This window comes from Hemitrygon akajei, chromosome 11, assembly GCF_048418815.1.
Source record: "Hemitrygon akajei chromosome 11, sHemAka1.3, whole genome shotgun sequence".
NCBI classification, from domain to species: Eukaryota; Metazoa; Chordata; class Chondrichthyes; order Myliobatiformes; family Dasyatidae; genus Hemitrygon; species Hemitrygon akajei.
The window spans coordinates 39780065-40023857 of NC_133134.1; the positions used below are offsets into that span (position 1 = coordinate 39780065).

Below are 243793 nucleotides of genomic sequence, written 5' to 3' on the forward strand. Positions count from 1 at the left end.
ATCGAGAAACATGATGAGTGCAGCCAGCCCTTGATCTTGATTACAACCACCCATAAGCCCTTCACCCCCAAGAAGCAAAGCCTTTTGTCACAGAAGCAGATCCCTCTCTCTCTCTATCTCTCCCTCTCCCTCTCCTTCTCCCTCTCCTCTCCCTCTCCCTCTCTCTCACCCTCTCTCTCTTTCTTTCTCTACCCCCCCTCTCCCTCTCTCTCTCTCTCTCTCTCTCTCTCTCTCTCTCTCTCTCTCTCTCTCTCTCTCTCTCTCATGTCCTGGATTACAGTTAGCTTCTTCATGAAAGAATACTTTAAATATTTTCCAATTTGTTCATTGAAATTTTATAACCATGATCCCTTGTTCACGATACCCACCCAGGGAGCAATTCCACTCTGAAGTCCTTTCACCTTTTGGGGTTTTCACAGTTTCTGATTATACACGGCACTAAACCATTCCATTGGTTTAGTGAGAAACAGGTGCAAGGGAATAATTTGCAGATTTGTTAACATTAGTAGTTGTTTCAAGGATTTTAAATCTTTTAAATTATTTTAAGATTTTGCTGTTATTAGTTTCAGTACACCTGCTTGACAGATTTGATTATTAGTTCACATCATGTTGTGTCTTGTGCTTTGTTTCCTGACAGCATTGCTGAGAGTGATGTCATGTCAGATTTGGACACCACTTAGTAAGACTGACGCAAATTGGGGTGGAGGGGTGCCGCTTTGTCAAACCCATGGTAGATTGTGGGACTGCTTCATCGAGAATCTTCTGTCTGTAGGAAAAGTCAAGATCTCCCGGTTGATACCAATTTCAAATTGACTTCCAATAACCATACTGACATGTCTGTCCATGGCCTAATCTACTGCTGCGAAGAGGCCAAAATTAGTTTGGGGGAGAAAACGACTTTTGTTCCCTATGGATAGCTTCCAACTTGATGTCATGAACACTGATTTTTCTAACTTGCAGTAGTTACTCCACTCCGTGCTTTTCTCCTTCTGAACTCCCTATTCTTGTTACCTTCTCACTCATTTTCTTCCCTCAACTGGTCATCACTTCGTTCTGGTCCTCCTCTTTCTTCCCTTTATTCCATGACACAGTGTCCTCTCTTCGTTGATTCCTGCTTCTTCAATCCTTTACCGCTACCCATCATCTCCTGGCTTCTTGCTTCATCCCTGGGATGTACTGCAAGGGGGGCTATGTGGGGGCATTGAGGAGGTCACTGAATGCACAACGGACTATATTAACTTTTGTGTGGATGCAGTTGTCCCTGTTAGAACTGTTCGCTGCTATCCCAATAATAAGCCCTGGATCACTAGTCACATCAAAGGCCTCCTAAACCAGAAGAAGAGGGCCTTTAAAGATGGTGATCGGTTGGAGCTTAAAAGAGTTCAGAAGGAACTCAGAGTACAGATAAGGGGGGCAAAGGAGCAGTATAGGAGGAAGCTAGAACAAAAGCTGCAGAAAAAAAGCATGAAGGAGGTGTGGGATGGGATGAAGATCATCACCGGATGCGGTGCAAAGCGGGGGGCGAACATAAGTGGAGATGTGGAGAAAGCGAACCAGCTGAACAACTTCTTCAACAGGTTCGACAGCTCAATCTCATCCTCACCGCAAAAATCCACACCAGGCTTACTTCCCTCACAGGAAAATAGCCACTCACAGGAGACCTTGCCCACGCCCAGGATTACGGCTGCACAGGTGGAAGGTCAACTGAGGAAGATCTGTACCAGCAAGGCGGCTGGACCGGATGGAGTTTCCCCACGATTACTGAGGGCCTGTGCGACTGAGCTGGGAGAACCACTACAGCGCATCTTCAACATGAGCCTGGAGCAGAGAAGAGTACCCAGACAGTGGAAAACATCCTGTATTGTCCCGGTACCGAAGAAACCACAACCAACGGAGTTGAATGACTTCAGACCTGTTGCCTTGACGTCGCACGTGATGAAGACCATGGAGCGGCTGATAATACAGAATCTGAGGCCACAAACCAGGCACGCCCAGGATCCTCTTCAGTTTGCGTATAAGGAGAAGGTGGGAGTGGAGGATGCTGTCACGTATTTGCAGCACAAATCACTCTCTCACCTAGAGGGGGTCAGTTGTGCTGTGAGGATTACATTCCTTGACTTCTCTAGTGCCTTTAACACCATCCAGCCCAAGATCTTAAGGCACAAACTAACGGAGATGGGAGTAGACTCTCACATGGTGGATTGGATAGTGGACTACTTGACAGATAGACCTCAGTATGTGCGGTTGGGAGACTGTAGGTCTGACACGGTGGTCAGCAGCACAGGGGCGCCGCAGGGAACCGTACTCTCTCCGGTCCTGTTCACCCTGTACACATCAGACTTCCAATATAACTCGGAGTCCTGCCATGTGCAGAAGTTCGCTGATGACACGGCCATAGTGGGGTGTGTCAGGAATGGACAGGAGGAGGAGTATAGGAAACTGATACAGGACTTTGTGATATGGTGCAACTCAAACTACCTGCGTCTCAATATCACCAAGACCAAGGAGATGGTGGTGGACTTTAGGAGATCTAGGCCTCATATGGAGCCAGTGATCATTAATGGAGAATGTGTGGAGCAGGTTAAGACCTACAAGTATCTGGGAGTACAGTTAGACAAGAAGCTAGACTGGACTGCCAACACAGATGCCTTGTGCAGGAAGGCACAGAGTCGACTGTACTTCCTAAGAAGGTTGGCATCATTCAATGTCTGTAGTGAGATGCTGAAGATGTTCTATAGGTCAGTTGTGGAGAGCGCCCTCTTCTTTGTGGTGGCGTGTTGGGGAGGAAGCATTAAGAAGAGGGACGCCTCACGTCTTAATAAGCTGGTAAGGAAGGCGGGCTCTGTCGTGGGCAAAGTACTGGAGAGTTTAACATCGGTAACTGAGCGAAGGGCGCTGAGTAGGCTACGGTCAATTATGGATAACTCTGAACATCCTCTACATAGCACCATCCAGAGACAGAGAAGCAGTTTCAGCGACAGGTTACTATCGATGCAATGCTCCTCAGACAGGATGAAGAGGTCAATACTCCCCAATGCCATTAGGCTTTACAATTCTACCGCCAGGACTTAAGAACTTTTTAAAAGCTATTATTAATGCTTTTTGAGATAGTGATTTAGATGCATATCATATTTTTTACTGAGTTAAGTATTGTATGTAATTAGTTTTGCTACAACAAGTGTATGGGACATTGGAAAAAAGTTGAATTTCCCCATGGGGATGAATAAAGTATCTATCTATCTATCTATCTATCTCTATCTATTCCCCCACCCACCTACCTTCTCCCTTACCTGCTCTCACCAGTTCCCCGCCAAATGTACTACTCACCCTCCATCACTTTCTTATTCTGACTTCAGCGTAGACGTAGCGCAACAATTCCGCTGTTTATTTTAAATTTATTTCTGTTTTTTATTCACTCGACAGGTCTTCATAAGTTAGCATTTGGACGATCGACTTTACACTTGAACTTCTTGGCATCTGCCACTTTGGTTACTCTGAGTACGTTGAAGTACCATCTGCCTGAGTGCTATTCGTGCCTCCAGCTGGTGCAATCATGTTCAGGCATCGTATTCGCCCACTATGTGCTGAGACCAACGGCAAAACGTACATTTGAACAGAGGTTTGGTCGAAACTAGTTCAAATTGGATTGAATTATCAATATACATCAGCTACCGCTATGCTTTGACATAGAAAATCAGAGTCACTATTGGCAGTGAGATAAAATTCCATCTGATTTCTTTCATAAACCTTTATGTTAACTTAGTGACCATCAGTAATAGATTCTCCTAGAGGAGTAATCGTCCTCTCCATGTCCACTCAGAAAGACCTATCAGGATTTTGCATTTCAATCATGACGCCTTTTACTCTTCTAAACTTCGGCATATGCAAACCTAGTCTGTTTCTGCCCTGCTTCTTAAGACATACTTTTACCTGTCCCGTGAGTTTCTCGTGAGCATGATGTAATTGTCTCATGATATTGTTATGATGTAATTATCTCCTGATAGTGGGGTAATGTGATGTCACATGATGGCATGTTCCAGCTGGTATAAAAAGGGAAACTGTAATTTGTTGTACAGTTGTTTTGTTGGGACTCACATAATCATAGAAAGAGAGAGAGAGTGAGGAAATACCAGCTTCATGCGAACCCAAAGAATTGGGTAGAAATCAATTGCGTTCTGTGTGCCTCGAAGGTGATTGACATTTGGTATATTCCTACGTGGATTGTGGCACACACTTTTGGTTAACCCCTGCATGGTCTCCGTCGTGTGGTGACCACCTCCAGTGAAATGTCAGTTACTTTTAGAACTCTTACTCTTCGTGATCTCTTCAGAAATGGCATTTATCAGCTGCGATCTGTGTCAGCAGTTTTGTCTTTTCTTCGAGAGTCGCTCATCACTAGTTCAGGAAGTCTTTCGTCTCACTTATTTCACTTGGACTTCTTAAACTACCACTTTAAGACTGTGCTTGAATAAGCTCTGTTAAGAATTATCTCTAAGTTTGACTGTTTGATAACTATAGACATATAACACTGTTAACTTCCGTTTAAGTTAATCGTTTGTTTACTTTTCGATATTTTTGAGTAGAGGTTAATAAATTTCATTGTTTATTTATACAAACCCGACTCAATTTCATATCTATCTCTGCTGGTTGCATACAAAAAAGTGGGGGCTCGTCCGGGATATGAATGATTTGGAGCTTAATTATTTGTTTAATTATTGATCTGATTGGGAAAAGGGAAATACCCGATTCCTTTTGTTTTGATTGGTTTGTATGTGAAAATCAGCAGCAATGGATATTGGGGAATTTCTGGCATTGCCAGCTCTTGAGATATTAGCAAAAGCAAAAAAGGTGAGGTGCTGGAAATTTCTAAAGCGCTGGAGCTTACTGAGATAAAACCAGCTACATCAAAGCCAGTGATTCAGAGGAAAATAGCTGAGTACCATATATCTCAGGGGGACTCTGATAAGAAGTTGATAGAGAAGTTTCCTGTAAGTAAAGAGGAAATCCAGTTACGATTAGAACAAATGAGGTTAGAGGATAAAGAAAGACAGAGGCAGGTTGATGCCAGAGAAGCAGATAAACAGAGAGAAGCTGCAGAAAAACAAAGGCAATTTGAAGCTGAAGAAGCAGAGAATAAGAGGGAGTTTGAGCTAAAGCTAGCGAGGTTGAGGCTTGAGAATCCGGCTTACAATTCTAGGAAATTGGTTGTGCTACTTATTGCAAGTCAGGAAGTTAAATTGGTTCCTCCTTTTAATGAGTCAGAAGTGGATAAATACTTCCAGCATTTTGAAAAAGTTGCTCAGAGTTCAAATTGGCCAAAAGAGTGCTGGCCTGTCCTTTTACAAAGTGTCTTCAGAGGTAAAGGTCAACAGATTTATATGGCCTTAACCTGTGAACAAGCAGCTGATTATGATACTGTGAAGCAGGTTATACTTAAAGCTTATGAATTGGTTCCGGAAGCTTATAGATGAAGATTTCTGTGAAGAAATCTGTGAACTAGATATGTGGTATTTGCCTATGACAAATCTGTGTGTTTTGAGCGATGGTGCACATCTAAAAATGTGAATGAAGTTTATGAGAACTTGAAAGAGTTGGTTTTAATTGAGGAATTTAAAAGGTGCGTCCCTAATGACATAAAGGCATATTTGGATGAAAACAATACTGCCACATTGTGAGAGTCTGCTAAATTAGCAGATGAGTATACTCTAACCCACAAGAGTAAGTTTACTCTGAATAAAACTTTCTAAAAGAGTAGCATGGATAGTCAGGGTAAACCAGAAATTAAATCAGGCTAATGATAAAAGCAAGGATGAAGGAAAAACATTTTGGTTCTAGTTATCACTATTGCAGGAAATTTGGTAATGTTATGGCTAACTGTTTACATTTGAAGAAGAGGGAAAAGGAGGCAGTTGCAGATGCCTGTATGCAACACTTTGAAAAACACATAAACCTGCAGGGTTCGGGACATTTAAAGGAAGCTCTGTCAAGATCTGACCAAGTTAGGAAGGGATTCAATCACTTTATGTCAGAAGGATTTGTTTCCCTGAATGCAGGGTCTACTCAAGTACCAGTAAAAATTCTTTGGGTTACTGGGGCTTCTCAGTCACTTATATTAGACTTAGAGTTTAGTGATGAGACTGACACTGGTGAAGTAAATCTTAAACGAGCTATCGCGGGTGACGTTATGTCTGTACCTCTGCACAAAGTAGTTTTACAGTCAGGGTTAGTTTCAGGATCTGTTAAAATCGGACTACGACCCGGTTTACTGGTGGATGGTGTTTCTTTATTGTTAGAGAATGACTTAGCAGGTGGAAAAGTTGTTCCTGCAGTGCAGCTAACAATTAAGTCAATCACTGCTGATCCAAAGATGGATTCTAACATGTATTCCTCCTGTGCAGTAACCCAAGCTATGGCCAAAAAGTCTGCCAAGGTAGGTGGTTCTGTGCAGCATGGGTCTTCTACCCATGACTGCTCAAATTGGGATTCAGATTTGGATGATTTGTCAGGAACTTTCCTACCTTCTGTGTTTGACCAAGATCCTAGTAGTAAGTTTGACCATAACGACTTGTCTATGTCTGGGAAGGAGATTATAGTGGAGAAGATCAGAGATCCTGAAATTGCCACCTTGACAGAGAACGCTCTTCCAGATAGTGAAATTGCGAAAGTGCCAGTAGGGTATTATTTCAAGAGTGGAGTGTTAATGAGGAAGTGGAGACCACCTGAGATTCTGGCAAGTGAGGAATGGGCAGTTGTTCATCAGGTAGTAATTCCTAAAGTCTATAGGAATGAGATTTTAACCTTGGCTCATAGTGTGCCCTTGGGTGGCCATCTTGGTGTGAAGAAAACTGAACAAGGTTTATAAACATTTCTATTGGCCTGGTTTGAGAAAAGATGTGGCGACATTTTGTCAAACTTGTCACACTTGTCAGGTGCAAACACGAAGAAATCTGCAGATGCTGGAAATTCATACAACACACACAAAATGCTGGTGGAACACAGCAGGCCAGGCAGCATCTATAGGGAGAAGTGCTGTCAACGTTTCAGGCCGAGACCCTTCGTCAGTCCTGTTATTTGTTATTTGTATACACTCCTGCCATATGTATATGATAGTAGAGGATTTTAATTTTCCACATATTGATTGGGACTCCAATACTGTTAAAGGTCTAGATGGGTTAGAGTTTGTAAAATGTGTTCAGGAAAGTTTTCTAAATCAATATATAGAGGTACCGACTAGAGAGGATGCAATATTAGATCTCCTATTAGGAAACGAGTTAGGACAGGTGATGGAAGTGTGTGTAGGGGAACACTTTGGTTCCAGTGATCATAACACCATTAGTTTCAACTTGATCATGGATAAAGATAGATCTGGTCCTCGAGTTGAGGTTCTAAACTGGAAAAAGGCCAAATTTGAAGAAATGAGAAAGGATCTAAAAAGCGTGGATTGGGACAGGTTGTTTTCTGGCAAGGATGTCATTGGTAAGTGGGAGGCCTTCAAAGGAAAAGTGTTGAGAGTGCAGAGTTTGTATGTTCCTGTCAGGATTAAAGGCAAAGTGAATAGGAATAAGGAACCTTGGTTCTCTAGGGATATTGGATCTCTGATAAAGAAGAAGAGAGAGATGTATGACATGTATAGGAAACAGGGAGCAAATAAGGTACTTGAGGAGTATAAAAAGTGCAAAAAATACTTAAGAAAGAAACCAGGAGGGCAAAAAGAAGACATGAGGTAGCATTGGCAGTCAAGGTGAAAGATAAACCAAAGAGCTTCTACAGGTATATTAAGAGCAAAAGGATAGTAAGGGATAAAATTGATCCTCTTAAAGATCAGAGTGGTCGGCTATGTATGGAACCAAAAGAAATGGGGGAGATCTTAAATGGGTTTTTTGTGTCTGTATTTACAAAGGAAACTGTCATGAAGTCAATGGAAATAAGGCAAACAAGTAGTGAGGTTATGGAACCCATACAAATTGAAGAGGAGGAGGCAGTGCTTGCTATCTTGAGGCAAATCAGAGTAGATAAATTCCCAAGACCTGACGGGGTATTCCCTCGGACCTCGAAGGAGACTAGTGTTGAAGTTGCAGGGAGGAGCCCTGGCAGATATATTTTAAATGTCGGTATCTACGGGTGAGGTGCCACAGGATTGGAGGATAGGTCATGTTGTTCCGTTGTTTAAAAAGGCTTTAAAAGTAATCCAGGAAATTATAGGCCAGTAAGTTTGGCATTGGTAGTAGGTAAATTATTGGAATGAGTACTAAGAGGTAGGATCTACAAGTATTTAGATAGACAGGGACTTATTAGGGAGAGTCAACATGGCTTTGTGCGTGGTAGGTCATGTTTAACAAATCTATTAGAGTTTTTCAAGGAGGTTACAAGGAAAGTGGATGAAGGGAAGGCAGTGGATGTTGTCTACGTGGACTTCAGTAAGGCCTTTGACAAGGTCCCACATGGGAGGTTAGTTAGGAGGATTCAGTCGCTAGGTATACATGGTGAGGTAGTAAATTGGATCAGACATTGGCTCAATGGGAGAAGTCAGAAAATGGTAGTGGAGGATTGCTTCTCTGAGTGGAGGCCTGTGACTAGTGGTGTTCCACAGGGATCAGTGCTGGGTCGATTGTTATTTGTTATCTATATCAATGATCTGGATGATAATGTGGTGAATTTACTGATGATACAGAGATTGGAGCTGTAGTGGACAGTGAGCAAGGTTTTCAAAGCTTGCAGAGGGATTTGGACCAGCTGGAAAAATGGGCTGAAAAATGGCAGATGGAGTTTAATACAGACAAGTGTGAGGTATTGCACTTTGGAAGGAAAAACCAAGGTAGAACATACAAGGAGTGCATTAGAACAGAGGGATCTGGGAATACAGATACAAAATTCCGTAAAAGTGGCATCACAGGTAGATAGGGTAGTAAAGAGAACTTCTGGTACATTGGCCTTTATAAATCAAAGTATTAAGTATAAGATTTGGAATGTTATGGTGAGGTTGTATAAGGCATTGGTGAGGCCAATTTGGAGTATAGTGTGCAGTTTTGGTCACCAAATTACAAGAAGGACATTAATAAGGTAGAAAGAGAGCAGAGAAGGTTTACAAGGATGTTGCTGGGACTTGAGAAACTGAGTTACAGAGAAAAGTTGAATAGGTTAAGACTTTATTCCCTGGAGATTTGATAGAGGCATATAAAATTATGATGGGTATAGATAGAGTGAATGCCAGCAGGCTTTTTCCACTGAGGCTAGGGGAGATAAAAACCAGAGGACATGGGTTAAGGGTGAAGGGGGAAAACTTTAAAGGGAACATTGGGGGGGGGGCTTCTTCACATAGAGAGTGGTGGGAGTGTGGAATGAGCTGCCAGATGAAGTGGTAAATGCGGGCTCACTTTTAACATTTAAGACAAACATGGACAGGTACATGGATGAGAGGTGTATGGAGGGATATGGTCCAGGTGCAGGTCAGTGGGACTAGGCAGAAAAATAGTTCAGCACAGCCAAGAAGGGCCAAAAGGCCTGTTTCTGCGCTGTAATGTTCTATGGTTCTATGTTATATTAGTCTGTAGAGTGCTGTATGATAATTGTGTGTGTATTGTGCATTTTGTAAATTTTACATTTGTATATATTGTAAATTGTAGTTAAAATTTTGCTCTTAATAAATCAAAATTTTCTTTTCTTGGGGGATAGTGCTACTGGTCCTGTGAGTTTCTCGTGAGCATGATGTGATTGTCTCGTGATATTGTTGTGATGCAATTGTCCCCTGATAGTGGGGTAATGTGATGTCACGTGATAGCATGTTCCAGCTGGTATAAAAAGGGAAACTGTTTTTGTTGCGAAGTTGTTTTGTTGGGAGTCACGGTTGGTGTTACGTAATCATAGAAGGAGAGAGAGAGAGTGAAGAAATATCAGCTTCATACAAACCCAAAGAATTGGGTGGAAATCAACAGTGTTTTGTGTGCCTCGAAGGTGATTGACATTTGGTATGGTCCTACGTGGATGGTGGCACACACATTTGGTTAACCCCTGCATGGTCTTGGGTGACCACCTCCGGCGAAAGTACAGTAACTTTGAGAAATCTTATTCTTCGTGACCTCTTCAGAAAAGTCATTTATCAGCTGGGATCTGTGTCAGCAGTTTCATCTTTTCTTCAAGAATTGCTCATCTCTGGTTTGTGAAGTCTCTCCTCTCACTTATTTCACTTGGACTTCTTAAACTACCACTTTATGTCTGTGCTTGAATAAGCTCTGTTAAGGATTATCTCTAAGTTCGACTGTTTGATAACTATAGACGCATAACATTGTTAACTTCCATTTAAGTTAGTTGTTTGTTTACTTTTTGATATTTTTGAGTAGAGATTAATAAATTTCTCTGTTTATTTATAAAAACCCGACTCAATTTCATATCTATTGCTGCTAGTTGCACAACAGTACCACCCATGCTACTGAAGTTCTTATATTACAAATATCTAGATCAGAGCAGAGTACATTACTCCATGGGTGGCATCAGCTGCACTTTACCTAACATGCATAATTTTCCTAATTTTTAATTTAATTTCCCTAGTCATGAACACTAACATGTGGATTATATTCAGGCTGGTAGCCTAATACTTAGGGAATATCAGCTATGAATAAGCTGATTGAATGAGAAATAATTTTCATGTTTACTGACAATCAGAAAGATAGAAAGGAAGCAAGATGGAGGGAAGAAACAAAAAGATTAGAAAGAAATGTGGCAAATTTTCAGGGGATATTTGTGTGGAGTTCTGCACAGGTACATTCCAGTGAGACAGGGAAGTTATGGTGGGGTACAAGAACCATGGTGTACGAAGGCTGCAGTAAATCTAGTCAAGAAGAAAAGCTTACAAAAGCTTCAGAGAGTTAGGTAATGTTAGCAATCTAGAAGATAAGACTAACAGGAAGGAGCTTAAAAAGGAAATTAGGAGAGCCAGAAGGGGTCATGAGAAGGCCTTGGTGGACAGGATTAAGGAAAACCCCAAGACATTCTACAAATATGTGAAGAGCAAGAGGGTAAGACATGAAAGAATAGGACCTATCAAGTGTGACAGTGGGAAAGTGTATATGGAACCGAAGGAAGTAGCAGAGGTACTTAATGAATACTTTACTTCAGTATTCACTATGGAAAAGGATCTTGGTGATTGTAGTGATGAATTGCAGTGGATTGAAAAGCTTGAGCATATAGATATTAAGAAAGCGGATGTGCTGGAGCTTTTGGAAAGCATCAAGTTGGATAAGTCGCCGGGACCGGATGAGATGTACTACTGTGGGAGGCAATGGAGGAGATTACTGAGCCTCCGGCAATGATTTCTTAATCATCGATGGCGACGCGAGAGGTTCCGGAGGATTGGAGGGTTACGGATGTTGTTACTTTATTCAAGAAAGGGAGTAGAGATAGCCCAGGAAATTAAACACTAGTGAGTCTTACTACAGTGTTTGGTACGTTGATGAAGAAGATCTTGAGAGGCAGGATTTATGAACATTTGGAGAGGTATAATATGATTGGGAATAGTCAGCATGGCTTTGTCAAGGGCAGATCGTGCCTTAGGAGCCTGATTGAATTTTTTGAGGATGTGACTAAACACATTGATGAAGGAAAAACAGAAGGTGGAGTGTATATAGAAAACACAAAGTACACTGCAGATGCTGTGGTCAAATTAATGCGTACAAACAAGCTGGAAGAACTCAGCAGGTTGGGCAGCATCCATTGAAACGAGCAGTCAACGTTTCGGGCCAAGACCCTTCGTCAGGACTGAAGGAGGTGGCAGGTGAAAAACCAATTAGAGGAAAGATCAAGGGGTGGGGGAGGGGAAGCAGGGAGGAGATAGGCAGGAAAGGTGAAGAAGGAAAGTAAGGGGTAAACACTGGGTAATAGAAGAAGACAGAATCATGAGAGAGGTGATAAGCAGCTGGAAGAGGAGGCAGAGTGGAAGTGGGGTGGGGGAAGGGAGGGAATTACTGGAAGTTGGAGAATTCGATGTTTATACCAAGAGGCTGGAGACCACCCAGATGGTATATGAGGTGTTGCTGCTCCAACCTGAGTTTGGCCTCATCATGGCAGTAGAGAAGGCCATGTATGGTGTTACGAATGTGCCACAACTCTGAGGGGCCGAAGGGTACAAAGTCGCCCCCTCCTTTTTGAGAATCGCAAGATCACTATTAATTCGGGTCTGGAACCCAGGAAATGAGAGAGAATCCACAAGGTTTTGGAATGTGTCCTGGCCTCAGTGAGACAAAGCCACGGATAACGGCCATTGTCTCTTGGAGACGGAATTGTGTATTGAGTACTGTACTATTCATTGCCGCCCTCAGGGGATGACCAGAGTGGGCTGGTTGAGGGATTGCATCATCCCAACCTGATTGACATCTGAGACCCCGTGAGTGAGGATAAAAGAGGGTCTGGGGACAACCCCTTTAGACGCACCAGGAGAAACGCTGGAAATCCAGTGACAGCGTTTAATAGCGACAGCCGCTGGGGCTCGCGTGCATCCTTTCCCTTGCCTAGGATTGGCGGCCTCACCACGGAAGAACGGCTTTAGCTAAAGGAGAGGCCACAAGTGAACGGCCACACCAACGGGACTCCCGACGGATCGAAATCATAAAAAGGAAAGCCGGCAAGTTTCTCAAAATCCCTCTCTCTCCAACAAAAGGCTGCAGCCTGAATGAACTGAGTAACTTTTATATTTCCATCGGACAATACATTATCCCCTCGACAACAATAGAGCTATTTCTTATTGATTGTTATTATACCCACACTTTTAGATTTAGTATTGACGACGTATATTATCTGCATGTTTGCATTGATATTTTTTTGTGTATTTTTACTAATAAATACTGTTAAAAATAGTATCATCAGACTTCAACAGACCTCTCTATCTTTGCTGGTAAGTGACCCAGTTATGGGGTTCGTAACAATGGACATATCCAAAGGGAAATCTGAAGCAGAGTTGAAGTGGGTGGCAACCAGGAGATCCTGTCGTGGCGGATGGAGCAGAGGTGCTCGATGAAGCTGTCCCCCAATCTGCGTCTGGTCTCGCCGATGTAGAGGAGGCCATACCGGGAGCACCTGAAGCAATAGATGATCCCAACAGACTCACAAGTGAAGTGTTGCCTCAGCTGGAAGGACTGTTTGGGGCCCTGCATGGTGGTAAGAGAGGAAGTGTAGGGACAGGTGAAGCACTTAGGCTTGCAAGGATAAGTACCAGGTGGGAGATCTGTGGGAAGGGACTTGTGGACCAGGTAGTCGCAGAGTGAACGATCCCTGCGAAAAGCGGAGAGGGGTAGCGAATGAAAGATGTGCTTAGTGGTGGGGTCCTGTTGAAGGTGACAGAAGTTGCAGAGGATAATATGCTAGATCCGGAGGCTGGTGGGGTGGTAGGTGAGGACAAGGGGAACACGGACCCTGTTGAGGTAACGGGAGGATGGGGTGAGGGCTGAAGTGCGGGAAATGGAGGAGATGTGGGTGAGGGCATCATTGATGACGGCAGAAGGGAAACCACGATCCTTAAAGAAAGAGGACATTTGAGATGTCCTGGAACAGAATGACTTATCCTGGGAGCAGATGCATTGGAGATGAACTGGGAATAGGGAATAGCATTTTTACATTTGGCAGGGTGGGAAGAGGTATAATCAGGGTAGTTATGGGAGTCAGTGGGTTTATAGAAGATGTCAGTGGACAGTCTGTCTCCAGAGATGGAGACCGAGAGATCGAGAAAGGAGTGAGAAGTGTCCAAGATGGACCAAGTGAATTTGAGGGCTGGATGAAAGTTAGAGGCAAAGTCGATGAAATTGATGAGCTCAACATGGGTGCAGGAAGCAGCACCAATGTAGACATCAATGTAGCGAAGGAAAAATTGGGGAGCAGTACCAGTATAGATTTGGAGCATAGACTGTTCCATATAACCCACAAAGAGTCAGGCATAGCTGGGACCCATGCGAGTGCCCATAGCTACACCCTTGGTCTGAAGAAAGTGGGAAAAGCCAAAAGAGAAGTTATTAAGTGTGAGTACCAGTACCGCCAACCAGAGGAGTGTGGTGGTGTTGGGGAACTGGTGAGGTCTATTGTCAAGAAAGTAGCAGAGGGCTTTGAGGCCTTCTTGGTGGGGAACTGAAGTGAATAAGGATTGGACATCCATGGTGAAAATGAAGCAGTCGGGACCGGGGAACTGGAAGTTATTGAAGATGGCATGGGATGTATCCCGGATGTAGGTTGGGAGGGACTGAACTATCGGTGACAAAATGGAGTCCAGGTAGGCAGATACAAGTTTGGTGGGGCAGGAGCAGGCTGAAACTATAGGCTACCAGGAGAATCAGGCTTGTGGATCTTGAGGAGGAGGTAAAACTGAGCAGTGTGGGGTGTGAGAATTATGAGTTTTTTGGCTGAGGATGGAAGGTCTCCAGAGTTGATAAGGGCAGTGCTGGTACGGGAGACAATGGTTTGATGTTTTTTTGGTGGGGTCCTGTTCCAGGGGTAAGTAAGAGGAGGAGTCAGAGAGCTGCCGTTTGGCCTCAGTGAGGTAGAGGTCCGTCCGCCAGACCACTATGGCACCACCTTTGTCTGCAGGTTTGATGGTGAGGTTAGGATCAGTGTGAAGAGAGTGGAGGGCAGTGCGTTCAGAGGGAGTTAATTTGGAACAGGAGAGAGGAGTGGTGAAGTTGAGACGGTTGATGTCTCGGCGACAGTTGAAGATGAAAAGATCGAGTGCAGGTAGAAGGCCTGGTGGAGGTTTCCTGGAGGAGGAGGAAGGTTGAAGACGGGTGAAGGGGTCATCAATAGGGGGAGGGGAATCCTTGTTAAAGTAGTAGGCTCGGAGATGTAAGCGACGGAAGAAGAGTTCAGCTTCGTGCCGGGCACGGAACTCACTGAGGTGCGGATGGAGGGGCACAAAAGTGAGGCGGCTAAGCATAGAACGCTCTGCCTCAGAGAGGGGAAGGTCAGAGGGGATGGTGAAGACATGGCAAGGGTTGGGGCTGGGGTCAGAGGAGGGTAAAGCGTGGGAGTTCTCAGGAGGGAGAGGGGGGTTGGGATGTTCAGGGAGAGCAGGCTGAGGGGAGGATGAAGGATCAGAGGAATGGAGGGGGGATGAGGAGTGGAGGGAAGGTTGGGAGTCACGGGGAGGATAGGGGGTAGTAGAGAAATAAGACGAGCAGTAGGACCCAGCAGTAAGAGCAGTCCCGGTCTGGAGAGGGTCAGGATCTCGGTCCGAGCTGGATCGAGAGCTGGGGGTGTCGGAGCCTGTGACCTGCAGGGCGCCAGAACTGAGGTCCAAGTCAGAAGCAAGTGAGTCCATGACGCGCAGGGGGCTGGTGCCCATGTCCAGGAGGCCGTGGTTCCAGTCAGGGTTAGAGTCAGAGGCGGATGGGTCTTCGGCCTGCCGAAGGCCCGAGAAGTCTAAGTCCAAGGGGTCGGAGTCCGGGCTGGAGGTGGTCGTCGTCGTGGGCTGCAGGCTGGCGAGCTTGTGATCCTTCTTGGATGCGAGGAAGGAGAAGAAACGGCGGTTGGAAGTGTGAATCTGGCGGAGAATGAAGTGTAGGAGAGGTCCATGGCAGACAGTGGAGAGCGAGGCCCGCAGTGGTGGCAGAGAGAGAGACATGGTCTGTAGTTATCAATGCATGGCGGTGAGTGTGGCTCGGAGAATCTGACGGGAGCAGCGGAGGGAGCAACGGTCAATAAAACGGAGGTAACAGGGATCCTCGCTGGGTCCAAACTGGGAGGCCCGGAACCGGAGCTGGAATTCCTGCAGTACGAGATGGTGGCGGAGACACATTCCCAAAAATGAGACTTGGCTGTAGTACCGTGTCTGGGTCAGGACATGATCAAAGAGTCGAAGAGAGGCAGAGATCATAGAGGGTGAACAGTGAGAAAGGGTCTCACTGAACTCCATCGAAGAGAAGATTTAAACTTCTTCAGGGTAGGCATCCCTCGAAGAGACTTCGCAGTGGAGTAACGAATAGTAAACGCAAAGTACACTGCAGATGCTGTGGTCAAATCAACATGTACAAACAAGCTGGAGGAACTCAGCAGGTCGGGCAGCATCCGTTGAAAGGAGCAGTCAACGTTTCGGGCCGAGACCCTTCATCAGGACTGAAGGAGGGGGCAGGGGCCCTATAAAGAAGGTGCCAGGTGAAAAAACAACCAGAGGAAAGATCAAGGGGTGGGGGGGGGAATAGGAGTGTATATAGACTTCAGTAAGACATTTGACAAGGTACCCCATGCAAGGCTTATTGAGAAAGTAAGGAGGCATGGGATCTAAGGGGACATTGCTTTGTGGATCCAGAACTGACTTGCCCACACAAGGCAAAGAGTGGTTGTAGATGGGTCATATTCTGTATGGAGGTCGGTGACCAGTGTTGTGCCTCAGGGATCTGTTCTGGGATCCGTACTCTTTGTGATTTTTATAAATGACCTGGATGAGGAAGTGGAGGGATGGGTTAGTAAGTTTGCTGATGACACACAGGTTGGAGGTGTTGTGGATAGTGTGGAGGACTGTCAGAGGTTACAGCAGGACATTGATAGGATGTTAAACTGGGCTGAGAAGTGGCAGATGGAGTTCAACCCAGATAAGTCTGAAGTGGTTCATTTTGATAGGTCAAATATGATGGCAGAATATATTACTAATGGTAAGACTCTTGGCAGTGTGGAGGATCAGAGGGATCTTGGGGTACGAGTCCATAGCACACTCAAAGCAGCTGCGCAGGTTGACTCTGTGGTCAAGAAGGTATATGGTGTATTGGCCTTCATTAATCAGGGAATTGAATTTAGGAGCCGAGAGGTAATGTTGCAGCTATATAGGACCCTGGTCAGACCCCACTTGGAGTACTGTGCTCAGTTCTGGTCGCCTCACTACAGGAATGATATGGAAGCCACGGAAAGGGCACAGAGGAGATTTACAAGTGTGATGAACCCCTAGGTTTATTTTGCCATGGACTTTCATTTTAAGGGAGAGTGCCTGAATGATGTCAGCCTGTGGAATGTGATATAAATGCCTTCTCTCAACATTCACCTCGGATTACAAATATCTCTCTCACATCATTTAACCTGTGGATGAACTGAACTTTCATACCTCACCATCTCAAGGTTTTAAGCCTTGTGTGCCCCCCCCCCCCCCGCCAGCTCAATATTTTGGGAGTTATATTTACATAAATGTATACTCATAACACTGTTAACTTTTGATTATTCTTGTTTAAGTTGCTATATTAAGTAGATACTAATAAAGATAGTGGCTTTAACATCAAAACTAGAATCCAAGCATGGTCTATTGCTGCTGGTTCATTTAAACCGTTATGGGTATGTAATAAAATTGGGGGCTCATCCGAGATATGAACATTTTTGGGGGCTTATTCGTTGATCAAATACTGATTTGATTGGGGAAATACCTTTTGACTTATTTCTGTGAGGGAAAATCAGCAGCAATGGATGATGATAAATTTCTGGAAGCGCCAACCTCTGCGGCATTAGAAGCCGCCAGAAGGTTTAAGTTGTTGAGTAGTGCTAAAAAGTTAAAACTTACTAAGGTGAAATCGACAATGAGGAGGGCACAGATTCAGAGGATAATCGCTGAGTATTATGTATCTACGGATGTGTTTAAAGTGGGGGAGTTGAATATGTTTCCTGAAAGTAAACCAGTTAATCATGAGCAGCAGTTACAATTGGAACAAGTAAAGTTAGAACAACTTACGTTCGAGGCTGAGGAAAGACAAAGGCAGTTTGAGGCTGCAGAAGCAGGAAAACAGAGGGCAGAAGCAGAAGGACAGAGGCGGGTTGAGCTGGAGAAGATAGAGAGATTGCAGCAAGGAGATCTAGTCCTAGACCCTGGTGATGGGTTTAGTGTCAGTCAGGAGGTTAAATTGGTACCTCCATTTGACAAAGCAGAAATTACATTTTGAAAAGGTGGCTCAGAGTCAAAATTAGCCAAAAGGAAGGTGGCCTGTTTTGTTACTAAGTGTATTTAAGGGTAAAGCCCAACAAGCTTATTCAGCCGTATTACTTGAAGATGCAGCTAACTATGGTATTGTGAAACGGGCAGTGCTTAAAGCTTATGAGATGGTTCCGGAAGCTTCTAGACAAAGGTTTAGAAATTTGAAGAAGCCTATGACCCAAACTTATGTGGAATTTGCTTATGAGAAGCTTGTGTATTTTGATCGTTGGTGCACATCTAAGAATGTAAATGATGATTTTAACAGCTTGAAAGAGTTGGTTTTGATTGAAGAATTAAAAAGGTGTGTCCCTGATGATGTAAAGACATATTTAGATGTAAAGGATGCTACCACTTTATGGGAGTCTGCTAGATTAGCAGATGGGTTTGCTTTAACCCGTAAGGTTAAGTTTACCCTGAATAAGGACTTCCAAAAAAGTTGCAGGGATAACCCGCAGGGTAAACCAGAAATAAAATTGGGAACTAGTGACACAAGTAAGAATGAAGGGAGGCAGTCGAAGGAGAGATATTCTGGTCTTACTTGTTACTATTGTAAGAAAGCTGGTCACATGATGGCTAATTGTTCCATCCTGAAGAAGAAAAAGGAAAAGGAGGCAGTCCCAAATGCTTGTATTCAGCAGGTTGAAGCACCTAAAAACTCATCGGGTTCTGAACGTTCTGTTGAGGCTCAGTTAAGGACTGAGAAGTCTGACCAAGTTAAGAAGGGATTTGATCCTTTTGTATCAGATGGGTTGGTGTCAGTGAATGAGGGGTCAACCCCTGTGCCAGTGAAAATTCTTCGAGACTCTGGGGCTTCTCAGTCACTTATATTAGACAGCATTCTAAAGTTTGGTGATGAGACTAAAACTGATGAGGGATATCTTACTAAAGGTTTTGGAAAAGGTGTTGTTTCTGTACCTTTGCATAAGATAATTTTAAATTCTGGATTGTTTTTCAGGATCTGTCAAGATAGGGAGCCAACCCAAGTTACTGATGAAGGGTTTGTTGTTAGGAAATGACATAGCAGGGGGTGAAGTTTATCCAGCAGTGCAGCTGACAAATAAGCCTGCCACTGATGACCCACAGATGGATGTTGATATTTATCCTGCCTGTGCAGTAACACAAAGCATGACTAAAAAGTCTGCCATGTAGACACTTCTGTGCAGCATAGTTCTGATGCCCAGGATAGCCAAAATTGGGATTTAGGTGATGATGATTTGTCAGGGACTTTGCTGCCTTCATTGTCTCAATGGGATTCAGGGAGTAAGTCTGATTAGAAAGGTTTATCTTTGTCTAGGAAGGAGTTTGTCTCAGAACAAAATCCAGATCCTGAGATTGGAGCTTTAAAAGAAACAGCTCTCTTAGATGATGAGATTAAAAAAGTGCCAGTAGGGTACTATCTCAAGGATGAGGTATTGATGAGGAAGTGGAAACCACCTATTGTACCTGTGAATGAGGAATGGGCAATTGTTCACCAAGTTGTAGTTCCTAAAGTCTATAGGACTGAAATTTTAACTTTGGTTCACAGTATGCCTTTAGGTGGACATTTTGGGGTGAATAAAACTGTAAACAGGATTAGGAAAGAATTTTACTGGCCTAATCTGAGGAAAGATGTTGTGACTTTTTGCAGAACCTGTCACACTTGTCAAGTTGTGGATAAACCTAATCAGGCCATCCCAGTGGCCCCACTTCGGCCTATACCTGCATTTGGTGAACCTTTTCCAAAATTATAGTGGATTGTGTTGGACCATTGCCAAAGACAACAGCTGGCCATCAGTATCTGTTAACCATTATGTGCACTGCATCCAGATTCCCAGAGGCAATCCCTCAGAAATATTAAAGCTACAACTGTGGCAAAGGCTCTCACCAAGTTTTTTACTTTGTTCGGTTTGCCTAAAGAAATTCAATCTGATCAAGGTAGTAATTTTATATCAGGATGATTCCAGCAGGTAGTTTGTGAACAGGGAGCTAAACAAATTACATTGTCTGCGTACCATCCAGAATCACAAGGAACTTTAGAAAGATTTCATTCTACCCTCAAAACAATGATTAAGACATACTGTATTGAAAATGGAAAAGACTAGGATGAGGGGGTACATTTGCTCCTATTAGCCGTAAGAGAATTGGTGCAGGAATCATTGGGTTTTAGTCCATTTGAACTCGTATTTGGCCACAGAGTGAGGGACCTTTGACCTTGCTGAGGGAACAGTGGACTGATGAAAAAGTGTATGTTAGCTTGTTAAGCTATGTTTTGGAGTTCAAAAATAAATTACTCCAAGTTTGTAGTCTCACAAGACAAAACTTACAGAATTCTCAAAACAACATGAAACATTGGTATAATAAGAAAGCTCAAGAAAGGACATATCACGTGGGAGACAAAGTATTGGTGTTATTTCCAGTGTTGACAAATCCACTCCAAGCAAAGTTTAGCGAGCTGTACAAAATAATCTCTAAAATTGATTCTTTGAATTTTGTTATTTAAACACCTGATCAAAGAAAACCCACACAGGTGGTACATGTAAATATGATAAAGCATTATTTTGACCCAGAGACACCATCTGTGAGTGTTGTTATGGGAAAATGTGAAACTAGAGGACCTGAGAATGGGATGACTGACTTGTCTGAGAATTTTAACAAGCCAAACATAGTCTCAGTGAAGCTTATGTACTCAGTTATTTTGGAAAACACTGATAACAAATTGATCCATTTGCAGCTAAAGCAATGACAACAACTGAAAGAATTAATTCTAAAGTTTGAAGATTTGTTTCCCAATGTACCCAAACAAAGTTTGATCACTGTGCCTGACGTAGATGTTGGTCAAATTGACCCAATTAAGCAACACCCTTATTGCATGAATGTAGAAAAGAATAAATTGGCTGAGCAGGAGATTGAATATATGCTGAAAAATGGTATTATCAAGCCATCAACATCAGATTGAGCCTCACCCTGTGTTTTTTGTGTCCAAACCTGAATGAAGCATTAGATTTTGTACTGATAATAGGAAGGTAAATGCAGTAACAAAGACAGATGCTTACCCTATCCCTAGGGTGGATGATTGCATTGATAAGGTTGGAAAAGCTAAATTCCTTACAAAGATTGATCTGTTAGAAAGGTATTGATGTGTTCCATTGACAGAGAGGGGCAGAGAAATCTCTGTACTTGTGACACCTTCTGGATTGTATGAATATAACATTTTGCCGTTTGGAATGAAAAATGCTCCAGGAACCTTCCAAAGAATGATTATCTCTGTAATTCGAGGGTTAGAAAATACAGATGCCTATATTGATGACTTAGTCATAAGGAGTGACACTTGGAAAGGACATATCTCTGCAGTAGAAAAGTTGTTTGACAGGCTTTTTAAGGCCAACCTTACAGTCAACTTAGCTAAGAGTGAATTTGGCCATGCCATTGTGACCTATCTTGGCTATGTAGTAGGTCAAGGCTAGCTGGCTCATGTTCAGGCAAAAGTCCAAGCAATTGCTGAGGTTCCTGTTCCAACAGGTAAGAAGGTTTTTGGGAATGGTTGGATATTACCGTAAGTTTTGTAAGAACTTTGCTGATATCGCTCTTCCCCTAACTAATCTCTTATGGAAGGGTGAGAAGTTTGTTTGGACTGAGCCTTGTCAGGAGGCATTTGATCAACTAAAAGCTATTCTATGTCATCAACCTATGCTCAGAGCACCTGATTTTACAAAGCCATTTTCTATAGCTGTGGATGCCAGTGACAAAGTTGCCAGGGCAGTGTTATTACAAAAAGATGATGATGATGTTGACCATCCTGTAGCTTACTTTTTGAGGAAATTTAATGAACATCAAAGGAAATACTCCAGCATAGAGAAAGAGTTGTTGTCACTCATTTTGGCTTTACAACATTTTGATGTCTATGTTTGCCCTGCGCAGAAACCACTTGTGATTTACACTGATCATAATCTGTTAGTGTTTCTGAGTAAGGTAAAGGACAAAACCAGAAGGTTGTCAAACTGGAGTTTGATTTTGCAGGAATATGATATGGCAATAAAGCATATGAAAGGTGCAGACAATATCATTGCAGATTGTCTGTTCAGATGCTAAGTTAAGTTTAAGAGTGGAAAAAACTGGTATTTGTATACACTTCTTCAATGTGTTTCATGATAATCACATATATATTGTTTTACATTCTATAGTTTGCAGTTAAAATTTTGCTCTTTGATCAAAAGCAGTATGATGAACCCCTAGGTTAATCTTGCCGTGGACTGTCATTTAAAGGGCGAGTACCTGAGTGCTGTCAGCTGCTGGCTTTCTTCGCTCCTATTTGATTCTTACTAAGAGAGAGAGGGGCAGAACTATTTGATTCTGCTGCTTGGTTTGACTTAAGCAAGCACACTCAATCACACACAGTCAGTTGCAGCTGGAGTCAGACAATAGAAGGAAGCCAGTGACTAAGGGGTCACTGGTTGGAACTTTTGAGTGCCCACGAGGGTGGGTTGAGCATCAACCCAGCACATCAATAAGTGTCTATCACATTGTGTGATTGGGACAACCTTGTGGAATCTACCTATGTGTTAACCCCTTCCTGGGTGGTAGTTCCCTTTAAAGACAGTACCCCTGTGATAAGCTACTATTGGTGATAATTCATAAGTGGATTTGGAACGACAACGGATAAAAACAACGGCGATTGTTATCCTGTTTTCCCACCGTGTAACCTGTGGAATGCAACATAAATGCCTTCTCTCGACATTCACCTTGGATTACAAATATCTCTCTCACATCATTTAATCTGTGGATGAACTGAACTTTCATACCTTACCAACTCAAGATTTCAAGCCTGGTGCCCCCCCCCCCCCCCCCCCCCGCTGAGTGCAATGGTTTGGGAGTCATATTTACACATATGTATACTTATAACACTGTTAACTTTTGATTATTCTTGTTTAAGTTGCTATATTAAGTAGATACTAATAAAGATAATGGTGTTAACATAAAAAACAGACTCCAGGTGTGGACTATTGCTGCTGGTTCATTTAAAACTTTATGGTTACGTAACACAAGGATGTTGCCTAGATTGGGGAGCAGGTTGAGTGAACTCCGCCTTTTCTCCTTAGAGTGACCTAGGATGAGAGGTGACCTGATCGAGGTGTATAAGATGATGAGAGGCATTGATCATGTGGATAGTCAGAGGCTTTTTCCCAGGGCTGAGATAGCTGCCACAAGATGACACAGGTTTCGGTGCTGGGGAGTAGGTACAGAGGAGATGTCAGTGGTAAGTTTTTTACTCAGAGAGTGGTGAGTGCATGGAATGGGCTGCCAACAACGGTGGTGGAGGCAGATACAATAGGGTCTTTTAAGAGACTTTTGGATAGGTACGAAAAATAGAGTGCTATGGGTAAGCCTAGTAATTTCTAAGGTAGGGACATGTTCTGCACAACTTTGTGGGCTGAAAAGCCTGTATTGTGCTGTAGGTTTTCTATGTTTCTACATCCAGTAAGTGGTACTGATAGAATAGCAGATCATTACCCGGGGCTCCAAACTGAGCAGCCCTTCGGTGCCTTATTGTGTATTCAATACCCCAAAGCAGCCAGCTCCTTTGGCCGCACTGGAACGTCCCGGTGCAAGGCGGATAATCGTTTCATGTTCTCTGCATAGGAAGGGTTTTCGATGACTGTCTTCACTACATGCAAAATATCATCCCTTTTAATGTGAGCCAATTCTAACATGACCACTGCTCCTCTGGTTTTGAGACGCAGAAGGTTATCATATTGATCCAATAAAATTGGAATACCAACCACGGGGACCCCATGATAAATGGCCTCATAAAGCCCATTCTATCCGCCGTGAGAGATGAACGCTCTTGTCTTCGGATAACTCAGCGGGTCATTTTGAGGAAAGCAGCTCAAGATTTTTGTGCTGTTTCCTAAATTCGGGAGTAGCGCTCCAATATACCGCCAGATGACCCTCTGTGGGAGCCTGGCCAGTCCTGCTGCGACCTCACTCGCCGCTACTGGAGGAATGGTACCTACTATACTTACTAAGGAGAAAATCGCCATGCGATCCTCGCCAGAAATATCCATTAATCGCGGCAGATCAGCAGGGAGCGGTTGACCCGGACCGCACTGGATACCTCCGATGTAAATCAGGTTTGGCATGGTCGGCCGGGGATACTCAAAAACAAAATCAACCTTCATTAAGACGATATCAACCTTTCGATAAAGTTCTTCCACGGTAATTTCATCATTGAGGTAAAGCTGAAAAGCCGATTGTGAGCTCAGTAAATGTAGAAGTTGTTTATGAATTTAGACATTCCTTATATCAACACATTATTCAATTTGCCCACAGGCGACATTCTGTCGCTCAAACGTGAATTGAACATGGGCACAAAGGAAAGTGGCGACGGGGCGAAGTTTAAGTGGACGTCCCCGGATATCATCCACCTGCCAAAAAAAAACACCAACGAAGAACATGGAAGAGCTTGGCTCCGGCTGCATGGAAAGGGTCGGCCAAAATCACGTCAAACCCCCCAGCTTTCATCCGATCCATCAAAGCGCGATCCTCGAACAGTCCCTGAATGAACGGAGAAGTCACTTCAATATTGACAGAGGACGTTACGATGAAGGTGCGGACAGCGGATATGTTGGAGAGGGAACCATCTTCCACATATAAGAAGTTGAAGATAATATCATGAACTTTGTCTTCAGTAAGAGCTGCGTGTGGTTGTTCACATAGTAACATAGAAACATACATCATAATACAGGCCCTTCAGCCCACAAAGCTGTGCCAAACATGTCCCTAACTTTCGGTAGTGAATACTGAAGCAAAGTATTCCTTCAGTACCTCTGCTATTTCCTCCGGTTCCATACACACTTTTCCACTGTCACAGTTGATTGGTCCTATTCTCTCATGTCTTATCCTCTTGCTCTTCACATACTTGTAGAATGCCTTGGGGTTTTCCTTAATCCTGTCCGTCAATGCCTTCTCATGGCCCCTTCTGGTTCTCCTAATTTCATTCTTAAGCTCCTTCCTGCTAGCCTTGTAATCTTCTAGATTCCTATCATTACCTAGATTTTTTCAACCTTTCGTAAGCTCTTCTTTTCTTCTTTACTAGATTTACAACAGCCTTTGTACACCACGAATCTTGTACCCTACCATCCTTTCCCTCTCATTGGAATGTACCTACTCAGAACCCCACGCAAATGTCCCCTGAACATTTGCCACATTTCTTCCATACGTTTCCCTGAGAACATGTTTCCAATTTATGCTTCCAAGTTCCTACCTGATAGCCTCATATTTCCCCTTACTCCAATTAAACGTTTCCCTAACTTGTCTGTTCCTTTCCCTCTCCAATGCTATGGTAAAGGAGATAGAATTGTGATCACTATCTCCAAAATGCTATCCCACTGAGAGACCTGACACCTGACCAGGTTCATCTCCCAATACTAGATCAAGTGAAGTTTCTCCTCTTGTAGCCTGATCTACATATGGTGTCAAGAAAACTTCCTGAACACACCTAACAAACTCTACCCCGTCTAAAGCCCTCACTCTAGGGAGATGCCAAACAGTATTTGGGAAATTAAAATCTCCCACCACAACAACCCTGTTATTATTACTCCTTTCCAGAATCTGTCTCCCAATGTGCTCCTCAATATCCCTGTTGGCAGAATGTAGTATTAATGGTAAGACTCTTGGCAGTGTGGAGAATCAGAGGGATCTTGGGATCCGAGTCCATGGGATGCTCAAAGCAGCTGCGCAGGTTGACTCTGTGGTTAAGAAGTCGTACGGTGTATTGGCCCATATCAATCATGGAATTGAATTTAGGAGCCAAGAGGTAATGTTGCAGCAATTAGGACCCAGTTCAGACCCCACTTGGAGTACTGTGCTCAGTTCTGGCTGCCTCACTACAGGAAGGATGTGGAAGACATAGAAAGGGTGCAGAGGAGATTTACAAGGATGTTGCTTGGATTGGGGAGCATGCCTTCTGAGAATAGGTTGCATGTACACAGCCTTTTCTCCTTGGAGCAACGGAGGATGAGAGGTGACCTGATAGAGGTGTATAAGATGATGAGAGGCATTGATCGTGTGGATACTCAGAGGCTTCTTTCCAGGGCTGAAATGGTTGTCACAAGATGACACAGGCTTAAGGTGCAGGGGAGTAGGTACAGAGGAGATGTCAGCAGTAAGTTTTTTACTCAGAGAGTGGTGACTGTGTAGAATGGGCTGCCAGCAACGGTAGTGGAGGCAGATACATAGGGTCTTTTAAGAGTCTTTTGGATAGGTACATGGAGCTTAGAAAAATAGAGGGCTAAAGGTAAGCCTAGTAATTGGTAAGGTAGGTACATGTTCAGCACAACTTTGTGGGCTGAAGGGCCTGTATTGTGCTGTTGGTCTTGTCTGTTCTATGTTTCTATGTTCTACTGTTGGGTGGTCCAATAAAAACACCCATAGTGTTATTGACCCCTTGCTATTCCTAACTTCCACCCACAGAGACTCCGTAGGCAACCCCTCCATGACTTCCTCCTTTTCTGCAGCCGTGACAATATCTCTGATCAACAGTGCCACGCCCTCACCTCTTTTGCCTCCCACCCTATCCTTTCTGAAACATCTAAAGCATGGCACTTGAAGTAGCCATTCCTGCCCCTGCACCATCCAAGTCTCTGTAATGGCCACAACATCATAGCTCCAAGAGCTGATCCACACTCTAAGCTCATCCGCTTTATTCATTATCCTCCAAGCATTAAAATAGACACATCTCAAACCATCGGACTGAGCACATCCCTTCTCTATCACCTGCCTATCCTCCCTTTCGCACTGTCTCCAAACTTTCTCTATTTGTGAGCCAACCTCCCTTCCCTCCATCACTTTAGTTCGGTTCCCACCCCCCAGAAATTCTAGTTTAAACTCTCCTCAACAGCCTTAGCAAACCTTCCCGCAAGGATATTGGTCCCCCTCGGATTCAAGTGCAACCAGTCCTTTTTGCAAAGGTCACACCTGCCCCAGAAGAGGTCCCAATGATCCAGAAACCTGAATCCCTGCCCCCTGCTCCAATCCCTCAGTCATGCATTTATCCTCCACCTCACTCTATTCCTATACTCGCTGTCACATGGCACAGGCAGTAATCTTAAGATTACTACCTTTGAGGTCCTGCTTCTCAATTTCATTCCTAACTCCCTGTAGTCTGTTTTCAGGACCTCCTCCCTTTTCCTACCTATGTCGTTGGTACCAATATGTACCACGACCTCTGGCTGTTCTCCTGCCCAGTTCAAGGTATCATGGATGCAATCAGAAACCTGGAATACGGATAGTTTCCATGGTGAGATCTTTGTTCGTTGCCTCAATCCTTAGCGAATTGCTGCCTCTCAGCACCGTCACCTCGTGCCCCCTCTGCACCAGTTCCAGGAGCAGGGATTTCATGATGATCCAGTGGCTCCAGTCTGTGGGGATGGCAAGGATCCTGGCAGCTTCTGGGCTGGGACTCCTTGCAGAAAAAAAACATTTGAAAATACAGCAGAAGGGTCTGAAAACCCGCTCAGCTTTTCTTTGACATTTTCGGCTGCAAATCTCAAACTGAAAATGGTTGTTTTCTTGTGCTGAAACCTGTACTGCAAATTCAAAGTGCCTTTCTTGATCAGTTATTCACGCGGGCTGCCAGTTAACACTTCGCTCTGAGCCAGTAATCAGTCCACTTTTGTATTTACGTCCGTATGTGGTTTGAAAGGAAACTCTAGCTGAGTTGCATTGTTACGGGGTATTGTGATGTTAAGGGGTAGAGTAAATATTAATTTCACCGGTAACCAATCTTCAGACATGGACATGGATTGTAAATTGAATTTGAAATGCAGCCCTGAACTATAATTTTCCTGCAGCCATAGCTAGGAGTTGATTGCAAACCAGACAATACTAATTAACATTCAATTTGGGTGTCTGGAGTATGGGTGCGAAGAAGCAGGTTTGTGAAAGCTATATGTAATTCAAAGGAAGCATTGTAGATACATTGTAACTATGGATTTGTCCTACAGTTACTTTTAATCTCTGGCAGATAAAAATGTAATGTAATATTGGGTCAGAAGTCCTCTTCTTCCAAGTATCTCAATATGAAGTCTGCTGCTCGCTTTTATTGAATAAAACACCTCTAAATCCACTAGCTTCAGTCGCTGTCCGGTGAAGTTGCAACAATGGGTCACTGGGTGGCGGGGGGAGGCTCGTCCGACATTTGCTGGTTACCCATCGTTTGGTCTGAGATCTCAGCAATGTGAAGGGGTGAGTATTTTCAATATTTCAATATTTTCAAAATTTGCATTCACACTTGATTCTCTTCAGGAAGGTGACCAAGGGATCATGAAGTATGACAAACACGGCAGATAGCTGAAGTGGTAGACATGAAAGTAATACGGTGTGAGTAAGTGCATGTGTGTTCATGTAAGAAAGTAGACTAGACATTGCTGTGTTAATTTGGTGAGACTTGGCTACTTATTGTGAAGGGTGGTTACTAACTGTTCGAGACGCCAGTAGGGTACGCGTATACTCATTCAAGGAAATGTATGACAGCAGAATTGTTTGCAAGTGTGTTTGTGTTTCTTAAGAATCATTCTGTAACCTTGGTGCAGCTGCTTTTAAATTCAAAGAAATTCAACAGGCATTATGATTTCAAGCGCACGTAAGTTGCAAACTGTAAAGTACACACAAAGTACACTGCAGATGCTGTGGTCAAATCAAGACGTACAAAAAAGCTGGATGAACTCAGCAGGTCGGGCAGCATCCGGTGAAAGAAGCAGTCAACGTTTCGGGTCGAGACCCTTCGTCAGGACTTGCTGAGTTCATCCAGCTTTTTTGTACGTCTTGAAACTGTGAAGTACATAATGTGTGGTTTTAATTATATTCTGTTTAATTTTTATCCATCAGTTATCTTTTGCTTAGTGTGAAAATCAACGTGAATATATCGGAGGGAGAGATTTTACCCAAATATATCTGTCGGGACAGCACCGATTGAGGTTAGACTACATCACATCGAGAAACATGATGAGTGCAGCCAGCCCTTAACCTTGATTACAACCATCCATAAGCCCTTCACCCCCAAGAAGCAGAGCCTTTTGTCACAGAAGCAGATCCGCCCCCTCTCTCTCCTTCCCCATTCTTCTTTGAATGATCCTTTGTCCTCGATACCCACCCCAGGGAGCAATTTTGACTTCCATTCTCAAGTCCTTTCATCTTTTGGGGTCTTCACAGTTTCTGATTACACACGGCACAGGGTCAGCAACCCATTTCATTGGTTTAGAGAGGAACAGGTGCAAGGGAGTAAGTTCCAGGTTTGTTAACAATAGTTGTTGCTTTAAGGATAAATCTATTAAATTATGTTAAGATTTTTTCTATTATTGGTTTTAGCAAATCTGCTTGACAGATTTGATTACCAGTTCGCATCGAATTCTGTCATGTGTTTCGATTCCTGACAACATTGCTGAGAGTAATGTTACGTCAGATTTGGACACTACTTCATAAGCCTGGCGCAGATGGTGGGTGGGGGGGGGGGAAATGGCTTCGACAAACCCGTGGTAGATTGTGAGACTGCTTCGTCGGAACCTTCTATCCGTAACAGGAGTCAGGATCTCCCGGTGGATACCAATTTCAAATCGATCTCCAATTCCCATAGTGATATGTCTGTCCGTGGCCTAATCCACTGCTGCGATGAGCCCAAAATTAGTTTAGGGGGAGAAAACGACTTTTGTTCCCTATGGATAGCTTCCAACTTGATGTCATGAACACCGATTTCTCTAACTTCCGGTAATTACTCCCCTCCGCACTTTTCTCCTTCTGCACTCCCTATTCTTGTTACCTTCTCACTCATTTCCTTCCCTCTCCTGGGCATCACTTCGTTCTGGTCCCCCTCATTCTTCCCTTTATTCCATGACACAGCGTCCTCTCTTGGTTGATTCCTGCTTCTTCAATCCTTTACCGCTACCCATCACCTCCTGGCTTCTTGCTTCATCCCTATTCCCCCACCCTCCTAGCTTCTCCCTCACCTGCTCTCTCCAGTTCCCCGCCAAAAGTACTCCGTGCCCTCCGTTTCTTTCTTATTCTGACTTCAGCGTTGGCGTAGCGCAACATTTCCGCTGTTTATTTTAAATTTATTTCTTTTTTTTTATTCACTCGACAGGTCTTTATAAGTTAGCATTTGGACGATCGACTTTACACTTGAACTTCTTGGCATCTGCCACTTTGGTTACTCTGAGTACGTTGAAGTACCGTCTGCCTGAGTGCTATTCGTGCCTCCAGCTGGTGCAAACCTGTTCAGGCGTCACTATTCGCCCGCTATGGGCGGAGACCGACGGCAAAACGTACGTTTGAACAGGGGTCTGGTCGAAACTAGTTCAAATCAGATTGAATTATGAATATACCTCAGCTACTGCCACGCTTTGACGTAGAAAATCAGAATCACTATTGGCAGTGAAATAAAATTCCAACTGATTTATTTTTGAAACCTTTATTTTAACTTAGTGACCATCAGTAACAGATTCTCCTAGAGGAGTAACCGTCCTCTCCATGTCCACTCAGAAAGACCTATCAGGATTTTGCATTTCAATCACGACGCCTTTTACTCTTCCTAACTTCGGCATACGCAAATCTAGTCTGTTCCGCCTTGCTTTTTAAGACATACCACCCATGCTACTGAAGTTCTTATATTTCAAATATCTAGATCAGGACAGACTACATTACTCCACGGATAGCATCAACTGCACGTTATCTAACATGCATAACATTACTAATTTTTAATTTAATTTCCCTAATCGTGAACACTAACATGTGGATTATATTCAGGCTGGTAGCCTAATACTTAGAGGATATCAGCTATTAATAAACTGGTTGAATGAGAAATCATTTTCATGTTTACTGACAATCAGAAAGGTAGAAGGGAAGCAAGATGGAGGGGCGAAACAAAATGTTTACCGGTGGGATCTATGAACATTAAATGAGTCGGGAAAAGTGGATCGAAGAAGCAAAACGTTGGGGAATAAGATATTGTTCAATTTGGCAATTAAAAAAAACAGAACCGTATTGCTGATAAGCAAGATTTAGTTATCCTTTAGATTACATTGTATTTGGCTATTGATATCAGAGAAAATGTTCTGCAGCTTTGAAAAAGATTTCGAAAATAAACGAAAATTCTTTCTCTAACTCCCTTCATTTAGTCCCTTTTCCTCTTCCTCCCCGAGCACAATTTGACAAGTAAAACTTTAAGTAATTTAAATACGAGATAAAAGAAAAGCCCCATGAAAACCACAATAATAGTAAACACATCCAGTAAGTGGTACTGATAGAATGGCAGATCATTACCCGCGGCTCTAAGATGAGGAGCCCCCCGGTGCCTTATTGTGTATTCAATCCAGAAAGCAGCCAGCTCCATTGGCCGCACTGGAACGTCCCGGTGCAAGGCGGATAATCGTTTCATGTTCTCTGCATAGGAAGGGTTTTCGATGACTGTCTTCACTGCATGGAAAATATCATCGCTTTTAATGTGAGCCAAGTCTAACATGACCGCGGCTCCTCGGGTTTTGAGACGCAGAAGGTTATCATATTGATCCCCAAATATTGGAATACCAACCACGGGAACCCCATGATAAATGGCCTCATAAAGCCCATTCTCACCGCCGTGAGTGATGAACGCTCTTGTTTTCGGATGACTCAGCAGATCATTTTGTGGAAACCAGCTCAAGATTTTCGTGTTGTTTCCTAAATTCGGGGGTAGCGCTCCAATATACCGCCAGATCACCCTCTGTGAGAGTCTGGCCAGTCCTGCCGCAACTTCACTCGCCGCTTCTGGAGGAATAGTGCCTACTATACTTCCCAAGGAGAAGATCACCACGCCATCCTCGCCAGAATTGTCCATGAATCGCTGCAGATCAGCAGGGAGCGGTCGACCCGGACCGCACTGGATACCTCCGATGTAAACCAGGTTTGGCATGGTCGGCCGGGGATACTCAAAAACAAAATCAACCTTCATTAAGACGATATCAACCTTTCGATAAAGTTCTTCCACGGTAATTTCATCATTGAGGTAAAGCTGACAAAGCCGATTGTAAGCTGGGTAAACGTAGAAGTGGCTTATGAATTTAGACATTCCGTACACCAGCACGTTCTTCAATCTGCCCACAAGCGACATTTTGTCGCTCAAACGTGAATTATACATGGGCACAAGGGAAAGTGGCGACGGGGCGAAGTTTAAGTGGACGTCCCCGGATATCATCCACCTGCCGAAAAACACCAGCGGTGTGTCAAGTACATGAGACAGCATGGCTCCGGCTGCATGGAAAGGGTCGGCCAAAACGACGTCAAATCTTCCAGCTTTCAGCCGATCCATCAAAGCGCGATCCTCGAACAGTCCCTGAATGAACGGAGAAATCACTTCAATATTCATGGAGGTCAACCCGATGAAGGTGCGGGAAGCGGAGACGCTGGAAAAGAAACCATCTTCCACATATAAGAAGTTGAAGATAAAATCGGGAAATTTGTCTTCTGTAAGAGCCTCATGTGCCTGTTCTCCCGAAATACGGATAGTTTCCATGGTGAAATCGTTGTTCGTTGCCTCAATCCTTAGCGAACTGCTGCCCCTCAGCACCGTCACCTCGTGACCCCTCTCCACCAGTTCCAGGAGCAGGGATTTCATGATGATCCAGTGGCTCCAGTCTGTGGGGATGGCAAGGATCCTGGCAGCTTCTGGGCTGGGATTCCGTGCGGAAAAAAACATCAGAAAATACAGCAGAAGGGTCTGAAAACCCGCTCGGCTCTTCCTTGACATTTTCGGCTACGAATCTTAAACTGAAAATGGTTGTTTTCTTGTGCTGAAACCTGTACTGCAAATTCAAAGTGCCTTTCTTGATCAGTTATTCACGCGGACTGCCAGTTAACACTTCGCTCTGAGCCAGTAATCAGTCCACTTTTGTATTCACGTTCATACGTGGTTTGAAAGGAAACTCTAGCCGAGTTGCATTGTTACGGGGTATTGTGGTGTTAACGGGTGTAGTAAATATTAATTTCTCCGGTAATCAATCTTCAGACATTGATGTAGACTGTAGATTGAATTTGAAATGCAGCCTTGAACAATAATCTTCCTGCAGCCATAGCCAGGAAGATTATTGCAAACCAGACAATACTGATTAACATTCAATTTGGGTATCTGGAGTATGGGTGGGAAGAAGCAGATTTGAGAAAGTTATATGCAATTCAAAGAAAACATTGTAGATACATTATAAATATAGAATTGGCCTGCTGCAACTTTTGATCTCTAGCATAGAAAGATGTCATGTAATATTGGGTCCAAAGTCCTCTTCTTCCAAGTGTCTCAACGTGACGTCTGCTGCTTGCTTTTATTGAATAAAACACCTCTTTATCCACTAGCTTCAGTGGCTCTCTGGTGAAGTTACAACACTGGGTGGGGTGGGTGCTCATCCGAGATTCGCTTGTGACCCATCGTTTGGTCTGAGATGTCAGCAGTCTGAGTGGGTGAGTGTTTTCAAAAATTGCATTCACACTTGATTCTGTTCAGGTAGGTGACCACGGGATCATGGCAGAGAGATGAAATGATAGATATGAAAACAGTGTGGTGTGAGTAAGTGCATGTGTGTTCATATAAGAAACTAGACATTGCTGTGTTAAATTAGTGAGACAGCGACTCTAGCTGTGAAAGGTGGTTACTAATTTGAACCTTCCATTTCAGAATTTAGTCACAGTTTAGTAAGTATTTTATGTTTTTATTTGTTCTACAAAATGCATGACCATACATTTTCCTATACTATATTCCATTTATCACTTCTTTGCCCATTCTCCAAATCTGCAGTTTCCCTGCTTCCTTAATACTGCCTGTCCCACTGTGTGTCTTTGCATGATTCACAAACTTGGCCACAAATTATTGAAATCATTGACCCATAAAGTCAAAATAAGTTGCCCTGTACTGACTTCTGTGAAAAACCATTAGTCACCAGCAGCCAACCAGAAAATGCCCTCTTTATCTTGCCAGTCAGCCAATCTTCTGCCCAAGGTGGTATCTTTCCTGTTATACCTTGGGTATCATCTTGTTTAGGAGCTTCAGTTGTGGCATTTTTGTCATAGGCCTTCTGAAAATCCAAGTTAAAAACATCTACTGACTCCTTTGTCTATCCTGCCTGTTATTTCCTCAAAGAATTCCAATAGAACCATTTGACAAGATTTTCACTTAAAGAAGCCATGTTGACTTGAGCCTGTTTTATCATATACAGTATCTTCAAGTACCCCAAAACCTCATCCTTCATAATGAACTCTAACATCTTACAAAACACTGAAGACAGACTAACTGGCCTATAATTTACTGTCTTTTTCCACCCTCCCATCTTAAAGTGTGTGGTGACATTTGCAATTTTCAATCCACCACACCAATTTCAGAATCTAATAATTCTTGAATGATCACCATTTATTCCTCCATAACCTCTTCAGCTACCTATTTCAGAACCTTCCATCTGGTCCAGGTGACTTATCTACCTTCAGACCTTTAGCTCCCCAAGCATCTTCTCCTTAGTTAAAGCAACTATACTCACTTCTGCCCCCTGACATTCTAGAATTTCAGGCACACTGCTAATATCTTTCACAGTGATGCAAAGTACTTATCACATTTGTCTGCCATTACTTTGCCCATCATTACTACCTCTGCAGCATTATTTTCCAATGATTTGATATCCACTCTTGCCTCCCTTTTACTTTTTTATATATCTGAAAAAACTTTTGGTATCCTCTTTTATATTATTGGTTAGCTTACCTGCATATTCTGTCCTTTTCCTCCTAAGATCTTTTTAGTTGCCTTCTGTTGGTTCTTAAAAGCTTTCCAATCCTCTAAATTACCACTAATTTTTGCTATTTTATGTACTTTCTCTTTTGCTCTTATACTGTCTTTGGCTTCTCTTGTCAGTCATGGCTTTGTCATCCTCCCTTTAGAATATTTATTCATCTTGGGGATGTATCTATCCTGCACCTTCCAAATTGCTCCCAGAAACTCCACCCATTGCTGATCTGCCACCATCCCTGTTAGTGTCCCCTTCCAATCAACTTTGGCTGGCTTCTCTCTCATGCCTCTATAATTCCCTTTATTCCACTGTAATACTGATATATCTGACTTTAGCTTCTCCCTCTCAAGTTGCAAGGTGAATTCAGTCATGGTATGATCACTGTCTCCTAAGGGTTCCTTTACCTTAATGTCCCTCCTCAAATCCTGTTTATTACATAACACCCAATCCATAATAATCTTTCCCCTAGTGCATTCCAGAACAAGTAGCTCTAAAATGTCATCTCATAGGCATTCTACAAATGTCCTCTCTTGTGATCCAGCACCAACCTGATTTCCCCATATCTACCTGCATATTGAAATTCACCCATTAGTATCATAAACTTGCCCTTTTGACATGCCTTATCAATCCCTGTTGTAATTTGTAACACATCCTGGCCTGTATATGACACCCATCAGGGTCCATTTGCCATTGCAGCTTCTTAACTCTATCCACAAGAATTCTATATCGTCTGATCCAACGTCACTTCTTTTTAAGGCTTTTATGCGTATCTTTGGATGTTAAGATTCCAGCTGTGATCTTCCTTCAGCCACAATTCAGTGATGCGCATGATTCATACCTGCCAGTTTCTAACTGCACTGCAAGATCATCTACCTTCTTTTGTATGCTTTGTGCATTCAGATATCAGGCCTTCAGACCTGTACATAAGAAAATGAATGTAAGAAGCTGGAATAAGTGTGAGCCAGCCCAATAATCATTCCATTCTACTTCCCATAAATTTCATAGCTAATGTTCTGTGCTGTGACTACTTTTCCATATTCTTTAATTTCCTTTCAGTTCAGATGTGCATGATGTTGCATATTCTCAATGCCTGAACATCCCGTGCCCTCTGTGATTCACACCTTCTGAGTAAATAAGTTTCTTACTCTAAGGTTGTACTCCTTAGCTCTTCATCCTCAGCCTTTATGCTGTGAAGCCTTCATGTGATTTGATGAATTTCATTATGATTACCTATTCCATTAAACTCCAACAAGTATTGGCTTATCCTACCAATTTCTCTTACACTGATTCCAAGGCAACTATAAATTTTCATTGGCATAAATAATGCAGCTGAGGTTACAATTAAAATTTCTTCAAGCTTTCTTAACTCACAGACATTAATCTCCATGCAATAAAGGCCAATTGCAATGTACTTTCCTTAGTATAATGTAATAATATAACATATTATTAGGATAAGTTGCTTACCATACAATATAATCAGCTCTTTCTTAACACGAATGTTTGTTTTTCTACTCTTCCTGCAAAAATGAATCGTATCCTATTCCCCAACCTTATACTCATCTACCAACTTTTCCTGACGTACTTCATTTGCCTAGAGTCCATTGCAAACTAATTGTTTCCCTCATCCATCTTAAATGTCTTCTAATCTTTTCATTGCCAGTAAACATGAATACAATCTTTAATCAAAGCAGGTGGTTGATACCTGATATTCTATAATTAACAGACTACCAATCTGGATATGATGCATGTATTGCTGTTCACAGCTAGGAGAAGTGAATACAAAAACAGGAAGGTTATGCTTGTTAGATAAGGTATGGGGGGAGGTCACATATGGATTAATGCCCACAATTCTGGTTTGTTTATTTCTAATGGAAGTATTTCAGTGACACAGACTGCTTGTCTCAAGAAGAAAGGATGAACAGGCTAGTGTTGCACGTGCTGATGTCCAGAAAAATAAAAGGGTTCATGATTGAAATGTACAATTCTGAAAGGGCTTTCTGGGTGGAATGCAAAGAGCATGTTTCCTCTTTTGTGAGAATCCAGCACTAGGGGCCATTAAGCAAAAATAAAGCTTTGCCCATTAAAGATAGAGATGAGTTGGAATCTTATCTCTCTGGGGATCATGACTCTTTGGAATTCTCTTCCTTAAAGCATGGTGGAATCAGAGATGTATAGATTTTGGAAAGTTGATGAAATTTAACTACAGTGGAAGGATCTGACTTACCATCAAATTTTCCATTCTCCTCTCTATATAAACTCTGTTCCTAATTGATATGTTTTCCTACTGTTTACTATTTGTTAACTGTTCCTCATGTATATTGGAACATTGTTCCAAGTCCACTCTTTGAACTAGCAAGTGAAAGAGTGGCATCATTGTAAAGTGGGGACCATTTGAAAAGAACATGTCTTGTTGGGTGAGAGTCAGTTTTTGAATTAGCAAATAGGAGGGGTATCATCGCAAGGTAGGGGCCACTTGAAAAGAACAAGCCTGGTTGGGAATGAATCATTCTTTGAATTAGTGAGTCAGCAGGCATCATTGCATTGTGGGAGCCATTTGAAAAGGGTAAGTCTTATCGGGAGTGAGTTTTATTTGAGCCAATAAAAAGAAGCAAGTTGTAAGCGGAGCAGTCATTGAGTGAGTGGGTCAGTGTTAGAGTGGTCAGGCTTTGACTCAACAGACTTAGGCAAGAACAGGTGTAGGATAGAACAGGTGGAGGCTAGAAATTAAGTTTGAGAAGTTAGAGGTATAACAAGTGTAAGCAGGGTGGTAGTTAAGGCAGAAGAATACTCCTCCTATAAAATGTGGGACTGCAGGGAACTCCCCGAGTACAAAAGTGGATTGATGTCCCTGATGGCTACATCTGTAGCAAGTGCATCCAACTTCAGCTCCAGACTGACAAATTCAAGGATCTGGATCTGGAGCTGGAGCTGGATGTACTCAGGACCATCTGGGATGCTGAAAACATCATAGATGATATATTTACTGAGGAAGTCACTCCCAGAGTAGATGGGTGACCATTAGGAGATGTAAGGAGAGTAAGCAGTCAATGCAGGGTTCCCCCGTGTCATAAGGGGAGCACAGGGAGTGGACCCAAAAGCAAGACACAGACACTGAGCTACCAGGAACAGGACTAGGCATGAGAAGGAGGCAAGGGAAGTGAGGAAGAAAGGATGCTGGACATGACAAAGACCTCGGACGAGACAAGGAATCTGGGCCTGGGCTAGGACTTGACAAGGATAGCCGAACCAGGACATAGAACTGGGAACCAGGAGCCTGGGCTTGGACTCCGAGCCAGAGACTGGACAGGACCCAGAACCTGTGTCTTGACTCGGGCTCGGACTCCAGAACCAGGCGAGGACAAGACGTGGCTACAGGACGAGGAGAGACAACAGGACTGGACGTGAGACTCCTGGACAGGACAAGGGAACCCCAGCACCGGGCTGGGCAAGGTACTCCTGGGCTGGGTGATGAACATGACAAGACGAGAACACAAAACCGTGGCTTGGACAGGACAAGGACCTTGGACGTGACAAGGACTGGACAAGACCCCAAAGCCTTGACTTGGCCGAGGAAGAACAGGAATGAAGAGCACAGAGCCTGGGTCGAGGGAGGACAGGAACACAGAATACAGAGCCTGGGTTGAGGGAGAGACAGGAACATGGAACACTGAGCAGGGACCCCTCCTTGGATACAGGACCTAGGGCTGGGACTCATTACACAGAACACTGAACACAACAAGACAGTTCCCAACACTAGGTAGCAGCAAGACAGTCAGACCTACCTAGCGAAGGCATGGACACAGACAGGCAGTTTCAAACAGGGCGAGGCTCCAGGCACAGGCAAGGTGAGGCGAGGCATGACAAGGCTCCAGGCAGAGGCAAGACGAGGCTCCAGGCAGAGGCAAGGTGAGGCAAGGCTCCAGATAGAGGCAAGGTGAGGCGAGGCATGGCAAGGCTCCAGGCAGAGGCAAGACGAGGCTCCAGGCAGAGGCAAGGTGAGGTGAGGCTCCAGGCAGAGGCAAGGTGAGGCGAGGCATGGCAAGGCTCCAGGCAGAGGCAAGACGAGGCTCCAGGCAGAGGCAAGGTGAGGCAAGGCTCCAGATAGAGGCAAGGTGAGGCGAGGCATGGCAAGGCTCCAGGCAGAGGCAAGATGAGGCTCCAGGCAGAGGCAAGGTGAGGCAAGGCTCCAAGCAGAGGCGAGGCGAGGCGAGGCAAGGCTCCAGGAGGAAGGTGAAGGGAAGGGATACAGACAGGGGGTTTGGACAGGAACAATCCAGCAGCCAGAGGCTGAATCCTGAAGCTATTTATGAAGCCAGCCCAAACAAGAATCAGCTGCCTCAACAGAAACTGGGGAAACCCGGAAAGCCTGCAATAAGGAACATGAACTGGACTGTGAACCGGAATGCGGATTTACGGACCGGACAATGACATCCTGTGGCCATTCCCCTCGGCAACAAGTATACCATTTTGGATACTGCAGGGGTGAGATGAGATGAACTATCAGGGCACAACAGCAGCAGCCAGGCTCTGAGGCTCAGCAAGGAAGGGTAAAGTCAGACTGACCGATAGTGATAGGAGACTCAATGGTTAGTGGTATGGACAGGAGACTCTTTGGCTAAAGAAGAGATGTCAGGATGCAGTGTTGCCTCCCAGGTGCTAAGGTCAAGGCTGTCTCAGAGTGGCTGCAGAATATTCTCAAGAGTGAGGATGAGCAGCCAGAGGTTGTGGTGCACATGGGCATCAGAGGCATAGATAGATAGATAGATAGATAGATAGATAGATAGATAGATAGATAGATAGATAGATAGATAGATAGATAGGTAGATAGATAGATAGATACTTTATTCATCCCCATGGGGAAATTCAACTTTTTTCCAAAGTCCCATACACTTGTTGTAGCAAAACTAATTACATACAATACTTAACTCAGTAAAAAAAAATATGATATGCATCTAAATCACTATCTCAAAAAGCATTAATAATAGCTTTTAAAAAGTTCTTAAGTCCTGGCGGTAGAATTGTAAAGCCTAATGGCATTGGGGAGTATTGACCTCTTCATCCTGTCTGAGGAGCATTGCATCGATAGTAACCTGTCGCTGAAACTGCTTCTCTGTCTCTGGATGGTGCTATGTAGAGGATGTTCAGAGTTATCCATAATTGACCGTAGCCTACTCAGCGCCCTTCGCTCAGCTACCGATGTTAAACTCTCCAGTACTTTGCCCACGACAGAGCCCGCCTTCCTTACCAGCTTATTAAGACGTGAGGCGTCCCTCTTCTTAATGCTTCCTCCCCAACACGCCACCACAAAGAAGAGGGCGCTCTCCACAACTGACCTATAGAACATCTTCAGCATCTCACTACAGACATTGAATGTAGGTAGGAAGGGATAAAGAAGTCCTGTGCAGTGAGCATAAGAGTTAGGGAAGAGGCTGAAGTGCAGGAACATCAATGTAGTAAACTCTAGAATAGGGTAGGAATGGGGTGATAGTACAGAGTTTTGAGTGGATGAGGAATTGGTGCAGAGGGCAGGGCTTCAGTTTCATAGATAACTGGAACCTTTTCTGGTTTGGGGAGACATGTATAAGAGGTGTTTGTTGCACTTAAACTGGAGGGAAACCTATATCCTTGCTGGGAGGATTGCTAAGTCTATTGGAGCAGGTTTAACCTAGTTTGGCAGGAGTACAGAAAGCAGAGCATCAAATCAGAAAGTAAGGAATGGAGAGGAAGGTAGATTTCAGGGTCAGTAAAAACAGGCAGGAGCAAAGTAATAGATACGATAGAATAGATCGTTTGAAGTGTGTGTATTTGAATGCTAGGAGTTTAATGGGTGAAAGTGATTAACTTGGAGCATGGGTCTGTATATGGAACTATAAAGTTGTGGCCATTACAGAGACTTAGTTCAAAGAGATACAGGAATAGTGCTTAATGTCCCAGAGTTTCAATGTTTCAATGTTTTAGAAACATAGAAAACCTACAGTACAATACAGGCCCCTCGACCCACAAAGCTGTGCCGAACATGTCCTTACCTGAGATATTACCTAGGGTTACCCATAGCACTCTATTTTTCTGAGCTCCATATACCTGTCCAGGAGTCTCTTAAAAGACCCTATGGTATCCGCCTCCACCACCGTCGCTGGCAGCCCATCCCTTGCACTCACCACTCTCTATGTAAAAACTTATCCCCTGACATTTCCTCTGTACCTACTTCTAAGCACCTTAAAACTGTGCCCTTTCATGCTAGCCATTTCAGCCCTGAGGAAAGACCTCTGACTCTCCACATGATCAATGCCTGTCATCTATCAATGCCTCTATCAGGTCACCTCTCATCCTCTGTCGCTCCAAGGAAAAAAGGCCGAGTTCACTCAACCTATTCTCATAAGGTATGCTCCCCAATCCAGGCAACATCTGTGTAAATCTCCTCTGCACCCTTTCTATGGCTTCCACATCCTGCCTATAGTGAGATGACCAGAACTGAGCACAGTACTTCAAGTGGGGTCTGACCAGGGTTCTATATAACTGCAACATTACCTCTCAACTCCTAAACTCAATCCTACGATTGATGAAGGCCAATGCACTGTATGCTTTCTTAACCACAGAGTCAACCTGTGCAGCTGCCTTGAGTGTCCTATTGTTACGATATGTCTCTGGCAACAATGAATATAGAATTGAGTCAGGTATTTTTATAAACAAATAAACAATTTATTAAACTCTGCTCAACAAAAAAAATGAAAAGTAAACAAACGACTAACTTAATTGGAAGTTAACTGATATTATGGCAACTCGAACAGTTTAAAGCAATAAATGCGAACACAGTTCTTAAAGTGCGAAAGTGCAAATGATTTATACAGTCAATTAGGAGAGACTTCCCTGAAGTAATGAATTCCTCAACGACATGACATTACTGCTGATCCCAGCCGAAATATGCCTTGCCTGAAGGATTCACAATGAAGGAACTAAAAAAGGCTTAAAGGAACTGACCTTTCCTTAGTGAATAACACTGCAAACCCTTTCTACTCTTACAGGTAGGAGTTATCTCAGATGCAGGTTACTACTTCCTTGAATGAAGATCCAACAAGGTCGATCCTGTATTAAACTGCTGAACTTTACTCGATCCTTCGGTTCCCGTACTTCAGTGAAGTCTTCACTCTCCAACACTTAGACTTTAAAATTAATTCAAAGGTACATCAAACATAACTGGCAGCGATTTGGCGAAACTGCTGGCACAACAATTCTTACAGTAGAAAGTAAAACTCCACTTTAAAACAAAACTGTGTTATGAGACCAAATACGCAGCATAACGGAGTAACTGACGAATTGAACGATGTCTCAACACAAAAACTCCTGCATCACAGCAGACTTTCCTGTTTTATACCTGTTGAGAACATGTCATCACGTGACCTCACACTAGCGGGAAATTACATCACCCCACCTTCACAAGGCCATTACATCATGCTCACCAGATACTCAATTACATCATGGTCATAAGACAGTCACAAGATACTCACAGGGTATGTAACACTATGGACTCGGACCCCAAGATCCCTCTGATCCTCCACACTGTGAAGAGTCTTACCATTAATAATATATTCTGTCATCATATTTGACCTACCAAAATGAACCACCTCACACTTACCTGGGTTGAACTCCATCTGCCACTTCTCAACCCGTTTTTGTATCCTATCAATGTCCTGCTGTAAACTCTGATAGCTCTGACAGGTTTGTTTTGAGAAGAGATAGAGAGGAAGGTAAAGTGGGGGTGGGGGTGGGGTGGGGAGTTGCGCTGCTAATCAGGGACAATATCAGAGCTGCACTCAGAGGGGACATAATAGAAGGCTTGTCCATAGTCTGTATGGATAGAACATAAAAATAGGAAGGGTGCAATCACTATGTTTATATTTTACTACAGATCCCACCTCCCAGCAATAGCCTCTGGGACACTGGCAGAGATATGCAAGGAGATTAAGGAAAGGGTTGTTTTCATGGGAGAGTTCAACTTCCCTAATATAAACTGGGGCCTTCTTAGTACAAGAGATCTAGATGGGGCAGAATTTGTTACCTGCATCCAGGAGGGTTTCTTAAACCAACATGTAGATAGTTCAGCGAGAGGAGAGGCTGTAGTGGATCTGGTGTTGGGTTATGAGGTGACCAACCTTTCAGAGGATGAACATTGAGAGAGCAGTGACCACAACTCCCAAGTTTTAAGACCACTCTAGATAAGGATAATTATGGACCTTGTGGGAAAGTATTACATTGGCACAGAGCAAATTACAAGAGCATTAGGCAGGAACTAGGGAGAGTTAATTGGGAACAGCTGTTTTTGGGCAAGTCTACATCTGACATGTGGAGGTGTTTAAAGACCAACAGCATAGAGTACAAGACAGGTTTGTTCCAGTCAGATGGTAGGACAAGGAAAGCAAAGTAAGAGAACCTTCTATGTCAACAAAGGTATGAATTTAGTTAAGAAGAAAATGGAAAAGTATGTAAAACTTAAGAAGATAGAATCAAATAAATCCATTGAGGTTCTATAAAGAAGCCAGAAAAGAACTCAAGAAGGGAAGTAGGAAAGCCAGGAGGGACCATGAAAAGTCCTTGGCAAGAGAATCACAAGGTTTTCTACGCATACATTAAGAGCAAGAGGATAGCTAGAGAGAGGGTAGGACCACTCAAGGATAAGGGGAGGAACACTTGCATGAATGCTGCAGGTGTAGGTGAGGTCCTTAATAAGTATTTTACATCACTACTTACCAAGGTGAAGGACATGGTGGATAGGGAGAACAGTACTGAGCGTACTGATATCCTAGGGTATTTCGTGGTAAAGGAAGAGGTAGTATTGGGTCTCTTAAAGTGCATTAAGAGGGATAAAAGTCCAGGACCTGATGGAATTTATCCCAGGTTATTGAGAGAGGCAAAAGAAGAAATTGCTGGAGCCTTGACCAGTATCTTCATGTCCTCCTCGCCACAGGTGAGGCCTGGGAGGACTGGTGAGTAGCTAATATTATTCCACTATTCAAGAAGGGAACCAGGGATAATCTTGTAAACTATAGACTAGTGAGCCTTGCATCAGTGGTAGGGAGATAACTCTTAGAGATAATATTTATGAACATTTGGAAAACCATGGCTTAATTGGGGAGAGCTAGCATGGCTTTGTGCAGGGCGAGTTATGTTTTATTAACTTGATTGAGATTCTTGATAAAGTGACAAAGGTGAATGATGAACGTAGAGCTATGAAATGTTGTCTACATGAATTTTAGTAAGGTACCTGCCAAGGTGCCTCATGGGAGACTCATCCAAAACATCCATGGTGAATTGGCCATTTGGATTCAGAACAGGCTTGTCATAGAAAACAAAGGGTAGTGGTCAAACGGATTTATCCTAGCTGGAAGTCTGTGATTAGTGGTGTTCCACAGGGATCTCTACTGAGACCTCAACCATTTGTGACCTAAATGAAAATGTAGGTGGAATGAAAATGAAAATGTAGTATGTTTTCAGATGATACAAAGATTGGTGGTGTTGCATATAGCATAGAAGACTGGCAAAGAATACATTGGGATATAAATCAGTTGCAGATATGGGCAGATAAATGGCAGATGGAGTTTAGCCTGGTGAAATGTGAATTGTTACACCTTGGTAAAGAGACAGTCCTATGCTAAGGACAAGACCCTTAACACTGTTGATGAGCAGAGGGATCTTTGGATCCAAGTACATAGCTCCTTGAAAGTACCTCACAGGTTGATAGGGTGGTTAAGAAGTCACATGGTATGCTTGCCTATGTTAGTTGAGGTATCAATTTCAAAGGTCTGGAAGTTATGTTACAGTTTGAAAAAAACTCTAGTTAGGCCTCATCTGCCTCATTGCATACAGTTCTGGTCTCTCCTTTACTGAAAGGATGTCGGGGCTTTGGAGAGGGTGCAGAAGAGGTTTACCAGGATGTTGCCTGGATTAGAGGGCATTTGCTATCACAAGAAATTGGACAAAATTAGGTTGTTTTCTCTGGAGTGGTGGAGGCTTAGGGGAGGTCTGATAGAGATTTATAAAATTACGAGAGGCATACATGGAGGAGACAGACAATATCTTTTTCCAGTGGTTGAAATGTCTAATACCAGAGGGCATGCATTGACGGTGAGAGGGGGACATTGTGTAGACAGAAGACATTAGTTTAATTAGCCATTTGATTACTAATTTAGTTGGTTTGGCACAACATTATGAGCTGAAGGGCCTGTTCCTATGCTGTTCTATGTTCTAAGTCAATCAACCCTTAATTTATGTAATCTAACACATTTGAATGTAAGGATATAGTCTCGCACATTCTTGGGCACCTGTTCAACAACCCTATTTGTTCCATCCTCAGAAACCTCACAAAATACTTACCTCCATGTCATGGTCCAGTCCGTAAGATCTGCATTCCGGTTCACGGTCCGATCCATGTTCCTTATTCCAGGTTTTCCAGGTTTTCCCAGTTTCTGTTGAGGCAGCTGATTCTCGTTTGGGCTGGCTTCATAAATAGGTTCAGGATTCAGCCTCTGGCTGCTGGATTGTTCCTGTCTGTATCCCTTCCCCTTCACCTTCCTCCTGGAGTCTTGCCCTGCCTCGCCCTACCTCTCTCTGGAGCCTTGCCTTGCCTTGCCACTGACTGGAGTCTTGCCCTGCCTCGCCCTACCTCTCTCTGGAGCCTTGCCTTGCCTTGCCTCTGACCGGAGTCTTGCCCTGCCTCGCCCTACCTCTCTCTGGAGCCTTGCCTTGCCTCTGACCGGAGTCTTGCCCTGCCTCGCCCTACCTCTCTCTGGAGCCTTGCCTTGCCACTGACCGGAGTCTTGCCCTGCCTCGCCCTACCTCTCTCTGGAGCCTTGCCTTGCCTCTGACCAGAGTCTTGCCCTGCCTCGCCCTACCTCTCTCAGGAGCCTTGCCTTGCCTTGCCTCTGACCGGAGTCTTGCTTTGCCTCACCTCTGCCTGGAGCCTCACCTCACCTCGCCTCGCGTCGCCTGTATCTGGAGCCTCGCCTCGCGTCGCCTCTGCCTGGAGCCTCACCTCACCTCACCTCGCCTCGCCTGTATCTGGAGCCTCGCCTCGCGTCGCCTGTATCTGGAGCCTCGCCTCGCGTCGCCTCTGCCTGGAGCCTCTCCTCGCGTCGCCTCTGCCTGGAGCCTCTCCTCGCGTCGCCTCTGCCTGGAGCCTCTCCTCGCGTCGCCTGTATCTGGAGCCTCGCCTCGCGTCGCCTCTGCCTGGAGCCTCGCCTCGCATTGCCTGTATCTGGAGCCTCTCCCTGTTTGGAATAGTCTGTCCATGTCCATGCCTTCGCTAGGTAGGTCCGGCCGTTTTGCCACTACCTAGCATTGGGAACTGTCTCGTTGTGTTTGGTGTTCTGTGTAATGAATCTCAGCCCTACGTCCTGTACTCAAGGAGGGGCCCCGGCTCGTTGTTCCATGTCCCTGTCTCTCTGTAGGCTCTGTGTCCTCGTCATGTCCATGTGCCTCGCCCAGCACAGGAGTACCTTGCCCAGCCCAGTGCTGGGATTCCCTCGTCCCGTCCAGGAGTCTCTTGTCCTCGTCCTGTAACCTCGTCATGTCCTCGCATGGTTCTGGACTTTGAGCCCGAGTCAAGTCCCAGATTTTGGGTCCTTGTCCAGTCTCTGGCTCGGAGTCTAGTTCCCAGTTCCATGTCCTGGTTCCCTATCCTAGTCAGGTCCTAGCCCAGGTCTGGAGTTCTTGTCACATCCGGGGCCAGCATCCTGTCCAGTGATCTTTCTTCCCCATTTTCCTTGCTTCCTTCTCATGCCTAGTCCTGTTCCTGGTAGTTCAGTGTCTGTGTCTTGCTTTTGGGCCCACTCCCAATGCCCCCACTTATGACAGAACAGTCCAGCCAGGCTTGGACCCAGCAACACAGACACTGTCATTTAACTCTCGCTATCCTCTGTCCTGTTGAATGCCCCCCCTCGCCAACCCATGTCGTCCATAGTCTGGGGAAGCCTTTTGCACGCCAGGAGGTTCCTATCGGGGGGGGGGGGGGGTGTGATACTGTCATGGTCCACTCCGTGAATTTGCATTCCGGTTGTGTTCCTTATTCCAGGTTTTCCAGGTTTCCCCAGTTTCTGTTAAGGCAGCTGATTCTCGTTTGGGCTGGCTTCATAAATAGGTTCAGGATTCAGCCTCTGGCTGCTGGATTGTTCCTGTCCAAACCCTCTGTCTGTATCCCTTCCCTTCACCTTCCTGCCTGGAGCCTCGCCTCGCCTCTGCCTGGAGTCTCACCCTGTTTGGAACTATCAGTCCACGTCCTCGCCTTCACTAGGTAGGTCCAGCCATTTTGCCACTACCTAGCATTGGGAACTGTCTTGTCGTGTCGTGTGTAATGAATCCCAGCCCTATGTCCTGTACTCAAGGAGGGGTCCTGGCTCGGTGTTCTATGTTCCTGTCTCTCCATAGGCTCTGGGTTCTCGTCATATCCATGTGCCTCGTCCAGCACAGGAGTACCTTGCTCAGCCCGGTGCTGGGATTCCCTCGTCCTGTGCTGAGGTTCCCTTGTCCAGGAGTCTCACATCCAGTCCTGTTGTCTCTCCCTCGACCAAGGCTCTGTGTGCTCGTCATGTCCATGTGCCTCGCCCAGCTCAGGAGTACCTTGCCCAGCCTGGTGTTGGGATTCCCTCGTCCTGTGCTGAGGTTCTCTTGTCCCATCCAGGAATCTCTCAGCCTTGTCCTGTAACCTCGTCATATCCTCGCCTGGTTCTGGACATCGAGCCCGAGTCAGGACCCAGATTCTGGGTCCTTGTCCAGTCTCTGGTTTGGAGTCCAAGCCCAGGCTCCAAGTTCCCAGTTCTATATCCTGGTTCCCTATCCATGTCAGGTCCTATCCTAGGTCCAAAGTCCTTGTCTCATCCAGGGTGGGTGTCATATCCAGTGTCCTTTCTTCCCCACTTTCCTTGCTTCCTTGTCATGCCTAGTCCTGTTCCTGGTACTTCAGTGTCTGTGTCTTGCTTTTGGGTCCACTCCCAATTCCCCCCCCCCCCAATGACACTCCAATAGCTTCCCTTTTATAAAATCAGGCTGACTCAGCCCGATAATATATTGATTTTCTGAATGCATGTTGTCCTTCTTCAGCAATCAGTACTAGAAACTTATTGATATTTGAGATCATAAAACTTACAGCAGTTCCATATTTTTCTCTAATTCCTGCAAGACACTAATAATGCATTACCGACATTGGAACTTCTGGATTGTTAACATGAAGTCCAAAAATCATGGTGCTGTAATTTTATTAATTTATCCAATGCATTTTACTTACTGCTAATAATATAGTTCTTCACTTATATTTCAAATTATGGCTCCTAATTTGTCTTCAGCTGTGAAAACTTAGTAAAAAGTTTGTCTTGTTTTTCACTGTGTTCCTTCCCCCCATTGTTATCTTGATATTCAGCAATTCATGTTGATTGCTGTAAATCACACTCTTCAAAGTTCAGAAGTTCAAAGTAAATTTATTATCAAATCACATATGTCATCATATACAATGCAGAGATTCATTTTCTTGTGAGCATTCATAGTACATTCAAGAAACACAATAAAGTCATTGAAAAAACTGCACCCAACAGGACAAACCACCCATGTGCAATTCAACAAACTGTGTAAATACACGATAAGAAATAAAAGAAAAAAAAAATAAACTTCATATTGCAATCAATGGATGCCAGACTTAGTTTGAATCTCTGTGATGTTGGAGCTGCACTGTTCCATGTTCCTTGATAATTTCAACTGACTTTCCAGGACAATTAAGAATTTGAATGCTTCGGTCTCTCTACCCTCCATTACAGAGTGGCCAGCCAAACTCCTCACTCACTTCACTCCGACCTTTGTCAGACCCCACTTGGAGTACTGTGTTCGGTTTTGGTCGCCTCACTACAGGAAGGATGTGGGTACGATAGAGACAGTGCAGATGAGATTTGCAAGGATATTGCTTGGATTGGAGGGCATACCTTATGAGAACAGGTCAAGTGTACTTGGCCTTTTCTCCTTGGAGGATGAGAGGTGACCTGATAGAGGTGAAGAAGAATACCATAAAATGACGCATTGATCGTGTGGATAGACAGCGGCTTTCTCCCAGGGCTGAAATGGCTAACACGAGGGGGCATAGTTTTAAGGTGCTTGGAAATAGTTACTGAGGGGATGTCAGTGGTAAGGTTTTCACACAGAGAGCAGTGGGTGCGTGGAATGCATTGCTGGCAGCGGTGGTGGAAGCGGATACAATAGGGTCTTTTAAGAGCCTCTTAGGTAGGTACATGGAGCTTAGAAAAATAGAGTGCTATGCAGTAGGGAGATTCTAGGCAGTCTCTGGAGTAGGTTACATGGTCGGCACAACATTGCGGGTGGAGGAGCCTGTAATGGGCTGTAAATTTGTATTTAAGACATTAAAATCTGTGTAAACGTACCATGGAATCATTCTGACTGGTTGCATTATAGCCTGGTAGGGAGGTTCCAGCACACAAAATCGCAAGAAGCTACCAAGGGTTGTAGACTGGGCAAGCTTCATTGTGGGCACAACCCTTCTATTCACTGGGGGGACATTTTAAAGATGCAGGATCTCAAGGCCGCATACATCATGAGGGCTCTCGCCATCCAGGGCATGTCCTCTTCTCGTTAATACCACGAGGGGTGGGGGGGGGGGCAGGTATCGAAACTGAAGACCCACAAACGGCGATTCAAAAACAGCTTCTTCCCCACCACTGTCAGATTTGTGAACAGTCCATTAACTATATCGTTATTTCCCCTTTTCCACTATTTATTTATTTAGTAATTTTTAAATAATCTATATCTGCACTTTACTGCTGCAGCAAAATACCAAACGTCATAAAAGTCAGTGTTAATAAATTTGATTTTGGTTCAGATATGTGATCTCGGTAATGTTAATAATGTCGAAGTCTATACCGGGGAATGTATTTTTGTCAGGAACGCGGCTGGATGGACCCAAACGCAGGACGCAGACACTGAAGTACTAGGGGGAGGACAGGATGGGGATGCCATGGCATTTAAGGGTAGAGCTGGGGTTCAGGTAGATAGAGTGTCAGGCAGGCAGAGCGGAGCAGGCTCCCGGGGTTCAGGCAGGTTCCCGGGACTCAGGCAGGCAGGCCTAGGTGGCTAGATAGGCGGGCGGAGAGCCCTCCCTGGGCGGGCCGCATATATCCCGGGAAGGGCCGCCACCCAGGCGGAAACACCAGAGGCCTGGGCACGACACGGACCCCTAGGCGGGTGCGGGGCACAATCCCAGGGTTCGGGCGGAAGAGGAGGACGGGGCAGAACCCCCGCCGGGTCTGCCCGACGGAGGGAAGGGGTAGGAACGGGAATAGGTCCAGGGTGACCAACACAACAGTAATGATAACAGGAAAATCGGGAACGGCCGGCAGACAGCGCGACCACGCAAACCACACAAACGAGCGGAGAAGCGGAACCATCGCATGGGAAGAAAGGTGGGGGAGAGGACCAACCTGGCAGTACTGGTACGGGGCAGAGAAGCATGATGAGGAGTAGATCTGAGCCCGGACAGGATAACAGAATGCAGAAAAGAATTCGGAGCCGGCGGAGAACAGAACAAAACGACCACCCTCCTGGTCCCAGTCACAAGGCCCCTTATAAACACCTGCAGTTCAATGAGTTACAGGTATGCCTCCTTGAACCAGGAGGGTCCTAACTAGATCACGGGTGACGAGTGGGACAACTGCAGGACCAGGAGTCCGGAACCCTCGGACCAGATCAAGACCCGGAACGCAGATTCCGGACAATTTTTAAGTTATGTCAGTCAAAAGCCTGTCAGAAAAATAATGAGGAAACTCTGGTGTGCATAACACTGCAAATTTAGAATGGAAAAAAGTGTGAAGATAAAATATTCCAGTCTGTACAAAAATTCATCCCACTACGGATGGGAGATCTGGCTTCTTTCTGTGCTCCAGGTGCTGAAAAATGACAGCTGAAAGACTCCATTGCTAACACGAAATGGGCTTGTTTCTATATTGTGACAGATATTCAACCCACCTCAACCTTTGCCGTGAACAAATGATTATTCTGAGGTACATCCTGAGCTTGTCCTCTGCTCATCAATGGGTGTTAAGCTATGCATGAAAATGTCTGCGTGATTGTATTTTAATTAACAGTAAAGGGCGAATCGTTTAATCGCTGTCAATAAGAATAACCGATCAGGAAGTGTAATTTTAACACAACACTACCATTTTCAGCTTACTGAAGACAAAGCCCATGACATTACCTTCAACTTTCTGTACGCTACATTAAATTAATAGTTAATTTAAACATTTTGAACGTATCAAATTGCTTAAAGGATGATGATTATTATCTATTATTAATTGTATGTAAATCTGCTTCACATATTTGATGAATAGTGAAGCCTAAGGTGTGGCTAAACTGGCAAAGTACATAGATACCTCACTTACATCACGGCCTTACGGGCAAGAACTGCGAATACTAATGAAATCAACATTAAAAGGGGATATCCTAGCGTTAAATAAAAAGAGATATGTTACTGGCAGTGATGCTGTGTCATTAATCCTTTGTGTATTCCGGTAATGAATGGGTTAACGTACGTGGAGCGTTTGGTAGCTTTGTGCCTGTACTCACTGGAATTTAGAAGAATGGGGGCTGGGGCTGTTCTCATTGAAGCCTACCGTATGTTGAAAGCACTAGATAGGGTGAATGTGGAGAGGATTTTTCCTACGGTGGTGCTCTCCAGAACTACAGGGCACAACCTCAAAACTGAGAGGCGACTGTTCAGAACGGAGGTAAGGAGGATTTTTTTTTCAACTAGAGAGTTGTGAATCTGTAGAATGTTCTGCCACAGTCCAAGGGCGTATTTAAGGCGGAAGTTGATTGTTCGGTCAGGGCATCAAAGGATATGGCCAGAGGCAGGTGTATGGGGTTCAGTGCGACCCTGGATCTACCGTAGCGGAACGGCGAACTTGATTGGCTGAATTGTCTAATTCTTCTCCCATATCTTATGGTCTCATGGTACCTTGTCATATCTGCTCCTCTGTCAAAAACATGCATCCTGTTACAAAAACAGAGGCTCAGTCTGGGGAGAGCTGTGCAGTAAAACCGTGAGTGGAGGAGACAAGTTTCCATCGCATCCAACAGAAGGAGATGATAGAACACCAGAAGGAATTTGCTCTGGCTCAACACCTATAAGTGTGCAGCCTGAACAAATGACTGTTAAAAATTAAGTGGTGGGCGTAATTGGGGTGGAAATTATGTGGTAGTGTTTGGCCTGGAAGACAGTGAGCGCTACAATTAATTAACCCTTTGTTGAAAAGCTCTGATTAGGATAGCGGTGTATTTCTATTGGATCTGCAATCAGAAGATCACGTGCTGCGTAGCGTCTAGGTGCTCATATCTGACCCAATTTTTCTTAAGGAGTTATCACAATGGAGTTTGCTCAGACAAGGGCGGGATTATTAGGTAAGTGTGTGAAATGGTAGGGACCTCCTCACAATCATTAATTTTGATTTCACAAAGCTCAGAATCGCTATTTCTAATGACAATTTAAGGAAAATCTTAAACCTGTTGAGAGAATTGGATTTGATCGGAAAGTTTTCAAAAATATTTGCGTTATTGATACGAAGAGAAAACATTTCGGGATGTATATTGTGTAACAACGCACACAAAATGCTGGTGGAACGCAGCAGGCCGGACAGCATTTATAAGGAGAAGCACTGTCGACGTTTCGGGCCGAGACCCTTCGTCCAGCATTTTGTGTGTGTTATTTGAATTTCCAGCATCTGCAGATTTCCTCGTGTTTGCTCTGTGTAGATTGTATACATTTCCCTGACCTCTGACCTTTGAAAGCAGGATGACGACTCATTAAGAGAACGAAGAGGTTGTTGATTAATCTGCATTAGTCTATTGACAAGAGAGAGCAAAGTCTGGTGCACTGCGAGGGAGGAAACCGATAATGAACTAACTCTTATTCTTACCGCAGCTCATTTGTTCGTTTAGTCCAGTTTCCTCTTCCTCCCCGAGCACACTTTGACAAATAATACTTTTAGAAATTTAAATGCAAGGTAAAGGAAAAGCCCCATGAAAACCACAATAATAGTAAACACATCCAGTAAGTGGTACTGATAGAATGGCAGATCATTACCCGCGGCTCTAAGATGAGGAGCCCCCCGGTGCCTTATTGTGTATTCAATCCAGAAAGCAGCCAGCTCCATTGGCCGCACTGGAACATCCCGGTGCAAGGCGGATAATCGTTTCATGTTCTCTGCATAGGAAGGGTTTTCGATGACTGTCTTCACTGCATGGAGAATATCATCGCTTTTAATGTGAGCCAATTCTAACATGACCGCTGCTCCTCGGGTTTTGAGACGCAGAAGGTTATCATATTGATCAAAAAAAATTGGAATACCAACCACGGGAACCCCATGGAAAATGGCCTCATAAAGCCCATTCTCACCGCCGTGAGAGATGAACGCTCTTGTTTTCGGATGACTCAGCAGGTCATTTTGGGGAAGCCAACTCATTATCTTTGTGTTGTTTCCCAATGTTGAGGGTAGTGCTCCAATATACCGCCAGATCACCCTCTGAGGGAGCCCGGCCAGTCCTGCCGCGAATTCACTCGCCACTTGTGGAGGAAGGGTACCCACCGCACTTCCGAAGGAGAAGATCACCACGCCATCCTCGCCAGAATTGTCCATGAATCGCTGCAGATCAGCAGGGAGCGGTCGACCCGGACCGCACTGGATACCTCCGATGTAAATCAGGTTTGGCATGGTCGGCCGGGGATACTCAAAAACAAAATCAACCTTCATTAAGACGATATCAACCTTTCGATAAAGTTCTTCCACGGTAATGTCTCCACTGAGGTAAAGCTGACACAGTTGATTGTAAGCTGGGTAAGTGTAGAAGTTGCTTAGGAATTTTGACATTCCATATATCAGCACGTTCTTCAATCTCCCCAAAAGCGACATTCTGTCGCTCAAACGTGAATTTACCATGGGCACAAAGGAAAGTGGCGACGGGGCGAAGTCAAAGTGGATGTCTCCGGATATCGTCCACCGGCCAAAAAACACCAGCGGTGTGTCAAGTACATGAGACAGCATGGCACCGGCTGCATGGTAAGGGTCGGCCAAAATCACATTGAAACCTCCAGCTTTCAGTCGGTCCATGAGTGCGTGATCCTCGAACAAAGCCTGAATGGCCGGAATAGTCTCTTCAACGTTGATGAAGAACACGGCGTTTAAGCTGCGGACAGCGGAGATGCTGGAGAGGAAACCGTCTTCCACGTAGATAAAGTTGAAGATAATATCACGGATTTCGCTTTCACTGAGGGCTTTGCGTGCCTTACCTGCAGGAATGCGGATAGTTTCGACAGCGAAGTCTTCGTTCGTTGCCTCAATCCTTAGTGAATTGTTGCTCCTCAGCACCGTCACCTCGTGCCCCCTCTCCACCAGTTGCAGCAACAGGGATTTCATGATGATCCAGTGGCTCCAGTCCGTGGGGACTACGAGGATCTTGGCAGCTTCTGGGCTGGGATTCCTTGCGGAAAAGAACATCACGGAATACAGCAAAACTATCCGAAATGCCGCTCTGCTTTCGGTTGACATAGTCACTGAGTGGGACAGTAGCACCGCTCCGTTTGCAGATGGCGCTCTGGAAGATGTCTTTGATGTTGAAATTCTCCTTGCACAAACCCTCCAGCTATGTACGCGGCTGCTTGGCGCACCAGCTTTCTGAAGCAGCTGCTAGCACATTCAAACCGCGTGGTCACCCAGGCAAGATGTACAATTATACTGACCAATATGTTACTTTGTTAATTATTTTAATATATCGTTACAATAACTTATTATTCATTGTCTTCACTTTTTTGTGAGCACTTTCTGCTTCGGTGATATCCGTCGGATGATGTAACATCCTGTTAAATGCTTGCCTTGAATTTAACTTTTTTGACGTCCAGGTGGCAGATTGCTCCGCTTACAATTCCCGTGCCTGGACGGACTGACTGAAAGACGTTTTCTTTTTCTCTCTGATATTGTCTGACCTGCTAAGAGCTTCCGGCATTTTATGCTTCAGTTGCAGTTTTCAAATTATTGGCTTAGAAGAACAGCACAACTTTCAAAAATTATGACACACTGTTCCAATAATTGTAACATTTTGCTGTAATTACAGCTGAATATGTTGTTTTAACATAACACATACACCACCAGTGATATCTAGAGCTGAATTGATTGTAATGTATCAAATAATATATACACTTTATTTTAAAAAATGTAACTGCGGGGCAAAATGTCAGTGAAATGTGGTACTGCAACCTCTATAGCAATAATCACTCCAGACGGACAAATGTCCACAATTTGTAGAGTTTGACACATTTCCATTGGCGATTTTAGTTTTGTTAGAGGTTTTTGAAATAGAAGGGTTTTATCTGTTAATCATTCCAGTTGTCGACAGATCGCACAGTTACAGAGGAACTTCTCACGTGCGTAGTAGATTAGGAAAGGAGCTTCAAACAAACATTAATTAAAACTTGATGAAGGTGACTTCATGAAAGTAAAGGATGCAGCCGGTGAACTAGAGCTGGTTTATTAACATTTATGTGAAATTACTCAGCAGATGTGGAAATACTGTTTCTGTTTCTCTTTGAATTTTCTCATTTTATGAATTCCAAAGAGAAGCACTCTAGACTACCGATGCTCAATGTAATTGGGTGCGTGGAAGGAACTTAGGTTTTTCATGGAAAGGAAAATAATAAAAATATTCTGATTTACAACAAGTCTGTTTGTCTTGATATTTCACTGCTGCCCAGTGTGAAAAGACTACAGTGGAAAGAATTGACACACTGATGCTGATAGAAATGTCCAAGATAAGGCAGATACCTCAAAGAGTTGCTAAGTTCAGAGTAACAGAACTTAGTAAACCAAAGTAAAGTAAGGTAAAGCAATTTCTTCATTTTTCTCCGTTGCTAAATCAAAAATTACTTCTAGGCACATAATGGCAATTAATCCAGCTAATTAAGTGCTGTTAGTTAACATGATGAAGATAGATTAGAATCATGTGAAGGTCCTATGTATAGTTTCACTAAGAGCAGCTGACCAACTAGCTAAAGACTTGTTCATTTATTATGTTTATTACCCTCCATTGTATATCTACACCTAAACGACAAAGAACACTCCTTTGATGATAACTATGTGCACATTTTGGACAGGGAAGACAGGTGATTTGAAAAATGGGTTAAAAAAGCCATCTTTGTCAAACTGGAAAACACACCCCTGAACAGAGGGGGTGGAGTACGACACTACCTATCAGCTACTTACAATGTAGTCCTAACATCTCTACCCCAGGGTCTCCACAACAGTTCACACTTCCATTCCTGAAAAGGTAAGACTAATGATCCTCTTATTTCCTCCACGACACTTAACAACCCTCACGTGACTGCTATATCTTTAAACAACTCACAGAGTTTATAAACCAGAAAACTACCCACCATGGATCAGAACTGAAGAAGCCTCTTGGATGAGTGGCAAATCGTCTTCTAGACAACACAGCAAGTCCAGTTGCCTTGATTTACTAGTCCTTGATATACAGTGACCTGGATGACTGTGAACCTTTGTTGACAGATCCCAGATCTGAGTTATTACAGCCATGAAAAACTCAACCCTGTGACCAAATTGTTCCTTGGACAGGATGCATAATGATGTGTCTCTAAGGAACTCTTGGGGCACAAGGTTTTTGCACTTGACTCTTGGGTCCTCTAGTCTCCCTATCACCTGCAATATCCAGAGATGCTGTCAGCAGTCTGACCACTGGGTGCCCAGTGAATAGATTTCTCAGCAATGAAATCTTGCAACAAGATAGAAGAACAATACTCTGAGGTCCACAGGAAGAGTTCAGCAGGGAACAATCTGCTCTGGAGCTTTATTATAAAATGTTGCAGTGTTGGTCCTTAACATTGCCATGCAGCACATACTGTTCCTTGCTCTCCCACGACTGTTCAAAGATGATCATATTCTGGCATCAGTTACATCCCATCCCTGAAAGGATACCAAACAGTAGATGGAGAGTTTACTTCGAAACATTCAGTTATTAAACATCTACACTATTTACAATCTGGAAGAAGTATCATTTCAGCACTTGCAACTCAGGATCCATTGAAATGTTTTCAACATTTTAAAGTATGTGTTGGAGCAAGTATACTTATGTATTTGAATCCTACTCTTATTTGGACAGATTAATATTTCTGAGCATTATGTGTTTGTTGGCAATTGTAGGTACTGTCCTGGTGGTGATAAGGTTTATTGCATCTGTATACCGTATGCCTATAAAAATTAACTTATCTAGACCAACCTCCCTTATCTCACGGCCTTTCGCTCTGTACTTTATGAAGGATGAGTACTTTGGGGAACCTGGCTAGAGGTTCCTTCTCAACTTGGGACTTTCTGACCATGCATGCCTGTTGACTGCTATGAGGAATGCTATCTAGCAGTCGAGAAATTCCTGCTGGCAACCTTTAGAAAAAACATGGTTACAGGAGGGTCATGATTATTGTAGTTTGGCTGATTTCCTTTCTCCTTGATCTTCCTGCATGACAATGATAGGTCTCAGAATAAAAGAAAACGTATGTGCCATTCTACTTTGCCACCACACACACAAAGGATCTAAGTAACTGTGCTTTTAAATACCAGTATATTGGCTTCAGGGTAATTGGATTCCAGTACATAAAGTTAGCCTGTACTTTCTGGATACCCCAGAGTAGAAATTTTGACAGCAACAAAGAGAGAATGCTCCCAAACAGAAGATCCTCTATATAACTTCTGGTATTCAATACCTTTTTGGGTATGGAAATTGTTCATTCTGCATTTCAATTAATCCGTAAACCATTTTCCCAAAACCTTGGCCTTTTGTTAATTTGTTTGCTGCATCAGAAGCATCAACCCTATCCTCTATGCTTATTGACAAAAAATTACAAAGAGTATCTGAAAACTAAAAGCCAAACCATACAAAGTCATCAAAAAAGATATACAATAGGAATTAATCCAAAGAATACAGTCTTCTGAGAATGAACAGTGCACTGAGAAACCATTCCATAATTAAAAAGAGTTGCAGAGAAGGATAATACTATTTAATAAATGAGTATACAGATGTGGAATTTATCTTTTAAATTATTTCATTTGTCTACCAACCATATTTTTTTCAGACCACAACCATTGGTAAATCTTTTATTCCCATTTGCACCTTTTGCAAAGACATCCTTTTGTGCTTTTACTGTCCCATTGAGATCATTTACACAGATGAAAAATCTCAACCCAAAATGGTGACTGTTTATTTCCCCCAAAGATGACACCCAACCTACCGTACTCCCCAACAGTTTGTCATCTATTTACACAGATCATGTTGCTGTTTTGTATACTTAATAACATTAGGTTTTCAAGTTCTGATTCATTTATTAATCATATGTACATCAAAATATACAGTGAAATGCGTGGTTTGGATTAACAATCAACACAACCTAATGTTGTGCTGGGACAGTCCACAAGTGTCTCCACACATTCTGGACCAACACAGTACACCTACATTGTCCAGCAGAACAACACAAGCAACAACAGCAGCAACAAAACAATTATGGAAAAACAAGCCTCTTTCTTCCTGCCCACCCAGACCCACTTACTCACATGAACATACAGTCTTCCAGACCCAGTCCAGGCTGCCTCCAGTTTCCAGTACACTCTTGAACTCACAGACATCAGGCCTCAAGAGATTTGCAGATTTATGGCTTCAGCCATCAGGGATTGACTTTTGAATTCCTCGACTTTTCCATGGATAGCTATAGTCATCTGGTGTCATAAGTGGGCATTTCTTATGCACTTGTCCAAACTATAGTATTTCAAGCTATTCTCAGCTGTAATGAGCATCACAGTTAATATGATTTGGTTTTGAATCAAAATCTGCAGAGATTTTTCACCATCACTCAGTAGCTATGTAAATCAAAAATCCTGTTTTTCTTTTTTTTGTCCTTAGAGATGCAGAGTCCAACTAAAATAACATCACAAACTCAGTGTGTTGTCTTAGAAAATGATCTCACTACCTTGGCCAACAGGGAGACTCAAGGAATTGTGATTTACTACAAAAAGATCACAGACTAATTTTAAGCAAATACTCTTTTGATGAACTATCATTGTTTTCAATTTGGGTGAAAGTTTAAACTGGAAGAAGTATACGGATGTGGCTGAATTGATGTCTCCCCTTTTACATTTCTGTCAAAGTCAAAATTGCACTCATCCTTTTTTTTACATTTTCTTTCCACTCAATGGCCACTTTACAAGTGTACACTTGTGCACATGCTCAGGAATGTAAATTTCTGATCAGTCAATCATGGAGCAGGAACTCAATGCATGAAGCATGCAGACATGGTTAAAAGGACCAGTTATTCGGCCAAACATCAGAATGGGGAAGAAATATGGTCTAAGTGTCTTTGACCATGGAATGATTATTGTTGCCATACTGGGGAGGTTTAGTTATTTCAGAAACTGCTGACCTCTTGGGATTTTCATGCACAACAGTCTCCAGAGTTTACAGAGAATGGTGCAAAAAGAAATCTAGTGAGCAGCAGTTCTGTGGGCTGAAAAACCTTGTTAATGAGAGAGGTCAGAGGAGAATGACCAGATTGGTCCAAGCTAACAGGAAGGCAGCAGTAACTCAAATAACCACGTGTTATAACAATGGTGTGCAGAGCACCTCTGAATGCACAACACATTGAACCTTGAACCTATGAGGCATTATGTAGTTAAACCATTTTCCCAGCATGAATCAAATTGTTCCAGTTTATGATTAACAGATGCTGTTATCTTCTCCAGTTTGTAAATGTCCATTGTAATTTCCATCCATGTATTTAAAGTTGGGCTCTCCTGTGATAACCATTTTCTAGTAAGAGTCTTCTTACCAGCCGCCAACAATATATTCATTAAATATTTATCTCTTTTCAACCATTGTTGAGGTATATATCCAAAATATATGGTCTTACTCTCCAAGGGTATTTCATATTTAAAGATGTCTTGTAGGGCATTGTGTATCCCCCTCCAATAGTTTTTGATAACAGGGCAGTCCCAAAAAATATGATAATAATTTGCATTTTGATTTCCACAATTTCTCCAGCAAACAGGGAGGTTACTATCATAATGGGATTTCTGAGAGCGTGTAATAAAATATCTTATCAAGTTTCTCCATCCAAACTCCCTCCATTTCTGTGAACTGGTACACTTCCATTGATACCTCCATATTGTTGTCCATTCTTCCTCAGATATAATTATCCCTCCTTCCTTCTCCCATTTTGTTTTAATGTATGAAGTCGAATGTGTTTTAAGATTTGGCAACCCCTTATACATGCTTGAAATGATTCTACTACCATTATCTGAATTATATGCTTTTCTAAAGAGCTCTATCAAGCATGTACTTGCCTTGGTTACATTTTTAAGTGTCTTATTAACATATTGTCGCATCTGTAAATATCAATAGAAATCTTGTTTTTCTAATAAGTGTTTCTCTTTAAGCATTTCAAAACTGAACAGTGTTCCTTCTTTCATTATGTTGCAAAGAACTGTTATTCCTTTAGCTGTCCAGTCCTTAAATCTAGCATCCAATTTATTTGGTGTAAAATCTGAGTCATATGCACACCATTTAAGAATTGCAATATCTCCCTCTAGATTATATTCTTTTATAGTAGTTTTCCACATTTTAAGAGTCAATTTCACCCATGGGTTATCAATAGTATTTATGTACCTTTGCAGGTTGTTATCAGCCAAAATTGCTTGTATGGGGATGGGAAATACCCACTCCTCAAATGTTTTTCCATTGATCGTCATATGATGGGTTGCACCAACATATGATAGCTTAACTGTGCTGCAAAATAATAATCTCTAAGAGAAGGTAGGCCCCATCCCCCCTTTTCCTTTGCTAATTGCAAAGTTTTGAGATGAACTCTAGGCCTTTTACCCTGCCAAATATACCTTGATAGCATCTTGTTCCATTCATTGAATTGATTTTGATTAATCTCTATTGGTAGGGTCTGAAAGAGATATGACAGTCTGGGCAGTATATTCATTTTAATAGACTCAATCCTTGAAATGAGACTGAAAAAAGGAATCAGGTTCCATCTTGCCACATCTTCCTTAACTTTTTATATAAAGGCTGATAATTACGTTCTAATAATTTTGCCAAATCTTTTGGCATAATGATGCCCCAATAGTTGAAAGACTCTGTGGGCCATGCCCAGGGGTATCAACTTTCAATTTCTCTTGGTGGGCTATAGTAATATGAAAGTAATTGGGTTTTATCAATGTTGATCTTGTATCCTGATAATTGACCATATTGTTCAAAGGATTGCATCAATTTAGGAAAAGAGTATGTTGGTTGCCCTAGATAGATCAAAATGTCATCCGCATAACAAGCCAATTTATACTCTGTCCCTTTAATAGTAATTCCCCTGATAACTTCATTTTGTCTGATGTATTGAGCCAATGGTTCCAGATATAATGCGAAGAGTAGTGGTGACCATGCACAACCCTGTCTCGTGCCCCTTTCTAGGGTAAGACTATTTGATAAATATCCATTGATTTTAATCCTAGCAGTAGGATTGTCATATAGTGTCTGTATAGTTTTAATAATTGTCTTGGAAACCAAATCTATGTAAAACTCTGTGAAGAAAATTCCAATTAACCAAATTAAATGCTTTTTCAGTGTCCACGCTTATCACTATTGCTTTGATTTTATTTTTTTGTTTATGATCCATAATGTGAAGTGTCCTTCGTATATTGTCTTGTGTCTGGCATTGTCGTATAACACCTGTGTATATCAAATTTCTGAGTAATATTTGATGCTTAATCAATGTTGAGTTTTGCATACAAACAAGTAAACTGAAGTTCACAAATATTTGCTTGCTATTCAATCACTGAAAAATGCATCAGACCACCGTCATGACCTATTTTAGCTACAAGGCATCAAGCTAATGTTTTTGTGTATTGATCCTTTAAAAAATATCAAAATATCTAAAAAAAAAATGAACTAATGCAATACTAAAGAAGCTTGTCACAAACTATCAACACTGAATTATGAATAAACCAATTCCTTAGAGTCAAACACTGACAAAATCAAGATATCCTCCTTTTACCACCATGAGTCTGCTGCTCCAATTAATTACTCTCAAAGTCTCACTCATCCTTTTTCATATTTTCTATTAAATTTCTGAATAAAATATTTGATGTTGAATCACTTGTTGACATTTGCAGATAATCATATTTTACAAGTAAACTGAAGTTCACAGACATTTGTGGTGCAGAAGATCATGTGTCCTTCGTATTTACTTTAACACTATCTTTTGTCAGTCACCAACACTGTATTTGTTGACTCTTGCTATATTTCTCACTTATACCAGTATCTCATTGCTTCACTTACATAAACTCTTATGCATTCCTTTTTAATGGTTAAAATTCATTGTCCTGTCCTCTTCACCTCTAATTTTCAAAATCTCCACTTGGTTTAGCTTCATCTGGCTTAAGATATTTTACAGATCACAACACAATTATTACCACTGCTCTTATGAATGATCGTGGCCCCAGACCATCACTTCTTTAATTCTCACTTTTCATCTATTAACATGTCCTCTCTAATTGATTTGTCTCCATCTGAAGATTCCAGTCCTTGTCCAAGATAGTCCAACCCAGTATTATTGTCTGTATTTCATTCTGTCAGAGGCTTGTGGAAACTTTTGGAACATTCTCAAATTCACACGTCTTCTTTTTTCCTTCTACTTAAATAATATTCTTCATGACTCTGCATTTAGTTGCTTCTCTAAAGACTGCAGACCCCCTTCCGGTAACATTAATTTTCAGTGATTGTATACACTGAAGTCAGTAGGAATCAAAAGAAATGCTCTCCACTGGCTGGAGCTGTACTTCTGAAAATGGGAATATAGCTGTGGTTGTTAGAGGTCAATCATTCAAGCTGAGGGCACCATTGCAAAAGTTCCACTGGGTCGTTCCTTAGCCAAGCATGTTCAGCTCCTTCACCTTCCTTCTATCATAAGGCAAAACTGAGAATAGCTCCTGACACAACTTCCTTTTGCAACATTGCAAAATGAAACTATTAAATTTGAATGCAGTTTAAAGACTGGATAATTTTCAGGCCCCAGTTGATGTCGAGTAGGAAATATTGTGAGGAGCAGACATAGATTAGCAAGCCAGCTAGCAAAATACATCTTGCAAGAGCTTATAACATGAATTACTCAAATCCTGTTAAAACAGCAAATCAGTCCTTAAATTCACCAAAGTTCAAATTCAAAGTAATCTTATTATCAGAGTACGTGTTACCCTATACAACCCTGAGATTCATCTTCTTCCAGGCATACTCAATAAATCCATAATAAAAATAACCATGATAGAAGCAATGAAAGACTGCACCAAACCAGTGTGCAAAAGAAAACATACTATGCAAATACAAAAGGAAAGAAATAATAATAAATAATTAAGCAATCAATATTGAGAAAATGAGACTCAGAGTCCTTGAAAGTGAGTCTTTAGGTGTGGGAACATTTCACTGATGGGGTAAGTGAAGCTGAGTAATCTCCTTTGGTTCAAGTGCCTGATGGTTGAGGGGTAAATAAATGGTTCTGAACCTGGTGGTGTGAGTTCTTAGGTTCCTGTACATTCCTCCTGATGGCAGCAGTGAGAACAGAGCATGACCTGGGTGGTAGGAGTCCGTGTTGATGAATGCTGCTTTCCTGTGACAACAATTTGTGTAGATGTGCTCAATGGTGGGAAGGGCTTTACCCATGAAACACTATGCACTACTTTTTATAGGATTTTCCATTCAAGGGCATTGGTGTTTCCATACCAGGCTTTAATGCAGGTAGTCAAACTAGTCCTCAACTATTATGCCCTGAGACAGCAGAGGTGTCACATGCAGCCCCCAATAGAGCTTTTGCCTGACATTTTATTTTAGGAGTTTTTCCCCTGGTCCTATCTGCAAATCTGATCACTAGTTATAAGAGTTTGTCTTTGGCTCCTTCAGCCTATTATCACAGATTTAGATTCTCATTCCATCTTGTGCTTGTTCTATCCATGTCACCTAATTATTGATATAACTAGGCCTAATGCTGGTCAAGACATGTAACTGGATTCATAAACAGCAATTCTCTGAATTACCATGAACTGGTTAGAGTTCATGTATTAAAGTTCAAAGTTCACAAGAGTTATACTTAGAAATTTTGAATATAATACACAGAACAAATTCTATCACCCTGTCCAACAAAAGCTCTATTGGGGGCTGCATAAATAGTGATCATATTTACAGAAAGGACAAGGGGAAAAACTCCTAAAATAAATCAACTTGTGTACCATAATGTGGAAAAGTAAATTCTAATTCCACATGTTAAAATGACAATAACCTTCCAAATCTATATTTATTGATTTGCAATGTTAAATTTGTCAGAATGAAAAACATACTTAAAAACTTAGTTATAAATAAAATTCAGATTTTTCCGATTTTTGCTTCGTTCTAAGACATGCTTTATTCAGGTATGTTGACTTAAAAGCATTAAGATCAAGCAAAAAATTCAAATCAGCACAGATATTTAAAGTTCAAATTTTATTGCATGTAACAAAAATGAATGTGGCTTTGAGTCCAACATCCTACTCAATTACTAGCCATCAAATTCACTCCATACCTCATTCAATACCATCAATAATAAAAAATACCCCAATTCACAGTTAAAACAAAAAAATGTATACACTGTTCACGACAAAACTGATGCTAAAGGACTTTAGCAGCAACAATGAAAAAGTTAATACAGCAATAATTTTCCTCAGATTAATTACTAATTAATAAATATTCATCAAAACAATTCAATTTGCAAAAGTAAGCTTATTACCGAAAATAAAAAGGACAGATCTCTTACATAAAAGACAGGTGTGTTTCAAGATAGGAGAAAAGCAGCTCTGAACCTTTTGACTATTATAGCGCTTTTACCTTCTGGAGTGTTATCTTCAATCTTTTAAAAAAATAATTCCAAAAAAAGCCCACAAAAGTCAGTGTAGAACCTCTAACTCGTGGGTAATTTCTGCAGTTATCAGACAACCTCGGTGTATATATATTGTAACAAATGGCAAAAGAGCTACACAATTGCAAGTTATATAGGAAATGGCACTTTTTGTTTTCAATATTACAAGAAGGGAAAAGTGAAATAAGGGCCGGGTAAAACTGCATCATCGAGTAATTATTAAGCTATGATTATTGCAGTAATATTTCTGTCACAATACAAATTTAGGAGACACATTAGAAAACTTGAGGGTTATTACACATTACACAGCCGTTTTCCTTGATCTTGAATTATGAAAGCAAGATCTCCAGATTGGTACAGTGAGATATCATATTTTGCAATGCTACTGTATTATATTGGACAACCAAAGGATTAAAAGTAACTTTAAAATAATTATCTTCAATGGGCTTTCACCGTGGCTGCTTATGTATATCACACCACTCTGCCAGTCAGTTTCAGTAGTAAACAATTTACTAGCATAGATCTGAACTACTTGGTAAGGTATTGGCTTTGGCAATTTAAATCACTCAAGAAAATGAATTGAATTGATTAAGTGATATAAACAGATTGTTAGTGTAAATGAATGTCCTATTTCCTCAATTTAGCAGTCTCTTACATTAGATCCAAAATTAGCCTTTCCCTTCATTTCTCCTTACTGCTCCAAATATGCCATAATTTCACAGAAATAACCATATCAATATAGTCAGGCCACTACTACTCTGAGAGGTAAAAAAAAGTAAGCCAGCTACTTCAAATTGTGCCACAATATTTACATGTTCAGATCTTGCTCCATTCTTCCCTGCTTATTATTTGCATGTCATTATAATTTACAATAATCATTACACAGCGGAAATTTTACAGCATTGAAAAGGGAAGAAAAAGCCCAGTTGCAAGTAATGGCAGCACAGCTAAGAGCTATCTTAGTGGGTCAATAGATCTTTCCCCAAACAAATTATTTCTTCATATCAATGCAGGAATGAATAGAGTGGAATATATCTTAAGTCTTTCTATAGCACTTCAATAATGTTAATGGCAGAAAAATTACAGCTGAGGCATATGAATTCTGTTTTGGTTCCGGTGATGCATTTCATCACTAAAACTGGGACATCAAATTATCATTGGGACAGAAGTATGCATATGCAAGAAATGCCCCAAAATACTGTATGTTCATGAAGCTTGCAAATGTCACAGAAGATACATATTTTATCCTCAAGAGTAATCTAATTTTGTTGAGAAGTAGAATTATTATCTAACCATATCAGTTTCAATTAATAAAATGTCAAGTTTAGATGCATCATGGAGAATACAGAAAGGAGTAAGGGTTAAGGCTACTTATCTCTAGCCAGGTTTTACCACATCTAATTTTTTCTTTGACTTACCCCATTTCATTAAATACAATTTACAGAGAGGAACATAAGAAAATAAAACATGATTGTTTCTCCTACCCACACATGGAGAATAATACCAGTGTTAAAATACAATAACTTCTGTATTGTTATAATAAAAACATTAAATTTTGTGTCTCAATGTCTTAGGAGAAAACATGCTCCAAAATAAATTTCCACACAAGCCTTTTAAAAATAATTGAAGATTAGCAAGTAATAACATTGTGTGCTGGAAAATCAATTTTAAAATCAAGTAATATGTTGCCATAATCAGATGAAAATATTCATCCAAAACAAAAAGTTCTATCAGCATGACATTTCTATTTCAAGAGAGCAAGATTTAGCACCAACAACCAGGAAAATTATCTCCTCCCCTCTTCTATTACCACCAATTCAATTCTGACAATGCTTTCTTTTGTGCAGATTTTGGGTTTTGATAATAAATATGAAAAATCTCTACAATGATGGTTTGTAGCATTATTCATAATAATTGACAAGTTGTGTTTGCACTGCATCAACATGAACAAAATGTCTTTTTTTTAAGATACAGTCTATTGGTGTCCCATAGGCAACAATAAATTAAGAAGAGAAATAGGATCAGGTCTCACAATGTACTCATTCCATATTCAAGAAAAATTACTGCTTAGATAAACTGATCTGATGTGCGTGACTGTTACAGTTCAGGTAACCTCAAACTTCTCCATGAATGCTGCCTGATCTGCTCCATATTTCCAGCATTATAAAATATTATCTGTACATTTTTTTCTATTTTGTTTGAAGAGCAAACTGACTTTTATTTCCTACAATTGTTGTGATAAGTTAGATTGCTTACTGGCTAAAATACACTTTCTCGGCATCTGGTGTCATGAAAGGCGCCACAGAAATATAATTTTGGCTAAATATTTTGTAAAATTACACTAAAGGATTTCCAATTTTAAATATTTTGGAGGCCAGTGTTATTTTGCCATGAGCTGGAGATAAACAAATTTAGGAAAAAAATGAAATTTGTCTGTCTTGAAATATGTTCTCCAATTTTTCTCCCATTCCTAACAGAATGATGGCTGCGTAAGTTGCATTTATTCTATAACCTCACCAAAATACTGTGTTCTGTAATGTATGCAATTCAAACAGAAACACATTATCTATTCTATATTAAAAAAACATATTAAAAGGACACTTGCTTTTACTGTGTCTTACTGTGTTTATATTTATTGTGTAGGTGACTAGAATTCTATGTCCAAATATTTCTTTGTAGTTCATTACTATTTAGTTGAAGAATGCCACAATAATTTCCCCTTCTCTGCTAAATAAATATACATGGAATTCTGTATATAACTGTTAATTTGAAGTACTGCAATCATAGCTTACATTTAGGAGCACTGGATAATTAGCTTTCAATTTAAAGTGCAATGTTAAATGTTCAAGTCATTTACATCATTGTGGATCCTATAAATGGCTTGCCCAAATGGCTATGGTTGACTGAACAAAGTAGCATAATCCTAGATTTAACTTAAACTCCAGAATTAAAATTTTACTTTTTTAAGTAAAGGCTGTTTCAATATTTGTATTAGGATTTAATAAATATTTCAGAAAACTAAGCTGCAAATTCTGCTAACTTTTATTTTCTTCCAAAGCTTTCTATAGAGAACTTTTCGCAAATCACATTATCTTATTTTAAGATTTGCAAAAAAAAAGTCATTCTGTGGTATTTATGATGCAATTGCATTCATATGGAAGAATAAATGGGTGTATTTTATATTTTGGTAAGGAATTTTCTATCTCACTGGAGAATAAAAATAAACAGAACAAAAATATTTGTGCATATTAAAACAATTATGCTGCTGATATTAGGGTATTTGCAACATGCAATATCCTAATTCTACAAAGAAATGCATGGACCTACATTTCTACACAACAAAAGTAACAATATAATTCAAACTTTACAAAGAAATTACAGCTCATGGACTGAAGTTGCATAAAGTAGTGTTTAGTCTTACTAATCCCATAGATTTAGCATGTTTTCCTAAGGTAGTGGTAAAAGTAAAAGAATATTCTTTGCAGCACAATTTTGAAAATAGGAAATTCATTTTCAGATCACTCATACTGTATATTTCTGAAGTAACAGATCAAATTTTGAGTTTAAAGTTGACAGAAAAATTGTTATATCCTAACATTTAATATCAATTTAAATGTTTTATAAACTATGATGCTTCCTCAGATTTCTGAGTATTTGTATTCTTTATTGTCAATCACACATAAGTGTAGTTTTTGAACTTCATACTAAAGAGGAACTTACTGGTAATGTGCAATTCAACATGCTTAATTTGGAAAATTAACTTGAGTACCCAGTGATTAACTTTACATTAAACAATTACCCGTTTCCTAAATTAAAAAGTTATCTAAAGGAAATTCATAAATTTGAAAAGAACACAGTAATCGTTCACATGGCATTATTTTCTAGTGTTGCTAATTCAAGCAGAAAAAGAATTGTTCTAGATTTGTCTCTATAATTTACTAGAATTAGCAATAAAAGAAACTTACTATGCCTACTACAAAGACTAAATTTAGTATCAGAATATGTTGTTTCAACAGCTATAAAAAAAATTAAAAGTTAAACTATTTTTGTTTGGAAACCACATTAAATTATATATATTAGGGCAAATTATAGGTGTAATAGTTGCTTAAACACTATATACTAATAAAGATAGAAGGAAACCTTTCTTAAATCTAACAGTATGAGAAATAACATTGTTGACAAGCTCTCATAATTATATATCACTTTTACATTCAAAATAGATTCTGAAATTTGTGCTGAAATATTAGCATCTGCATTTTTTTGTCATATCAGTGGAAATGAAATCCTCATTCCAGGCTACTAAATGTAAGTGTACTAATTTTTTTCCCCATACAGTTTGTCTAACTTTAGTACCTGAGACTTCAGTTTTGCTCCAAAAATACAGAAAACAAAGCCAATATTTCAGACAAGGATATTGATTTCAATGCTGCTTTGGTTAATGATTCCAGTTAGTTCTTCACTGTGTAAAATTAATAAGGGTAATATGATTTTTAAGTCTAGCTGAATTTATGCCACACTTATTCAACTCATCAGTCTCACTGAATTAAAGATTGAATGTTGGAAAATGCAGAAATTTTGCTTACATCTAAATCATAAAGCAAACCAAAATTCTGCTTCTTCAAAATGAATCTTCAGAGCAAATGTGTAACATTTTCAGGAGAGGTCAAAGGGCACATAGAAATATATAAATTTGATGTTGCTCAAAACTGTAACTATACAGTATACTACTGGAATTAAAACAGATAGGATATTGGGTCAGAGTTACCAAACACCTAAAAAGTTCACCTTCATGAGTGTTTACAGTATTTTTCTTATCACTATTTTGTTTTAGGATCACACATTAGTCTGAAATCTACTGGACACAATTTGAGAACATCAAATGAAACAATAGGAATACTGGCTCTTCAAAATGGCTTCTAAAGGTTATAGAAGCAATGAATGTTCCCAATTTATACATTGCTTCTGTTTAAAGTTCCAGAGTTTTTTAAAGTTTAAGGCAGTAAAACAGTCTAAATAATGCCCTTTCTTTCTTATTCAGATTTCCAAAAGGGTTCACAATATTAATTAAAAATAACTTTAATTCAACATCCAGAAACAAATGATAAAACTTTGAAAACTGTTAAAATATGGATACATTGTTGTGATAGCAAAACCTCAACACTTACATTTGTTCATTTATCTGCTTAAACTATTGGTAAATTCTTGTTAGTAAGCTGTCATCACAGTTAATCTTTCATGAGTGTCTGCTATTGTAAATTCAGAGCCAAGGACAAAATAGTGAGGCGCCAGAAGAATTACAAGAAAATTTAAAGACTAACCAGATGTAAAGCAAAAAATAAATAAATAAATCTGGGAATCAATCAACTGTGCTACAAATGCAGTTTGTCAATTTTCCTTTGTTAGCTGTTTCAATGCTGGACTTTTCTGAACATTACTGCATCAATCCTTTGAGTAATGAAAGTTATTTTCAGGTTTCATAAATTCAGCTCTCATTTTAAATTAATTTTGTAAAAGTTGATACTTTATGCACATTATGAAATTGAATTCAAAGAATAACAGAGGATACCTTACCTCAAGCTATTTGTAAAACAAACATTCCAACATGACAACTATTTTAATTTTGGAGCCAAAACATAATTGCAGTATTAAAGGGTTCATCACATTAGAACAGATGTTCAGGTTTTCTTTGTAAATACATTAGTAAATATTCCTAAAAACAGTAATTCATTGTGGAGGAATACAATTCTTTTAACAAAATATAGATAAAAATAATCTGATTTGATTAAAACACACCGTATAGTTACTGTCTGTGATGAGAGTTAATAAAAAAAATACACAAGCTAGAAAAAGAACTATTTCTAGTTTATCATCCAGTATTTTTAAATGTCAGTTTTAGATTTTGGAAGAATGAAAAATTTCTGTTGGACCACACTTTTGAGACTAATGGTTGGGTAATTGGTTAAAGGAATAAGGAAAGAAATGAAATGTGCAAGGATCTGTCTTTGTTTACTGTGCAAAGTTTTTGAAATAAAGTTTCAAGCATACAACTTAAAAATGTAAGATACAACTGAAACAGGTCCATTTTTCTGTTAAACAGATTCAGTTTCTTCTTCATTTGCGAGCTTCCTAGTTTCCTCTTTCAAGAAATCTTACTGCCTTTCTGTTTTTGAGTGATCAGCGCCATTATATCATTTGCAAGTTATAGCAACCATGTGAGTAAATTGTTAGTTCTCTGTTACATAGTGCGTTGCTCATCATGATGCTTGCAGAACTTCATTTCTGTAGTGTTCCTATCAACTTCAAAAGCACTCACATATTTCACTCAACTGCAAAGCCACACGTCTCTTCAACCGCTGTCAACAATTTTTCATAAAGCTTTTCATAAGACTCATAAGGAGGGATGTCTATACGATTAAAACTGAGGAGAGAAAGAAAAAAATAAGTAAACACAGTTGTAGGTCACATATGATTATAGTCATCACTGATCCATGACATACAATCAGTGGCTACTTTATTAGGTATCTCCACATCTAATCAGCCACGTAATTAGATATTTGCAATAACTGGCAGGTGAACAGATGTATCCAATAAAGAGGCTATTGAGTGCAAATCAGGTAGGCAATCCGGATGTTGAAAGCAATGTTCTCTCTAAATTGTAATGACCGGTGTGTGCAAAAAGCTTGTGCTGTGCAATTTTTTGTCCAGTGATAACAACATGTACACACTGAATTTTATATTTAAAGGTAATCATTTCAACAGCTAGCAAAACACCATCAATAAGAACTTTGATCTCCTTTAGGTTTGATTGTTTTTACTCTCCATCTATACTCTCACAAACATATGTAGCAGACCTCGCAGCATCCGTGAGAAAAGAGTAGCCAACGTTTTGGGCCGAGACCCTTCATCAGGAATGGGGGGGGGGGGGGGGGCAAGAGAGGGCCGAAGCCCAGTAATAGAGATAGGGGAGGGGATAGGGCCTAGAGGCGCCAGGTGGAAAACCAATCAGAGGAAAGATAAAGGGGGGAGGGGGAGGGGATAAGCATGAAAGAACTGCAGAGATAAAAAGCAGAAAGTTGAAAGGGGAGAGAGGGAGAGGGGGAGGGAGTTACCGGAAATTGGAGAATTCAATGTTCATACCACCAGGCTGGAGGCTACCCAGACGGTATATGAGGTGAGGCTCCTCCAACCTGAGTTTGGCCTCATCATGGCAGTAGAGGAGGCCATGCATGGACATACCTAGATGGGAATGAGAGGCACAGTTGAAGTGGGTGACAACTGGGAGGTTCTGTCTATTGTGACAGTTGGAGCGTAGGTGCTTGACGAAGCGGTCCCCCAATCTGAGTCGGGTCTTGCCGATGTAGAGGAGGCCGCACCGGATGCAACAGAGGACTCCAGCAGACTCGCAGGTGAAGTGTTGCCTCACCTGGAAGGACTGTCTGGGGCCTGGAATGGTGGTAAGGGGGGAGGTGTGGGGACAGGTGTAGCATTTGCGCTTGCAGGGGTAAGTGCCAGGTAGGAGTTCTGTGGGGAGGGACGTGTGGACCAGGTAGTCGTGGAGGGAATGTTTTGGAGCATAGACTGTTCCACATAACCAAATCTATACTGGCACCACTCCCCAACTTTTCCAACGCTACATTGACAACTACATTGGTGCTGCTTCCTGCACCCATGCTCAGCTCATCAATTTCATCAACTTTGCTTCTAACTTTCACCCAGCCCTTAAATTCACTTGGTCCATCTCGGACACTTCTCTCCCCTTTCTTGATCTCTCGGTCTCCATCTTTGGAGACAGACTATCCACTGACATCTTCTACAAACCCACTGACTTCCATAACTATCTTGACTATACCTCTTCCCACCCTGTCCAATGCAAAAATGCCATTCCCTATTCCCAGTTCCTCCGTCTCCGCCGCATCTGCTCCCAGGATGAGGCTTTCCATTCCAGGACTTCTCAAATGCCCTCTTTCTTTCAGGATCGTGGTTTCCCTTCTGGCGTCATCAAAGATGCCCTCACCCGCATCTCCTCCACTTCCTGCACTTCAGCCCTTAACCCATCCTCCTGTCACCACAACAGGGACAGGGTTCCTCTTGTCCTCACCTACCACCCCATCAGCCTCCGGATCCAACATAATATCCTCCGCAACTTCTGCCACCTTCAACAGGACCCCACCACCAAGCACATCTTTCCCTCCCACCCCTCTCAGCTTTTCACAGGGATCATTCCCTCCGCGACTACCTGGTCCACACGTCCCTCCCCACAGAACTCCCACCTGGCACTTATTCCTGCAAGCGCGAATGCTACACCTGTCCCCACACCTCCCCCCTTATCACCATTCCAGGCCCCAGACAGTCCTTCCAGGTGAGGCAACACTTCACCTGCGAGTCTGCTGGAGTCGTCTATTGCATCCGGTGCGGCCTCCTCTACATCGGCGAGACCCGACGCAGATTGGGGGACCGCTTCGTCGAGCACCTACGCTCCGTCCGTCACAATAGACAGGACCTCCCGGTTGCCACCCACTTCAACTCTGCCTCTCATTCCCATCTAGATATGTCCTCTACTGCCATGATGAGGCCAAACTCAGGTTGGAGGAGCAACACCTCATCTACTGTCTGGGCAGCCTCCAGCCTGGTGGTATGAACATTGAATTCTCCAATTTCCGGTAACTCCCTCCCCCTCTCCCAGGTCCCTCTCTGCCTCTCTCCCCTTTCAACTTTCTGCTTCTTTATCTCTACAGTTCTTTCATGCTTATCTCCTCCCCCTCCCCCTTTATCTTTCCTCTGATTTGTTTTCCACCTGGCGCCTCTAGGCCCTACCCCATCCCCTATCTCTATTACTGGGCTTTGGCCCTCTCTTCCCCCCCATTCCTGATGAAGGGTCTCGGCACGAAACGTTGGCTACTCTTTTCTCACGGATGCTGCCTGACCTGCTGAGTTCTTCCAGTGTTGTGTACATATTCTTTGATCCACAGCATCTGCAGTTGTATTTTTGTGTAGCAGACTTGTAGTGGGTAATGCAGGATTTTCTCACTGGAGCTTTTGCACACCATCCATAAGTGACTTGCTTGCTAAATGATGTTTTGAAAATTCAAGTTTCCAAATATCACTCCACTTCTTCCCACTTGCAAGTTCACCAACAACTTTGCAACGTGACAATACATGCAGGCAAGACCATTTTCTATATTGTACATAAATATTTCTCATAGTTGCTCACTCCTGACTTAATGAGCTTTTGGTGTAGCGGTTTCTACAGTTTCATTAAGCCATTCTGCTTTAAATGAACTAGCAGTTCTTTGCACTTCATGCTCTTTGCTTCTTTGGAATTCAACATAGTGAATCATTAATTTTCTCAATAAATCAGTATAAATAAACCAGTTCTAGAATCTGCAGACAAATTATTGCAAACTCCATATTGTCAACATCATCCACATCAGAAACTGGAACAGGAAATGTGATTGTGTACAATCGTGTAATATACTTAACATGCCTACAAGGTATAGGGTGATAACCTTTTGTACGCAGTTTAAATTCCTTTGTGTGCTAGTAGCAAAAGAGAAGTGCACACGCTCATGTACACACCTTAGAGGGAACATTGGTTGAAAGGTAATTTAAATATGGCACACAATGAATTCTATAGAATTGTGGTGCTGGAGAGCTACTGCAAATTTTTTTTGTGAGGCACAGTTAAAATAAACAAATCCATTGAATTAACATTCTAGAGTAATCTGACAAAAATAATGCTATGAAATTGGGAAAAAAAAATTAACTAAGGCTAAGGCATATAGGTAGCATGCCAAACCAATTACTTGGATGTTAAACAATTCATTAGACAGTAATATACACTTATCTGCATACAAGAGATGTCTACTAATTACAATCAAAAGGATCTTTGAAAAGGTTATCATTATGGATTTCCAATACATCCTATTACTAACATGTTGAGTATGTCGGTAAAGCAGGCAAGACCCTTTATACAGTTAACCATGACTGATGATTATAATTTGTAAGCTACCAACTTGAAGGTTACCAACAATATGAGACAATGATGCAAATACTTTCCATTTTCTAAAAAATAAAACTCACCATGTATGTGCTTTGGGAAGGTTTTCTGTGTTGGCATCAATCAAATGGATGGTAAAAAGTCTTGGACCTGCAGCACCTGTAGAGCCTTACAAATACAAAATCTAGTTAAACCATACATCAGTAGCAAAACAGCTCTATTTTTTTAACTTCTAATATACTTCAATGGGATATGAAAAGTGATAAGAGATTAATTCATTTGAGAAATTTTTCATTCTGCATCTAGGGAAAAGATCACTCTGAAGAGAAGCAAATATATAATATGCAAGCAGTTTAAGAATAACAATGATAATTTTATGTAATCACAAATGCTATAAAAAGTTAATAAGGATAAGGATCATGATAATGAGAACCAATGCAAACACAGATGCTGCAGAATATATTGTTGTCAAATAGCTCAGTATCAATAGTACAAAATGCCCAGGTTTCATCTCTGCAGTCCTGCTACATCCATTCTTAAACTGAACAACTATATAACTAGCAGCAGGTAGCAATTCCCATTCTCAAACAGCTAGTGAGTGTGGAATATGAAGCTTAATTGCTTCCAACCAAATTCAACCAGAAATAGAGTTGGTGGACTAACTCAAGACTCTTCCTGAGGACCCTCATTCTAAATACTACTCTTTAGCCAAAGGGAGACACTTTGTGATAGCAAGAAATGCTCACACTGGACACATAAGAAGCTATGCACCCCAAAGTAATATCAGACATTCTGTGAATATTCAATAGGTGAGGCAGCAGCTGTGGAAAGGAGGAAGAGATATTTCAAGTTGAATACTCTTCATCAGGAAACACGAGATATCAATCAAATGAAATATCTGTGATAAAGTGGTGAATAAAAGACATAAGAGGTCATGAGTGAGGTCAGTTCAGAGAAAATATTGAAAGTGTTAAAAATAACTCGTGTTGGAGGAGATGGGAATAGAAGGAAATGAATGAGGGCAGGCAAGAGAAAAAACAATACTGGAAATGTGAATACAGAACATTATTGTTGCTGGAAACTAAGAGGGAATAACAGAAATATTGAACAAGCCAGGTAGCAAATGTGAAGAAAGGAAAATTGAGTTAATTATCTTTCATTATATTTTTCTTGAAACAACATGTACATAGTCCAATTAGGGATGGAGCCATACTAGACCCTGTATTGGGAAGTGAGCCAAAGTGAACAAAGTTTCTGTGGGGGAAAATCTTGGGAACAGTGATCATAATTTTGTATGTAGAAGTTAGTTATGGATAAGGATAAGGCTGGTCCTTCGGTGGAAGTACTAAATCTGGTGAACACTAATCGCAACAGAACTAGTCAGGAACTGGGTAGAAGTAGATTGAGAGGTGCATTTTCAGGGTAAATCCACATCTGACGTATGAGACTCTTTCTAGAGGCCAGCTGCTTAGAGTTCAGGACCAACAAATTCTGTTGAGAATGAAATATAAGGATGCTAAGATTTGTAAATCCTGGATGACAAGAGATATTGTAAGTTTGATAAAAATGAAAAAAGAAACATTTGTAAGATTTTGGAGGCTGAAAACAGGCAATGCCTTTGAGGAATATAGAGGAAGCAGTAAAGTCCTTAAAAAGGAATTTAGAAGGCTAAAAGGGCACATGAAATGTATGTGACAAGTAGGACTAAAGAAAATTTTAAATCATTTTATATGTATATTAGGAGCAAGGTGGTAGCCAGGAAAGGTAGGTCTACTAAAGGACAATGCAGGGGAATTATGTGTACCGCCAGAGAAAGAACACGAGGCATTTGAGTACATTACATCAGTATTCACCAAGGAGAAGTACATGGATATAAGATTAGGGAGAGTGTGTTGGTATTCTAGGACATGTCGATATTAATGAAATTCCGTGTGCACATGCTGTTATCACTGGACAAAAAATTGCATAGCACAAGTTTTTTTTGCACACACTGGTCATTACAAATTAGAGGGATACTGATGGAAGCAAAGGAGCTTTGAGAAAGAGTGTAGCATCCTACTTAGCCACAGGCAAAGTCCCAAAGGACTGTAAAATTGCCATTTTTTTCATTTAAGAAGAGCAACAGGAATAAAATCAAGAAATTATAGGCCAGAGAGTTTTCCATCAACGGCAGGGAAATTATTGGGTACGATTCTAAGGGACAGGATTTACTTGCATTTAGAAAAGCATAGAATTATTAGGAAAAAGTCAATATGTCTTTGTATAGTGAAGTTCTGTTTTACAAATTTGATCTGAACATGTTTTTTGGAGGAAGTAATGAAGATGATGAGGGTAGTGGGTAGTGTCCAGAAGAACTTCAGTGAAGCACTTGACAAGATCCAATCCCTCATGATAGGCTGGTCCAGAAGACTAAGTTATATGGGATACGTAGTGAGCTGGTGAATTGTATACAAAGTTGGCTTTGTCCTAGAACACAGAGGGGTGTTTCTGGAGGTCTGTGACCAGCCATATTTCACAGAGAACAGCAGTGGGACATCTGTTTTTGCCATATAAATGTTCTGGGTGAAAATAAAGGTGGTCCGATTAGTAAGTTTGCAAATGACATGATCATTGTCGATAGTGAGCAAGGTATAGAAGGATATTGATTCGTTGGAAATTTGGGAACAGAAATAATCGATGGAGTTAATTTCAGGCAAGGTGAGATGTGCATTTTGGAAAGTCAAATGTAAAAGCACTCCTAGGAGAATTGATAAACAGAGGGATACTGGGGTGCAAGCTCAGAACTCCTTGGAAGTAGTAAGTGGTTAGGGTGGTAAAAAAAGCATATGGCAAACTTGCCTTCACAGACTGGGACACTAAGTATAAAAGTCGAGAAGTCATATGAGTATGGAACGAGTTCATGGTCAGTGCAGATATGGTAGGTTGAAGAACTTTGTTCCTGCACTGTACTGTTCTGTGTTCTATAACACAGAGTTCTAAGAGATGCAGTATGCATGGAAGGTCAGATGTTATTTCTCCAGCTTACGTTAGACTTTGTTGGCACAGGGGCAAACAAAGATAGGTTAGAGTGGGAGAAGAGTGGAGAAATTAAGAGTCTACAACTGTGACCTGAGCTTCTAGCCACTTGATATTTGTAACCAAGTCAGGCTAAGCCTGAGTATTTTCCAATGTTTGCTACACCTGGGCACAAATTACATTATTATGAGAGAACACATTCTAATTTTACAAAGCTAGTTGGGTCTTGAATTCTGAGCTCCTACAGTGAAATCCTGTTGCCTTCCAACAACTAAGCCCATCTTTGTGTAAGATACAGTGGCCACCACTGGAGAACTTTTTCCTTGATTCACACTGACTTCAATTTTAGCAGGCCTCATTAACTTGATAGTAATATCAAATGCTCACATCTTTGTAATTCAAATCTTTTCTTCAAATTTGGTACCAAGTAATCCCATAGGCTGCCACACTACAGATTAATGAACTGATTACTGTTATTGGATAAGTGGTATCTGAATGTACTGTAGATAAAATCTTATATCACATTTCTGTGATTAAGAGGGGCATGAAAATAAATCTCACAATTTTTTACATCCTTTGTCATTTCTTACTTTCAAGCAAACTGATTTAAATTTTCTGATCTAATATCTTTCCTCTCTACTATTTTTAATAATTCTTTAATGTCAAGACTACCCTGCCTTGTTTTCTATTATCTGTAATATGCAATATCCTGGAATATTTTATTCCTAGACTTGGTTACCTTGCAAACATATCTCTGTAATTCATTCATCTTACAAGCGCAAACATGCCTTCAGATAAAGAGCCTTCATTTTAGCTTTTGCACCTTTACCCTTGTTGATTCAAATTGGTTTATACCTATATTTATATGTGCCATCTTTACCCTGAGAGCTTCTGGATATCATTGTCCTGTGTGTTATCTTGAATTATGACTTGTTCTTTCCTAATAGCTTTCAAATCTCTATTCATCATAATCTGCTATCCCTGATTTAGCCTTACCTTTAGCCTTAGTTATTCAATTTGCTAGCCCAATTGAAGATAGGCTTGTAGCAAAGAATTTCCTTTCTTTCTCCAGTACTGAGGCTGGTGTTGCATAAATTGGAACACATTTCTTTCACCTCTATCTTTGAACAACACATTTAATTATCTTCCTTTGAATCCATGTCAATCTGCACACAATTCAGACACTAATCACCTTTGTAGGTTTGCAGTATAACTTGGACCCTTGGACCTCACTGCTCACATTCCTTCAGCAGACTTCCTCTGTCCTTTCTACATAAACGGTTTCCACATGGACTACTGTGGTTGGACTTTTCTCTGTCACTCCAAGTTCTTCAGTTAGTAAAAACATCCTTCACCCTAGAACAAGGGAGGCAGCAGAGATTGTGGCTACCAAGACATAATCTACCCCCTAGTTATATGGTTCCCTATTACCACCACATTCTTTTCACTTCTTCATCTTCAATAGCCTGTAGTATCATTGTGCCATATTCAGCTTGCAAGTCCTTCAGAGTATACTGGTCAGCCATTTCTTTTCATGATTTTATGGGTCATGATGTGTTGCTATTTTTACTGCTGAATGAAACAAATTCTAAGGAAGTGTGGGAAAATATTCTAACAATCTAGATCAGTGGTGAGCTGTTAATCTGCTGCTGATTGCTAAAGCAAATCAGTTTTCATTTGATCTACAGTAATTTATTTTCGTTTTCCTGGCTTTATCTGATTAGTAACTTTGTGTGTAGATGTACTGCACGTGAATTCCTCAAAATGCCATTCTTATAGCAGAGATTACAGTGGAGATGTATTATATCTACATAGCAATATAAAATCAACAAAATTTAGTAAAGTATGATTCATCTGACAGCCACCTTGTAATGCCTTGAATCCCTGCAGAGGTACCCTGGAAGAACCGGTTACAAACTGAAGTAGTCGAGCTCTTCTTTCCTCATCAAACATCTCCACTGTTTGCCAGAACCATTTCACAATGTTGCTGTCAGATGTACAATGCTTTAGACGTGTGTTAGCTTTCCAGTCCTTTATGTCAATCTTCCCCAACCCACCAATAATAAGCTGCAGGAATAAAAAAAAATCAGACGCAAAGAATCTATGAACATCCTCTACATTGTACTAGTGCATACATGTACTGTACTTGAATATAACAATAAACTTGACTTTGATTTTATATAAAGGTATATGCAAAATTGTTAACAAATCAAAGCTAATAAAAATATATCAGCTGTGTTTTACATACCTATTTCTAATTATGTAAATAAAATTAAAAAGCAAATGCTATAAATCTGAAACAAAAGAAGAATATGTAAGAAATACTCAGAACATAGGACAATAGGGCTGCAGTACACCAACAAGCCTGTCATATGATCATGGCTGGTCTATGCTGGCTCTTCTGTGCTATTGCTCCAACCTACTCTGTTCCTCAATCTACCCACTTCCATGTTAAACACATCTAATGATTCGGCTTCCACCAAGGCAGAGAATGCCAGAAGTTCACCATGCTCTGCAAGAAGAAAATTCTATATATCTCACTTCCAGATGACTGGCTCCTAATCTTGTAGTTATGTCTATTTCGACAAGATTCTCTCACTAGTGAAAACATCCCAACATCTACCCTTTAAAGCCTTTTTGGCATTTTATAGAACAGCAGGTCAAGCAACATCTGTGGCAGGAGAAAGTTAATGATTCAGGTTCAGGATCCTTTGTTACAACTGCAAAAGGAAGAAATACAAGTTAGTTTTCAGTAACAGAAAGAAAAAAAACCTTCTCACCTATTGAAAACAAATTTGTTCCCCAGTTCTGGCAAAGAGTCCAGGACTCAAAACATTAATTGCTTTTCTTTTCACAGATGTTGCTTGACCTACTGAGTGTTTTCAGCGATCCAGCTTCAAATTACGTTAACCAGTAACAGAACTTAAAATTGTCAGTGCCTTGTACGTCTCTTTCATGGGTGAATTTAAACAAATTTGAAGTGTGTGATGTTAGGGATTATACTCTACATATAGCTGAAATTAACATTTTAAAGGATTGCCAAGAAACTGTCAAGCAGAAAGAAGTGAACAACTTGAACTTTAAACTTATGTAAGGCAGGTCCACAATATTCAGCTGTGCAAATAATTAGTTAAACAGATTAGTTTTCTTAGTTACTACACCTCCACCGCATCTGTTCCCAGGATGCAGCTTTCTGTTCCAGGACATCAGAGATATCCTCCATCCTTAAAGAATGGAATTTCCTTCCCTCCACTATTGATATTGTCTTCACCCGCATCTCCTCCATTTCCCAAACATCCATGCTCACCCCACCTTCCTGCCACCGAACAGTGATAGAGTTCCTTTTGACCTAAGCTAACACCCAATCAGCCTCCACATCAAACACATTATCCTCTGCAACATCTGCCATCTTCAAAGGGATCCTACCACTAAACATATCTTTACCTTCCTGCCTCCTCCACTTTCCACACGGATTGCTCCCTCTGCAATTCCCTCGTCCATTTGTCCCTGCATATTAATCTCCCACCCGGCACTTATCCCTGCAAGCAGCCTAAATGCTACACCTGCCCACACACCTCTTCAAGCACCTCCATTCACAGCCTCAAACAATCCTTCCAGGTGAGGCAGCACTTCACCTGCGAATCTACTGGGATCATTTATTGTGTCCCGTGCTCCTGATGCAGCCTCTTCTACATTGTTGAGACACATCATAAATTGGGAAGCACCTCCACTCCATCTGCCACAAGTGGGATTTCCCAGTGGCCTAACATTTCAAATCTGATTCCCATTCCTGTTCTGATATGTCGGTTCATAGCCTCCTCTTGTGCCAAAAGATGAGGTCACCCTCAGGATGGAGAGGCGACAACTTATATTCCGTCTGGGTACCTTCCAACCTGATGGCATGAATATTGATTTCTCCTTCTGGTATACAAAGTTCCTCTCCCCCTTTCCTCTGTTCCCCACTCTAACCTTTTACCTCTTCTCACCCGCCTATTACGTCCCTGGGTCCCCTCCTCCTTCCTTTTCTCCTATGGTCCAATCCCCTCCCCTATCAGGTTCTTTTTCCTCCAGCCTTTGACATTTCCCAGCTACCTGGCTTCAACTATCACCTTCCAGCTAACCTCCTTTCCTTCTCCCCACCTAGCATCTTCCCCCTTCCTTCTCCGTCCTGAAGAAGGGTCTCGGCTTGAAACGTTTACTGTTTATTCTTTTCTGTAGATGCTTGACCTGCTGATTTCTTCCAGCAGTTTGTGTTTGTTTAGAAATCAGAACCCTCCTGATGTCCAGAGATTTTGCCAGCTGTATTCATTGTATCTGTACTTCAATGGTTTCTGGGCTTGTATCTTCCAAACTGTACCAGAATATTCCAACCTCACACAAATTCACTGTTTTCTGGCAGAAAAAGCATGCAGATTTTACAAAGGAAATGGAGATTTCTTGATCTCTACAGTCTTAACCACGAATAGAAAATCTTGCACATTTCAGGTAGCAGGCTGATTGAGAAGGGAATTGGGAAGTGAGCTGGAAACAATCAGTTTAAATATTGAGTAAACTAAGTTACATTTTAACTAAATGTGAAAAGCTTGTTACCTCAATTTCTTTTTGATCAAAAGGTTTAAGAAGATGTTGTGGAATAAGCTCATTAAATCCCTTCTGTAGAGCCAGAAACTGCGCCTCAATTCCTCTCATAAATCTCCAGTTCACATAAAGCCTAAAACACAAAGTATGATGGACTAATGGGATATAGATGGATATAACAATTTCAAAAATAACATTCAAAATTTAAACTTGTAAAAATTCCAGATCAATTGAAACATTCCTCTCTGAAATTATAAAATATAAAAATATACAGCAAATTTTAATGCTATGAGCTCTTATGCACTAATTAGAAAAAAATACTGTGAAGGATGACTAATATGACAGTAGGACCACTCAGGGATAAAGGGGGAAATATGCCTGGAGGCACAGGAGGTTTGGGAATACTGGGGTACTGGCAATAATGTTTGCATCCTCCCTGGCCAGAGGATAGGTACCGGAGAATTGGAGGATAGCAAATGTTGCTCCCTTGTTCAAGAAAGGCAACAGGAATAATCCTCAGAATTATAGACCAGTGAGTCTTACATCTGTGGTGGGCAAACTATTGGAGAGGGATGCTTAGGGACAAAATTTATGACCATATGGAAAATTATTGTTAGGGATAGTCAACATGGTTTTGTGAGGGGCAAGTCATGTCACATGAGCCTAATTTAGCTTTCAAGGAGATGACAAAATAAAGTGATAGAAGGCAAAACAGCAGATATGGTGTAGAGGGATTTTAGTAAGACATTTGACAAGGTTCCCCATGGTAGGCTCATCCAGAAAGTCATGAGGCATGGGATCCATAGAAATTTGCCCAGAGAAGGCAAAGGGTGGTACTAAATGGAGTGCATTCTGCCTGGAGTTTGGTGACTATTAATGTTCCCCAGGGATCTGTCTGGGACCCCTGCTCTTTGTAATTCTTTATAAATGATAGGGATCAGAAAGTGGCAGGGTTGGTTATTAAGCCTGCAGATGATAGGAAGGATGGAGGTGTCATGGATATGTAAAAAGTTGTTGTAGGTCACAACAGATAATAGACAGAGTTTGGCAGAGAAGTGACAGATGGAGTTCAATCCAGAGAAGTGTGAAGTGACAGACTTTGAAAGATTGATTGAACTTGACAGCAGAGTACAAGGTCAAAGGCATGATTCTTAGCAGTGTAGTGGATGGAACAGAGGAATCTTGGGGTCGAGATCCACAGTTGTTTCAAAGTTGCTGTACAAGTTGATTGGGTGGTTAAGAAGGTGTATGCTGTGCTAACTTTCATTGCTAGTGGGACTGAGTTCAAGAGCACCAAGGCAATATTGCAGCTCTGTAAAACTCTGGCTATGCCATACTTGCAGTTTTGTGTTCAGTTCTGGTCACATTACATGAAAGATGTGGAAGCTTTAGAGAAGTTGCAGATATTTACCAAGATACTACTTGAATTGGAGAACATGCTTAATGAGGAAAGATTGTCCCATAGACAGCCAGCACCTTTTAACCAGGGCAGTGATGGCCAATACTGAGAATATCCCTTTAAGGTGAGTGGAGGGAAGTTTAAGGGAGATGTCAGAGGTAGATTTTTTTTACACAAAATCGTGGGTGCCTGGAATGCACTGCCCAGGGTGGTGGTAGAGGCTTATATAAAAGAGATATTTAAAAGATTCTTAGATAGGCACATGGTTGTAAGAAAAATGGAGAAATTTGGGCTGCATAGGAGAAAAAGACCAACTGTGGAGTAGTTTTATATAGATCAGCAACGTATCATGGGATGAAGGACGCATAACTGTGCTATGTTCTATGATATGCAAGATGTTCTATAACACTTAATACAACTTGTACAATTACTTTAAATGTCAGCTTTCCATGAACATATTTTGTTACTTATTACAATAAAGTTTTACAATTATTGAACTAGTAAAACTATATATGTAAATGTTGACCTGTGTTAGTCCAGTTGCATCTAAGACAAAAATTATTGTTTGATCAGAGGAAAATTGTTTGAGCTGCAAATATTCCTTGATAATGTAGTCTAGAACTGGTAGCCAAGAAAGCTAATGTGCAAACAATAATTACTACTATTGTTTGATAAAGGAAAATAGTGTTCCAGAAAAAAATATTACAAAATATATTATTTTAATAAGTGATTAAAAGGTCAGAATGCACAGACATGAGCAAAGAGCATGTCAAAATACTTTGCATTAAAGAGGAGTGGAAAAACATTTAACTTCAGGCAGTATCATGAAATGAAATCTTTTACCTCACATATTCTCGCTTATTCTCTTCTGTTACGGGAACATTTCTGCCATTTGGTTTCAGCTCTTGTTGAATAATCCGACCAAAACAGTTATGTTCAACACAAAATGTATGATCAAGGACAGGCGTAATATCATTTTCACTGTTACAGAAAAAAAAGGTAATTAAATCAGTTGACTGGATATTGCTCTGTTTATTATCTGAGATACAATGTGCAGTTTTATACAAATATTTAAAACAATACATCAATTTATTTTTGATGTTCAAATGTTGTCATTCTGCACACTGTAGATAACTGATATATGTACCTTCTGTAACAACACAATTAACATTGGATATAAATCATTAGAGAACTTTATACAATATTTCTTTAATAAATATTGAAAATCTGTAATCTAAATCATCATCTGTATTTCAAGAGCCATGAATATTGCTATGGTTTCAATAGTATAGTCTTTTAGTATATGACATCAGTCCAGCAGATAAATTCAAGGGTTAATTCTATGGTAAGGTAATTCCATTAGTTCAACTCACAGGATCCAAACCAGGCTCTTGTGCAATTCTGGGTCCACAGTTTCCAAGTCTGATAACTGGATAGGCTTTCCTAACAGCTGCTTGTAGAATGGCAATGTGAAACCACCATTAATGTAGTGTCCATGAAATACAGCCAGTCCCATTATCCGACCCACAAAATGGAAGTAGGACAAGTGCTCCTGTAGAAGAAACAGTCACTTGCTTCAGCAAAAAGTGTAATACTGCCATCCTGTGGCTGATAAACAGCATCAGAAACAATTGCACAATCAATCTTCCCTAAATCACGCACATTTTTTTGTCTCAAAATTATATAATATTAATACAAAATAATATTACATCAAAAGCAGGGAGTACGCTTATCTGCTACAACCAAATAAAAAAATATTCTTTATAGTGTAACTATATTTACTTTGCAACCGTCACAAAGTAGGATCTTGTCTTGTAGTGGTAAAGTAAAAAGGTTTTCATTATTATGGAAATGAACCATTTCATTTACTTGACAGTATTACTCATGGTTGTGACCTTGAATAGTGAATGAAGTTATATTTGAGATACCAGAATTTCATTCACTATTCAAAGTCACTATCATGAGTTATACTGTATCTTCTGGCTTATCAGCTGATGCAAACTTCTTCCAAATTCTAGCTTCTACTTTTGACTTGGAATCCAGAAAGTTAAAAGTTCAGGTCTTTCCACTACATGTAGTCAACATAACAGTACAAGGTTCACTTCAGTTCAGACTTTATATTGAAAAATTGGGCAAGTTATCATATTAAATAAAAAATACCAAGTCTAAAGACCGTTACTACCAGTAGGAACATAAATCAATGTTTGTTGATAAGTCAAAATTTAATCAGCTATTGATGTACCACTGCAGGTCAATAATAAAGCTTTATTTGATAATATGAACATTCTTAGCTGGCCAGTTTACATGGTAAGTCAACATGAAATAAATTTATTGATTTCATTTCTAGCTATAAGCAGTGACAAAATACATGTTTTCTTAAAGAGGCCTCAGAATAAGAAAGTAACGATTAATATGGACAGTATTAGATGAGAAACATGAATCCATTTCATCAGCAAGTTTTTTTCATTGTTAAAGATGTCTAAATGAATTTGTTCAAAACTCAGCTTGAACTATAGCAAAAGGAGAAGCTTTGATTATCATATGTAGTGTACCTCAATTGAACTATGTAATTTAGTTTATAACCCATTTGATACAGCAGGTGAAGAAGATTCTCTCCAGTTTAGCTTAATCAATGCTGCAATATGTATGTGTATGTCACAAATGTACTTGCCTTCATCCCAAAGAGAAAGATAAAAAATTAAGTTTACAGATTTGGAAACCTGACAGCTGTACTGGAAAGCTTGAACATTGCACTTACTGAATCACTAAAATCAAATAATAAGAAGTAATTGAACCAACTATACAAATTCATTGTCAAATTAAGTAAAATTTATACAATATTAATACTTTATGAATACTCTGCTAGAAACATGAAGCCGATCCTTCATCTCAGCAAGTAAAAGCAATTACATAAATTAATGAAATATCAAACAAGCAAGGATATTATATTATGGAAGTGAAGAAATGAAAGCCAATATCTGCAGAAGATACGCATTTCTTTACTTGGAATTATATACCTCTTAAAAAGCTTAGCAACTGTAATTAAAGATAAATATTAAATATCCTTAATTGGGTGGTGGTTAAAATACTTGCATGATTCCTGCAGGAAGTATTTTAGAACTAAAAAATCTATGTCCAGAAACCAATATGGTTAAAATAACTTACTATAGGCATTGTTAGTCTATCTCTTCTAACATGCAAATTCAATTTTGCAATGAAGAAAGGTGGTCATAGTTCAAGTAGCAAAAACTCTTAATGCATATTGATATGTACAAAAATCTCTTATGGGATGGAGGGGGAGGGGAAGGAAGCTACTGGTGTAAAGATGATTTTTTTCATAATAGGACCAGCGACAAAACAAATTCCTATTCAGTTATGATTATTCCAGATCTCACTATGACTTTGAATACTCACAGGGTTGACAGCAGAATCTGGATTGATCTGTAGTGTGTAGATATTATCAGTTGAATATTGAAACAACCCATAATAAGGATTCAACATTTCATGACAGAGCAAATACAACCACTCCCTACAGAACAAACAAATGCATTTGATTAATATTCATTAACAACCAGCACACTAAGTGAAAAAGGGCACTTACGTCTTTAGATTGGCTTTTCTGATTAATTTCAATGGCAATTCTATTACTTTAATACCTATTTTACCTATTTTAATACCTAATTACTATTTCTACATATCAGATTCATACCCAATTTATGAAATAAAGCTCATCTTCCTTTTAAATACCACCATTAACTTTGATCAGTACTACCCATACTTGCATGGCCAGAACAATTCCTCTGTGATTAACTAAGCAAGGAAAGTATTCTTTCAAAGGGCCTTGATTAAACATGTAGCTTGGGTGGAGTTCAAGGATGGCAGCAATAATCCAAATTATTTGCCAAATGGATTAGATCCAATACATGTAACAGTTTCTTCCCCCAAGCTATCAGACTCCTCAATACCCGAAGACTGGACTGACACCTTGCCCTACTGTCCTGTTTATTATTTATTGTACTGCCTGCACTGTTTTTGTGCACTTTATGCAGTCCAGTGTAGGTCTGTAGTCTAGTGTAGTTTTCTCTGTTGTTTTTTTTTATTACGTAGTTCAGTCTAGTTTTTTGTACTGTGTCCTGCACCATGGTCCTGAAAAACGTTGTCTCATTTTTACTATGCACTGTACCAGCAGTTATGGTTGAAATGACAATAAAAGTTGACTTGACTTGACTTGATCAGAATAATCACATGTAAAATGTAAGAAGATAGTGAAAACAAACGTGATTGCTTAAGAGTCTGAGACACAAGAAATTACACTCAATGGCCACCATATTAAGGTATCTTCTGCATCTAATAAAGTGGCCACAGGAATTGAACCCAGTGTGGTCTTCTGCTGCTGTAGCTCATTCACTTCATGGTTTGGCGTGTTGTGCACTCAGAGATGCTCTTTTGCACCCACTGTTATAAAGTGTGGTTACATGAGGTACTGTCACCTTACTGCCAACTTGAACCAGTCTGGCCATCCTTCTCCGATCTCTCTCCTTTGCAAGGCATTTTCACCAACTGCCACTCACTAGATATTTTTTTGTTTTCACACCATTCATTATAAATTCTAGAGAATGTTGTGCATGAAAATCACAGGAAATCAGCAATTTCTGAAATACTTAAATCACTCTGTCTGGCACCAACAGTCATTCCACTGTCAGTCACTTAGATCACATTTCTTCCTCATTCTGATGTTTGGTCTTAACAACTGAACCTCTTGACCATGTCTGCATGCTTTTATGCATTGAATTGCCACCACATGATTAGCTGATTAGATATTTGCATTAACAAGCAGGTGCAGAGGTGTAACTAATAAAGTGGCCACTGAGTATATATTGGAAAAGCTATGTGTTAGAAAAATAGTGGATTCACTGGTAGAGAATTTCCAAGACTTCTTCGGCTGGCTGGAAGATAGTAAATATCCATGTCTACTTAAGTACAGAAAGTAAAGTGCAGGACTGCCAGTTAGCCTAACACTACATGTAGAAAGTGTCACTGTAGTACTTAAGCAAATCATAACTTGATTATGTAGAGTTATAATGGTTTTATGAAAAGAAAGCGAATTTGGCAAAATTGAGCTTTTATGAAGATACAACTACTAAGTATGTAGGCTAAAAAACAAAGATAGTAAAACTGGATTTTGGAACTATACCACATGAAATTCCAAGCTAATTGCTAATTTTATATGCCATACTTCATCTTTAACTGTATCTTTTGGCTTAACAGCTGATGCAAACTTCTTCCAAATTCTAGCTTCTACTTTTATTGACTTGGAATCCAGAAAGTTAAAAGTTCAAGTCTTTCCACCACATGTAGTCAACATTACTGTACAAGGTTCACTTTAGTTCAGACTTTATATTCAAAAATCGGGCAACAGTTATCATACTAAATAAAATTACACTCTACAACCTAATTAAAATTGTTAATCAACAGAAAAATTAAGGGGAAAAAAATTTCATGTTTTTCTCATTTACATTCATTTCAACTTTTAAAATGTACTTCAGCACGTGCTATTTAATACTACTTGATCTGCTGCTTTATGGAAGTATTTTGCTGCCAAATTATTTGAATTGTGGCCACAGGCTTAGCTCAGTTTACCCAGGCTGCACCTTCTTTATGCATGCTTAGAAGTAATTAAGATCTTGTTAAAATATAGAACCATAGAATATTACAGCACAGAAACAGGCCTTCTGGCCCTTCCTGGCTGTGCCGAACCATTTTTCTGCCTAGTCCCACTGACCTGCACCTGGGCCATATCCCTCCAAACCCCTCTTATCCATATACCTGTCCAAGTTTTTCTTAAATGTCACAAGTGACATTTGGTTCAGAGTCCAAGAGATTGATTTACATTGTTTTTATAATTGGATATTCTGGTACTGTTGCAATGAATTTTGATGGATGTACTGATTTTAACAACATGAATCAACTACACCGATACATTCTAACATGTTAAATGAATATTGTTAAAAGTTTGCCACTGAAAACAATGCAGTGTTACAAATATATTCAATACTCCCTCAGAGTCTTGACTGACCTCCACTGTAAAAAATCTCACCTGGCTACTCCACCATAGTCCAAGCCTTCCTCACTTCTAAATTTTACCATTAAACGCTTCTTCAGGTCCTTTGGTCTCATTTTCATCACCTGTCGGTATGATTCCTATATGATACAAACTGTAGGTGAATTTACTCATAAAAATGTAATTTACTCTAAAATAAAGTTTATAAAATGCAATGCAGAATTCTGTCACTAATGAGGAGTACTTGGAACTCCCACAATTCAAAATTACCTCGAAGATTTCATCCCGAGAAACTTCAATACGGCAGTGCCCTGCTTGTGGTTGCTGCAAAGCAAGCTCATGCCTTAAGATTTTCAACTTCTGTACAAGATCTCGTTCACATCGTGGGACAGACCATTCACCTTCTCCTTCTTCCACTGGTACCTCAGCTGGCACTGGCAATGTCTGATTGGATTCCTTCAGCTGAGTTGGATTGCTGAGAACATCAAAATTACACATATTTATTAATAGTTTCAATAATGATAGCCAGAGATCAATGGCATTTAGATCAGTGGCATTTAAATAGCTTATTTTGGTGCATAAAAAGACAAAACATAGATGAATTAAGTGAGTGAGTTAAACTGTAAAAGGTGAAATCATTCATCTTGAACTGATAAAGATTATTTTAAAATAGCAAAAAAAAATAGGTTCAATGCTAGTAAAATGAGATATCCACACATGCAAACTACAAAAAAGTATTTGGATGCAAAAAAATCAGAACTGATGAAATGTTTTCCTTTATAACTAGAGTGCTAAAATTAAAAAAATGTTGCATTTCAGTTATACAAAGACAAAGTAACATCACATTTGGAATACAGGGGTCCCCCCACTTTACAAATATTCGCTTTACACCACTTTGCTTTTACAAAAGACCTACATTAGTAACCTGTTTTTGCATTACAAAGAGGATTTTCGCTTTTACGAAAATTTTTCCCATATAAGTTAATGGTTCTTTGCTTTACGCCATTTTGGCTTAAGAAAGGTTTCATAGGAATGCTCTACCTTTGTAAAGGGGGGCACACCTGTACTCTGCAGAGTAATATCATTGGTACTTCAGGAAGAATTTATTGATTCCAAAGTAATGCAGTACAGTTTCATCAAAACTTTACCACTAGATTAGATTATGAGGGGAATTCATATAAATTAAATTTATCTTCCCGGAGAAAAACAGATAAATTTGATTCGGATTTTAAGGACGTTGGAAGGAATTAATAGGGTAGTTTGAGAGAGTTCTTTCCTAAAGAGGAGTCTGGGACAAAGATCACAAATCTAACATCATGAATGGCAATGATGCTTCACTCCCAGATGAGCACAATGCCTTTTATGCAAGCTTTGAGAGGAAGAAGAAAACTACTGCTATAAAAATCCCTGCAGCATCCAGTGACTCTCTGATTTCTGTCTTGGAAATGTTGTCAGAATGACTTTCAAGAGGGTGAACACTCGCAAGGCAACAGGCCCCAATGGTGTATCTGGTAATGCTTTGAAAGCCTGTGCCAACCAACTGGCAAGTGTGTTCAAAGCCATTTTCAATCTCTCACTGCCACAGTCTGAAGTTCCTACCTAAGCAAGAACTTAGACCCACTGCAGTCTGCCTATCACCACAATAGATCTACAGTGGATGTGATCTCATTGGCTCTTCACGAGGCCTTGGATCACCTGGACAATACTAATACGTAGGTCAGGTTCCTATTAACTGACTACAGTTCGGCGCTTAACTTAATCATTCTTACAGCTCTGATCAAAAAGCTTCAAAACCTGGGTCTCTGTACCTCCCTCTGCAACTGAATCCTCGATTTCCTCAACAGAAAATGTAAGTCTGTGCGGATCAGAAATAACATCTCCCCCTTGCTGATTAATTAACACTGGTGCACTTCTAGGACGTATGCATAGCCCATTGCTCTGCACTCTCTATACCAGTAACTGTGTGGCTAGGCACAGCTCAAATGCCATATACTATTGTTGGCTGAATTTCAGACCGTGACGAGAAGATGTACAGGAGTGAGAGAGACCAACAGCAACAACCTTGCACTCAATGTCAGTAAGACCAAAGAATTGATTGTGGACTTTAGAAACGGTAAGACAAGGAATACACATCAGTCCTCTTCGAGGAATCAGAAATGGAAAGGGTGAGCAATTTCAAGTTCCTGGGAGTCTACAGCTCTGTGGATCTATCTTGGGCCCAACATAACGATGCAGTTACAAAGAAGGCAAGACAGCAGCTATATTTCATTAGGAGTTTGAGGAAATTTGGTATGTCACCAAAGATACTCGCAAATATCTACAGATGTATGGTGAACAGAATTCTAACTGGCTGCATCACCATCCGGTATGGTGGGGGGGGGGGGGGGGGGGGTCACTGCTCAGGATCGAAATAAGCTGCAGTAAGTTGTAAACTCAGTCTGCTCCAGCATGGGCCCTAGTTTCCCCAGCATCCAGGACATTATCAAGGAGCAATGTCTCAAAAACATGGCTCTATTATTAAGGACCCCCATCACCCAGGATTCAGGACCCTCTTCTCATTGCCACTATAGGGGAGGTACAGGAGCCTGAAGGCACACACTCAACGATTCAGAAATAGTTTCTTCTCCTCTGCCATCAGCTATCTGAATGGAAATTGAACCCATGAACACTACCTCATGACTTCTTTTTTCTCTTTCTGCACTATTTATTTAGTGCACACACCCTTCTTACTGTAATTTAGGATTTTTATTATTATGTACTGCTGCAGCATAACAACAAATTTCACGACATATGCCAGTGATATTAAACCTGATTCTGATTCTGAAATCATGTAGAGTCAATCCATTAAGGAAAGAACAAGAAACATTTTTTCACAATTAATTTGGAAATTTCTCTAATGAAAAGCAGTGTATGAAATCTCAATTCATTTTAAACATGTGATTGACATACTTTTGCTAGTTGGGTGCACGAAGGGCTATAAACCAAAAGAATAAGATAATATAGGATATAGAGTTGGCATTTTACTAAGTGCAAAAAGGATTCATGGTACTGAACTGACTGTACCTACTCCTAACTATGAATTACTTATAACAATAACAGGAATCTTTAGTCAATATTAACGGATTTTCATATGCTAAGACCCTCCCCCAAAACACTCTATTCATTATCAACTTCAACTAAACTGGTGAGTACTAGGCATTAATAAAAACCTCCAAATACAGCAAGAAAAAACTAAAGCAAAGTATAAATGGAAATAAGCATGCTACCATGGTGTTATGGTGGGCTGAAGCAACCAAAGCCTAATAATCAGTTGACAATCAATCCCAGGCTGACTTCCAATGATTGGTCGTTGTTTCTATCTCCTGACTTTGGGTTTCATCAGTAGTTACAGATGAGAAAACTCCAACAAATTGACAATGAGGTGCTGTAATATATCAACATGGTGATTTCAGCAGAAGATTTACGTGCAATTCAACAAAAGCAGCAAGCTGTTGTTCCAGTATGATGGTGTGGCAGGTGAAGTATTGCCTCCAGGCACTTAACCCAGCAAGCCAGCCTAAGAACTTTAAAGGCAAGATTCTGTTCCCGGCAGTAGCTTCCCAGAGCTGTGTTACCTTCAGCTGATGCCACGCTGTTTATAATTTCCAACTTTTTTTCAAGTGTTAAAGCAGTTCTCTGCCACTCGGCTGATGGCCCAGGATATGACACTGGACGCTTAGGAGGCATAGTTAAATATTTCAAGCACAAAATCACTGTACCGTAGGTAAAACCAACAAAAGTTTAAGAGCACAAGATCGCACATCCACACCTTGCCAAAACCAATGTGAGACTGGCGGGAGTGAGACTGTGAGGCGTGCGCACATGATTTGTACTGGCAGGAAAGCAGTGTTCCTCACATAACTGTGAATCCACATAGTCTGAAGACACATAACGAGGATAGGGTATATGCATTTTGTATGTCTGTTGCTCTGTGTTTTGCACTTTGACCCCAGAGTAACACTGTTTCATTTGAACTTTGAAGCTCAATTTGAGGAGCCCCAGCTGAACTTAAACAAAACCTTGACCAGTAAGTTATCAGTGTCCAATGACTTTAGTGCCAAATACTGAATAAAACTTAGGTTAGTCAGTTGCTGTGTCCATTACCAGCTTCAAGTTTGAAGCCACTTCAAATTCAAATTACATTTGAATCATGGTTCAAACTCTATGAAGAAATATTCCAGGTTGAGTTCACCAGTAAAGATGGCTCATGGAAAACACGCACTTCACTTTGAAAACTGGGTACTGCTGAAAATGAACATTATTTCATCTTGATTCTGCCTAAGAACCCAAATGATCTATTGTTTGACAAAACTGTCAGACAGCTAAAAGTATTCTTATAGAGCAGTCATCTCTCTTCAGCGTTTGATACCATTGCCTTAAACTTATTAAGCACAACATGGATGACTTAACATATGCCGATGTCATCAATCTCGAATGTGAAAAGTTCAAGCTGGGTAACATGAGTAAATCACAGTTCAAATGTCTTATTTTTATTTGTGGACTTCAGGCAACAGATGATGCAGACATTTATGTGGCCAGACTGGAGCAAGACCCTGATATGATGATATGCTGTTAGACTCCACACCGCCTCACACACTGACTCTTCTCTGTCACAGGCAGCAGCACAGTCTGCACCAAGTCCAGCGCCTTTAGTTTCTCTGTCAACAAGCAACTTGCTGATGGGAGAAACCTGCAGTGCTTAATGTCCTGCAGGATGTTGCAATCATAAAAAAATACAGTTAAAAAAGACAATAACAATAGCAGATGGAGTGCAACCCAGATAAGAGTGAGGTGGTTCATTTTGGTAGGTCAAATATGATGACAGAATATAGTATTAATGGTAAGACTCTTGGCAGTGTGGGGGATCATAGGGATCTTGGGGTCCGAGTCCATAGAACACTCAAGGCTGTTACGCAGGTTCACTCTGTGGTTAAGAAAGCATACGGTGCATTGACCTTCATCAATCGTGAAATTGAGGTTAAGAGCCAAAAGGTAATGTTGCGGCTATATAGGACCCTGGTCAGACCCCACTTAAAGAGTACTGTGCTCCATTCTGGTCGCATCACTAGAGGAAGGATGTGAAAACCATAGAAAGGGTGCAGAGATTTACAAGGATGTTGCCTCAATTGAGGAGCATGCTTTATGAGAATAGGTTGAGTGAACTTGGGTTTTTTTCCTTGAAGCGACAGAGGATGAGAGGTGACCTGATAGAGGTGTGTAAAATGATGAGAGGCATTGATCGTGCGGATAGTCAGAGGCTTTTTCCCAGGGCTGAAACGGCTAGCAAGAGAGGGCACAGTTTTAAGGTGCTTGGAAGTAGGTACAGAGGAGATATCAGGGGTAAGTTTTTTTACACAGAGAGTGGTGAGTGCGTGGAATGGGTTGCCGGCGACAGATACAATACACAGATACAATAGGTTCTTTTAAGAGACTCCTGGACAGGTATATGGAACTCAGAAAGATAGTGGGTAACCCTAGGTAGTTTCTCAGGTAAGGACATGTTCGGCACAGCTTTGTGGGCCAAAAGGCCTGTATTTTGTTGTAGGTTTTCTATGTTTCGATACATCTACAAGCTGTCACTCCAGAAATATTATTCCAACCTGATCGGAAAAAAAACCACATCAATGCAGTTTCTAATGGACCAGACATTATCACTCAGCAGGTCTCCAAGCAGCCAAGTACAGCTTGCTGTAACTGTGGTCCGTTGCATTATGCAAGAAACTGCCAATACAAGAAACACACGTACAGTAAATGCCAATACTGTAGTCACAAAGAAGGCTTTTGCCATCCTTCTCTGTCTCCTTGGCCAGTGAAACAGAAAGCAAGGAGTTTCACAAGCAATTAAAATCTACAAAAGTTTAATGATCACATTCAAAGTTGACTTCAGTCCCAGAAGATGGTACATTTATCAACAATCAGGTAGTCAAGCTACAACCTGGTATCAACTCATTGGTCTGTCTGCAGTGCATTGGGTTGAACCTTGTAGCTGATAGGGGAACTGCACTGTATGGTGAAGCTGAACGGTAACCAAACCAATGGTGTGTGTTGCGTAACAGACCAGCCAGATTCCAATGTTCTTGGCAATGACTGGATGGACAAGCTTGATCTCTGGAACATCCCTGTATGAGACCTGTAAGAAGACATTGGCCAATCAAATCATGTTAGTCAATGCCATACTACCATCAGTAAGTGAGATCATACACTAATAACTGCAATAGCACTAGGTTTCAAGAAGGGTTAGGTTGCTGCACCAAACTGTTGGTGGAATTCCACCTCCGTCCAGACGCAAAGTCAATCTACTATCCCAAAAGACCGGTACCATAAGCAACCTTACCCATCATGGAATAAAAGCTAGATTGCCTGCAACAAGCTGCTATGATCAAAGCTGTCAATTTCTCACACTGGACAGCTCCAGTAATAGACATTAGCAAGAAAGCCAACAGTACAGTGAGATTGTGTGCAGACTTCTCAACTGGTCTCAATGCAGCTCTGGAGACACCAGTACCCATTACAGGTCCCAGCAGATCTTTTAGCAAAATGGAATGGTAGACGCTACTTTGCAAAATTAGATTTAGCTGAAGCCCACCTCCAGGTAGAAGCGGCAGAAATTTTCCAGTGTCCTCTCACTATTACAACACATAAGGGGTTGTTTTCCTTCCTCCATCTGCCTTTATAAAGGCAGCTCCTTCAATTTTCCAACAGCTTATGGACACCAGGCTGACTGATGAAGGGAAAGGTAAACTTAGGTAGAGGGATAGGTAAATGGGGGAATGGATTAAGGGGTATGATTAGCTTATGATCAATTGTCTTATAGGTACCTTATGTTACTGAGCAGTCAGAAAGAAACTCTACCCGGGAACAGGTGACGCACTAGGCATTGTTCTCTAAAAGTGCTAAGCATAACTAAATATGGGTATAGTACGATTGAAGGGGCATCTCAAGGCATAACTAAATATGGGACAGAACGTTCGAGAGAAGGGGGAAGTGTCAGGGGGAGGTGCCAATATGAGGAAGTTAAGTTGTAACCAGGCTAGTCTTGGCAGAAATAATTAGAACTAACCAATAATGATTTTACATCTAATTGTACCTTAGCATGTGATTGAAACTATTCTAAAACTCACATAATTATAATATTTCCTGTAATGATCAATGTTATAAATTGTGTGGAATTGTGTTCGGCGGGGGACAGTGTCCGGACTGTCTCTTTGAAAGATCAGTCTGTAACTTCCCCCATAGCATGCTATGAATAAAAACTGAAGTTTGACGAAGTATCGCTTGTTTTATGGTTTTATTGAATTCGTGGTATCTTGCGCTATTGCATCGGGTTGATCTGCCTTTGACAACTGCTTACCTTGACATCACGTGATGGGCATAGATCACAGAACTATGCCAACGCCTGGACCGCATTTTGAACAAATTACAAGATTTTGGATTTGCAGAAAATGTACTCTCCTGATGCCTTTAATCAAATACCTGGCAGTCATCATAGTTGAGCACAGTCGTCGCCCAGATCCCGAGAACATCACTGCTACCTTAAAGATGTGTGCACCATCAGATGTCAGCACTTCATGACAATTTTTATGCAACATCAATCATTATTCAGCATTTCTCCCAGCAATGCTCTGGATGAGGGAGCCATTCAATGCCCCACAAAGGTGCACGTGGAAATGCTCCAAACAATGCCAAGAGGCTTTTCATCAGGTGAATAATATGCTGTCATCTGACTTTCTCTTGATATGTTTCAATCCAGAGTTGCCAACTGTCATCACAAGGGATGCATACAACTTCTGGGTGGGAGCCATCATAACACATCTCTTATCAACCCTGATGGTTCTGAGAAAGCTGTCATGCATGCAGCCAGAACACTGACTGCAGCAGAAAAGAATTATGGACAAATCGAAAACAAAGCCTTGGGAATCATCTTTGCTGTGAAAAAAAATTTTTACAAGATGCTTTATGGCACACACTTCACTCTCCTTACTGAACCACTGCTGCTGATCTTCAAGTTTAAGAAAGGCATCCCGGTGTGTACAGCAATGGGCAATAATGTTATTAGCCTACAATTTTGAAATCAAGTACACATCAACCCACAAAGTTGGTCAAACAGATATCCATTCCACACTTATGAATCAGCAGGTTACTAAAAACGAAGACACAGTTGTGGCTGTGATCTCATTTGATTGCAAAGTCCATCAGGTTGTATCAGATTCTGTTGAAGGTCTTCCAGTCACGGGCGACAAGATCGGAGCAGAAATAGCTGCAGATCCTCTTCCGTTGACAAATGGCCAGTCTAAAGTTGATGAAGATGTCATACCCTTCTATCGACTTTAGCCAACCAACGGGTGTACCTACCTTGTCTTGGGTGATGCCTACTCCAAATGGCCAGAAGTATTATCTGTGAAGCCATCAATGACAGAGGCTACCATTCAAAGTGGCTGAAGATCAATTCAGTTCACAGCAGTCTGCTGCATTCTGCCAGAACAGCAGAATTATCCATATCTGCTCACCCATATCATCCACATCCAACGTCCAAGCAGAAAGGTTTGTGGATATCTTCAAATGGTTGTTTCTAAAATCAAGATAGGAACGACATCACCAAGGCTCTGAACATACTTCTGCTGACATATTGAATTACATCACATCCAGGCCTCAGAGGGAAGTTTCCAGGTAAAGTGCTTTTGGGAAGAAACCGAGCAGTGTTGGATGCAATGTTGCCACAGCATCCAACATTTGAGACAGCAGTTAGTCAGGTGCATAAAGGGAGTCACACAGTCCTGGTTGATAGGTGAAGTCACTTAAGCCCAGAGCTGCAGTGTGAGCCAGACTGTATCGCAATGGGAAAGACCCCTGGTTACCAGATCAGACTGTCAAAGAAATAGGAAAATACTCTACGAAGTTGTCGTAGATGGATATCGCTGGCTTCACCACATCAACTAGTTGCAGCCACGTGCTCCCAAAGGCAAACAAGTATCTCTGGTAGATCATTAAACATAGAACTAAATCTTCATCTCCTCTTGAAAGGGTTCGACTTACCCTGACTGAACCAACCACCTGTGCCAGCACAACCATAAGCAACATCGCAACAAGAAAGTAACGGCCTGCAACCACAAGGAAGGACTGTTTGCCAGCATAAGCTGGTTGTTCCAATCAACACCAAATGACGACACTTCCAGGCTGCCCCCGACATATCATTGGGTGTATTGGTTGTTAACACAAATGACTCATTTCACTGTATCTTCTAATGTACACTTGATAAATAAATGAATCTGAATCTGAATTCAGGTTGAGTTAATCAGTCCTGCATCCTATCTTCCAAGCATTAATAAAATGTGACATCTGTTTTCCACACAAAGAATAAGAAGACCAATAAACCACAGCAAGCTAAACATTCCAACAATAAATCCATGTACAAGTAAGGAATGAAATTATGAATTTCCACCAAGATATTGGGGTGTTTGTCAAAGCAAGGGCAGAGGAGTTGGAAAACTTAAAAGGCTTTACCAACAATCTATTTTCACTTGCTATCAAAATCTATTCCAAAGAAGCCTAAATAAATCAAAAAGTTACAGTTTATATAGATATCCAAATGTTTGGTGTTTTCTAAGCACTCAAAATTTCCAGATACTATGCAGATAATAATCTTGCCCAGGGTTTTACTTTATAAGACAGTATGTTGAATTGGTATTCCTTTCAGTGATTTATCTGTCATTGCATAACTACTTATATTTTGAAGAGGTAGTGGTGAAGAAATAAGCCAAAGAAAAAGTTCATCAATTCTATTTTTTCATAGTCATAACAGTGCCTTTGCTGTCAATTTCCAAGTCAGAACCTTCCAGTTAGAGTGGCTAACTATCAGACTAGTTTATCTTTATAATTGTGCCTATCACCCCTAATGATAAATAAGATATGGAAAGGAATGGAGACTTGAGAAATAAGACATCCACAACTATGAAAATTATGCACAGAGCAGTTTCCAACTCATAATTCGGTTGAAAACTATTAGTAAACATAAATTTATTAAGTTTGTTATTGCATAATGAAACTGTATTTGCTATCACCTTCCTTTTGTTGAATTTTTTGTAATTTTTTTGGTAATTTACCCTTCTCAGGGCTCCTACTCGCTTCCATTCATAATTTTCTTCGTTTGCATACTGCTGTGGCATCTTGAAAGGAAATAAACTAAAAGATGAAGCAAACTGCAATGAGAGATGAAGGCAAGCAAAATTAAAAAAAAAACATAATTTTTAATTCTTTGCTTTGAGAACTCTGCTCCAAAATGATCTTCCCTCAGCTTTCAGACACTCACTATTGAAGGATGAAGATTCTCATACTGGAAGAGAAGCATTTGCTCATGCCCTTCGGTACACCAAATCGATGCTGAACATCAGCCATCTACATTACACTTTTCCTCCATTAATCGCATTCTATATTCTACTTTTTGCCTATATACCAAGGACAATGTATAGTGGCCAATTAACCCAACCTACTACGAATTTTCAGAATATGGAAAGAAACTTCAGCAACAAGAGTAAACTCATGTTGTCACAAGGAAAATATGCAAACTTCACACAAACAGAGCACAGAATCGGGACTGAACTCAGGTCTCTGAGGTGATGCAGCAGCTCTATTAGCTGCACCACTGTGCTAAGCTACTCAAGTATTTAACTATCCTATCCAAATATTTTACAGTACAATTACTTCATTAAGTCATATTCAGTGATATACTGTTAAGTGGTTTCCTGGTATGGACACACCAATGCCTTCAAATGGAAAATCTTTAAAAAGTTAGCAGATTCTACCAAGTATACCATGGGTTAAGCCCTTCCAACCATTGAGCAGATCTACATGAAATGCTGTAATAGGAAAGCAGCATCCATCATCAGAGATCACCATCACCCAGGCCATGCTTTTTTCTGGCTGCTGCCATCAGGTAGAAGGAATAAGAGCCTCTGGACTCACACCACCAGCTTCAAGAGCAGTTACTACCCCGTAACAATCAGACTACCCCACAACACTAACTTGTCGATCCACTGAGATGTTCCCACAGCCAACGATCCCACATTAAGGAATCTTTATCTTGTTACTCACGGTCTCGTTATTTGTTACTATTGGTTTATATTTGCATTTGCACTTCCATCACCTCCCATGGGAAAAAAGCACCAATATAACAGGATGCACAGTTTTTGTGGTGTAGAGATTTCCTCAGGTGCTAATGTCCACAAGTGATTTATGAAGCGATAGGGTTCTTACTAACAACTCCATAGCCTTCATAAAGATTATAGGCTTGCACTCAGATAACATGAAACTAAATTAATCATCATTTCTGTCAGTGGCCATTATTTAGGAAACATTGTAGCTGATGCTAACCTAGTGAAATCTCAAGCATCAGAGGCTGACTTAGCCTTACTTCCACTTTCATGAAAACTGAAAAGAAATATATATAGATATATATATTTAAAAAATCACCAGCTTCAAGTGAAGCTGCCAAGAGATGTGGTAGTACCTGTGTAATGGATCATAGGCCCTGGAAGAAATGTTTGTGGAACTGAACAACAACCTCATCATTTGCTTGTTCCTGAAACAAATCATATTTTACATCACTTATGGATAGGTCTAAGGGGTTGGGCAACCACATTAACTTGGTCATTGATTTAACTCCTTGCAACTTTTCCATGACAAGATGGAAGCTACCAAGCTCAAATATGGCCATCTTCAAATAGAAAATCTAGTACTGCAAGCTCTAGTTTTTCAAATCAAAGAAACATACATATTTTCCATGTAATTATAATTAACTTAACTGAAAATCAATATGACTATTCCCACAGTGAGTTGATCCATGAGGACTCTAAAATTTTGTGGAAACATTAGCATTGACAATAATGTTTTTAGATAATGTGATAAAGACAAGAAGACAAACTCATTTCAAGCATATTTTCCAAAGTCTAAGAAACCATAACAATCCAGTGGCACTGCATTCGACCACAGACATTGTTTTTTTAGGAAGGCTATATGGCAGTTACATAAAACCATGAAAATCACCAAACATAAAAAAATTTAAGTAGGGAACAGAAACTACACACAATATTAGAGCTTTTTCATATATTAATGTGCCACCATAACTGCCTTTCTTAGGGCTTGTATTTTTGTTTTAATAGGTTACAAGTCAAATCACCAACTTAAAAAAAATAAATTAATTTTTCTCCCACTAATAAATTTCATTCTGATGATAGCCATTCAAATTTTACTTTTTTTTAAACGTACCATGTGAATTTCAAAACCCATCTAGAATACTCACAAATTCCATTTGATTATGGAAGATTGTGATCATTGATGCAATGGAAACCAAGAAAGAGTGAAAAATAGGTTGAGAATAAAAAGTATGTGATTTTGTAAAAGAAAATGTTACTAAAGTTATTCAATCAGAGGAATTTCACTCCAAAGGTTGCGTTGCTTAGCAAATATTTTATGAATGGTTCCAGTATTTAATCAAGTAGGCAACACTATCTATTAAAAAAAAACTAATATTGTGACCGAAACGAATCAATTCTGTTGCTAAACCAATTTCATGGGAGAATGCAAAGTACGATTACTTCAACTTCCATGTTTGGATAGAGCAGCAATATGAAGCAGCATAAACTCTCCTGTATTAAAAAGTCAGTCTTTGTCACAATGTCTAACAACCCCATTCCACTTATATCAAGGTAGATTCCAAATCTCAGAATTACTTTATCATATAACTTGTGCAAGAAAAGCAAAGCACATTGCATCAACACATGATCTGGGTATTACTTCGATCTAGCTGTGTTTAGAGACCAAAGGTTGATGCAGCTTAATGACTGAAAACTTTTAATACTTAAAATGAACTTCCTTTACCAAACACTAAAGAAAACTGGAAATAAACACCAAATTAAAATAAAATAAAATTAGAAAAATGGAAGGCTTATATATTCCTAATGAAGGTGGATTGTGACTTGAACAATTTACCTCATTATATGATGTAGTCTGGGGTCTGTAAACTGTGTAGTTCGATTGTTGTGATCTACAAAATATATTCTTCCTGACACTGTACTTCTGACTTCCCACCCTGAAGGCAAAGGACCAAGCTCATCATAGTTAAAATTTGTTAAATCTCTGCAAAAACAAATAAATCAAATTAGAATCAGTGGATTTATCTATACAGCAAGAATTTTTCTTGTGTAGTTCTATTAGGTTTTGTCAATAACCTTGGTATTCGAGGATCATGCCAAGTGCTGACTCCAGTCTGAGTGTGCAGAAAATAAATTTGTCCCTGTACCGTTGTTCGCTGCTCTGAAAACAAGTAGAGAATGATTTAGGATGAAATTTTAATCTCTTCTTATGGAAGCTGTTTCTCAATGAATGAGTGCATCCTGCTCAGTTATATACTTCAAATGCACAAAACACGAATATGTCTTGCTACTCCATTTGTACAATTGTAATTAAAGTTACCTAATTTGCTGATACGGGAAAGTGAATAGATAATATTTTCCTAACTAGCTGATTAAAATTGAGTGTGAAGTTGGTCTCTTTTCCTTTCTTAATCAAAGTTCTATATGGGAAACCATGCATTATGATTATTAATTTCAAAATGAAACTTAAGGAACAAAGAAAGGTTGTTTGCTTTAAAATCATAACCAGAAACATCTGTACTCTTTTAAGTTGTGATTTACTCAAATTAGAAAACATGCAATGTATGTAAAGATGTACTGCAATTTGTGCATTTGCAATGATTAAAACATGTAAGTTTTAACCAAATATGATGTGCAAAAAATGTTATAAACATAATTACTCTGTGCCAAAATTTCCTTGCAGTTTTAAATTTGTCTCTTTGAATTAATGCTACTTCCCCAATTTAATAGTTAAACAAAACATTTCTTACAATTATATTGATACAAAATTTTAGCACAGAAATACTGTCATTTCATTAATTTTATTGCCACTTTAAACAATGTATCATTAATGAAACCAATAACATATGTGGTATTTGAAGATTTTTTGATTAGTGTGTTACAGTGAGTGAAAGGTTTCTAAGTGAGTCTATTCATTAACATGCTTCACCTAATGAGCATAAATGAAAGTACAAGAAAAGTTTCATACTTAAAAGTAAGCTAGGTGGATTCAGCATCATTAGCACTGATTTCTGCTTTTCTAGACACATTTTTATGTTACAGCAAATATGCAAAGATTGGTGGGAAATTGGATTTTGGCAAAATAGGAGAAATTCCTGGTGATGTTTCTTAACTGAGATCCCATAGGAAATTCCAACTCTTACCCTCCCAAGTATTAAAAAAAAGTTCGGACTCCAAAAGCAGTCAAAATGTCAGAGTACATATAAATGTTATCAATGGAGCATATTTAAAATAGTTAAAATATTTGCCATAAATGTTTAATACAATTTTAGCAGCACAAAGGTAAGAAAGAGGGGAAGACAAAAATTGATCCTTGGGAAATACCCATGATAACCATTTGGAAGAAGAATCATTGTTGCATTCTCTGGCTATGACTGAACAACGATAAATAAGAATGGATTAGAGCTATTTTGCTACTAAGTCAGAGGTGGAAAATGGGCAGGAGAAACTCAAGCAAATATTTCTGGACATAAGAAAAAGTGGAACTACTGGTTGAATTGTCTGGTCCTCACACTTTCCTCAGGCATCTTCAATGCCTAGAACTCACTATCTAAAATTAACTGACATTGGTCTTTATTGGGCTATGGAGAGGAACAAATTGCAAATATTGGATGATTTGAAATCAGCCTAGAAAACTGGAATTATACACAATTACCCATTTCTGGAAATGAGTGGCACAATATTTTGGGAATTATATTCAGTGTGAAGACTGTAAGTTCAATTGAGAAATACTGCTATAACAAGACTGCCAATGGAATTGAGGTTAAAGAATGTGTTTGAATTACAAGTCTAGAAGGCCATGGGGCTTCATGAACCCTGAAATGGACTTGAGGAAGTGGTATGTGGACTTGATTACATAGGCAGAGCAAGGTATTATCTCCCCTTTATCTTAAGATGAATATCAATTATGCAAATAAACCACAGTGATTTTAACCAAACACACACCTAAGATAAATGTCTTTTAAGCAAAATTAAATAACTCAGTCCAAAATAAATCTTTTGTCTGCTTGAAGTGCAAGAACAGAAACTGTGCATTTTTCTTTAGGAATGAGAAAGAAAAATCAATCTGTACCACACCAACACATTTCAAAGGGACAATTAAATATTGACAATCACATGGATAGCCATCTGGTACTTAGTATTACGTCCTATATACTACTTAAAAAGAATACAACTGAATCCACACTTTACCATATCCCTCTGGTAGTACAGGAGATTGATGGCTATGAGGCCGGCTCTGTGGCGTGTTCATTTGAACTCGAACACCAAAATTTCGGATTCGCTGTGTTTGCAGTCTCTGATCCTGGTTTTGAGTCTCTATCAATTGGCAGGTTCCTCCACCAGCAGCACCAGTCATGTCTGTAAATGGTACAGTGTCTTCCATTATACAGCTTAGTGGCCTTCCTGGTCCAGAATCCTCAAAAAGTGGCCTGAAATAAAATTATGTACTGTCATTAGAAATTTAGCATTTAAAATACATTCTTTTCAATATAGTTTATCTTCAAAATGATGAGCATGGCTCAACTGCTGACCTAATAAATTACCGTTAATTGCCATTAAGTTGTTTAGTTGCTGAAAGAGTTGAATTAGGAGCATAAAGTGACCAAATATATACTGAATCAATATTTGCATAAGATGGAGCCACTTTAGAATTTTATTCAGAAACCTTGTTGTAAGTAGTTTTAACATAGATGAACACTACAATAACAGTTGTTTAGTCTCAAAACCAATACTGAAGTTTAGTCACAGGAAAACTCAAATTTAATGGAAAGCTTTACTTATAAACAGTTCATGGTTAGAAGCATGCTCGGTAATATGCAAGTAATGCTTGCATAAATCTTACTTGTTGAAATACCAGCTAAAATATCAGTAAACAAGAACTCTGCAAATAAATGCAATCTTCATAATCATTGCATCCAATGATTATGAATTTCAACTCATAAATAGAAGTTTTTTTTGTGTTGATATTATAAACCAGTATTGAGATTTGAGAAAAGGACATAATACTAAGAGCAATGAGTATTTAACATTACAGTAAATAATAATATTCTCTGTTATTCCAATTATGTTTACAAAAGTTAATACAAAAATAACAAAACAAACCATGAACTCAATATATTGGCATCTTTTCTCACTTTTATTCAAATTAAACAAACTAGATGCAAATATAGTTCAACTGGTGCTCATGGTCTGCCCATTTTACCTTATATAATAACATTTGTATTGAGTTCCAATACCTCATTTTTTAATAAATTGTCAGTTTAAAATAATTTCTAGGCTTCTCTTTGGTTTTCTCCCTGAAGGTGCTGATTACTTTTTACTTTGTGCTAAATGAGTAGTGGCATAAATGCCATAATAATTTACAGACCATTAAGTACAATTTGGCAGTTGAGTACCTGGAGCTCCAACTGCAAGAGTCAAAACATCAGGTTAACAATAAGAAATAAGGTAGATCAAATCACTAAACATAAAACCCACTATGAATGTACATAGATATCTGACACATGTTTGTGTACAAAAATTAAAGGAACAATAGTTTTAGTTTCAAATCCAAGTAATCTCCATCCCCTAGCCAAAAAAACACAATGCTTGACCATTTGTGATAAATTGTTTTAATGTAACTATTAACTTGGTGTCCATTGTGCCATAGTCTTCCAAGCCAAAATCCATGTTGCACCACAGAAACCCAGGTATGGCGGAATCAGTGGTTAAAAACTTCCAGCATTTTGAGATCTCTATTCTGCTGAGTAATCAAAAATGAAAAAGAAGTGTTTTTCCTTTAGTCAACTGTTCACTTTATATTTGCTACAACATACAAAAAAATACTATTTAAAGATCTTATTCTATATTTCTCTGGATTACCATTAGATGTGATGCATTCAAATGGAAGCTAATTTAGAATCTTTTCAAGAATTTTTCAGTCTGGTTACTTTATTTGAGAAATACTGAAAGTTGAACTTTGCTAGTTGTTTCAAAGAACTGTATGCAAACAACTCATAAGCTGGGAACCTCCATGAATATGTACCATTTACTAGAAAGGTATATTTTTCAAGTAGAAATGCTTTCAGCACACCATATAAAGTTTTAATATGATTAGCCTATGCTGGTCCAAATACATCTTGACATTCAAATTCTTAGTAAAATTTATTCCAAACAGCAGTTCAAAGAAGAAGAGTCATTGCTCACCCTTCTGGAAGATCATTATCCAATATTCCTCTGCAATCGACAACAGGACCACCTGTTCCTATTCGATCTCGAGTTTGTAAACTTACTGAAAACAAAATCGCAAAACCCATGTTTATCCATGTTATTCAAAGTTATACAATTAGAAGTTTGCACATATTCTTAAAGCATCAAAATACATTTTATATCACAAATAATATACTTTCACTGGGAATGTAATGAGGCTGTGATCTACTGAACACAATGATGGTCTATAAGACCATAACACCTTCAGATATAGGAGCAGAATTTGGCCATTTGGCTCACTGAGTCTACTCCACCATTTGATCATGTCTGATACATTTTTCTCTCAACCCCATTCTCCTGCCTTCTCCCCACAACCTTTTAACACCTGACATATCAAGAATCTATCAACCTCTGGCTTTAATACACCCAATGACCTGGCCTCCACAGGCACCTGAGGCAATGAATTACAGATTCACCATCATCTCTCTTAAACAATTTCCTCCTCATCTCTGTTTTAAATGGATGTCCCTCTATTCTGAAATTGTGCCCTCTGGTCCTAGACTCCCCACTACAGCAAACTTCCTCTCCACACCCAGTCTATCTAAGCCTTTTAAACATTCAATATATTTCAATGAGATCCCCCCACCCCCGGCCATTCTTCTAAATTCCAGCGAGTAGAGACCCAGAGCCATCAAATGCTCCTTATATAATAAGTCTTTCATTCGTGGGATATTTTTGTGAACCTCCTTTGAACCCGCTCCAATGTTAGCACAACCTTTCTTAGATAAGGGACTCAAAAACAGTAGTCCTTTGACAAAGGCTTTTAGAGGAGTGATGAGGATTTTTATCAAGCAGTTGTGGTTGGGAACTGGAACTCAATGCTTGGATGGGTGGTAATAACAGAAGTACCCACCACATTTAAAAAGCTGATGATAGCCATATCCTACTGCTGAAAAATGGGCAATTATATTATGATTCCATGATAAAGTGAGGCATAATCCTATGCTCCATGAGTGGTGTTTTCCAGAGATTACTACAGTATTAGCTTGGAGACCTCTACTGATTTTCCCCATTTTTTAACGCATAACATTGAATTTAACTCAGCCATGGAACTACTATCTAAGTGGCGATCAATTAATTTGGTACAACTGGAATTGTTTTTGTAGCTAACATTACAATAATATGGTGCTTATTATAAAATGATCAAACTTTAAGCATAATAGTATTTGAATTTAATTTTAAAAGTCAAGGTGGAACAGAAGCTGGCACTCAACTGATTAAATTTTAATAATCATTCAACTAAGTAATTGCTTACTTCATTTACCTTCTACTGGTTTTCTCTTCCTGAATATCCCTTTCAAATAAAATCTATTAATTGCAGTTTTGAAATTTTTATTTAATCTAGCCTCAAAATTTTTGAATGGGCAATGTTGCAGATTTTTGTTACTATGTGCTTCCCTTGTTCACACCTGCACCGCAACTCTTAATTATGAAATGTTTTCTCCTTTCTCTCTTTGCCCAAGAGAAACAAACTTCAAACACTTGTTGGAAAAGAAAATAGGAGTAGCTTTGATGCATTGGTTTGATAGCAGAATGAATGTACAGCGTGTAGCTATTCAGTAAACAGAAACTCCACTTTATGGAATTCACAGATCAGTGCCAAAAATTTTGAGACAAGGAATAAAAATTTGCTCCTAAGGAACTTGTGTGTAAAAAATAACTGAATAAATTCAAAATAAGAAAGAAGCAAATTTTCTTAATTTTTGAAAAATTTGTGTTTTGGAATGCAAACTCTCCGTAACATAAGCATTGTGTGGTAAGAATTTGAAGATGCTACGAATTAAGTCAATTAGGAAAAGATGTGAACTGCACTTTGAACATAAGAACACAGAACATGGAACAGCACTACATGGGAACAGGCTCTTTGGCCTACAATGGCTGTGCACAGTACAATGCCAAATGAAACTAATCCCTTTTGCCTCCATGTGATCGCTATCCCTCCATTCGCTGTACATTCCTGTGCTTATCTAAAAGCCTCTTGAATGCTTTTATATATGCTGTATATTTTTTATAAATGTTTATCTCCGAAAGAAACATATTCTTTCTTATTCACCTATCAAATGCTTCACTGATTTTAAACATTTCATTCTGATCACTTAACCTTCAATATTGAAGCAAGACGAACCTACATAACCTGACTTAATTAGTTAACTCTTTGATTCCCCCCTCATCAGTACTATTCGGAAGGCAGGATCAGAACATGGTAAATAAAACATGTCAAGCTTGTTAACTTTACCAGTATTTAGAATAAAGTTCAACACTGTAAATACTTATGACATAAAGATAACCAGTGACAAAGACGCTGAAACACAATGTTGTCTGTCTCAAGACTATCATGGAGTTCTTTCAGATCTCTGAAGTAGGAAGAAATACAATGTGCACCACCAAAAATAAAAGGTAAATGAGATACTCAATATACTGTATAGGTCACCAACTAGGTATCACCACCTGATCTATACAGCAACATTTAGTCTACTAATAATTTTTCAGTAAACATGGACCTGAACTTGAATATTTAAATAAGACCTTACCAACTATTTGTCCTCTTATGGTATCACTGTCTGTGGGATTGAGTTTGCATAGATCCAACCGCTGATCTGGCAAAAAAGGAAGTAATATTACCTGAACTGCTTAAACACATCAAATTATAGAAGTATACCCTAAAAACATTATTCTTTATTTAGGAAAAGTGGCTTTTTATATATTTTTATAATATTCAGCTGGAAGTTTAAATAGAAATTATTAGAACAAGCCAATAAAGTGAAATCATGAAGTCAAGAAGCCCATTGTGGGCTTTTAAGCTCACTGGACATCAACAAGAAAGATGGGTGCTGTGGTCAAATTACCAAAAGTATTAGTGCAAAATTTCTAATTGAGTAATGTCTTCTGACCAGCAGTGCAACACAGCCTCTCCTTTTATACCTGCCACTGTCATGCCTGAAACCTCTATATAGGCTGCCAGTCCTGTCCTTTTCTCAACCATGTTTCCATGATCGCAACAATATCATAATCCCATGTGCAGATCCATGCTCCCAGTTCCTTGTATTATAATGTATATGTAGTTAAGCCTACAAGCCCTCTCATGTTTTCTTACCTCTCTGTCTACTCTACCCACTGGACCTTCCTGTTTTGCTTTCTATATGATTCTAACACCTAACTGCTACACTATGATTCTGAGTTCCAGTCCCTGTCTCAACAGCGTGGTCAAATTGGTCAATCAACAATGGTGGCGATTGTGTCGTAATTTTACCTATTTTTCTCAGGCAGACAAATGCTCTATCTACAAACTGAGGGCAATGATGAATTTCATTATCAACGTTTGAATTATGATGAGTAGTAAGTTTGCAGCCAACACAAAGACTGATGGTACTGTGAACAGTGAAATGCTAGATGAAATTTAATTCACACAAGATCGAGATGTTGCACTTTGGGAGGTCAAATGTAAGAAGAATGTATACAATTCATGGTAGGACTCTTAACAACACGAATGCAGAGGTCTTTGGGTCCAAGTCTATAGCTCATTGAAAGTGGCCTTGCAGTAGACGGGGAGGTAAAGAAGACACATAAAATGCTAGCCTTCATTAGCTGGGGCACTGAGTATAAGAATAAGAAAGTCATGCTGCAGCTATATAAAAACTTAGTTAGGCCGAACTTGGAGTATTGTGTCCCATTCTGGTCGCCCCATTATGTGAAGAATGTGAAGACATTGAAGAGAATGTAGAGAAGGTTTACCAGGATGCTGCCTGGATTAGTTGCTATGGACTATAAGGAGAGGTTGGATAAACCTGGGTCATTTTCTCTGAAGAACTGGAGGCTGAGGGGAGACCTGATATAAGTTTACAGAAAGACAGACATACTTTATTGATCCCGAGGGAAATTGGGTTTCGTTACAGCCGCACCAACCAAGAATAGTGAAGAAATATAGCAATATAAAACCATAAATAATAATAAGTTAATCATGCCAAGTGGAAATAAGTGCAGGACCAGCCTATTGGCTCAGGGTGTCTGACACTCCGAGGGAGGAGTTGTAAAGTTTGATGGCCACAGGTAGGAATGACTTCCTGTGACACTCAGTGTTACATCTCGGTGGAATGAGTCTCTGGCTGAATGTACTCCTGTGCCTAACCAGTACATTATGGAGTGGATGGGAGTCATTGTCCAAGATGGCATGCAACTTGGACAGCATCCTTTTTTCAGACACCACCGTCAGAGAGTCCAGCTCCACCCCCACAACATCACTGGCCTTACGAATGAGTTTGTTGATTCTGTTGGTGTCTGCTACCCTCAGCCTGCTGCCCAGCACACAACAGCAAACATGATAGCTTATAAAATTATAAGACATAGATAGGGTAGACAGTTAAAACCTTTATCTCACAGTACAGTAATGTCAAATACTAGTGGACATATATTTAAGGCGAGATGGGAAAAACTTTAAAGGACATGTACAGGGCATTTTTATTTTTACTTTGCATAGAGTGGAAAGTGCCTGAAACGTGCTACTGGGGCAATGGCGGAAGCAGATACAATAATGGTATTTAAAAAGGTTTTAAATACACATGAATATGCAGGGAATAGAAAGATATGGATTGTATGCAGACAGAAGAGATTAAGTTTAATTTGGCATCATGTTTAGCACAAACATAATTGGCCAGGGAACAAGAATGTACTGCTGAGGTTTTGATAGGCATTCCCCATGCCACATTTGGAATATCATGTTTTTGCTGGCTCTGGAGAGGATCCAGAAAGGATTACTCAGGAATGAAACTTGTAACATATGAGGAGGACTTGATATCTCTTGGTCTGTATTGATGGATTCAGAAGGATGGGGTGGGGGAGGGGGAGGGGAACATGGAATTTCACTGAAACCTACTGGATACCAAAAGGCTGAGACCGAGACCGAGAGGATACTTCCATTAGAAGAAGAATCTGGAAACCAAGTGTAGAGCCTAAGAATAAATGGATGCCCCTTTAAAATTGAGTTATGGAGGAACTTGTTCAACAAGAGTGTGGTAAATCTGTGGAGCTCATTGCTGCAAAGGGCTGGAGGCCAAGTCATTGGGTACATTTAAGGCACAGATTGATAGGTTCTTGATTGGTAAGGAGGTTAAGCATTAAAAGGAGAAGGCCAGATAATGAAGTTGAAAAAAATCTACATGATTGAATGGCGGAGCAGTCTTGATGGGCCAAATGGCTAAATTCTACTCCTATAGTATGGTCTTATGATCTTATGACCTAAGAGCCTGTTCCAGTTCTGTACTATTTTATGTTTTTCTTCACCAAGAGGTGGATCCTGAGGTGTGAGACATTGTCCACAGGATAAACAATTTCAAGATTTTCCTCATGAACCTTGATTTCAAAAGGCAATGTTATACAGTGAGGACATGTCAGTAAAGAACCTCTGTCTATGAAAGTGTAAAGCTCAATCTGTTGCATTCTTCTATGAAGGAGTCGATGAAAACTTGAAGCTTGACTACTGAATTGAGTGTGAAATGAAGCACTGTCTGATAGCTGCTTCATGACTTCTGAAATTCGACTGACTTTGCTTCTGGACTGAGGTGACAAAGATTGAAACAGCTTGTAATGAGTCACCAAGCTCCAGAGCCATCTTTGCTATCATCATGGAAGCATCAGGACTGGATGGTATCCCTGAACATATCCTTAGATCCTATTCAGATCAGCTGGCAGGAATATTTTCAGACATTTTTTAACTGTCACCACTTCAATCTGTAGTTCGCACCTGTTTTATGAAATACATTACCCCAGTATCTAAGAAAAACAAGATAATGTGCCTAAACAACTAACCCTAATAGATCTGACATATGTTATAATAAAGTGCTTCAAGAGGTTGGTCATGGAATATGTTAACCTGGGAGACAACATCTCCCTCTGCAGGGGATCCTTGACTTCCTGACCAACAGACTACCATCAGCAAGGATAGGCAGCAATTCCCCTGCCACAATTATTCTAAGCACTAGTGCACTACAAGGTAACATCTTCAGCCCTCTGATCTAATCCTTGTACACTAATAATTGCTTTAACACTATCTGCAAGTTTGTAGGTGACACCACCATAGTGAGGTGTATTTCAAATAATAATGATTTGGTGTACAAACAGATAGAGAGCTTAGTAGCATGGTGTCAAGACAACAACCTTTCCCACAATGTCAGCAAAACAAAAGAACTGGTCATTGAATTCAGAAAGAAGTGCACACGTTCCTGTCTACTTCAATGCTGTTGAGGTTGAAAGTTGACAGCTTCAGGTTCCTAACATCACCAATATCCTGTCCCTGTTCAACCGTGTAGACGTCATGGCCAAGACACTCACCAATGCTTCTATTTACTCAGGAGGCTAAAAAAAACTTGGCATGTCCCCATCATCCCTGACCAATTTTTACTGATGCACCACATAAACTCTCCTACCTGGATTTTTAACAACTTGGTATGACAGCTGATCTATATGTGACCAAAAGAAACTGCAAAGTTGGGAGCATAGCTCAGCAAACCTGGAATCCAACCTCCCCTGTATGGACTTGTCTATACTTCTCACTGCCTCAATAAAGCAAAATCAAAGATCAAAGATCCCACCCACCCCCGACATTCTCTCTTTTTGCCTCTCAAAATCCTGAAATCCAGTCTCAAGGGCAGCTTCTACCCCGCTGCTATCAGACTTTTAAATGGACCTCTGGTACAATAAGATAGACTCCTAACCTTATAATCTACCCTGTTATGATGTTACACCTTATTGTTTACCTACACTGCATTTCCTCTATGGCTTTTACACTTTATTCTGCATTGTTATTATTTTACCTTGTTTTACTTCAGTGCACTGTTTAATGATCTTATCTGAATGAACAGTATGCAAGAAAAGCTTTTCACTGTATCTCAGAACAAGTGACAATAGTAAACTAATTCCAGCTCCAAAAATTCCAATTCCAAATGTTGAAGATTATCCTGGAAATTCTGTCCATTAGTTCCACTGCAGTGGAAAATCTTTAGCAGGATAATAAACCTTGCTTGGCATTAATTTGTACTGAAATTTAATACATTATGGGCTTATTGTTTAGGTTCCTAGCTTGTATGCAATCGTGATGCAGATTTAATTTGGAGATAGGTTTCTGCGTGGCGCCAAATTGGAGGGGAATGTTCCACAATCCTTTTTGAATGACAAAGTCAAGGGGGTCATTGAAGTCAAAAAATGCCTTCTTTAGTGGTCAGTGTTGCTGTCTGCATTTCTCCTCGAGCTGTTGTGTGTTGATTATATCTGCTGTCCTTCTGGATGGATGCAATTCAGGGAGCAGCACTCTAGCTACTAGGACGTGATGGTTGAGGGAGGACCATGATGATAATTTTTGATGTGGCACTCAACATGAGGACTGTATTAATACTACAATGGTTTTGCTGTTTAACCCAGAAGTCCAAACATCATCTTTCAAGCAACAGCATGAAGCAACAAAAGTGGTCTTGCCAATGTAACACATACAACATGCTGGAGGAACTCAGCAGGTCAGACAGCATCTATGGAAAGGAACAAACAGCTGTTATTTCAGGTTGAGACTCTTCATCAGGACATGTTTATATGGTCTTGTCAATGTCACCCATACCCCAAAAACCAATACCTTATCTTAAATTTTAAAAAGCTGCCTGTTAAAATTTTACTTAAGAATATTAAGCATGTAAATGAGGGCGACACTTCAATGCAATTTGAAAGTACACATGTTGTAAACACCATATATTAGGTAATAAAGGTTTTGAGGTAGATGGAAAACTTTTCCTGGAATATTTTGAAGGAGAAATGGTGTTCTAATTCCTTTCCATTGTTTAACTCTTAAACAACATTACAAAAAAATTATTAACATTATTCAGTGATAGCTGTTGACAGATTTGCTGCCATTTTTCTCCGCATCACAATGGTGATTAGCTTTTAAAAAATTACTTGGGACTGGCTGAGCACAATGAATAGCAGTATAAAAACTTTTCTTTCTCTCCCAAAGGAATTTCATCACAACATGAATCACAATCACAAAACTGGCAGGAAGAGAAAACAAGCATTCCAATGAAATTTTTTGAATGCTGATAAAAATTGGTGAGGAGATGTACCCTCTTCTCCATTGGAATATTTTGCAATCACAAAGTTCCTAAACTAACCCAAGTTAAAATGATATTTTTGTCTCAAGTATCAGATTATTCTGCATGCTGTAAAATTTTGAGAAGTGAATAGAAAGTTGCTGTCAGCATACAGCTTGTTTTGGCATGGCAAATAATGACATTGTGTGCTAGCAACTACATATTCTTCAGTGAAATTTGAATCAAATGGTGACGGTATACCAAGACAATCAAAGGTTTATCCACTGTAGTAGCTTTCATCCATCATCACAACTGAATAATTATTTTTCCTTAAATATCTGCTCAAAAATAAATCAAGAAATAGACTACATACAGCCAGTATCCTTTAGTCTACTGATGGCATTTGATAGCAGCCGAACACAACCCAGGAAGCCAGCTCCCTGTTTTTTATGTATTTTCTTGTGATTCCATATGCTTATCGTAATTGAGTCTGCTTTTCCAATGTACCTGAAAGGTAAGAAGTTATCAGTATTAGAACAAAATAGCACCACAGACACAGATACAAGAACCAAATCCTCATTTGTACAACTGACTATCATTTTACATTTTATCTGGTGCTATGGAAGCAGCTGACACTAATTTGGTAATAGGACAGGGATAGAGATAAAGCATTATGGAGATAAAGCATCTAAACTAAGGAGTAAATAACATCAGAATAAGCAGCCACAAAGTCATACAGCATGGCAACAGGCCTTTTAGCCCAACTCCCAACTATTTCTAGTAGCTCATTCCAAATACACAACACCTTTTATGTCAAGAGGCTGCCCCTGATATCCTTTTCAAATGTTTTGCCTGTGATTTTAAGAGGCTTGCCTTAGTCTTTCTGAAGAACAAAAAATCAGATTAGGGAGATGCCAAGCAGACCAAGTTGGACTGGAGTAAAAGAAAAAACACACAAGTAGCAGAAATTGAGCTTGCACTGCTATTCAATATGCACATTACTAATCCTGGCTTGCTTTTTTTTGCCTCATCCCAATTTCCTTACTATCTAAGTAAAGATCAATTTTAGCCTTGAAGGTAATCAATAGCAGAGTACACACAAAACTCTGAAAGAGAATTCCAAAGATCAACTAAATTACATATTAACAAATATCTCAACTCAATCCTAAATGAAAAACCTATTATACCATGATCATGCTTCCTACTTCGTGATGTGGGAAAACTATCTTTAGAAATCTGTTATGTCAACTCCACTCAGAATCTGATATGCCTTGATGAGATCACTTCTTATTCTTCATAAGTCCAGCAAGATTACTCTATACTCAATTTCTCTTCATGGAAAAACCTTCTCGTTGCAGAAATCAATTTTCTGAATTTAATTTCAGAACTTCCAAAGCAAGTATGTTCTTAAACTAAGGGAATCAAATACAATACGTTATTCCAAACATGGTCTCGCCAACTACTCCAGTAAGTCTTTGTTCCTTTAGTACTTTGAATCCCTTGCAGTAAAAGCCAAGACAACATCTGTCTTAATTGTCATTTATACATCCATACTTTCCCACAAACCAACACCCTAAAATATCTTAGTAACCAAGTGATTCACTTTATTAGTGAATACAGCCCTTATAGCTGCAAGAAAAAAGGAACGCAGAGTGTAAGAGCACAGATTTAAGGTCAAGACAGCAGGATTATTCAAAATTGCTTACAGGATCCCGGACGTTACAAGCCATGGCAAAAGTACAGAAAGCAAGGGAGTAATCCAAACTTCTATGTAACTCTAGTTACCGGTAGTTCACATCCAGGCTACTACTTTGCCCCACATTTCAGCAAAACATATCAAGTCCTATGACACGCACTTTACTAGAACAATGTCAAAAATGAAGGATTTCAGTACTGTATACTGTTTACAAAAACTGCGAAAGTCATTAGGACAGAAAACATTAAGAGGACATTCCAAGTCATTAACGCTTAGGCTTGAGTAAATAAGGAGGAACTGCTTTCAATGGCAGAGAGGTTAGTAGCCAGAAGAAAGAAGACAAATATGGCGAATAAATAATAGAATCAGAAGTGAAATGAGCAGGAACGAGTAACCGGAATTCTTTGAAATGACGGCGGAAGCAGATTAGATTATAAATTTAACTGGAATTGGATAAATACCTAAAGGAAAAAGAGAATTTGAGGTAATCAGTTAGTTCTTTCAAAGACATGATGGACTGAATAGCCTCCTTTAATGTTGCAGTATTCTATGAATGCAGGCCAGTGTAACTCTAACAATCATTTTAAAATCATAAGAGCAAGTCACATTCAATAACAAATAAAGTTAGTCCAGTTTTCTTTAATATTTGCATTTACTGCTAGACTCAAAGGTCTTAAGGTGGATAAATCACCTGCACTTCCCAGAGAGTTTGCTGAATAGATAACAGATGCATTGGTCATGATCTTTCAAGAATCACTTGATTCTGGCATGGTTCCGGAGGGTTGGAAAATTGCAAATGTCACTCCATTCTTCAAGAAGGGAGGAAAGCAAAAGAAAGGAAATTATAGGCCAGTTAATCAAACCTCAGTAGTTGGGAAAGTGTTGGAGCCCATTATTAAGGATGAGATAGACAAAGGAGAGGCAGTAGATGTCATTTACTTGAATTTTCAGAAGGCATTTGATAAGATGCCACACATGAGGCTACTTAACAAGATAAAATCCTATGGTGTTACATGAAAGATACTGACTTGGATAGAGGAATGCTGGCAAGCAGGAGGCAGCAATTGGGAATAAGGGGGGCCTTTTCTGGCTGACTGCCAGTGACTAGTGGTATTTCTCAGAGGGCAGTATTGGGATTGCTACTTTTCAGTTTGTTAAATGATTTAGATAATGGAATTGATGGCTTTGTGGCAAAATTTACAGATGATATGAAGATGGGTGGAGAGGTAGTTAGTGCTGAGGAAGCAATACAACTGCAGCAGGACTCAGACACATTGGAAGAATGGGTATGAAAATGGTAGATGGAATACAATGTTGGGAATTGTATAATGGATTTTGGTAAAAGGAACAATAATACAGACTATTATCTAAATGGGGGAGAAAGTTCAAGCATCAGAGGTGCAAAGGGACATAGAAGTCCTTGTGCAAGACTCCTTGAGGTTAATTTACAGGTTGAGTCTGTGGTAAGGAAGGCAAATGCAATGTTGGGATTCTACTTCATGGAGAATAGAACATAAAAGCAAGGAGATAATGCTGATTATTTATAAGACACTTGTCAGGCCGCACTTGGGAGTACTGTCAGCTGTTTTGAGCCCCATCTCTCAAAACGGATGTGTTGTCATTGGATAAAGTGCAGAAGAGGTTCACAAGGATGATTCCGGGAATGAAGGGGTTAACATATGAAGAGCAATTGGCAGTTTTTTGCCTGTACTCACTGGAATTTAGAAGAATGTGGGAACGGGGGGAATTGAAACCTACTGAATATTGAAAGGACTAGATAAAGTGGATGTGGAGAGGACGTTTCATATGGTGGGGGTATCCAGAACGAGAAGGCACAGCCCCAAAATTGAGGGGTAACCTTTTAGAACAGAGGTAAGGAGGAATCTTTTAGCCAGAGAGCAGTGAATCTGTGGAAAGCTCTGCCACATATTGCGGTTGAGGCCAAGTCCATGGGTATATTTAAAGCAGAAGTTCATAGCTTTGTGATTGGTCAGGGCATCAATGGATATGGTGAGAAGGCCGGTGTATGGCGTTGAGTGGGATCTGGGATTAGCCATTATGGATTGGCAGAGTAGACTCGATGTGCTGAATGGCCTAATACTGCTTCTATGTCTTATGGTTTTATGGATGTTGTACAATAAAACCCGAAGCTGTTAGTCCTTGGAATAATATAATGACATCAAATCAAAATAAGATCATTCCAAGTATTATTGCTGGAAGAACAAACTCAGAAGTTTGGCATTTAAATAGAGCTTAAAACTCAAACATTTCTTTGGTAAAGGCACATAAACACAAATTGAAGCAAATTCAAACTGAGAAAACATAAACAAATTAATTTTAAAGAATCTGAATGGAAGAAGATGAATCTAAGGGAGAAGGCACCTACCGTAGATTCCGGACTACAGAGCGCACCTGATTAATAGCCGCTGGCTCTAATTTTAGAAATAAAATCATTTTTTTAATTATACAGGCCGCATCGGATTTTAGGCCGCACCGAATCTCCGGCGGAACGGATTTTCGGCGCACTGGATTTCCGGCGGACCGGATTTTCGGCGCACTGGATTTCCGGCGGACCGGATTTTCGGCGCACCGGATTTTCGGCCGCTTGTAATATGAGATATTTACACAGAAAGATATTACACGTGTTGGGCTTCAAATTCTGCCCTGTGTTCGTTTTGGAAGAGAGACAACCAACACCGGATTACAGTGCAGCGTGGCTTTATTGCAGAACGCGTTTTGCCTTCCCCTTACATTCTGCTCTTATTTATACTCCTTTTTCCCCCAAACCAAACCCTCGCTACACATATTTGGTAAGGCTAAACTTTGTTATACCTACCGGTATTTGGTAACATCGGACACTTGTGTCCTTATTGGCCCGATACCATTCACACACGAGTTTTACTGTTTTTTTGTTTACTGAATCGCTAGCAGTTTCGGTGCAGCGGAATCCTCAGTTTCGCTCCCTCCCTCCCTTGTACTGCTGTCTAATATCACGTGAGCCATTCCTGACCTGAAGCGGCAGTCCCAAATTAAATCTCCACCGTCTCACCATCGATTCATGTATGCCAAGATTACACGCAGCAGCTCGATTTCCTTGTTCAACCGCCAGATTGATTGCCTTTAACTTAAAAGCTGCATCATACGCTTTTCTTCGAGTGTTTTCCATGTTGATGAGGGTGAGTACAAATGGCTGATTTACAATAATTTGTGAAGTGCGCTTGATTTATCGTACAATTTCATTGGACCTCTGTGAACTACTCATCAATTTTATTGGTCTACTGTTACGAGGCAAAATGTTTTGGCGGCATGGGAAAAAACTTTCTATTAGCCGCACCTTATTATAAGCCGCTATGTTCAATGCTGTTCAAAGCATGGGAAAAAAGTAGCGGCTTATAATCCGACATCTACGGTAATCTATCACTCAGGAATCTATAGATTTATTTCCATAAAGCAATTATATTGTGTACTGTGGCGACCCACTTTCTGTGCAGATGAATCGGCTCACAAATAGCCCACGCGCGGGGAGGGACTTTGATCATGCACCTCTGATGTCATTTCCGCCTGGAGAGGGCGGGAGCTAGGGATTAAAAGCCAGCGCCGCGAAGTTTTAATAAACTAGTCTCCAAACGACTTAACAACTGTGTGTCGTTGTTTCTAGTGTTACGTACCCCGTAACTGGGTCACTTACCAACAAAGATAGAGAGGCCCATTGAAGTCTGATGGTACTATTTTTAACAGTATTTATTGATAAAAATACACAAAAATAATATCAATGCAAACATACAGATAATATACGTCATCAATACGAAATCTAAAAGCGCGGGTATAATAATAATCAATAAGAAATAGCTCTATCGTTGTCTAGGGGATAATGTATTGTCCGATGGAAATATAAAAGTCATTCAGTTCATACAGGCTTCAGTCTTCTGGTGGAGAGAGACAGATTTTTAGAACTTGCCAGAGTTTCCTTTTTTATGATGTCGATCCTTCGAAATTTCGTTGGTGTCCTTTTCTTTTCAGCTAAGCCGTTCTTCTGTGGTCAGTCCCGCCAATCCCAGGCAATGGGAAAGGACGCACGCGGGCCCCACCGGCTGTCGCTATTAAACGCTGTCACGGGATTTCTAGCATTTCTCCTGGTGCGTCTCAAGGGCTTGTTCCCCAGACCCTCTTTTATCCTTACTCACGGGGTCTCAGATGTCAATCAGGTTGGGATGATGCAATCCCTCAACCAGCCCACTCTGGTCATTCCCTGAGGGCTTCAATGAATAGTACAGTACTCAATACATAATTCCGTCTCCAAGAGACAATGGCCGTTATCCGTGGCTTTGTATCGCGGAGGCCAGGACACATTCTAAACGTCTCTCTCTCATTTCCTGGGTCTCCTGACCTGAATTAATAGTGATCTTGCGATTCTCAAAAAGGAGGGGGCTACTTTGTACCCTTCGGCCCCTCAGAGTTGGGGCACAGTCGTAACACAACTGTGTGTCGTTGCTTCTAGCTCTGTATGTAGTACATCGCTACAGTACTTTGGAAAATATTCCATTAAAATTAATATAAAATAGAGTCAAAATATGAATCTAGAAAATATACTGACTACACATGACCTACATCTTCATCCCTATATCAAGGTCTGTAATTGTCCAAATATATTAATACTATCATCACTATATTTTATTGCGCAAATCATTATTTTACATGGATAAAAAAGAATTACTTCTAATTCAAATGCGCATTTCTATTTCTGTATATAACCTGAAAGATTTGTTATAATATTGTCACTGAATTGCCTACTGCAACAAGCGTCTTGAACTCATTCCTGATTGATATATTCAATACAGACTAATGGTTGTGGAACCTTTGGTGACAAGTTCCAAATTACACATAACCTGTTTCTCTCCAACAGCTGCCTGCATAAATGCCATAGGTGGGAGAGAGCTTATCCTCATCCACAATACTCTTAATTATACTGACAGTTAACTAAGCCACATCTTCTGGGTTGTCAGCTCTCAAGAATTTCAAATAATTAATATTGCTGAAAGTCTAAAGCAATTAAAAACATTAAATATTGAGAACAGAAACAGAATCATCTAAGAACATTAAACAAAACAAAAAAGTACATTTTACTGAACTTAATAGCTTTGGCTCCACGCAACATTTCCTATCTACGAAGACATAATTTGGACATGTTTTCAGGCAGTTTTCCTGATGCAAATACTGGGGGAATGTCACAACTTCAAGCTTCTTGTGTGGATTCCAATGTCTGAATGTAATTAATTAAAGGATTACAAATAGGTGCCATAACATTCAGGACTTCCAAGTTCAATGCATATTTGTAGAAGTCCCAAATGTGCAGATACAAATCACTATTTCCTGTACATTGTCAACCTATAGAATTAAATCACACTAATTCAGAAGCCCTTTAAAGGCTAACAAATTAGCATCAAATAATACAATGCACCTCAAAATTGTAACTCATATTCAACTATACTCACAAGTCATAGTGTTGGTTCCATTTTGGATCAAGCGTGTTTTTCACTGTATCTGTTGAGTGACATTGCCCGGAGCCATCCACAATAATTTTGGCAAAGGGGTCAGGTAATCCTGTGCAAGGCAAATATACTAAAAATAAACTATACCATAAATATTTTCTCATTTCAGATTTTAAAATTAAGCAACATTTTAAGAAACTAAAAACTTAATTTCTGAGAAAAATCCATGAAAGATGAATCCTACATTGACAGAAATTACATAGAATTTTAACTTGCAGATCATTAAGTCGAATAAGAAATTTTAAATTCCTTCTCTTATAGACTTAATGGGTAATCTAAGAGAGCTGCTTCAAATGACTAAAGGTTTTGAGAGTGTATACAGGGAGAATATTTTCTCGTTTAGGATGTACATAATTATCTGCCATAATATACATAATTTGGCAAGAAATCCATAAGGGAATTCAGAAGAAATTTCATCTACCTAAGAAGTAGCAGGACAGAATATCGCTTCTACAGTGGTTGAAGCTAACAGTTAAGATGCATTAAAGTGAAAGCTAGACAAGCACATGTGATAGAAGGGAATAATGCTAATAGATTTTGATGAGGAAACAAAGGAAGATACATAAATAGACCATGACTATATTCTACTACCATCCGCCCAATGTTATCACACACTGGCGCTAATGCTTCACTGCAGTCTTTTATGTGCACATTGAAAGCGCTCTGCTCCATGAATGCATTAACTTCACTTTGGATTCTTCTTAAACAGTTCTTTACTGTCAACGATGACTTGCTTTCAGATCAGTTTCAGCAGGTCTGAAATGGTTGCGAAGCCCTACATGGAATTAGAGGCTCTGGGCCAATGGTGCATGATAAAGCAAGTGAATGGATTGCATGGGGTTTATTATGTTCTTTTTGCTGTTTAACTGTGGTGACCATCTTCAGCTCTTTAACATAGCCGTAGAATTTTGAACTTTTGCAATGTTATTCTTATCCAGAGGACATTTGACAATTCTTAAGACCATAAGACATAGGAGTAGAATTAGGCCATTTGGCCCATTGAGTCTGCTGCACCATTTCATCACAGTTAATCATTTCCCTCTCAACTTCATTCTCCTGCCTTCTCCCCATAACTTTTCACATTCTAACTGATCAAGAATCTATCAACCTCTGCCTTAAATGGACCCAGTGACCTGGCCTCCACAACTGCCTGTGGCAAAGAATTCCACAGATTCACCACCCTCTGGCTAAAGAAATTCCTCTAAATGGATATCCCTTTAATTTTGAGGCTGTGGCCTCTGAATCTAGACTCCCTCATCAAAGAAAACATCCTCTGCATACCCACTCTATCTAGGCCTTTCAACATTCACTAGGTTTTATTGAGATCCCCCCACCCCTCATTTTTCTAAATTCCAGCAAGTATAGGCCTTCAATCGCTGCTCATATGATAACCCTTTCATTCATTGAATCATCCTCGTGAACCTCCACTGAACCTTTTCCAACGTCTTCAATGTCAGCATATCCCTTCTTAAATAAAGGACCCAAACTGCTCACAATACTCCAAGTGCGGCCTCAGCAATGCCTTATACAGCCTCAGCATTACATTCTTGCTTTTATATTCTAATCCTCTTGAAATAAATGCTAACATTGCAGTCAACTTCCTCACCACCGATTCAAAGCGCAAATTAAACTTTAGGAATCCTGCACAAGGACTCCCAAATCCTTTTGCACCTTGGATTTTTTAAAATTCTCTGCCCAATTAAAAAATAGTCTATGCTTTTATTCCTTCTAGTGAAGTGTAAAAACTAAACATTTCGCAACACTGTATTCCATCCCCCACCTCTTTTCCCATTCTCCTAATCTGTCTAAGTCCTTTTCAAGCCTCTCTCCTTCCTCCACACTTACGCTCCACATAGACCCTCCACCTATCTTCGTATCATCCACAAACTTGGTCACAGAGCTGTCAATTTCATCATCCAAATCGCCGACATACAATGTAAAAAGAGGCAGTCCCAACACAGATCCCCTGTGGAACACCTCTAGTTACCAGCAGCCAATCCAAAATGGACCCCTTTACTCCCACTCTTTGCCTCCTGACAATCAGTCAATGCTCTATCCATGCTAGTATCTTTCCTGTAATATCCTGGGCTCTTGTCTTGTTTAGCAGCCCCATGTGTGGCACCTTGTCAAATGACTTCTTAAATTCCAAGCACACAACATCCACCGATTATTCTTTGTCTATCCTGCTTGTTATTGCTTCAAAGAATTCCAACAGATTTGTCAGGCAAGACTTTCCCTTTAGAAAATCATACTGACTTTGGCCTATTTTGTTATATGGCTCCAAGTACCCCGAAAACACATCCTTAACTCTGACATCTTCCCAACCACCGAGGTCAGGCTAAATGGCCCACAATTTCCTTTGTTCTGCCTCACTCCGATCTTTAAGTGTGGTGTGACATTTGCAATTTTCCTGTCCTCCGGAACCATGCCAGAATCTATTGATTCTTGAAAGATCATTACTAATACCTCCACAATCTATTCAGCTACCTCTTTTAGGACCCTGGAGTGTAGTCCATCAGGTCAGGTGACTTATCCACCTACAGGCCTTTCAATTTGCCAAGCACCATCCTCCTAGTAATATCAACTGCACTCACTTCTGGCCTTTGACACTCTTGAACTTCCAGCATACTATTAGCATCTTCCACAGTGAAGAAAAGTACTCATTCAGTTCATCCCCCATTTCCTTGTCTCCAGCGTCATTTTCTAGCAGTCCAATAGCTACTCTTATCTCTCTTTTACTTCACATATTTCTGCAAAATCTTTTGGTATCATTTTTTGTATTATTGGCCTGCTTACCTTCATATTTCATCTTTTTGCACTTTATGGCTTTTTAGCTGCCTATAAAAAATATCCCAATCCTCTAACTTCCCACTAATTTTTGCTCTATTATATGCCTTTTCCTTTGCTTTTATATTGGTTTAACTTCCCTTGAATAGTTCCTTTAGAATATTTCCTCTTCTTTGGGATGTATCAATCCTGCACCTTCCAAATTGCTCCCAGAAAGTCCAGTAATTGCTTCTCTGCCATCATCCCTGCTAGTGTCCCCTTCTAATCAACTTTGGCCAACTCCTCTCTCATGCTTCTGTAATTCCCTTTACCCCAGTTCAGTACTGATAGATCCAACTTTAGCTTCTCCCTCTCAAAATGCAGGGTGAATTCAATCATATTATGATTACTCTTTCCTAAAGGTCCCGTTACCTTTAGCTCCCTAATCATATCTGATTCATTACACAACACCAAATCCAGAATTGCTGATACCTAGTGGGCTCAACCACAAGCTGCTCCAAAAAGCTATCTCGGGGGCATTCCACAAATTCCCTCTCTCTTGAGATCCAGCATCAAATTGATTTTCCCAATCTATCTGCATATTGAAAACCCCATGACTAACATAACATTGTCTTTTAATATGCTTTTTCAATCTCCTGCTGTGATTTGTAAACCATGTCATGGCTACTGTTCGGAGGCCAAGAAAAGGCTTCCATCAAAGTCTTCTTACTCTTGCAGATTTTTAGCTCTACTCATAAGGATTCTGTCTTTCAATCCTATGTCAGTTCTTTCTAAGGATTTGATTTCATTTTTTACCAACAGAAGCAACCCAGCCCCTCTACATACCCACCAGCCCTTTTGATAGATTGTGTATCCTTGGATATTAAGCTGCCAACTACAATCATCTTCCAGCCATGGCTCTGTGATGCCAACAAGATCATACCCGCAAATCTTTAACTGCGCTACAAGGTCATCTACAGTACGTATTTCATTTATTGTGTGCATTCAGATGTAACACCTCCAGTCCTGTATTTGTCATCCTTTTCAATTTTGTCCCCCTTTTACAGTGCAACTCATCCAACTGACCAGAATGTTGCCTAATCATCAGCTGTCCTTCCTGATAGTCTCACTCTATGCTACATCTGCTTGTAAACTGACATCCCTCAGCCCAATCACTCCATTTCCCATCCCCCTGCCAAATTAGTTTAAACCCCTCCCTGAGTTTAAACAGCTCCAGCAAAACCGCCCGCAAGGATATTGGGCCCCCCCCCCTTGGGTTCAGGTGTAGTCCGTCCCTTTTGTACAGGTCTACTTACCCCAGAAGAGATCCCAATGATTTATAATATGAAACCCTTTCAGCTACACCAGTTTCTGAGCCATGCATTCATCTGCCAAATCATCCTATTCCTGCTCTCACTGGCATGTGGCACAGGCAGCAATCCAGTGATCACTACCCTTGAGGTCCTGCTTTTCAGCGTTCTACCTACCTCTCTACATTCTCTCTTTAGGACCACCACTCTTTTCCTTCCTATGTCAATGGCACCAATATGTACCAAGACACCTGGCTGCTCCCCCTCCCTTTCTAGAATGTTGTGGATATGATCCAAGATGTCCCCAATTCCGGCACGTGGGAGGCAACATACTATCTAGGTTTCTCTATTGCATCCACAAATCCTCCAATCTACTCCTCTAACGATGGAACCTCCTACCAGCACTGCATTCCTTCTCTGCCCCGTTCCCTTTTGAGCCACAGCTCCAGACCCAATGACAGACACCATGTCGCTGCGGTTAAGCTCTGGTAGGTTGTTTCCACTCCCCCACCCCAACAGTATCCAAAACGGTATACTTGTTATTGAGGGGAACGGCCACAGAGGTACTCAGTGCTGGCTGTCTATTTCCCTTCTCTCTCCTGACAGTCAGCCATTCAGCAGCCTCATACAATCACCCTGTAGCTCCTGTCTATCATCTCCTCAGTTTCCCTTATGGGCCGTGGATCATCAAGTTGCAGTTCCAGTTCTTTAACACTTTCTCTGAGGAGCTGCAGCTCAGTCCAACTGGTACAGATGTAGTTACCTGGGAGGCTGGAGGTCTCACAATTTTCCTCACACAACAGAATTTCAACCTATAGATACAGGAGATGATCTAAAATTTTTTCAGACACTTAGTGCATGTATGACGGCCTGAAACATGCCAGCCCTCTTCCATCTTGCTTCTTCCATCAGAACATCCACTTCCTTAGTAAAATAGCAGTTCTGCATAAGACTTTACCAAAGTACTCCATATTTGGAGCAATAGTTCACATAGAAACAAAGGTAACTGTTGCATTTTTAATTTATACGGTCAGTTTCCTAGCTATTACTGGGTACGCAATAATTCTGGACCCACTTTTCCATTATGGAATAATTAAGCTTTATTCCTCAGTAACAATATAGACAGTAAAGTTTAATACTCACTGAAAAAATCCTTCTTGGCCAGACTTTTTGCGCACAACACTGAAAGAAAATATAAGATTTGTTGGCATAATTTTTTCCTTTGCACTCACTCATCTTTCTCAAACTATGTTCCACAAACACTGGCAACCTTATATCCCTTCTCAGGACACAGGAGCATTAATGTATAAATAATTAATACGTCTATCTCAATGATGGTGGCAACACATGTATGTGGGGTGGTAAAGTAGGCATATGGTATATTTCTCTTCTTCAGTCAGTAAATTGAGTATAAAAGACAAGAAGTCATGTTACAGCTGTATCAAACTTTGATTAGGCCACATTTGGACTATAGAGTGCAGTTCACATCGCTACATTTCAGGAGGACTTGGCGACTTTGTGAGGGTGCAGAAGAAGTTCACCAGCACAACACTGATGAAAGTATGACTTTTCCCCAGGGTAGAAATTTCAAATATTAGAGGGTATAGCTTTAAGGTGGCAAGTTGTTTTTTCCTCAGAGAGTGAGTGGTAGGTGCCTGGAACGTGCTGTCAGGAAGAGGTGCAAGTGGACAGACTAAGTTAGACAGACATATAAACAGGCAGTGAATTGCGATGTAACACATTCAAGCAAAGATGCGGTTTAAATTAGCAACATGATTGGCTCAGACATAGTGGGCTTGAGCTATATTGATTTATTGCTGTGTTCTCTAATAAATGGCCAATGGCTAATATGAACAACTTTTGAATTAAAAGCAATTTAATTTTGGACTTACAGAAAGCATTAACATGGTTCCTCAGGAGATTATAAGCAAAAGTGCAAGTACTGAAAACAAGACACAATTCTGTCATGTCAGTTTTAATTACTATATAAATATGAGGCAGAGAATGGCAATGAGAAGCCCAGTCTCTGGTGGGATGTGACCAGTAGTGGTCCCTAGAGGTTCGTACTGGTGCCTCTGCTTTTCATCGTAAGTATAATAGTAGCTTCATAAAAGAAAGAGAACCCTACATTTAAGATTACATGTCACTAAGTTCTGGACTTGGGGCATTTTTATTTAATTTTAATAAATAAAAAGCTATTCACTGATCTCTTCTGGTGCAGCACAACTGTAGTGACCAGTGTTTGACTTACTGGAACTGCACTTCTGTATTCCACCTCTTGGTGTCACTAAATAACAACATTTAAAGCACTCCAAATAGAAAGAAATAAAATCCACAACTTTTAAACTGATATATGCAAATTAAAGTGGCTATGTATTTATAAGAATGGGTCACTTCAACAAATCAAAGTAATAAGATAATTCAGCTATTATGTAGTTATCTAATACTGAATACTATAAAAAGTCATCATTTTCTGGGGGTGGCAGATGGAAATGGAATGCACATTTATTGATTTAGCTCAAGGCTACACTGCTAATCTAAATGTAATATTGTGAATAAATCACAGAGCCATTTGAAATAAGACTTGCATTTTCCAGGTTCTGTCTAGTAGAATCAATAAAATGTAACTTAGGAATGGGTCATGTGTTTTCTATATTCAAAAACAGGGAGAGCCACGGTAGTGTAGCATTTAGCATGACACTATTACAGCTTCCGCCATCAAAGTGTCATCTTCTGTAAGACAGTTTGTACATTTTTCCTATGTGCATGTGGGTTTCCTCTGGATGCTCTAGATTCCCCCCCCACAGTCCAAAGGTTAGTAAGTTAATTGGTCATTGTATATTGTCCTGTGATTAGGCTAGGGTTAAATTGGTGGGTTGCTGCGCAGCACGGTTTGGTGGGCCAGAACAGCCTGTAACACGCTGTATCTCTAAATAAAATAATCAAGAAAAATCTCCTAGTTGTAAAGCAGTTTCGGACATCTAAGAGTCATGAAACACACAACGAATACTTATTGTACTTGTTCATTAAATTCAATCCTCACATTGTACATTTTACTATCATTACCATATTGCAATATAGGCATTAAAACATGATATTTTACAATAAATCTGTAAGTAGTTCCATGTAGTGATGTTAAACATAATATTTAGGCATCCAGTGAATAAGGATTTCACTTCTGATTTCTTCTCTTGCAAACACATTTCTAAACTGTAGAATCTTTTACATGCATAGGAGAAATAACTTGTATTTACACAGCAACTTTTACACGATATCCCAAATGCTTCACAACTATTACAATGTTGTGACTTGTTTTTCTGTGGGAACAAAGACAACAAATTTGGACATAGAGCCAGTATGATTATGATCTATTTTAATGATGAATGAAGCGTAAAATTGGCCTCAGGAACTTTTGATTACTTCCACCTCTCTTAGAATAGCATCTGACACAATGTCTCAGCTAAAGAGTACTCTATCTTCTGAAAGGCAGTGCCTCCCTTAGTGTCGCACAAGCTCTCATGCTCCAGCGTGTCAGTTTGAACTGTGCTCAATTCTCTGAAGTGGTACTAATTAGAGCACTATCAGATATTAGAACACTATTAATGCAACTGAATGGTCACTTCAACACGGTGGTTACTAATCAAAGACATTCAGTTATTGCAGATGCTATAACTCAGAAAAAAAACAGAAAATTCTGGAAATACTAAGCAGGTCAAGTTGTATCTGTGAGAAGAAAAGCACAGCTAAAATGTCAAGTCAAGAAGAATCCTTTGTTACAGAAACTCCTTCTCAACCTGAAATACTAGCTATTTCTCCTCCCACTGTTGCAGCCTGGCTTACTAAGTACTTCCAACTTCTTTTTTCCTGTATTTAATCAAAAGGATTTAGCATGCAATTGTGATGAATGGATTATGTCTGATTTTGTATATCTAACTTTAAACTAATTTTGTATATCATGCTGGAATTAAACAAAACATTAATACTGTATCACAAAATAATATAAACAGATATATGGAAACAATCTTTATTGGTGAAATTATAGACGAAGGGTTTTTATAGGGAAGGGTAATTAAAATAAACACAAAAGATTCTTCAAATACTGAAACTTAAGAGCAGCACACACAAAATGCTGCAGGAACTTAGCAGGTCAGGCAGCATCCATAGAGGAATAAACATTTAAGGCCGAGATCCTTCACCAGGACAAGATACAAAATAAAACCAAATTCTGTTTACTGTCATCTAATTCTGTCTTAGATGAGACCTAGGAGCTGCACATCTTACCCCTTTGCAGAGATAAATGAGTGAGGGCAATGAATGTGAACCCAGGGCAGAACAGACACAAGTAACTTAGAGTGAGAAAATTTTTTTGAAATAATAAAATATACTAAAACATAGTGAATTAAGATGTACATGGATACCAGGTATCTGTGCATTTGTGTTGAATGTAATTTATTGAGGTCTGAACATTTAGGTCCATAACCCAAGGCATTTCAACTGAGAAAAGAAAAATGGAAAATTGAAGAAAATTTACATGCAAATCTGACACTTAGAAGACAATTATAGCAGATTCTCACTGAAGATTTTCACACTAGACAGAGAAAAGCCATTTATCTCAACACCATTTTAAATAAGTTTGTCCGTAGAAGGGACAGAAAGGCATGGAAAACTCAGCAAATCAGAAGTGATGGGCAAAAGATACAGAAAAGCTACAAAAATGCAATAAAATGCAGAGAGATTCTGATCTGTAATTTATTTGGGATGGAAAGTTTGATTGGTTTAGTGTTAGATTTATTACAATTCTCATAGTTTTCTAACCCAAATATCACAGGTACCCCATCCAAGCAGCATATTGGCTATGCTAGGAGCCTGGTGCAAAATTCTGCCTTCCCCTATACAGTGTAAGGAATCTGATGTGAGTCACCACCCCTCCGCTTGTGCTCCCACAACAATGAGCTAGTGGTCTTGTTCTCTTAAGCAGCTGCTGACCATTTCCACCAATGTCAGCCAGTGCAAGTATAGCCCTTGGTCCTTCGGCTCTGCACTTACCTGCGCTGCTCATTCTTGTTTGCATTACGCCAGCCCTCGTAAGCAGTTGCTGTACATCGTCTCAATGGCTGATTCCAAACCAAGCAGTGAGCTGATAAGTTCAAGGTAGGAGTACCAGTAATGGTGAGGGTTGACATCAGTCACCCAGCACAGTACTGTGAAGGGCACAGTTTTATATGAAATTCATGACAAGGCAGTACGCAGCAATGGTGAAAGCAGTATCAAGTTCTTGATAGGGCAGTGTGAAGGAGTGGAGAAGGTAGGGATGCATCTCAACATCATATAGAGCAACATGGTGAGTCATGTATTTCTCTATAGGTAATGCTATAATGACCCCTTGTGGTTCCAATTCCACTTGTGCTCTCATTCTTTCATACACATCCAGAACACCAAACAAGGTCCCTATGTATTTTTGCAAATCCAATTCAAGTCCAAACACTGATCAAATATTTCACATGCTAGACCATGCAATGATGCTTACAATTGGAAACCACCTATTTTCAGTCATTTTGCTACAGATTACGGAAGTTTGCTTGGAAATCAACAAGGTACACAATTATACTTAAAGGAATTTTTTTATTACTTGGAAGGATGCTGGAAATTGGATTCAAATAGAAATTGGGTCAAGATCAAGATTCAACATTCATTTATCACATGAACACTGAAACATACAGTGAAATTAATCTTTTGTGTCAACAACCAACACAACCTAAAGATTGCTCCAAGAAGCCTAAAAGCCTAAGACACTCACTGTTGATTCTCAAGTCATCATAAAATCAAAGAGTTCATGTCTTGCACATAGGAATATCTGAAACAAACATTCAGGTATGGGTTTATGTGTGGCAGATGTTTCTTTTGACACTTAATTAGGGGTAAACATCATCATTATAAACATACACTGATTTATGTTTGATATTCCATCATTATGAAGATCCATTCCATCAACATTTTAAAACATTCCATTAACTGGACTCATCATATAAATTCTTGATTTTGTCTGTAACAGTTCCATGAAAAGAACCAACTCCATATGTTAATATTAAGAAAAGAAAATGCAATAAAGTTTTTTTTTTACCAGGCTGGTTAGGTAGTGGAATGCTCCAAAAATCAGTTCCTGGCCTTTTATCTTAATAATCTGAAAGAGGGGCAAAAGAATAGGCATTCAAGTTTGTTGATAACAGGAAATAGCTGGGAGGGTATATTGCAAGGAGAATTTCACTCTACAACAGGATATCTATAGGCTGAGTGAATGAGTGAAAACTTAGCAAATGAAGTTTAATATGGGCAAGTATAAGATCATGCATTTGGGTATGAGTAATCTAAAGGCAGACTATCATCTAAGTAGAAAAACTGGAGGCAAATAGCATATTGGCTTTTATAAGTGAGCTGAAGCTGAGATACACAGAAGTATTGTTAGAATTGTGTATGGTACTGGTGAGGCCACACCTCAAAGATTGATAGGCTCCTCTATTTAAATTTACAAGGCAGCTGGAAAAATAAAGTAACTGCTGTCCTTGCCGATGAAGGCCACAATGGATAAAATTAATGCCATTTTTTAAAAAATGTGATGGCAAGATGTTACTCAATTTATTGCAAAACTTGACCTGATTTTAAGGAAACTTGATCACGCAGCAGCATTGAGTCAAAAGGTAATACCTATCATCTCCTTTCTATATCTTGAGTATTGAAATTAGATGCAATGCCCGTGTTATATTTTTAATTAACACTAATAAAACAAAGTTCACTTTGTTTGTATTTAGAAATGGGTTAGGACTGTTACTGAATGTAAAAATCACTATAGATGTATGACAAATATCATACCATATTTGTATAATCCTCAAAATAAATTAATACACAATTCACTAAAACATAAATTTATTTTAATACTTTCAAACACTTGGGAGTATAACAGAGAGGGTAAGTGCCAGTAATTAACCAAGACCATGGCTGAAATTACTCTTAACATATACAGTCGGCCCTCCTTATCCGTGAATTCTGTATGCGCGGATTCAACCAACCACGGATCGGGAAAACCCGGAAGTTCTCTCTCCAGCGCCCGTTGCTTGAGCATGTACAGACTATTTTTTCTTGTCATTATTCCCTAAACAATACAGTATAACAACTATTTACATAGCTTTACATTATATTAGGTATTATAAGTAATCTAGAAATGACTTAAAAGTACAGGCAGTCCCCGGGTTATGAATGAGTTCCGTTCCTGAGTCCGTCTTTAAGTCGGATTTGAAGTTGGAACAGGCACATGCGGTATTATTCAGCGTCAGTTAGTCAAGCGTTATTCTTAGTATATAGTACATATTTTACCTTTCTATGCATATAAAACACTTAAGAAACATACGTATTTCAATAATTTAACCACTGCGTTGTTTAGTAATAATTGTAGCTTTCATCGGGACAGGGCCTTTCATATGCTCCATTAAAATTGTTCCGATCGCTGACCAATTGTAGCTTAATGCTTTTCCAATGACCGATGGCGTTTCACCTCTTTCCAATCGCTTTGTTATTTCCACCTTATTTTCAATCGCGATCGTGATTATTTTCGTGAATAGAAACACTGCGGATTCAGAGCTGCGACGCCAGGTCCTAATGTCCACCGCATGGTGAGATGTTAAGTAAAGTCTGGGGTTCAGCCGGGTCCTAAAGAACACCGCACTGATACATATTAAATAAGGGACTTGAGCATCCACGAATCTTGGTATCCGCGGGGGGTCCCGGAACCAATCCCCCGTGGATAAGGAGGGCCGACTGTACATAAGATTTAATTGGATGCTGTCTGGATTGGAGTGCATTAGTTGTAAGGTGAGGCTGGTTAAATATGAATTATTTTGTCTGTAACATTGAAGGCAGAAGGGTAATCTAACATCAAATGGAGAGGCACAGATAGGGTAGACAGAGTCTCTTTCCCAAAGTGCAAATATCAAATATTAATTTGTCAAATATCAATATTGAACATTGTCCAGTTGATTACTTGCATCCTAAATATATTCTGTATGAGGAAGTATTCACTTGCATGAAAACTGCAACTGATTATTCATTTGCAGGTTGCATTTTAACTGAAATTATTATACATCATTAACATATTGCTGAATATTATCTTCACTGTCTATAGAACATTGACTTTTCAAACTTCAAGAAATAAGTACAAGTTATCCCCAGTGCACAATTATGATCTGAGCAAACATACCACAGCTCAAATAAACAAAGATGCAATAACTAATAGGTTTATCCTTGAATCAGCCAGACTGTTACCCCAGTAATGCTTAAAATCTGCAATGTTTATTTTGTTCTATTGTTCAGATTTAAACTGAAAAGATTATGCATCAAAATCTTATAAACAAGATAATAAAAAGTATAAAGCACTTCCCCACCAGTAGGTGATCGTTAAAGTGCAGAACCATACAGTGAACATTGCACAACTGATAAAAGCAGTTATTTTGAATGTGAAGGTCAATCTCGTGGGTAAAATAAGCTATTCATGACATGAGAATGTAGACAACAGAAACCAGGATGAAGTAGGGAGGTTGCAGAGAGTAGCTACTGCAGGGAAGCAGGGAAGCAGTAAGGATGCTTTCAGTCCTGATTGTCTCAGAGAAATAAATCAGGAGCAGAATCAGGTTTATTATCACTGACATACATCATGGAATTTGTTGTTCTGTAGTAGTAGCACTGTGTAAGGCAAGAATAACTACTCTACAAAAATAAATAAATAAATAAATAAATAGTACAAAAAATAAATAAACAGGGCAGAATTGGTTGTAAAAGAAAAAAAATCAAGACATTACATCTCCCTAAATTAATCCTGGAGAGATGAAAAATTGTAATGAAGGTCAATAAGAATTACAAGCACACAACTAACTTATTTTGTTCTGCTCCTGTGAATCAAGGTGGAACCTATATCAGAAGAAATATTCAGGATGAAAATGACTGATGGTTAATTCAACTTTGTGGAGACTGAAGCACAACTAGGCTCAAAACAGACCTGTATAGATGATTTTCTTATTAAATGTGAAGCATGCACGTGACTAGGATTTTGAGGATATTAAATAGCCTTTATCCACAATTAACTTATTGCTACTACTGGAGCTTGGTCAACATTAGGTTGCATGTTATAGCTGAAGATTTTAAAGGAGCTTGTTGTTTTTCAGAATAGGTACTTTACAGTATAAAGATGACATAATTAAACAGTAATGCAGAGTTAGAGTTAGTGGTATATGATTTTCTCAAGGTTGTTTATATTGTAACTTTAAATTGTAAAAACAGAAAGTTTAAGTAGTTCTTTATACCTATCCGAACCAAGATCATAGTCATAAGAGTCACAGAGCTGTTATTCTGTCTTGTCCCATCAACCCTCAGCTGGACCATAGCCCTCTATATCCCTCCCATCCAGTACCCATCCAAATCTCTCTTAAATGTTGCAATCAATCCTGCATCCACCACTTCCGATGACAGTTCATTCCACACTTGCATCATCCTCTGTGAAGAATTTTCCCCCAGGTTTCCCTTAAATATTTCAACTTTCACACTTAACCTATGAGCTCAAGTTTTTGTCTCACCTAATCTCAATGGAAAAATCCTGCTTGCATTTGCCCTATCTATATGCCTCATAATTTTGTACACGTATCAAATTTCCCCTCATTCTCCTATGCTCCAGTGAATAAAGACATAGCCAATTAATATTTTCCCTGTACTCTTTTCAATCTCATATCTTTCCTACAGCTAAGTGACCAGAACTGCACTCTAAATTCAGCCTCACCTGGTCCAGATCCTGCTGCAAGCTTTGATATCCTTCCTTGTTGTCCACGATGCCCCAAATCTTGGTTTCCTCCTTCCTCAACTCCAACTTAACCCTCTCCACTCCACATCCCCCCCTACCCCAGAGCAGCACTAGCAAACCTTCCAGCTAGGATATTGATGCCTCTCAAGTTCGGTGCACACTGCCCTATTTGTACAGGCCTCATGTTCCCTGGAAGAGAACCCAATGACCAAAAGTCTGAAGTCCTTCCTCCTGCACTATCTCCTTAGCCACTTGCTCAACTGTATTATATTCATATTTCTAGCCTCACTAGCTTGGGTAGCAGGTCTGAGATCACTACCCTGGAGGTCCTGCCCTTTAACTTATCAGCTAACACCGTGCACTAACTTTGCAGGACCTCATCACCCTTCCTAAACACAAAGTGCACTGCAGATGCTGTGGTCAAATCAAGACGTACAAAAAAGCTGAATGAACTCAGCAGGTCGGGCAGCATCTGTTGAAAGAAGCAGTCAACGTTTCGGGTCGTTTGGGGGCCCGCTTCGTCGAGCACCTATGCTCCGTCCGCCACAACAGACAGGATCTCCCGGTTGCCTCTCACTTCAACTCTCCCTTTCATTCCCATTCGGATATGTCCATACATGGCCTCCTCTACTGCCATGATGAGGCCAAACTTCGGTTGGAGGAACAACATCTCATATACCGTCTGGGTAGTCTCCAGCCCCTTGGTATGAACATCGAATTCTCCAACTTCCGGTAATTCCCTCCCTCTCCCTTCCCCCATCCCACCTCTACTCTGTCTCCTCTTCTAGCTGCCTATCACCTCTCACCTTCTTCTACTACCCATAGTGCTTTCCCCTTAGATTCCTTCTTCACCTCTCCTGCCTATCCACTCCCTGCTTCCCCTCCCCCACCCTTTGATCTTTCCTGATTGGTTTTCCACCCTCTCCCCACCTTCTTTATAGGGCCCCTGCCCCCTCCTTCTTTAGTCCTGGCGAAGGGTTTCGACCCAAAACGTTGACTGCTTCTTTCAACGGATGCTGCCCGACCTGCTGAGTTCATCCAGCTTTTTTGTACGTCTTGATGTCATCACCCTTCCTGCCTGTTACTGTCCTCAACTTTTAGCTGCTGATCCTCCCCCTTAAGAATGCTAGGCACTCAATAATGATTTCCATGACAATATATCTAGAGGCAGTATACCATCTAGAAAATCTTGTTCTCATCCACAGAACTTCCTATTTGTTCCCCTAATCAATGAATTCCTCTCACTAATGCTTGCCTCTTCTCCTCCCGCTTCCCTTCTGAGCCATGGAGCCAGACTCAGTGGCAGTGACCTGACTGCTACTGCTGTGGTTTTCCTCTGCAAGATCATCCCCCTAATAGTATTAAGAACAATATACTTGTTATTGAGGGGAATGACCACATGTGTACTCTGCGCTGGCTGCATATCCCCTTTCCCTCGCCTGACACGGATCCAACACCTGATTGGGTGTTTTTTTGATCATGCTTTAACAAATGATTTGTGTTTTTTAATGCCTCTCTTTAAATATCCGAAGGTTGCAGCTTTCCCTTGAAGCTTGGCTTGGCTTTGATCATTTTTGTTCAATCTGAACAATTCTAACCTGAATGTATTTGATGTGCTTAGTGCAAGTAACTTGTTAACAATGAAGACAAGAAAATCTGCAGTTGATGGAAATCCAAGCAATGCACACAAAATGCTGGAGTATCTCAGCAAGCCAGGCAGCATCTATGGAAAAGAATAAACAATCAACATAAACCGTGAACAGGAGTATTAATGAAGGGTCTCGGCTCAAAACTTCAACTGTTTACTCCTTTTTATAGATGCTGCCTTGCCTGCTGAGTTCCTCCAGCATTTTGTCTGTATTGCTTGTTAACAATAAATGTCTTTACAGTTTCTTGCATTTTCTACTCTGCCATCTCCCTTGAAAGGAGTTGGTTAAGCACAACCAATATTAACAATTCACTTAAGTAATATCAAAATGTATGTGGTGTGTCCCATACAAATCCTTAATATATACATATTTTGTAGTAGTGAAAACTGGAAAGGTCTTGGTACTGTAGTACCTGTACTCTAATTGTATCCAAGGAAACTAAGCAGGAATGGAAGAGAATCAGGCGTAAGAATGAAAGAGACTGCCTTTTCCTTAAATAATACCTAATTAACTTTAAATTCAATTTAATTTATCTAGCTATATTTTGATTTTGAATTTGAATTTGATTTTAATGCAGTCAAATCTATTTGACACTAACATTTTATGTACCTATAAAATACAGAAAGCAAGAAATAATGAAGAGGACAGACTGTTGATTTTGTTGTTCTGCTCTGATTTTAATCATGTGGAATTTCAAAACCAAACAATACTCATTAGAAAACAACAGAAACGGCCAAGGCAGGAAGTGATGTTCTTTGAGAATAATGGGGCTCCTAGCCTCCTCCCACCTACTCTTAGTTGAACAAGGCAGGAATGGGTGAAAGACTAAAGGCAGGAGGAAATACAGGAATTCGCTAGGTTGCTCAAAGAGAACTGGGACTGGAAGTAGCAAAGAACAGCCATTAAAAGAATATTTTATGGATAAGTAGAAGGATTCCGTGCAAAGATTTGATCTAAGAAATATGCAAAAGCAATACTAAAGGCACGCAGCAGGCCAGGCAGCATCTATAGGAGGAAGTACAGTGGACGTTTCGGGCCAAGACATAAAGGCATAAAGCATGAGCTATGAAGTTTAAATGAAGCAAGACATATTAGGGGCTCTTTAGTCTACGTTACCATTGCATTTCACCCAATCTCCCATTGAAAAAAATACACAATGGAAGCACAAGACAGGAGAATAAAAGGAAAAAAGATGCAGTGAAGATAATGAACAAGAGAGAATACAAGTCAGAGAAATTAAGAAAGGAAAAGCAATACAAGACATTAGAGATTGACAAAATGATCATCAAAGTCTCCAACTTCCAAAGACAATGAAATCACATCACTTTAATAAACAATGCTTCAAATTACTATAAATCACAATAGTATAAGGAAAGATTACCAAGTTCAAGTTTATTGTCATGCAACCATACACATGTGTACAACTTGTTATGCCCGCAGCCCCCTCCTTTGTGAGAATTTCAAGAGCACTATTGGGTTGGGTCAGGGGCGCCAGGAAATGAGAGAGACGTGAAAAATGCCGCGTTCCCCGGCGATGTAAAGTCATGGGACATCTCCATTGTCTCTTGGAGACACAGTTGTGGATTGCGATCCTATGCTACGTGACTGCCTTCGGGCAAAGTGGGCTGGGTGACGGGGAGAGATTGCATCATCACCTCAACCTGATTGACATCTACAACCCTGCAAGTCAGGATAAAAGAGGGGCTGTAGGAACAGCCCCCTCAGACGCACCAGAAGAAACGCTAGCGATCCCGTAATAGCGGGAAGCCATTTGAAGGAAGCCACGTGCGTTTGGTTCCCTTGCCTGGGTGCCGGTGACTGGTACCACGGAAAACGATTTTGAACTAACAACGGGGAACCAACTCCCCCGACTCAACGGATTGGCCTCATAAAAGACACGGGCAAGTTTAAGACTGTCTCTCTCTACAACCCAAAAAGCTGCATCTTGAATGACAATTGACTTTTATTTTTTCATCGGACAATACAGTATCCCCTAGACAAATGATAGAGCTATTTCTTATTGATGATTATGATTCTACCTGCGCTTTTAGATTGAGTATTGACGACGTATATTATCTGAATGTTTGTATTAATCTTATTTTTGTGCCCCTTTATAAATAAAGACTTTTAAAAATAGTACCATCAGACTTCAACTGACCTCTCTATCTTTGCTGGTAAGTGACCCAGTTACGGGGTACGTAACAACTTGGGGTTCTCGTCTCGAGATTTGATACCAAATTGGGGAGCCAGTGAATCGGGCTTTTAAGTCCAAACTTGGATCTGGTACGCGGGTAGCCAGACGGGAAACCAGCAAAAGATGGACGTGGATGAATTTATAGAAAACCCGACTCTGGAGGCGCTAGAGGCGGCCACCAAATCAGACTTGATAAATTTGGCGAAGGGGTTAAACCTCGCAGAAGTGAAAAAACTCGTCAAATAAACCTCGTCAATGAAAAAGCGGGAGGTGCGAAGGGCCATAACTCAGTATTACATCGAGAAGAATGTGCTTGCAGCTGAGGTATTGGAAAATATCCCTGAAAAGGTACCAGCTAGTGGGACGGCTCAGTTAGAGTTGGAGAAATTAAGGTTGGAACATGAAATTAAGTTAAAGCAGCTGGAAGCAGCCGAGAGAGAGAGAGAGAGAAAGAGCCGAGAAAGAGAAAGAGAGAGAGAGAGAAAGGGCCGACAAACAAAGGGAGCATGCGCTCCAGCTAAAGGAGTTAGAGGTGAAACGGGATCATGAGATCCAGCTATAGGCGTTAGAGGTGAAAAGGGAGCAGGAAAGAGCTGAGAAGCAAAGAGAGCATGAACTTCAGTTAAAAGAGCTGGAAGCAGCTGAGAAGGAGAAGGAAAGGGCCGAGAAGGAGAGGGAGGCAGAGAGACAGAGGAAACATGACTTGGAGATGGAGAAGTTAAAGCAAGAGCAACGAGGTCAGGGGTCAGACCGAGAGGAGCAGTTTGATGTTAGTCGGGCGTTGAGGTTAGTACCCCCGTTCGAGGAGACGGATGTTGATAGTTATTTCTTGCTTTTTGAAAAGGTGGCAGTGAATCAGAAGTGGCCCAGAGCACAGTGGGTGGCGTTGTTACAAAGTGTGTTAAAAGGGAAGGCACAGCGGGCATATGCGGCGTTGTCCATGGAGGAGGAAGAGGAGGAGAGTTATGACAAAGTAAAGGCGGCCATTCTCCGGGGTTATGAGCTAGTACCTGAAGCGTATAGACAAAAGTTCAGAAATTTACAGAAAGGGTGGAATCAGACGTATACCGAGTTTGCCCATGAGAAGGGTGTGCTCTTGGACCGTTGGTGCACCGCTGAAATAGTGGACGAGGATTATGGGCATCTCAGGGAATTAATTTTGATTGAGGAATTTAAAGGTTGTGTTCCGGAGGAGATCCGGATGTATTTGAATGAGAAGCCGAATAAGTCCATCTCAGAATTTGCTAGATTCGCAGATGAATATGCCCTAACCCACAAGGCAAAGTTTTCCTCGAGTATAAAAGTTCCCCGAGCGACCGTGGGAACGATCGAGAAAGTCCGCCGGCTGAGGCAGAGGTCCCGCCGGGAACTAGTGGTAAGGTTGAGGGGGAAAGGCCAGACGGCCAGAGATTTCCGGGCTTGACCTGTTTTAATTGTGGGAAGAGCGGGCATGTTGCGTCTCGGTGCTTTGCTCCGAGGAGGGAGATGGGAAAAGGGAAAGCAGCAGTCCCTATCGGATGTGCCATGGTAATCAGAAAATCGACAAGAGAGCCCCGGGTAGACAGAGTACGAGAAGGGTCCGAGACTTGTCTGTCACACGAGACCGTGTCTTTGAGGAAGGGGGGCCCACCAATTCCCGTACGAATCTGGAGAGACACGGGGGCTGAGCTGTCGTTGATCAGCCGTAAGGTACTAGAGTTTGGTCGAAAAACAGGTATGGTAGTGGTGAAAGGAATAAATAAAAGGATAGAAATGGTGCCCTTACATAAGGTCATTATGGATTGTGAGCTGGTGTCTAGACCAGTTGAAATAGGGGTGCCATCAGAATTCGCGAGAACTGACGTGGACGTCCTTCTTGGTAACGATTTAGCCGGTGGTAAGGTTTGGGCAGCCATGACGCTGATAAAACAGTCTGTGAGTGTTGAGGCTCCGCCCCTAGCTTCCAAGAGCTATCCCGCATGCGCGGTCACTCGCAGCCTGTCGAGAGCGGCAGCTGAGAACGAGAGCAGTTTAAATCTGGCCAGTTTCGATTTGGCCGAGACGTTTTTACCAACCCTGTGCCACGAGGGTTTAGAGGGTGGTAAAACGAAGAGTGGTAAAGTGAAAGAGGGTAAGGGAGAGGAGGTAGATCTTCCCTTAGCGAGGAGCAAGGTTCTAGAGGCAGAAAATAAAGATGAGGAACCGTTAGAGCGGTTAAGAGGTCCAGAGTTGGACATGGATGATCTGTCTGGTGTGGCAGACCTGTTTGACGAAGTTGAAAATTCTAAAGGTGTTCCCGACAATGAAATGAGGGCAGATGAAAAGGGTGCCCTTGCCTTGAAGAAGTCTGCTGGGTTGGCAGATGAGGTTGTTTCAGCCCGTGGGGTTGAGTTTACTCCAGAAGGGAGTTGCCCAGAGAGTAACTGGGAGGATCAGGGGAATTTAGAATTTGAAAAAGGTACGGGTATTGAAAGCCTGGAAGAGGTCAATGTCCCGTTTGAGTGTGTCCAAGATGGGGATGCACGTGGTCCTGAACCTAGTAACGGAGCTCAGAAAAAGTCTGAGGTGTTTGATTCAGCTGAACGAGACGGCTGTCCTTTTGGGTCAGATAGACTTGGTTCAGTGGAAAAAGGGTTAACCCTGGTAATCGTGGGAAGTGAGAGTTCCCCCCCGGTGTTTGTGCTCGAAGGTGTGGTGAAACTTAATGCGGAGCTCAAAAATGGGGAGATAAATATTATTATTGAAGGAAACGGAAAATCTGTAGTTCCCAAATCGAATGAGGAAATTTAAAACCCGGCAGCTCGCTTACAGATTAAGCCGGGAGATAGCGGAGCCCCCCACGCTATTGTTATTCCAGAATGTGGTGTGAAGAGGCCGAATTTGAAATGCTGCCTGAGCAAAAGGTTCGAACTGAAAACTATTAGCCTGAAGGGTCCTGACGAGCAGGCTAGCCACCTGTGTAACATTAAAGAATTGGGTGGAAATTCACAAGATGGTCTAAGTTCGGGACACGGTGTCGAGAGAATAACCCCTATGAAAGAGGCAGCCGGGAGTTTACCTCGCCAAATTACCCAAGTTCCCCACGTAGGAACGCACCGGAAAAGGGGCGACGGTTAATGGGAGGGCGCCATTTTTAAATAGCCCAGCCGGTTGCACGGGATTTCGACAAAGCATGTGAATAATAAAGACAACCCCCGGAAGCCTGCCTGTTAAGTTTGAAGACTAGTATTTACATAAACTTTTGAAAATGCACGTAAGCTAAGATCACAACTCCTTAGTTTTGTTGCTGAAAAAAAAAGCTGGTTATTAAATTGAAGTCTGATGCTACAAGACTTTAGTAAGGTACAAGATGTTAAAATATTAAAGAAAGTGACACTGTAATCGTTAACTGTTTGGATGTTGAACTGAATGTATCACTGTATTACTCTGTAGAAAAGAAAAACTTTGGTATTGTGTTAGCTTCCCCAATCCTGTAAGACTCTGTACTACTTCGTTTTTAACCGCTGGTAAAAACGCGTTGAAGAGGGGAGGTGTTATGCCCGCAGCCCCCTCCTTTGTGAGAATTGCAAGAGCACTATTGGGTTGGGTCAGGGGCGCCAGGAAATGAGAGAGACGTGAAAAATGCCGCGTTCCCCGGCGATGTAAAGTCACGGGACATCTCCATTGTCTCTTGGAGACACAGTTGTGGATTGCGATCCTATGTTACGTGACTGCCTTCGGGCAAAGTGGGCTGGGTGACGGGGAGAGATTGCATCATCACCTCAACCTGATTGACATCTACAACCCTGCAAGTCAGGATAAAAGAGGGGCTGTAGGAACACCCCCCTCAGACGCACCAGAAGAAACGCTAGCGATCCCGTAATAGCGGGAAGCCATTTGAAGGAAGCCACGTGCGTTTGGTTCCCTTGCCTGGGTGCCGGTGGCTGGTACCACGGAAAACGATTTTGAACTAACAACGGGGAACCAACTCCCCCGACTCAACGGATTGGCCTCATAAAAGACACGGGCAAGTTTAAGACTGTCTCTCTCTACAACCCAAAAAGCTGCATCTTGAATGACAATTGACTTTTATTTTTTCATCGGACAATACAGTATCCCCTAGACAAACGATAGAGCTATATCTTATTGATGATTATGATTATACCTGTGCTTTTAGATTGAGTATTGACGATGTATATTATCTGAATGTTTGTATTAATCTTATTTTTGTGCCCCTTTATAAATAAAGACTTTTAAAAATAGTACCATCAGACTTCAACGGACCTCTCTATCTTTGCTGGTAAGTGACCCAGTTACGGGGTACGTAACAATAACTAAACAAAACATAATTTCTCTGGGGCCAAGGTGTAAAACACAGTACATACAGTATAATCACACAGCACATATTGTTACAATCCAGCACATATGGTCATAAAATAATAATAACACAAGTCCCTAAGTGGCATATGCAAAATTAAAGAAGTATTTGAATATTGTCAGTTCATAGAGGTGGTCTAATCACTTCTCTCAACTTACCTCAAAGAATTTTTATCAATTACATTGATTTATCTTTCATTTTACAACAAATTTGCCCATCTCTATCAATACTATTCTTTGTGTTTGTGTTTTAGTCAAAAAGAAAGTGGATTAGAATGAAAGGGTCAAAGAGTACATATATGGAGGAAGGAAAAGAACAAATGTAACTCTACAAAACATTGGTTAAATGTCACTTGATTATTGAATACAGTTCAAGAACCAATAGCAATAGAGAGTGTAGCTGAGATTAACAAGGATGTTGCATGGAATGGTGGGCTTTTGTTAGAGAGAGAGTTTGGATAGGGCTAGATTAATTCTTAGAAATGTAGGAGACTGAGATGTGACAAAATATATTTATAAAATTATGATGGGCATGGACATGAAGAAATAAATTTTCATTTTCTTAGGAGTTGAGAACTAAAGGCACAGGTTTAAGGTGAGAGGGGATTGAAAGAAGATCTAAGAAGCAGATTTTTCCATACAGAGGTCAGTGGTTATCTAGAATGGCAGATGAGACAGTAGAGACAATCTTCAAAAAGATTGGGTGTAGTCAGAGATATGAGCCCTATGCTGGTAAATGGTATTAGTGGAAATAGGCATCAAGGTCAGCAGGGACCAGATATGCTGAGGCCTAGTTTTGTGCTGTGTGATTCTATAATTTGCAGTGGAGAGAACAAATGAAAGCAGGAAAACAAATGAATATCAAAATGGGGAAGGTACCAAAATAGATACTTGAAAAAGGTTTGTGCTCTCCCACCTTGTTTACAATCAAATTCCAATTCTTAGAAAGGACTTCATTGTAAAAATTCTTTTCCTCTAGTTTTATTTCAATGGCTTCCTTTACTCGGTGGTCCCACATGCCAACGGTGTAACACAGTATATTTGTGTCAAAGTCAATACTACAGGGAATCCTGTAAATGCCAGACGATCTGAGTCTCTGACATGTATAAACTGTGATTTGAACTTCTTTATGAGTTTGTGGATGGTATTAATCCAGTATTTCTTCAGGATCCTGGAGAATCGTTTCAGAAACTGTGAAAATGTAGGGAAGACAAATGGTGGCGATGGATTCCTCCTCACTGTTAGGATTCCTAGTTTTTTTGTTGGCCCTTTTAAGACGCCACGTCGGAGGATACCATCTGGTTTCCATCGTATTAAAATGTCCAGGAACCTGTCGCTACCACCTGTCTTCCCTATATTATTTCCATGGTTTCTGGAAGGATCGCCAGGATCCTGGATCCACAAATTTGTAAGGAAGCTCAAATCAGAGCTTATGAGGGTCAAAGATGGCCTGGAACTCAGGTCAACTAGTATTTACAGGACTCCTTGTGTATGTGGTGCAGCATATATTGGCCAGACAGGACGCACAGTGGAAACCTGCTTTAAGGGGCACAGGAGGTGTATCCATTTGGGCTACCCAGAGAAATCAGCGGTAGCAAACACTGTATTTGCAATGTCCATAAGATTGACTTCGACGGTACAAAACTACTGTGCCATGCCAATGGCTTTTGGGACTGCCTGGTAAAGGAAGTAATTGAAATAAAACTAGAGGAAAAGAATTTTAACAGTCGAAGGTCTCGCTCTAAGTAAGAACTGAAATTCAATTGTAAACAAGGTGGGAGAGTGGAAACCTGATTGGATGAGGGCTAAACAATCAGGAGGGATGGACTGAGGGGGTATCAATACCTCCGGACTACACGTGTCCAGGCATCATCCCTGATGAAGGTGGCAGAATTTGTCATCAGAGCTTCTGTTGTAATCGATACCTGTACCCGGCTGGAAGCCTGAGAAGAGTTTATTCACGTCTTATAACTTCATGTGAACCATGGTGCATCACATTTTTTCCCCAAAGCTAATAATAATATTCTAAAAATAGAACAGAAACAACATTTCTTCCCTACCAAAATCTCAAAATTTCTCCTTGTTTTTATAGTTAACCCACTAGCTAGGAAAACTGAAATTCATCCATATATCAGGAAAAAATACATATCACTTGCCGCCATATGAAAATAACCATATTATTAACAGTCCTGTCATTCTGAAGAATCTCCCAATTCAAACTTGAGTAATGAAATATTTTTAAAACATATACTTCCATGGAAAAACTAAAACATTCTTTCCGTTGTATACTGTTCTTGACTATGGCTGGAATTCTGGGAAGGTTGAATCCACATTTGAGAAATCAAATTGCCTGATACTGATGATTTTTCTGTGACTAAAGCTACACGCCAACTTTGATTTTCTATGAGTTTTCAAGATGTGCATATAATACAGACAACAGAAGGTGAAATAGACAAGTCAAGATAGATTAGTCAGTAAGGAAGATTATATTTTGTAAAAAATGATATTTATTTTATTGATAGATCATCATTAACTGGCGCAAGAAGGCGATGAAGATGATATGCCTATACATCTGGGCATTCCAGGACAAATCAGAAATATCAACATATGCTGATCTATTGTGCTTATAACCATATAACAATTACAGCACGGAAACAGACCATCTCGGCCCTTCTAGTCCATGCCGAACGCTTACTCTCACCTAGTCCCACTGACCTGCACTCAGCCCATAACCCTCCATTCCTTTCCTGTTCATATACCTATCCAATTTTATTTTAAATGACAATACCGAACCTGCCTCTACCACTTCTACTGGAAGCTCGTTCCACACAGCTACCACTCTGAGTAAAGAAATTGCCCCTCATGTTACCCTTAAACTTTTGCCCCCTAACTCTCAAATCATGTCCTCTTGCTTAAATCTCCCCTACTCTCAATGGAAAAAGCCTATCCACGTCAACTCTACCTATCCCCCTCATAATTTTAAATACCTCTATCAAGTCCCCCTCAACCTTCTACGCTCCAAAGAATAAAGACCTAACTTGTTCAACCTTTCTCTGTAACTTAGGTGCTGAAACTCAGGTAACATTCTAGTAAATCTTCTCTGTACTCTCTCTATTTTGTTGACATCTTTCCTATAACTTGGTGACCAGAACTGTACACAATATTCCAAATTCAGCCTTACCAATGCCTTGTACAATTTCAACATTACATCCCAACTCCTATACTCAATGCTCTGATTTATAAAGGCCAGCATACCAAAAGCTTTCTTCACCACCCTATCCACATGAGATTCCACCTTCAGGGAACTATGCATCATTATTCCTAGATCACTTTGTTCTACTGTATTCTGCAATGCCCTATCATTTACCAAGTATGTCCTATTTGGATTATTCCTACCAAAATGCAGCACCTCACATTTATCAGTATTAAACTCCATCTGCCATCTTTCAGCCCACCCTTCTAACTGGCCTAAATCTCTCTGCAAACTTTGAAAACCTACTTCATTATCCACAACACCACCTACCTTAGTATTATCTGCATACTTCTAATCCAATTTACCATCCCATCATCCAGATCATTAACGTATATGACAAACAACACTGGACCCAGTACAGATCCCTGAGGCACACCACTAGTCACCGGCCGCCAACCTGACAAACAGTTATCCACCACTACTCTCTGGCATCTCCCATTCAGCCACTGTTGAATCCATTTTACTACTTCAATATTAACACCTAAAGATTGAACCTTCCTAACTAACCTTCTGTGGTTAGCTTCTTTGTTTTGTGGCTGCCTGCAAGAAGATGAATCTCAAGGCTATATATGGTATACATACTCTGATAATAAATGCGATGTGGACTTTTAAAAATGATACAAATTTGCATATTCCTATAGCAAAATATATAATAATCAAAATGCATTAATAAATATTGATAATGTACTGACAAAAGGTATTAAGACATTATTAGCTTAGCTAGTTCAGCACAACATTGTCTCAACAGACTTGCTCCTGCGCTGTACTATTCTAAATTAATCATGAGACAGACCTTCCAAAACAAAGCAGAGAACCTGAGAAGTTCAGAACCCCCATCACATAGTGTGAAAGTACATGTCCCTCTGTACTCACTTCAATGATTTATATACTCTGTCAACCTATACATTGCATGCTATTTTACCAATCACTGAAAAAATGGACCTGTATCCCTATTTTTGTGCAATCCTGAAAATTCAAATCTTTAAAACAATATTAAGTTAAAACTTATTAATTTTAACAGATAACATCAAAACAAAATAATCACTACACCTGCCTACAATCAGGATGTGTGGTTTGAAAGGGAACTTGTAGCTGAATGGTGTCTCAACCTTCTATATCCCATTAGTAAATAGAAATCAAATCACAAACAAGAGCTTTTTTCCCCATAGATGCTGCCTGGCCTGCTGAGCTCCTCCAGCAATTTTTGTGTGTTGAGAACAAAGAAGTCAATGCAGTGGTTCCAAAGGAACCTTTCAAGTTCCTGTAATCTTGTAGTAGACTGATACTGAGAGGGAATATTTAAGTGGTGATGTACAAGGTTGCACTTTCCTGGACTCTATCAAGCCTCTTGAATGTGGTTGGAATTACACAAGAAAATGAAAAATATTCTATTACACTCCAGATTTATTCAGATTCGGGTTCATTTATTTATCACACATACATTGAATTGAAAACCAACACATCTTAAGGATGTTCCGGGGCAGCCCACAAGAGTCACTACCCATTTCAGCGTCAATAGCATGCTGACAATGTTCAGCTGAACAACACAATCAACAACAACCAAAACAACATAAACAGCAAAACAAGCCCTCTTCCTCCCTTCCAGCTACCCACCCAATGTTCCCTCTAATTTACAACAAGCAGTATACGCAAAAATTTTGTGCTATGCAATTCTTTGCCCAGTGACAACAACATGTGCACACTGAATTTTTAAGTGGAAGTAAACCTGAAGCTATTCTAAGGATAATAAACTACCAAGTCCAGTTGTTCATTGTTTAAAATAAATAAAATAATACACATCAATGAGACTTATTTTTCATATACTGTATGATAGCACATAATAATATCAATATTTTCACATAGTATTAGTTGTTTCAACTGGTCAAACAAAACTTATAAAATTACATAGCTAGTTACAAAATATCCAGATAGGTATTTTATTGGGAAAACATTGCATATAGCACAGATTTTGTTAGCTTAATTATGCAAGAGACATAAAGTTGAACAAGGTAATGAACATATTTAATTGCTTGGTTATTTTTTCTCCCGCCTGTCTTTGTCATTCATCCACTCTTTGCAAACTATCAAGATTAAATACATCCTCCTTCCAACAGATGGCATTGAATTCTCGTCAGCATATCCAAATAACACTCACTTAAACAGTTTATTTTTGATTTGATTCATTAGGCTAAAACCTCTTTTACAGGCAACACCAGATGCAAAAAAAGGTCCATTAGCTTTGCAGGGTCACAAAACTCTTCATTTTGAAGAACAAATGTCACCATTTCAGAAAAGCTGGTAATCAGTTTGGATTTAATTTTTTTCTTATATAGCAAATTTGAAGTCATTGATTATGACAGTATCTTCAACAAGAAGATCAGAATAGTTTCCACACAAGGCATTGGCTTGGTCTTTGCCAAAATTGAAGTCATAATCTGAAAGCATGAAAAAATCAAAAGCTACCCATTCTTGTACCTCATCCTCAGGAAACCTCACTCTAAGTAAACACAGAGAAAGTTTATAATCCTTAGTATCCCACACTTAGTGCCTGTAAAAGAGGTCTAGTGTGGGATATCCTGTTTCAGCCATGCTGAGACACCATTGACTTTGCCCAACATCACTGATGACTATCCATCCATCAGATGTGAAGTTGACCATTTTATGGTGGTCGAATTTGTTCTTTTCATAAAACTCTTTGATCGCTAATATAATGGAAGAAGCATCAAATGCCTTTAACTGAACTATTCCACCAAAAGAAGTTTTATACACAGTACAGCTTTTAGGTCAGAACTTGAAATACAGAATGAGACATTGTTGACAGATATATCTGAAGATTCATCCACTGCTGAGGTGTGAAAATCTGCTGATGCTTCTTCTTCAAACATGTCTTTTTGAACAATACTGTTGATAATGTCAAGAAATTCAAACGCACAATTTTTGCTTCTCCAGCTGTCCAGGATTTCCAAATGTTCATTAATGTGTTGAATTGAATGTACAGAGGTATTCATTTTAACAGCTAGCAAAACACTGTCATTAAGAACTTTGATCTCCTCTGGATTTGATTGTTTTCACTCTCCTTCATCTGCACTCTCACAAAACGTAGCAGACCTGTAGCAGGTAATGAAGGACTGTCCCACCAGAATTTTTGCACACTATCCAAATGATGCTTTAAAAAGTCAAGTTTCCGAATATCACTCCACTTCTTCCCGCTTGCAAATTCTCCAACAACTTCTGCATTGCGACAATACACGCAGGTAACACCAGTTTCTGTATTGTAGGTAAATATTTCTCATAGCTGCATGTTCCTGATCGCATGAGCTTTTGGTATAGCAGTTTCGAATGTTTCATTAAGCTATTCCGCTTTCAATGAACTAGCAGTTCTTTTGCACTTCACGCCCTTTGCTTCTTTGGAATTTGACATAGTGAATCAATAATTTCTTCAATAAAAACAGCTTATATAAGCCAGATCTAAAATCTGCAGATAAATCATCGCAAACTCCACAATGTCGACACTGTTGCATAGAAACCGGAAAAGGAAATGTGATTGCATACGATCGTAAAATATACTTAACAAGCCAATGAGGTAGAGGGTGACAACCTTTTGGGTGCAGTTTAAAATCCTTTGTGCACATGCACATCTTAGAAAGAACATTGCCACCATCCATTCACACACATAGACAGACCTCCAACCACAAGGCTGGTCACCTCTGAGTCTCTAACCTATAGTACCTGGCCAAGACTCTTAGACATTGGGCCTCTGACTTCTGAATAATGTTGAACCAGGGGCTTCATCGGGATTTGTGGAAATTAACCTTCCATATCAACCACAGGGCTTGCCAATCACGGGAATTTGAATTCCAGACCTCAAACTCCAGGATCAAACCTGGGGGGTCACCAGCCCTTGTGCCTCCAGCCCACACAGATTTCTGATCCTGGGATTCATTGACCTGGGGTACTCACCAACTTAAGAGTGACCAGGCCTCATCCACTGGAATTGCTGGTCTACATTTCAATGCCTCGACATCCATTTTTGCCTTGTGGATGCTGGAAAGGCTTTGCAAAGTCAGGTGGTATGTCAATTGTTGGAGCTCCAGCCTGCTTATTGCCACAGTATTCATTCAGCTAATTAAATTAAGCTTCTGAGTAGTTCTGGGCAGAGGAATGTTGGTAGTGTATAATTCAATGGTAGCAATGCTGCTAAACTCTAAATGAAGTCAGTCAGATTATTTTTTGGTGATGGTTATTGACTCATGGTACAAATATAACTTGCCCAGAAGCTGTTATTGCCCAGGTCTTGCTGCAAACAAGCATCATGGAAATAAGTGGCATAGGATCATCAGCAAACATTTGAACTTATGTCCTCCTGTTCAAGTGAAGGTTTTTGATGAAAAAGCTGAAGATGTTTGGGCTAAGAAACACCTGCACTAGTAACCTGAGGGTGGAACATTCTTCCTGTGTGCAAGGTATGACTTCTGTTACAGCAGAGCTTTTGCTGATTTCTATTACCGTAGATTTTGCACTACAGAGCGCACCTGATTAAAAGCCGCTGGCTCTAATTTTAGAAAGAAAATCAATTTTGTACTTGTACAAGCCGCACCGGATTTTAGGCCGCAGGTGTCCCACGTTGTAATATGAGATATTTACACAGAAAGATATTACACGTGAGGATTTTTTAACTTTTAATTAAATCCGTATGGTAACATAAACAAATACATATTGCAAATGCTTTTTTTCGAACCGTGCCTCTAACACGGCTACTTTTAAATATACATACGTATCGGTAACACACAAATTACGTTGCATATACTTTTTTACTGAACAGTGCACGAACAACATTCCAATATCTCCTAACGACGTAAAAAAATATATACTGCAGCCTACCAGGAAAAGTTATTGATCGCCTTTAACTTAAAAGCAGCGTTTTCGCTCGGGTAATGTGCTCAGCTAATGTGCTCCCCCCCTCCTTCCCGTTTATCGCAAACCGGTATTTCTCACAAGACGCGGCGAAACCGGATGTGATGTCATAGTATCCCGGGATGTACAGAAAACAAATAGATAGATAGATACTTTATTCAACTAGAAAATACTAACAAATGAATTACTAAGCGAAAATATTATAAACTAAATAACTGCCATAAAGGCAGCACAATGCTTTTCTTCGAGTGTTTTCCATGTTGATGAGGGTGAGTACAAATGACTGATTTACAATAATTTAATTGTGAAAGTGCGCTTGATTTATCGTACAATTTCATTGGACCTCTGTGAACTACTCATCAATTTTATTGGTCTACTGTTACGAGGCAAAATGTTTTTGGCGGCATGAAAAAAAATCATGCATTAGCCGCACCGTAGTAAAGGCCGCAGTGTTCAAAGCTGTTCAAAGCGTGGGAAAAAAGTAGCGGCTTATAATCCGACATCTACGGTAATTTCAATTTTATTCCTTAGTACTACAGTGACTTAAAATTGCTTTTATAAAAGTCAATTCTATTTAATCTCCAGAATTTAGCTCCTTTGTTCATGCTCTAAAACAGGGCTGTAACAAGTCTAGAGCTAAGTACTGCTTGCTAAATTCAAAGGAGCTCCAAGGAGGAGGAGATTATAAATGAATAAGTTTTAAATATTAGTGACACTGACAGCAGCTTTTATTACTGTGCTGATGATTGAACCAACAATTCGATAGATACAAAGTTTTCTTAAAAAGGACAGCAAAGATGCATACGTCTATATACTTTTTATCAACTACAGCTTGGCATTCAATACCAGTATCCCCTCAAAAATAATCAATAAGCTTCATGACCTTAGCCTCAGTACTTCCTTGTGCAATTGGATCCTCGATTTCCTCAACTGCAGACACCAATCAGTTCAGATTAGCAATATCATCTCCTCCACAATTTCCATCAGCACAGGTGCACCACAAGTCTATGTGCATAGCCCCCTGCTCTAACACAGCTTCAATGCCATATTAAAGTTTGCTGATGACACCACACTGCCGTGGGCCCAATAAGCATATAGTAGGAGGGAGATTGAAAATCAACAACCTCTAGCCCAATCACAAATAAGAGATAATATGAAGATGCTAGAAATCCTGAGTTCCTACAGAATTTTGTATGTCTAACCTCTAGCCCAATGTCAGCAAGACCAAGGAACTGATTTTTGACTTCAGGAGGAGGAAACCAGAGCTCCATGAACCAGTCCTCATTGGAGAATCAAAGGTGGAGAGACAGCAACTTTAAATTCCTCAATGTTATCATTTCAGAGAACCTGCCATGGTCCCAGCGCATTAGTGAAATTACAAAGAAAGTACGGCAGCCCCTCTATTTCCTCTGAGGTGTGGGTAGATTTGGCATGACATCTAATACTTTGACAAACTTCTATAGATGTGTGGTGGAAAGTATACTGACTGGTTACATCACGGCCTGGTATGAAAACACAAATGCCTTGGAAAATCCTACAAAAAGTAGTGAAGACAGCCCAGTACATCTCAGGTACAGTCCTTCTGTCCACTGAGCAAATCTACATGTAGCAATGTTGCAGGAATGCAGCATCCATGAACAGGGACTCCTAACACCCAGGATATGCTTTCTCCTTGCTGTTGCCATCAGAAAGGAGGTACCAGAACCTCAGGACTTCACTACCAGGTTCAGGAGAAGTTATTACTTCTCAATCAGTGAGGATAACTTGCCCTATTACTGAACTGTTCCCAAAAAATTTCAGACTTTCATGGATTCTTAACTTTATGTTCTCCATATCAATTATCATTTTTTTTTTCTCTTTTGTATTTGCAGTTTGTTGTCTTTTGCACATTGGTTGTTTGTCTGCCCTGTTAGGTGCAGTCAGTCTTTCATCGATTCTATTATGGTTCCATGGTTCTGAGTATACATGGAACAAAATATGGTGACATATATGTACTTTAATAATACATTTACTTTGAACTTTGAATACTTGAACAATTATCTACTTTGGCTCCATGGATGCCAATGCTCATAGCTTTTACTGTATCCAGTAGGCTCAGGCTCTTCTCAGGTATATCCTGCAGAAGTGGTTGAATTCTGAATTTTGTCATGTTAAGGATTCTAAAAAGAGGCTAAAATGGTTCACCCTGTTTGCCATCTGAGGAATCTGGCAAACACATTGGACTGTTCCTTTCTCCCCCACCATGCGCTAGCATTACCAATCATTTGGAAATTGGGATGAATATAACATGAAGCTTTTCCTACTTTGGTTATTTAATCATCTGCTAGCTTTCGTGACAGAACGCAGCAGCAGATTTCTGATATGTTCAGTTGGAATCATTTAGTTTACCTTAACTTTTATTTTGAAACTATGGCACCTGCTTTCAGACTCCTGAGACAGGGATATTCACCTTGTATACACACTCTAAGAATTTTGCGTGTTTTATTGCTTGTCTTTCTTGTGTCTCCTCAGTCTTGCCTCTTATTACTGTGCTGCTGCTATAACATTTATCTTTAATTAATATTTATGGAAAACAAAACTGCATATAATATTCTAGGAAAGACAAGATAAGATATCCTTACTGTTGTGTTCAAATCCTCTTGCAATATTGGCCAACATACAAGCTACTTTCCTAACTTAATGTAATTCCTACTTTAAGAGATACTTGGACAGGTACATGGATAAAAAATCGGTTGAAGAATGTGGGAACTGCAAGCAAATGGGACTAGCTCAGATAGATGAACTGGTCGGCATGAATGAGCTTGTTTCCATGCTGTTTAACCCTAATTGATTTGTAAATTTGCAGGTTAGCTCTCAATGATTTGATACATGTCTCACTGACCAATGAAATTTATTTCATAATCTCTCTGCTTTAAAAGAACTTGACATCATTGTTGTTTCTGAAATGGATTATTTCATTTGTACATGCTGTACTCTGCCTGACCCATTGTTGCCCACTCATTTAACTTGTCAATAACCCTTCGATGCTTTTTGTATCACAACTACTGACATCAATAAACAATTCAAACCATTGTTTTCTATTTTCTGCTTTCATTCCTTTATCCAGGAATCAAAGGGCTATCATACAAGGAATGTTTGATAGCTCTGGGTCTGTACTCGCTAGAATTCAGAAGGATGAGGGGAGGGATCGCATTGAAACCTTTCCAATGTTGAAAGGCCTAGAAAGAGTAGATGTGAAAAGGATGTTTCCCATGGTGGGAGAGTCTAGAACCAGAGGGCACAGCCTCAGGCTAGAGGGATGCCCTTTCAAAACAGATGCGGAGAAACTCCTTTAGGATGGTGAATTTGTGGAATTTGTTGCCATATGCAGCTGTGGAGGCCAGGTCATTGGGTGTACTTAAGGCAGAAATTGATAGGTTCTTGATTGGACATGGCATCAAAGGTTACGTGGAGAAGGCTGGGAACTGGACTTGAGGAGGAGTTAGAGAAAAGGATCAGCCATAATTGAATAGTGAAGTAGATTCGATGGGCCGGATGGCCTAATTCTGCTCCTATGTCTTATTGTCTTATTTCACCTAGAGTTTAATTCTATATAATGAACAGTCAATAGACAATAGACAGTAGGTGCAGGAGAAGGCCATTTGGCCCTTCTAGCCAACACCGCCATTCACTGTGATCATGGCTGAACATACACAATCAGTACCCCGTTCCTGCCCTCTCCCCATATCCCTTGACCCCGCTATCTATAAAAGCTCTATCTAACTCTCTCTTGAATGCGCCCAGAGACTTGGCCTCCACTGCCTTCTGGGGCAGAGCATTCCACATATCCACCACTCTCTGGGTGAAAAAGTTTTTCCACATCTCTGTTCTAAATGGCCTACCCCTTATTCTTAAACTGTGGCCTCTAGTTCTGGACTCACCCATCAGCGGGAACATGCTTCCTGCCTCCAGTGTGTCCAATCCCTTAATAATCTTATATGTTTCAATCAGATGCCCTCTCATCCTTCTAAATTCCAGTGTATACAAGCCCAGTCGCTCCAATCTTTCAACATATGACAGTCCCGCCATTCCGGGAATTAACCTTGTGAACTTACGCTGCACTCTCTCAATAGCAAGAATGTCCTTCCTCAAATTTGGAGACCAAATCTGCACACAATACTCCAGGTGGGGTCTCACCAGGGCCCTGTACAGTGCAGAAGGACCTCTTTACTCCTATACTCAATTCTTCTTGTTATAAAAGCCAGCATGCCATTAGCTTTCTTCACTGCCTGCTGTACCTGCATGCTTGCTCTCATTGACTGATGTACAAGAACACCTAGATCTCGTTGTACTTCCCCTTTTCCTAACTTGACTCCATTTAGATAGTAATCTGCCTTCCCGTTCTTGCCACCAAAGTGGATAACCTCACATTTATCCACATTAAACTGCATCTGCCATACATATGCCCACTCACCCAACCTGTCCAAGTCACCCTGCATTCTCATAACATCCTCCTGACATTTCACACTGCCACCCAGCTTTGTGTCATCAGCAAATTTGCTAATATTACTTTTAATCCCTTCATCTAGATCATTAATGTATTAATGTCATTAATCATTAATGTCAAACTATTGTAGATTTCATCCTTTATAACATCTTCTCTCTGTTCTTTTTGTTTGTCCTTCTTAAATATAAAATATTCTAGAATATTTAATTCCCAGCTATGTTTCTGTAATGGCAATTAGACAAACCAATTTAGGGCTATTTGTGCTGTCAAATCAGCTGCCATGTTTTGTTCTGGTTTAAGATGGTGCTGGTGAAGCACAGCGACGACTTGTCTGTAACAAACGAAACAAACAGAACTACTACCGTAAATTCCGGATTATAAGCCGCTACTTTTTTCCCACGCTTTGAACACTGCGGCCTTTACTACGGTGCGGCTAATGCATGTTTTTTTTCATGCCGCCAAAAACATTTTGCCTCGTAACAGTAGACCAATAAAATTGATGAGTAGTTCACAGAGGTCCAATGAAATTGTACGATAAATCAAGCGCACTTTTACAATTAAATTATTGTAAATCAGTCATTTGTACTCACCCTCATCAACATGGAAAACACTCGAAGAAAAGCATTGTGCTGCCTTTATGGCAGTTATTTAGTTTATAATATTTTCGCTTAGTAATTCATTTGTTAGTATTTTCTAGTTAAAGTTAGAAGTGTTTTAAGTATATTTGTTTTCTGTACTACATCCCAGAATGCTATGACGTCACATCCGGTTTCGCCGCGTCTTGTGGGAAAATACCGGTTTGGGATAAACGGAAAGGAGGGGGCGAGCGCATTAGACCCGCGCGAGAACGCTGCAAACATATGATGCAGCTTTTAAGTTAAAGGCGATCAATAACTTTTTCTGGTAGGCTGCAGTATATATATTTTTTTTACCAGTCGTTAGGAGATATTGGAATGTTGTTCGTGCACTGTTCAGTAAAAAAGTATATGCAACGTAATTTGTGTGTTACCGATACGTATGTATAGTTAAAAGTAGCCGTGTTACAGGCACGGTTCGAAAAAAAGCATTTGCAATATGTATTTGTTTATGTTACCATACGGATTTAATTAAAAGTTAAAAAATCCTCACGTGTAATATCTTTCTGTGTAAATATCTCATATTACAACGTGGGACACCTGCGGCTTAAAATCCGGTGCGGCCTGTACAAGTACAAAATTGATTTTCTTTCTAAAATTAGAGCGTGTGGCTTTTAATCAGGTGCGCTCTGTAGTCCGGAATTTACGGTAATTCATTAATCACACTTTTTCTGGTAAACAATCACCACAATCAATAGCTTGTAACTTCCCTATCGGAACTGAGATTTCAAACTGCCTGTATGACCTGGCATTTTTGCAGTGTTAAGTCTTAAAGGTACAGAATGGTTGTGACATGGCATGTATAGGCCGAATTGAGGCAGTGGAGCCTAAGGAATGAAGTCAATATTTGCCCATTGCTAGAATGGATGTGGAGGTGATTCAATGTGGCAGAATCAAGACAAAGTGAATGGAGGTGAGGCTGAGTTGAGGTGGTGGGGTCCAAGAGTAAGGAAAGGCCTGAGGCTCGATCGATTTAAGCTTCGGGCCTAATTGGGAAGGTGGATACAAGCTGAACTGAGGCAGTGGGGCCTGAGCCCTAGAGCACAGTGAAGCAACAGGGGCTGGATCCAAGAGCAAAGTATGACCCAAGGTTTGGACAGTTTAAGCACTGGGCCAGATTGAAAAGGTCAGGATGTTGGGGCCAAAGGTGTGGGATGATCCAGTTCAGCTCGCTGCTCCGTGAAGTCTATTCATCTCTGCGGTGAACCAAGGCTGTGGCCCGCAACTACTGAATCATCTGTAGTGATGACTGGTCAATCAGCTGTGGACTTCAGTTGTTTCCTTGCTTTTGCTGATTGCATGATTTTTTTCCCGGCACATTTGACAGCTTTTTTTAAATTATTCTACTGAGTTTCTTTGTTTTGTGGCTGCCTGTAAGGAAGCAAATCTCAAGGCTGAATATAGTATTCATAATTTTATAATTCGGGCAGGTGGGCTTGTCAACCTTGGACGGCCACCTGCCTAGGAGAAGAAAAACTCTGATTTTAAATCTCTGCTGTTCTTTGGCAATACCCACCCACGGGAAAGGCTTCGGGAGTAAATGCCGACGAAGAAATCTGCAGACGGGGTCCCTAAGGCAGCTTGATGTTGTTTACAACTTTGCAGAGGTTGCCAAAGTGACGACACTGGTCCCAAGCTGTATTAGCACTTGCCCTTCCCTTGGACTACATCAGTGACATGGAGAGGGAGAACCTGCTGCATGGGCAGCAGCCGGTTCTTCAGGTCTTCCTGCCCAGGCTTGCGTCCCGGAGAGGACATAGACAACCAGAGGCGTAAACCCATGATCCCTTGTGATCGACGGCAGCCTACTACTTCTATAATAAATGTACTTTGAACTTTTTTTATATGCTGACCCTATTTGTTCCTTAACTGTGCTTCTGATGTCACATTTTGCTTATGATGTTGCTAACTTCCACTTCTAGTTTTGTTTTCTTCCACATGAATCCAGTTTTAATGCTCCATGAAGTGCACAAAGATAACCCTCATTCTGCTACGTATCAGATGTGGTCCCCATGAGGTCTCACCAGCCCCACAATCTTGTCCATCAAACCAGAAATCTGAAGCCCTCCCAGTTGTACTCTCAATCTCACATTGATTTAGTTTATCCTATTTCTATTCTTATTACTGCAGGCATGGAGAGATAACTCTAAAGTTATTAATTTGAGGCCCTGCTTTTTAAACTTATTTCTTAGCTCCCTAAAATATGCTTGCAGGATCTCATCCCTCATTCTACTTTTATCACTGGAACTAAAGTGGCTCTACCTCTTCCTTTTGACTCTGGCACCAGGCAGAAAGCACACCAATCTGGAGTCACATCTACAGTACTTAAATGCCCTTATGTCCTTGCAACCACTGAATTCCCCATCACCATTGAACTTTCTTTTCTCCATCGCTTCATGCATAGCCAAATCACTCAAGTATAAAATCCTGCCAGAGTTTCCTCTTACTTATCAAGTTCCATACTCTGAGGGTTATTGTTCTCAAACATTAAAATCTGTATTATTTAATTAGAAATGATCAATCGTTAAGTCATGACAAAATAGACACCATTTTGCCATAATGGAAACTAAAAATCTTATGTCACTTTTAACTTTAATTGTATACCAAAGTCACTTGCAATTATTAGAAAGATAGAGCACATATTAGAAAGTACAAGGAGAAATTCAACTTCTAATGAACAAGCATATTTCAAATATTTTGCCTTTAAGACATACATGTTATAATAAACTTGATTTTGATTCCAATTCAAGCTAAAATAGAATTGAACTACTGTTACGTTATGGGATCCTACATTTGACATCCACCAATTTCTAGTGTATGTTTTTTTCCAAACGCTTCAGTGATTCAATTAAGATAGCTTTCAAGTGAATGTAATGATAGTTCATTTGTTATTTTGAAAGCTCAGCCATCTCATTCTTAATGAGCACATAAGCCTAAAGTGCTTTTTGTAAAAAATACATCTCTACTGATAAAAAGTTTGATAAATGCAGTAATAATATCCTCACTCTTCTTTCTTTCACTCAAAGTAACTCAAAGAAGAAAAAGTATACAGAACAGTATTATACAGGTTGAGCACCCCTTATCTGAAGTGCCAAAATCCAAAAACCTCTGAAATCTTTGAGTGCTGACATGACATCACAAATGGAAAATTCTACAAGGTTCTAGGAAGGCTCCCAGGTAATGCATACCACAGATAGTTCTGAGAAGTGACCTCACATATGTAATGAACATAAGTTAATAAACAGAAAAGCACTGCATAAAGCGAAAAATGCAGATCTCCATCATAAATTGAAAAAGTGGGCTCACTAGCTCAGAGTAAACACATACCACTGAACAATATGCTGATCATGAAAGAAAAGGTTTATTGTGACAAACTGAAAATTGAAGATAATTGTGAATATTCAACATGCTGGCCGCAGAAATTTTTAAGTAGTCATCTTACTAAAATGTTAAAGATTTGTGGTGATAAAGCATCTCCTGATTACGAAGCAGCAGAGAAATTAATTGATGAGTTTGCCAAGATCATTCCTGATGAAAATCTAACACGCTGAATAGCTGCGTTAGTACATATGTGGGATGAACTAGTGTAAGAAAAGGACTGCTTAGTGGTAGCATATAAATTCAGAGTCGGAAATGATGGTGATGCTAAACAGCCACTGACTTCCCACTTGGGCAGCCGAGTTAGTGATGAGGATAGCTTACCTATCTGATGGCTCAACGTACACAATGTTTCATGCATAAAATTATTAAAAGGATTACATAAAACTATTTTCAGGGTATATGTACAAACTATATGAAAGGTAAGTGGATTTTGTGTATAGACTTGGGCTCCATTCCCAAGGTACCTTATTATATAGATGCAAAATATTCCAAAATCTAAATAAAGAAATCCAAAAATCTACCAGCCCCAAGTATTTTGGAAAAGGTGCACTTAACCTATAGTATATTAGCAATTTTGGAGTAGCACTCAGATTAGTGAAAGAATTTTATTTGGATAAAACAGTCAGTTTGTTAGATAGATACAGAAGTAGGGAAATGTGTGCTATTTTCCAATTGACATTGTGTAAAAACAAATATGAAAACTGGTTAGGTTTAGATAAATCAATCCTCTCATTAAATCTCCCTAGGGAATTAAATGATCGAACACAATTAGAAGATCTTGCGATGTTTGTACCAAGAACACTATAACAATAGTACAGCGTTCCTGGTACAAATTGGCAAATAAATCAGAAAATAAATTGTTTACTGTTTTTATACCACCATTAAACTTCATGAAAAGCACATTTTGCAAAAGACAGAATCCTTTTAGTCAGTATATGAAGGGACCAATTTAAGATGACTCAAAAGCTGACTTTATTCAATGTATTCTTGTTTGTTCTTGGTAAAATGAAACAATATTTTGTTAACCACATCAATATTGCACTTGTATAAATTCATTTAGCAATCTGGAAAGAAAAACTGATAATTTAAGATCAATCCAAGGGAATACAACCTCTATCTTTCTAACAGTAAACATTCTAATTGCTAGATTGTATTTATTATAAAGAAAATGGCTAATCAGCTCAAAATGTATACGGGAGTATATATGAACAAACCCTCTCACTTCACATTATAAAATTCTGTCCAGAAGTAAAGATAGATTCAAGCCTTCCTAATTCGGACAACTAATTGTGAAAAATATACTCTGCGTTGTCTTGATGGATAGGGCCACTCTGCAGTTGGGGTGGCCAGGCAGGCAGAGTTTAAGAGCCAAAATTTGAACAAACCTTAAAAAAATTCAGGGGATTATTATTACTCAGTATAGGAATGTGGAACTTGCTACAACCTGCATCTCTTGAAACAATTAACCAGATGGAGAAGAAAAATAATAATTTGGCTTTACGTTCTAGCCTTCATGAATTTCATGTCCCAGAGTAGTTTCCTGCTCATGAGATGCTGGTGAAGTGCATTGAAATTTAGGTGATAAAGCTCTGTATTTGCACATTTCCATAAATTGCAAATAATGAGCTGATAATCTATTTTAGTAATGTTGATTGACAGACAATATTGCTCAAGAATCTTCTTGCCCATTTTTCTTTAAAAGATCATGGGATAGCAGTTTAACATGTCTTGCATTTCAGAGAGCAGTCAGTAGAAACGTTCAAAGTAAATTTTATTATAAGAGTACAAATGTCACCATTTTCCTGTGGCATACTCAGGAAACCTATAAAATAGTTTGCTGCAATTGAATTGCATACTCAATTGGAGCAAACATATTATAAACTTCATATTATCAAGGAATAATTATAGTACCATTTCATCTCTAGGCATCCTAAACTACTTATTTATAATATAAATATTATTTATACATAATATAATTAAATTGATGTTAAGAGAATATTGCAATCAATTTGCACACAGCAAAGTCAAAAATCTGAGATGAATAATTAATTGAAAACATTTAGATCCAGGGCTCCCAACTTTTTTTTAAAACATCATGGACCAATGCCTTTAAACAATGAGTCCATGGACCTCTGGTTGGGAACCCCTGATTCGAGAGAGATATTCAGCCTTAATTGAAGTAGTTAGCTAAAAGGCTTTTAATTAATTGTCCAATGAAGCCTCAATTGAAATAGAGCTTGAACTTCTGACCTCAAAATTAATTAAGACTGTTAATGATAGAAACAATTTTATACTATAGCTAGCTAAGCACACACTAAACTCTTTTGGAAAATGCCAGTAGTATACTAGGAATAATATAATTTGATTCAAGTCTTTAAATACATACACACTACCAAATTCATCTGATAATTTATAAATCAATTTTTAAAATATGAATATTGAATTAATATAGAATGGCAATAAAAGTCAGCAAGAAAATTTATCACCTTTATCTAAACACAACATACTGAGGCCTCTCTGCAACTCATTTCAAAATGTTCCTGATAATTAAGAGAAAAGGTCTTTGCTGATATAAAGTACTAAGTCAAAATACAAGTCTGTTTGAGAGGTTTGGTGACAAATAAGAGGACAAGAACAGCAGTGGGAAAAATTGGATACCAGAGACCTGACATGAATTTCAGAAAAAAGATGCACCACAGGAATAGATTTATTAAACCAAGAGTATTTCTACTTGTAACTTTAACAAAAACTGTAGTAGATTCTTACATATGGATTTGAAACTCATTTTAAAAACAGCATCACTGAACAGCAGCCAACTGAAGCAAAAGAAAGGTGAAGACCAGAGAAACACCTCCCATCTATGTCCAGAATAGGGGGGAAATGAGAACATAGCTGTGGGAGATAAACAAAATGTGGTCTAGGCCTACTTCAACCACATAGAAAGGGAGCCTGTGGTTCAGGAAGAAGGTATCTCAAATGCGCCTGGCTGGAAAGTCTCCTTAATGGATCAAAGACACAGGAAGATAATCCAATTAAATCCTTATAGGAAGCACCTTCAAGGAATCTGTAGTGATCTGCAGGCTTGTAATGGATTTTGTCACAAGCCTACATTCTGAGATGAAGAAATTGGGATCAAATTCTGTGATGGTGACAGAGTGGAAATTAGCAGCAAAACTAAAATATTTTAGGCATTGGTTCAGGAAGTAACACCAATGCAGATGTTAATGATAATGTGTTATGGGAGGGGACTCCAAGTAGCACTGATGCAATGACTCTTTCCATGTAAGACAGAGTCAGGTGCAACTTTGGCTTCCATCACTTCCTACAACTACACCTTTGAGAATGAAAAATGAGTTGCTCAATGTGGGAATGTTGGTTACTAGCACCTTCAAAATAGCACCTGTTGCATTTACACTTAAGGAAGCAAAGAAAATACAAAAGAAATCAGAAACAAAGAGGATGCTATTTGATATGCTCAAACACACTACTTTAAATAATGCCCTCGCTCTCCCAAATTATTTAAAGATTTAGACTCAGTGTCTAATAAGTGCCAATTTGTATTATCTTCCACATTTAATACAGCTTCTAGCATGAAACTAATCTCATTTTGTCAACTGGAGAGAACTCAAATGCAATCAGTTTCGGAAAAGCTAATTTCAAAAGTGTGTGAAGCGGTGTCAGGATGTTTTATCCATTTTGAGAACCTACTTATCAAGTTATTTGGAATATTATCTAACAATAGAAATACATAAATGCAGAGGAAACCACTCACATTATTTAATAAGTTGAGTAAGAACAAGAACTGATAAAAGTTAATCCAAATAATTTAAGTACCTTGCAAATGAGTTAATAGCTTTACTAAGTTATTAAGCATAATTACTTAATTACTAAGCAGAATTAGCAAAAAGGACTCCAACTAATGGACTTGATGGCTGCATCACAGGATTCCAAAACAGATGACTTAAGAGATGGTAGAGACAAGCTGTCATCTTTTCAGAGTTTCCCAAATTCTATGCCGGTTTCACTGGATTGAAAAAAAGTGTTGCTACTATTTAGGAAAAGAAGCAGAGAGAAAAGGAACTACAGACCCTTTAGCATAATATCATTTGTCGGGATTACTAAAACGCATTATAAATCAGAGCACATAAAGGACAATAATTAAACAGAATCTACAAGGTTTTATTAGGCAGAAATAGTGCTTAACAAATGTGTTATTTAAGTAACTAGCACACAAGACAAAGCAAAGCCAATGAATGCAGTGCATTTGGATATCTTAAACATTTGATAAGGATGCTTCATTTATATTAATATGAAAACAGGACTTGAGTTGCACACATTGCTTAAAAAACAGAAAAGTAAAACCAAAAATTTACTTTCACTTGCAATAGGATGGAGCACAAATCAGGACTGATACTCAGATCTATTTCTACAAAAAAAAGTGCAAGGAATGTACAGAGCTCATATTATAAGATAGCTAAAGTTGCAAACAGAGCACATAAGAGTGCATCAGGAGTTCGGCTCTGATAAGTGGGTGGGTTGAAGACTTGCCTAATTGTGGACTAAACTGAGACTAGAAACTTCAAATCTTAATCATCTGTTTCCGGCCAATTTCTCCCGCCAATGCAAATTTGACTTGCTTTGACATTATTTTTTGGCCTCTCACCATCTTTTTCCCCTCCCAACACCTTAAAAAAATAGCTATTCAAGGTAGTATTTCAGAGATTTCAGTTTCCAAAACTTATAAATCCAAAGCCATTAAATTTAATAGAATATGTACAATTTAACTCATCTGGTCACAATTCTTGTTTTAGCCATCCGTTTAACTGATACAAATTCTTCTCTTCCCACTTCTGAAAAAACTTCCTTCCAAAATATTCCCTCATCTCAGTTTCCAAAGCCAATATATTAACCAGTAACTACCAAGAGAATACAGACCAAGAAATTTCACTTCCATGTCATTTAATTCTACTTTTCAAGGAAAAAAGTGGAAAGAGAAAATGAACTATAAACCAGCTGGCCTGACATTGGCATTAATAGAAAATGCTATACATTAGGGACCTGCGGAGGAAAGAAAATCAACACTTAAAGTATAAACATGATTCAGAAAAGTTAACATGAATATTGAAGAATAAATAATGTTTCATTCATTTGTTAGGCACTTTGAATGTGTACTGGTTGAAGCATAATTGAAATTTCAAAATACAGGGTGACACAAGAGGTTCCTACACAAAATCAGGGCTCTTCGAAATGACGTTAAAAACACCTTCAAGATGTGTTAATGAAAATACAACACTGTTTTTGTCACATTGTAACTTTCAGATTTACTGACTGGATTTAAGACATGGCTTATGAGACATGAATTAAAATAATAGGACAATATATAACAAAATAAATCAATATACAACATATATCAAGTGACATAGGTGAGAACAGGGCTTCATTCCCAGAAGAACTATGCTCGCTTTGACTGTCAAAAAATGAGGCAACCTTCACAAACTCCCACAGCCTCAATGACCTTGTGATTTCAGACTCCGAGGCCAACATTGAAAGCATCCTTCAAGATTTTGAATCCATGGAAAACATCTGACCCAGATGGGGTACCTGATTGAGTACTAAAGATCTGTGCTGATTAACGCCGAATCAAAGGTAAAGATAAATCAACATATAGTAGGAGGAATATTGAAAATCTGAGTGGTACCAAAACACCAACATCTCCCTCAATGCCAGCAAGACCAAGGAGTTGATTATTTACATCAGGAGGAAAGCAGTGACTCATGAGTTGGTCCTCATCAGGGGATCAGAGATGGAGAGGGTCAGCAACTTTAAATTCCTCAGTGTTATCATTTCAGAGAACTTGCCCTGGGCTCAGCACACAAGTATAATTACAAAGAAAGCACTGCAGTGGCTCCAATTCCTTAGAAGTTTTTGAAGATTCAGCATAGTATTTAAAACTTTGACAAACTTCTATAGCAACACACACAAAATACTGGAGGAACTCAGTAGGCTAGGCAGTATCTATGGAAGGGTCCACTTTTCAGGCCGAGACCCTTTATTGGGGCTGGAGAAAAAAAGAGAAGTCAGAGTAAGAAGGTGGGGGGGAGGAGGGAGAAATACAAGGTCATGGTCGAAGAGTTGGAGGGCAGCAGAGATCATAGTGGGGAAGCAGTGAGTGCAGGTTTGCCAAGCCCTCAATGAAAAAATTTAAATTTCTTCACGGTAGGCATCCCTGGAAGAGACTTTGCAGTCTATTAGTCTAATCCCAAACAGATTTCTGTAGATATGTGGTGGAGAATATATTGTCTGGTTGCATTGCAGCCTGATATAGAACAGCAATTCCCTTGTATGGAAAATCCTACAAAAAGTAATGCACATAAATGCTGGAGAAACTCCGATCAGGCAGCAATTATAGAAATTAATAGATAGTTGACTATCTATTTGAGATCCTCCTTCAGGGCTAAGAAAGGGGGAAGTTGCCAGAACACAAAGGTGAGGGGGGCGGAAAAGGAAGCTAGCTGGAAGGTGATAGCTGAAGCCAGGTGGTTGGGAAAAGGTCAAGGACTGGAGAAGGAATTAGGAGAGGGGAGTGGACCCAGGGAGAAGTAATAAGAAAGTCAGTAGTAGTAAAAGGTCAGAGTGGGAACTAAAGGATGGGGTGTGGAGGAATTTGTTTACTAGAAGGGAAAGACATAAATCTATATTCATGGGATCAAGTTGGAAGCTACCAAGATGGAATACAAGGTGGTACTCCTCCACACTGAGGTTAGCCTCACAAGAGGAGTACATGGCAGATATATTAGAATGGGAATTGGAATTAAAATGTCTGATCACTGGGAAGTCCCACTTGTGGTGGATGGTGTGGATGTGTCCAAAGTGGTCCCCCAATTTACGATGGGTCCAACCAATGCAGAGGTAGGCCGCATCTTGAACATTGGACATAATAGACAATCCCAGAAGATTCACGGGTGCAGTAATGGCTCATCTGGAAAGACTACCTGGCACCCTGAATTAAGGTGAGGGAGGTGGTGTATGGACAGGTGTAGCACTTAGGCTATTTGCCGAGATTAGTGGGGAGGGACGAATGGAGTGATCCCTATGGAAAGTGTGGGGGGGTGGGGAAGGTAAAGATACAATACGTTTAATGGTAGGCTCCCTTTGAAGATGGCAGTAGTTGTGGAGAATAATGTGTTCGATGTGGAGGCTGATGGGGTGATAAGGACAAGTAGAGCTCTATCACTGTTAAGGTGACGGGAATATGGGGTGAGCAAAGATGTATGGGAAATGAAGGAGATGGGAGGGAAATTCCATTCTCCTGAGGAAGACGGGACGAAGTTAAGATGGCACTAAACAGCAACTCCTTTGCTTGCACATTCAGAAACAGCTCATTTCGATCTTTGATATCTTTTTATCCCTTTTCAGGGTTTGGGGTTTCTTATGAAGACCTTGATCTGGAGATACACTGACTTTGGTTCTTTGCGGGAATGGGACCCACTCTCAGGACCTCACAACCTGCTGCTTTTTGATATGCCAAAGACACAGCCTGAAAGACAACTGTGCCTTCATAGTTCCAGAAGTTTGTGATTCTAGGTGTTAAATATAACTTTGAAACCTATTGTGAATGGGGCCAAAAACAAAAAGGCATTTAGAATGGGATTAAGAGTACCTGACAAAATGGAAATATTGCAGTGTGAAGCTGTAGTGTAACAGCAGACAGCTGCCAAATGTATTTATTTTAGGACAATATAGTAAGAATGCAGTAATCTAGAGTGCACACATATTGTTTTAAAAAAAACTTTAATTTGTCTGTGAGACAGCAAAGAGCATTTAATAACTTTTGTGGTGGCAAATTAAAAAACTGAAAATTTTACCTGATGAGATTGAACCTGACGACACTGAATCTAGTGAACTGAATGGTGTCAAAGAGCCCGGAACTGTCATACCAGAAGTGATTGAACAGTATGACACGGGACTTCTAAAGTTCGACAAGGATACTGGAAAAGCAACTCTGCCTGACGCATTGAGAACAGAAATAATAAAGCTGGGTTTGAAGTATTTCCAGAACAGTGAGGGGCCTTTCCTACCAACAAATAACCGCTCAATGAACAAAATTTGGTTCAAGAGGAAATTGAGAAATGGTCATGGTAAGGAAATGTCTGCATTTTGTATCTGCTGTCTTCTCTAATCCCAGTCAGGCCATCAATCCTCATTGGAGCAGGAAAGTGGATTCAATCAGTAGAAAACACCTGAAAAGATTAGTGTTCATGAAAATGCCCAGAATCATCAGGAATGCTTCACACAGTGGAAAGAAATTTAGCTGGAAACAGTGGAGTTATAGTCACAGATTGAGAAGGAAAAGCAGAAGTGGCGTGATATCTTGACGAGAATCCTTCACTACATAAAATTCCTTGCGACTCAGAACCTGGCTTTGTTCTCCAACTTCCCATTTGGCATGAACACTGAATTCTCCAACTTCTGGTAATTCCCTCCCCCTCCCTTCCCCCATCCCAGTTTCACTCTACCTCCTCCTCCAGGTGCCTATCACCCCTCATGATTCTGCCTCCTTCTACTACCCATAGTGCTTTCCCCTTACATTCCTTCTTCACCTTTCCTGCCTATCCCCTCCCTGCTTCCCCTGCTCCACCCCTTTATCTTTCCTCTTACTGGTTTTTCACCTGGCACCTACCAGCCTTTTCCTTCCCACCCTCCCCCCACCTTCTTTATAGGATTCCTACCCCCTCCCTCTTCAGTCCTGCCAAACTGTCACAGCCCAAAACGTTGATTGCTCATTTCCACGGATGCTGCCAACCTGCTGAGTTCCTCCAGCGTGTTGCACATGTTGCTTTGACCTCAGCATTTGCAGTGTACTTTGTGTTTACAAAATGGAGCTACAAGATAGTTGGTCACAGTGCTATGGTAACACTGCTGTGATGGCTGGACACCAAAGTGGTGCTCAAAGAATAAGTGAGACAAACAACCTGGCAGTGTTTGTGAATTGTGATAATCACTCACTCAACTTGGTAGGTGTACATGCAGCCAAGCAGGATACAAAGGTGGTCACATTTTTTGGATCCATCGAAGCGCTCTATGTGTTTTTCTCTCATTCAACACAGTGTTGGGGGAAAAACTCAAAAATGCTGTGCCTGTGGTTGTTAAGTTGGAGTCAGAAACCAGGTGAAGTGCAAGGACAGAAGCAGTGAAGCCTGTCAACAAGTACCTTGAGGAGATACTTCAAGTTCTCCAGGACATGATAGACAATGAAAACAAGACCAGTGAAATAAGCAGTGATGCAAGGCAGCTGTACAACCGCATGTTGAGTTACAATTTTCTGATTTTGCTAGGATTTTGGAACAAACTACTCATTCGCATTGACCATACTCAAAAGAGGCTGCAGGATCCTAGCATGAACTTTCACGATGCTGCCCTGGATTTGAAAGCCTTCCGAGATCATTTTTATGAAAGAGAAGTGTTGGTCAGTGAGTCACTCGAAGAGGGAATATTGAAGTTGAAAGACATGAGAGACGAAAGAAACGAATAGCTGATGAGAACTTGAGAGACGCTGGGTTAACAGCTAAGGAGGAAATGGAAAGAGTCATGAAGGGAACTCCCAACCGTCCTCACAGAGAAATGGACGAAAGGTTCGCTCATTTGCACAACACTAACGCCAAGTTTAGGTTCCTTCTCTATGTTGGGGTACTGTGTTACGGCACTGACAATAACAACCAGAAGTAGTGTGAACTGTACAGCTCTGATGTTGATGGACAGCAGCTACATGAAATTTTGGATTGCAGATTGTTGCTATCAAGGTGGGTCAACATGAAAATATCAAGACCTGAAGAGCTTCTTGAATTTATTGTTCTGTATGGAAATGAGTGTCTTCCCCAATCTTCGCATTGCTTTTCAGATAATGCTAACCATCGCAATTTCCAACGCCAGCTGTGAGAGATCATTCAGCAAGTTAAAACTAATACTTTCATATTTGAGAGCCTCCATGGGTCAAGGCAGACTCTGATCTTGCTCTGCTGAGTGTAAAGAAACTGAAAAAACTAGACTTTGATCACATCATAGACCAATTTGCATCAGTGAAAGCAAGCAAGGTGCAGTTATAATTTTCATGTAGTGCCATAATTTGTTAATTAAAAGATTAACAAGCTTGACTTGTATTTTTGAGCTGATATTATGGTAAAGTTATCTAAAAGACAGGTGTCAGATGCTTGGACAGGGGGTGCAATTTCACCGCTTGCCATAGGCGCTATTTTCCATAGATATAGCCCTGACTGTTGTTAACCCATTTTCATTCAAAATGAAACAAAGTAAACTAACATTACACTCACGTTCCTGGAGTGATAACAAAGTCACCATGAGATTGCTTCCTCATACTTGAATGATTTCAGAAAAATTTAGAATATAATGGTGTCAAAATTGAAAATATTAAAATATGAATGGTGGTTAACAGCAAGGAAATACTAAAAATAATGAATTTAATTTGGTATTTTTGTGAAAAAAATGTTTAAACTTGAATAGAGAATGCAAATTTTAGAGTTCAGAGGCCTGGGGAATCAGATTCACTGAAAGTAACATCTTCAGTCTTACAAAATTGCAAACATGACAACAGGAGACAGGATTTTTCATCTGACACAGAACACGGAGATATAAAAACAAAAGGTGAAATATGTCAATAAATCTACAAAAATGTAATATATTTTAAAAACCAGCTGTAACAGTGTAATGCAGCTGTCTACATCTTGGTTTCAAAAAGCTTAAAATAGGGAAAAGCAAGACCCAAAGAGACTGAAAGTTTAGCTGGGTATAAAGGTTAGAAAAGAGAAGGTATGGAGCAATTTACTTGTTTTATTTAGCAATATAGTGCAGAATAGGCCCTCCAACTCTATGAGCCACAACCCACCTATTTAACCATAGTCTAATCACAGGACAATTTACAACTACCAATTAACCTACTAACTAGTATGCCTTCGGTCTGTGGGAGAATACGAGAGCACCCAGAGGAAACCTGTGCTGTTTAGGGATGCCGGAACTGAACTCTGACACCCCGAGGTGCAAGAGCATCACACTAATCGCTACACAACTGTGGCACCCCAAATTAACAAGTTAGGAACACAGTTTAGAAGTTACAAGTGATTTAGGAAAAAGTGCTTCTGTTTTAAAATGCACGAGTTTTATATGCAAGTGGTAGAAAACTCAAACTGCAGAAATATAGGAATATGGTTTATCATTACCAACATTTTTTGCATTGCACTGCAGCAACAAAACAAATATCATAAGTTACAATAAGAAATTTAAGGAATAAGTAAAATATTGAGATAGTGTTCATAGTCTGTTGAGAAATCTGATGGCACAGGGGAAGAAGCTGTTCCTAAAAGCTGAGTGTCTATCTTCTCACTCATCTGCCTCCTCCCTGATGTTAATTGTGAGAAAGGGTATGTTTTGGCAGTGAGGGTCCTTAATAATGCATGCTGCTTTCTTGAGGCATCAACTTTTAAAGATTTTGTCAATGGTAGGGAGCCTAGTTCCCATGATGAAGCCCTACGAGTTTACAATCCTCCGCAGCTTTTTACCAATCCTGTGCATTGTAGCCTACATACCAGACAGAATGCTATCCACATTAATCTGCAGAAATTTATTAAAGTCTTTGATGACATACCAAACATCCTCAAACTCCTAAAGAAATATTGTCATTGGCATACCTTCTTCATAACTATGGACTATGTTATATGTCCATATGTTGGACTCATTGACACCCAGGAACTCATCCTTTCCACTTCTGGCCCCTAACTGAACACTGGTGCATGTTCTCCTGACTTTCCCTTCCATAATCATCCCTTGGTGTTACTAACAGTAAGTGAAAGGTTGTTGTTGTTGTGCCACCACTCAACCAGTTTATTTACCTCATTCCTGTAAGCCACCTCACCACCATCTGAGATTCTGTCAACTACTGTGTCATCAGCAGTGTTCGTACTGTAGCTAGCCACACAGTCGTAAGCGCAGAGAAAGTAAAGCAGCAGCCGAAGTGCACATCCTTGAGGAATACCTGTGCTGCGTTTCTCTGCAAGATGTTACTTCCAATATGTTCTGACTCTGGTCTCCCGATGAGGAAGCCAAGGACCAGTTACAGAAGTCCAGTTTTTGAAGGTGTTAATCAGTACTGAGGGGATAATAGTGCTGAACACCTAGCTGTAATCAATAAACATACGTATTGCTGTTCTCCAGGTAATCCCAAGGTCAGGTGGAGAGCCAGTGAGATTGCATCTGCTATAGACCTTTTGCTGTTGTAGGTAAACTGCAGTGGGTACATGTCCTTGCTCAGGCTGGAGTTAATTCAAGCCATAACCAACCTCTCAAAGTACTTCATCACAGTAGATGTGAGTGCTACTGGGTGATAAGTCATTGAGGCAGCTCAGTTTTTCTTGGGCACCGGCATGACTGATGCCTTTTTGAAAATGAAAACCTCTGACTGCAGCAGTGAGAGGCTGAAGGTTCCCTTTAACACTCCAGCCAGTTGGTTGACACAGATTCAGTATCCTGCCAGGTACACGAAGATTGCCTTCCATAGGTTGTACCTGGATTTCTTGTAGAGTCTGTATCCATTATACTATGGTCTAGTACACTAATCCAAAACAGTCCTGTAAGCACTCCTCAGCCTCCCTTGACTATACCATACGCATAATAGACGGGGAATGAGAGATGGAAAAAAAATCAAAGGATCGTCATGAAAATGGCTAGGAGTTTAGATAGAGGTGGACATTTAGTGCGTACAAAACTGCAGTGAATTCAAAAGAGACAAAAAGTAAGAACAAAGAAATAGAGAATTCAAAGAAAACCTTTGAAGAGCAGAGAGGAAAGAACACCATTATTAAAGTATGCAGCATAGGAAGATGCTAGATAGAAAGCAAAAAGGTCTCCAAGAAAATCAGCAAATTGAGCCAAAAGGAATAAATAAAAGACTGCATCGTTGGGCATTAAACTTGAAATCACAACAAAATCCACGCCTGTTCTCAGAGATACCCGTTTGCACAAAAACTAAGATGCATGAAGCCAACTTCTGCCTCTCACTTCAGGTTCAGCTGATGCAGTAACACTGGTGCCACTGCGACCTATACAGTACAATACCTGCATATAGAAAGCTAAATTACATCTTTTCTTTAAAAGATGGCCAAATAGGCATGGTAGCAGAAAGAGCAGTATACCAACACTCATCCCCTCTTTATGGAATTAATAATGAGCTACAACCTTAAAAGTACCAACGAATATCATCACATTGCAACTTAAGATAAGGAGCTTTGATAAGCAACTAGATAAATTGATTCAAAATTAATCAGTTTGGATCTTGGTAGATGGCTCAGATTTATACAGCATCAAGTGATCAGGACAAATAATTAATTATTAATTGAACTCCATGCACCATGTGTAACTGCGACCATAGAAATTGATTCCACTGCAATTTAAATGTAAGCACACAAATGATCATATGCTGATTTAAAACAGATAAAAAGTTCCAATTTTAAATTTTCAGTTTTACAAAAGGTAGCAATTTTCTGCAACTTTAACCTATTAAGTTTGTCATTGACTGAGGAATACAGAATAGACTAAAAGAGAACTTGAAATATCAAAACAAAAGCTTAATGAAAATTCAACTCAATTTTGCAAACAATTCAGAACTGAGACAGACAGACAGACAGATACTTTATTCATCCCCATGGGGAAATTCAACTTTTTTTCCAATGTCCCATACACTTGTTGTAGCAAAACTAATTACATACAATACTTAACTCAGTAAAAAAATATGATATGCATCTAAATCACTATCTCAAAAAGCATTAATAATAGCTTTTAAAAAGTTCTTAAGTCCTGGCGGTAGAATTGTAAAGCCTAATGGCATTGGGGAGTATTGACCTCTTCATCCTGTCTGAGGAGCATTGCATCGATAGTAACCTGTCGCTGAAACTGCTTCTCTGTCTCTGGATGGTGCTATGTAGAGGATGTTCAGAGTTTTCCATAATTGACCGTAGCCTACTCAGCACCCTTCGCTCAGCTACCGATGTTAAACTCTCCAGTACTTTGCCCACGACAGAGCCCGCCTTCCTTACCAGCTTATTAAGACGTGAGGCGTCCCTCCTCTTAATGCTGCCTCCCCAACACACCACCACAAAGAAGAGGGCGCTCTCCACAACTGACCTATAAAACATCTTCAGCATCTCACTACAGACATTGAATGACGCCAACCTTCTAAGGAAGTACAGTCGACTCTGGTAAGAATACCATTGAGCAGTTCAAATTACTTTCATTTTTCTATTTCCAATTATAAACTTTGGAATCTATAGAGGAAATAATAATGGTTTTGGAAATCATTAAGTATGGTCAAAAAAGCATACTTCTAAAGGGGAAAATGGCAACACCTATCAACTATATGCAGAGAATTAAAGGAACAGGTGCACAAATTAGTAAACTCAAAAAGGAATGATACTCTCCATAAAAAACACAAAATGCTGGCAGAACTCAGCAGGTCAGACAGCATCTATGGGAGGAGGTAGTGACAACGTTTCAGGCTGAGCCCCTTCATCAGGAGTGAAGTAACATGGGATGGTCGAGGGGGGATAAGAAGTGGGGGGGAGGGATGAAGTAGAGAGCTGGGAAGTGATAGGCTGGAGGGAAATGGGCTAGGGGGAAGGTGGAGAATTATGGGAAATAAAAGAGAAAGAAAGGTAGGGCTGGGGGGAGATTATAGTGAGGGGGGAGAAAAGGAGAACCAGACTAAAATAATAGATAGGGATGGGGGTAAGGGGGGGGCAGGGGTATCAATGGAGGTCTGTGAGTTGAATGTTCATGCCAGCAGGTAGGAGGCCACCTAGGTGGAAGGTATTGCTCCATCGACCTGCGTGTGGCCTCATCTTGACGGTAGAGGCGGCCATGGACAGACATGTCGGAGTGGGAGTGGTCTGTGGAACTGAAGTGTGTGGCCACAAGGAGATCCTGCCACTGCTGGAGGACTGAGTGCCGGTGTTCGGCGAAACGGTCTCCCAGTCTGCAGCGGGTCTCCCCAATGTATAAATGGCCAAATCAGGAGCACCGGATACAGTATATCACCCCAGTGCCTCACCTGAAAGGACTGTCTGGGGCCTAGGATGGTGGTGAGGGAAGAAGTGTGCGGGCAGGTGTAGCACTTCTTCCGTTTGCAGGGATACTCTCCATTTTCAATGAATTCTAAAGTTATCCCATGGAGCTAGTTCTAGCACTTAGTAAAATGGTAGTTGCTCCACACCCCAAATGTGTTTACCCACCATCTGCCATATCCCCTAATCCCTTTCCTACTAAGAAAAATCTCAGGTTTAAAAGTTCAATTGTCATAATATTGACAGGTCCTAGTATTTTCAAAGATGATTTCCCAAAGGAAACACTTGCCATGCAATAATTATACCAGGGATTAGTATAATTACACTTGGAATTGTGCTATAATTTTCTCCCTTGAAAATGTAAAGTGCCTTATTCATATTTTATACCAATTTCATTAACACTTTATCTTTGCAGATCAAGACTCAAACTGTTTCTCTGAATGGAGTAGATTAATAATAATTGTATCCTTGAAAAGCAGTAACTTTTTATAGTCATTCCTGTGATCTAAAACATGATCTTAGGTCTAGAAAGGCAGTATTCATTGTGCATGAAGCACTTCAGTATATTTACACAAGAGCCTAATCAGACAACTTGAGCTAAGGAGAAGGCATTAACCAAAACTCCCATGAATTAAGCTAAAGGAACATCTTTAAGAATTTGGAAGAAACAGAGGGAAAGGATTCCAAAGTTTAGCACCCAGATAGATGAAAACATACGTCATAACAAATACTGTACAGGTATACAAATGTCAAGTTGACAGAAATAAATATCCCTTTGAGGATTATGTGGCCAATACAAACTAGTGAATTAGTGAAAGGCAAAGCTACAGATAGAAAAATAATAACCACAGATGCTGGAAATATGAAATAAAAACAAAATTCTACAAGAGCTCATAAGTCAGCAATATCAATAGAGGGAAATAAGAGATAGTGCTTCAGGACTGAGGCTCTTCATCAGAACCAGGCCATAGGGAGAAAGAACACAAAAGAATTTAAAAGTTGACATAATAGGAGCAGGAACCATAGTAGGATTCCCCAAAGTTTGTGGACCATTTACAGCTGAATGTGGGCCATAATCTTTCAAGCCAAATGGAGTTCGGTAGTTTAGAAGGGGAAAGAGGTTGGTTTGGGGCATGGCTCTGTCAAGAAGAGTGACAGAGTCAGAATTGGATGCTGATAATTTACATGTAGAACACAGCTTATAATGCTACGATATATTAGCTTAACAAGGTAATTCATCATAGTAAGATAAATTTTGTTACCAAGGAGAAAAATGCAGATAATAAGGGAGGGCCAAATAATTTTGAGCTGTTTTGGGCTCCATATCTCAGTGTACCAACACTGGAGAGGATCCAATAGAGGTGGCTCACAAGAATGATCCCAGGAATGAAAGGGTTAAAATGAAGACCACTTGACAGCTCTGGTCCTGCACTTGCTGGAGTATAGAGGAATGAGGGGGAGGGAGTTGATATCATTGAAACCTACCGAATATTGAAAGGCCTAGACAGTGAAAATGAGAGTCTAGGGCCAGAGGGCACAGCCTCAGAATATGAGGATTTCCCTTTGAAACACAGATGAACAGGAATTTCTTTAGCCAGACAGTGGTGAATCTGTGGAATTCATTCCTACAGATGGCTGTGGAAACCAAGATATTCAGTACATTGAAAGAGGAGGTTGCTACCTTGTTAACAAGGGTTATGGAGAGAAGGCAGGAGAATAGGGTTGAGGGGAAAAATAAACCAGCTATGACTGCATGGCACAGCACTCCAACTCTACTCCAATGTCATAACGGCCAGTTACAGATCTAAAAATCAGAAATCGAAGCAAGAGGCGGAGAGGGAAGAGGTAAAAGAAGCTCTGAGAGAAGCTGTTTTTTTTTAAAAATTGATCAGGGCAAAGAGGCTAGACAGCGCAGACACATGACGTAGCACGCCAAAGGTCTAAAAGAAAGACCGCCATATACAGCGGCCATCGGCAGAGTGGACTGAGGCGAGTGGGACAGCTTTGGCTCAATCAGGCTTCGGTGAGAACAGGCAGAGGCAAGGTTAAACGGGGCACGACTGCGCAAGCGCGTGAAAAAACAAAATCGGCCTCCTAGATCAGTGGGGGAATTTTAAAAGCAAGCAGAGGCTGAGTACAAGCTTCACTCCAGGTGAGGGAAGGCCAGGTAAGCTCCTTTAATTCATCTAATTAGCTTAGGAGCAGGTAATGGAGGCAGTAGTTAGGGCAGTCGAGTGCTCCGTTTGCAGTATGTGGGAAGTCAGGGCAAGCACCGCTGTCCCTGATGACTACACCTGCAAAAGGTGCATCCAGCTGCAACTCCTGACAAACCGTGTTAGGGAACTAGAGCTGGAGCTGGATGAACTTCGCATCATTCCAGAAGCAGAGGCAGAAATACAGGAGTTTCAGGGAGATAGTCACCCCTAGGAGTAAGGTAGTTGGGTGACTGTCAGGAGAGGGAAGGGAATAGACAGTACGAGCAGAGCACCCCTGTGGCCATTCCCAACAACAATAAGTATACCACTTTGGATACTGTTGGTGGGGACGACCTACCAGGGACAAGTTGCAGTGGTTGCGTCTCTGGCACCGAGACTGAACCCTCAGCTCAGAAGGGAAGGAGGGAAAAGAGGAGAGCAGTAGTGATAGAGGATTCGATAGTTAGGGGAACAGATAGGCGGTTCTGTGGAAGAGATCAATAATCCCAGAAGGTCTGTTGCCTCCCTGGTGCCAAGGTCCGCGATATCTCGGATCGAGTTCTCAGTATTCTCAAGAGGGAGGGTGAGCAGCCGGATGTTGTGATCCATGTAGGGGCCAATGACGTGGGTAGGAAGAGTGAGGAGGTCCTGAAAGGTGAGTTTAGGGAGCTAGGTGCCAAGTTAAAGGACAGAACCTCCAGGATAGCAATCTCAGGATTGCTACCAGTGCCATGTGCAGGTGGGTTTAGAAATAGTAAGATAGTACAGATCAACATGTGGCTGAAGACATGGTGCAGGAGGGAGGGCTTCAGATTTATAGATAATTGGCCAGTTTTCCGGGGAAGGTGGGACCTGATCCGGCAAGACAGTTTACATCTGAACTGGAAGGGGACAAATATTCTTGCAGGTAGGTTTGCTAGAGAGGCTCCAGTGGATTTAAACTAGATACGAGGGGGGACAGGAACCAGACAGGAAGAAAAAGACAGTAAAGTTCTTTGTACTGTTAGAGATAAACAGGAAGAGGTAGAGAATTTCTTAAATGCATTTATTTTAATACTAGGAGCACTGTAAGAAAGGTGGATGAGCTTACAGCATGGATTGATACCTGGAAATATGATGTAGTTATTCGTGAAACATGGTTGCAGGAGGGGTGTGATTGGCAACTAAATATTCCTGGATTTCGGTGCTTCAGGTGTGATAGAATCGGAGGGACAAGAGGGGGAGGTGTTGCATTGCTTGTCAGAGAAAATATTACAGCGGTGCTCTGGCAGGACAGATTAGAGGGTTCGTCTAGGGAGACTATTTGGGTGGAATTGCGGAATGGGAAAGGTGTAGTAACATTTATAGGGGTGTATTATAGACCACCTAATGAGGAGTGAGAATTGGAGGAGCAAATTTGCAAGGAGATAGCAGATATTTGTAGTAAGCACACGGGTGTGATTGTGGGAGATTTTAAAATTTACCACACAGACTGGGAAGCCCATACTGTAAAAAGGATGGATGGTTTGAAGTTTGTAAAATGTGTGCAGGATAGTTTTTTTGCAGCAATACATAGAGGTACCAACTAGAGAAGGGGCAGTATTGGATCTTCTATTAGGGAATGAAATAGGTCAGGTGACGGAGGTATGTGTTGGGGAGCATTTCGGGTCCAGTGATCACAATACCATTAGCTTCAATATAATTATGGAGAAGGATAGGACTGGACCCAGGGTTGAGATTTTTGATTGGAGAAAGGCTAACTTTGAGATGTGAAAGGATTTAGGAGTGAACTGGTACAATGTTTTATGGGAAGGATGTAATAGAGAAATGGCAGTCATTTAAAGGTGAAATTTTGAAGGTACAGAATCTTTATGTTCCTGTTAGGTTGAAAGGGAAGGTTAAAAGTTTGAGAGAGCCATGGTTTTCAAGGGATATTGGAAACGTGGTTAGAAAAAAAAGAGATATTTACAATAAGTATAGGCAGCATAGAGTAAATGAGGTGCTCAAGGAATATAAAGAATGTAGGAAGAATCTTAAGAAATTAGAAAAGCTAAAAGAAGAAACGAGGTTGCTTTGGCAAGTAGGGTGAAAATAAATCTGAAGGATTTCTACAGTTATATTAATAGCAAAAGGATAGTGAGGGATAAAATTGGTCCCTTAGAGAATCAGAGTGGACAGCTATGTGTGGAACCAAAAGATGGGGGAGATTTTGAACAACTTCTTTTCTTCGCTATTCACTGAGAAGGATATTGAATTGTGTAAGGGAAACAAGTAGGGAAGTTATGGAAACTATGACAATTAAAGAGCAAGTACTGGCGCTTTTAAGGAATATAAAAGTGAATAAATCTCTGGGTTCTGACAGGATATTCCCTAGGACCTGGAGGGAAGTTACAGTAGAAATAACAGGGGCTCTGACAGAAATATTTCAAATGTCATTAGAGATGGGGATGATGCCAGAAGATTGGTGTATTGCTCATGTGGTTCTGTTGTTTAAAAAGGGTTCCAAGAGTAAACCTAGCAATTATAGGCCTGTCAGTTTGACATCAGCGGTGGGGAAATTAATGGAAAGTATTCTTAGAGATGGTATAATTATCTGGATAGACAGGGTCTGATTAGGAATAGTCAGCATGGATTTGTGCGTGGAAGGTCATGTTTGACTAATCTTACTGAATTTTTTGAACAGGTTACGAGGAAAGTTGACGAGGGTAAAGCAGTGGATGTTGTCTATATGGACTTCAGTAAGGCCTTTGACAAGGTTCTGCATGGAAGGTTAGTTAGGAAGGTTCAATTGTTAGGCATTAATATTGAAGTAGTAAAATGGATTCAACAGTGGCTGGATGGGAGATGCCAGAGAGTAGTGGTGGATAACTGTTTGTCAGGTTGGAGGCCGGTGACTAGTGGTGTGCCTCAGGGATCTGTACTGGGTCCAATGTTGTTTGTCATATACATTAATGATCTGGATGATGGGATGGTAAATTGGATTATAAGTATGCAAATGATACTAAGGTAGGTGGTGTTGTGGATAATGAAGTAGGTTTTCAAAGTTTGCAGAGAGATTTAGGCCAGTTAGAAGGGTGGGTTGAAAGATGGCAGATGGAGTTTAATGCCGATAAGTGTGAGGTGCTGCATTTTGGTAGGAGTAATCCAAATATGACATACTTGGTAAATGGTAGGGCATTGCAGAATACAGTAGAACAAAGTGATCTAGGAATAATGGTGCATAGTTCCCTGAAGGTGGAATCTCATGTGAATAGCGTGGAGAAGAAAGCTGGCATTGAGTATAGGAGTTGGGATGTAATGTTGAAATTGTACAAGGCATTGGTAAGGCCGAATTTGGAGTATTGTGTACAGCTCTGGTCACCAAGTTATAGGAAAGATGTCAACAAAATAGAGAGAGTACAGAGAAGATTTACTAGAATGTTACACGAGTTTCAGCACCTAAGTTACAGAGAAAGGTTGAACAAGTTAGGTCTTTATTCTTCGGAGCATAGAAGGTTGAGGGGGACTTGATAGAGGTATTCAAAATTATGAGGGGGATAGATAGAGTTGATGTGGATAGGCTTTTTCCATTGAGAGTAGGGGAGATTCAAGCAAGAGGACATGATTTGAGAGTTAGGGGGCAAAAGTTCAAGGGTAACACAAGGGGGAACTTCTTTACTCAGAGTGGTAGCTGTGTGGAACGAGCTTCCAGTAGAAGTGGTCGAGGCAGGTTTGGTATTGTCATTTAAAGTAAAATTGGATAGGTATATGGACAGGAAAGGAATGGAGGGTTATGAGCTGAGTGCGGGCCAGTGGGACTAGGTGAGAGTAAGTGTTCGGCACGGACCAGAAGGGCCGAGATGGCCTGTTTCCGTGCTGTAATTGTTTTATGGTTGTTGTATGTGTTGTATTAATATTACTGGCATATATCATGAAATGTTTTGTGACAGTAGTACATTTCAATAAATAAAAACTAAATTACAATAACATGAAAATGTATTAACATTTAACATGTATTAACACTTAACATCCTGACCTACTGAATATTTCTAGCATTTTCTGATTTTACCTTAAATTATTTAGCAGTTTGGTTAGGATAGAGTTGACTAAGCAGGAAGTAGAAAAAGTGAAATGAGAGATTATAAAGAACATGTGGATATTAGAGAAACACAAGTTGAAGATAAGAATACCCGAGTAGCTTCAGCTTAAGGAAAAGAGGTTATAGCAAGTACAACAATTTTTATAACGAAGCCCCTGACACGGCAAGCATCATCTTTGGACTATAGAATGATCCTAGGGTACTGAACAGTTCTGGCAATGGCAATGTTGTTGGATATTTTTTGGCTTGGTAAGATAATTTGGTGATGTGAGGTGAGGGCCTCTGTCAGTCAGGGTTGACCATGGATTTTGCATCCTAGCTGTCTAAATATGCAAGCCTGGGCAGTACAATATGGAGAGCAAGTTCCCTCTTCATACATCTGATGAACTCAAAGGAATGGCAGAGACCAATACAGACAGCTTGGTACCAGCAGCATTGCAGGAGTTGCCAGTCAGCGTTGAAGTCAATGTAGGACTGTCTTAGGGACTCCAGCTCCAGATTGGGATAAAACTAAAAATAGGTTTATTTTAATCCATCTTGCAGAGCCAAATCATATCAATCACTACTGGATCCTTCTAGCCATTCTAACTTTACATGATATAGTATCATACAATCCTATCAATCATAAAAGTAATGCTCTACACACTAACAGTTTATTGAATCAGTTAGTAGACATTATTGTTGACAGTTGTTAAAATCAATAATTTTACAAAATTCTAAATTTTTCACTAACTAAATTAAGCAAATATTTATGGATAACATTAAAACCGCTAATAACAGAATGATCTCAAGAAGCAGGCACCAGGAGCAGGCTCCAGAAAATCCATTTCCAATGAGTGGTATCAGGAGGGTGGGGTACTATATATATCTGATTGAGTACAAAAGATACAAAACCAAGGATGTTCAAGAACTGAACAGGAATAAGGCAATATAGATAAAAATGAAATGGCAATCCTGTGAAATTACAATACAAGGCTACATATGTTAATCAGTGGTTGTCAATTATCTCTCAAGAATCCCACAATTTAAATACTTCAGTGAAGTTTATTTCCAATTTTGTATGTGAGGAGAAAATTAAACACTTACTGGTGAGCTATGACACCAGCAGAGCTCAGCAGGTGAGACAAAGACAAGCAAAAATATTTGTAGTGTTTTTTTTAAATCAAGAGGTATCATGCACCATTTTGACTTTATGGGCTTCCAACCTCAATCTGTGGTATTAAGAAACAACTAAAGATACATCAAAAACTTGCAGAGCTATAGACCCCGACCACTTCATGGCTTTTCTGCTGAAGATTGTAGCTCCAGTACCAGCCACAATTGTGCTCAAACTTCTTCCAGAGCATCTACAAACTCCCCAAAGCCCACCCATCATCTAACAGCACAAGGAACGAGGCTTAATAGGATATTCCTAATATCTGTTCACAAGTGTAACTCCAGCAATGTGCATGACTTACACGACATGATCATAGCTTTCAAGACCAAACAATGCAACTTCACAATGTTATCTAACCATCTTTAGCAACACCTTAATTCATAGAACAGTATAACAGAGGAACAGGAACTTCTGCCTGTGATGTCTGTGCCAAACATGCAAAAATTAAACAATTCCTTTGGGGAAGCTGCCCTCTGGCTTTTTAAAAACATTTTTGCTTCTATTCATAACTTCTGCAACTATGAAATAGTACTGAACAACTAGCAGCAACAGTTGGACAGTGAGCTAGCAGGTGTCAGAATTTTAATGCCATGGAACTGTTTTGAAACAATCACACCAACTCAGTGACAAATAACTTAACAATGACTTTCCAATCTAGTCTACTGTCCATACAAGTTGTCAACAGTCAGCAACTCACCAGATGCCTGATGAGATTAAGCTACAACAGTAATCAATAAAAATGATCCTTGTTCATTTGGCTCCACAGACAGGCACTTCATTGACAGTATGAAATATAATATAGCTACAATCTCCCTTCAAGGAGAGTTTGCCATCTTTCAAAGCCTTTGAGGATGCAATGAAGATTAATGAGGGGAGTACAGTGGATGTTATCTACATGGACTACAGTGAAGAATCTGACATGGTCCAGAAGATTAAATCACAAGATCCATGGTGAATTAGCATGCTGTATTCAAAATTGGCTTGATCATAGAAGGGTAGTATTGGAGGGGAGTTATTCTGACTGGAGGCTTGTGACCAAAGGTGTTTCATATGATAATGTAAATATCCTGATAAGCAAGTTTGCAGATGACATTAAAATTGGCGAAGTTGTAGATGTTAAGGCAGGTTGTCAAATGATACAAACAGATAGAGATCAGTTGGAAATTTGAGAACAGAGAAAATGGTAGGACCCTTAGAAGCACAGATATGAAGGAAATCTTGAAATGCAAGTCTATGGCTCCCTGAAAATGGTGACACAAGTGGATATGGATGTAAATACAATATTTACCCTTAACAGCATGCTTGTCCTTAATGGTCAGGATATGGAGTATAAAAATGGGAAAGTCATGTTATAAAATGTTGGTTAAGCCACTTTTGGAACATGGCATCCATTTCTGGTCACCATATGATAGAAAAGATGTGAAAGCTTTGGAGAGATTGCAGAAAAAGCTCATTAGGATGGTGCCTAGATTAGACAATATTAGCTACAAGGTTGAACAAACCTACTGTACACCTCTTTTGCTGGAGCACAGAAGGCTAAGGAGCAACCTGAAAAATAAGCAAAATTATGAGGCATAGATAAGATAGCCTAGATTGTCTGTCGCTTTCCCGGGACAGAAATGTCAAATACTCAAGGGTATAAGCTTAAGTGGAAATGGGGGGGGGGGGGGGGGGGGGGGGGGGAGGAGGAGGAGCAGCGAAGAGTACAAATGAAGTTTACCATGAATTACAAAATAGAGCAAATAAAAACAATGAAGTTGTGTTCATGGACTGTTCATAAATTTTATGGAGGGAAAGATGACGTTTCTTAATCATTGACTGGGGGACATTAGTAACCAGCACCTCCTCCCTGATTGATTGATTGATATTAATAAGAAGGCATGTACCAGATGGTTAGAACCCATAATGATAATGTGGCCTTCTTGAAGTACCAGTTAATGAAGATGTTCACAATGGTGGCAAGGCTTGTGCTATGTTGGAACTGGCCCAATCTGCAATCTGTAGCAGTCTCTTGTGATTCTGTGCATTTCAGCCTTCGTAACAGGCTATAATACTACTAGTCAGAATGCTCTGCAGTACATTTTTGTATAAATTTGCAGGAGTCTTTGGTGACATAGTAAATTTCCTCAAACGCCTAACAAAGTAGAACCACTGGCATGCCTTTTTCATGATTGCATATGTTGGACCAAAAAAAGATTCTGAGACATTGTGTTAAAGCTTAAGGAGGGGTGAGTTCAAAAGATGTGAGAGACAAGTTTTATTTTTAACAATGGCAGGTGCCTGGAATGCATTGCCAGATTTGGTGGTAGAGGCAGATACAGCAGAGGTGTTTAACATGCTCTTAGATTGGCACATGAATATGCAGAATGGAGGGATATGGTAGATGCCCAATTCGCTCAGCAGAACATATGTTCTGTTCTACGTGTTGATCGTGAGCTCAGAATTATCCACCTCAATAGATAGTGTTTTACCCAAAAGTAAAATCACGAACTTTTCATCCTAAAACTGTGACACTAATATCACCATAAACACATGGGTTAAGAAAGATCTACAATCTCCAACAGGTTCAGGACAATTTGGAAGGGGTCACATTTTGAAAATACACTAAAAATAATTAATGTACAAAATGATAGTCATTACATTTACAAACCATTTCTGTCAAAATCTAGAAAACAGAATCAGTGCAAAATTATTAACAGTAACACTGAATACCTGAAGGGTTAATTTAATCTTTGCTAAGTAGTTTCTGAAGGGCAATGTATCACACACTTTACTTGGAATACAAGATTTTTCTAACTCAACCCAAATTATTTTGTATCATGAAGCTTAATAAAAGTAGAGATGATAAACAAAAATTACCATGTTTGATCTTGTTAAAAGTCAACCCACTCAATTGCCAGTTACACAATTAAAATGTGAAATTCTGCATGAAAAATCTACATTTGTAAAAATTGTCTGTCATAACACTCAGATTTTTGCCAACCTGAACAGTACACATGAAACAGTGTCAAAACCTGAACAAAATTGTAATATCTCACATAATACATACAATGCTGACTTCTAAATGTTTGGCCATGTGACAAAGAAAGTTACAAAGTAACTCAAGGAACTAAAAAAATTATCCCAGACAATTTGTACAAGACTTTTGACAAAAGATAATAAGCACAAATTAACAAGGGAAAGTATTTTCATAAGTAGCAATTCAGTGACAGGTACAGAATGATCATATTTACTGTACTAGTTAGTATATAGTCTGCTAAACTGCAAAAAGATGGCAAACTTTGTAATACTATCAACCACACGCAAAAAAAATAATCAGCCACCATAAAATCCTAAGATACAGGAGCAGAATTAGGATACTCAGCCCATTGAGTCTGCTCTTTCATTCCATCATGACTCTCTCTCAACCCCATTCTCCTTTGATACGCTGACAAATCTAGAGCCTATTAACCTCCACTTAAATATATTCAATTACTTGAACGCCATACACAAATTTAACTCATCTGTTATAAAGGGACATCCCTCTATTCTGAGTCTGTGCCCTCTGGTCTGAGATTCTTCCACTGCACAAGACATTCTTTTGACATCCACTAAGCCTTTCAATAAGATCTCCTCTCATTCTTCTAAACTCCAGCAAGTGCAGGCCAAGAGCCATCAAGGTATCCTCAAACATTAACTCTTTAATCCCTGGAATAATTCTTGTGAACCTCTGCTGAACCTTCTCCAATGTCAGTACAGATTTGCTTTGTTAAGGGGTCCAAAACCATTCACAATCCTCCAAATGTGGTCTAACCAACCCCTTATAAAGCCTCAAGAAAATAGTCTACACCTCGATTCTTTCTGCCAAAGTGCATGCCCGAAGACTTCCTAACACTATATTCCATCTACCACTTCTTTGTCCATTCTCCCAAACTGTTTAAATCCTTCTGCAGAGTCCCTATTCCCTCAACACTACCTGCCCCCACACCCAAGTATCACCTTCAGACCTGGCCAAAAAGTCACCAACTCCATCCAAGTTATTGACATTTACAACATAAAAAGCAATCCCAATACCAACTCCTGTGGAACACAACTAGTCATCAGTTGCCAACCAGAATAGGCCTCCTTATTCCCACTCTCTGCCTTCTGTCAGCCAATCTTCTATCCATGCTAGTATCTTTCTTGTTGTACTATGGACTCATGTTAAGCAGCCTCCTATGCAGCATAACATCCAATGACTCTTCTTTGAATTTTCTGCTTGTTTTTTTTTTTACCCCCCTCAATGCATTCCAACAGATTTATCAGGCAAGTTTTCCCCTAAAAAACCATGCTGCCTTTGGCCTACTTTATCATCCAACTCCAAATGTCCAGAAACCTCATCCTTAACAATGAAGTCCAACATCTTCCCAACCACTGAAGTCAGGCTAACTGATCTATAATTTCCCTTTCTTCTCCCTTCTTCCCTTCTTAAAGAGTGGAGTGACATCTTCAGCTTTCCAGTCCGCTGGAACCATTCCAGAATCTAGGTGATTCTTGAAAGATCATTACTAATGCCTCCACAATCTCTTCAGCCACCTCTTTTCAGAAGCCTTGGATGTAATCAATATGGTCCAGGTAACTTATCCACCTTCAGACTTTTTAGCTTCCCAAGCACCTTCTCCTTAGTAGTAGCAATTGCACTCACTTCTGCTCCTTGACAATCTTGAATTTCTACTATACTGTTAGTATCTTCCATAGTGAACAATCATGCAAAATACTTATTCATTTTTCTCCGCCATTTCTTTGTCCCCAATTACCTCTCCAGCATTAATTTCCAATGGTCGGATACTCACTCCTGCCTCTTTTACTCTTTATACCATATATCTGGAAAAACATTGTATCCTCTTATATTAGTTTCCCTTCATATTTTATCTGTTCTCTCATGTTCTAGTTGCCTTCTGTTGATTATTAAAAGCTTCCCAATCCTCTAACTTCCAACTAATTTTCCTATATTATATTCACACTTTTCCTTTTGTCTGACTTCCACTGACAGCCATGGCTGCTTCACACTCCCTTTAGAACTACATCTTTGGGATGTATCTATCCTGCACCTTCCAAATTGGCTCCAGAAACCCCAGCCATTGCTGTTCTGCCCTCATCCCTAATATTGTCTTCTCTCTCTCTCTCTCTCTCATGCCTCTAATTTCTCTTTACTACACTTAAATCTGACTTTAGCATCTTCCTCTCAAATTACAGGGTGACTCATCATCACTGCTTCATAACAATTTCTTACCTTAAGCTCCCTAATGAAATCTGGGTCAGTACACAACACTGAATCTAGAATTGCCTTTCACCTGGTAGGCTCAACTACAAGCTGCTCTAAAAAGCCATATTGTAAGCATTCTGCACATTCCCTCTTGGCCAATCTACCTGCATATTGAAATCTCCCATGACTATCATAACATTGCCCTTTTTACATGCCTTTTCTATCTCCTGTTACAATTTACTGTATATCCCACATCCTGTTCAGAAGCCTGTAGGTAACTCCCATCATGGTCTTTTTACTCTTGCAGTTTCTTAACTCTACTCAAGGATTCTACATATTTGATTCAATGTCACCTCTTTTGAAAGATTTCATTTAATTTTTTTTAAATCAACAGAGACATTCCTCCTCCTCTGCCTGTGCTTTCAATACAAGGCATATCTGTGGATGCTAAGCTCTCTTCTTTCAGCCATAACTCTGATGCCCAGAACATCATACCTTCTAATCTCTGTGCTACAAGATCAATTACCTTATTCCATATACAGCGTGTATTCACCTTCAGTCCTGCATTCATCACCATTTGATTTTACCCTCGTGTTATATTTCAACTAATCCTACTGACTGCAATTTTTCCGTTTCATTTGCTTGTCCTTCCTTAGTCTCACTACATAATACATCGATTTGTCCCATCACTCTAGTTGCCATTCTCCTGCTCAAGTTTAAACCCATCCACAAAGGTATAGGGACCCCTCATAACATTTCCACCACAGGAAAACTAATCCATGTAAAATCTAATTAAATCACAATGAACTTATTTTCCTGTATCAATTGAATTTGCACTGCATTCTGCACAAACAATGAATTTAATTCGACAGTAATGAAATTGCCAAGTTTAAAGTCATTTGGTCTGATAGACAGATATTATGCTCCAAGTCTCATTCTTCTGTTAATTATTACACTTGCAAGGATCCAAATTTCGCCAATCACAATACACTTTGTGCGTAATTATGATAATCCTCCAGTGACATGGCCATTGCTCCATCAATGGCTGACTTTGTACCAGGAAACGGGCAGCACGCATGCGCGAGTAGCTCCAATGCTGGGCGGAGGGAGAAGCCGCCGCCAGCCGCCAAGCACCGCCGCCTCGAATCGGGGCGACAAACTGGCACTAAGCAAACAGAAACATGGGGGAGGGGGGTAAAACTGGTTTTAGAAACACAGCTTTCTTACCCGAATTCCATTTTTTGGACCCCACCAACACACTTTTCGCCAGTGGATTCATAAATAATGAAAATTATCTCAGGAATTTTATTCAACTGAACTTCTTTTACCTGTCAGGCGGATTTTAATGCTTGACCCGTTCCGTCGAGCTCCGGGATTCGACATTACTTATAAAAAATGCCCCTTTTTCACAGCGGGTTGGTTCTTTCTCGTACGCTATAGTTAAAAATATAAATATATTTCTTTAAAAAAAAATAAGGAAGAAAGTCATCTATTAAAGTGGGGGTGAACACGTCGGGACCAACAACACTCGCAGCGTTTGCACGAGATACAAATCACGGCTGCTGCAGCGCGCGCCCCCCGACAAAGAGCCTCTCTGCGCCGTGACATCACGGCCCTGTACGTGCGCGGCCCCGCAGCGGAGCGAGATTTGTCTGTCTCCAGCGGCCGCCCGGGTTTCGTTGTGGCTGGGCTGGATTGCCGGGGTGTTTAAAACCCGAGGGTCCGCCTGCATTCGGACTGGCGTTAAATGTTTACAGCGTTTCTTTCTGCAATGCTGGATTATCCTATTGTTATTAAGATAGGTTTTAGGAAAAACCATAACGGAAGCTGAACGATCACGCTATCACTTTACAACTACAGTTAACACTGGTTGCAATACATCTCCTCTGGACAAGCAGACAACGGGGTTGCCATAAGGGTGATGGTATAAAGAGGGTGATGGCGAACCAGGTGATGTAAACAACCATGACACAGAATGTCAATATCTGTAATGAAGGAACTGGAAATTTCAGCTCATGACAATCCATTGTCCTATTAATGTACTATAAAGATGTAAGGAAAATCTGCATTTATACACATTTCAAACTTTGATCAGCAAACCAATTTACAGATAATATCAAAGTACAATTTGAACAGCAAAAAGGAACTCTCAGTCCTAAAGAGAATAATTAGTCTATTGATGGAAATTCATCAGCCCAGATTAGGGCCATCAACCATGAAACAAAAAAAATGCAGCTGCCGGAAATCTGAAAAAGTAGTAAACAGTAGTGGAAACACTCACAAATTCTCCCTGGTCTGATGAAGAGTGAAAAGGTTACCATGTCAGATTGAAGAAATGGTTGTTTACCCTGGAGGGTTCAGCTGTTTCTCTTTCGACCATATGACATTGGGGCAGAAATTAGAGCATTTGGCCCATCAAGTCTGCTCTGCCATTCAATCATGTCTGATCCATTCCACCCCCTCCTCAGACCCACTCCCCAGCCTTCTCCCCATAACCTTTGATACCATGTCCCATCAAGAACTGATCAAGCTTTGCCTTAAATACACCAAACAACCTGGCCGCCACAGCTGCCTGTGGCAATACATTCCACAAATTCTGGCTAAAGAAATTTCTCCACATCTGTTTTGAAAGGGCACTCCTCTATCCTGAGGCTGTGCCCTCTTGTCCTAGACGCTCCCACCACGGGAAACATCCTTTCCCCATCTACTATGTTTTTTAAACATTTAAAAGGTTTCAATGAGATCCACCCTCATCCTTCTAAATATCAAACATTTATCATACGACAACCCTTGCAATCACAAAATCATTCTTGTGAACCCCTTTTGAACTCCCTCCAATGCCAGCACATCTTTTTTAAGATGAGGGGCACAAAACTGTTCAAGGTGAGGCCTCACCAGTGCCTTATAAAGCCTCAGCATCATATCCCTGCTCTTGTATTCTGGACCTCTTGAAATTAATGCTAACATTACATTTGCCTTCCTCACCAATTCAACATGCAAGTTAAACTTTAGGGTGTTCTGCACAAGGATTCCCAAGTCCTTTTCCATCTGAGATTTTTGGATTTCCTCCCCCATTTAGAAAATAGTCCACACATTTATTTCTACTACCAAAGTGCATGACCATGCATTTTCAAACATTGTATTTCATTTGCCACTCTCTTGCTCATTCTCCTAATCTGTCCAAGTCCTTCCACAACACTACCTGCCCCTCAAATCTTTATATCTGTAAACTTGGCAACAAAGCCATATATTCCACCTAAATCATTGATATACAACATAAAAAGACTGTTCCAACACCAACCCCTGCAGACCACCACAAGTCACTGGCAACCAACCACAAAGGATCCTTTTATGTCCACTGGCTGCCTCTCATCAGCCAAGGCTCCAATCGTACCTGTAAATTTTCTGTAATGCCATGGGCTCTTAACTTGGTTAGCAGCCTCACGTGTGGCTTCTTGTCAAAGCAGTTCTGAAAATCCAAACATACAATATCCACTGCATTCCCATTATCTATCCTACATGCAGTCTCCTCAAAGAATTCCAACAGGTTCATCAGGCATGATTTTCCCTGAAGGAAACCATTCTGACTTTGTCCTGCCTGTCCTGTGTCACCAAGTACTCCATAACCTCATCCTTAACAATTGTCTCCAACATCTTCCCAACCAATGAGGTCAGGCTAACTGGTCTATAATTTGCTTTCTGCTGCCTATGTCCTTTCTTAGAGTGGAGCGACATTTACAATTTTCCAGTATTCTGGCACTGTGCCAGAGTCCAATGATCTTTGAAAGATCATTACTAATGCCTCCACAACCTCTACTGCTACCACTTTCAGAATCTGGCCTGAGTAACTTTGGTGCACTTAGGTCTGAAACTTTCAGCACCTTCTCCTTTGTAATAGTAGCTGCACTCACTTCTCCCTCATGCCCTTCAACATCCAGCACAGTTAGTTTCTTCCACAGTGAAGGCAGATGGAAAATACTCATTTAGTTCATCTGTCAACTCCTTGCACCCCGCCCAAGTAAACGTTGCTCCATCCTCATTTTCTAGCACTTATATCCTCTTTTTAAAAAAAAAAACACATGAAAAAGCTTTTAATATCCACTGATTGTTTGCTAACTTGCTTTTATATTTCATCTTTTCCTTGCCAATGATTCTTTTAGTTACTCTGTAGGGTTTTTAAAGCTTTCCAATGCTATGTTTTCCCACTAACTTTTGCTTTGTTGTATGCCCCTTCTTTTGCTTTATCAACTCTGACTTCCCTTGTCAGCCATAGTTCTATTATTTTTCCATTTGAGTACTTTGTTTTTGGATACATCTGCCCTGTACCTTTCTCATTTCTCCTTTAAAAACTTACATCATTGCTGCTCTGTTGACATCCCTGCCAGCATCTCCTTCCAATTTACTTTGGTAACTCATCTTTCATACCACTGTAATTTCCCTTACTCCGCTGAAGTACTGCTACATCAGACTTTACCTCCTCCCCATCAAATTTCAAGTTGAACTCAATCATATTGTGATCACAGTCTCCAAAGGGTTCTTTTACCTCAAACTCCCCAATCGCCTCTGATTCATTATATAACACCCAATCCAGTACCGCCCTCCCCTAGTAGGCTCAACAACAAACCGCTCTAAGATTTCATAGGCATTCAAAAAATTCACTCTTGGGATACGTTTCCAACCTAGTTTTCCCCCAATGTGCATGTTGAAATCTCCCATGACTATTAAAACATTGCCCTTTTGACACATGTGTTCTATTTCCTGTTGTAATCTGTGGTCCACATCTCAGCTACTGTTGGGAGGCAGGTTTATAATTGCCATCAGGGTCCTTTCTCCCTTGCAGTTTCTTAACTTAACCCACAAGGATTCAACAACTTCTGATCCAATGTCACATCTTTCTGATTTGATGCCATTCTTTACTAGCAGAGCTATGCTATCCCCTCTGCCGACCTTCCTATCTTTCCAATACAACAGGTAACCTTGGATCTTCAGCTGCCAACGACAACCATCCTTCAGCCACAATTCAGTGATGGCCACATCATACCCAACTATTTGTAAAAGTGCAACAAGATTATCCACCTTATTTCTGATACTCTATGCATTGAGATACAACACTGAGTACTGTATTTGCCACCTTTTTTGATTCTGCATCCTAAATACATTGAAACTCACCTTTCTGGCTGTAATTATGTCCTATCATCTACCTGCCCTTCTTGTCAGTTGCACTGCACGCCATCTTTTTCTTTAAACCATCCGTCCTATCTGGTTTCCACCCCGCCACATTAGTTTAAACCCTCCCCAACAGCTCTAACAAACCTACCCCATGAGAAAATTAGTTCCCCTCGGGTTCTGGTGCAACCTGTCAATTTTGAACAGGTCATACCTCCCCTAGATGAGATCCCAATGATCTAATAACCTGAAGCCCTGCCTCCTGCACCAGCTTCGCAGCCACACATCAATTTGCCAAATTATCCTGTTCCTTCCTTAACTGGTGCGTAGCACGGGCAGCAATCCAGAAATTACTACCCAGGAGATCCTGCTTCTCAGCTTTCTACCTAGCTCTCCAAATTCTCTTTTCAAGAGCTCTTTGCTTTTCCTTCCTATGTCATTGGTACCAACATGTACCAAGACATCTGGTTGCTCTCCTCCCCCTCCAGATTGCTGTGGACACAATCCAAGACATCCCTAACAGTGGCACATGAGAGGCAACCTACCATCCTGATGTCCTGTTCACATCCATAGAATCTCCTGTCTGCTCCTCTCACTATTGAGTCCCCTATCAATACTGCTCCCCTCTTTTCACAAGAAAGAAAATCTGCAGATGCTGGGAATCCAAGCAACCAAAAACAAAATGCTGGAAGAACTCAGCAGGCCAGATAGCATCTATGGAAAAAAAGCACAGTCAACATTTTGAGCCGAAACCCTTCAGCAGGACTAAAGAATAAAACTTGGAGTAGATTTGAAAGATGGGGTGGGGGGGTGTTTAGAAACACCAGGTGACAGGTGAAACTTGGAGGGGGAGGGATGAAGTAAAGAGCTGGGAAGTTGATTGGTGAAAGAGACAGAAGGCTATGGAAGAAAGAAAAAGGGGGGAGGAGAACCAGAGGGAGGCAATAACAAGAGGGAAAGGGGATGGGAAATGGTGGGGTGCGGGGGGGGGGGGAGGATTTTTGGAGTTAGAGAAATCAATGCTCATGCCACCAGGTTGGAGGTTACTGAAACAGGATACAAGCTGTTGTTCCTCCAGTCTAAGTGTGGCCTTATCATGACAGTGGAGGAGGCCATGGATGGACATAATTGGAATGGGAATCAGAAGTGGAATTAAAATGGGTGGCCACTGGGAAATCCTGCTTGTTTTGGCAAAAAAAAAAAAAATCAAATGGCATGAACTTTGATTCCCCCCCCAATTCACCATTTCCCATCCCCCTTCCCCCCCCCCCATGTTATCAGCTTGCTCACCCATCACCTCCCTCTGGTGCTCCTCTTCTCCCCTTTTTCTTTCTTCAATGGCCTTCTGTCTCTTTCACCAATCAACGTATTAGTGCTTTGCTTTATCCCTCCCCCTTCAAGTTTCACCTATAGCCTGGCTTTTCTCTCCCTTCCACCCCCCCCCACCTTTCAAATCTGAGGTGTATTCACTCCCCTCTTCTCCCTCTTTCCCTTCTGCAACACAGGCCTATGCTCAGCATCAGTAACCTGGTCTCTGTGGCATTCCCCTACAACAGTATCCAAAGTTTACAAAGATGCTACATGCTCCACTGAATATTTCCACATCTTCTGTTTTAACCTTAGGACATCATTACAAGGTATATTCTGGTTAGTGCCCTTGTCTCAAGTATCAGTGTTTTACCTACAAACTTCCATCCCTAGAACAAAATTGGGGATGGTCATTAATAATTATATCAAGTTCAATTTCATTCACGATTCCTCAGCAAGTGAAGTCAAGTTTAGTTTAGTGATCCTGGGTTTAGTGATGAATAACATTGTAAGAGGTGACAGGCTAAAGTCATCTCCAACAAGAGCCAAATCACCTGACCTTGACAGCCAATGTCATTACCATTGCTAACCCCACAAAACAACCCCCATTACCCTATAAGATCACTTGATAGATTTACAGTTATGTAGCAAGAAAAAAGCCCTTCAACCCAACATATCAGTGCTGAGCAATTTTTCCCAAGTTAATCCAAATGGTCTACAACTCTAAACCATTGCTTTCCATGTACTGTACCTATTCAGGCATTTTAAATGAAATGTTGTAACTGTACCTGCCTCTGCCACCTACTTCATTTATTGTCATTCAAGCATACAAGTGTAAACAAAACAGTTTCCCTGGTGCAAAGCAGTACATACATTCATAAAATATCAGCACCAGTCCCCGCGTGGCATGACATGAAGATCAACAGGTTGACCTCAAGTTAGGTTTATGCAAGACACTATTGTAATAAAACAAGCATTCTTGTAAATATGTAAAGCAGCAACAAGATGAAATGACCAGTGCAGAATGAGAACGTGACTAAGTTGGGGGCTGGGGTGGGTGGGGTCAAGGTCAGCAGAGCATTCAGGCATGGTGTACATGTATGCCGAGTGGCAGCAAGGTGCCAAGTCTAACAGACTAGAGGGAAAAGCTGCTACCCATCCTGACAGTTGATACTTGTGCTGTGGTACCTTCTGCCTGAAGACAGGAGATTAAAGAGATTGTGGGAAGGATGGAAGGCCTCTGACAACAATAAAGGTGCTGTGTATGCAGTACTTCTGAATTTTGGGTGGGGGTGTGGAGAAGAGACACTGATGACTTTTCTTCATCAGTCCTCGCAACTTGTTGCAGGGTCTTTGGCAGCTCATTCGCTTTACCCACCACCTTGGAGAAAATTTTCCTTCAGAATCCTTTAAAGCTTTCTTCTTTCACCTTAATACAATGCCCTCCAGATTTAGACTACGCCACCATGGGAAAACCTTCTGTTCTACCATCTAAGACACTACCAGAAGTGCAGTGAAATACTGTTTTTTCAACATGGCCACACCAAGGTTGTGTGCTTAGCCCATTGCTCTGCACCATCTACACACAATTGTACCTAGACACAGCTCAGGCACCATCTCTAAAATTCACCAATGACACTACTGCTGGGGGAAAAACAGATAACAAGGCAGAAGCAGGAGCAAAACAGATCTGCAAGGGTTGTGAGCTCAGGCAGCTCTATCATAGGCACAGTCCTCCCCAACATCGAGTCATCTTTGAAAGGTGGCACCTCACTAAAGCAGCTTCCATCTTTAAGGACTATCACCACCCAGGACGTGCCCCATTCTCATTACCAGTAACAGGGAGCAGATTCAGCAGCCTGAAGACCCCAAGTCAGTTTTTTTTTTTTTAGGAATGGCTTCTTTCCCTGCCATCAGATTTCTGAACAGACACCCAATTCCTCTTTTGTACTATTTTATTGTAACCAAGTTTTTTATGTCTTACACTACTGCCACAAAACAAATTTTACAACATAGATCAGTGTTAATAAAATTTATTCTGATTAGGAAGGAGTACAGCAGAAGTCAAGCAGTTTAACACCATTAAGGAAAAGTCTGCTTAATTGGCACCCCCATCCACCACATGAACAAATTTACTCATCACATTTACTTTCAATTCACTAAAACTGTAGCATACATAAATCACAAAATGCCTCAAGATTACTTACCTAGACTAGTCCAATGGAACCTCCAAAACCTGTAGTCTCTTTCACCACTGCATCAGGATCCCTTCAAATCACATGTCATTGGGTATAAATCCAGAAACTGTCAGCCCAACTGCATTAGGGAATATCCTCTCCAAGACTTACTGCTATCAATGGCCAATAAACACTGCTCTTTGCCAGTATCAACAAAATCCTGAAAATAACTAGTAACCACAGTTGTAATCTACAAAACATGCCAACCATTCTAGGGACAAAATACCTTAGTCAGATTTGTAAAGGACAGATATTGTGCAGTTTTGGTTGTTGGCTCTGTGATAAATATTGACCAGGATATGGGAAAAGGTAGTGTTTGAATAGTTCCAAGGGATTTTTAAATATATATATATATAAACATCCATATAGAAGGATAGACAGGAGCTCAGTATGATGTCTCATCCAAAAAACATACCAAAAAAAAATTGATACTAAGAAAGCACATGATTCAAATTCACCAAGACCCAGCAGCTAATGAGCATTCATTATTGTATATTATACAGGAGCAGAGCTACACTATTAGGCACATTGAATCTGCTCTGCCATTCAACTTATTTTCCCTCTCAACCCCATTCCCTGCCTTCTTCCTGTAATCTTCGACACCCTTACTACTCAAGAACCTGTCAACTTTCACTTCAAATATGCCCAATAAATTGAATTCCTCAGGAATCTGAAAATGAATTCCACAGGTTCACCATTCTTAAAGGAATTCCTCCTCACATCTGCTCTAAAGTGATGTCCTTGTATTGAGGCTCTGCCCTCTGGTCCTAGATTCCCACTATAGCAACCATCCTTTCCATATCCATCCTATCTAGGCCTTCCAATAGGTTTCAATGAGATTCCTCTTGTTCTAAGCTCCAGTGAGTACAGGCCCAGGACAATCTAATGCTCATATATCAACACTTTCATTAACAGGATTGTACTTTTAAACCTTCCCTGGACCTTTTCCAATGTCAGCTCATCCAATCCTGAAGATGACACCCAAGACTGCTATCACTTCAAATGTGGTCTGACCAATCCTTATAAAGTCTCAGCATTTTACCCTTGCTCTTATATTCGAGACTTCTCAATGAATGCTGACATTGCATTTGCCTTCCTTGCTACTAACTCAACCTGCAAGTTAATGTTCAGGGAATCCTGCATCAGGACTTCCAAGTCCCTTTGCACCTCCAAATACTGAATTTTCTCATATCAAATGAGCTACACCTTTATTTCTTCTACCAAAATGCATAATCATGCACTTCCTTACACCATATTCCATCTACCACTTCTTTGCCCATTCTCCCAACGGTTCCTCAACTGCTTCTGGCTTCAACACCATCTGCCTCTCCACCCTATTTTTATTGTCACCAAACTTGGCCACAAAGCCATTAATTCTGTCATCCAGATCCTCAACATATTATATGAAAAGTAGTGGTCCCAACATCAATCCCTGCTGAACACTACTGGTCACCAACAACCAGAGAAGACCCACTTTATTTTTGCTCTTCGCCTTCTGCCAGTAAGCCAATATTTTATTCATGCTACAAACAAGAGAAGGTCTGCAGATGATAGAAATCAGAGCAACACACAAAATGCTGAAGGAACTCAGCAGGTCAGACAGCATCTTTGGAAAAAAAGTACAGTCAATGTTTTGGGCTGAAACCCAAGTGTGTTCATGCCATTGAGTTGGAGGCTACCCATTCATACCATCAGGTTGGAGGCACAACACCTTGTATTCTGTTTGGTTAGCCTTCAACCTGATGGCATGAACATTGCTCTCAAGTTTCCAGTAATACCTCCAACCCCTCCCCCTTTTCATCATTTCCCATTTGCTTATACCTCTCTCATGTCATCTCCTGCCCACCTATCACCTTCCTCTGGTGCTCCTCCCCACTTTTCTTTCTTCCATGGCCTTGTCTCTTTCACCAATCAACTTCCTAGCTCCTTGCTTCATCCCTCCTCCAAATTCCACCTATAGCCTGGCCTTTCTCTCCCATCCCCCCACCTTACAAATCTACCCCTCAGCTTTCTTCCTCCAGTCCTGCCAAAGGGTTTCAGTCTGAACATTGACAGTACTTCCCCCTCCCCACCATAGATGCTGCCTGATCTTCTGAGTTCCATGGCATTTTGTGTGTTCTATCCATGCTAGTTTTGTTTCTGCAATACCATTGGCTCCCATCTTTTTTAGCTGCATCATCTGAAGCACCTTGTCAAAGGTCTTTTGAAAATCCAAATAAACATTATCCACTGACTTTCCTTTGTCTATCCTGCCTGTTATTTCCTTAAAGTTCTAACTGATCTGTCAGGCACGATTCTCCATAAGGAAACTATACTCCTTGTTTTATCATGTACCTTCAAGTACCCCAATCCTCAACCTTTAAAAATGGACTCTAACATGCTTCCAACTAGTGAGGTCAGGCTAGCTGGCCTACAATGTCCTTTATTCTGCCTTCCTCCTTTCTTAGAGTGGAATGATGTTTACAATTTTCTATTGCTCAGGAAACATTCCAAAAATCTAGCAATTCATTACTAATGCCTCCACAATCTCTTCAGCTACCTTTTTCAAAGCCCTGGAATGTAGTCCATCTGGTCCAGGTGACTTATCTACTTTTAAAGATCAGCTTCCCAAGCACCTTCTCCTTACTTATAGTGACTACTCTCACTTCCGTCCAGTGACTTTTCAAAATTGTGGTATGCTGCTGTCTTCCAGAGATCTGATTATTTTCCAGTGATCTGATTCTTTTACCTTGAGCTCTTAATCAAATCTAGTTCACTGCACAACACCTAACCCAGAATTTTCTCCAGTGGGCTCAACCATAAGCTGCACTGAAAAACCATCTCACAGGCATTCTATAAATTCCTTCCATTGGGATCCAGTACCCACCAGATTTTCCCTAGTCTACCTACATATTGAAATACCCCCATGACTATCATAGAAAAGGCATGTAAAAAGCTGATGCTATCTCCTCTTGTAATTTGTACCCCACATTCTGACTACTATTCAGAAGCTTGCGTAATATTCCTTTCATGATCATTTCATCCTTGCTGTTTATTAACTCTACCCACAAGAATGCTACATCTTCCAATCCTATGTTACCTCTTTCTAAACATTTGATTCCATTTTTGAACCAGGGCCATCTCAAACTCTGATCACCTCCCTGTCTTTTTGATAGGATGTGGATCCTTGGGCAAGTTCACACAAGTGATCTTCTTCCTACCAAGATTCAGTCATGTCCATATTATACCTGCCAATTTCTAGCAGCAATGCAAGCTCATCTACCTTATTTTGTATACTGTATGCATTCAAATACACTCAGTTCTGCATTCACCACCTTTCTCAGATTTGTCTTAATGTTCCCTGAAGTTAAATTCTTACCCCTTTCTAAACTTTGCTTTATTCTTTTCTCTAGAGACTTAAAATCCCCTGTACCCTTCTTCCATTTCACTTTATCCACACTTTTCCAATCTGTTGAACCCACCCCCAGTTTAAAACCCTAGTTATTATTTGCAAGGAACTAGTCCCATTGGAACACTCCCTTGTTCCCTAGTACTAGTCCTACAAATTCATACCCACTTCTCCCACACAATTCTTTGAGCCACACATTTAACTGATCTTATTAACCCCATTCCAATTTGCAGGAGGTGCAGGTAACAATCAAGAAATGACATTTAGAACTGCATTTCAATTACTTCCACAGCTGCAAGATCTTCACTTCTTCCTACATAGTTAGTACCCACATGGACAACAACTCCATCTTTCCCTTCCTATTCAAATTCCTCATGTCAAGTGACATACCCCAACCCCAGGAACCAATCTTCAGGACACTTGATCTTTGCAACACAATTGTCTATTCCCCACCCCCACGCTATACTATCCCAACTGCAGCCGATCCCTTTTCTCCCAACTCTTGAATGGCTCCCTCAACCACAGTGCCGCAGTTCTGTTGCTCATCCTTCCTATAGCTCAGGAAGAATCTCAGATCTGTTGGGCAAACAGAAGGGTTGAGGCTTCCCCAGCACAACCTCCGATTCCCTTACCTGCCTCACTTGCAGTCACGCTCTTGTCTTGACCACAGACTGAATTTGTAGTTAATAGTAACAGATTTGCAAATGCCAAAGCTCTGGAAGTGAAATACTGAAGCCTGTATCCAAGACTAAGTTCAAACTACTCAGCTATTTGACAAAGCTTGGCTGTGGCGTGGATCAAACTTGCCTAATAAATCATAACAGTTTTTTCTTACTTAGCTTACATTTTGTTTTACAATCAAAAGTGGTACACTTACGCTCCATCAGCTAAAGAAATTAAGCAGGGACTGCCTGTTTGAGTTAGAAGTATGGTTAAGTATTCATAAAATTAAAGATCCTTAATTCATCTTTAGCACAAACTGCTCATAAGTGAGCAATATTTAGAAAATTATCAAGGTAGTCTTGAGAATGAAAGACCAAGAGGAAAAGATTTGTGTCACATCAGGAGAGTTTCAGTTGTTGTTCAGTGACCTCTGCTGGACAATTGCATAGACAACAATTCACAGTAGCTCACTATCATTTGGGGTCTCCAGTAACCAAAATGACCCAAGCAAAGATACATTGTCAGATTGTTGCAATACATTGTGCCACAGAACAGCAACTTGGAACAGTGAAGATGTTGGAAGCTGTAAATAATGTCAATGGCACTCAGTTCAGGCAGCATCCGTAAAGAAATAGATAATATCACAGGATAAAAACACAAAATGCTGGCAGAACTCAGCAGGCCAGACAGCATCTATGGGAGGAGGTAGTGACGACGTTTCAGGCCGAAACCCTTCATCAGGAATGAAGTAGCATGGGATGGTGGGGGGGGGGGGGGGGGGGGGGGGGGGAAGAAGTAAGGGGAGGGATGAAGTAGAGAGCTGGGAAGTGATAGGCTGAAGGGAAATGGGCTGGGGGAAGGTGGAGAATTATGGGAAATAAAAGAGAAAGAAAGGTAGGGCTGGGGGGAGATTATAGTGAAGGGGGAAAGAGAGAAAGAGAACCAGACTAAAATTATAGATAGGGATGGGGTAAGGGGTGGGGGTGGGGGGCAGGTGTATCAACGGAGGTCTGCAAGTTGAATGTTCATGCCAGCAGGCAGGAGGCTACCTAGGTGGAAGGTATTGCTCCATCGACTTGCGTGTGGCCTCATCTTGACGGTAGAGGAGGCCATGGACAGACTTCTCGGAGTGGGAGTGGTCCGTGGAACTGAAGTGTGTGGCCACAAGGAGATCCTGCCACTGCCGGAGGACTGAGCGCCGGTGTTCGGCGAAACGGTCTCCCAGTCTGCGGCGGGTCTCCCCAATGTATAAATGGCCACATCGGGAGCACCGGATACAATGTCACCCCAGTTGACTCGCAGGTGAAGTGGTGCCTCACCTGAAAGGACTGTCTGGGGCCTAGGATGATGGTGAGGGAAGAAGTGTGGGGGCAGGTGTAGCACTTCTTCCGTTTTCAGGGATAAGTGCCTGGAGGGAGGTCAGTGGGGAGGGATGGGGGAGATGAATGGATAAGGGAGTTGCGTAGGGAGCGATCCCTGCAGAAAGCCGAGAGTGGGGGGGGGGGGGGGGGGGAGGGGAAGAGGAAGATGTGGCTAGTGGTGGGATCACGTAGGAGGTGGCGGAAGTTATGGAGGATTATACGTTGCATCTGTAGGCTGGTAGGGTGATAGGTGAGGACCAGGGGAACTCTATCCCTGGTGGGCTGGCAGGAGGGATGGGGTGAGGGCAGAGGTGTGTGAAATACGGGAGACACGATGGACAGCAGAGCTGATAGTGACGAAGGGAAGCCCCTTTCTTTAAAAAAAAGGAAGACATCTCCTTTGTCCTGGAATGAAAGGCCTCATCCTGAGAGCAGATGCGGTGGAGGCGAAGGAATTGAGAGAAAGGGATAGCATTTTTGCAGGAGACAGGGTGAGAGGAGGAATAGTCTAGGTAGCTGTGGGAGTTAGTAGGTTTGTAGTAGACGGTGGATAGGCTATCTCCAGAGATAGAAACAGAAAGATCTAGAAAGGGGAGGGAGGTGTCGGAAATAGACCAGGTGAATTTCAGGACGGGGTGAAAGTTGGAGGCAAAGCTCACAGACCTCCATTGATACATCTGCCCCTTCCCCCTTACCCCATCCCTATCTATAATTTTAGTCTGGTTCTCTTTCTTTCTCCTGCTCACTATAATCTCCCCTCAGCCCTACATTTCTTTCTCTTTTATTTCCCATAATTCTCCACCTTCCCCCAGCCCATTTCCCTCCAGCCTATCACTTCCCAGCTCTCTACTTCATCCCTCCCCCCACTTCTTATTCCCCCCCCCCCCCCCAACCATCCCATGTTACTTCACTACTGATGAAGGGTTTCGGCCCGAAACGTCATCACTACCTCCTCCCATAGATGCTGTCTGGCCTGCTGAGTTCTGCCAGCATTTTGTGTTTTTATTTATTTCCAGCATCTGCAGATTCACTCGTGTTGCCTTTGATGTCACAGGATGTTGGCCAACCCAATTCTGATGCAGGGTTATCATGTAGCTTAGCACTTCTGCCTCCACAGATGCACCCTGAAGTGACTTAGTGTTGCTCCCCCCAAATTCTGCTTTTACAGAAAACACCCATTTATCTTAATCTACTGTAAGTAAAAAGAAACCCAGGAAGCCTGTCAGGTTAAAACTTAATTGCATAGTAGACAGTCAATTTTAGGGCATCATGTTAGCACAGTGGTTAGTGTGACACTATTAAAGCCTGGGATATCGGCTGCTTCAATTCAAGCAGCCTCTATAAGAATGTTTCTTCCCATGAGCACAGGCGTTTCCTCCAGGTACAGAGGTTCCCCCCTCCCCCACAGTACATGACATACCAATTAGGTTAATTGGTCATAAATTGTCCTGTAATTAAGCTGGTGTTAAGCAGGCAGTTGGGCCAGAAGGGCCAGTGCCAAAAAGTTTGCACGAGAGATTTAATAAAGAAGCTTGCATAGATGTTTCAGCATCGTGCTTCTAGCCATATTTTTAGCCATTACAGATTCCAAGTGCATGCTATGAAAGCAATTCTAGCTCACTGTTAGAATTGACACTTGACCAGAATAATTATGACAAGTTCCAATCGGCTATAAGTGGCACATGCATCCTGCCCTAAATGAATGTAGAAACTGTTTTGAATCCCACAGAGGAACCCAAATTGCACGTTTCCTGACATTCAGAAAGCCTCCACTTAACCAGATTATAGAATAGAAAATGTTGGAAACAAATATATTGGGCAGCATCTGTGGAGGGTAACAGATGCTCCCTAAAGTAAGTGTTTCCAAAGTGAAATCCGCAGTTTCTTTTCACCCTTCCCTCCCCCCACCCCAAGTTCAAAGACTTAATTGCTGGAAGCTGTTGACTAGAAGTTTTGGAAAGGACCATTGTTCTGCAGAGGTGTATGGACATTCACTGCAGCTTCACCTCCAGATACGATGGACTCTGGAGTGAGGGGAATGTAGGTTAACATTTTGCAATGCATTCTTCAACTTAGCTTTCCAGCACGAGGAAGTCAAATGAAGGCAAGTCACATTGTTAGGAGTGACCAGCTCCAACAAAAGCTGCACAGCATTTCTTGTGCCCATAAAAGCTGTATAAATTTAATATGACCAATTACCCACCTCTGACAGCTTTGCTTTATTTTCATTAGAAAGGATCAGTGCTTACTGAAGAGTACTTGCACAATGCCCTGCTCACTAAAACACAATGAGCACAGGTGCTGCAAAAATAAATGAACAGGAAGTGCTGGAAATACACAGCCAGCTGGGATGCGGAGAAAAACAGTTAACATTTCAGTACAGTGACCTTAAGTTAAGGACAAAGCCAAATGTTAACTACTTCAAAGTGTTGTTGCCATTAGCAAGAAAGTCAGCATAGTAGAGCATAGAAACAGGCCCTGCACTTGACTATACCAACCTTCAGGTCCATTTATACTAACGCAACTTGCTGGTAATAATTCATACCCTCCTCCCTGCTCGTTGTCCAGTCATCTCCATTTGTCACTGCTGCTCCTCCACAACCTCCTCCAGCAGCTCATTCCAGATACTAACTACCATGTGGGAAAAAAAGTTATATCTTTCAAATCTCTGCCCTCAATTAAACAGGCCCTCTTTTTTTGGGGGGTGGGGCAAGATCTAGAAAAGATGGATTCAGTTTTTAAAGTGGATCTATCCCCCACCTATCATCTGGATCACCCTTTATTTGCCATCTTTTACCCTTTCCCCCCATCTCTACCACCACTTTATATGGGCCATCTCCATTTTACTCTTTGTCCAGATGGAGTCAAAACACAAGCTGTCAACTGTCCATATATCCCTCCACAGATGCCACCTGACCTGCTAAGTTCCTCCAGCAGCTTATTTTCGCTCCAGATTCCAGCAACTGCAGTCTGGTCATCATACAAGGACAATTACCCAAAGGGAAAAGCTAGTATTTTCTGCCAATGATAGCCACATCCTGAAAGAATTAATAAAATCACATTTTACAATCCAGTGTATAAACATCCAAATTTAAAACTCTACTCAAAGGTTAAAAAGAATTAAAGCAAACAAATAGAGTTTTGGTTAGTTCCCCAGGACTACCTGCAATTTGCATCAAATTTTACTCAGCAGATTGTTACTTGTTGCTCAATGGCTTTTAGACACGGAAATTACTTTCTGCACTGTGCTAAATTGATCCAACTAGTACCAAGATTTGATACATGTTAAATAGGAGACTGAAATTCAGCCCAGAACCTCATTTGACATACTTGTTAAATGTTTACCATTCTACACAGATTCTCAAAAAACCCACTAGTTCAAAACAGGCTTTGCAAACTACATTTATTGCTGAAAATACATACTTTATTACAAATTATAGCACCAACTGTTGTTCTGCGCACTTCAAAAGCCAACCCCCATCTTTCAAAGCAGCATTGACTTTTATATGCCATTGTTACTTCTGGTTCCAAGTTTGTAACTCTTGCTCCTAAAGAAAAATTGAATTGAAACTGTTAAAATTTTAAGTCTTCAAAATTGTAGACCACCAATAATAATCAGTAAAAATGCAGTACCCACTCCTCTCAAAAAAAAGAAAAACTGATCACTTACATCTATCTCATTACTCTGGCACTGTCTGTGTAAAGCATGTTCTCCCTGTGGTTTCCCCATTTCTTAACAAGGCCAAAAGGACCTGCTGCTTGTTTTGTACAAAAAGTACAAATTTCCCCTTGTTTGGATAAAAGCAAGATTGATGGGCATGTACGAGGGAACATGTCACAGGATTGCCCCGAGAGTCAGTATGGACTGTTTGAATAGCCTCCCTCCATGCTACAAAATATGAAGGCAATTGTTCCCAAGAACCAAGTTGCAAGATTTAAGACAATATTGTAAACCTTAAATCTTTTTCCTTCCTTCAAATCATGGAGTGAATATCTAAGTAGCTTCCCAATAGCAGTTAAATGAAACAAATATGTATGAAAGGGCTTTGTCTCCATCTCCAGCACCCCCCTCCCACTGGTTTATTTGCTTCAGCAGCCTGCATTGATCCAGTCTGGGAAAAGCCACCACCAGTTTTTTTTTTTGGTGGAATGACAAAATTGATTCTACTCTTTCGGCAAGCATATCAAAATGCAGGCATTCAATCTTCTTGTCAGTTGAAGTACAAATCAAAAAAAGTCTGCAATTCACAGCATCAAATCAGTGCAAGTTTGAAAAGGAAAACAAGCATTTGTGAGCAACAAACGAATAGGTCAGCATGCGAAGGCTTACCTCATCACAGAAATACTTCTCAATTAGCTTTAATGATGTTTGGTACACCGTGTTATTGGAATGACATTGAAGAGCTTCAATTTTCTCCAAGCCATCAAACTCCTCTATTATTAAACATAATTTATCTGTTTCACCCAACTGCTCAGCAGCCTGTTGTGCACAAAAAAAAAAAATAGAATTAATGGCATTTTATCCACATCTAGTATTTAGATGCAGCTAACAGCATGTCTGTTCTTCAGATAAGATTCTCTTCCGTTTGGGCTGATTTACTGAAAAGTTTGAAAACGTTCAATACAAATCTGCCATGACAGGAAAACAACAGTAGCAGTAATTTTTAAAAAAGTTTTTCTTCTTTCTCCATTTAATTTTCTAAATGAATTATGATCAGTCTCAGGATGCAAATCTGATATTGCCAACTCAAATGCAAATTTCAGCACGATCCCCAATACATTAAGAATCCCAGAAATATTGAATGGAAGAAGACACCTGGTGTCTGTGTGGCTGATTATACATGGCACTGATCAGCCCACTTAACTGAAGTTCCCTTCAGATTTGTTAGTGGGTCAATTAAACTGGCTGCATTTTCTTGGACAGTAGTGTCAAATTTAAATTATTGCTATTGCATTCAACCAAGGGTACCCATCATATTTCCTGTCTATGACAGAATGCTAAAAGATCTTTGTCAGGATAGCCACTGCTACAAGCTCGACCTGCTTTTGTACCTTTTTAAAAAAATGGTTAAAGAAAAAGCAGCTTTCCACAACTTCTCCTGCCACCCTCAAAAGACATTTGTGCAAGTCAAGACATTGCTTTTCTTTTTATCTGTAGACTAAACAATCATTTCAGTCTCAAGACTCATCTCTCCTCACTTCAGTTTGTTTAAGTTACGAAATCTTGTACAGAGGTTCTGGCATGGGACTGGCCCTCAAATATTTAGCATATTAATGACTAATACAAGGTCATGTGTGTTTGAAAATAAAATGTTAAAATGCTGGAAATCTGAAATAGTGATCAAAATACTTAGAAGTTATTATTTCAGTTCAAAGATCTGGGAATGAAAACTCACTGCCTGACCGGCAGAGTATTTCCATTTTTTTTCTATATAAAAAGTTCCACATTGTCAGTACTGTCAGCTTGATTTAAGGGAGAAAAAAAAAAATTAGATTTAAGTTCACTAAGTGCCAGTAAAGTACAAGTAGGACAAAGGAAATACAATTGGTACAAAGAGACCAGTATTATCAAGAGGGTAACTTTTAGATGTCCTCTACTTCCTACGTTAATGGGGACAAGCAGACCAGAAAATAATGCAAAGCCTTCAAATCAAGGTCCACTTTTAAATGCAAGTTCACGTCTCCAAATGCTGTTGTGCTTGTGCAGTATATTCAATCTTCATATCATGGTATCATTGCTTTGTGCACCCTACTGCCTGTTATTAAAGCACAGCAAGAATTTCTTAGCAGAATACTGACATATATGCAATGTTTTCTTTAATGGAAATGACTCAACATAACCCCTTATAGCTACTGTCTCAGAGTCTACTTTTGTATGTGCCAATGAAAAATTCTAATTTTGCTAGCAACTCAATCAGCTGACATAAGAGTACTGCAGATGCTGGAAATCTAGAGCAATACAGTGTGCTGGAGGAGCTCAGCAGGTCAGGCAACATCTATGGATGGGAGCAACAGTCGACGTTTTGGGTACGGACCCTTCATCGGGACTAGAAAAGGGGGAAGATGTCAGAATAAAAAGTGGGGGGGTGGGGAGGAAGTACAAGGTGACAGGTAATAGGTGAAACCAGGAGGGGGTGAAATAAGGAGTAGGGAAATTGATTAATGGGAGAGATAAAAAGGACTGGAGAAGAGTGAACCTGATAAGAGGACAGAAGACCATGCAAGAAAGGGAAAGGGGATGAACAGCAGGAGGTGGTGGGCAGTCAAGAAGAGGTGGTGAGGGAAACAATAGGGAATGGTGAGGGGAGCAATTACCAGAAGTTCAAGGAATCAATGTTCATACCATCAGGATAGAGGCTACCCAGATGGAAATCAAGGTGTTGCTCCTCCAACCCAAGTGTGGCCTTGTCCCGACGGTAGAGTGTGGCCTCACTGACATGTCAGAATGGGAATGGAAAGTGGAATTTAAATGGATGGGCAACAGGAAATTCCACTTCTTGTGGGAGACAGAGCAAAGGTGGTTGAAGTGGTCTCCCAATCTATAATCTGCTCTCTCCGATATACAGAAGGCCAAATCGGGACCACTGGATACAGCAGACGCCTCATCTGGAAGAACTGTTTGGGGTCCTGATGATGATGGATTAGGTGCAGATGCAGGTGTGGCACTTGCTCTGCTTGCAAGAGTAAGTACCAAGAGGGAGATTAGTGAGGAGGATGAGTGGACAAGGGAGTCATTGTAGGGAGTGATCCCCACAAAGTGAAAAGTATGAGGTGGGGAAAAGAGGTGTTTGGTGTGGGATCCTGTTGGAGATGGCTGAAGTTATGGAAAATTATGTGCTGGGTACAGATGCTTGTGGGGTGGTAGGTGAGGAAAAGTGGAACCCTGTCCCTGGTGTGGTGGCAGGAGGATAGTGTGAGGGCAGATGTATGTGAAATTGGAGAGGTGGGCGAGGGCAACATTGATTGTAACAAAGGGAAGCCCTTTCTTTGAAGGGTATTTGTTCAGGAATGAAAAGCCTCATCCCGAGATCAAATGCAGCATAGATGGAGCAACTGAGAAAAGGGCATGGCTTTTTAAAAAAATATATACACAAGTTTAGTGTAGGAAGAGGTATAATCAATATAGCTGTGAAAGTCAGTGAGTTTATAAAAGACATCAGTAGATACTGTATCCAGAGATGGAGACCGATCAGAAGAGTGCCAGGAACAGACCAGATAACTGAGAGCAGGGTGGAAATTGGAGGCAAAGATGATGAAATTGACAAGCTCAGCAAGGGTGTAGGAAGCAGCCACAGTGCAGTCATCAATGTGATGTAGGAAGAGTTGCGTGGTGATGAGTGTAGGCTTGGAATGTGGACTGTTCCACGTAGCTGACAAAAAAAAGGTAGGCATATCTGGGACCCATTGGGTGCCCATGACTACACTTCAGGCCGGTGTAGGCTTAGAACCTCAATCAGTTAATTAAACCAAATCCCTCGATTTCAAAATGAACTCCACGTCTCTACATTTTCAACTACTGCAAACGTTGAAATTGTTTGAATACTAATTAATCTTTATTCCTTGATAGCATTCTAAAGGCTAGTTGTGCTTCAAATCTTACCCATCAAAATTAGGCTTACTTCCCATGGATGCCAAGTTGACTCAATCCTTGCTTTTTTTTTTTTTTTAAATAAAAATGACAAGGAACATTGGTCAGAGATGTCCACAATGTACCATTCATTCTACCATTGCCAAGATCATAGCCAAAGCTTCCCATTAATTCGGCAATTTAAGATGTTTTCTACAAGAGGGAGGCAAAGCATTTACAAGACGTACTACAATATCCTCGATTTATACATAGCTTATGGAACATTGTTGCATGGTTCTCCTCGACTTCCATATTGTTAGAGACTTTTCTCCAAAAGGACAAAGTCCTCACTTTAGTCAACCATGAGCCTCAAAGTAAATATGGCTACAAGTTTTTAAAATCTCTTACAAAAGAAACTCAGGTTTGCTTACAAGGAAAATATTTGCCAGAGCATCCAGGATCACAAGAATAATTCTGGTATCTTTAGCAGTCAGGAGATTAATGAGAGGTTGCAGTACCCCACACTGCACCAGGTGAACAACCTGTTCAACTGTACCACCATTGGTGTAATTAGTAACAGCCCAAACAGCTTCCTTCTGAGCTTTAAAGTCACCCTGCAAAACAAGTTTTAAAAGATGTTAGAGCAAGTGGATGTTTCATTCAAGTGCATTCCTTCAGTTGTTTTGGTTAAAACCAAAAGGCATTTTGCACATTAGGGTTCCAAAAGCAAGGCTTTTGTGTCTGCACTTGCTTCTTATGAAAAGATGTTTTTACATTTACATTGTCTGCAAAGGGTAATCTTACTGGAGAAGTCAAAGCCTGGAGTCAAGCAGTTGGCATAATGTGATTGAGGTCTGAACAAGCCCACCCACAGAACTCCTCTGCATTCACATCTGTCGAAGGTTTTTAAAAAAGCTTTAAAAATATTAAATATCTGGTCATTGCTCCAGACATACAAAACAAGTTAAACTAGTGAAACAAAAAAGCAGCAAATAACTTTTTTTTAAATGAGGCAATTACTCCCCTCCCCCACCACCCTCATTTGCAAAATTCCCACTTTTCCCAAATGAGTGCCATTTAAAAAATGGCACAGACCATCCGGAACACAGTATCTGCTCAAATGGCCGTTGTATCACCACACAACTTCCAAGGCACTAATTTATTATAGCCAGCAAAGCTCGTGTTCATTTTTAAGTGATAATAAGTTAGTAAGTTCACAACTGCTTGATGATAGGATTTACTAATTAAACACATCTAAATCAAGTGTGGTGCAAACACCTGTGGTGAACTACATATAACTGTCTGGACACACACCCCCTGCTTACTGCTCCTGTGGCTCCTCCCACAGACCCCGGTATAAAGGCGATTGGAGCCATAGGCCCTTCCTCAGTCTCCAGGATGTTGTGTGATGATCACTTGCTGCTTGTGCTTTCTTCCAGCCAATAAAAGCCTACCTTAACCCACGTCTCAGAGTTATTGATGGTGCATCAACACCTTAATCGTCAATGCCACAAAGCACAATCACAATTTTTTGGACAATTGAAACTACATGAAGTAGGTAGACATTTTCATGTAATTCAATCCCTTATGACCAATTAAATACTGAAATACCTACCTTTTCCATAACTTCAATAAGAGGAGATATAACTCCACAAGTAATCAATTGTTGAATTTGCAGTGTTGGTCCTGCAGCAATATTGGAAATAGCCCAAGCAGCTTCTTTTTGTATGCAGGCCTTGGAATGCTTCAAGAGCTTTGGGAGAATAGAAAGAACTCCAGCTTCAAGGACAGCATCTGTCTGGCTGTCAGTTCCACTCACAATGTTGCCAACAGCACGGAGGGCTGGAGTCTGAAATTTCCACATGTAAAAATGTCATTAAATTCATCAAAATTAAATGCCCACTAACTTAACACGAAACTGGTCCATAATTGACATTTGATATGACATTTACAAGATGGAGCTTCTGGACATGTAGCTGGTTGCTGCATCACACTGGAAAGATAAGCTCAGTTTGTATGCTAGGCTACACCTATGTTTAAATCATAATAATGACCAGCTGCCGGTAAAGCAGAAGCTAATCTTCATTCTAAAAGTACTTGAAGGAAAAAAATATCATAACAAGTGGCAGCCACACACTCAATATACTGTTTTAGATCTCCCCACTCCATTCTCCACAGCAGTCAAGGAGCTTCAGTCAATAATTAGGAGACTATAGGAGCTGGTCACAAATGGCTGTTTTCCCTCTTTTTGCAACATAGTATTGTTATAATGTAGAGGACAAAAAGCAGAGAAGTTCATATTAAATGGGCACGTATTCTTTCTCAAAATATCTTCCAACACAGATGCCTTGTGCAGGAAGGCACAGAGTCAACTGTACTTCCTTAGAAGGTTGGCGTCATTCAATGTTTGTAGTGAGATGCTGAAGATGTTCTATTGGTCAGTTGTGGAGAGCGCCCTCTTTGTGGTGGCGTGTTGGGGAGGCAGCATTAAGAAGAGGGATGCCTCACGTCTTAATAAGCTGGTAAGGAAGGCGGGCTCTGTCGTGGGCACAGAACTGGAGAGTATGACATCGGTAGCTGAGCGAAGGGCGCTGAGTAGGCTACGGTCAATCATGGAAAACCCTGAACATCCTCTGCATAGCACCATCCAGAGACAGAGAAGCAGCTTCAGCGGCAGGTTGCTATCGATGCAATGCTCCTCAGACAGGATGAAGAGATCATTACTCCCCAATGCCATTCAGCTTTACAATTCAACCGCCAGGGGTAAGATATGTTAAAGTGCCGGGGTTATGATTGAGCTTAAGTTACCATTCAATGTATTTTAGTAAACTATTTAAGAACTTTTTAAAAGCTATTTATTAATGCTTTTTTTGAGAGGGTGATTTTAGATGCATATCATATTTATACTGAGTTAAGTATTGTATGTAATTAGTTTTGATACAATAAGTGTATGGGACATTGGAAAAATGTTGAATTTCCCCATGGGGATGAATAAAGTATCTATCTATCTATCCTGACTGATAAATTGAAATTAACTGATCTAGCAACAATAGAGCATCAAGTCATTTGTTTGCTAGCCAGTGTAGCAGCACCCACACTGAACTTAGAGGTGCGTGGTTCTGGGTTCAAATCCAGCTGGCTCCTTGCACACTTTCCATCTGTGTTGCGTTGAGTGTTGAGCTAGCAATTCTGCTTCAAAAGATAGACAAATGCTAAAGAAATGGCAAGGTTACCACCCGACCCGCCACAAAACATCGAAAGGATCTGTTGCCATAAAGTTAACAAATTTCACGACATGGGCCAGTGATATTAAATCTGATTCTGAACAAGGTTAGGTGTTAAATATTCATTTCCAGGCCAGGCAACTTCAAGTGCCATTTACAGATTCCTTTCAACTTTAGTAACAAAGCTAGTTATTTTCTTTGAATAAGTTTTCACAAGTTACAAAAAAATACAATGAGACGGTGGAGCCCTGTCAGATTACTCACCAACACAGCCAGATCAGCACTAGACATCAATTGAACAAGCCTTGGCAAAATGCCTGTCTGAACCACCAATTCAATACGATCATCAGGGCCATCAGTGAGGTAGGATATTGCCCAACACGCATCAGACAAGAGTGCAACGTCACGATGATGAAGCAACTGAAGAAGTGTGGGAAGTATTTGTTGAACTGTTGCAAGGGGTGGATGTGGATTTTTGTTGCGACACAGGTTTGACAAAGTCCATGTGATGTTACGCAAGTATCCAATCTAAAATGCAAGTAAGTTAAAATGAGGTCAATACTAAAAGAGGGATAAATATTTTATTGAAAGATTAGTAATTAAACCAGTATATAAACTGTGATATTAAGCTTTCAATAGTCCATCCAAAAACAATTACCATTTTTAAATTAACAAATCATTGAAGACCTACAACTAGAAATTAATGACAACTGTATTCTTACATTTTCTCCACTCAATGACAGGATTAAAAATGCATATTTAACTCATTAAACTTATTATAGTATTTCAGTAATAATTTTAAAAATGGACAGTGACAAAAGAGTAAATTTTGGAGCTAGATTTTAAGCTTCCCAAAAAAACAGAATAACTGGAGGGAGAATAATGGATCTTAGACTTTGAAAGCAGAGGCTGAATGAGTGACTGAAATCAAAGTTTGTTATGAAGCCAAAATAAAGCCCAGATATTTCAGAGGAAGACATGGGAAATGTGTAAGTCATGTGGTAATATGAAAGGATTAAAGTTTTAAATTGGAGCCATTTCTAGATGAGCAGCCCTTGCAAGTCAGTGACCATAAAGACCAAGGCACTAAAGTTGAATCTAATGTGCAGTTTTGTTACAAAAAGACTTGTATTTTAATAGCATCTCTCAATTTTGGTTAGCCAAAGCACTTATTAACTACTGCTGTAAGAAACATGGCTGTGTGTACACAAATTGAAAACAAATAGCAACAAAGATAGTTATTAGTTTATTTTAGTGATGGTGGTTGAGAAGTTTTTGTAAATCAAGCAACATCTTTCCCAGAATTTAATTTCTGGAACTCCTCTTCAAAGATCAGCAAAATCAGAGCTGGACAAATTGCAATGAACAAGTGGATAAAAGGTCAGAGCTGCCATAAATGCCAGAGGACTTTGGAAAGGCTGAATAGTCTAATAAGGCCCCAATTTAAATGTTCTGTTAATCTGCTTTATTTTGAGGGAATAACAACAGTTGTCCCACAAATAACACTTCCATTACTCTTAAGTGGCATGTGCCAAAGTCATTTCCAAAGTAATTTTGAAGTGAAAGCAAACTCAACACATGGCAATGTAACACAACCTCAAGGTGCATTTAAAATTGTTGGGATAATTTCAATCTGCAACATCATGACCTGTTAAAGAATAATCACAACACATGCTCAAATTCAAAGATGTGCTACAATTCCCCCATACCCTATTCCCCACCACTTTCTACCTGTAGAAGTCCCCATCACTCATCACCTCAACAAAGCTTTTAGCTTTGTGTCGGAGGCTTTGGGAGAGGGGAAAGTGAAGTGAAAAAAAGGAACAATGAGCCTTGCATTATCAAAGGGACACACTCCTGCCTGTTAATCCAAAAATCAAGTAGAAAGACAAAATTTAGTTATAAATCTATGTTCTGAATAACAGCCTGAACAAAATGCCAAGCAATTCAAAGGACTACAGTACATAATGATCTACACTCACAGAAATGTCAGGTTTTACCAATCCTAGTAGTGAAGGGACAGCAGAACCTTTGATTACTGCATCACGATAAAGAGTACCATCACCTGGAAGATATTTAACATGTTAGCTTCTTCATTTCTATATCCCAATCTTGTTAGGATCTTACAGGTTTGGGGATGGGGGGGGGGGGGCGGGGAGAGAAATAAATCACATTATACCTGCAATATTACCCAAAGCCCAGACAGCCTGTTCACTGATGTGCATGTGTGGAGAATCAAGGAGATGTACAAATGCTGGAATAGCACCTCCATCCACCACTGCTTTTGTCTGGGTTGATGTACCAGATGCAATGTTAGTCAGTGCCCAAGCAGACTCAAACTGCAGTGCTGAATAATCATCTCGACCAAGGAACTCAACGAACTTGCCAATTACCCCTGCTTCGATTATCTCATCCAATGGAGGTTTCCATGCTCGGGACAGAACTTTCCTGTTGAGACCAAGTGTTGCAGAAAATCCCATTTAATCTACAGCTATTCTATTACTCAAGATGAAAAGTGAATGAACTAAGCTGAATTGGGATTGCATTTTGTCTGCTTAGTTTCTGCATCAGGACTATAGGATGAAGACTGAAATGCTATATGTCACTGTGTAATGGAGACTAGAAGTCAAGACAGTGTTGGTACAAAACAATTATATATTTATGTTTGCTTATTTTCTAAATGCAAGATTTGGGAAATTTGGACACTTCAGCACAAGTGCAAGATACAGAATCTGCCGGAACAGCTATTTCTCTTCAGATAATTATGAAACTTTCATGGACTTTACAATTTTAGGTTGCTTTGAGCCAGACAGATGGAGGTCTAAAGGCGAGGGCAAGGGCCAACAACAAATTTCAAAGACAGCAGTTAATTCTTCTGCTGATGCTCCTCTGAATTTGAATTGCCCTGGATGTACTTTGGAAATGGAATTTGGGCAAATTGATGAACATATAGCTGAAAGTTCCTCCCTGAACCCTAGTAGACGGGGGGAAAACATCCCTGCTTTAAAATACCAAGCTTGTACCTAGCTCTGTACGCAGCTTGCAGTTGTTGCAGTGGTTCTTGACTGTTCATTCCCACCACAATTTCTTCTATTGTGACATTGTGGTCCTAAAAGTTTAAAAAAAAAATTGCTTTAAGTTTAAATTTAAGAACTGGCCACATTAAAACAGGTAACATTCAAATAATGCAAGTTCTCTACTTAAGATTTTTCTGTCTTTCACAGAATGATGTTTTCCATTTGAATTCTTTTTAGAAAATGCACTGGATCATAAACCTATAATCTACAGTGGTAGGTCAAAAACTAATTTTGCCCTTGTACCAAAACAAGACTCCAGAGTGACACCTGAAGGGAGATGATATAGATTGGACTAACTTGTATAGCAAGGACTTGGCATTCACTGGAGTCTTATTACCTGGCAAGAGATCAGGCATGTGCTTTCAAATGTTCATACATAAAGCCAACAAAATTAAGTTAATAGCAAATTTGTAGTTTCAACTTTTGCAGTGTAACTCAAGGTAATAGTCAAAGTGCATAATATACATACAACAACTCCCTCAAGTTTTTGTAATGAATAAGGATCTTCCTCTTGAAAGCTGCCAATGTTGCGTCGCTTCAAGATTTGTTCATCTTTTTTGGCTTTTCGTAATTCAATGCAATATTCAACCCTCTGTCTCCTCAGTTCCTGATTTTGTACGTGGGGTGAGGAAAGAAAAAAAAGTTTAAAGAACAGGAAAGACCAAAGGAATAAAGAAACTGACAATTCATGCCCGCAACACTTAACAATTAAAGTCAACTTCTGTCAGTTGAAGGTGATATTAGTGGCAGCTAAAATATAACAAAATATTCTGTGAATAAATCCATTCATCAGGCAGGGGAACCTGAAATCCCATGTCACCAGGTTCAGGAACAGCCATTTCCCTTCCACCTGTTTTTGAACAAGCCAGCAAAACCTCAATCACTATAGTTTAGCAACATTATGACCACTTTGAACACTTTGCATTAAAACAGATTTGCTTTTCTTTTGGAGGCAAGAGATGAGCTACAGATCCCAATATTTGCAATCTGCTGGAGGTAGAGTCGAGCAGTATATGTTGAAGTGAAGAAATGATCAACGTATCAGGTTGAATTGCTGCATCAGGACAGTAGCGCCAAGATGGTTCATGAAGAGAGAAGGGGGATGGCAAGAAAGGATTCCAAGGAGATTGGTGGACTGGGAGGGATGCAGAAATATAGGAAAGTGTTGGGTATGGGAGATGAGCAGGGATAGAATTAGGAGATAGTAGGTGACAGATAGATGGAGGTAAACCGAGGAAATGACAATCAGCAGATGGAGCTTGGTGGAGGGAGAGGATATGAAGAAAGGGAACGGCTGCTGCTGGGGAAGGGGGGCAATAAGCAGGAATGAAATGAGAAAGATTCTTTGGAGATGTCAGGGAACATGGGGTGGGGAAAATTAAGTGGGTGGATGAAGCTAGAAGAGAAGGATAATGATGGGTGAAAAAGGACCGGAAAAGGGTAGGGAGGGGGACAAAAATGGAAACACCAATAGATCGGGAGGGGTAAGAGGGGGAAAACCAGTTGTGGTTTAGCTAAAGTTGGAAGCCTCATTCATCTCATTGGGTTGTAGACTACCCAGAGAGAATAAAAAAAGTGTTCTTCCAATTTACATTGGGCTTTATCCCAGGAGTGGAGAAAGCTACAGATGGACAAGTTGGAGTGGGATTGGGAAGGCGAGTTGAAATAATTGCTTACTGACTGTTCTGCAAAACAATCACACTTGGTTTCCTGAAATGGGGGAGACATCATGAGCACCAAGTGCAGTAGACAAGTTGGAAGAAATGCATATCAACCTTTGCCTCACCTAGGAGGGCTGTTCTGGTCCCTGAATGATGGTGAGGAAGGAGGTGCAAGGAAAAGTAGAAGGCCAAAGAACATCCCAGGCATAAGGGAGAGAGAAACAGACCAGGGAGCCACAGAAGGAGTGGTCCAAGTGGAAGGCAGAAAAGGATGAGGGGAGGATGTCACTGGTGATGGGATCACATTTGCAATTAGCAGAAATGACAAGATGAACTGGTTGCAGAAGCTTCTTGGGTGAGAACTAGGGGAACTCCATTTGTTCTGTCTGCGAGGACATGGGATGAGAATAGAGACTGAGCTCTCCCAACAGCAGAAGGGAAGCTGTGCTTTATCTTTGTTCAAATTGTGTTCTGTTAACAGGTGTACAATTTATATTTAACTTGATCTTCTAGTGAATAATGCCTATGGTGTCAAATGTGCCTGTGGTGTTGTTGCAACTCTGATTTCATTGCACCTGTGCAATGACAATAAACTCAACTCCAATACAGAATTATTAAACAGTGGAGCAAAACATTCAATCCAAATATTGCATTTGTGGTCTCCTTTACTTTATAGGAACAGGCCCTCCAGTCACAATGTTGTACTAAACCAATTAAACTAGTAATCAAATGGCCCACTAAACTAATCTCTGCTGCCTACACAAAGTCCATCCCCTGCCATTTTCCACATTCTTGAGCCCGTCTAAACATCTCTTTAAAAAAGTCTCCAATGTTTCTGCCTCTACCACTACACCAGGCAGTGTATTCTAGGCACCCATCACTCAAAAACTCATCCCTTACATCTCCTTTGAATTTACTTCCTTTCACCTTAAATGTATGTCTTCTGGTATTGGATATTTCAACCCTTGGAAAAGATAGTCTGTCTACTCTGTGTCTCCCAATCTTAAACATCTAACAAATCTCACCTCAGCCTTTGCCACTCCAGAGAAAATAAGCCAAGTTTATCCAACCTCTCATTATATCATGTGTCATCTAATCCAGGTATGCTGTTTAAACTCCTTCTGTACCCTCTCCAAAGTTTCCAGATGCAGCCTAACTAGAGTTTTATAGACCTCCTTTAAAGGGAAGGCCCTTAGCTGTGTACTGTCTTTGTATTTGACCTACAGAGGTGCAACACCTCACATTTGACTGGGTTAAACTCAATCTTCCATTTCTCCACCCATATCTGCAACTGATCTATTTCTCTTTGCATTCTTTGCCAGTCTTCTATGCTATACACAACACCAATCTCTGCATCTCCTGCAACCTTACTAACCCAAGCCATCTACTTTTCCATTCAGGTCATTTATATACATCACACACAGGAAAGGCCCCAGTTAAGATCTCTGCAGAACACCACTGATAGACTTCCAGCTAGAAAAAGTCCTTTCAACCTCTGCATGGTCTTCTCCAGGCAGACTAGTTCTGAAACCTAACTCACCATGGATCCCATGTATCTTAATCTTCTGGATTAACATCCCATGAGGGACCTTGTCAAAATCCATGTAAACATGCACAGCTCTCTACCTTCATCAAAAAAAAGTTACTAAGACCCAACTTGCCCTGCACAAAGCCATGCTATCTCTCCTTCAAGAGGCCATGGTTTCCCAAAGTTCATAAACCCTGTCGCTACAACTTTTCTACAGCAACTTCCCTACCACTGATATTAGACTACAGTTTGTACAGTCTACAGTTTCCAGGATTATCCCTGGCTCCCTTCTTGAATAATGGAATATTAGGCTACTTGCCATTTCACTGGGACCTCACGTGGCTAAAGAGGACACAAAGATATTGGTCAGGGTCCCAACAATCTCTTCCCTTGCCTCCCTCACTAATCTGGGGTATATTCCCTCAGGCCCTGGGGACTTATCCACCCTAATGTTCTTTAGGAGACCCAACACCACCTCCTTTACTTCAAAATGCCCTAGCATATCGATATGCTTAGCACAAATCCCCCTATGTGCCTCATTCTTCTCCTTGGTAAATACTGATGCAGCTATTCATTAATGATCTCACCAACATCTTCCACATCCAAGCAAATGTTCCACCATTTATGTTTAATCTTTCTTCTTAAATGTGCCATTTTGTAAATAGCAAACAGAATAATGAATCAGATACAATGCTAATATTTTTAAAGTTATAATGAAGCCTTCATGTATCCATTTAACAAGGAAAAGCATAAATTATGTAATTATCTTTCCCAAAATCTTGTAATTGATTAAAAACAGGTGATTTTGAATGAAATAATAGAACAGCAGAAGGGAAATTCAATTGTAGAAACAAATTAAGATGTGGGAATGAAGATGTGGTTTCTGTGGTGGATAACACTCAGTAAGACAGATATAACATTAATGGACACTAGACAAGGAGATTAAAGTACAAAGCAAATGACATGTATTCTGGGGATTTGAGTCATCAGAAACAAAACAAGAAAAAGATGCAACAGGATAACTATTTTAAGAGAAAACTACTAGGGGATTGATCAGAAGAAACTGCAACTTGCACCCATGCTGCCAATAAAGTACACATCAAGATTATAGTTACTAATGATCCTGTGCACCACAGGTTGTGCTCCAACTTTCTCCAGCTCTTCACCCAATGAAAAAAAGTCAGAATATTGCACTGTCACCTCCACCTGCTGTCTGTCCTTACACCAAAATTTGAAGATGTTCAAATGCTACCCATCTTTGAAGGCACCAAAATATTTTGAGATAGAAGTTAAAATTCCAGGGAGAGAGTTTGAAGACCCAAACCACCAAGCACAATTTTCAGTTGTTGCATCTTGTTGAGTGTGTCAACTGGACAAAAGGTATTCTACAGGCAAGAGCAGCTTAATCTAGTAATGCCATGTGAATGAAAGCAATGCCAAATAGAGAAATGAAAACGTTCCATCAATAGAAGAATGCAAAAAAAAAATTACCTCGATGTTTTTGCCAAAATTCTTGAATTTTCTCATCCTTTCATTCTCTATTTTGCAGCTGGTTGACATCTTGACAGTCTGAGTTTTAAATGAAAGACATTTTGATTTCAGTGACAAAGAGTCCAACAATGAGCATAAAGCACATCTTTGATTAGAACACTGCTATTAATACTTTCACTTTCTCTCTTCCATCTTCTCAGCCATTTTCTCGGCTGTCCATCGATTTTCAATGATGACTTAGGCCTGGGCAAGGTTGTATGGAACACTGGCAGTTGCCTGTGCTGGAAGTCTCCCCTCTCTACACCACCAATGTTGTCCAAGGGAAGGGCACTAGGACCCATACAGCTTGGCACCGGTGTCATCACAGAGCAATTTGTGGTTAAGTGCCTTGCTCAAGGATACAACACGCTGCCTCAGCTGAGGCTCGAACTAGTGACCTTCAGATCACTAGACCAATGCCTTATCCACGTGCCACTAGTGTTAATTGAACTCCGAATCTGACATCAAAAATGTGATGCATTTTAAAAGCTTTCACAATTTTTAACTGCACCTCAGGCATTTGCTTTTCCTTCAATGGTTTTTGATGGCCAATAGAGATGGTCATTTCATATTAGCAGAACTGCATCCAATTGAAATTAAAAACATCTGAATTTGAATGATTGGGGGTAGGGATATGATAATGAGCAAAAATAGTTAAAAGCAAGCATACATTCGATGGAATTCTCCATCTAATACTTTAAAAGCAAATATTGGATTCAGCTGGTCACATGCAGTAATTTAATGTGTACAATTTTGCAGTTACCCACAACTTGTGTTGAAGTGAATTATTCAATTAGTACTACTGATATTTTTCCCTGTACATTCAGATATCTAGTAATTATTTAATAGGAAGGGAATTATTATGTTACATTGGTACACATAAGAGAAACAGTGTTTTGTTCCTCATTAGGCAAGTTGTTGGAGGAGATGCTGAGGGGCAGGATTTGAGCATTTGGAGAGACTTAATCTGATTATGGATAGTCAGCATGGCTTTGTCGAGGGCAGGCTGCTCCTCATGAGACTGACTGAATTATTTTGAGGAAGTAACAAAACACATTGATGAAGGTAGAGCAGTGCATGTAGTATAAATGGATTTCATTAAGGCATTCAACAAGATTCCTCATGCAAGTCTCATTCAGGAAGTAAGGTGGCATGGAATCCAAGGAGACCTTGCTTTGTGGATCCAGAATTGGCTTGCCCAGAGAAGGCAAAGGGTGGTTGTAGATGGTTCATATTCTGCATGGAGGCTGGTGACCAGTGGTGTTCCGCAGGGATCTATTCTGGGACCCCTCCTCTTTGTGATGTTTATAAATGACCTGGATGAAGTAGTAGAAGAGTGGGTTAAAAGTTTTCTGAAGTTCCCCTCCCACACAGAATGGTGGGTACATGGAATTCACTGCCAGTGACAGTGGTAAAGGTGACACAACAGGGTCTTTTTAAAGACTCTTAGATAGGTACACAGGAGCTTAGAAAAATAGAGGGCTATGCGCTAGGGTAATTCTAGGCAGTTTCTAGAGTAGGTTACATGGTCGACACAACATTGTGGGCCAAAGGGCCTGTAATGTGCTGTAGGTTTGTATGTTCTAAAAGCCAGAGCATGTTATGTTTAGTGTTGACACTCTTCACAGAATGTAGCTGGTTTGCTGAAGTCCATGTATGTCAAATGGGCTTTATACAAACCCTTTTAAATTCTTTGATGGCACTTGTCCCCTTTGACTACTGTACAACCTACAGCTTACTCCATACTTATATTCTTGATCTTCAAGATCATGGCATTGAGTTCTGATAATTTTGGTGAGAGTTGAGGCATTAAATGTGAGTTACTGGAATACAAGGATTTTGAGCTATTAAACTACATTGAGAGTGGCTGAAGGAGATACAATGGTGGATAAAAAGTCAAAAACCAGGGACTTGAAAGTGATTGCAAAGCAATTCTCCAGAACACTGCAGAGGTAGTACAAGCATTCAATCTTGGAAAAATTACACTTAAAAAAAAAGAAACATCACCTCCCCAAAAAACCTCCTGTGGAACTCACACGATAACACTCTTTCCCAGACTGCAGTTGCTGAAGGGAAAAAAAATGTTATTCATCACCATCTCAGTGAAATTAAGTTCAGTAATAGGAGCTTAAACAACAGAATCCAAGTGTCCAAGTTGGCGAACTATGCAACTCCGAAACATTGCGCCCCTTTCAATAACCAAATCTTATTCAGCGTTAATCGACAAGCACTGACCAGATTCCTACTGCATACACGAACAGTCCATTGCATTAAATCAATTTTGAAAATGCTTAATAAATCTATTCTCTCGTCATGATTTTTCACCCATCATTGTCCCTAATTAATCCATCTAAATGTATAATAGCTGCGTAATATCCGATTAGGTATCTACTCAAATTAAAGTTATCCATACAGCTTTGATAGCATTTATCCATTTTAGCCTACATGCCACGACTATAAAACCAACGACATTGAATGAAACGCTATTAGTAACTACTTCGCCAGTAGACTACAACTATTTTTTTTTTTAAAGAGTTCTTTCTTATACCCAGTTACCACGAATTAACTAATAGAGTTTAACCGATATTCTACAAAATTGCCTTTAATCTGGTTTTAATCCATATTAAAACCCACTTGCAATTGTTTTATCACTTCAATTAGGTTACAGAATTGTAATTACAGCATATAAAAAAGTATAATAACTACTACCACAAAAGTCTTAGTGCTAAGGTAAATGGTGTTTACAAAGGCTGTTTAAATTTAACAGGAATCATCTCCGGAATATGCCAAGTCAATTTGTTACGGAACAGTTTACCGAGAAGCGTACACAACCCATTTCGTTACCGGAAAATTTGTTGAAAAATCAGTCCACCCTCACAAGGAAAGGCAGAACTAAATCAAAAATAAATGCTTGTAAACTTGAAAAGATAATTACATTCAAGTCTATTACCTAACAGAGCTATCAGCCAAACGCTTAAGTCCAATACGACAATTATAAGAACGTAGTATGTATAAGAGCAGAATTAAACCATCAGGAAAAAAAAACCTTCTTTCACTAAGCATCATGAAAAGTAGCTTGTAATGTCGAGAGGTTTATAACATACTGGTGACTGTTTAAAAAGAGTAAGTAATATCGTAAGAACTTACTATACGCTCGTTAACAATTTGATTTGTCGATAAAAATAAGTATTTAAGAACAGTAATACTTCCAAACATTCGCCAGCTAATATTTACACGGCTATAGAATGTTTTTCTTTCAAGGCGATGAAGAACAGGCATTTATCAATGATACAAACAGGTACGTTAATAATTTTTAAAGTCAGATAACCTTCTCACCGCTTTATTACTTTAGCTAATATTATCACGAACCCAAGCGGCTGTTGGGCTTCCTAGACGTTTTAAATTTCCCGGGTTCTGAGCATATTATTGTCATTCTGCACCGATTGGACCATCGCAATAAGCTCCGCCCAGATTGCGCGAAATTCTCGGATCAGTGGTAACGTAGAACTGACCAGTTGACTAAATGCGAGTGGTGTTAATGTGGGTATTGCTTTCATTATTAATATTATTATAATTATATTTTTTCTGCTCACTTAAGCTATTTGCATATATAGTTTGTTTATAAGTGGCCTGTATTATTAAGTAGGCTGTTAAATCGGCTGTTCTTTAACAGTTTACATAAGCTATTGTTTTCGTTCTGCAAAGGAGAAAACAGAAGCATTAAAAAATTAAAGGGAGTAGATATTTTTCCATAAGTCTAACCAAAGCAGACTTTGTTGGCCTAACTCTAGTTAGGCCATACTTGGAGTACTGTGTCCAGTTCAGGTCACCTCACTATAGGAAGGATGTGGAAGCATTGGAAAGATTTACCAGGATGCTGCCTGGTTTAGAGAGTATGCATTATGATCAGAGATTAAGGGAGCTAGGACTTTACTTTTTGGAGAGAAGGAGGATGAGAGGAGACATGATAGAGGTGTACAAGATATTAAGATGAATAGATAGAGTGGACAGCCAGCGCCTCTTCTCCAGGGCACCACTGCTCAGTACAAGAGGACATGACTTTAAGGTAAGGGGAGGGAAGTTCAAGGGGAATATTAGAGGAAGGTTTTTCACTCAGAGAGTGGTTGGTGCGTGGAATGCACTGCCTGAATCAGTGGTGAAGACGGATACACTAGTGAAGTTTAAGAGACTACTAGACAGGTATCTGGAGGAATTTAAGATGGGGGGTTGTATGGGAGGCAGAGTTTGAGGGTTGGCACAATATTGTGGGCCAAAGAGCCTGTAAAGTGCTGTACTGTTCTATGTTCTTTTTAATTAAAAACTGTTCATTTGGAAAGCATGTATTGGGTGTAAATCACTGTAGGGTGATCTGTGAGCTTGAAAGGCACGACATAAACACAAACAAATTTTTTATTTTATAATTAATGTGCTTTTAATATCTGATTCAGGGGCTACTTCATGTGTTTGACAGGAAGGCAAAAGACAATTTTCTGCTCTCCTTCCTTGTGTCATACCAGCAATTGGAAAATTGTGAATCCTGTGAAACTTGGGGAAGGCCCAAAAATGGAATATTAGCCTGTAGGATTACCTCCTCACAATGACAAATTTTATTCACTTGTATAATATTTGATCTTGTGGCATTTGATCATATGAACTGAATGACACAGCTGTCTCCTGGACCAGCATCTGAAATAAACCATTAATTAAGTTGCCCTCAATTCATTTTGGAGGTGACCAGCATAATAATTACACGAATAAATTGAGCTGGAAAAGTAATCCATGCTTATAAAGATGGTATAATTAAATATTCAATAGAATAGAGGCAGAAAATAAAAACATTCAAGAGAGGATTATTTATACAGAAATTTCTGGTTTATTATTTGCCTCAAATTCTTCCATGTTTCCTTAATTTTAATAGAATTTGCATCAGAAAAATATAAATAATTCTTTGATGCTAATCAAAAAAAACTCATGCATTTAAACTATTGTATTGCCAATAAACTCACTGAAGTCTCTGGAAAACATGAGGTGCACTAGGTTGCATATTTTCTCTTGCTCGTGGCTGGAAGTAAGTTTGTAGTAGTTTAATGGGCAACCTCCCAAATGAGTGATTGTAAATTCTACAAAGAAAACTTCAAAGATGCTGTCAATGGACAATTCATACCAATATAAAAATTACATATAAACTCCAGAAATAGGTTTATAGTGTATCTGTTACTCATGAGAATTCCTTTAGAATTTTGTTTTGTAAGTCATTTTTTTTATGTTTTGAAGGAATAATTTAAATTAAAAGGAGGCAAGTAGCTAATCTAACTTGGGTAACCCACTTTTTCAAATGGGTGTCCTGTTAAATGGTATATTGTTAATGTTTCCTTCCTTTCTGTTTGGTTGATCAATTCTCTGCATTGGAAGAAGCAACCATTTCTTAGAGTGTAATACTGCAATGCAATTCTAGAATAATGACACCTATGGACTCTACTATCATTGTTTAATACATTGAGGCTACAAGGCATTAAAACATTACAAAATGCTTTTGATTATTATCAGAATCAGGTTTAATGTTATTGACATATGTTGTGAAATATGTTGTTTTATGGCACCAGTATATTGCAATACATAATAATGAAATAAAACTATAAATTACAATAAGAAATATACAAAAGTAATTTAACTAAGTAGTACAAAAGACAGCAAAAATATCGTGAGGTAGTGTTCATGGGTTCATTGTCCGTTCAGAAAACTGAAAGCAGAGGGGAAGAAGGTGTTCCTGAAATGTGGAATGTGTGTCTTTAGGCTCTTGTACCTCCTACAATGAGAAGGGGGCATGTCCTGGGTGATGGGGGTCTTTAACGATGGATGCCACCTTCTTGAGGCATGAAGATGTCCTTAATGTTGGGGAGGCTGATGCCCGTCATGGAGCTGGTGGAGTTTACAACTTTCTGCAGCTTTTTCTGACCCTGTGCAGTGGCCCCTCCATACCAGACAGTGATGAAATAGATTAGAATCTATTAATGCATCAGTAAAGTCAAATCTTCTACATTGTATAACTTTATTTTGCTGTTTCAGTATCAATCCCTGTAAGAGATTCCAGTTTGATGAAGAATATCATGCTCAGTGCGAGCTGACTAGATTTATTTATACACATTAACATCATTAATTAGAACTGAATGGATTCAAACACAAGTGGCTGATATTACTAAAAATACGAATGAAATGCAATTCAAATGCAGTCTAATGGCTCTCCCAGGACTTATCAGTCTTTCCTTGTGAAGGTTTGCTAAAGAAGTAATGCATCTGTCTGGGAGCTCCAAGTGCTGAAAGATAGCTATGAAACTGACAGCAGGAAATGTACAATAACTAAGATTAAACTTCATAAAATAAACCATTACAGAGAAAATATAAGGGTGAAGCTAGGAATAGTAATGCTGACAAAACAGAACACCTTAATTGTATTTGCACATTAGCAACGTTGAATGCTCCTCAGTTGAACAAAATATAAATAGAATGTCATACTAGAATTCATCCTGCATTTGAAACTGCCGCTATGTGAACACCATCAGCTGTCCAATTTCTGTCAAATCCTGTCAAAAGAAAACTTTGTTTCCATGACTGCATTCTCACAAATTGTCATGGATTTGAAATACTCTGCAGTATGGTCTGCTTGAACTGTTAGTTGAAATGCGCCTGAACTTAAGTCAGAATAGCAGCCAGAATAAGGTGATAATATTTTCTTTGGAAGCTGTCATTGGCATTTCAAATAGTACTCTTAAGGTTTAAAGATAATAACTACAGTACCTGAATATGCATTCATAATACCTTTGGCATCCTAGATTACTCATTTACAAATGAGTGAGTATTTTTTGTATCTGTGGCAAATAATAACTTGAGGTCCAATGACAGCATGCAAAAAATTGTAACAGTAGCCAAAATTCTATCAGCCAGAACACCTGATCTGGAAAACCATCATCTCAAGTTATCCACGAAGCCCACAGGGACCAAGTAATTGTTGTCTCTCTGCACCCCAATTCCGACCTCTCAAAATGATCAAATATAAAAAACACGAACTAGAGTAGGCTGAGCTGTATGATTGTGGTTGAACCTCTCTTCTACAGCATCCGTAAGATATAGGAGCAGAATAAAGCCATTTGACCCATCAGGTCTGCTCTGCCATTCCATCATGGCTGATTTATTATCCCTCTCAACCCCGTTCTCCTGTCTTCTCTTTGTAACCTTTGACACCCTTACTAATCAAGAACCTAGCAACCTCCACTTTAAATATATCCAGTTACTTGGCCACCACCCTCTGGCTAAAGAAATTCTGTTCTAAAGGGATGTGCTTCTATTCTGAATCTGTGCCCTCTGGTCCTAGATTCCCCCACCATAGGAAACATCCTCTCCATGTCCCTTCTATCTAGGCCTTTCAATATTTGATTGGTTTCAATGATATCCCCCTCTTTCTTCTAAACTCCATTGAGTACAGGCCCAGAGCCGTCAAACGCTCCTCATATGTTTTGAATCGGAATCAGGTTTAATATCTCTGACACGTGTCATTAAATTTGTTGTTTTGTTGCATTAGTACTTCACGATACATAATAGTAAAAACTATAATCATAATACGGAGTGTTTATAAAAAAAATTAAGTTAACCAAGTAGTGCAAAAAAAAAGGGAAAAAGTACTGAGGTAGTGTTGATGGGTTCATTGTCCATCCAGAAATCTGATGGTGATGAGTGAGTGTCTTCAGGCTCCTGTGCCTCCTCCTTGATAGCAGCAATGTGAAGAGGGCATGTCCTGAGTGATGGGGTCCTCAATGATGGATGCTGCCTTTCTGAAGCATTGCAGAGTTGACAAACTTCTGCAGCTTTTTCTGATCCTGTGAAGTGACCCCTCCATACCAGATAGTGAGGCAACTAATTAGAATGCTCTCCATGGTATATCTGTAGAAATTTGTGAATGTCTTTGGTGACTTATCAATTCTCCTCAAATTGCTAATGAAATATAGTCACTGCTGTGCCTTCTTTGTAATTGTATCAATATGTTTAGCCCAGGTTAGATCTTCAGAGATGTTAACACCCAGGAACTTGAAACCAACTTTCCTTTCCTGAAGTCTAGAATCTTTCTGGTGATCTTCCTCTGGACCGTCTCCAATGCCAGCACATTCCTTCTCAGATAAGAAGCCCAAAACTGTTCACAATACTTCGTGCAATCTTACGTTACACCCTTGCTTTTATATTCTAGACCTCTTGAAATGAATGCCTTCCTTACCACCAACTCAACCTGCAAGTTAACCTTTAAGAAGTCCAACATGACTGTTCTCAAATCCCTTTGCACCTCTGATTTCTAAATTTGCTTCCTGTTTAGAAAGTAGTGTACACCTTTATATTTTCTTCCAAATACATGACCATACACTTCACTGCACTGTATTCTATCTGCCACTTCTTTGCCAATTCTCCTAAGTCCTTCTGCAGACTTCCTGTTTTCTCAGCACTACCTGCTCCTCCAACTATCTTTGTATCGCCCACAGTCTCCACCACAAAACCATCAACTCCGTTATTCAAATCATTGACATTTAACATGAAAAAGAGGGTTACAACACCATCCCCAGTGGAACACCACAGGTCATCGGCTGTCACTTTATTTCCACTCTTTGTCTCCTGCCAGTTTGTCAAACTTCTATCCATGCCAGTATTTTTCCTGTAAAACCAAGGGGTCTAATCTTGTTTTGTGGCCTCATGTGCTGTAACTTGTCAAAGCCCTTTTGATAAAGGCTTTCAACCCCACCTACATATATTCTGTTTGCAGCAGTGTCCAAAAATGTATCTGTCTCAGTGTTGGATATCAACTGATCATTTATTGATGTTTGGGCAGAAACTCCCAATGATTCATCACTCTGAAGACATTTCTCATCTGGTAAGACATATTTCACAATTCAGAGCTATCACATGAAAGACAGTTGTGAGCACCAATAATTGCTTGGTAAATGTTCAAGGTGGAAGTTTATGAGCAGTTCAGCAATAAACCTCATAACATGCGCCATTATGAATTCACAAAAGGTGACAAGAAATTATACAAATTTTAATGAGTTCACCTCTCATTCTCCTTGGCCCATTGTGTACAATTTCTCAGCTCTGCAATTATCTCATGCTGTCATAATAGGAGTTGGCAGTGACATCACTCACATATACTGCTGCTGTCACTAGTTCCATCTCCAGGTCCGTACTATACAATACATTGATAAGAAACAAGTGACTGAAGTGACTAAGATAGAAACATAGAAAACCTACAGCACAATACAGGCCCTTTGGCCCACAAAGCTGTGCCGAACATGTTCTTACCTTAGAAATGACCTATGGCCCTGTATTTTCTAAGCTTCATGTAACTATCCAGAAGCCTCTTAAAAGACCCTATCGTATCCGCCTCCACCACCATTGCCAGCAGCCCATTTCACGCACTCACTACTCTCTGGGTAAAAAAAATTTACCTCTGACATCTCCTCTGTACTTACTTACAAGCACCTTAAAACTGTGACCCCTTGTGCTAGCCATTTCAGCCCTGGGAAAAAGCCTCTGACTATCCACACGATCAATGCCTCTCATCATCTTATATACCTCTATCAGGTCTCTGTCATTCTAAGGAGAAAAGGTTGAGTTCACTCAACCTATTCTCATAAGGCATGCTCCCCAATCCAGAAGACATCCTTGTAAATCTTCTCTGCACTCTTTCTATGGTTTCCACATCCTTCCTGTAGTGAGGTGACCAGAACTAAGCACAGTACTCCAAGTGGGGTCTGACTAGGGTTCTATATCACTGCAACATTACCTCTTGGCTCCTAAACTCAATCCCACAATTGATGAAGGCCAATACACCGTATGCTTTCTTAACCACAGAGACAACCTGCACAGCAGCGTTGAGTGTCCTATGGACTTGGACCCCAAGATCCCTCTGATCCTCCACATTGCCAAGAGTCTTCATATTAATACTATATTCTGTCATCATATTTGACCTACCAAATTGAACCACTTCGCACTTATCTGGGTTGAACTCCATCTGCCTGATGTGTCTGATGGAACTCTCAAGGTGGTTCCAAACCTGGGGAACAAATTTAATCATTGGTAAGTGAGCCAGCATTTAGTCATTAGTTAAAAAAAAAAACAACCCCAGACACATATATCTTGTCTTTAAATAATTCGTAGCATTCATCAATGAAGCTACAGGTATTGGGCAAATTGTGTAAATTACCTGAATCCATGAAATCCAGCAGGATCAGCCACTTCATCAGTAGATGCTTTGAATTGCTAAAATAATACTGTGACTTTAGGGTTGTGGTCAATGCTCCAAAGTAGGAAACATGACAACTTATCCACAACACAAAACCCATAAATGCCAAACAGATAATTGCTGATGGTTTTCTGTAAGCATTGAATTGAGAGCACTAGCTGCCCAGAGATACGTTTCTTGTAGATAACTGCAGTTAGTTGAATGGGTTGAAGTGTGTCTATTTTAACGCAAGAAGTATCAGGAGCCAGGGTGATCAACTTAGAGCATGGGCCAGTACATGGAACTACAACATTATGGCCATGACAGAGACTTGGCTGTCGCAGGAGCAGGAATGTGTGCTGGATGTTTTGAGGTGTAGGTGTTTGAAAGAGACAGGGAGGGAGGTAAATGTGGTGGAGGATGTCCTGGAGGAATTGTCCACTGAGTCAGGGTAGATGGAAGAGAGCAATCACTATTGGGAGTATTCTATGGACCCCCCCCCCCCCCCATAGCAACAGGTGTACTGAGCAGATTAAGAGACAGACAGATGTTGGAAAGGTGCAAAATGGGTTGTTGTGATGGGTGACCAACTTCCCAAATATTGACTGGCACCTCCTCAGTGCAAACAGTTTAGATAGGGCAGAATTTGTTAGCTGTGTTCAGGAAGGATTCTTGACACAACATATAGAGGTGCCATACTGGATTTGATAACTGGTCCGTCGACAGATCCCTCAATGGTTGAGCATTTCAGAATCAGTTACAAACTGGCTTTTAGAGGGATAGGAGCACATGGTATAGGGAAGTATTTAATTGAGGGAAGGCGAATTATGACTCTATTGGGCAGGAACTTGGAAGTGTGAATTGGGAACAGATGTATGGAGGGAAATGCACAATGGAAATGTGGATGCTATAGAGGGAGCACTTGCATGGAGTTCTGGTTTCTCCTGCTGAGGCAGGGAAAGGATGGTGAGGTGGAACATCTAGTCAAGAAGAAGAAAGAAGTTTATTAAGGTTTATGAAACAAGGATCAGATGGGGCTCTAAAGAGTTACAAGGTAGGCAGGAGGGAGCTTATGAATGGGGTGGGACTGTACTATAATGCTTTGCAGTGTCAACAATCCGGGTTCCTGTAAGGAATTTTGACCTTTTTCCCACAACCGCATGGGGTTTGTACAGGTGCTCTGGTTTCTTCCCACATTCCAAAGATACGCAGGTTAGTAGGTTAATTGGTGACATGGGTTTGAGCAGGTGGCATGGGCATGTTGGACTGGAAGGACCTATTATTATGCTTTATCACTAAAGAAAAAAATAAATAGAATTATTAAAATGGACTTGGAAGAGCTGGGGGGGTGGGGGGGAGGGCGGATGAGAAGGCCAGTAGGTAGAGGCAGATTCATTAAACAGATTAAAGAGTCTCTTAGAAAGGCAGAAGGATGAAGGAAAATGGAGGGCTATATAGAAGGGAAGGGTTGGATTGATTTTACAATAGGTTATAAGGTCAGCACAATAATGTGGGCTGAAGGGCCTCTTTTGTGCTTTACTGTTCTGTGTTCATATTGAGATTCTGTTTAAGAGTATTCACAAAAGTCCAACAATAATTATGTCATTAATTTGGTTGAACTACTAATCATACTGAAGAATCCCTCACAGACAGCAGGCCAAGAAACAAAAAGAACATTTTAATTAACATTTTACACATTTTCAGAGACCAAAACAAAATTCACACAATTGCACAAAATTAAGATAGAAGCTGAAATTTCATAAATAAATTCCCCTAAAAATAAAAAATCATAAAAATCCATTAAATTTTGAAGTACTTACAAGAGGTAATTACAATCTCCTCATAGAAAATTACTGCTTTAAGAACAAGTTGGGTTGTTAAGCAATAATTATAGCTCATTATGCAATTAGAAGCTTTAACAAAGAGTGATATTTTCAGTGTTTTTATAGCAAGGATAATTTGTAAGTACTTGAGATTATCATCAAGTTACTGATCTTTGCAGATTGTACTGGAAAGGATTGCACAATAGTATGCCTCTGGTTGGGCAAGAAGTCACTGACATCTTCTGGATTTCCATGTTTGTCACATGACGAAGGCGATCAAGGTCTTGTCCACCATTCTCCTTAGCAAAAGAACATAGCATCATATGCATAAATTCCAAAAGCCCAAATTAATGTTATGATTGTAAATGGTAGCAATTTTGCTATCATTACAACATCAGGATCTACACTACAAACCTGATAATCCGTTTTACTAATACAGTCTGCAAGATAAATATTAGCTTGGACAGCATGGAGACCATTTAACTCTTCTTCAAATGGTGTGATAAGATCTGTATGTTCACATGCCGGGCAGTGAGGGCTTTAGTTCACTATTCCTCTGATAAGCAACTTCCTTTGGTCCAGCATTTTCTCAATGCTGATTTAAGTGCTGATCTAATTAATACCTAGAAAAATGGATTCTACGGCAATGTTCTTTTATAAAACTGTGCGACTGAAGATCAGTTTCAACCATTACTGAGCTAACTGTGCAGTTCAGTTGGGCAGTTTCAGGCACAGGACATCCTGTGGACTCCGGCACAATTTATGTGCTAGATAGATAGATATTTTATTGATCCCAAAGGAAATTACAGTACAGTGTCATAGTAGCATCACAAGTGCACAGATATACAATATTAGAAGAGAAGTAAGAAAGAATTTTGAAAAAAGTTACCTCAAACAGTCTAACAGGAGGAGGTTATCCCTTCCCCGACTATAGTTTGACTCATTATAGAGCCTAATGGCCGAGGGTAAAAATTACCTCGAATAGCACTCTTTGGAGCAGCGCAATTGTCTTAGTCTATTACTAAAAGTGCTCCTCTGTTCAGCCAAGGTGGCATGCAGAGGGTGAGAAACATTGTCCAGAATTGCCAGGATTTTCCAGAGGATCCTTTGTTCTACCACAGCCTCCAGTGTGTCTAGTTTGACTCCTCTAACAGAGCGAGACATTCTAATCAGTTTATTGAACCTCTTGACATCACCCGTGTTGATGCCATTGCCCCAGCACACCACCGCATAGAAGATTGTACTGGCAACAACAGACTGGCAGAACATGTGAAGGAGAGGCCTGCATACGCCAAAGGACCTCGGTCTCCTCAGGAAGTACAGTAATATAGTTTCCTGTGCAACTTGGAGATACTCGGCAGATCAGGGAGCATCTGTGGTGAGAGAAAAGCAAAAATGGATAAACAAGTCTGTTTTCAATTGCCAAGGTGGAGGAAAGAAAGCTGAGTGTCTGTGATAAGGTGAAGAACAACGTGTCTAGATGTTATTATTACAATATGCATTCAGTGGCCACTTTATTAGGTATGTACTGTACCTAATATAATGACCGCTGAGTGTATGTTTGTGGTCTTTTGATGCTGTAGCCAATCCACTTCAAGGATCACGTGCATTCAGAGATGCTGTTCTGCACACCACTGTTGTAACATGAATTACTGTCACCTTCCTGTCAGCTTGAACCAGTCTGACCATTTTCCTCTGACCTCTGTCATGAACAAAAATTTTTCACCAAGAGAACTGCGGCTCACAGGATCCTTTTTTCATTCTCCATTCTCTGTAAACTCCAGAGATTGTTGTGCATGAAAATCCCAGGAGATCAGCTGTTTCTGAGATACTTAAACAGCCCCTTCTGGCACCAACAATCATTCCCTGGTCAAAGTCATTTTGATCCCATTACTTCCGCATTCTGATGTTTGGTCTGAACAAGAACTGAACCTCTTGACCATGTCTGCATGCTTTTACACATTGAGTTGCTTGCACATGATTGACTGATTCAATATTTTCATTAACGAGCAGGTGTACTTATGTACCTAATAAATTGGCCACTCAGTATAGTTAACTATGGCTGATTTTTTGCTTTTCAGTATTTTATGGAACTATTTTACAGTCTTGGCCATAATTCCAGAGGAAGCTGTCAAGTGAAACAGAAGAGTTTTGCCTCAGGTGTAAATCAGGAAGAATAACATGGTTTATCGTTCCAACAGAAGCTTTGATGCACGCCTTGGGAAAAGAGAAATTATTTATATTATCTGTCTGACCATGCTCCAATGCATGCATTGTGTTAAAGGAAAGAATTAAACATGCAGAAAATTTTGGGCAGAAAACAAAATGCATAGTAGCACTTGGCCTCAGACTTGCAATGTGCTAAATAGCCAAACACTGAGGCAGGCGGGGACTATATTGATGTAAAGCCAAAAACATACACTAACTGTGTGCTGTGCTAATAAGGCATGTCTTTCTTGAACTAGCTTGCAGTTTTGAGGCTAGTTGATGATTATTGTGATTTAAAGATGCCTGCAGATGGTAAAACTATCTTGCAGGTTAAGCAGTTGAGAACTGGGTTTAAACTAATTTGGCGGGGGTGGGGGGTGTCTGGAGGACTAGAGTGAAGGGACGATGGTAAAAAAGCAAAGATAGCATGTAGTCAGACTGTCAGGAAGGGCAGGCAGATGATAGGACGTAATTGTAGCTAGCAGGGTGAGTATCTGTGCATTAGAGATGCAGAATCAAAACGGGTAGCAAATACAGTACTCAAAGTGTTATATCTCATTGCATGAAGTATAGGAAATAAGGTGGATGATCTTGTTGGACTTTTACAGATTGTCGGGTATGATGTTGTGGCCGTCACGGAAACGTGGCTGAAGGCTGGTTGTAGTTGGGAGCTCTATGTCCAGGGTTACATGTTGTATCAGAGGGATAAGAAGGGCAGTAGAGGGCATACCGTGGCTCTGCTGGTAAAGAGTGGCATCAAATCAGTAGAAAGATGCTGAATCCTTGTAGGCTGAGTTAAGAAGCTGCAAGGTAAAGTGACCCTGATGATGGCTACAACAACAAATAGAAAAGACATGTCAAAAGGACAATGTTATGTTAGTCATGGGAGGTTTCAACATGCAGAAAATCGGGCTAGAAATGGATCTCAAGTGAGTGAGTTTGTTGAATGCCTATGAGATGTTTTATTTAGAGCAGTTTGTTGTTGAGCCTGCTAGGGGATCAGCTATACTGGTTGGGTGTTATGTAACGAACCAGAGGTGATTAGGGAGCTTAAGGTAAAAAGACCCTTAGGAGACAGTGATCACAATATGACTGAGTTCAACTTGAAATTTGATAGGGCGAAAGTAAAATTTAATGTAGCAGTATTTCAGTGGAATAAAGGAAATTACAGTGGTATAAGAGAGGAGTTACTAAAGTAAATTGGAAGGAGATGCCGGCAGGGATGACAGCAGAGCAGCAATGATGTGGGTTTCTGGGGGAAAAATGAGGAAGGTGCAGGATAGATGTATTCCAAAAATGAAGAAACACTCAAATTGCAAAATAGTACAACCATGGCTGACAACAGAAGTCAAAACTAGTGTAAAATCAAAATAAAGAACCATAGTAGTTAAAGGAGAGAATTTCATAGAACAGGACCAAAATAACTGCAGGCATGGCCACCTATGGTGGAGTGATGGAAACGAGGGAAAGGTCAGAAGTCAGAATTGTACAGCAGCAAAAGCACAGTAAGGGTTTATTCTTATTGCATTGCCTGTTCACACTTGTCAGCCAGAAACAAATATATTATTCATGTCAGAGAAATATACTGTTGCCATACAAGCTGATTAGGCAAAGATGAAATGGGAAATGTTCAGGCTGACTACTTTGTCCAGAAATATAAATTAATTGAATCATATTCCATGCTTCACAGTGTTTTGCTCTAAAAAATAAAATTAAAAAATAGTCAAGAATCTTCAGTGACATGTTCCTGATCATACTATATCTTGAATGGACAATACTGAGAGATTATGTAAAATGAAGTAACATCTTTGAATAGTTTCATATGCTCGACAAAAATTTAGTCCAGTTGCTGGAGAACTGAATTGAATTATAGGAAAGCCATATGGTTTTCTCAAGATGGAATGTCTCCCTCGTTTTGTTTCAGAGGAGTTAAAATTTAACAGTATCAGTCAGATAAATAAGTGGCTGATGAGCACACAACAGAAGGAAAATGAAGAAAAGCAGAGTGGGTAACAAATATGGTTTGAACCTTTTCGGTTGCCTCAGGGGAGTTTGCGCCTTCTCTCTGTGAACACGTGGATTTCAACTGGGTGCATCAATTTCTTCACACATCCTAAAAATGTGATGGTAGGTTAATTACTACTTAGTAAGTGGCAAAACAGTCAGAGGGAAATAATTTCCTGAACTGGACTTGTTATATCTGAAGGGGACTGACTGAAAAGCCAAATTGACTCCTGGATTGTCATACGTGATAAGTAATTAGTTGAGGTTTCAATCTAAGGTCATCTGACTTGTCCTTCCTCACGAGTAACCAGTGCTCCAAACATTTAGAAGGTGGGCAGCCTATTCCTAAACACACCTGCCATCTGCATATTTTTTGTAATTAAGAAAGAAAACTGATCAAAATGAATAAACATACACAATCTAATGAATGCTTCCATAATTTTTTCCTCAGGTTGCTCGCAGTTTTCTGAAGACTAATCTTGAATTTTAGGAAATTCCAGGACATCCTTGAATGTGGCAAGTTTCTAATCAAGTGAGATAATCATACAGTACTTTTAATGATTTTTATTCAGGAAAAAAAATCATAGAGCTTTTACCATAAAATTGTTTAAATGTTAAGATAAAGAGACTACTGTTGTTGGTTCCAAAGTCCAAATTTAATCCATTGAACCAAGCAGTCCTAATTGCCAAACAAAATGTCTTGCATTCTAATGCTTGCTTGCAATAAACAGACGATGGAATAGGTTAGACATATTTGGGGCAATTTCCACTGGCTTGGAATTAATGCTGCCCTTTCCCTTTCAGCCACGGATTTTATGTACAGTAATTTTGCTTTTTAGATACAACCACCTTGCTGCCCTGATGAATTAATTCTTTGTCTGAAACTACTTGCTTCTCATGTTTCTCCAGCCTCTTGGTTTTGCTTAGCTTTATCTGTTTGCTCCAGGTGAATAGACAGGTTGAAAAGTCAAAGATTTCCTCCAGTGTTGAAGAAGTACATGGTTAACCTTTTACTGCAACATCATTTTCCTGCACCACCTCTATATCTCTCAATTCATTAATATCCCTTAATATCCAAATTTGATTGCTCGATGTCTTGATTATATTAGACTATTCATGAATTCAGTGTTTGTGATTTCATGTTAATGATTAAAAATAAGGATCTTTTAGATTCATCCTACAATCTTATTCAAAATTAAAAGTACAAAGTAAATTTGTTATCAAAGCAGATATATGCTAGTGTATACTACATTGAGATTCATTTTCTTGCAGGCGTTTATAGGAAAAAAATACAATAGAATTTTACAAAAAAACATACATGAACAGACAAAGAGTGACATACACCAGTGTACAAAAGAAGACAAACTATGCTAATGAAATAATACTGAGAACACGCATTGTAAAGAGTCCTTGAAAGTGAGTTTGTAGCTTGTAGAATCAGTTCAGAGTAGTGGAGAATGAAGCTATCCACACTGGTTCAGGCTGCTGATAGTTGTAGGGTAGTAACTGCTCCTGGGACCTAAGGCTTGTGTAACATCCTGCCCAATGATTGTAGCAAGAAGCGACGTGGTCTGGATGGTGTAAGTCTTTGATGGATGATGGAAGTGTACTCAGTGGTGTGGAGGACTTTGCCTGTGATGGACTGGGCCGTATCCATCACATTCTGTAGCCTTTTTCATTCCTGGACATTAGTGCCAGGCCATAATAGAACAAGTAACAATATTCTTCACTGTGCTTCTGCAGAAGTTTGTCAATGATTTTGGTGGCATATCAAATTTAAAACAACTTATAAGAAAGTAGAGGCACTGTCATATCTTCTTTGTGATTACACTTATCTGCTGGTCCAAGGAAAGATCCTCTGATATATTGACGCCAAGGAATTTACAACGACTAACCCCCTCCTTACCTCTGTTCCTCTAATCAGGACTGGCTCCTGGGCCTCTGGCTCTTCCCTCCTGTAGTTGGTAATCAGCTCTTTCGTTTTGCTGACATTGAGTGAGAGAAAGTTGTCATTGCACCACTCAACCAGATTTTAAATCTCCCTTCTCTATACCGATTTGTCACCAGCTCTGATTCTGACAACAACAGTGGTGTTGTCAGCAAGCTTAAATATGGCATTGGAGCTGTACTTAGCCACATAATCAGCAGTCTACAATGAATGCAGTGAGGGGCTAATCACACAGCCCCATGGCACCTCTGTGCTAATGGTGAGTGTGGAGGAGATATTGCCAATCTCTATCAGCTGGGGTCTGCCGCTAAGGAAATCAATGACTCAGCTGCACAGTCATCATGAGACAGTGTGGAATTCAAATTTAACAATTGCACAAAATGTAAAGTCTCTCTATGCAAGATGACAGCTGTGTTGAAGCACAGGCAGATCATGGAGCTTTTATGGTGCTAAAACTAGTTAGAATGCTCTTGGAATAAGTCATTTTAAACAAATGCAGAGTCCTCTAATGATTTATCCATTTAAGAGTTTTTATCCAAGAGAGAAAGGAACAAATGCTGCTATCTGTAATCCCTTCTTATACATTGGGCATTCTCATGGGCAAGTAATAACTTAATAAAAGAAGCAAACAGCTTCAGAGGTCATCAGTTCACTCATGTTGGTGGGGAATGGGCAGAGTGGGAAGAGATTAATTGACAGGGTGTTTCTTGGGAATTCTGTGGTGTTGCTAATGTCCTTGTAAGGAATGGCAAGCAGACCAATGGACACATCTGGTTAATGCTTAATATAATTTTAGTCTTGCGGTGTGTCACATGAGTGTTTTAATTCCAGCATCAAGTTCACGTATGCATTGCAGCTATTTCTTAAAGCCCAAGAGGTCTGTTTATTTTTTGTACGTGCTTGATTGGAAGAACAATCTTTGAAATGATAGACCATTTCCATGTGTGGAGTTGTTTAAAAACTTACCAAACATATTTTAATAAATATATATACAGGACGTTGTCTTTTATATTTGTTTTTGGTTCACACATTTAAATTAACAATTTTTCCCACAGCATTAAACTGGCAATACTTTGCTTATACAGCAGTATATTTATCATTTTCCTCGTCGTATGAGGTAAACTAGGATGTAGTTCCTGGTGGCAAATGAGTCTGGGATTTGGAAGAACAATTTTCATATACATTGTATTTCTAGTAAGATCCAAATGCAGTATTTTGATTTTTTTAAGATGAATAATCAGATTACTCTGTTTTTATTGTGGTTTATGATAGCATGTAAGTTATCAATTTAACAAGCAAAGAGAACTTTCAAAGATGTTCATTTCTTCAGTTTCCTCATAGATCTTCATAAGGTCATAAAGTCTAAGAGCAGAATTAGGATATTCAGACCATCGAGTCTGCTCTGCCATTCCATCATGGCTGACTCATTATTCCTTTCATCCCCATTCTCCCTCCTTATCCCTGTAACCTTTGACACTCTTAATAATCAAGAACTTATCAACCTCCACTTTAAATATATCCAATGACTGGGCCTCCACAGCTATCTGTGGCAATAATTCCTACAGATTCACCATCCTCTGGCTAAAGCAATTTCTCCTCATTTCTGTTCTAAAGGGATGTCCTTGTATTCTGACATTGTGCCCTCTAGTCCAAGACTCCTCAACTATAGGAAACATCGTCTCCACATCCACTCTATCTAGACCTTTCAGTATTCAATAGGTTTCAATGAGATTCTACTGCCCCCCCCCCCCCATTCTTCTAAACCCCAGTGAGTACAGGCCCACAGCTATCAACTGTTCCTCATACATTAACCCTTTAATTCTTGAGATCATTCTTGTGAACCTTCTCTGGACCCTCTCCAATGCTAGCACATTCTTTCCTAGATAAGGGGCTCAAAACTTAGACCATAAGATATAGGAGCAAAGTTAGGCCATTTGGCCTACCAAGTCTGCCCCCACCATTTCATCATGGCTGATCTCATTTTCCTCTCGGCTCCAGTCTCCTCCCTTCTCTCCATATCCCTTCATGCCCTAACCCATCAAGAATGTATCAACCTCTCCCTTAACTATACATAAAGACTTGGGCTCCACAGCTGCCTGTGGCAAAGAATTCCACAGATTTCTTTGGCTAAAGAAATTCTTCCTCACCTCTGTTCTAAAAGGACATCCCCCTATTCTAAGGCAGTATCCTCTTGTCTTAGACTCTTCTACCATAGGAAACATGCTCTCTGCATCCACTCTATCGAGGCCTTTCACTATTTGATAGGTTTCAAAAAGGTCTCCCCTCATTCTTGTGAATTCTAGTGCACACAGGCACAGAGTCATCAAATGTTCTTTATATGATAAGCAATTTAGTCCTGTAATCATTTTCATGAACCTCCTTTTTAAGGGGCCCAAACCTGTTCACAATACTCCAAGTGAGGCCTCACCAATGCTTTATAAAGTCTCAACATTACATCCTTCCCATTCTAGTCCTATTGAAATAAATGCATCCTTGCAATCCAGTCCTCTTGAAATGAATGCTAACATTGCATTTGCCTTCCTCACTGCAGACTCAACCTCCAGATGAACCTTTAGGGAATCCTGCACAAGGACTCCCAAGTCCCTTTGCTGTTCAGTTTTTTGTATTTTCTCTCCACTTAGGGAATAGTCAACCCTTTCATTTCTTCTGCATGACCATACACTTTCCAACTCTATATTCCACCTGCCACGTCTTTGCCCATTCTCCTAATCCAAGTCCTTCTGTAGCCTCTCTACTTCCTTTAAACTGCCCCTCCACTTGTCTTCATATCATCTGCAGATTTTGCAACAAAGCCATCAATTCCATCATCCAAATCATTGACATATAATGTAAAAAGAATCAGTGCCACACAAACCCTTGTGGAAGATACCACTAGTCACCGGCAGCCAACTTGAAAAGGCTGTCTTTATTCCCACAATTGCCTCCTGCCAGTCAGCCAGTACTTTATCCATGCTAGAATCTCTGCTGTAATACCATGGGCTCGTATCTTGTTAAGCAGCCTCGTGTGACACCTTGTCAAAGGCCTGAAAATCCAAGTACACAACATCAACTGATTCTCCTTTGTCTATCCTGCTTATTATTTCTTCAAAGAATTCTAAGAGGTTTGTCAGGCAAGATTTTCCCTTGAGGAAACCATGCTGGCTATGACCTTTTTTATCATGTGCCTCCAAGTACTGAGATCAGACTAATTGGCCTACAGTTTCATTTCTTCTGTCTCACTCCTTTCTTGAAGAGTGGAGTGACATTTACAATTTTCCAGATGTCTAGAACTATTCCAGAATCTTGTGATTCTTGAAAGTTCATTACTAATGCCTGCATGATCTCTTCAGTCACCTCTTTCAGAACTCTGGGGTGTACAACATCTGGTCCAGGTGACTTATCTTCCTTCAGACCTTTCAGTTGGCCAGAGACCTTCTCACTAGTCATGGTAACTTCACACACTTCATGACCCCTGACACCTGGAACTTCCACCATACTGCTAGTGAAAACAGATGCAAATTTTTTTTTCCAGTTTGCCCACCATTTCATTGTTCCCACATTACCACCTCTCCAGCATCGTTTTCCACTGGTTCAATATCCATTCTCACCTCTCTTTCACACTTCATGTATCTGATAAAATTTAGGTATCCTCATTAATATTGGCTGGTTTAATTTTGTATTCCATCTCTACCTTCATAATAACTATTTTGTCACCTTTTGTTGGCTTTTAAAAGTTTCCCAATCCTCTAACTTCCCACTGTTTTTAGCTCTGTTACATGCCCTCTCTTTGTTGGTTTGTCATCTTTCCTTTTGAATACTTCTTCCTCTTTAG

At 40.3% G+C, this 243793-nt stretch overlaps 2 protein-coding genes and 2 pseudogenes across 6 annotated transcripts; all 4 read right to left on the minus strand.

Annotated features, from left to right (window-relative positions):
- Window positions 1-30340: 30340 nt before the first annotated feature.
- Window positions 30341-32750, minus strand: LOC140735509 (UDP-glucuronosyltransferase 2C1 pseudogene; annotated as a pseudogene).
- A 19905-nt stretch (window positions 32751-52655) lies between these two features.
- LOC140736332 (UDP-glucuronosyltransferase 2C1 pseudogene) lies at window positions 52656-54266 on the minus strand (annotated as a pseudogene).
- Window positions 54267-64274: 10008 nt separating this feature from the next.
- smurf1 (SMAD specific E3 ubiquitin protein ligase 1) lies at window positions 64275-190579 on the minus strand. Of its 4 annotated transcripts, XM_073060668.1 has the most exons (19): window positions 190342-190579; window positions 127718-127756; window positions 122442-122550; window positions 115627-115760; window positions 109722-109787; window positions 107128-107212; window positions 105133-105371; window positions 103018-103102; window positions 102779-102925; window positions 101298-101369; window positions 90026-90230; window positions 89792-89895; window positions 87109-87223; window positions 85068-85246; window positions 84538-84675; window positions 82308-82428; window positions 79583-79784; window positions 74786-74870; window positions 64275-71123 (listed from the first exon to the last, which is right to left on the minus strand). In XM_073060668.1, the coding sequence occupies exons 1-19, from the start codon at window positions 190394-190396 to the stop codon at window positions 71024-71026; spliced, it is 2280 nt and encodes a 759-aa protein (XP_072916769.1). In that variant the 5' UTR covers window positions 190397-190579; the 3' UTR covers window positions 64275-71023. The 4 variants fall into 4 exon arrangements, with proteins under 4 accessions (XP_072916769.1, XP_072916772.1, XP_072916771.1 ...); XM_073060671.1 differs by lacking the exon at window positions 101298-101369 and having other exon boundaries at window positions 74786-74861; XM_073060670.1 differs by lacking the exon at window positions 101298-101369.
- A 15972-nt stretch (window positions 190580-206551) lies between these two features.
- LOC140735092 (importin subunit alpha-5-like) lies at window positions 206552-225109 on the minus strand. Of its 2 annotated transcripts, none has more exons than XM_073059887.1 (11): window positions 225060-225109; window positions 221685-221762; window positions 217474-217611; window positions 216951-217036; window positions 216107-216375; window positions 215910-215992; window positions 214192-214455; window positions 212319-212552; window positions 211135-211317; window positions 207467-207616; window positions 206552-206684 (listed from the first exon to the last, which is right to left on the minus strand). In XM_073059887.1, the coding sequence occupies exons 2-11, from the start codon at window positions 221751-221753 to the stop codon at window positions 206652-206654; spliced, it is 1509 nt and encodes a 502-aa protein (XP_072915988.1). In that variant the 5' UTR covers window positions 221754-221762; window positions 225060-225109; the 3' UTR covers window positions 206552-206651. The 2 variants fall into 2 exon arrangements, with proteins under 2 accessions (XP_072915988.1, XP_072915987.1); XM_073059886.1 differs by lacking the exon at window positions 225060-225109 and adding an exon at window positions 224871-224958.
- Window positions 225110-243793: the final 18684 nt, after the last annotated feature.

Excerpts from the sequence above, each read along its gene's own strand:
- smurf1 (XM_073060668.1), bottom strand. The coding sequence starts at position 190,396 with ATGTCGAATCCCGGAGCTCGACGGAACGGGTCAAGCATTAAAATCCGC. Across the intron at positions 122,551-127,717 it reads GGCCAAGAAGGATTTTTTCA|GATTACCTGACCCCTTTGCC; the intron begins GTGAGTATTAAA and ends TGCCTTGCACAG. Across the intron at positions 109,788-115,626 it reads TAGACTAAAGGATACTGGCT|ATCAGCGGTTGGATCTATGC; the intron begins GTATGTAGTCTA and ends CTTTTTTGCCAG.
- LOC140735092 (XM_073059886.1), bottom strand. The coding sequence starts at position 224,939 with ATGTTTGGAAGTATTACTGTTCTTAAATACTTATTTTTATCGACAAAT. Across the intron at positions 221,763-224,870 it reads AAATTGTTAACGAGCGTATA|ACTGTCAAGATGTCAACCAG; the intron begins GTAAGTTCTTAC and ends TTTAAAACTCAG. Across the intron at positions 217,037-217,473 it reads AAAAACTTGAGGGAGTTGTT|GACCACAATGTCACAATAGA; the intron begins GTATGTATATTA and ends TTAAACTTTTAG.